General features: G+C 43.9%; 4 protein-coding genes and 1 long non-coding RNA gene across 8 annotated transcripts; 1 reads left to right on the top strand and 4 right to left on the bottom strand.

The window, feature by feature from the left end:
* Positions 1-5,153: 5,153 nt before the first annotated feature.
* On the bottom strand, positions 5,154-18,365 carry NLE1 (notchless homolog 1). Of its 2 annotated transcripts, none has more exons than XM_077836683.1 (13): positions 18,333-18,365; positions 17,204-17,361; positions 16,337-16,554; positions 16,043-16,122; positions 15,315-15,391; positions 12,588-12,685; positions 10,991-11,183; positions 9,995-10,130; positions 9,563-9,609; positions 9,149-9,351; positions 8,670-8,829; positions 8,403-8,473; positions 5,154-7,477 (listed from the first exon to the last, which is right to left on the bottom strand). In XM_077836683.1, exons 2-13 carry the CDS (start codon positions 17,357-17,359, stop codon positions 7,465-7,467), a joined length of 1,452 nt encoding a protein of 483 aa, XP_077692809.1. In that variant the 5' UTR covers positions 17,360-17,361; positions 18,333-18,365; the 3' UTR covers positions 5,154-7,464. The 2 variants fall into 2 exon arrangements, with proteins under 2 accessions (XP_077692809.1, XP_077692808.1); XM_077836682.1 differs by having other exon boundaries at positions 17,204-17,347.
* A 6,051-nt stretch (positions 18,366-24,416) lies between these two features.
* On the bottom strand, positions 24,417-61,311 carry AKAP10 (A-kinase anchoring protein 10). Of its 3 annotated transcripts, XM_077836383.1 has the most exons (15): positions 61,134-61,311; positions 50,209-50,256; positions 47,268-47,450; positions 44,529-45,086; positions 41,033-41,131; positions 39,737-39,821; positions 39,180-39,303; positions 37,722-37,858; positions 36,306-36,450; positions 35,294-35,470; positions 32,533-32,642; positions 30,446-30,528; positions 29,743-29,795; positions 27,092-27,187; positions 24,417-25,895 (listed from the first exon to the last, which is right to left on the bottom strand). In XM_077836383.1, exons 1-15 carry the CDS (start codon positions 61,153-61,155, stop codon positions 25,890-25,892), a joined length of 1,926 nt encoding a protein of 641 aa, XP_077692509.1. In that variant the 5' UTR covers positions 61,156-61,311; the 3' UTR covers positions 24,417-25,889. The 3 variants fall into 3 exon arrangements, with proteins under 3 accessions (XP_077692509.1, XP_077692511.1, XP_077692510.1); XM_077836385.1 differs by lacking the exon at positions 35,294-35,470; XM_077836384.1 differs by lacking the exons at positions 50,209-50,256; positions 61,134-61,311 and adding an exon at positions 48,588-48,942.
* Positions 61,312-75,142: 13,831 nt separating this feature from the next.
* LOC144276649 (uncharacterized) lies at positions 75,143-86,141 on the bottom strand. Its single transcript, XR_013348297.1, has 2 exons — positions 85,887-86,141; positions 75,143-75,417 (listed from the first exon to the last, which is right to left on the bottom strand). It is a non-coding gene; the product is annotated as an uncharacterized LOC144276649 (long non-coding RNA).
* Positions 86,142-86,680: 539 nt separating this feature from the next.
* Positions 86,681-233,724, top strand: LOC144276372 (LHFPL tetraspan subfamily member 7 protein-like). Its single transcript, XM_077836382.1, has 3 exons — positions 86,681-87,010; positions 128,087-128,225; positions 233,498-233,724. The coding sequence occupies exons 1-3, from the start codon at positions 86,681-86,683 to the stop codon at positions 233,722-233,724; spliced, it is 696 nt and encodes a 231-aa protein (XP_077692508.1).
* A 5,306-nt stretch (positions 233,725-239,030) lies between these two features.
* SPATA22 (spermatogenesis associated 22) lies at positions 239,031-250,519 on the bottom strand. Its single transcript, XM_077836930.1, has 7 exons — positions 250,477-250,519; positions 249,892-250,020; positions 247,924-247,984; positions 245,576-245,921; positions 243,827-243,956; positions 240,582-240,679; positions 239,031-239,222 (listed from the first exon to the last, which is right to left on the bottom strand). Exons 1-7 carry the CDS (start codon positions 250,517-250,519, stop codon positions 239,031-239,033), a joined length of 999 nt encoding a protein of 332 aa, XP_077693056.1.
* Positions 250,520-252,131: the final 1,612 nt, after the last annotated feature.

The following is a 252,131-nucleotide window of genomic DNA, read 5'->3' as shown; positions in this document are numbered from 1 at the left end:
TCCCCCTCTCACCCTTAGGAGGTGGGCCCTGCAGATCACAGGGGTGAAGCACGCTGCCAGGAAACCAAGGAGAGGTATAAACGGGCAGTTTACACTTCTGCTACGCCAATGCTCCCCCCAGTGGGGATAAAGAAAGGGCTCCAATCTCTAGCTCTGTATCGCATTTTGTACCAAAGTGACATTTTGAAAATTGGTCTTAAGAAAAGGGAGAAATCTAGCTCCATTCATAGCCCAGAAGGGAGGACAAGAAGCAACAGGAAAATGTACAAATAAAAGGATCCACTCATTCCCCCACTCAGGACCCTCCAGAGAGCAGGTATAGGTCATATGGCACAGTCAGGGAGGGGAAGGGCACAGGGAATAAACATCTCTGCAGGCCCGAGCCATGTAACCTGACAAACACTACACCAAAAACATACAGCGCCCCTAGAAATTCCCTGGGTGCTGAAGTCATGCAACATGTCAAGGAGTGTGATCTACTGGGTTAGAGAAGGCAACTGGGAGTCAGGAGACCTATGTTTTATCCCTGCCTCTGCCACTGACATGCTGCATGTCCTTGAGCAAGTCAGTTCCTCTCTCTGCCTCAGAGATTCTCCAGCTGTAACGTGAGGCTAATAATTCCGGTACCTTTCGGAGAGGGGGGAGGTTTTAGTACCCTTTGGCATTTGTATGGCACAATTTCGTCTCGCTTTCACCTGCCTGGAATGAAGATGTTAATATTGTGCGTTTCCATAGCACCTTTCTGTTCTGAAGGACACCTGAGAACTTGACAAACACGTCCCTATAGTGCCACTGACACCCAGCCACCTCTGCAGCGCAGAGGCCACCCAACCTGCACACAGTACCCCACACAAACAGTAGAGGGAGAGGAAATTTTGGCCAAGGACCCCCGAACTAGGTTACGAAAAGCAGCCAGAGACCTTTAACTTCCACACAGAGCAGGTAAGACACGAGGCTTTAATGTCTCCACTGAAAGATTTCTACCGCTCCTCAGCCAGTCAGCCCCAGGGGAGTCAAGTTATCGACCTGGGAAAAACCAAGCGATGAGCTGAGCCCCTGGGATTAGGATTCTGCCATTTTGCCAAGATGACAGACAAACCACTAAATGAGCCTTCTGCGCTGGTGAGAAGAGGCCAGAGCATTGATGCTGTATGTCAGCAGGGAGTCAAGGCCCCACTCATTTAAATGTGACCTAAAGGATCATGGTGAGGTCATCACACAGCTGGCTTGTGAATCCCCGCAGTACAGGTCTGTTTGAGTCACGGTTGGGCGAAGTGATTGCACACCACTTCCCCCTTCTTAATTACTCCTGACCTTTAACTCGTAGTCCCCAAACTTTCCTCCAAGGAGCGGCGCATCTTCTCATCCCCATCACAAAGTCCTCAGGAACCAGGTACAGTGCTAAGAGGTATTGCTTTAATGAGGGAGTTATAAGGAGTTTAATGGTGGTGTAAACAGAGGCATCATACAATTACGTACCAGAAAGTGTGAGGAGAGATCCTTGTAATAGCAGGGCTGTGTTAGCTGGATACACTTACAAGCATTCTTGTGTTAGACAAGGAACACAAATACCTGTGCAACAGGCATACCTTTGTAACACATTTCATGAATAATTCAGCTGAAATTGGAATGAAAACACAGGAACATATACTGACATTTACACCAAACACTGGCTTTTGAAAACCTAAATATTTCAGTACATGCATTTATGTAAGGTTGACAACCCTCCAGGATTGTCCTGGAGTCCCCAGGAATTAAAGATTATGTGATTTGATGAAACCTCCAGGAATACGTCCAACCAAAATTGGCAACCCTACAACACAGCTGCTAGCCAGTCACGAAGGGCTGTATGAGTATTTTCCAGAGACAAACATTAGGGATTTTAGAAAGAGGTATTTGATTATTAAAATCACATCAAAGATCTTTGGTGAAAAATGAGATTCTTACCTCACATATTTCGATTTTATTACAAGTAATAATATTTTGCACGTTTATAGCACCTTTTATCCAAGTTTTCAAAGTGTTTCAATAATCACTGTCTAGTTAAAGCTCACACCCCCACCTGGAAGAAGGCAAGAGATATATCATGCTCACTTTACCAACCATCAAAATGGCAGCCATCTCTGGGGTGGAACACAGCAGCAGTTTAACAGTACACAACTGCACCACAAAAGAGTCTGAGATATGAAGTGAGGAATGCTGTATCCACACAAAGCTGCAGAGAGAAGGATTTAGCTAGGCAGGAAGACACTTAAATTGAAGTTTGATCAAGATTCTGAGGTTACCATCACATTCTTGCAAAAAGCATCATGGGCTCTTTAACGAGCACATATGGGAAGGACCATGGGTTTATTTCACATGAAAGCTGGTGCTATGTAAATGGCAAAAATATTAATATTAGAACCTAATAATATTAGTAGCTGTGTTTCAAGGAGAATTTGCCCAATTGGTTTTTGCCACTTCACCATGTGGCTGATGGATTTGCAACCACATGACTAATCAGCTGAATGAAAATTAAAGCTGGAATATCACCTTTTGGAGGACACACAGATATTCCCAGTCACAGTGTCTGGTACCTTTATGTTAGCTCCATCTATTTGTCTAAGGTCTTCTGTTTCTCTTTTCCATGCATACTATTTAGCGTCAAATGCTGAAGGCAGAACAGAGAAGAAGAGGGGCAGAAGAGATGGTGACCACTTGGAGTTGCGTTATCTAGGTTCGGATCTGGCCAGAGGGAAAAGCTATTTGTTTGGGACTCAGCAGCCAAAAGCATCCCAGCAGATAAGTAAATCTCCCTCAAAGCTCAGGCATGCATGGCCAAGCCAGGCTGTAGGGAGTGGAGTGTCTGAGATCAACAGCTAGATGTGCAGGGCTTATCTGCTGAGATTATTCTAAACATCCCACAAGGCTTTGACGTTCACAAGCCTTGCACCGCTATCTGGTGCCTATTGCAGAGGTGTACCAGTTCCTTTGACCCCCGGCTGAGCAGGCTCAGCATTGCCAATGTTATCATGGCAGATGAGATACACCAAGGTCATATCTGGAGGAATGAAAGGAGTAACCTCATGAGCAGGTCAGGCACTGGGGCTGAAGAACTACAGCACAAATGAGACTTTGTGGAGGGAACGTCTTTCGATCTGTCCATACAGTGCCTAGCACAATGGTCCTGGTCTGTGAATAGGGCGCCTAGGGGCTATGGTAATACAAATATATATGTGATCTCCAATTAAAAAACTCTATTTACATAGCACCTTTCTTCCCCCAGGATCCCAAATTCATATGCACTTGAAGAGCTAAATCCAGAGATTTTCATGAGCAATTCCTTTTTTGTGAGCCTGAACTTTCTGAAAATCTAGCCCCATATGCTTTGCTAGAGAGCATTTCAGACCAGATTGGCATCCACAATAAAGCACGTTGCTGGTTATCATTAAGGGGCAATGTTATCTCCCACCCACCCTTCTCTTGTCTGGTCTCTTTAGATTGTGTCATCTCAGAAGCCATCTCTGATTATGTACAGTGCCTAGTTCAATGGGGGCCCAAACCTAGCACTACTGTAATATAAACAGCAAATTTCAGGATAATTATCTGAGCCACCGAAATGCAAGCACCTCTGAAGTGAAACACAGCAACTCATTAGCATGGCATAGTGACACTACCTACCAGTTTAGGACAGAATGCGAAGAAGCTTACCCTCATGCAACTGAAAAAGCCATGCTCAGGTTGGAGATGCATGAGCTGATCCTCTGGAGGATCTGGACAGACAGCTGGAAGTGAAAACCACAAGTTCTAATCCTTGCTCTGACAAGCTGTGGCATTGTCATCGCTCTGTACCTCAGTTTCACCATCTGTAAAATGAGGATACCACCACTTACCTAGGAAAAGTTGGAGGGTGGATTAGCTTCTTTGAACACACAAAGCCTTAAATAACAGCTAAGTCTCTTTTAGGTTTTTCCTCCTCCATCCTGAGCAGTTATATTAAAAATAAGGCTATAGACACGTCTGGGGGGCTGACAGCTGGGAGTTCCCTTTTCATTCACCTTTGTGCTTCTGTTTTCCTCCTTCCCAAGGAGGAGAGCGACTGTAGGACAGCATTCTTAGCTGCAACTTAGAACCACCCTGCCTTCTTCCACAACCGTCACCTCAACAAAGTGTGGGTTGCTTCCCTTGTGCAGATGGACGCACAGCCTTAAAATTCAGTAAGAGGCGAGTAGAGGAAGTGTATTAATAAAGCCGTGTGTGTACAGGATATTGCGTTCTTCCCTAAAGATCTGGTGAAGATATGCCAGTTGAGCTGATTCACAGAGTGGGAGATATTAAAAGAGGAATAGTGATTGGAGAGCAGTAACTTTCTGTTCCAACTTTCTGTTGTGCTTACCGTTTCTGAAGAGCCGATAGGCTGTGGTCATTTCTGGAACAATGAATCCTGGTCTCTATCTTCCATTCAACAGCTGAAATTAGATTACCCAGACCATGCTAACAGTGCAGCATGCAGGGATGAGAAGTATCCTGCTCGGAGGAGTCTACAAAACTACAACATTCTGCGTAGCATCAGCAAAAGAATAAATAGGCAACGACAGGATCTACTCATGACAAGCAAGAACTGAATGTTCTGTATTGGACTTGCTGTTCATGAATGCAGGCCCACAACCCTGGGATGGAGCAAGCCATGAGAAATTACAGCACTTCATGAGCCCGAGTGGGACCAACGAGCACCATTACGAAGCCCCACGGCTCTAACTAAACCAGCTTTGTGGCATTCTCACTCTCCACAGCATGGTGATTTGGGTTCGGTCAGTAACCAAAGGGAGACGGGCTATGACACGTGGAAACAATCTGTACAGAAAAACCTCCTTTGGCATAGATATTTAACTTAGGTAGGTGCTAAGCCGCACTGAATGGAGGCTGGGAACAAGGTGTGTAGGGGACAGCTGTTGTAAAGGCATCTTTGACACAGAATGCCTCAGGCTCCATTAGGTTCTGAGTCTCCCGATGTACTACAGCAGAGTCCTTTCCAGCTGAGCAATATTGGCCTTATTACCCCTTTACCTATAGGTCTAGGCTGGTTATTTCAGGTTATTAGAGCGCGGCCATCAGACAATTTTTTCTGAAATAATTAGTTTTAGGAAAAACAAATAAATATGCACATGCACATGTCCAAATCATAGTAATTTATTTATATAGGGGTTTTTTTTCTTTGCAGATTCAATAATAAAAATAACAGTTATGTCTATTCTTTACTGGACCTATACAGAATAGAAACACAAATACGGTGCTTTGCTTGTTCTTGTCTTTTGTTGTTGTTTCTTCTGCTTTTTGGGGGTTGGGTTTTTTTTAAAGACTTGCTAGCTAGTAAGTCTGCTTCTGTGAAAAGTGTATGTTTGTTAATAACACTTTTCAGAGCAGCAGACTTGCTAGCTAGATGGGAGGCAGTGAAAAGTGATATTAACAAACATACAAATATCACTTTTCACAGAAGCAGACTTACTCAGGCTTGGCAAGCCAGGTTAAGCCTTGGTCGGATGGGGCGTTGGGTAGGAAAGCAGCGGGGGCCAGAGGTGATAGGGTGGATGGGTGAGGGACTGGGGGATGGAGCCCGCTGGGCCCTGCGACTGGAATCTTCCGCCACACAGCCGGAGCCCATGGCCAGAGCCTGCTGCTGCGCGGCTGGGAGTCTGAGCTCCACTACCCCCGGGAAGGTCAGGAACTCACACTAGCTGTCTGCTCCTCTAGCATTTGTGCTTCCCGAGGGGGGGCAGAGATGGCGGCGCTTTAACGTGGCTGAGTAGTCGCGGCTCCAGCGCTGGGGCACTGTCTACACTGGCACGTTACAGCGCTCAACTGTGCATTGCTCAGGGGGGTGTTTTTTCACACCCGAGCGAGGAAAGTTGCAGCGCTGTAAGTGGCAGTGTAGACAAGCCCTAAATGACTTGCCCAACGTCAGAGGGAAAGCCTGTGGGAGATCAGGGACTTGAACTCATGTCTCCCAAGTCTGAGGCTACACCCCTCATCACTGGACCCTCTTCCTCTTCCTTTCCCTTTACAAGCCCATTGTTGGCATTCTCCACACCGTGTTAGGCTTGCACAGCAACCCCCAAGCCAGGATCAATCAACAACGCTAAAGTTTAGTACAGAGACTGAAAAAAACCCCCGAACAACTGTTTGCTGAACATCCAGCACAACCCACAACAAAGGAGCGCGCTTTGGTCTTTAACGTAAATTTATTGCAATTGTGACAGAGAACTTGACATTATTCTATCTGTTCCTTATTAATCATATTTGGACTTGCACTCTTCTTAAACTTCCTTGGAAGTAAAAGTTAAATCCAGGTTGACCTGCCTCCCAAAATGTTGGGCTGCATTAACTTAAACCCTGCTCCATGTTGGCTAAGAACAACTTAACAAATATTAACGCACAGGATTTTGAAATAGGACAAGTGACACAGCTCCCTGCACCCACCTGACACAGGAAATGTACTAGATAAACTTAGTAAGGGACCAGTTCTGCACCATGGAAGTCAAGGGGAGTTTTACCATTGACTTCAAAGGCACAGGAACAGCCTTTAGAGACAACCTCAACCCTACAGACAACCTGCAACAGGACACAAGAGACACAATAGCAGCCTCAAACGCCATCCTTCCTAGTGCATGGTGCACCCGAGCCAGGCAATGTGCATGGAACAGGGAGGGGTCACAGATTCACTCAGGCATGCGTGCTCACTTCTCCGCAATTCAAAGAACAACTGAGACCTGGAAACTCGACACAGCGTCTGCACCAGTTTTCATTTCACGCCTGCTCCCCCTCCTGCCCTAGTTCAGAACAAACAGCCAAGCAGAATTGGGCTCCTTAGCCTAAGGCGGGTTGGGCTATTGCCAACAGAGTGAACAATATGCAAGGGGAAAGTTTATCAGCCCAGGGGCAAAGCCACCTTGCTCCCCTCACCTGAATAACGAAGGCGGCCAAGGCTCTCTTACGTACCGGTTAAACAGTTCTTTGCCCCAGGCAAAATGGGTGAGTAGAATTTTGCAAGGTAACAGTGTGGTGGTTTTCCCCATTCTCTCTCCGGAGGTCAGGAAAGGACATGCTTTTCTGTCCCCACTAAAAGCTTTAGCCCCTGCAGGCTCCATTTGCAAGGAAGGCAAAAAGCATGACCAGACCCCCACCCCCTCTTCACTCTCCCTGCCAGAGAGTACAGGCTGCAGTCGTTTCAACAGAAACCAGGCTGAATCGGAACTAGTGGAGGTCCAGGGTACTCATGGTTGCAGACAAAATCATCTGGATGCAGTAGGGCAAGTTCTTTGGTTCACATTAAATCTGAATTACAATCTCCCTTCACAGAAATTAATTAGGGACAGCTAGTGTGGTGTGTAAGAAGCGGAACACCACAGTCCACGCTGAGCTAGTTAGCTGCCAGGCCCGGCCATACTGACAGGGCCAGTTAGAACTGGCGGGTTCTCTTCACTGCTCCTATCGTCTCCATCTGCAAATGAAAGGGACATTGGGTGTCATCAGCACAGCATCAGCTCCGGCTTTTGCACCGTCCGCCACAGACAGCAGAATGGCACAGCGAGGCACTTTGCACTAGATTCATACGGTGAGCGCAGTTAACTGGCCACTGGATCACGGGCGAGTCCCTGTATGCACAGGTCTGAGGGGGGGAGAACAAGGGTGGAAAGAGGATCTGAGACGGATTGCTCTGGTGTCCCTTCCCCAACGCTGGCCAACTGTGAGCACAACAGTGACAGCTGGTACAGAGAACAGGGACTAAATTCTGCTGTCGTATTGACGTCCAAGCATGTCTATCCCTCCACCTTGGGGAGTGGCTCCTTGCTGGGGTAGCTAGGCACAGGGTGCCAATCAATCTGGAATTTGGCCCAGCGGCCCAGAATCTGCAAGGGAAAATCTCTTTTTAAGGGGGGAAAAAGGGTTCTGGGTGTTCTGCTCAGGTCAGCTTTCCCTGAGAGCCGCGAGAGGCTCAGCCTGGGGCAGGAGACCAACGCAAGCGAAGGTCCCCAGGCACCAGAGAGCAGGTGTATCAGAGCTGAATGGAATGCAAGCTCTGCAGAAAGGCAGGAGTAGAGCCGAATGGTTTCACTGCGCAGAATTAACCGAGAACCCAAAGACCTGACTGTATTTAGACTCTAACCTCTTTGGGGCAGGGGCTGTCCCTTACTGTGTGTTTGTGCAGCACCTCACAGGAGGGTGCCCCAAACTCAGTTGGGGCTCCTATAAGACTAATCATAACAAAAGCCCAGCTTGTCAGGTGAGGCGAGAGGGTGACGGTGGGCCCAGTGGTTCTGTATACAGAACGTGCTCCTCAGTACATTCCTTTGCAGGCCGCGTTAATATACAGAGTGCACAGAAGCCATGCTCTTCTTGGGGGACAGGTCCCAGGGGATACTTACATCCTTAAACACTTATCTTTCCCTCCGCTGGCTACTCGCTGTCCATCTGGGCTCCAATCCACCGCAAACACCTATCAACAAAGAGAGAGAGGAACTCCCGTCACTCCTTTAGGGCCATGCAGCCCCGGTGGCAGGGAAGAACCTCAGGCCCCTGGCAGAAGACACTCCCCAACTGTTCAGAGACACTGGGGGTGGCCACAGCGTTTGAGAGCCCTCTGCCCTCTCCAGGGCAGGTTAGTGTGAGCCCCTTGGCCAATGGCATCCTACCTCGTCTGCGTGGCCGGGGAGATCAATGGCCAGCTTCCTCGTCTTGGCATCCCACACCTTCAGCGTGCTGTCACTGCTCCCGCTCACCAGCAGACGGCTGTCTGCCGACCAGGCAATCTGGTAAACCGCGGAGACATGCCCTCTCAGGGAGGTGAGGTATCTGACAGAGAGGGGAAGGGGTGAGGATGGGCTTCAGACACACGTGCATGCTCTGAATCGGAGAAATAAAGGGACATGCCCAAGGTCCCAGTTAGTCAGTGGCACAGCAGGGAACCAGGAGCCCAGAGTCCGAGTGCCCTGCTCTAATCACTAGGTGCACAACCGCAAAAGCAAAAGGTAATGACTGTGTGTGCGTGTGCAAGGCTGCAGAGGGGAAGGTCCTGACTCAGCCATGGCAGGGAGACAGGCGCATTTCCTTCTGTGTTACTGCATGGAGCGAACTGCAAACATCGCGTCTGTCCTAGAACGAGAGAACCTACTTTCCCGTCCTGCCGTCCCAGAGCTTGATGGACTTGTCAAAAGAAGCACTGGCTATTATCCGGGTGTCTGGGGAGAAGAGCACTTGGTTGATCAATGCCTGGTGGCCTGTCATTCTCTCCAGCGCCTTCTTGTCCTCTGCTGGGGCCCACAGAAAGAGCGTAAAGTCATCTGATCCAGACACTAACCTTTCCGGTCCCTGCCCCTGCAATAAACAAACCATCAGCACACCCCAACACCGAGCCTCGGCTCACACAGACTGAGCCTTTCAAAGCTCAGATGCAAACCTGACGCAGACAAACTGGAGGAAATCTTTAGCAAGTCACGGAGATTCATTTATTCATTTTTTTCTCAGCAACAATGGTAGGAAGCCTGGCACGGGGGGGAGAGGGGGGCATTTCTTAATGGAAACTTACCCTGACTTGGTCGTACCTGTGCTGCGCCTTCTCTTTAAGTTCTGCCACTGTGTGCAGGAGAGAAGGGAGATTAGCGATTGGGAGGTTAAAGGAAACACGTAACATCTCTAAAGGCAGGATCTAAGATGTCTTCTCCCTCCAGATTTGTGACTCAAGAAGGATTTTGACAGGGATATTTTGAGGGGTTTAAAACAATGTCCTCTTCAGAGGGTCACACTTTTACCAACAAAATGCAGTGCTTGTGTAGCATTCCCAATCTGTGGCGTTCACGGTTTTATTTTCTAGACAGAGAAACGGAGGGGACCCAGCTCCCCAATGTGACCTTGGCACAGAAGCCAGGTCTTCTGACTCTTAGTGCTGTGCCTACCCACTAGGCCACGCTACCTCCTCCCCCTGTTTCTCTCCAGCCTGCAATGTACTTAATGCTCTTACGGGTGCCGCTCACGTCTTGCGGGTTGACAGAGGCTTCTGCAGGTTCAAAGGCCCCTGTGCGGAGAACGTAGTCGGTGCTTAGAGCCATGGTGTTCACCCAGTGCCCGTGGCCCTGCAGAGTGCGGCAGAGAATTCCCTGAAAGCAAAAAGGCTGCCTGCTTAGAAAGGGACTCACAGGGAGGCAGCAGCAGTGCGAGGATTAGACCACAGGACCTCCCGGCTACACCTTCCATCAGTTATGGACAGGGCCAGGGTCAGACCATGGGACATCCCAGCTCCTGGCCCCATCTTCAATCAGCTACAGGCAGCATGAGGGTCAGACCAAGGGACGTTCCAGCTCCCAGCCCCACTTTCAATCAGTTATTGGCAGTGCTGGGGTCAGGCCATGGTATGTCCCAGCCCGACCTTCAATCGGGCACGGGTAGCACCAAGATAAGAATATAGGAACTCCTGGCTCTCCGTCCCACCTTTGATCAAGGCTGTGCTGTCTCTCAATGTCATTCCTGATGGACAGGGCCCAAGACGTGAAGTCAAGGGTGGCCAACTCTGCATTCTCCTTGCTGATGGCTCCAGCATACGTTACCAAGTACCACAACCCACAGGGAAAACATACTCCCCCTCCTGCCAACAAGCAGCGCCAAACCCATTTCTGCCAGGCTGTCATTTATCCAGGGGAGTTCCTGTTTCTAAAGCAGCTCCAAGGATCTTCACCCCACACAACCACCCAATTCCTTTGGCCAAGGAGCAGACAAGATTCCCACTGGAAACAATCATCGCGGTTCCTTATATCCGCCAGAGGGGTGTACTGCCTCTGCCCGGAAAGCGAGCACATGCGGCTAAAGCCAGGAGGCAATGCAAGGCCAGGATGGGCGACGACTTGGTTATTTCCAGCTTTTGGGAACAACAATTAAGGTTTGATGCATCGTTTTATTTGAGCTACCTTCCTGCCCAGGCTCTTGGTGTCAAAGTCCACACACGCCAGGCTGCCACACTTACATCCTGGCCTCTCCAGACCTTGATGGTTCTGTCCTGGGAGGAGGAGAAGAGCAGGCCGTCTCCACCCCACTTCACGCACGTGACCGACTGCGTGTGCCCGGTGAGGATCTTATCGCACCGGCCCGCAATGGTGTCCCAGATGCGGATGCTACAGTCCTTGGAGGCGCTGGCCAAGTAGCGGCTCTCGGGATTTCTGGAAGGAAAATTGGAAGCCAGTGAAGGCGCAGGACAGCAAATCTGGCCTCCTCTTCCCCTGCATCAACTGGGTGTGCATCAGCTCCGAAGCTGGAGAAGAGTTAAGGGCATCCTTATAAAAAGGCAACTCGCAGATTTGACCTCCGCTCTCAAGCTAAGAAGGGGCAGGCCGGTTAACAGCTGGCACCAAGCCTGCAGCATGGTCACTGCACGCGCTAATCAAGGAGAGAACTGGCAGCGCCTGGAGCGCAAGGCAGTGGAAATGCTGCTCATCCCTCTCTGCAGGAGTGGAATGAGGAGCCTGGCTGGCTGGAGACACAGATCCTGAGTTCTCCAGAGCACAGGCAGGATCCTCCACCTCCTCCCCATCCCCCGCTCCTCCTTTTATAACCAGTTTTCTTTAATCCAGTTAAATGTTTCCAAATCGCTGGGATTTCCTACTCGGGAATTCAATTTGCAGGGCTCTGCTCCATGGGGGCTATTTTTAATTTTTATAACCTCTTCCATCATCGTCTACAGCTTCCCCCACCTCCTCCCCCCCTGCCTCTCTCTGAGGTGGAGCTTTATCAGATGGAGGGAATAAAGAGCTTGTGTGGTTCATCAGCCTGCAGAAGAAATAAACCAGATGGCGGAGATGGCTGGGGATGCAGGGGGCATGGGCAGAGCAGTCAGCATGGGCAGGGTGCGTGAGGCCCAGACACCATGCGGACTGCAGCTTTCCCCCTTCGAACTCCTGCTGAGGGGTGCTGGGGAAGAGCACATCTGGCTGCTTGTTACACTCCAGGGAACTGACAAAGGGAGACACTCGCAGCCTTAGCCATCCCCAGCCACTTTTCCCTAGGGGCCGCTTTCACTGGAGGAATCTGTGTGGGAGAACGGGTGGGCTAGTGATTGGCACACAGGACAGGGAGCCAGGAACACCTGGGTGCTAATCCCAGCTCTAACTACAACTGTCTGTGCAGCTCTGGGTAAGCCACTCCCAGCTCCCCGCGCTCTCCCCCGTGGGAGATGGAGGTAGCACAGCCTCACCTCCCAGGAACGAGGCCGGGGTAACATTTGCACAGTGCTTTGAAAACGTAAAGCAAAGGCGACTGAAATTTACCCAAGCCTTTTATCCATCGCTCTCAAAGCTCTTCAGAAAGGAGAGCTAGCATCACTATCCCCATTATACAGCAGGGGAAACGGAGACATGAGAGCGCCGTGTAGAGCCCAAGGTCCCATCACAGGTTGGTGGCAGAACTGGGACTAGAACTTGGGTCTCCTGGCTCCCAGCCTGGTGCCCAATTCACTGGCTGCTTTTCAGCCTCACTCTGTACACACTTACTCTGCCATCACCAAGGCAAGGGGCAGGCCTCTCCCCACTGGCAAAGCAAGGAGGCTGGCCAGCCAGAAGGTCACTTACATGTGGAGTGGTTCCCAACACAGCCACGTGATCCATTTGGAGTGTCCGGCGAGCACCCTGCCAATCTGATTCCCTGTGTCTGGGTCCCAGAGAAATATCTGTACAACAGAGCAAGCGAGGCAGCTAGATCACAGATACCACCCAAAGTGCATCCCAGGGAGAGTCAAGCTCGATTTGGAAATGGCAGGTTTGCCCTTCCAGTCTGGATACTCCAGGCCAAGAATGGACCTTGGCACAGGCAGGGGGATGAAGAGTGGATTCCTTTCCTAACCTCTGCAGCCACCAGGTGACGCCCTGAGGCAGGAGATTTTGTTCACCCGCATCTTAGCCCACACTGCTGCAAAACCATCAGCCATCAAATTATCCAGCTCTTTTCGTAAACCCGCTCCAGCTGTCGACACCCAGTGCCAGCGGGTTACTGAACGCTTGCTGAGTGCTGGGAGAGCCAGAATGTGCTAAATGGTGGTTATTATCGGACTCTGTGGGCGGGACACATGCTGGCTTTTTGTTGGGTTTTTCTTGCCCTCTGAATAATGCTCCTCCAAGGAGCTGAGGCATTAATCATGTGCTCAGTGAGAACCCAGGGGAGGCCAGGAACTGGAGCAGAACAGCTAACAGGGTTAGTTTAAACCAGAACTGCCTCCCGAGTGGCACTTTACTGCAGATGCTTGTCAACTAGTTAACAAAGAGTTAACAGTATAAATGGGCCATCTCCAGGCTGCCAGCAGGCCAGGCAGCTCTCAGGCTCCTCTGGTCTCATGCCTCTAAACAGATCCCAGGGGAAGTCCATCCCCCTCTTCTTAGCGTGGTTCAATCCCAGCTGACTCAGAGCAGAGGCAAACGAAGGAGGCTGTTGTTTTGGTGACTGGGTTAGGAGTCGTTATTGTTAGCAGTGCTCCAGCAGTGCCTACAGGTCCCTGCTGAGACGGGAGCCTCATTGCGCTAGGTGCTGTATAAACACACAGCAAGAGACCTGAGAGGGAAAGGAAAGATTATCATCCTCATTTTACAGAAGGGAAACTGAGGCCTGGCGAGATGAAAGGACTTGCCCAAGATCACACAGGGAGGCTGCAGAAGAGCTGGGAACAGAACTCTCAGTCCCAGGCCCACTTCTCAACCACACCACCATCCCGCACGGCCGCTCAGAAAGGCTACCTGCAGTCAGGCCCAGCTTGCTACACTGAGGAGAGAAGCCCCTCTGGGAGGGTGCCCGGCAGGCCCTGTGCCCTGAAGGAGCAGTTTCTAGCAGGGACAGCTCAGCCTGGGGTTCTGAAATAACAAAACCTCTCAGTGGTGGCAACATCATCTAGACCCAAATTCAAAAGGCACAAGCACGTCCCAGTGCCGCTCCCCAAGCGAAGACGTACCTCCTTGGGGCCCGTTCCCAGCAAGCAAGCAGCCTCCCAAATGAGGAGCCAACCCTTTAAGGTACAGCACAGGCTGCCCTGTGCTTCTGCCGGGATACAAGCCCCAGATCTAGCCACGGGGTCACCAACGCAGCAAGAGCGGCACGGGACTACGTCAGGTCCGTGGGGAGTGGCCTTGCTTCAATGCCGCTCACCCAGCTCCCGGGCTCGGAGACAGGAAGAAGCTGAGCCAGTGACAGACACAGAAAACAAGCCCTGGGGAGCGTTAAGCAGGCAGTTGGCTCTGACACCCTGGCGGGTGCAGGTGAGAATTCAATGCCACTGCTGCTTGCAGGTTTAAACACATGCCCCCACCTTGGAGACCGATGGCATTAGCATGCAGCAGAGCCCGGCTTAGCATGGCCTAGTGCGTAGGGCACCAGCCTGGGATTCTGGAGACCTGGGTTCTACCCCCAGCTCTGCCGGTGACCTCGAGCAAACCACCAGTCTCTGGGCCTGCTTCCGTTCCCCTTCCTTTGTCCTGCCTACTTTGGGGCAGGTCTGTCTGGGTCTCTCCAGCCTCTAGGGCAGTGAGGCCCTGATCGCAGCCGGGGCCTTTAGGCACTGCTGTCGTTCATAACAAAACCACCACCAGAATCCACAGCAGGACCTAGGTTGAATCAGCAGCTGCACTGGCGAGGGGGTGATACCAGCAAGGCACCCGCCATCAGGCTCCAGAGAGATTCACTGCTCTGCAGGTGCCAGCCAAAGGCACAGTGTCTGCAGCCGGTACTCACCCCCCAGCTAGACCAAGGGAATGTCCAGGAGCTGGTTTCCCAACCATGCAGCATTGAGAGCTGCCTGCAGGGGGCAGCACAGGACACAATGTACCAGCCAACCCGGCCTGCTCAAAGGATCTTTGCAAATCCGTGTCAATGAACCCAGCAGCCTGCAGATCTCCTGGCTGGGGATGTGCCTCTGAGCCCCGTGGGAATGCCTGGGAGAGTAACTAAAGTGCAGGTGTGTTCCATAGGCCTAGACGCGACGACTATCCCAGGAGCAACCCCGCATCAATCATAACCCAGCCATGCCCAATTTCCCTCGAGGCTGCAGGGATTCCTGCTCTCCACTTCAATGCCCGGGTTTGAACAAAGCCCCAACCGCGTTACTCCTTCCACGGCTGTCAGAGGAGGAGCAGACCCATCGCCTGGAAGGCCAGTGCTGGCCCAGTCTGGTTTCAGTCCATCGATGGGGGGCGAGGGCTCCCCCAGAGAGGAAGAGGGCTCTCCACGAGATGTCACCAAGGCAGATTTCCCCACACCCCAGGTCTGGCCCCACACAGAGGAATCCGGCCCCTCGCTGAGCCGAAGCCAACACGTACCTGACTGTTTTTGCACCCTGAGGCGAGCTTCCTGCCATCGGGAGACCATGCGATGCTGAGGACCCAGTGCCTGTGACCTGCCGACGGGAGAGAGTGCAGGGGTGAGGAGAGCCCCCCATCCTGGAGCTGTCCCTGTCTTCAAGGGGCAGCTGTGGTCTGGAGGAAGCGGGCGGGGGGGGGGGGGGGGGAGAAGGACCAGGACTCCCCTGCACTTGTCCCAGCCAGTCTGACTCCCTGCACTTTGCTGGCCCACAGTGAGCAGATGCTCTTCTTGTTGAGCCGTGGCCTGGGCACTCGCAGAGCACCTCCAGGGAGGCCTTTCCAAAGGGCAGGGAACAGCCAGGCCCAGGAATCGAGGCCCGGAGACACTCGAGGCAGCTTGCACGCCATCCGTGGTGCTCACTCTGCAATGTGCTCCTCACACCGAGCTGGCACCAGGCCCCAAGCCTTGGAACGCGATCACACGGCACACATGGGGGAACCGAGAGGGGGAGGCAAGTCACTGCAATGAGCCCAGCTCAGTGGCTTTCCCCCAAAGGGGGTGGGAGGCAGTGGCTGGGGCGACCCGGTGAACTCATCAGCGTTACAACAGAGCCATCAACAGTCTCTGGCGCAGGAGCGACTCAGGGAACCCAGGGGCCACACTCTGCAGACCAGAGAGGCTATTGGGAGGGGTGGGCACAGACTCAGAACACCCCATGCATTCCCCCCTCACCCGCTGCACCCACCTTTGGCAGTGAAGTGTGGCGTCTCCGTGCTGAGGTCCCAGAAGCGCACAGTGGTATCACCGGAGCCGCTTGCCAGGTACCTGAGATGGTGAGGAACAGGCTGTCTGGGCTCAGGGCGGCAGGCAGTGCCGAGGCTCCTTCCCGGTCCGTTCTCCCCACCCCACTACCTAGCCTGTCTCCCCATTACCAGGGCGTTATAAACTTCGGCAGCCCTGGTCCCCAGCCAGCCCAGCCATTCGGCGCTGCCCTGCCTCCCCACCCAGAATCCCCAGCACTCCTGCTGCCCCCCCTTACTTTCCGGTGGGGCTGAAGGCTACGGAGATGACAGCCTCAGTGTGCCCCTCCAAAGAGCTGGTGCATCGCGTCACCGCTCGCACTTTGAACACGGCCTGAGGCTGGTAGATGATGTCAAGGACTCTCTCTGTCTCCACCACCTGCCCCGCCAGGGTGTTCTCCAGCGACGTGACGATTTCAGCATCGTGGACGTAGAAGGCCAAGGGCAGCGGCTCCTCCTGTATGAAAAGGAGCAGAAGCACTAACTTGGGGCAGATTTAGGCAGGACTGGCTCATACAGCCCTCCTGTTCCCTGTCCCCCCCGCCCCGCCCCGCCATAGGAAAACAGTTTGGGATCCCGTGTGCTTCCCGTTACCCCTTCCCAGGGTAGCAGCAAGCTGGGGAAGATGTACTAGCTCAGAATTGAGGCAGTGGTTGACAGATCTGCCCTGGGGCAGATGGGAAAGACCCCGCCTCAGTCCCTCTCTGTGCCAATCCCTGAGCATCCAGGGAGTCCTGGGGTCAGAGTCCCGGGCAGAGCAGGCCCAGGCAGTGCTATGAATGGCGTCTATACAGGAGGACCAGAGCCGTGGGCGTGGCAGCAGAAATCCCATTGCTCATCTCTCACTTTCCCACAACTGTCTGACGCGGCAGTCCTGGCCACCCAGTCTGGATCCTGCTGGGTTAGCACCCCTGGAGCCTTGGCCCAACAGGAGTGGTTCCCAACACACTCAGCATCCCAACACACTCAGCACTGCCAAGAGAAGCCCCATCCCTCCGTGCAGTCCCACTCCCCAGATGGGGCTGGGATGAAGCCTGTGGATACCCGCAGTTTGCTGCCCCCCCCATTAGAGCAGTGGGGGGGGGCACAGGCTCCTTGGGAAGTACCTTCTGGAGCAGCGCGTTGCAGACCAGCTGCAGCTTCTCGGGCGTGATATCGATGGGCACGTCAAAGGGGGACCCCAGGATCTCGCCAGCCTCATCTTTGAACAGGATCAGCAGCCTCTCCACGTCCCCTTGCATCGTGGCAACCTGCAAGCACATTACTGCATCGGGGGTGAGCCCCACACCAGGCGCAGCGCGACTATAAATCAAACCCACTGCTGCCAAAGGGAGCTTTGATAGAGATTGGCACCAGCAAAACCCACACACTGCTGAGTATACCACAGCCAGAGAGCTCCCTATGACCAGACGCTCTGCATCTCTACAGGGACTGTCATCAGAGGATCTCTAGATGCTTTCCTGCCATTAGCCCTCACACCTCCCCCCCTCCACCCCGCCCATTGTCCCCATTTTACAGGTTGGGAAATAGACACAAAAGGCCTGGCGGAGACAGGTACAGAACCCGGGAAGCCTGACGCCCAGCCCCACCATCTACCTGTTAACCTGAGATACACTGTTAGCCTGCCCAATTCCACTCAGTGCAGTGCTCCAGAGTCCAGACCTTTCCTCCAAGGGCACCATGTCAGCACCCGCAACCATCCCCATGCATTACTGGGACACGCTGGCTTGGGCTCCTTTGCCCGAGTAAACCCAAAGCTCAGATCATTCGGCCAACGCTTCCCATCTGTAGCACAACCCCCTCCCGCCACAAACTCTTTCCCTGGGGCTGGGGAGGCAGGTTCCAAAAAGCTCAGGGCCTGATTCACTCCCGCAGCTCCTTGCTACCTGCCCAGGTAAATCTCCCAGCCCAGACTGGGCACCACCTGCTGCAGCGGGGTCTCTCCTACGCTCAGCCGCCCCTTCCTGGCAGCTGGGGGGAGGGGGATTTAAACACCACCCCACGGTCCGGCTTTACAGTGGGAGGGACGCCCTCCTTCAATCCCAGGAGCAGCTAGGACTCCCCCAAGTAAGGAAGGGATGGGGCAGGGCTCCCCCTCTGGGCTGCTCTGGGTTCGTTTGCAGCCACAGGGCTCTCCCGGGGGGCCAGCAAGCAGCTCTTGCTGGAAGGGTTTTGGTTAGGGACACCTCCTCTGCCCCCTCCCCCGTCCCCAAGCCCCAGCAAATCCCCACTCACCTGGGCAGCCCCAGCCATGTGTTTACTGCAGCCCTGCCCACGTGGAGAGGAAATGGTGAGCTCATCTCTGTGCGCCGGGGCTGCCGCTCGGCCGGGAAGCTCTGCTTCCACCTGCTGGAGAAGAGAGGCTATAGCAACCGATCCTTGGACAAAGGGAATTGCAGCTGTGATGTAGCCACACATCTGGGTCAAGCTGACATAGGACAAAAAAAATTCCCGGGGCAGATTTCTGCACAAACAACGTGCGGGTGAGGGAGAGAGAAAATAACCAGCCTCAAAAACCGAGCATCTGGTGGCAAGGTGTCAGGAAAAAGAGACAATAGAGAAAAGAATGGGAGTATTTTAGTTATTCCACTCGACTGTAAAAGAAAGACACACCAAATGAGGGCACAGGAATCTATCTGGGTTCTGGCAGTGGGGAAACATCAAATGTTTTTCAGCTTCATGAGTAGTAACTAGTGTGTTTAAAAGGATCCAGTCATGTTAACAGGCATTAAACCACTCCACAAATGGCCTCACCTATGTTCCCAAGATCACCTTAGCTTATTCACATGTGTTTTGGTAAAAATGCAATGTACTTTTCTACAGTGACCCTGCTTCTTTGTATTTTGCACCTCTTAGCTGGACAGGGAAAAGAGGTGACTCAGTTTCACTTCATTCTACAGCTGTCATGTTTAGACCATCTGCAATGGCTGGGTTACAAACCTTGTCAAAGACTAGGTCACTGTAAACATACAGACCAAAACCTATTTCTTTTGGTAATTTAATGGAAACCTCTCTCTCTCAGACTCTGCCTCCTAGGGTTTGTAGATCTTAGCCGTGGCTTTTATGAAACCTATTCTGGGGCCTAGCTCAATTTGGCAGCATCCCTCTGAAAGAGCAGGAGCCTTTAGGTCTCAAATCAGAGATTTATTGTAGTCATGTAGTCTGACCTCCTGCAGAACGCAGGCCAGAGAGCCTGCCCCGAAATTTCTGCATCAAGTCCATAATTTCTGAGAGAGCTAAAGCATCTTTCAGAAAGACCTGCAGTCATGACCCCAGAACGTCCCTCATCCTTCAACAAGTTCCATGCAGGCAGAACCTGATTCCCATGGAGCTCGTTACAGGATCAGGGCCTTAGACGGTACATACCACCCTCTTCCATTACGCACCATACTGATGGTAATCACTTGTTACTCTTCAGCAAAGACTCAGCAGAGAGCTGCAGAAAATATTGGTACAATCTGATATTCTAGTTCCAGAGCATTTTGACAGATTAAAAAAAGAGGAACCATCTAAATAGTTTGGGAGGAAGCAAAGAGTCCGCTTTGATAAATTAATACCTAGTGCTTCTGTAGCATTTTTCATGTTGATCTCAAAGCACTTCACAAAGGAGATCAGTATCATTCCCTCCTGGCTCACAACAAAGATCAGATCCTTTGTCAAACTCAGAAAAATCCAAATCACTGTCAGACCTTCCCACAGCTATTTCCATCCTCATCCCTGGCCTTTCTTTTCATTGACTTTGTCACTAAGATACTGGTAACATTTTCAAAAGCACTTAAGTGACTTAGGAACCTAAGGCTCATTTTCAAATGTGACATAGCACTTTAAGGCAATGGGATTTAGGCTCCTAAGTGCCCAAATCGCAGGCAAGTTTGCAAATTGTAACCACTCAAGATTTCACACTTAATTTCCTCCCCCCTATTTCAGAATTGTAGGACTTCCGACAGTGAAGGGACTGGGCATAATATGAGGGTGCTGGGAGGGCTTCCCCTACACATCTCACCAGTGCCCCTCAAGCCTGATCTGTGGCACCCTGCTATTCCAATCCCGGGCTCCCCACTATACACAGTCCTGCAGCCCCCACCCCCTTGTTATTTCCAGCTCTGGCTCCTTCCTGGCAGAAGAGACTACCATCCTGCTGAATCATTTCCAAGTTTTGCAAAGCAGAGACCAGACCACCACCTGACTTATTTTCACTTCTGAAGGAACAGAACTTAAAGAGGCAAAAGCCAAATACATGAACACATTCTACTAACCACCTAAGGATGCTAATTACTGTTATTTAGGCACCACAGCTACCCTCAGAAGAACGGGGTAGAACTTGCTTGGATTTCCATCCCTCTTTCCCGACATCTTCCAATTAGCCCACGTGTTGCATGATACACCACTTTCGGCTGCGTCATGGTCCCTTTTTGATTCTTCTACGTGGCAAGGAGGTGGATTTCCCTAGTGTTTCATATTGTGAGGGCACCTGCTTGCAAGAAGTTGCCAGGCGTGTAAAACTGTTCAGTGATAGCTATCTAGATACTTAAATGGCCCCTACTATCACAGTATTGGAGCACCTCACAATTTTTACTGTACCTATCCTCATCCTACCTCTGTGAGGTAGGGAAATGCTATTATTCCCATTATACAGACAGGACCTGAGAGACTAAGTGACTTTCCCAAGGTCAAACAAGATGTCTGTTGCAGAGCAGGAACTGAAGACAGATCTCCCACAGGCCAGTCTCGTGCTCTAACCAGTAGGCCATCCTTCTCCTACGCATCCCCTTGAGAACATGGGTTCAATAATGCCTTGATGTAAAGCTTGATTTTAGGCTGTGTTTATCCCCAACTATTAGGCTTGTGTCAAAAGCATCAGCATTTATGGAAAAGGCAAACAGCATTCCAGCTGGAAAGAAGTCATTGGCTCCCACCATGCACCACCCAGACTGCTGCTATCTCTGCATAGCTAGCTTTGCAACTCTCTGCTTATACGATAGGATCTGAAGAGGCGTCCTCCTGGAGTGTCTCCCCACCCAGACAACACTAGAGCAAGGTACCTGGCTGATACACCTTTCTTCAGTGTAGGCTACAAGTTCTGCGGCAGCTTCATTTAATTTTATTTTTAATTGAGGTTCTAAAAAGAATTAAATATGACAACGAACAATGCAATCTGAACCAGAGCCCTGCCATTATTTATTCTGATTTAAACATCCCATTAATTTTGTATCATGCCCACAGTACCAGTTTTCAATAGGCAGCAGATTTGTGCCTACATAACAGTGGGGAGGGGAACCTAGGGCTTCCAGCAGCCAGGGAGGCAGTTTGAGATTGTAGGATAAGCTGGTGCTAAAATGGACAGAGAAATAGTTTTCAGAGTAGCAACCACGTTAGTCTGTATCCACAAAAAGAAAAGGAGGACTTGTGGCACCTTAGAGACTAACCAATTTATTTGAGCATAAGCTTTCGTGAGCTACAGCTCACTTCATCGGATTTAGATAAAGTGAGCTTTTTAGAGAAATAGTTGACAGCTAAACTAGCATTGTTCCATTTGAGAAACACCCCATTATAACAGAGAGGAGTTCACAGTTCTCAGACACTGCAGCAGTTTACAATTACTCCACAGTGATAAGCATTTCTGCACAGCACAGGTGCTGACGCACATTTCTACAGCAAGAAACAGACAGGGCTCTGGCATCTATAGTGCCCGGTCCACTGAGGGCTCCAAAGCAGCAGCAGGGTTCAATTTAACAATGTAGGATCCACTTTACAGCAGAAAGGTAGTGCTTTCAAAGATGCCTCTCTACCACAGGCATACTTGCTATGAATGAATGCATGCTAGTTAGGTAGATGCCCACCCAACAGGAGAGAGAGAGAACAGAAAGGGAATAATAGAGTGAGCTTTGCCATTAAATCCCATTGAGAAAAGGGGCCTCCTTATCACCCCTGAAATTCAGGTGCAGAGGAAGGCAACATTTCAGGAGTTTAGGACACGTGCCTGCGTTCTGCATTTTGTCTACTTTGGTTTTGCGTTATGCCACAAGAAGGCAGTAGCCGTCTCCCACGTCCAACACGTGGTGGAGGAGTGCACAGTTAGAAGACTGGAGGGTGAACTGCAACACCTTGCTACTCTCCATGATGTAACAGTTTGATGGCTGGAAAAAACCCCCAAGAAACTAGATATTGACTTGTGATGCAAACAAAAGAAGATTTTGGGGAGCATTAGTCAGAGTAAGAGGCTACAGAAGCCAGCACCCAGGAAGAAAAATTACTCAGTTTAATTTGTTTCATCATAGTTTAGAGGTGGCATTTTCTAAAAGTGCGTAACAAAGACAAGGTTCAATATCATATTTTCTAGAGCATCTCCTCGTATCTTATCTTCATTACAGACCCTGATTAAATGAGCAGCCAAACTGATCCGTAGGGAGATTTAATGGACCTGCAGTTCATTGACATTCACCATAAAGAACGAAACGGGCTGGGTGCCGATAACTTTCCCTTCCAGCACAGCCCAAGTGGAATACACCCACAGGAACAGAGGCTCATATTGCAACTTTAGAAGTCAGTGGATAACAGAAGTTCTGAGTGCTTTATGGAGAGAAAAGAAAGGATTAATATATGTACACCCTGAATGAGGCAACAGCCACTATTGCTTCCCTAGTAGCTGAGAACAGCCTAATTCTTGAACAGTGCTTAATGTTTGCCAACTGCTGGAGCTAAGTAGCTTAGACAGGAATAGTCATATTACCTATAAGCATTAATTTGACAGACAGTCTAGACAATAGCACTGGACTAAGGGTTAACAGCCCACAGAGCTTTAGCTTTGCTCCTGAAGGCTGGTAGATAAGACTTGATGCCATTTCTGTGTGTAGGTTGGGGCCTTTGCTTCCATGCTATTCTTCCTTGATGTATTTACCTGAACCTGGTGAGTTTACATTTCCTCTGAAGCCAGTAAATGGCTAATATTGGGAGACAGCAGTTTGGATTCAGTGATAAGTCTTGGCTTTCCCAGCAGGAAGAGATTGGATTCTGATGCAGCCAGACACAAAATACGGTGTTAGTGTCTGTCTTCCAATGCCCCACTGTGACTCTGAGGAAGCTTTTTCTCCTTCCCTGCCAACTTCCGTGATCCTGCAGTGGAGTCAAAATCCTGTGCTTGTGACAAGTTGCTATGATTTAAGTGCAGAAACCCTCAGAAGCTGGGCTGGGAAGGAAAACTTGTTTAAACAAATAACTCCAATGATAAAAACACAAGGCTCCTCACCACTAGTCTTCTACCATCTTAGAACTTAAGCAGAGTAAACTGGTCTTTATTCTGATATACTCTTGTAGACAGCCTAGATAGTCGTAAGTTACTGAAAACTCAGCAACTAATTACTGCTGTGTGCCAAGTAAATATTCTTTGGCATGTTCCATTCACTTGCTGTAACAGTACATAGCTTCTGCAACCTCAGTTTAACTACAAATGTCACATCATCAGGGACTTCCACTGAAACGTATCAGTAGGATGTGACATGCATCAAAGATGCTTTACCACTATAACGGTAAAGCTGTAACTGAGAGTCTGTGAAGTCATACATATGCGAAATCACAACAGACATGGGCATAAGGTGATCACAGACTTGCAGACAAATCTCAAATCACAAAAGCACAAAGGATCAATCGCCTGAGTTTTCTAAGTTGATGCATATGCATGTAGTACGGATTTGTCAGTGTTTGATGGTAGCTGTATTTTTTCTAGCAGTCATGGTTCTACAGAAGCCTTCTTGCTTCAGTCAGAAGCACTACATTACAAGAAGGTAAGAAGAGAGAGACACTTCATAAGCCTGAATTGTTAGGAGCTGTGCTCAATTTTCATATCAGATCCAGGACATTGCAAAGGTTGTTGGCTCCCCACCTTGTACCACTGCATGGATAGTGTGATGTTGAGTGCTATTCCGGGGCAGCTCTAGGGTGTCAGTTCCCCCAGAAAAATCTCACTGTTACAACTTAAGTTTTTCTACTCTTTCAAAAGCTTGTTTTCCAAACCAGTAATTCCCTCAGGAGCATCACAGGTACTTATTCTATGCTTTTCTAAATTGATACTTCATTTTCTTTTAAGAGACCAAGTTTATCATATTTAAAAACTTCATTTTGCTAAACTTCTATGCATAATTTCCACCAGGAAAAAATTTAAACTAGCCAATATATGGGAATTTCCATTAAGGACACTAAGTCTGGCCCACCATAACTAACCAGCCAAAGAGGCATTTCAGGATTTTTTTTCCCCCCCATAAAAGCAAAGAGGAGACCCATGCATAAAAGATATGTAGGAAAAAATCAAATGCCATCAAAACAGAAAATTGACACAATTTTTAATATTTATATATTTAAAATCAAAACAATTAAATATAATATGTTTTAAGTCCATGAATACTTGGGCATGAGAGAAATAAGAGGTGGTACATAGTACCAAAAACCTTATACACAGCCTTTTTGCTTCTTCTTAGACAATACAGTGTGCCGCTATACAGTCAAATATTGCAACAGAATAATATTTGCTAGTCAATCAAGACTTTCTGAACATTGGAGATGATTGAGAATTTTTATAAAGTGATTTTTTGCACAGTCTTGAGAAAACAAAAGCAATCATAATAAAATAAACCCAAACCAGAAATGCTTCACAATAAAAAATACAGCGATAATATAACGGAGTGACAACTTGAGTGCTTCAGATGCTCTGCAGAATCCCCTCACTGGTCTGGTGACCAAGAGAGAAGTACGGTAGATGATGTGGCTTTTTGTTTAAAACAAAGGCTATATAAGTTGCAAATGCTGAAAATAATGAAGGGGAAATAAAGGCAAAATGTCCTAAAACTGAACGATCTTTTTCCTTAAAAACAAACATCTGGGAATAGATAGTGTCTCGGTCTGACGACAGCACATAATGGAAAATGGAAGCAACGCATAATGGCAGTTATTTTACACCTGCATGATAGAGAAGTAAGAAAATGGAACAGAGTCCACTGGGCACAGTCCGCTCAGCACAGTGGGCTGGACTCAGAGCCATGAATCAGAAATGGAGGGCTGCACAGGCGAGAGATTGGTTTGTAAATCTTCTGCACACTAGAAGCAAGGAATGCGTGTATGCAAGTGTTAACAGCTTGACTAAGGGCAGAAAGAGATACATTGTCCAGTCTTCCCTCCTGGCCATTTTATGCTTCTTTCAAAATGAATGCTGTTATGATGGAAGTAAAATGTATTTATTTATCTTACAGTTGAAGACTCATCTAGTTCAAGTAAGGAAAAATGGAACTGTTATAGCTCACTGCCAACGTATCCCTCCTCCCAGGCTGACCTCTCCAATGGGTGAGGTCAGGGAAGTTGCCCTGTGGCCTTTATAGTTGCATGTTTAAAAATCACAAGTAGTAGTAGAACTAGAAACTACAACAAAGCCTTTCCCCTCCCCAGCGTGGCCCACGTCCCATTGCAGATATTGTGATTAACAGTCCTTCCGAGATGGGGTAAAGTATTTGTAAAGCAGATCACAGTTTTCCAATGACATGTTCATGAATCGCTTCTTCATCTCTTTAAAACCTTCATTGTTGTGAATGCCACGTGCAGTAGAAAAAAAACATTACTTTGTACTTTGTGGAGGAGATATAGGATTGCTCCTTTTCCTCCTCCCTGGTGGATGAGGGAGTATCAGCTGTCTGAAGTAACAGTGCTTTGTTTTCATTGGCTGTGTTAAAGAAGACTCCACCAAAAGGGAAAAAGTTCACTTATCTTCAAAAGCAGAAAACCAGATTTCTTGCTCTGGCATTTCTAAAATCATAGCTGGGAAAGGAAACACAAAATTAAACTTCATTCTAGACAAGGTGGCTGAAAACTGTACAGATCAACCATCTAGTACAGGGACAGACAGTTGTGGTGTTGGCAAATGTTTGCACAAAGTTGGCTGGAAAGAGTTTTTGATGAGGGAGAAACTTCCAATACTGTAACTGTACTTGCTTAATTTGAGTTCCAACCGTCTGTAGCCACTGATTTTTAAAGGCTCTTGTTTTTAAAAGGTTAGTGTGTTCCAGGTGACCTTTTCATCTACTCAGACTGGAATTAGATTGTTTACAGACAAATTTAAGTAGAGGGACTGTTGAATAAGTCACTCATATCACTGCCTCCAGAAACAAGAAGACAATCACAAATTAGAGGTATAAACCTATGTTTTGAGTAGATATTTAACTCCTTGGTGATGATGGTACAGAGATGCAGGTAGATTTCATAGGTTACCCTTGGCCTTCAGAAATTTTGACAACCAATACTAAGAGATTAGTGAAGAGGAATACAGCAAGCAATTATATTGTTTCATAATGAAACTGTTGCATTAAAGGTTGTTTAAGAACCTGGAATCTTGTGGGACTGCAGAAAACCAGAAATGCTATTTAAAAAATAATTAAACACTTAAACATAATTCTAAATCAAAGCCAAATCTACCAGGCTTCCCTATTTCTTCATACCATAAATGTAGCACAGTGATAAAGTTGGTGTGACTAATAAGCAACAGCTTTCAAGCTTTTACATGTTTTATTGGTACATTAGGCAAGTATTTTAGCACTCATCAATTTGAAATAGCAAGTGTGAACTTAACTAAGGCATTCCAGTATCAATCACCCATCGTAACAAGACAACTTCTTTAATTAAGATTGTTTACCAAAGATCCCAAAGGAACAACAATGAACACGAGAGGACTTGTGTAATTGTGCAACTATGGACAGATGCTTTCTATCAAAGGTATCTATAAAGCATCTAATATCTTGGTGTCTCAGCCATGAAACTCTTCCACAAGCAAGCCAGTCATATAGTCTGAAAAGCTGATTTCATGTTCATGAGCATTCTCAAGAAATCTTGCATAGCATACAGACACACATTCTAGTTATCAAATTCACTACGAAAAGTGTGCAAAAGCTCCATTCTTCCCAAAGTTTGGCCTAGGTCAGACTGGAAAAGAATAAGATGGTTGAGGCTCCTGTATTTACCTTTGCAACTTTTTCCAAAGGCTGGTCATTTTGTGCCTGCTGCATAACATCATTGACTATCATCTTTGCTATCCTCCAAGCCATCTCTTCTTGGGCCTAAAACAAAGGAAACTGGTTTCTGAGTGTAAGTCGTTTGAAATTGTTAATTCTTAGAGTCACAGGTCCAAAAGCGCTCTTACTACAGTCACATTTTAAACCTTGTAAAACAGGAGTACTTCTAAACAGTGCTAATCTACCCATCTCAGTGACAGGCAGATTCTTAGATTTACTTTATGGGGAGCTGATCAGTCCTGAAGAGGGGACACTAGTCCTCAAGCTAGATGCAGTGGTCACTTTACAGCCTCACTATAGAACAATTATCACCACCTGTGCAAAAATGGAGGTTACCTACCTGTAGTTGGAGGCTCTTCAAGATGTGTGATTCCTATCTGTATTCCACACCTGGGTACACATATGCCCCATGTGACCGAGTCTGGATTTTTTAAAAAAATATTATTTTTTTTTAAACAAGCAGTATCCATTGGCCTGCATGTGCGCTGTAGCTCCCTGTGCTCTGAGCCAATAGCGTAAAGGGTGGTGTGAGCTGGCACATCTCCAGTTCCTATTCTCACAGTCCAAACAATCGGCAGCAGAGGGGATGGAAAGTGGGTAGTGGAATACAGATGGGGACCACACATCTTGAAGAACCTCCAGGTACAGGTAAGGAACCTCCATTTCTTCCTCAAGTGATGGACCTTATGTTTATTCCACACATGGAAGATTAACAAGCAGCAGTCAGAGAGGAGGTGGGTGAGAGGACACCATAGAGATAGCTGACTGTAATACTGCAGTCCCCACAGTTGTATCCATAGTGGAAGAGTCAACCAGAGCGTAATGTCTTGTAAAGGTATGCAAAGAGATCCAAGTAGCTGCCCTACACCTCTCTATCAGGGTAGGTCTCTCAGAGATGCCGCAGAGGCTGCTTGCCCTCTGGTGGAAGGAGCCCTCACCCCCTCCAGAGGGGGAATGTGAGCTAGTTGGTAACAGAGTAATACAACCAGAGATCCATTTTGAAAGTCTCTGCACCAATATAGTTTGACCCCTTGATCTCTCTGCTATGGAAACAAATAGGTAAGTCTAATGTCCATTGTTTTTTGTAGACAAAAGGGCCTTAGATGTCTAGAGAATGCAGCCACCTTTATTCATCCAAGGCATGTGATTTAGGAAAAAAATACTGGTAAGTTGATTACCTGACTCACATGAAACTTGGAAACTACTTTAGGGATGACCCTGGGGTGGGGCTGTAACAAGACCTCTTCTTTGTAAAAGGTAGCACATGGTGGGTCTGCCATGAGTGCACCCAGTTCATGGACTCTTTGGCTGATGTTTTAGCTGTCAGAAAGGCCACCTTCATAGACAGATGGACCATAGAGCATGTAGCTACAGGCTCAACGGGATGTTTAGCGAGACGACAGAATAAAATTGAAGTCCCACTGTTGTGTGAACTTCACGAGCGGTGGAAGGGATCTGAGAAGTCCCTTCAGAAATCGAGTTGTGACAGGATGAGTGACGGTTATCCACTGGAAAATGGAAAGCACTGACTGCTGCTAAATGCACTCAAAGAGAACTGAGCACGAGACCCAAAGACTTAAGAGTAAGTAGATATTCAAGGATAGCAGGGATCCCGGCTGATTCTGGGGACAAGTGGTTTTGCTGAGCCCAAACGGAGAAATGCTTCCATTTTGCTGAATAATAGCTCCTCATAGAGTCATTTTTGCGGTGGTTAAAGATGGATTGCACCCTTCTGGAACATGAGCACTTTACTTCCAATGCCCATCCAAATACCGGGCTCTGAGTTGAAGACGCTGCACTTAGCAGAGATGTGAATCTCACACAGGCAATAGAGAGAGCAGTGAACACAGAAAAGGAGTGAGGGCAGAACAGTTTTTGAGCACCGGGACCCTGAGCTTAATCCCAGACTTCCCCACGAGGGTGGTGGGGGGAGACACATTATATAACTATACTATGCTAGACTACACTATAAATATTAAACACTGCTAAAAAACCTAACTATATACAATATATTTACAGCAATGACATAGTAGAAAGGAGCTGAGGACACTGAAGATTCTGACTCAGATCACGTAGCAGTAAGAAAGAACTGGAGAGGCGTTGACCTGCACCACCCTTTATGCCCTGAGTGTGGAGCATGAAAAGGGCTACGGCTTATGTGCAGGCCAACGGACACCACTTGGACAAAAAAATTCCAGACTCAGGTGAGTGATGTGCACAGAATACACCTGGGGACCATCACTTGAAAAATGAATGAATGCTGCTTGGTTATCTGGAAATCCCAACCCCTTTCTTTTGCAGTTTGTTCCCTTCAGAGACAATAGAAAATCCCTGACTACAAACCTGTAGTTACCAATTACATTAGTTAAGCCAACCAGCTGGCAATGCCAAAAATCGAACTGTTCTCTCAACTGCATGGAGGTCATTTATGTTTTCTGAACATTTTGGTACAGGACAGTTAATGAGCTAGACCGCTGGAGGAATGTCAGACAAAGAAAGTGGTCAGGACTGAGAACCAGAGAATATTCTTCATCCGTAATTGGAATGGTAAATCTAGATTTTTACACTCATAAAAAACGTTGCTTGAAAACAGGGCATACCTCGTCCGTGTTTCCTTGCACCCATTTCTTCATAGCTTGTGAAAACATGGACCCTTATTGTTGAGAAAAAAAGGAAAAAGCATTCAAGGCAAGTATTAGTAAACTCAGCCAAGTATCCTGGTCGCCCTACTCTGGAAAAGCCTATCTGCACATCCAGGCCAGGGACTGGGAGACTCTGCTGCTAGTGCTGGGGAGAGCAGTGCAGATGCCATGGGGCACATGTGGAAGACAGATACTTAGGGGGAGGCCTGGCACAGAGTCAGGCCCATTCCTCTGCTACAGCTCTCTGGAAGCACACTGAGGAACAGGATGAGTGCAGATACAGTGGGGTGGGAAGCTGGCCGAGAGCTGAGAAAGCGAAGCCCTTTTTTTAAGTTCAAATGCATAAGAGGTTTTATCAGCTCAGCTCTTAGCTGCTTCCCACCCCCTGCCAGGCTCTGTCGATAGTTCAAATCCCAGAGGTTGCCCACAACACTCCTCCTGCTGCGAAGTCCTGCTGGAGCAGGAAAGCAGGGTCTGGCTGGGGAATGAGTGTGGGCTGAATGTACAGGACGGTCCCTCAAGCACCTCCCTCTGCTTGACAAACATATATGGAATGGCTCTGGAGACTGCAGAATCCTGCTCATCTTGGCTGTTGCAAGCAAGGAAGAGGGCAGCTGCTACTAAACGTTTACAGATGCAAAGGAGGAAGGAGAAAGCAAACCTTTTGATTTCTTTACATCAGGTTCTGGTTCAGACTCTCTGATAAACTGTCCCAGGTCACTGACTCTTCCAAATGTCATCTTCCTGCAGCAAGAGGCAGTAGACAAAGCTATGCACGTTAACCAGGGACGCAATGTGAAAAACTGTCCAGTAGAAGCAGAGCAAAGGCTCTCTACAATGGCTGAGAAGTGCTTGGGCCCAACTGTCAGGGCTACATTTTACCATCCCGATATTTCCCCTCTTTCATCTAAATCCCAAGTTTATTTTACGGAATCCATTTCTAGAAACTCAATAGAGGTACAAACCTCAAAATGATTAGATTGTACCACATTAAAGTCTGTGTCAGTAAGTGCCCCAATTGCTGCCATCAAAATGAATTATTAGGGAACAACTGATTTAAGTTAAAGGTGACCTGAAAATGAAAGAAAGTTGGCTTGTGCTTTTTATGATTAAGTTGCCCCATCTTCCAAAAGTATTTACTTCTTTACATTAGAAATTTAGATCCTGTCTAGCCTGTAAGACACAGACAACACAAAAAGGAACCAGGACAGTGAAAGTTAAGCAGTTGAGATTGGAAGGGGGTTTTAGTCAGATGTTTTAAACTTTCTCCTGACACATACATAATTTCCATGGCTAGTTAACATTTTGGAAAAAAGAAACCTTTGTAAAATATTTGACATTTCTGTCCCTTCAATTAACACAAGATCTAATGACATGCATTCCCTGAGATCTCCTAGAATCAGAGAGTCCTCTGGGAACACTCGGGATGACCAGAGTTTACATTCCTGATATTTCTAAGGTGGGGGGGGGGGAGGGGGCGGAAGGAGCAGAAAAAACTACGTTTCCAGGACACCTTCTTTCATGACCTCCTTATACCTCATAAAGTAGCAAAAAAGGGGCAAGTCCAATTTAAAATGTGCTATCATTTTTTGTTATATCTGCAACGAGCAACTTCCTTACACTTGACCCCTTATTTTAAGGAATCCACATTTTTATGATATAAGCCATAGAAAAAGCATCTCTGTTTGAGAGATATGGGAAAAGAGGCAGAAAACAGAAGCTTCTCCAGTACTCTGATGACTATCATAATAGGAAGTGACTTAAGAGGCAGAAGAAAAGCACAATCCATTGGGATTATGGAGAGCAACAGTTTCTTCTCTATTTGGTGAGAGGAAGGAAGACAATCAAGGGTGCACATTGCTCTATTGAGATTTTCTGGGCTTGCTTCCTTCTAATCCAATACCTATCAGTGAGAGATCAGGAAATACTAAATTTATTTCTGGGGCAGGGGAAACATCTTGGAACCAACACAGTGCAGTTTAAAATCATTTTTAAAGTAAGGGCTTTTATTATTAGTGTTCAAACTATCAACTGGTGGATTTTTTTTGGTCAGAGAGTCACAAACATGAAGACATTTCTATGTGCATCATACTATTTAAATAACCATTACTTTCAAGAAATAAAACAGAATAAACACACAGAGTGAAACTATCCTGTATGATATCAAGACTGAACCTGCCCTTGGGGGAGAGGCCGGGGAAGGTGGAATGATTCCATCAAGCTGGAGAGATTCAATATTCTAACCTGCTGAAAGTGTTGAGAGGCTCCTCACAGAATTACTATTTGGTGAGATTTACTTGAAAGGAAAAAATCAGGGCCTCTAATTCAGGGGTCTCAAGCCCAGCATATATGCCAGTACTGGCATTTCAGGCATTGGGGCTGACACTCATATTTCCCTCTCCCTGGGAGATATAAATATAAACCTCTTTCTCAAGGTTGACCACTATTGTTCAACTCCAAATTCAATAGTGCTCCCATGGCTGAGAAATTAGAAGTTTGAAGCAGACCAAATTCCACTGTGAGTTACAGCTTGCTTTATTCAAAAGGGAGGCAGGCAGACACAGTTACCTGAAGAGGAAGAATACTTTTCATCTAACTAATGCTCTACAACTGTAATAGTCTACTGGAATGAAACAAGAGTGCTACAGCTTGCATCTATCTGCACTGTTAATACAAAGGGACACAACAAGAATGAAACAAAGGTGAAACACAGACATGAAAGAATGATAGACACTGAATAAACCTTACCCTGCATAAGTTCGTTGATATAGAGATTCTGGATCCAGACTTGCAGCATCTACAATTATTGCTTCATCAAAATTTTTCAGGATTTTAACATTAGCCTTTTTGACACTGGACTACAACAGAAATTCTAAATATTAGTGCCAAATGCAGAGAACTAATAGCCACTTAGCACACCAGGTCAAGTGATATTCTAGTTTTCTTGTACACTATAAAATAGTTCAAAGTTTCTAAGTAGGCCCAAAAATATTCTACAGCCTCCACCCCACAAAATATGAATTTCAGAGTAAGTGACATAGTTTTTAAACAGATAGTGATAAAGTACAGTTACATGAACAGAGCATAAAAAAGCAAAATGTGTAATACCCAAGTCAGAATATATCTATTTAAAAAGAGTGGCTGACTGAGTGGATTTGTGTGCACATGCATATATTTGTTTCTGAATTTAAAACAGGGAGCTCTCTCAAAAGCTGCAGCTATTAAAAAATTCCCCTAATTCCAGCCATTTACTTGGTAAATACGTGGATTAATCCTCAATGGAAATACATGGTTCCTATGACATGTAGTATGTTTTCCCATACACAGAACAAATCATGCATTTCCTAGGCTAGTTGCTTATTTCATCTTAAGGAAAACACAGAAACATGTGAGTGAGAGTGAGTGCACATATACAGTAACTCACTAACATGCTATATTTAAATGGAAACATTAATGGTAGCTGCCTCATAGCAGGCTAGTGAGGCATGCAGGGAGACCCTGATATATGTAAAGTGGAAGCACACAACAGAGAATACTCTTTCAGTTGCATAACTATCTACACCATTAAACACAGTGTTCTATTTTTTTAACATATTCTGCCATTTATATTGCAAAATTCCTTGCAGTTTGTTCTACAATACTTAGTCCGGTTTCAGAGTAACAGCCGTGTTAGTCTGTATTCGCAAAAAGAACAGGAGGACTTGTGGCACCTTAGAGACTAACCAATTTATTTGAGCATAAGCTTTCGTGAGCTACAGCTCACTTCATTGGCTGCATGCAGTGGAAAGTGTAGAAGATCTTTTCAGCGGCACAGCTTTTCAAGATCTGGCAGGCTACCCTGGTGACTTTATGCCCCAACACCCGCGTTTATCAGACAGGGTGTTCAAACCATGTCAGTATCTGCTTGCAGTGGATGTTATTGCTATTACTTTGGTTCGGCTGAGAGGAAATTGTTTTGCAGGATTTCTGGAACTGTTCTGCTGTAAAGCCAAGCTCAATATCTGAAGTGAATTAAGTCTCTGGTAACTTGGAGCCCACTGCTATACGCTGCCCCTGTTCCATATCTGAATGTAATGTGAACTAAAATTTCATTTTCACTTGTGATAGACAATTCCAGGTTAAAAATGTGTTTGCCATTCGCCAAGAGAAAAGTTCCCCGATGTGCTTTGCTCTGTTGGCCACTTCTCAGGCTGGACCCACTTATAAATGCAACACACATGGCACAAGCTTGAGAAAACTGCATTCTAAGTGGGGAGAAATGGGTGAAGAACCAGAGAAGCCATTAATGAAGCACAGAAAAACCTGGAGTTGAGATAAAACAAGACTGTACTTTCACCAAGTCACTGAACAAAAGTAAATGTAATCTAATCTCTCATTTTTCAATGAAGTTAGAAAGCAATTGAGGGTCAAAGGAAGCCAGTTGCAGTCTCACTTCCAAATGGTTTACTGAAGAGTCAAACTAGTCTTATTTAGTGTTTTGTTAAAAAGCTCTCTGCCAGCCTCAGCAACAGATCTTTTAAGTCATTATTCACAATGTAGTCATCTTCAACTGCACCATATACAAATAGGAGCCCAAACTCGGATATCACCACCATGTAGCTCAGCTAATTACAAGCAGAGTTTGGCACAAGAGTTCTTTTCTAGAAGTCCAGAGAGACTCTCAATTTCTAACCAGTTAAACTGACTGGACATCGGGTGAATAAAGCACAACATAATCTGGTGGGTCCTTTCTGCTTTCATAGAAACCTAAATACTAGATATTCACTGTTATTTCTCTCTATGCCAGTAGTTGTCTCTATTTTGTCCTGAAAAAGAAATGTTCTGCTCCTAGGTTAAATGTCTGGCTGTCATTTACTGGAACTAGATTGTTGTAAAGTACCATGCTACTGTAAATAAAACCTAAGAGCCATAACTTGCGTTTATATTTTAACTACACAGCAATTTATTCACAGTTGTCAACACTAAAAAGTCAGCATTTTCCAGCAGATAAAACACATCATAGATACTCTTTTGTTTTTTTAAGGGAAGACCTACAGTATTTCAGATACCACTGTGTACTACTGCTGTCACTTCTAATGACAACCATTGTCTAATAATGCAAATTGTAATAGGAAGTCTTCATTGCACATTAATAGTTTAATTTCTTCAATAATTATTTTTTAACAAACCAAAGATGATGTACTTTCTGTACGTCTCACAGCAGTATTTGAACAGTATTATAGTAAGAGGCGCAACTTTGGTTAGGAATAGGAGCTATACTAAATATTGCAGTGTATTTTTCTATGTAAATTACTTTTATTGATGGATTTCAGACAGACAATAAGGTGGAATAAAGATTTCCTACTATAATATAGAATTTAGAAGGAAAGCTAAATGTGACTTAAATTACATGAAAATGTTCCCTTAACCAAAGCTTCTTTACATGTAATTCTTCAAGTTTGGTGATGTCACTGTGGAATGACCACAACTGCTATTAGGATGGAAGTAAAACAATTTTTTTTTTTTTTACCTGGGAGACAGAGCCATCAGAGCCAGTTGTATGAGGCTCAGTGTCAGGAGAGCTACTGGGGCCTTGTACAGTCAGTGCAATATTTCCCCCTGCAAATTCATCTCCTCGTACTGAATGGATGAGATCATTCAAGTATTTGTAATAAAGGTTGCTGGACAAAAAGCCAGGTAAAAAAACCTAGGAAACAGAGGAATTGGTTTTGTTGATAAAAAGGCAGAAGATCCAATCGGAATGAATGACTATTACAGTGGCACACACAGGACAGGAGAAGGGGTATCTGACCATATTCGGGAACTAAAGGCTCATCTACCCTTGGAGCTATTCCTGAACAAGAATGTCCATACATGGAATTATTCAGGAACAGATATAGTGCTTTAAATTCACACCCTACTTTAATCTAAATTAATTTTCTAGTGTAGACATGCCCTATGTATCAATATTTAAACTCGTTTCAGTCTCTGAAGGGTTTAAGCACTTGCCTTGTGCTTTTTGCTCCTACTCTTGTTTCTCCCTATCCTTGTAGTCTCAAAATGTTTTCACTAAATTGTTCAAGAGTTTTTACCAGCTACAGAATGCAACCACTATCTTCATGGCTCAGATACTACAGTTAGTGGCCTATAGTTATATGGCAGTTACAGCACCCTCAAGAGAATTGCAAAGCAACTCCTAATGATCAGCTATCAGTATTTTTAATGTGGGCTGGGCAGAGAGGTAATGAGGGAGGAAGTGGGTTTCCGGAAGGAAACAAAAAAATTAGCTGAGGTTAGCAGATGAAAGTTTGAGATATATTAGACTGCGGAATAGTCTCCATTTCACAAAAAAAATTAACAGAAATGTCTTTGCTTGGAAGATTTAAAAACAGACTGAACAAAGCACACTGGAAATTACCTAGGCAGCAAGAGGGTGAAAGATTAAGAACCGATAGAATTTCCGCCCCCATCTCTAATTTTATTATTGATCATCTTTTCTCTCTACTAGTTTCCAAGAATGTTTTCAAAAAGCTCTCGTTTACCTTCTCCATGGTGGTCCAGGCCTGCCGTAACGGAGTAGTAAAACAGTTAGGGAGTGGACCTCCTTCCCTGCAGATATTGGATTCAATTTCTAATCGCACAAAGTCATCAAATCCAAGAGGATGTGTGGCTTGAAGGGAGAAGTACCTGCAGCATATGATAGTGGAAGAAAATCATACATAAGACAAGTTTCAAAATGTTCACAGGTGGGCAAAATAACTTTATCACTAGGTGGTCACTAGCCTCAAAACGAATGTACAAATGATATCCAAAGGTTAGGAAAAAATCCCTGAACTGAGGAAATAAACATTTTTTATAAATATCTCCTCAAATGAGAGAAGCGTAAATGGAATAAAGTACATTATGTGACTGTTTATGGGCAGTGTTACACACACAGTACTATGTTGTAAAGCAAGGAGGCAGCAAGCACTAAGAACCCAAAGTAGGTTCATTTTCTTTTAACTGCACTATTAAACAACTGATTTTAGGGAATTGAGATGAGCTGGTTAGTTTGAAATAGGTCAGGGACTGTTCCCTCTCACTGACACCAGTTCCTAACACAGCAATAAATGCATTCAATACAACTTGTGGCCCTGGGTACTCAAACTTCAGTTTTAGAACAAGCTTTCTGAGAAGCAGTTTAGGAAATCATTATTGTTTGAACATGATTAAAGTCGACCTGCAAGGGTTCGGGTGGCAGTTACATTATTGGTGCCCTTTCTTGTTTCTTTATGACAGCTAAAGGGAAGTCTGAAAGGTTTTCTTCCCCAAAAAGTGGTAATTAAAAAAAACAAAACAAAATGAACAACTTCTTAAATATCAGAAACAACAAGTGTTTTCTAACCCTGTTTTTCCTAGAGGACTCCTAGGAAGACTAGAGAACTAAAGTGGGAAGTTTTCTCAACCTTCTGTTGAAGGCATGAGAGTGCCTGAATATTGAAGAGTGAGTTTTGCTCTCAATTGTATATCAGGAGTTTGAATTAAAACCTATTAAACTCAAAACCCAGAGTTGTAAACAGTGACAAACAAATCCTTCCCCTACCAACTGCCCAGGTCTTGTGATGACACAAAGCCATTAGTTCTCCAGCCACCCATAGAGTCCTCCAACATAAATAGGCTAAACAACATTCAATATTTCTCATGTAAGAGCATGCAAGATGACTTTCAAAGCTTTTAGACTTCTTTGTACACAAGGAACTTAAAAAAGTCAATTTTCCACCCATTTACACTGGAGGTCACCTTTAATAAACATGCTCTTCAGCATGTGCCCCTCAGTCCCATATACCAAGCACACAGAAAGCCAAGAATGTAAGATGTTTACTGAATAAGAGAATATCGCTGTATTCAATGCCACATATGCAAGTACTAGATTCTTCAACCTGGAACTGTGGAGGCAAATAATTGTTAGAACAACTTACCTATCATATAAAATCATGGCATCATTCTGTGCCTCCTGCCCATCATACTGGCCCTTTTTGGCAGCAAGCTGAGACTGGAAGTTATCTGCTGCTAACCAGAACTGTAATATATTAACTGCATCTTCCTTTTCCATGTACTATAAGGGAAATTAAGAAATATGAAACATTCTTTAAAAGAAGAGAAAACAGATTTTAGCTAAGAAGTGGAAGGGGAACATAGACAGGCCTGGTCCCTTTTCAAATACACCCCCCCCCAAAACCTGAATCACATGTCAATACACAAGAATTATCTGGGTAGATACCATATAGGTCTTCTGGATGCTCAGATGTATTGTTACACAAAGCAGGGATTAACAGTCTGTCTTCACTCACAAATACAGTAAAAAAAAAATCACTAACAATAAAGGCCAAAATTTCAGTGTCAGATGATGCTTGGATAATTACACGTACTTGTACTGTATGAAAACACATAGGAACACAGAAAAATAATTTTCACATTGTGTGGACTTTATCTTAATGCAACATGAAACAGTGTGGGTGTTTGGGCTTCTTAATCTGCCATTTCAAGACATACGGGCCAGTGTAGTTTGCAACACTCTTAAGCCATGAAAACAGGTTTGCCCGCTGACAAGCCCAATTCCCCAAACTTAGAGAGCACTGCTACTGTGAAGAGGTTTCAGATTCAAAACATTCATCATGTTCTGGTCTGAAGTCATGCTGGTGAAGCCAATGGAGTTACTCTGGATTTATACCAGCATGACCCAGGTCAGAATTTTGCCCAGTACTTCTTGTCAATGCTTCTTTTGGCAAGATTATAAAATAGCTAAAAGTCAAGGCAAGATTAAACAATTCTACCTGCCACCAGCTTACTCTGCAAGAGATTAAGTTGTTGTGCCCATCACTTTGCTACAAAAATTTCTGGTACTTCTTTAGGGCTTTTCAAGATTCTCAAAAAGATTTACAGATATTAAACCTCCTAGCAGCCCTGTAGGGGTAGGTAAATGAACTGTTACAATCATGGGACTGGAAGGGACCTCAAAAGGTCATCTAGTTCAGTCCCATGCACTCATGGGAGGACTGGACTGAGTATTATGTAGACCACTCCTGACAGGTATTTGTCTAACCTGCTCTTAAAAATCTCCAGTGATGGAGTTTCCATAACCTCCCTAGGCAATTTATTCCAGTGCTTAACAATGTCCTGCTACAGAGCAAAAAGAGTGCTATGAAGGAGTTCTAAACAGGAGACGAGATGTGTGAAAGCTCAGCCTAAAAGATAACACAGAAATTAGAACATTTGCAGTGATTCTACAGAGACAGGAAAAAAATAGTTTAATGCATTTGTTCCTAGCACTAGGTATATTTAATATTTTCAAGTTATATAAAGGGCTCCTAAAATAAAGCTGTTATGGCATATGTGGTTTTATTACACTACACTGAGGGGGTGAGAGAGAAACTTACCTCAGAAAAATAGAACAGTGCTGATTCACAGAAGAGTATATCAGCCAGGTAAACAGTCCCACTGGTCAGCACCTCAATCTGGTATTTACAGAAATGGTGACTTCGCAAAAATTCACTAAAGTGCCTGCACATGGACAAAACAATATTAAATATTATTAGCTATCAAGTGCCAACAGCAAACATGGCATTTTACAAATAAAACCGTCCCTACCCCAAGATTCTTAAAAATCTAGTCAGATAAAGGCAAAACAGATAAGAAACAATAGTGTGTGGTACGTCTGTATGAACTGAAAGTGGCGTAATTATCTAGCAGTAGCATTTATAAATGACTTCAGGGAAGCAATCATGATAACAGATTTGGAGTATAAGGAGGGGCTTTGGAGCATGAAGACAGACTGTTCCAAGTATAAGAGGTGGCACAGAGTGACTTAGCACAATTACTATTCACTTAACTATATAAATATGTTTACCCTGAGATCTATGAAACTGTTTTTGAAAAATAGCATAAGAGGAAAGAACACACAACATGATAAAGCCAAACCATGGCATCAACTTACTCTTGTTCCATTGCATTAAACACTATTGACTGTGCAGTAACGAAACAGTTAGGATCCACCTGTCCATCCTCCCCACAAATCTTTGCTGTAAAAGAGACCAGACCAATTTTAATGGGGAGTTGGGTTTATTTCGCTAAAAGAAATCATTGGTGATAAGTCTAATGAAAAAAAATCAACAGTTCAAGCCAACTGGGATTAACAAGTTCTGACTGTTCAAAGAACTTTTTAAAAGTTTTATTTCAAATGTCTATAAAATGAGAAGGATATTCTCATGGTTAAGATATTGAACTGGGACTCAGGAGATCTGGGTTCTATTCCTAACTATGCCAAACATTCCTGTATTAACATAAGCAAGGTCTGTTTCTCCTCTGTGTTTCAGGAGGAAGGGATGTTTGAGCATTGGCCTGCTAAACCCAGGGTTGTGAGTTCAATCCTTGAGGGGGCCATTTAGGGATCTGGTGCAAGAATTGGGGATTGGTCCTGCTTTGAGCAGGCGGTTGGACTAGATGACCTCCTGAGGTCCCTTCCGACCCTGATATTCTATGATTCCCATCTGCATAATATGGATTATAAAACTTTCAGACTAGAAAGACGGTAAATCACTTACTGCAGTGGCTCTCAACCTTTCCAGACTACTGTACACTTTTCAGGAGTCTGATTTGTCTTGCATACCCCCAAGTTTCACCTCACTTAAAAACTACTTGTTTACAATATCAGTGCCATAGCACACAATACAAAAATACAAAAGTGTCACAGCACACTATTACTGAAAAATTGCTTACTTTCTTATTTTTACCATATAATTATAAAATAAATCAATTGGAATATAAATATTATACTTACATTTCTGTGTATAGTCTATAGAGCAGTATAAACAAGTCATTGTGTGTATGAAATTTTAGTTTTTACTGACTTTGCTAGGCTTTTTATGTAGCCTGTTGTAAAACCAGGCAAATATCTAGATGAGTTGATGTACCCCCGGGAAGACCTCTGCGTAACCCCCAAGGGTACATATACCCCTGGTTGAGAACCACTGCCTTAATGTATGTGAGGTGCTCAGATGCTACAGAAATAAGCACCATAGAAAAATTTAATAAATAGTTGGGGATTTCTGAAGTAATTAGGTGTATATTTTACGATCTATTTACTGCTGATGTTTTAAACTCATAAAAAGTGAAAACACAATTCTGTTGTCGTGAGAAACAAAGAGGAATCCATTCTGTTGCATACCAATGCAATTGCTTTTGGGAGATGCAATGGGTCAAGTCAATTTTATTAAATACAGCATGTTCTTACCCACTATGTCATTCCTCATTGCCTCTGTAATAGGTATTGGTTTAGCAGCATCTGGAGAAATATATTTGGTAAAAGTAATAACTGCATCCCGCTCTATACCTAAAAGAAGAAAACACAAGTTGAACTTAAGATCCATTGATGTATATCTGTAAGATGAGTAAATGATATGCATTTCCACTTAGGAACAGGAAGCATCTACTCAGAAATGGCTCTCCTTTTCTCCAACCTTTTAACTTCCTATTCTATTCTCCGGACAGCAATTCCTATCATGACAGCCCTGTCTCTAGGCAGATTACAGCACACCCCAGGCTACCGTAAGAACACCATGCACCAGCCAATAGGACTGAATAAGAGGGGTGCAGCTCTGCAATCCCTCACGTCCACCACATGGGTGGAATATATTATCTCCCAGGCCCACCTCAGTAAAGCAAGAATCCTAAGACAGCTCCCAAACTCTGGCCCTCTTCATAGTTGTGCAGAAAGCTGCCACGTTACAGTGGAATTCTGGTATTTTTTAAAGTGAGGTATCAGAAGTACTACGAAGTCCCCTGCACCTATTTTCTGTTATTCATCCATGCTGTTGTCCTAACTCCTACTGGCAGACACCATCCTTAAATACAGAAAATATGTTATAAGTACAACCCCCTGAAAGAATTAGCCAATGAAAAAATAAGTTGCACTACCAAGCTGTGCAACATCAGACATCTACCTTTAGCCTGGCATTATTAACACATGAACTGCATTTGCTTTTAGCCTCAAACACAAAGCTTGCTTAAAGGGTTGTTTCTCTTACCTCCACTTTCAAGTAATCCAGTCCATAAATGTAACAGATGGAAACTAGAAACTATTTGAACACTACACAACCTAAATGTCACTTCTTAGTATAAAATTCCATTTAATTATATTTCATTAAGACACATTGTTGGAAAAATAATTTGTTTATGACAAACCCTTAATCGGTGTCACTTCACTTGTGGAAATTCAGTTATACATTCAGTTTCTTCAAATCAAATGAGTTCAGTAAACATACAAAACTTAATTTATGCTCTTTTGACAAACTTGTCTTTGGTAACTGGAAATTGTTAATACAGATGAATAAGGAAAGAAAGATCATTTTATGATTACTATTCTGAGTTGATACTATGCAGAGGGCTTACATTACAACTAGAAACGGTTCTTCTCTTATACACAAGAACATCCAATCAGCAACAGAATTAAACATTTTTGTTCCAATTTGAATACAAATAAAATTGCCATTAGCTAATTTTAGTTTCCATTTAGCAAAAATGTCAAGAACCCCCAAAAATTTGAATGAACTCTGTAGCAAAGTCAATGACAATGTCTAGTATTTCAGGCATCTATGCACCAAACCCTTTAGATTGCTAAAAAAAAAAAAAAAAAAAAAAAAAAGAATCCCAGTTCCTGCAAACACTCCCCCCACACCCTTTTTAAAAAAATTGTTCTAGAAACTAGAGGCCCCAAATAGAATTGGAGTTTCACTGTGCTAGGTGCTGTACATGAGAACTGGTCCCAGCCCTAAAGAACTTACAATCAAAACACACAAGATAGACAAAGGTCAGAGGAAAAGGATGCAACACTCAAGCAAACAGCGTGTTGTGAAAGGGATGTTTCATTTTTGTTTTTGTTTAGACACACACACACACAATTGGGCAGGTGCAGGGTGAGGAGAAATGCAAAAGGGGATTACAGGGCATGCCACTTATTAACATACTACCACAAATAATCAAATTACTGTCTGTGCTCCTGCTCATGGTAATAAGTACTACTCCCAGCAGCATGTGAAGGATTGAGCCCCAAATTAGATCAATTATGAGACGTTTGATCAAATAAATCCGAGAGCAAAAACATTTTCCGTACACATTCTTGAGAGGATTTGTAACTATATGTTATTTTACAAGATATAATATATACAGCTTCCAGGCAGAGGCAACTATCACCCTCCTTCCCGCATTGTCATTCAAGTTTTGCGACAATTTTTTAAAATAGAAAAGCCATTACAGAGATTGCCTTGATTTCACAAGATTACTCATGTAGGTACAGGTACAATGCCAGAGTATGTAATGGTTTTGATGTCTGTTTGACAGCATAATATTTAACATAAATCTTTCAAAAGATGACACAAAGGAGTTCAGCCTTAACATTGGCCTACACAGTATCTTGACAGTTCCTGCTTTCAGAATTCAATGCTTCCCTTTTTTTAATCCCTGCTGCTACTGAGAATTTATATATATAAATGTAAATATAAAAACAATCTGAGCTAGGGCATCATTCTCAGCAGCAGTATGAGTCTGACTTTTATTTATTTTAAAGAAAGTTACATGGGATAAATCTAAGGTTAGAGCTCCATCATGGCTCTGTGGTCTAAGCAGGTCTGTTTGTTAGGGTATCATGCGGAGACTCAGTTAATAGAACACAAGGCGGTTTTCATGGTTGCTTTGTTTGTCAAAGTGATTCTTTAGCTTCGTCCCCCAACCCCTGCCCATCCACCTTTCCAACCCACAACATTTTCTTTTCTCAATGAAGCAGAATATCTGTTTTGGTACATCGGTCTAATCTCATCGACTTCAGTGGTCTGATGGCAGTACACATCCCTGAACGTTCAGCGGAGGTAGTTCCCAAAGTAACCCATCTACCTTAGTTCACAAATATTTTATGCTGCTGCAAATGCCATTATTTTCTGTGGTACAGATACAATATTGTTAAAAAGAGAAAGCATGCATCACTGCTAGTTCTCTGATAGGGCAAAATGTTTCAAAGCAACTGCCCTTTTTACCCAGGCCCAGGAATGATTTTGCCCATAACCTTTTAGGTGTTCCACTTCAGTGTCAATTGGTATTAATGAGAGAAAGGTGAGCACACTGAGGGGAGATTCCCAAACTGGATGCCTCCTATGTGACCAGAATTAACACATTAAACCTATCCCAATTGTAATAAGCCCATACCTTTCTCTTTAGGGGAGTGTGTCCATTAAACTATCAATAGTTAGCATATAGTCTTTAACATGGAAATTGATAAGACCTATAGCAACTGCAAGTTCGTAAGAGTTTTCCTAGGATTTCAGGATAAGGGAAGCTTCCTGAGGTAGCTATTGTCAGAATCAGACATGAATCTAGCACAATTAGTCCTCTTAACGTGGTGATTGTTCATCTCTCCAGTTATGCCTTTCCTTGGGAATAGGATTGCTTCTGGAGGAAAATCCACCTACATTGTAAAAAATCTGATTTAATGGGTCTACTCTGAGAATCCTAAAATTTGATTAAGGATTATGTAGCACCATAATGCTGAGCGATTATACTAGCAATAAATTAGTCATTTTCTTTGAAAAAAGGTTTCAGATACATGTTAGTCAGGTGCACCCATACATTAGGAGTAAAATGTATTTTTAAAAAGGTTTTTATTTACCCTCCCATATTCCTCCACTTGCAGACAAGAGGCAGAGGAACCAGGCATGTAACAGAACCACTGATGCACTTACTTTTCATTAGTTTTCCTGACAAGTCCTTTAGTGCAGAAGAGGGGCTGTTTCTGTTTGATACTGTAAGCTTGGAAGAGTCTTGCTGTTCAGCTGGAACAGAATGGGTCCCTGCCTCAGACTTCCCAAGATGAAGTACCCTGGCATTATTGCTATCGTGGCTTGACAGCAAGTGGTTCTGAATGTTGCCAATTCTATCATTCAGGTTTGTTGGTACTGTCTTGGTCATGAGCAGATGGACTGTGCTGGAATCCTCCAACCTCTCGTCAAGCAATCCAGTTGGAGAAGAAACTGTGGTTTCATGCTGTTTTACTGAGGGAAACACTGGCTCTGCCAATGAACTCTGTTTAACTGTGTTCAGGCTGTGTGCTCTTATGCGGGACCATGTTGTGGAGTGAAAGCTTTCAGCCTCTAACCAGAATTTAACCAAATGTTCCATTCTACGCAGTGCCATAAACTGGATAAAATAAGGGAGGGCAACACTGTCCCGCAGGACTTGCTCAAGGGTCTTTGAAAGGCTTGATTTGGTCTCTTGAGCCTGATAATTCAGACACGATCGGCCTAAAGAAAAAGCATCAGAGAGTTTACACAATATTCTACATGTTGGCATCTGATATACAATTACCAAAATGCAACCGGGGGGGGGGGGGGGGGGGGAAGGGGACGGAGGAGAAGAGGGGGTGGGATTCTGAAGTACCCCTACAAGTTTGGTGTAAAATGCATTTCCTACCCAACAAGTATTTGGAAAGCGGAAATGCCTACCATTTAAAAAAAATTATTATTTATATTTGATCAATCCAGTAAAGTTCTCATCCTACTGTCAAATAGACAGAAAAATTTGATTATTCAACCAATGTATCAAATACTTAGGCACAAAGAGGCCTTACGCAACTAATCCTTACAGGCATTTCCTAATGCATGCCTAGATCATGTGAGGTGGGAGTGCGTGAAAACCACCCTACGCACACAGACTTTGCTTACTCCACTTCTTGCTACCTCTGCTCTGTACTTTCCCATACTAAATCCATGACAGTCATTATAACTGCTATCTTAACTTTCCTCAAACTCTGAATGCATTTTAAAAAACTCTGAAGGTAAGCCATAAGAATGCACTGATAACACTTTAGCAACACTGAACACTCAAGCCTTCCTCTGCTCACAAGCTGCGCCATCATCCGTGAGTGAAATCAATCCGTAACAGTCAGTGGATGGTACAGCAAGCAGTGCCAAAAGGGCTTTTGAACAGCATGTTTATTGAGCATTCCGACGTACAATGAGGAAGTTAAACATAAAAACCTCATTTTCTAGTAGTGTTTACTATTTCACATTCAAAAATGTCTAGCCTGCAAACTATTGGTAAATTGATTTGTTGGGTCACTCTAAATGGCATTTTGCCTGCTCTGTATAAACAGCTTGTGTGGTTCAGAAGGATCAACTATAAGAACTCTGCAAGATTTACATTACTTAGCTTGGGCTTGTTGAGATTAAAATAAACAAAATAAACTTTTATAATGGATGCCTTGTACCCTTTAGCAAACCTGGTTGTCATTTCTGACCCAGAGGATGAGGCAGCTGGAATGCACAAGGCACACACCTTTCCTTCTGCACTCTTTGGCAGGGATACAGAGCAGGAGGAACACAGCCTTGGTCTCCTGTTGGGACTTCTCTCTAGCATCCTTGTAGCCTGTTACCTAATCAGTTGGTGGGGGCTTCTGTCGTCATTCCAGGCAGGAGAGACACCACCTGGGCTTTTTAGTGTTTCTTTTTTTTAAACTCTCTCGTGCAGTAGGTGTTGGATTCCACCCTGCCAGCAGCTACATGAGGCACAACAAAAATGAGGGGGTCTCCAGAAGCTGGGGGCTAGTTCCTCATCAGCCTTCCCATCAGTTTTGATTCTGTCCCTTACAGTTACAGGCTGGTGACTACCAACGTTGAGGATCTATGGCCCTAGAGAATGGCAAATTCAAGCCTCTATGTAAGATACCACAATGAGTATAATTTAAGAACCTATGTATCTAAGCTTGTGGCTACTCTGGGGTTAGTCCAATGAAGTTTTCCAGTGCCTTAATAAAAAACAAACTGACACTGTCAGAGTAGCCTTAGAGGCCTAGTACAAAGGTACTGCCTGCAGCACAAATGGCCACAACGTACAGTATGAAGCAAAAAGACTCCTCATGAACTTCTTTTTTTTAAAGTATAATCTTCATTCACCATAGCCAACCCAAAAATCCATTTATAGAGAGCCCACTGGTGATGAAAAGAGCTCTAAACAGAAAACAAAATAAAGTGAGTGATCAGGAATCTAATATTTACAGATGTACTAAGCCTACACATAAATTGACACATACCCATGGAGGAACCTGCAATGAAGGAACACAGAAGGGGCCCACAGTGGAACAGACCCATAGCCCATCTAGTGAGCTATCCTCTTTGACAGTGCCATCAACAGTGTTTTATAGGAAGGTGCAACACTTTCATAGTATACTTTACTGTAAATAACTATAGGGCAGGGCACATTTTGTTTTGATCCCAACTGGTAACAAGTATGCTTTATACTGAATGGATAGCCCATGTTATTTTGCTCTTTGCAGTATAACTAAGATACTATTCTTGTGTCTAATTTTTTTAACCTTACTAAGCTACTTGCCTCAATGCTACCTTGTCGTAGTGGTCAGCACATATAATATTCACAGGATATGAAAAGATATGGCTCACCTATATTAGAGAACAGCAAGGTCTTACCTAGGTCTCCAAAATGTGCAGCCTCCATGTGACTTGGCTGCTTCTTAAGAGCAGCTGTCCGACTGCTAGAAAAAGAGTCCATGTTGGCGGAGATGGCATTAATTGCCACATGGCTTGGTCCTGCAGCCTCCAGCAAGGCATGATTTCTAGTGCTTCTTTGAGGGGAATGTACTGGTATTGAAGCTGGAATCAAGACAACAATGATTAAAAGAAAAAACTTGCAACCTTTTCTACACAGTATGCCATGCTAAGTACCATGAGATGAGTTACAGTGTTAGCTCAACTGCATCCTTATTACAAAAACACTATTTGTAGTGATGTATGTCAGTCTCTGCTTAATTATCTGACCAGAGCAGGGGTACTAGAAATAAGTGGGTTCTCCATGCCAATGATGATATCACTTTAGCCCATTTATAGTGTTGCCCATTCTCCTTTATCACATTTGTTCAGCAAATAACAAGGACTCTATGTTTAAGTTTACACAAAGAACGTTAACCCCAAGAGTTTACCTGCCTCATGTATGAGAACTATCATAGCAGTCTTACACTTTTTCAATAAACTACAGAACAACATCAGCAGCTTCATTCTGGACAAATAGGTCAATTTCCACTTCTCTTTTGGAAACCTTTTAATGTGGTCAGAGAAAATTATCCAATGCTATGAAACCACCTGTGAACTTTAATAGGTACATTTACTCTTTCCAAAATTATTTTATCTTTGCTTGCCATTAGAGAAAACAAGGCTAGTAGAGTAAGCACTGATGAGCAGAGAAAATAATGAAAAGCTCATTGAAGCTGAGACTAAGTGCTAATACATAAATCTGTTGCAGCAGCATTAGGATAAGAATCATACTGGCTGCTTGAATTTGAAGAGAAATGAGACAGAGGCTAGTTTCCTCAGAGGAAAACATTTCTGTCATAACAATAAGAATCTTTTCTATTTCCTAAGTGAAAGCAGAGAAAACAGTAGGCAACATTATGCCAATATTCATTTTATAGGATGCCAGGCAAAGAGATCCATCCCCACCCAGCCTTATTACACTATTACATAACAATGGATTTTACTGATGTGTCAAGGAAACTTGTTTCAATGGCTTTAATTCTTCACACCTCTTTCATATTTGCAATATCTAATGACACATACAGGCTGCGAATTAACACATTTAAATGTCCAGGCAACAGGCACCCTAGAATTAATGGTATGGTGAGCTGATCTCCTAACCTAAATATGACATCCTGCTTTGTTTTTATGGCCCTTTGCTGTTCATTAGATGTGACACTGTAGGTTAGATTTGATCTTGTTCACGTAATTATCAATTACCTGTTGAGGATTTGTGGTCTGTTTTCTGTACTTTTAATCTATGGCTGTATGGTTTTGTTTTGTTAAATTAGCTAATTAGAGAATACAATCAAATCTACAACTCTGGGCAAATATAGTCTCCCTCTCCACTTGTTGAATGTACATGACTGAATAAACATGAACACAGGCCTGATTCTGGCAAGTAGTCACTGGAAATAATTTGTAAGATATGTGGAGGTTTTCCTTGAATTGAAATATTTGGTACTGAAATTCTGCTTGCTATTCTCCAAGAAGCCTTTGGTATGTATCGCAGACAGGAATGGGAAAACACATGTTCTTCCAAGCCTGTGGGAAGCAGCCAGTTGCTTGGCTGATCACAGCAATTGAAGATTACTTGCTGGAGGACACTGTGTAGAAAAAAAAAAAGAGACCCATCTGATAATGGTTTAACCTTTCTAATTTAGTTTTAAGGCTCCTAGCTTTACTATAAACAGAATTTAAGTTTAATAAACTCTAAGGATGAAATACCTATTCTAAAACTTCTAGATAGTGTTAAATCTCTAACCTCATACGATGCAGATCACTGAAAAGTGCTCTGCCAAACAGGGAAGCTGCTCCCATTTTGCTCAACATCTGCAGTTCTTGTTCTGTAATAAACTAAATTGTATTTGAAGTTTTATATTACTTTACACAGTGGCCATGTCATAGCCTTTCCTTAGCAATCTGCTTGAACTAATAAGTAGTCATGACTAATAATTGCAGGGCATCCTGTTAACTTGGTTAGGATGACTTTGCTTCTTGTACTGCTTCAAAGATAAATCAATGTGCTCAAAGATGCTTGTACACTTTTCTTAAAGCCCAGACAACACTTTATAAAGTACCGAAATAAAGTTATATTTGAGGCACATAAAAACAGCTTAATTATTGCAGCAATACCAAAGGGAAGCTGAACTAAAAAGTGAACATGTATAAAATTGAAAACTACAAATTAGATGTGTTGTTTTCCCTTGGCTTAACATGCTATATAGAGAGTTACCAACAAATCAAGGAAAATTTTCAACATTAAGTCATGTAACGACAACAAAATTTTTATACTATATAGTGTAGTATTAGGGTAGCTGCTCCTTCTGAACAAGATTTGGATCTCCACTCCACTGGTGTAAGTCTGAAGCCACTCCAGACTTAAATTGAGCTACTCCATATTTACATTAGTAAAAGCAAAATCAGAACCTGGCTTCCTGTTCTGTAAGTTAGGCAATGCAAAGTCACATTATCAAAATTGCAAAATAAATTACATACCAGAAAAAGCTCCCAAAAACCTCAGAAAGCAATCTACTGCAGATAAGGAATAATCACTATTTGCAAGGTGATCAGATATATAATTTTATGATAATTTTGAAATAAAACCCAAGAAAGAATGAATAACTTTCCATGCTTCCGGATCTGGTAAGATGACAGTTATCAGGAAAGATCAGTTTTCAATTTACTATAGGCCACCTGGAGACAGATAAACTATTTACTTTTTTTTAGTACAAGGTGTACTCCTCTTCAGTGATAACGAAATGAACAGCTGGTTACAAAAATATGGCAGTGTTGTGGATTTTATTGTCTTTCCATAGAGTTCAGTAAATCTTGAGCTTACTTTTAATTGCTTTTACATCTGTGGTCTTCTCTTGTTCTTTGCCTTTCACTGTAAAATATAAAGGAAGGAGTAAAAAGCTATTTCAGGTTTGTGATGGCATGGACTGTTCGTTGAAGGAGAATATAAAAATCTCAGACTCAGGACTTGGTGGGTAATGAAAGTAGCAAATAAGCATTTTTTTGTTTTAAAATATATTTGCTATTTTCCAGTCTACACATACATCCAGTAGCTGGATGGGGATGTTAAGCTTTTTATACACAGCCTAGTAGTTCATTCTTAAGGATTACATTTCACAAAAATTAAAACATTTGTATTAATACAAACATCCCATGAAGCTCATGCATTATGTAATTTAAACCAATTTAGGCAACCTACAAGATTGGTTATCTGATTTCTTATTTAAAATACATTCAAAATGTAAACTGTTTTCAAAACAAAATTGAAGGTGGAACTAGTTGCATTTTAAAACAAAATATTGGCAGATGTTCTCAGTGAACCACACACAACACACAACTTGGGGAAAATTGCATCCCCACAGTATTATCTGAATACCAGTAGTGTGCCCAGTGCTGTATAGACATAAATGGAGCTTGTCCTTGCCCCTGACTTTACACAGTAGTAGATGCTATAGAAATTTACAATTCCAACACAACCAATATTGCTCAAATATAAATAATACAATGGGTGACTGAATTTGAAGCACAACAGGATTAAAGGAAAAATGTGGACGTTTTTAGGAAGAATCTGAAAGAAGAGAATGTAAGGAGCAGTATACAACAAAGCATAAAGACTGAACAACAACATGAAGATGACTGAAAAAATAATAAACTTAACAGTGATAATCAAAAAAGTACACTGGCACGTGTAAAAGGAAAGCCTAATCTCATAATACAGAAGTGTGGGGGAAAATAGGTTACTATTTTAGGATAATACCAATACAACCAAATAAATTGTTCTATGTAGCATTATGATAGGCGTTTTTGGCTGCAGTCAAAGTAACACACATACATGTCTACCGATTTACCAATCCATTCACAGCAAAACTAAAAACTACCAGCAAAACTAAAACCAGCAAACATTTCCATTAGCGAAGAAAGCATGCAATATGCTCAATTACTGAGGGACAATCTACACTCATTCCTGTATTTTCTTTCTACAACCAACTCTCTGTATAACTTTTCATGAGTGATGTACCTGAATATTCGGATTCACCTTAATTTGGGTTATTGCTGATTATGCATTATATGTATTTTATGACTTTAAAAACAAACTTTGTACTTGTGGATAATGTAAGCACTATACCTAGATGTGCAGACACTTTTCTTAACCTGTATATTATATAATTTAACATTAGCTTTAATAAAATTTTTAAATATGGATTTTTGTTTGCTTCAGCAATGAATAGGTGCAGATTACTTTGGTCAATCTACACTTACACTAGTGACTACATGAGATCACGACTCAAGTTTTAATTCATTACTGATTTTCAAGTTTGGCCAATACTGCATTAGGACCCAGAACTTCTAATGACCCTAAAGGACTTTTATCAGATCTAGTCCCTAAACTGTATATACTTAAATTAGTGTGTGAGTGGGACCCACTTGTCTAAAACTTCAAGGTTTTGAGAATTATTCCAACTCCTGCACTCCCTAACCTCAAAAAATATAAAGTTAGAAGATGCAACTTTCAATGACAAAAAGCAGTATGTACATGACTCTCAAAAACTATCATTACATATCCTGGAGAGCAAAAGAGCTTATTTATGGATGATTTATCTTTAGATTCATACAACTGGGACACAAACAACAACAGAAGCCTCGATACTGAACATTAGACAACATAGAAGTTAAATATATATATATTTTTAAATGTCTAAGATCATTAGTAAATAGACTAAATAGCTCACAATTTCACAAGTATATCTGCACTTTTCTTGCTGTGTCACGTTATGTATCTTGCTGAACATTTGCAAACATAGAATCTTACAAGGGACCAGAGATAAAAAGGTAATTTAGCAAGCCAAAAGTCTTACATATTAACAAAGTGCACTGTGCTTGAGCAATGGCTTGCACCACAGAAGACAGCAAAAAAAAAAAAGGGCAATGTATCCACAGCTTATTTGCTCCAAGATGCATTTCTGCATTACATGTGTTCTTTCAACTGGCAGCTTTAAAGATCTTTAAGGGGGTGACCAGCTAAAAGTCAGTAAAAGCAAAAAGATGCTCCCTTCAAGTAGTGAGACGTGGGTATACTGGATAAAAGTCTTTTTAAAGATCTTCTCTAATTAGGGGCTTGAGAATTATCCCTCTCTGACCACTTACCCATTCGTAACTCTGGTAGTATCTGATCAACCAAGGTATCTACTTGAAATATTAGGAACATTGACAAGTGATTTAAACAAAGGAAACTGGTATACTACGTTAAGACACTTTAAATTAATCTGAACTAGAAAGAATTACAAATAGACTGGAAAAGCAAACAATTCTGAAGGGAGAGGTTAAACACAAGTCTGTACAAGACTAAGCAAGCAAAACTTACAAAGATACTTTCACACATCCTGCTTTAACTTTTTTAAAAAAAAACACCAGAAGTGGGGAAAGTGCCTGAAATTTTTAGAATTAAAAGTTTATTTGTCATTATAGCCCGCTAACACACAGTATGCATTTTAAGATTCCTTCTTTTAACATTTCTAAATCAGGAACTATAAAATGTTCATTGCATATCTACATGGGGACAAGGTGGGTGAGACTTTTATTGGATCAACTTCTGCTGGTGAGAGAGAAACTTTAGAGCAGCCGGAAATGAGAAGAAGCCAGCATCATGTGACAAACCAGCTTTCCAGGAGCCACAAGCTAGGGTGACCAGCTGTCCCAATTTTACAGGGACAATCCCAATTTTGGGGGCTTTTTCTTATATAGACACCTATTACCCCCCATCCCCTGTCCCGATTTTTTACACTTGCTGTTTGGTCACCCTACTACAAGCACTTTGTAGACCACTGTTTTGGAACCGTAGGCTAAATGCATTCACTGCACAGAAGATTTTAGGCCTGTCCTCAAAACAGCCTCTGACCAATTTACTAGACAGAAGGTGCTATTGAGCTTTGGCATGGCAGTAGCAACTTCCAGCATTCACAAGATCAAGCATTTTGCGCCACTGCAAAAAACACAAGTACTAATCACTTATGCTTTGTGCATGCATCTCATTCACAAACGCTGCATGCTGCACATGTTGCACAGTAGGAAAATTCACAAGCTCTTACACAAAAATAATCTCAACGTTAGTTGTGGTGGTAACAGTGTAAAACAGGTGCATGCAAGAATTCCATTCTTCAGTCCTAGAGGCCCTATTCAGCAAGGGACCCCATCAATTAAGAATGGCAAACTTCAGTCTCCCTTCTCACTGTTGAGGAACAAAAAACATTCCACAGAGGAACAATACCAGGAATACGATTGTTACTAGATTTCTGAACAGCAATCTTAATAACAGAATTATTTGGTGACTAAGGCTTTTTTGATCTCTTTAGCAAAGCAAAAGAGGTCAATCTACCAGCAGAGATGGAACCACTCATGACTGAAATGAAAGCCTCTCATTGCCAAAGGCAGAAAAACCTGCATTTTACACTATTGTAAGGACCCTGTGCATTTGCTAAAATATGTTAGAGCTCTGATGATTATATTTAAGTATCCACTTAGGGGGGCATATCCTGCCACTGATGTATAGACAGAGCTCACCACTGCCTTTTAATTTTTAAGCTTAACCAAGAAACAAACAAACAGAAACCGGTGACTTGAGTTTATTTAGATGGAATGAATAATTTACCCCCCTCCCCAATATGGTGATTTTTAAAAAAAACAAATACTAGAAACTTAGTGCATCTTCACTTAAGATACCATCACCAATTTTAATTTGGCCCCTGCATCCATACGTGGGACAAGGGCATTGTCCTAGGCAGGGGGATCACTATCTGCAGAATACAAAAACCCAAGATGAAGAAAAGGAACTTGTATGCTGCTTCACTTACAGCACATGAAAGGTCAGTTTTCTCATCTATTCAAGTCATTTCTTCACATATTTACTTCCTGCAGTTTTCCCTACTGCCCAAAAGAGTATTCAGTTTCTAAAAACACATTACTGTTAATTGAAGTGTATGGCAAATTTGTGAGAATTCAGAGACCTCACAGAGCACCTGATGTGAAGGTCAATCATGTCTCCTCCTCCCCATGCCCTGACATAACTCACAGATAGTATTATCTAAATAATCTAACATTTGGATATTTGCACATCCATCACCTGCAGCCTTATTACATACGTGACTTATTAGCACAGTTAAAATATATATGCTTTGATTGTGGTGGATGACAGGTTTGACAGCTGCTTTCTATCAAGCTGTGAACTTTGTATAGATGATTCCTATGTAATTGGTGTGGTTAGCTAGAAAAAAAGATTGGTTTAAATCTAGGTGGTACAATTTCTAGTATATATTAGCATTCTACCAAGTAATTTAAAATATGCTTTGGTATTTATGGTGAACATTTTAGATTGTATGCTGTTTGGGGCAGGAACTGTCTCTGTGTTTGCAAAGTGCCTACAAAATAACTACTGTAGGGAGATATCTTAGTCGAAAAAATCTACATCTTATGGCTATAAAAAAATTATTTTTGTCAATTACAAAAAGACCCCTAAAGATCAATTTGGCAAAAAATTATGAAGTAACCAAAATATTTACGAGAGAGTTAAAAATGAAAGTGATATTGAAAACATGCTTGTAACTTCCAGTTCCATCTAAATAAATATTTAAGCACATTAGCTACCAGTGAAATCTTCTTTGGCCTCTATAGGCTGAAAAGATTACTTACAAATAGCTCATTCATGGACCACTGGCCCTGAAAATCTTCCAAGTACAATCTATACAAATTGTAACTACTAGAATCAAGTCTTTACATTGTAAAATGTGAGCACATTTTAAAAAAGCTCTTACCCCAGATTTAAATATTTTAGAGAAGCATTTCAATCTCCAGTTACATAATTGTTCTGCACAATAGTCAATGCAGCATTCAGTCTGACACCCATTAGAATGGGAAGTATAAATGATGCAGATCCATGAATTGGCAACTCAGCATTTTACATTTATCCTAGAGGTTAGCACTTTCATTTTGGAATAGAGTAATTCAAACCTTGATTAAGCAACTTGGGATTCTTGTTTTCCACTTTTTTTTAATGTAGACCCTCAATTTATACATGACTGTAGACATTAAATATTTAAGATGACTAGGTTTTACATAGATTATTGAACATTATTGTCCAGATGAAAATTGTCTGGGAAAATCAGCACATATCCCCTCTAGCTCAGTAATATTTAACATACGTAGTTTGTTACACTGCATCAGAATAGCATCATTCTCTTTTTCCCTATAACACTGTCAGTACTTGATCCATCAAGTCCAGTCTCAGCTACCTCTAGTGACAGCGATTACACAGTTTCCCTTGTCTTCCATTGTCTAATTGCTTTAGCTAAAGGCTGTTAATTGTTCTTCCATGCCAACTTCTCTATAAAGGTAAGTTGTTACTCTTTAACTAGTTATTACTTTACTACCTGTAATATGATATAGTTCAAATTGTCACCTTCTACTTAAGCGGTGACATGGGATCCTTCAGTATTCTAGGATCACTGTCAGCAACAAGCAGAACAAATTTACAAAGCAATAGTTATAGATATAGGAATGACAGTACATGCATATAGGCTATGTTTCAAGGAGTAAAATATCACTACAAGAATTTTGCTTTCACCCTGCTGCAGCCAATCTAGGTGGTATCACATCATGTGCTTGAAGCCAATTCTGAACAACAACAATAGCCATGTACATTAGGGGTAGTATGTCTGAGAGAATTTCCACGGGCAGCCTTCATTTTCAGAGGACTAAGAGTCAGGCTGAGGTGCAGCCTGCCATACAAGGTCTAAGAATTTTAATATATTTAGTGAGAAAAATCAGAGAAGGATGAGCAAATGTAAGCTGTCTTGTATCATTTTATATGTGCATCAGTTAACCATTCTTCTTACACCACGGCAGGACTGTTTATATTATTTCTAAGATATCTCTAATAGATGGGTGTGTAATTTGGCCTTGAATATTCTCACTAATGAGAATTTCCTAACCTTCTATAAGCTCCTTTGGCTGCTGGTTCAGATGCCTAACAAATCTTATAGTTACTTTTTTTTCTTCTACTATTCAACCCTAAATTTCCCTAGCCCCTTGCCTTATGGCCCATCTTCATCAACTAAAGATGTAGTTTATTATTGCCCCATTTATAAGATCTCTCGATATTTATAGACAGTTATCTCCATCCTCAGTTTTCACCAAATACACCCAGTTCTCTTCATCTTTCCCAATTTAGTCCCTTACAAAAATACTATAGCAATTTGCTCCAACTATACTGATTTTGGACAGCGTACTTTTGTTTTTAAATGAGGATGTTGGGGGTATTCAAAACCTTTTATTTGTTGCTTTTCTCCAAAGACTCCAATTTACACCTTCCCTAAAATGCAGTATCCAAAACTGAACGCAGCTCTTTCAGGCCTAACCAGTTCTCATGGGAGCAGACCAACAACCTTCCTTGTGTTATATGTAAGGCTACATTTTTAGTCACAGGTATTTTTTAGTAAAAGATATGGACAGGTCACGGGCAGTAAACAAAAATTCACGGCCCATGACCTGTACTATATACCCCGACTAAATCTTGGGGGGTCGTCCGGGGGTGCCGTGGGTGCTCGGGGCTGTGCTGGGGGGAGACCCATGCTGGTGCGAGGGGGGGTTGGCAGGGCTGGCAGGCTCAACTGGTTCCTTGCAGCTCCCTGGAAGTGACAAGTCCCTCCCCCAGCTCCTAGCTCCGCGCGCGGCCCCCACCCCAAGCGCTGGCTCCACAGCTCCCATTGGCCAGGAACCACAGCCACTGGGAGCTCTGGGGGCAGTACCTGCGGGCAGAAGCAGTATGCAGAGCTAGGAGCCGAGGGAGGAACATGTCATTGCTTCTGGGGGAGTCTCCCAAAGTAAGCACCACCCAGAGCCCTCACCCCCTCCCATGCCTGAACCCCCATCCCTGAGCCCCCTCCCACACCAAAACTCCTGTTGCTGGGGGGGGGAGGGAGGGCAGGGGCCCGAGCCAGCCACACCAGCTGCTGAAGTCACGGAGGTCCCAGAAAGTCATGCAATCTGTGACTTCCGTGACAAACTCACAGCCTTAGTTATATATTTCTATTAATGCAACCTAGAAGAACTGGGTTTTGTTCGCAATAATGTTGCACTATCACATTTAGTTTCAGCCACTTCTGCTACAACCAATAATCTCAGATCCCTTGAGTCATAGTACTATCAAAACCAGTATCCCTCTATTTTACATTTGACTATTCCTTCCTATAAGAATCTCTCTGCATTTGTCTTTGCTGGATTTCACTTTGTTTCCATACCAGCTTATCAAGACAGAGTACCTGTTCCACAATTACCTTTATTGTCTACTCTAGGGAAGGTTATTTCATACAAGAGCCTACATAAAAATAACTGCATACAAAAATACTTCAGTGTACAGAATTGAAGAACATTTTGTATTGACCATTAGTTCATAGCTGGATCTGTATTAGGATTTCGCGCTGCTGCCCATCACTATGGCATATGAGCACCTTCCACGTAATAATGCTGTTGTCATAAAAAGTCTGTAGTGGACTTCATGGCATCTCTGGAACTTCTCCCATGAAAAGTGGGGGGTTAAAACTGTTTTTCCAGGACTACTGCACTAATCCACACACATACGGGAATTAGTGCTGCTACTTTGGCCTTGAAATCTTATAACAACATGTAAAGTACTTCCAGTCGTAGGTGAAAAATATGAGCCTGGCCAATGAACACTGCTATCTAAACTTATAAAATCTTCTCACTCTCCCAGAACAAAAAATGCAGTTTGGATCCATTTCTCCGTAACAAGACACTTTACAAGAGACTCATATCAGCGACTTAATTGTTGTAGAAGCTCTTGAAGGAATCATAGTTTTACTACTTGAACTACAGTATTATCACACGTTGATAAGATTGATTTTTACACAGACTGCCAAACACACAGTAGAACACCTACATTACCCTTCAAATGTGGAAGTGATTTCCATTTTAAAAAAAAATCGAGTCTGTCAAAATTAGAGGTGTTATACAACATTAATTTTCTAATGATTCAGACCACTAATACCAACAGGATTATTTTATTTTCAAAGAACAAGTAGTAATTCTATACAAAATCAACTTGAAAAATGTCAAACATATTTGGCTTTACAATCTTATATTTTAAGTTATATTGTTACCTTCCATCTATTAGCCATTTTCAGTTATTATCCTCATACCCTCATTTTCTGTGTCAGGTACTGGACACATTTACTGACTAATCAACCATAATTGAAAGAATAGTTAAACATGGAAGACTCTGCACATTGAAAAATAGCCTGTTATAGAAAGCTGTTAAACACCAGGAATTCTAGGAAGTACCTACTGAGCTCCCATAGGAGTTAAAAGAAAAGGAGTACTTGTGGCACCTTAGAGACTAACCAATTTATTTGAGCATGAGCTTTCGTGAGCTACAGCTCACTTCATCAAGTGAGCTGTAGCTCACGAAAGCTCATGCTCAAATAAATTGGTTAGTCTCTAAGGTGCCACAAGTACTCCTTTTCTTTTTGCGAATACAGACTAACACGGCTGTTACTCTGAAACCATAGGAGTTAAGAGTTCTTGGCAGCTTTCAGGATCAGCCTTTTGTCCCCAAACACTAATAGCATGCTGAAAATATTTTTCCCTAATCAAAATGTAAGCACCTCTGATTGTACATTTTGAACTGAAAGTAAAACAGACTTACTCCAGGTAAAAGTAAGGTTCTACTCTTTGTCTTAAAGGGATTCATCTTTTGTGAATTAAAATATTTAGAATAGCTCAAATGGTAAAACCCAGAATGCATGTCATTTATTTCAAGTAATGAAAATAATGGTTAGTTTGTCTCATTTTTCTTAGCACAGAAAGGCTTAGTTACATTTCTTGGGTGATGTAACTTCTCTAGAGACAGATTATGAACTGAGGAATTTAGCACCCATATGTAAAGCAAAAAACCACCCTCTACGTTTCAACTGACTGCTTTTAAACCAATTCAGAAACAAAATCTAAACCAGCAGTTTTCAAACTGTGGGTTGGGACCACAAAGTGGGTTGGGACCCTGTTTTAATGGGGTCGCCAGGGCTGGCTTAGACTTGCTGGGGCTTGGGGCCGAAGCCCAAGGGCTTCAGCGCCGGGCAGCAAGGGTTGAGGTTACACCCCGCCAGTCTTGGACTAAAGCCCTTGGCCTTCCACCTTGGCCCCCACACCCGGGGTGGTGGGGCTTGGGCTTTGGCCCTTCCACCCAGGGTGGTGGGGCTCAGGCTTGGGTTCCCCCTCCTGGGGTCATGTAGTAATTTTTGTTGTCAGAAGGGGGTTACAGTGCAATGAAGTTTGAGAACCCCTGATCTAAACCATTAACTCAATGATTACCCGTACTCATTGCACGAAAAGAGGAATTAGGAAAATAGGATTCTTAAAATATTAATATCTTGAGTTATGTTACATAATTTCTGTATAATAAGTAATAAGCTCTTTGGGGTAAGGACTGTAGCATCTGTGCTTTTGTCCAGCATTTATCACAATGGGCGCTCATTGTGCTTGGGGCTGTAGGATACCATCACAATACAAATAGCTAATACGCTATGTTTTACTATACCATGCAAGTGTTATTTTAATTTGGTAAAATTTAACAAGATGGAGTGGGTTAATGCAAAATTTTATTTGTATTCGTCTACCTAACGAGGAAACAAGTATGCAACATGTAATAGTTATCTGTTTTACAGCTGTTACACCGGGCTTTCCTTAAGAAAATGCAAACTCTGACCTTGCTAGTTACAATTAATCTGAGAATCACCCCAGTGAATGAAGCGGCTAGCTGCATCACCAAAGTTTAAAACCAGGATCTATTTCAAAATATGCTTAGATTTCCTGAGGTCACATCAAGATCCTTGTTACAAAGCAAGGAGAAACTGCAGCAGACATCTCACTCTGAGATGCAGCAGCCAGGATAAAACAAAGGAGTTTAAACCCATCATAACACCCCAAACCATGCCTTTTTTTTTTTAATTTATTTTGGTGGCGTGGAAAGGGGTCAGGATTATTTACTGAAAGCAGATCTGACAGGTCCCACTCATTTGGAGCAAGATTCAGTCATTTCTGATTATTTTTTAAACTCCCTTGTTTGAGGATTGCTTGCACTGCATGCTTCAATAAAATGCTTAATAGTTTTGAAGTCTTCATCAAAGACATCATCATAGCTTGGACACCCCTGGAAACATGGAAGGGGAAGCACTTATTGACAGCAGAGAAGGGGAGAGAAAAAGGGTGTCCAGAGGGGAAAGAATATGCAGACCCCTGGCAGGCTTGGCTCTATTGGGGGTGGGGGGGGGCGGGGAAGCGCCTACAATCCCTTGTCCAAGGTCCTGCCTGCTCCTCTCCACCCCACATGGCAAAAAGGCCTGGGTCCCCCACCTCAGCCTCTCTACGTGCCCCCAAGAAAGAGCAGTTCCCTCCCTATCACCTACAGCCGCCCACATCCCCAGGCCTCCTGCCCCCCATGTTCCCGCCCCCTCAGGCCTCCTGCCCCCCATTTCCCCTCCTCAGGCCTCCTGCCCTCCCCCCCATGTTCCCTCCCCACCGCCATGCCAGTCCTTTCCCCTCCCCAGCCCTCCTACCCCCATGTTACGTTCCCTCCCCCCGGCCTTCCCCTTCCATATTCTCCCTCCTCGGGGCTGCGGCCCCCACACTCCCCGCGGCCCCGCCTTGCCCGCAGCCTCCAGCCCCATGGCCCGGCGGCCCCCTCACCTTTCCGCCTGAAGAAGGACATGGTGGCGGGGCGGGGCGGGGCGGGGAGAACAGCAGGCCGGGCTCCCTATGAATGAGACTCCTTCCTCCTCCTGCCGGCTCCTCTCCCTCCGCCTCTTCCTCCCACGGAGCAGTCAGCAGCCGCCATATTGTCAACAACTGCCACCGCCGCGCTCCCTCTTCCGGGGCGAACGGAGGAGAGGCGAGCGGAGCTCGTGAGGCATGACGGGAAACAGCGGCGCGGCAAGACTCGCGGCTTCTTGCCTTCCCCCAAGATGGCGGCCTCGGCGTCAGGCCGCCATGCTAAGTACGGGAAGGCCGCTGAGATAAGGGCAAAGGGACCCAGAGCCGGTAGCCATCTTGGATAATGGCAAAATGCCCGAGGCTAGGGCAGGCAGCCATTTTGGATAAGGGCAAGAAGCCCCATTCAGGGGGAAGTGGGGCTTAGTCCCCATGTTAAAGGTTGGGGGCGGGGAAGGAAAATGTCAGTTTCTCCTGTGGGGCTCACTCCGCCTTTATGATGTGGCATTTGCCTGGCTGTGGTGTGATGTCATCCGGCTTTGATGTAACAGCATCTTGCTGCGTGAGGGCGCCACGATGTAATGTCCCATTGGGTCACAATGTCATCACGCTGAGATGTGATGTCATCACGCTGTATTATAACAGCATCACCTGCTCTCAAAACACCACTGACACGGGCCATGGTGCCACGTCAACACAGCATCACGGCCACGTAGGGTTGCCAATTGTGGTTGGACACATTCCTGGAGGAATATGATATAATCTTTAATTAAAGATAAATCTTTATATCCTGGAGACTCCATGACAATCCTGGAGGGTTGGCAACTCTACTGCCATGTGACATCACAATGGATCAAATCCTTGTTCTTGCCACACACCATCACACAGAAGCAGTGTCACTGTGGCACTCCATACTGTGCTTCCATACTGTGTCAAAATGTTGTCAGAGCACAATGTGGCTTCATCGTTTTGTCTCAAAACGCCCACAGACTGGTGTTGTATAGCCAGCAAAAGTTCCCACCCTACTAGTCTTAGCCAGAACTTAGAGATACTTTGACTTGTGACATTAGGCCACACAGACTGTCAATTAGTAAGTGTTCATCTGTCTCCAGATGTCTCAGTAAAGCACCCTCTTTGTATTCAGACAAGCAAATTTTATTTCTTCTCTACCACAAAGGACATTAGAGTTATGACACAACATTGCCATGATTATTTCTAAAGAGCTGTATAGGTACCAAGTTGTTTACAAACAGTTAAGAAAACAGAATGAAATTCTCTGCCCTGAGACGTATAGAAGCTAATTCTGACAACACGAGAGCATAAAAATCGCCATTCTGGATCAAATCAATTGCCCATCTAGCTCAACAGACTCTTTCTGACAGTGGCTTGTATCAGTTGCTTCAGAGGAAAGTGTAAAGCCCCCATAATAGGCAATTATGGAATAGCCTGCCTCTGGGTAAGATTCTGCCAAGCCCCAAATGTAAGTGTAATAGTATCTTCTGGTTTCAGTTGATGCGAATATCTGTCACCAAGATTGCTACGCCATCCTTGCAAAGCACTATCCTGCAAAGACATATGTACTTAGCTTAACACACTATAAGTAGTCCCATTTAGTCTAATGAGGCTATCTGTAGTGCAAAGAGTTAAGCACTATCTATGTGTTTGCAGGATTGGGGCCCAAGGTCTTACATCATAACAAACCTTGAGGGTCAGTAATCACTGACTACAGTGGCTACTATTTCAGCTGGCTTATGACCTGAAGTAGAACATTTGTATTCAATGCAATATAAATATTGCAACACAAATAAAGTTTGCAGGCTCAAACGTCCATTTTGGATGTGGGAAAATCCTTAAGTAGAGGTTTGAAGGGTGAACCTTAGAAAAACACAAACATTTGTTTAATTGCATCATGCAGTCTCAGATATTATAAAAATCCTGTTTGAGATTTTTATAATTAGTTCAAAAATCCTCAAATGAAAGGATATAATATACTGTGGATGACAAGCACAATTAATGGGAAGTAGAATAATCATAAAATAATGATACTTTGTATTCCAAGAGTGCCCAGAAGAGTATAAGGCTCTTTACAAACATTAACAAATACAATCCCTTGTGATAGCTCGGTATTCTTATTGCAGTTCTACAAATGGGGAAACTGAGGCACAGAACAAGGAACTGGCTTCCTCAAGATCCCACAAGGTGAAAGTTTCCCCTGAATCAGACTTTATATAAAAAGCACACTTCATAATTGTGATGCGTGCCAGAAAACCAATTCAGTGCTATGCATAACCCAGAGCAAGGAATAAACCACAGGCTCAGTCCCTTTAACGGCACACCTCATCATTAGAAACAAGCGAGGACAAGCATTAGCTATGAGCTTTCCAGTATACAGCTCTTGACCCTGATTTCCTTTTAAGGCCCTTTACAGTACAATGCACCTGTCCAGCTTTTTCCATGCTCATCCTGATTTAGTCAGGGAGAACCTGCACTTTGGAAGCCCAGCTTGTAGGACATTAACAGCATCCAGAACTGTAAAACCATCATCATGTTGTAAAGATGCATGGGAGGAAGCTGTGATACTCTGTGATGTCATTGCATTATGATATGCCAATGCAGCGTCATCACTGTGCAATGTAACTGTCCTGGTATCATGATGATGCTGAAGTTTGTCCCATCAGAAAACTCTGTAAAAATAAATAATAATAACAACAATAATATTAATAATATAATAAAATAATAATAAATAATATTAATAATAAATAACCTACCCTGCTATAGAATATTTAATTGAAGAATCTCAACTTGCTTTACAAATATTAATTAGTTAAAACCTCCCAATCTGTGGATTACATAAGAGATTCATAAGCATCTCTTCACTCATCTTTGAAATGCAGCCATCTTTAGAGTACGAAGCAGCTCCTGATCAACACCCCTTAGCAACTAATTATTTCCCTTTAACATTGTAATTGTTAACGTGTTTTGTGGTGCGCTCTGATACGTTTTTGTGCTCAGAGGCTGATCCAAGAGGACCATTTTATAAATACCATATTAAATTAATTATCAATACACAATACAAGAGGCTAATAGTAGCCAAAATATGCAAATAGTGAGCAAATCCGGAAGAAAAACATGTCCCACAGTAAGAAACCCTAAAATCACAGCTCCTGGCAAACAAAGTACCTTCCATGAGCAAGTACTTGTCTTTTTAAACATGGCAATTATACAGAGAAAACTAACACAATCCTCCAGAGTGCTCCACACGGTCACAGCCCTGTGCTGTTTAACGTCCGATGGGCTTCATGTGTTTCAAAGGGTCTGCCTGTGCAGATCCAGCTACAGGATCGGGCTCTGGATTGTACTACACTCTGGGAGCAGTGACATGGGGTGAAATCTGAGCTCCACAGAAGTCAATGACAAACTCTTATTGACTTCAGTGGGGTCAGGACTTCACCCACTGTTTGTATTTTTCTATAAAGAATTATGCAGATTTATGACACTATGTGACAAATAAATACTGTCATAAAAATAATCATAATAAAGATTTAAAGCCAGCATTTTGGTCCTAATCCTGTCTCATTCTGCCTATCGGACTCCAGACAGCAAGGATTTTATTTTTTTTGTTATATACCATAAATACTTCCACACTGTGCCTATTTAAAAACAAGGGAAGTTTATGAGAGAGCATGTTCATCTCTTTGAATGTCCTTGATTTTATTTGTGTGGTTAAAGAACGGTGCTGGGAATCAAGATTCTTCGGATGAAATCTCATCCCAGTGAAGTCAATGGTAAAAATCCCATTGACTTCAGTGGAGTGAGGATTTCACCCAAGTTCTGTTGCTGACCTTGCCACAGACTCACTGACCTTTACTACACTCATGAAATGGGCCCATAATTCATCACAGGTGCAGCTCCATGGGAGGTGCCAGAAAACCAATTCAGTGCTATGCATAACCCAGAGCAAGGAATAAACCACAGGCTCAGTCCCTTTAATGGCACACCTCATCATTAGAAACAAGCGAGGACAAGCGTTAGCTATGAGCTTTCCAGTATACAGCTCTTGACCCTGATTTCCTTTGAAGGCCCTTTACAGTACAATGCACCTGTCCAGTTTTTTCCATGCTCATCCTGATTTAGTCAGGGAGAACCTGCACTTCGGAAGTTTTACCACCAGGTGGTCCAACAGGCTTAGCTATGGCTATTTACTTGGATCAAGGTGGTCCATTCCATGCAAAATGTGCGTGGCTGAAATAAACAAGGTATCACTCTCAGGTATCTGCCAGGCTGCTAATGTGGTCTCTTGGGTGGATAAAGTTTGGGTATCACCCCGTGTCAGCAGGAAAGGGAACAGCAGCTCTTTCCTAAGGGACAGATCCAAAGGGACGACTCTCATTGACTTTGATGGGCTTTAGAGGAGGTCCTAAATGACTAATGAAATCCTGAGTGTATTTGGCCTGAATTGCATATCTATGATTGAAATTTCCCCTTCTCTTTTGCAAATTTGTAGAAGAGTAAAAGTTACACTCCACAAGAAATAAGTCAGCCTTGGGCCCTGAAGCTCTAACTTGGAAGCATAAAAGGTTTTGGTGCTTTTAGCAGAACATGACAGTTTAATTAACTGAGCAATCAGCTGAAATATGACTTCAGGACATACCCTGGCCAATATCACAGAGGCTGGGGGGAGATATCTCCTCATTATTCAAAGGAAAATAAAAATCTCTTTAGCTCTTAGTTGAGTGGTGAATTTGCCTCCTCTCCATATTTAGATAAATAAATAAACTTTAATTTTTAATAGGATCTAAATGGGATGTAGTGTTTGGGCATAATTAATCATGTGGAACTAGAAATTATTAATCACTAGGCAGTTCATACTCAGATAATTAACCAAAGTGAGCTGCTCTGTCTAATTATTGTGTTCAGAAAAAACAAAAATGAGTGAGTACCATTTGTAGATTTTTCTAGCAACAGTCTTGATTTCCAGGATGTTGCATAAGTCAGCCAGTGAAACAGGAGCAGGTAAATTCTGATATACTGAAACACTGCATGGTACTGACTAGATCCTGCGGACCTTACTCATGAGAGTAATTTTGCTGATTTCAATAGGGTTACTCACATGAGTGAAGAGGAAGGACACTTGGGCCTAAATCAGCTCACACAGAAACACAAGGTTTTGTATGAATGATGTTGGTCTATGGGCCCCAGTCCTGCAATATGATCACCACTGAACTCATGTGGAACCCCATTCATTCAATGGGACTTCGTAAGGGTCTAACTGGATAGATCAGCTTGCAGGATCAGGGCTGTAGTATACAAAATGTATAAGGATCAAGATGGAAGGTACTTTTAAAGGGACACTATCAGTTTAAAAATCATATATTCCAAATATTTCCTTTATCTTCGTTAATAATATTGTAGACTATTAATTAAAACAGAAAGCATTAAAAAAACCCGTACATGTGTTTTGTCAGTCATGCTGCTTGCTTTATTTTTTGCATTTCACTCAGCTTGGGACAATGAAACTGGACTGAGCAGTACATTTTCTGTTTATAGTCGGTTTCATTTTCAAGCTCTAGCACAATGCGTTGTATTTGCATTTCAGACACTGAAGAGAAATGTTTTTTAACACAAACTGTATTCATTGAGTTGAGAAAAACGATGCATGAAAATCTGAACAGCTAAGAATCTAGGAATTAATGCTGAAAGAGGATACGTCAGAAAAATATAATATACTTCATTATATACAGCTGGAAAGCTGTGTGATTAACAAGAGAGACTGATACCGTTAGCATATGCAGCGTTTTCAGGTTGAAATCAAAGTGGGTTTGATTAGAATTCTTATTTACAGGAAAACAGGTGGCTACACACGCACAAAATTAATTTAAAATGTCATATGTGGATGACCTCAGTCCTTTAGTATTAATGGGAGTGAGAGAGTTTCTACGGCCTGCTCAGCTATGCAGAGGTTTTCAAAGAAGGGAATTATTCCATATTCCAGCCAGGCAAAGATTAGCTGACTTGATAAAGAATGATGCTGAGCCGCAATTAAAACACTGGGACCTCTCATTGTCTTGATCCAGTGAGTGCAAGGCGGCGACCAGATGGGGAGTGATTCCAGGAGGCTGGCTGGAAGGTCTGTGGTGCTGGGTTTTCCATTTCATTTGCAATGTCTGGGTGGGTGAAAAACTGCAGTATAGAGCAAAGTGGTGAAAAACACTCACCAGAGGGAGGCAGGAATCTGAGCAGCTGAATTCTGGGAACCGGGAGGTCTTGGATATAACTAGGGTGGCCAGACATTCTGTTTTTAAAGGGACAGTCCTGTATTTAAGCCCTCCTACAGGTGTCCTGACTTTTTCTTAAAAATAGGCAAATTGTCCCATATTTTCTCTCTCCCCCCCACATCACTACTGCTGGGTCCTATTGCTGGCCTGATCCCTGCTCACCAGCCACCCACCCGCCAGCAGTAAGTAATGGGGTCCAGTGGCCGAGAACTGGTGTGCAAAGCTGGTGGTGAGATGAAGAAGCAGCGCATGGGGCTGGCCACTCCCCCTGCTGGTCCGTCAGCACAGCCTCCGCTGCGTGCCGGCTCTCGGTCAGCAGGGCCCCCCGTCCCATAGAATCATAGAATATCAGGGTTGGAAGGGACCCCAGAAGGTCATCTAGTTCAACCCCCTGCTCGAAGCAGGACCAATTCCCAGTTAAATCATCCCAGCCAGGGCTTTGTCAAGCCTGACCTTAAAAACCTCTAAGGAAGGAGATTCCACCACCTCCCTAGGTAACGCATTCCAGTGTTTCACCACCCTCATAGTGAAAAAGTTTTTCCTAATATCCAATCTAAACCTCCCCCACTGCAACTTGAGACTATTACTCCTCGTTCTGTCATCTGCTACCATTGAGAACAGTCTAGAGCCATCCTCTTTGGAACCCCCTTTCAGGTAGTTGAAAGCAGCTATCAAATCCCCCCTCATTCTTCTCTTCTGCAGACTAAACAATCCCAGTTCCCTCAGCCTCTCCTCATAAATCATGTGTTCTAGACCCCTAATCATTTTTGTTGCCCTTCGCTGGACTCTCTCCAATTTATCCACATCCTTCTTGTAGTGTGGGGCCCAAAACTGGACACAGTACTCCAGATGAGGCCTCACCAATGTCGAATAGAGGGGAACGATCACGTCCCTCGATCTGCTCGCTATGCCCCTACTTATACATCCCAAAATGCCATTGGCCTTCTTGGCAACAAGGGCACACTGCTGACTCATATCCAGCTTCTCATCCACTGTCTCCCCTAGGTCCTTTTCCGCAGAACTGCTGTCTAGCCATTCGGCCCCTAGTCTGTAGCGGTGCATTGGATTCTTCCGTCCTAAGTGCAGGACCCTGCACTTATCCTTATTGAACCTCATCAGATTTCTTTTGGCCCAATCCTCCAATTTGTCTAGGTCCTTCTGTATCCTATCCCTCCCCTCCAGCGTATCTACCACTCCTCCCAGTTTAGTATCATCCGCAAATTTGCTGAGAGTGCAATCCACACCATCCTCCAGATCATTTATGAAGATATTGAACAAAACCGGCCCCAGGACCGACCCCTGGGGCACTCCACTTGACACCGGCTGCCAACTAGACATGGAGCCATTGATCACTACCCGTTGAGCCCGACAATCTAGCCAGCTTTCTACCCACCTTATAGTGCATTCATCCAGCCCATACTTCCTTAACTTGCTGACAAGAATACTGTGGGAGACCCGTTTCTGGCTGGCACTGACTGTGAGCTGTGGTGGTTGGTGAGTGTGGGGAGGCGGCAGGCAGTGGCCAGTTACATGTCGCCTCTGCTGCCCACCCATCGGCCTTTCATGTCCTTCCCCTTTCGCTGTCCTCTCTCGGCTTTGCCCCTTCCCCCCCTCCAGCCCCGCTGCTCCTCCATATCCCCCGTGGTGGCCGTGTCCCGCTCCCAGCGCTGTCTGGAGAACCAGCCCCTGGTCGGAGTGCTCAGCTCACCAACAGCCTGGCCGGCAGCCTCCTTCCTTCCCCCACTGCCTCTGGCTGGGCTGGTGCCGTGGGAAAGCCCAAGACCCTCTGGCCCGGGGTGCTGGCCAGGAGGAGCCAAGCCCCGCGTGTGCCAAAGACCTGCACAGCGCTCGCACGGGGAAGCCTCTCCGCCCCTCAGCTATGCTCTGGAGTGGCAGGGGCAGAGGGAAGCGATTTCCAGCCTTTCCACGCCCCAAACCTACAGGCTCCACAACAGCCCCCCGAGCAGGGGCTTAGCACCCTCTTCACCCGCTCAGCACAGGGTTGTTCCATCCCCTCGATACCCTCCCCTGCTGAGCCACCTCTCTGGCCGGGTTCACTGAAGCCCCTGAAGTCAGGTTCCCTGGACCGGGGTGCACAATGCATCCTTAGGGCTTAACCCCTTCCTGCCCATGTTGTAGCCACGGGACAGGAGGCAGCTGGGTTATGTCAGTGGCCAGCAGCAGCCTGGAGGTGTTAGCTGCCTTTTGACACTGTGAGGGCAGGAAGGGACAAGCTGCTTCCAGCCACACAGGAGTGGTAGGAGAAGAAATGAGCTCTGCAGAGACACAGGCCAAGTCATCCCTTTCCGCCCCCCCCCCCCCCCCCCCGTGACTGGAAGCAGTTCCTGTCCCTTCCCTCCCGCACAGTGCCAAAAGGCTGCTGCTGGCCACATTCTGGTGTGAACCCTGGCAGATATTGGGAGCAGGGGAGATGTGACCCTGCATTCCCGCCCCCGTCCCCCCCCCCCCAGCCCATGTTTCTTTGGGAAGATACAGAGCCAGGTGTCAGGAGAGGTGGGTCCGTCCCAGGGGCCCAGCCAGGCATGGAGGGCAGAGAGCACTGGGCAGGGAGGGTCAGGTCAGTTGGTCACCTCCCCTGTGTTCTGTCCCACTGTAAAGACACCCCTTGGGCAGTCTACTAGTAACACGAGACACTGCTTGCCCTTGAAATCTGTATTTATAAGATATCATCCATGATCTGTACCCCTCCCAGCTTCTGAGGACCCTTGCGTCAGAACCATAGTGCTGCTTCTAGGACTGTGCATTTTGGTGCCGTAGGTACCTGATTAAAACCCCAAACAGGGACATTCCGTTTAAAGCCAATATCTTGGTGTCTGTGTTTATGTTTCTTTCAAAGACTTTTATTATGATGCAGGGAGAGTGTTAGAAACAATGCAAGACATGGTGTTCCCAGGGTATTTCCTCAATCCAGCATGCCAGGAGGAGAGGAGTTGTGTTATTTTGGCCCCATCCACGGATTCGTCAGGCAGTAAAAAAGCCCAGTGAAAAATATACAGACACATGCAAGAAAATCATAAATATTCTAAACTCAAACGTGGGACCCATATGTATTTCCAGATTTTGATTCAGATGCTCTGCCAGTGAGAGGGCTAATAATTTCTCTGTCACTCCACATCATGGGAATTGAACCTTCCTGAACGCCTATTTGAAGCTACCCAGGAAACCTCACTACAAACCACCAGAGGGTGCTAGTGACCTTAATTGAGAACTACCAAAACATCTTGCATCCCATGAAGTGAGCTGTAGCTCACGAAAGCTCATGCTCAAATAAATTTGTTAGTCACTAAGGTGCCACAAGTCCTCCTTTTCTTTTTGCAAAACATCTTTGAGCACCTTTGCAGTCTGGGACAGCCTTATGAAGCAGGGCACAGTAGTGATTGTGCATATGCATAGGAAAAACCTGCACGGAGAACCTCTGAGCAATCCTTGCTCCTTCTCCAAGGGCTTAAGTTAAGCAGACACTAACCTGTGAACCCACATAATTATATCCACACGCTGAGGGGGAAGGTCTTTGGACAAGGCATCCCTGCAAACTGAAGCCTCTGGGAAGTCTTTCTCCCTGAGCCAGTGATGGAAGTGAAAGTAATTTCCAAAAGCAGCTCTGACCTGAAACCTACCCCAGGGACACTGTTGCATAACAAGACATCAGTTGCTTGCCATGCTCCAGTTTACTTGCTCTTTCTAGCCCTCCTAGCTGGTTGACACTGCCTCCTGTGCCCTGATCAGAGCAGCCTGAGATGACTATTCAGATTCAAACAACCTGTGCCACTCGGGTAGGTGGCTAGTGGCTTTTGCCTGGTATAATTCCAACGGTGAAGGCCAAGTTTCTCCTGTAGTTCATGAAAAGCAATGCAACATGTAACAGAAATGAAGGGACTGGGCAGGAGTGGCCTGAAAGTTTGACAGTAAGAGCTTGATCTATCCATGGATTTCAGAAGCATCAGTAGGATTTTGAACGTTCTCTACAAAATGGTATATTCAAAATGACTCTGCAGAAGAGAAACGCGGGTGTGTCTGGCTTTTATTTTCCGAAAAATCAACATCCCCTGCAACCCGACCACTTTGTGATTTCTACCCTGCTTGCATTTTCAACTTTATGTAGAAAATTATCTGACATGAAGGAGGCAATTTTCACAGGCACAAAGGGAAGGTAAGTGACTATCTCCCAGTGATGTCCAATAGAAGCTGGGAGGGTGGGTGCCAATTTTCACAAGGGCCCAAGTGATTTAGGAGCATGAATCCAATTGAAATGTGATAGCATGTGTGCTTCTAAACCACTTGGGCTTTAAAAAAGAATTCCATTCTGTGTGGCTAATTGCCCTTTAAAAAGATGCCCTTAAATCGCTATGGCCCCAATCCTATAATTGAATCTGTGCAGCTGGACCCATGTGCTCTTGATGTCAATGGGATTCAGCATGGAAATAAGGGTTTGCCTGCTTGAATCCAACTGCAGCTTGGGGGCTTAAATGAAGCTACAAGTTCGCTGACGTGATATTTGACATTGCCCATCAATTCTGAGGCCAGGTGGCACAGCCTTTCAGCTTTTCTCTCAGGTGGAACATGGAGAGAAACACAAATGTTTATTTATCACTCTTTCCAGACACACATAAGTTTAGGTTGCCATGCAGTTAAAAAAACAACACTGGTAACTGAAGGCAGGTAAGAAATGTAATCAATCCTTTATATTTAAGTCATGATGATCCAGAGTCAGCTACTGACAGAACTTTTTGCTAAACAAGGAAATGTAAGATCCATTGTTGGTAAGAGAAAGACAGGCCCAGTGTGGAATTGATATGTTTGTGCATCTGTTGTTATCACAGAGTTTTAATATTATTGTGGTAAAAACGCTGCATGGCCTGAATGCTACACCTACGTTCATTAAGTGAGTGACATTAACAGTGTTCCATAGTTGTTAGGAAAACTCACTCACTTGTTTCAGAGTAGCAGCCGTGTTAGTCTGTATTCGCAAAAAGAAAAGGAGGACTTGTGGCACCTTAGAGACTAACAAGGCCAGTGGCAGGCCGGCCCCCCGATGGCCGCAAGGATCGGAACGGGCGGAGCAGTCAGCACCAGAGCCCGTGCTTACAACCCCACCAGAGTCCGGGGAGCCAGCACCAAGGGGCGCCATGGAGCCTGAACCTGCAGCAGCAGCTAAACTGGCGCAAGGGGCTCAACCAGAGCCTGAAATACCACCTAGTGCGCCAGCGGAGAGCAGTTCACAGTCAACGGAGACATCCCCGTCACCTGCATCGCTTCCAGGGGGACCAAGCCCAAGTCCACAACCCAACGAACTAATATCTCCAGCATCAAGGGAGCAGTTCCACGCAGAGCAGGAAGTGGATGAGAGCCTCAAGGGAGCTTGGATGGCGGCCCGGAGCAACCCACCACCTCTCAGCTCTTCTAATAGGTCCGGGTTTGTTGTAGAAGGAGGACTCTTACACAAGGAGACCTTTTCTGGTGGGCACAAGGAGGACTGCCATCCTCAGAGACAGTTGGTAGTTCCAACTAAGTAGAGGAAAAAGCTCTTGAGCTTAGCCCACCATCACCCTAGTGGCCATGCTGGGGTGAACAGGACCAAAGACCATTTGGGGAAGTCATTCCACTGGGAGGGAATCGGCAAGGACGTTTCTAACTATGTCTCGTATCGTGAGGTGTGGCAGAGGGTGGGAAAGCCCAAGACCAGGGCACGGCCCCTCTTCAACCGTTCCCCATCATTGAGGTTCCATTTCAGCATGTAGCTGTGAATATTCTGGGTCCTTGAAGAAGACACCCGGAGGAAAGCTGTACATACTGACTTTCATGGCCACAAGGCCAGGGCCGGTGCTGACTGTGGCCGCAAGGCCAGGGCCGCCACCTGAACCATCTGAGATGAAGGAGTCTGCCACAACCTTGGTTTAAGAGGCATGTGGCTTTCAGCTCCTCCAGCCAAGGCTTGTACACTAAGATTCAAAGGTCCAGGGTTCAATCCTGCCAGCTGACAACTAGGGCCTGTCCGAGATGTCAACGGGGACATCTTTGAAGCTCAGAATGTGCTTCAGCATGTTCTCTCCCAGAAGTACACCCCTAGGTGTTTACCTCTTCCAGGGACCATGTAGTAAGTGTAGCTCAGGGGTGGCCAACCTATGGCTCCGGAGCCCCAGGCGGCTCTTCGGAAGTTACTGTGCGGCTCCTTGTCCAGGCACCGACTGCGGGGCTGGAGCTACAGGTGCCAACTTGCCAATGTGCCGGGGGGTGCTCCCGGCTCTGCTACAGGCCCTGCTCCCACTCCACCCCTTTCCGTGCCATTCCCTGAGCCTACCGTGACCTCGCTCTTCCCCTGTCCCCTCCACAGCTTCCTGCATGCCACAAAACAGCTGATCAGGAGATGCGGAGCGGGAGGTGCTGATCGGCTGGACTGCCGCTCGGTGAGAGGCGCTGGGAGCGGAGTGGGGGAGCTGATGTGGGGGGCTGCTGAGTATTACTGTGGCTCTTTGGCAATGTATATTGGTAAATTCTGGCTCCTTCTCAGCCTCCGGTTGGCCACCCTGTTGTAGATTCTAACACCCAGACACTCTGCACAGGATTCTAACACACTAGTGCTATTTACTTAATCACGTAGAAAATACACAGATTGGAAGAAAAATTGTAAACCCTACACGCAATTCCCTGTCTCAGTTTCCTCAACGCACCAAGCCCTTCCATGGGCCTGGATCAGGGTCACCTGGTGTCATCCAACATCCTTCTGTTGCAGTGCATCACTTATAGGCACCCAAACAGAGCCTTCTCCCCCCAGCTCCGGTAACCTGACCTTGGCCAGTTTATCCTCTTCCCCAAATGTCCTGTGGGTCTTCCCCTAGGGATTTCTTTTAGAACCTTTGGTTTTTGTCATCTGTCTCTTTGTCGACCTTCAGTAACGTTCCACTCCTAACCCCCATTCTCCTTAACGCCACCTTGGCCAAACTGCTTCCCTACTTAGCGTAAGGATGTTTCCCATTGTCCTCAGCCTAGTGAGTACCTGCTGTAGGTCCTGTCCAACAGGATGGATACACACAGAAAGGGGTTTCTGTGTATGTATGTGGAAATTTCATGACGACAACAACTTCATAATATCAACTAGAATTCACAAGTCTTACAGACAGACACCCCCCTCCCCACCGCCCGAGATGCACACAAACAAATCAAGCCATATGAATTAGGCTTGTGTACACTCACGTCAGCAATTCTATCCCTCAGTTTTCTGACCAACTGGTGCCACCCCTCCAGAGCCTCCAAATCAGGCTTGTGTGCTCCTTGCCACCAACCACCAGAATGTATTAAACTTTCAGAATTAACAAGAACAATGCCTAAAAATTACTATCATTTTAAATGTTGGATTTAGGTAATAAACCTGCTGGTGGCATCAGATCTAGTGAGGATCCACCTCTCTCCCAAGTTTTGTGTCGGTGGATAGTAGTTCCGAAAATATTACTTGGCACTAAAAGGACAGGGGCAGGGAATCTAATGGGACCAGAGCTGAGACAGATGCTGCAGATCTCTGTGTCTCGAGAGAGATCTTTTTGATCAGTGCAGAAACCATAGAATCTGCTGAGTCTGGAGATGGAAAGACAGCCACTTCCACGAGGAAGTTGACAGATGAACCCGCCCCTCCTTCCTCCTGCTGTAGTCACTGCACCTCAGCTGGAATGAAATGAAATTTGGTTGAAACACAAAGGGAAAAATAAATGTTTCCATTGTATTCATGTCAATACATTACATGAAAATATCTTTCTACACCTCATCATCTTACAAATCTTATGCTCAGTTCACATATGTTATAAATGTCACTAGGAAACTTCTCAAGCTGTGGTATAGGATGAGGACAGAGTGAATGCATTGCATAATCCGTCAAGCGTTATGGGGTGGTAGAAGTCACTGTGGGAAGAATCAGCAGAGAGGAGGGATTCCACTGCCTCCTTCTGTTTTAACCTCTGTAGTTGCAGCATCCAGAGCTGAAATGAAATAGGAAATAGTTGAAACACAGAGGGAAAAATATAATTTTCATTGAATTGATCTCAATAAATTAAATGAAAATATCTTTTCCACACAGAAGCTCGCAAGTCACTTAGTATGTTCATATTGTTTTTAAAAGTCTCTAGGAAGCTTCTCAACGCTTGGAATACTAGAAATAGTCCTCATGAGGACAGATTAATGAATAGCAACCATGATCATAATAAAAACACATGACATATGTAGAAGTCAGAATACTTTAGGGGTGGAGGGGAAGTATTATTATTTGATGACCAAAGTACTGGTGAGGTGCCGAAGGATTCCAAATATCTGTACTTTGTTGCATGGACTGCCAGTGATGTAGTGCATAACAGCACCTGATATGTGGGAGATTATGAAGAATCGCAAACCTCAATAACAGCAGAAACACAGAAAAATAAACCCATGTAATTGCACCTCCATTTCCAGCAAAGGACGGGAAGAGCCTGAAGCTGCTGCCATGGAAATCAATTTCTATTTGGCCATTGCCCCTGTAGAAGAAGGATCAGGCCCTGTATACGCATTGTTATAAAATATCCACTATCTCTGTTCAGTTGTGTAATTGACCGGAATATTAATTCCTTTACTCCAAGCAAAAGATTTGTATGGTACCTTAGTTACTAAGCCTTCTAGTTGAGTTTGTCAATCAGAACAAAACATCTGGGTATTTCCACGCAAATGATCTCCCAGGCACACAGGCTATATGGCTTTCCTTTTGGGAAAGCATCTATCCCCTGAAAGTATGGTTTCATTCTCCAACTGGTGAGCTGGAGGTCCTCCCTTTCTGGGTTGTTTAGTTCCTTCTCCATCTGTGCTCTCAAACATGCCTCCAGCCGCTGAATTTGCTGGTTAAGTCTGTTACCTGAAATTGGGCCAGCTAGTAAGCTTAGGGAGGACTGATGACCCACCAGAGTCTGGCAGAAAGCAGTGCGTTTAATAGACTGATAGCTAAGCTGAAAAGAAGGGGGCTTGGTTCACACTCACACTTGCATACTCTCAGGACAGGCATGTCACTGGAGATGTCAGGATCCTTCCAGGTCAGTGTCCCACAGTGCGGCGATGGACGGGGCGATGGAGGTCAGTCTTCCCGAGGCACGATGGAATGCAATGCGGCAAACCACTGGCCAGGCGCTCCGGGCGAAGGGCGTTCACGGGAGGTCCAAGCTTGTGAGTGCACTCCTGAGCACGTGGCCCCTTCCCCTTTTAAAAACCTGCTCCTCATGGCCTGCGACTAGAGATGACTTGGCCGCGTCTGGTTGGTTGGCCAGTGTCCATGCACTGGGTATGTGATTGCTGCATAATTAGTGTCCCAGACACCTTGTCTACCTGGGAGCTCTTCTGATCTTCCAGCTGTTCAACCAGCCCATTCATCCCACAAGCATTCCAGGAGGGAGGGGGAAGGTTTCAAAGAGGGAGAGGAGACAAAAGGGGGGGCGGAAGTGTAACAGACCTTTGGAGCGTACAGGTTATGCAGAGCAAAGGCATACAGATCACTGCTGCTCCAACAACACTTCACCCCTTGATCTATGATTATTACAGTAGTTGTTGTCATTGTAGGGGATAGGTGATCTGTGGCAAACAAACCAAACAGTCATAACCAGGCGAATATAACTAAAACCATTACAATTGACTAAACACTAGATATAATATAAACACGAATGCAAATCATCACAATTATAATAATTGGGACTACAATAAAGCCATCACCCTGACAATAATTGGGTACACTGACAAACAAAATGAGGCCCAAGTTTGATGTTGCAATAGCTGTCAAAGAATAAAAGTCAACCCTAACCCTTAAGTACACACAACAAATAAGATCTGTAGGAGTACCACAGTAAAGTGGAATTAACAATACAAGAACATGTAACTCACCATACCAATGTATCAAGTGCAAAACTTAACAACAAAATGATTATTAGAGAACCTAACAAAAAATAAACCTTCCATATCCGCGGGTTCCCCGGGCCTCCATCTCCTGATGGCCTGCTGCGCGTGGACTGGGAGACCCTGAGCAATCAGCCTCCGTTCCTCCGGAGGCAGAGCTATTTGAGCTGTGGTCGGGGGCACCTGCCCTCCTGCTGTGGCAGCCACACCCTGGCCACACAAACGTGCCAGGAGAACCATTCTCTCTACGGACCGGACGGGGTCTTCCCCAGGCGCAGCAGCTGCCGAGACCAGCAACGCGCGTGGCCCCACGGCAGGCGCCATCCCCGCCAACGTATCAAAGATGCTATTGTGTGCGGCATGACTGGCTTGCTGCCGAGCCGCCCCTGCTAAATCTCCTCCCAACCCGGACGTGGCTTTTAACACCCGTCTGGTCTCAGCGAGGTTCAGAGGGTCACCATATCCCGGGCTCACCAGCTGAACCCGGAGCGTGAGGGGCCATCCAGGGTTTTTGTTAACTCTATTGCTTGTGCGGGAGTCAACTTGGTCTCTGCCACAGTGTCTGGTATGGGGCTGCCCTGCCCCCTGTGGGCGCAGGCCCATAGTTTCAGACCACCCTCCGGACGGCCTCAACACGGTGTCTGGGGTCCAGCCGTCTGGGGGATGCATCCGGGGGATCCGGATCACACCAGATATCCCCATCCCAATCATCATATGGTCCCACACCCCTCTGGGCTTTCACCCAAACGGTGGCGACCTGGGCTGAATAAGCCACCCCGGGCCCTGTTCTCCCGGGCAGACCCCTCCAGGACCAGATCCTTCAGGCAGGTTACTGCCGGGCTCAGAGCGGCATTCTCTCCGTCCACCCGCTCCCGCTCCTCCTCTCCTGCCACCACCTGCACTGCGGCTCCAGAGAGGGAAGATGCCTGGGCGCTAGCAGTCAGAGCCTGCGCCTTCCACATGCCCCGTTCCTTCTCCAACTCATCCCATCAGTCCTTGAGTGAATCTACTTCCGTGGCAATCTGACTCTTTGCCGCCTGCCATTGCCAGCCTGCTTGCCACAGCAGCCAGGCGGCTGCACGATCCAGTCCCGCCTTATTGGGACCGTATATAAGTACATATTTATCCAACATGAGCTCTAGTTCAGGAATTGTACTCCCAGGTGGAACCGCCCCTGGCATCCAGGGGTCATGGGCTATGCTCCCCATTCTCCCATGACTTTCCAGGGGTGTTGGGCATCGTTATTCCACACCAGGGTGAAATCCCAGGGGAAGATGTTGCGGGGTACTGAAAGCAAATAAACAAAACTGCAAACGCAGTATGTGAATGAGAGCATGCTTTTGGTCGCTCTACTTGAAGCGTCACACCCCCAGCAACCATTGTTCCAGCCTGGCGCACGCTGATAGGGACCAGAATATACAGAGAGAGAGAGAGATCAACACTCAGAGATCATCCAGAGCTCTGAGATAATAATAGAGAGCCCCGCACTAAGCCAGCCCTGATTACAGAATGGGCCCCACCTGAGAGAAATGAGGTGATTCCAGGTTTAACTACTGTGTGGGCCCAGCTGAGGAAGGGCTGGAGGAAAGAGAATGCAGGGAGTCAAAAGGTGCCTGCAGGGTCCTGAGTGAGCAGATTGGGAGACCTAGAAGGGAAAGGTGAGGAAGGAAATAGCGCAGGGAAAACTGCACTATGGGTAGAGGATTTGACTTAGCTGTGCAATACAGGGCACTGGGTGGTAGCCCAGAATGGAGGTTGGGACTGGATTCCCCTACCAGCCGCAAGGAAGTGGCGTGCCAGGGTAGGTGAGCCCAGTGAGGGGGCTGCAGGCTGAATGTGACCGCGCTGAAAAAGAGCTGTGGAGAGGGTGGAAGCTTTTTATTTCTGCTAAGAGAGTTTTGAACTTTAGTTTGGGTAGCTGACCCTGGAAGGAATGGGCTAAAGACTGTGCCCTGGCTGGAGGGATATAAGTTCTCTGAAAGAAACCACCCCAGCCCCAGACTGACTGTTGACAGGGGCTACTCCCCCACAAGCACACTGTCATGCCATGCCTGGCCATGAGGAAGTGCAGAGTGGTGAGTAAACCCTGTTACAATGCTTTTTCTTTCATTACTTTAACTGCAGCATGTCTGAAACTACATTCATTCATAAAACCAGGTACCCCAATAACTGGCTAATTGAGTTTCACATTCAGTCCAGTTGCTGCTTAAATCACTGAAACTTGCACTGCTTCAACACTGTAACTTCCGTTCACTGTTTGTCATTCCTTACACTTGTCCATCTTGTAACCCAAACTCCATTTTAACTTCTCCCAAACTCCATTTCAAAACGCTCACTTCATTTTTGCAAAACCCTGCTGTAATCTTATTAGTGTAGTTTTGATGTGTGAATGAGGTATGTATGGATGATGGAATCAACCTCCAGCCCCAGCCTGTCCTGATGAAATAAAGTGTAAACACCAACGGCTGAAGATGCAGACAATCTTTTTGCGAATACAGACTAACACGGCTGTTACTCTGAAACCTGTCATTATGCAAGGCACTGCATTTAGCCGTATGGAGTGGAAATCTATCAACTGCATGAAAAAACTTGCACAGATACAGACAGACATCATCTTCCTTTCCAAATGCAAACAGATGGACATCGTACCAAAAGGACTGAAGGTAAAGAATCCATTACAATCTACATACCACACAGACTATGCTGACAGCTTGTGCCACACGCTCTCAAAGAAACTGCGGAATCACCTGATCAACATCCTCTACAGCAAACAGGGAAAGATTAAGAATGAGCTCTCAGAACTGGATACTCTCATAAAAAACCAACCTTCCACACAAACTTCCTCGTGGCTGGATTTTACTAAAACTAGACAAGCCATTTACAACGCACACTTTGCTTCTCTACAAAAGAAAAAGGACACTAAACTTTCTAAACTACTACATGCTACAAGGGGCCACAGCAATGGCTCCCTCAACCCACCTAGCAATATTGTTAACCTATCCAACTATACTCTCAGCCCAGCAGAAGCAGCTGTTCTATCTCGGGGCCTCTCCTTCTGCCCCTCCACCCCCATGAACATGATACAGTTCTGTGGTGACCTAGAATCCTATTTTCGACGTCTCCGACTCAAGGAATATTTCCAAAATACCACTGAACAACATACTAATCCACAGAGGTCTCCCTACCAACACTACAGAAAGAAGGATTCTAGGTGGACTCCTCCTGAAGGTCGAAACAGCAGACTGGACTTCTACATAGAGTGCTTCCGCCGACGTGCGCGGGCTGAAATTGTGGAAAAGCAGCATCACTTGCCCCATAACCTCAGCCATGCGGAACGCAATGCCATCCACAGCCTCAGAAACAACTCTGACATCATAATCAAAAAGGCTGACAAAGGAGGTGCTGTTGTCATCATGAATAGGTTGGAATATGAACAAGAGGCTGCTCGGCAGCTCTCCAACACGAGTTTCTACAAGCCATTACCCTATGATCCCACTGAGAGTTACCAAAAGCAACTACAGCATATGCGCAAGAAACTTCCTGAAAAAGCACAAGATCAAATCCGCACAGACACACCCCTGGAACCCCGACCTGGGATATTCTATCTACTACCCAAGATCCATAAACCTGGAACTCCTGGGCGCCCCATCATTTCAGGCATTGGCACCCTGACAGCAGGATTGTCTGGCTATGTAGACTCCCTCCTCAGGCCGTACGCTACCAGCACTCCCAGCTACCTTCGAGACACCACTGACTTCCTGAGGAAACTTCAATCCATCGGTGATCTTCCTGATAACACCATCCTGGCCACTATGGATGTAGAAGCCCTCTACACCAACATTCCACACAAAGATGGACTACAAGCCGTCAGGAACACTATCCCCGATAATGTCACGGCTAACCTGGTGGCTGAACTTTGTGACTTTGTCCTTACCCATAACTATTTCACATTTGGGGACAATGTATACCTTCAGATCAGCGGCACTGCTATGGGTACCCGCATGGCCCCACAGTATGCCAACATTTTTATGGCTGATTTAGAACAACGCTTCCTCAGCTCTCGTCCCCTAAAGCCCCTACTCTACTTGCGCTATATTGATGACATCTTCATCATCTGGACCCATGGAAAAGAAGCCCTTGAGGAATTCCACCATGATTTCAACAATTTCCATCCCACCATCAACCTCAGCCTGGTCCAGTCCACACAAGAGATCCACTTCCTGGACACTACAGTGCTAATAAACAATGGTCACATAAACACCACCCTATACCGGAAACCTACTGACCGCTATTCCTACCTGCATGCCTCCAGCTTTCACCCTGACCACACCACACGATCCATCGTCTACAGCCAAGCTCTGCGATACAACCGCATTTGCTCCAACCCCTCAGACAGAGACAAACACCTACAAGATCTCTGTCAAGCTTTCTTACAACTACAATACCCACCTGCGGAAGTAAAGAAACAGATTGATAGAGCCAGAAGAGTTCCCAGAAGTTACCTACTACAGGACAGGCCTAACAAAGAAAATAACAGAACGCCACTAGCCGTCACCTTCAGCCCCCAACTAAAACCCCTCCAACGCATTATTAAGGATCTACAACCTATCCTAAAGGATGACCCAACACTCTCACAAATCTTGGGAGACAGGCCAGTCCTTGCCTACAGACAGCCCCGCAACCTGAAGCAAATACTCACCAACAACCACATACCACACAACAGAACCACTAACCCAGGAACTTATCCTTGCAACAAAGCCCGTTGCCAATTGTGCCCACATATCTATTCAGGGGACACCATCACAGGGCCTAATAACATCAGCCACACGATCAGAGGCTCGTTCACCTGCACATCCACCAATGTGATTTATGCCATCATGTGCCAGCAATGCCCCTCTGCCATGTACATTGGTCAAACTGGACAGTCTCTACGTAAAAGAATAAATGGACACAAATCAGATGTCAAGAATTATAACATTCATAAACCAGTCGGAGAACACTTCAATCTCTCTGGTCACGCAATCACAGACATGAAGGTCGCTATCTTAAAACAAAAAAACTTCAAATCCAGACTCCAGCGAGAAACTGCTGAATTGGAATTCATTTGCAAACTGGATACTATTAATTTAGGCTTAAATAGAGACTGGGAGTGGCTAAGTCATTATGCAAGGTAGCCTATTTCCTCTTGTTTTTTCCTCCCCCCACCCCCAGATGTTCTGGTTTAACTTGGATTTAAACTTGGAGAGTGGTCAGTTTGGACGAGCTATTACCAGCAGGAGAGTGAGTCTGTGTGTGTATGGGGGTGGGTTTTTGGAGGGGGGTGAGGGAGTGAGAGAACCTGGATTTGTGCAGGAAATGGCCTAACTTCATTATCATGCACATTGTGTAAAGAGTTGTCACTTTGGATGGGCTATCACCAGCAGGAGAGTGAATTTGTGTGGGGGGGTGGAGGGTGAGAAAACCTGGATTTGTGCTGGAAATGGCCTAACCTGACGATTACTTTAGATAAGCTATTACCAGCAGGACAGTGGGGTGGGAGGAGGTATTGTTTCATATTCTCTGTGTATATATAAAGTCTGCTGCAGTTTCCACGGTATGTATCTGATGAAGTGAGCTGTAGCTCACGAAAGCTCATGCTCAAATAAACTGGTTAGTCTCTAAGGTGCCACAAGTACTCCTTTTCTTTTTGCGAATCCTGACAAAGGAAGAGGAGTCCACCCTCAAAAGAAAAAAACAAAAGTACAACTGAAGAAACATCAAAGCCAGGTCCCAGGCTGAAGTCATGTCTGCAATTAACGGGTGATCAATCATACCGAACCAGAGGCAGCGTGACACAGCAAGACCTATAGACTCTGGATTCAAACTAAAGCCTACAAAAAGGATGGGTGAGACAGAAGACTTTGGAGGGAAACATTCTGCTGCCAACATGGAAGGGCATTGGTGCGCGCCCAACAGAAACCCAGCCCTTCCTTGTGCCCGGCTTTCCTGGCCAGTTAGCTGCCACAAGCTACGAACCCAAGCTACATTCAGGATTGGTAAGTATCTAGCAGCTGCAGAATATTTGTGTGTGTGTGTATTTATATACATAAGTATTTAGATATTCGTAATTGGTCTTAAATCAAATTGTGTTATTATAATAAACGTGACGTCTTGTCCACCCTGAAACAAAACTGTGTAGTCGTATCTGTATAAGACTAGCTTCAGTTGCCCAGAAGCTGGGAATGGGCGACAAGGTGGATCACGTGCCAATTGCCTGTTCTCTTCATCCCCTCTGAAGCACCTGGCGTTGGCTACTGTCGGAAGAGGGAGTACTGGGCTAGATGGATCTTTGGTCTGACGCACTATGGCCATTCTTGTGTTGAATAAGTTTCACAAAGATGTGTACAGCTTTGCCAGCAAGGCCAGCAGCCGGCCAGCCCCACTGGCCCCCCATGGCCACAGGGCTGGCCGGCCCCCTACTGTCAGTAACAAGGAACTTCATCTACCAAAATACATAAAGCCTGACAGTTTGTTGGGGCCTGATCCTGCCAGCACTTTACATGCACGTGTAACATTGCTTACAGGCGTAATGCCACATAAGCTAATGGAACTACTCACATGAGTAACATTACATGTGGGGTTATAGGATCAGACACTTCAGACTGTCAATACACTATTAATATTATTTTAAAAAGCCCAAGTGTTTAGAAAATCTATTATCTGCCACCTACAAGGCACTACTTGGATAAAATCATCAATTATAATTGTGATGTACTTATATGTATAATGCCAAAGTTGTGCAACTAAAGGTTGAAGGTCGTGGCCCCAAATGTCAGGACCCAGTCCAATGAAGCCTTACGCAGCCTGGCACTAGTTTCCTTGATTCATGGGTGTAGTCAGGCTTGCAGGACAGGGCCCTCAATGTTACCCAGACACTGGATGTGCAAGACCCCCGTGTTCAGTACCACAAGTGATATGTGGAACCTGCACAAAGGCAAATTTAACAATAGCCTTTGTTATAGAACTGACCATAGCATTGCTTAGTCCACATCACTCAGACCTGCTATCCCATTTCCCCCACTGGCCCTCTGCACCTGCTAACCGCCCATCTTGCCATGACTTTTCCTTTAGCCAACCAGAGCTAAGTGCAGCTTCCTCCAAACACCACCAGAGTTACACTGAGTGCTAGGCACAGGGTGTCACTCCAATGCATGATGCCTTCTTCTTTCTTGGGCTAAGCACGATGCCGCCCTGGCATCCCCAGCCCCTGCCCACTTGAGAAGCAAGTCAGCCCGCTAGGTGCAGAGCATGGGCAAAACACCCTGCAGCCTCGGGTAGTTCTCAACTCTCCTGTTTTTTGTTTAGAAAGCACATGGACACAAGAAGAGCCCTGTGAAGTGATCCCTGGGGGTCTGGCAAACCTGAGGTTAACTTCAGATCTGCTGTTTTCCACAAATTCCAGGCTAAATAAGGAAACAACAACATGGTACCTGAAAGCATCTAAGTCGCTTAATTAATTAAACCCTCTGCAATTATTGCTAATGAAGAACAGGGCAAAGCAGCAGAAGCCAGCAAGCCTTTTCCATGTAGCAGGGAATGCCATTGGATGGAGCACCAGGTAAGAAAAGCCGGGAATCACAAGGTCAAATCACAACACGATTGACTCTGACTTTATCCTTCCGCAGAAGGGACTGTAGCGTGGACCGTGGGATGGTGTTTTGGAGGAGATCTTTCGAAGACTGAGATTCTGTGATGACATTAAAGATCCTATGGCCCTTTCAATTAGAGAAGGGCTTTGCCCTTCCGTCCCTGGCCAAAATTTCACCTGCCCTGCCTAGCAGGCACATTGGTTGATATCCTCCACCCCAGAGGTGGGGATGCCTATATATCTATAGGGTCTGATCCTACAAGCTGATGGTAGTGAGACCCCCATCAGAGAAAGGGGGAGTTAGGTGCACACAGCAGACTTGCTTCATAGATGCTGGAGGCGCTGCTCCACCCCCTGGCTTGAAGTGTTTTCCATCATGTACAGGGTTTACAGCTTGGTTCAATGGCTCTCAGCACCCCCACTATACACATAGTTCCAGCGCCCCTGCTTGTTTGCAAAGTGCTTTGGGCTGGCACCTGCAGAGCCGTTGCCGCTAGAGGCGGATTGGCCTGCGGGTTCTGCAGAAGGGCAGGCAGGGAAATCAGAAAATGCACTGGCCCATGCCCTCCGCCATGGGATCCTCAGCAAGGCAAAGCTGTGAACGCCTGGGGCGCGGGGCAACGCAGGGGTTGGGGCATCCCGGCCAGAAGACGGTGTGCCTTGGGCTGGGGGCACAGCTGAGCCCGATGCATTTTAAAGGGGAGGAGGGCGCTGCGGGGCTGGCTGGGCGGGGGGCGGCCCCGGGGCGGGGGGGTGGGCTGCAGATGGGGCAGCCCAAGGCAAAGCGCAGCCCTGGCACAGACGGTGCTGGCCAGTGGCTCTGCACCTCCCCCCCGGGGGCGCTCGGGTAGGGGGGGACCCCACAGTTCAAAGGTCGGGGCCCGTCCCTGGATATGCGGCTTTCCCCCCACCCCTTACCGTTAAGGAGGCAGCTGCGCTGCGAGGCCGGGCAGGGCTGCTGCGTTTTGCACGGGCCCCGGGTGTCTTTTTCCTGTCCCGGCGCGCTCCTGCCTCCCCAGCCTGGCACGGCGCCCGGGCAGGCCGGAGGCAGGGAAAGCCCCGTGGCATGGGCCAGGGAGGGAGCCAGCCGCCCCGTGACTAACCCCCCTCCCTCTGCAGCCCGCCCCACCCCGGCCTCCCCCGCGGCGGGGAGAGCCGGCGCTGCGCCCTTGCGCACGGGCGCATCCGCTCCCGGGAGCGCTGGGGGCGGCAGCCCGGGCGCTGGGAGCCGGGGGTGGCTCCGGCCCCCGCCCCCCAGCCCCTTCTCCCGCCGCCACGTGACGGGGCTGGGCCCGAGGAGACGCCCACCGCTGTGGGGGGGGAGGAAGGGGCCCGGGACTGGGCCACCTGCCCGTGGCAGCAGCCGGCAGAGCAGCCTCGCTCCCTGCCAGCCGGCCGCCCGCCCCTCCCCGGAGTCCCGCGGCGCCCGCCGGGGCTGGATGTGCCGCGGGGGCCGGGCGCGGAGGCGGCCTCGGGTGTCACGAGCGGCTCCGGCCTCAGCAGCAGCTCCACGTGGGCGGCCCCGTCGCAGTCAGGATCCGAGCTGACAGCGGCGGGGGGGGGGACGGGTCTGCACCGGGGCGGCCGCCGCCTCTTCCCATGGACCTGTCCGGGTGCCAGCCCTCGCCGCCGCTCGCATGCTGACGTGAGGCTGCCCGGGGGGGTGTCCTGAGCTCCCTTGCTGCCCCCCCCCGGCCCCAGCTCCCCCCCCGATGCATTCGCTGCTGGATCGCAAGAAGAAAGCAGGCGGCGGCGTGGATGCTGGGCTGGAGCGGCCGGCTGCAGGGTCCCGTCCCCCGCCTCAGAGGATGTTCAGCTGTGTGGGCTGCTTCTGGGGCCTCCTCTCCTCCTGCCTGGCGGCCGCCTGCACCCTCAGCTTCCTCTCGCCGGCCTGGGTCGTGAAGGAGCCTCGGCTCCAAGCCCACGGCGGGGCCAGCTTCGGCCTGCTGCGGCACTGCTCGGAGGCGCTGGGGCAGAGGTACAGCTGCTCCGCCTTCGGGGGCCTGGGCAGGTTCCGCGAGATCCCCTCCAGCGCCTGGCAGGTGAGGGGCTGCGGGAGCCGGGCGGGCGGCGCGGGTGGGGGCGGCTGCTCTGCCTGACCCCCGGCAGGCGGCTCCCTGGGCGAAAACGGAGGCTTCGCTGCACCTTCCCTCCTCCCCCACGTTGGCTGTCTGCTAGGCGCAGCCCTGCACCCTGGGGAGGGGATACGGCCCGGCCGGGCAGTGCAGCAGAGGGGGTTTAGGCGCAGCCCTGCACCCTGGGGAGGGGATACGGCCCGGCCGGGCAGTGCAGCAGGGGGGGTTTAGGTGCAGCCCTGCACCCTGGGGAGGGGATACAGCCCGGCCGGGCAGTGCAGCAGGGGGGGTTTAGGTGCAGCCCTGCACCCTGGGGAGGGGATACAGCCCGGCCGGGCAGTGCAGCAGAGGGGGTTTAGGCGCAGCCCTGCACCCTGGGGAGGGGATACGGCCCGGCCGGGCAGTGCAGCAGAGGGGGTTTAGGCGCAGCCCTGCACCCTGGGGAGGGGATACGGCCCGGCCGGGCAGTGCAGCAGAGGGGGTTTAGGCGCAGCCCTGCACCCTGGGGAGGGGATACGGCCCGGCCGGGCAGTGCAGCAGAGGGGGTTTAGGCGCAGCCCTGCACCCTGGGGAGGGGATTCGGCCCGGCCGGGCAGTGCAGCAGGGGGGGTTTAGGCGCAGCCCTGCACCCTGGGGCGGGGATAGAGCCCTGCTGATGCACACAGGCGACCGAGGAGCTGAAGGCTGCAAAGGGTGGGCTGGGCTGTGGATCCAAAACGGATTTCAAACTCCGGAGGCTCTGAGCTCCCCGCAGGGAAGGGAAATCAGGAATGGCCCTGTGGGAGCCATGCTGGCGTTGGACGGGTGTAGGCACGGTCAGGATCGCCTCCGAGCCCCGTCAGCCCAGGGAGCGTTCCAGGGGCAGGATGAGCTCGCACTGGAGCGCGGAGCCCATGAGCCGGGCTGCCCAAACCAGCCCAATCCAATTAGGGCGGCCGGAGGTTCCAGGATTAGCACCTGCTTGCCCAGAAGCATCTATTTTAGGAGCCGCTGGGAGGGGCAGGCTCGGGGGCACCGGACCTACATACAGAGCCGTGTGTGAGCGGGGTGCTGGCCCCTGGGAGCTGTGGGGGGCCAGGCAGATTGCCGCACGCTCCCCAGAACGCTTTAATCTGGTTTCTTCCGAAAACTCGGGCAGTTATCTGGTTCGTGCCGCTTGCCCGGAGCGGAGCGAATGGAGGTGCACATCTCTTTGCAAGAACTTTAGGATTAAACTTCTGCATTCACCGGGGTGAACCCCCTGGTACCACCCCTGTATCAGTGGGTTTCACATATAGACACTGCAGGCAAATGTGGACCTGCTAATGGGGGAGAAAATGGGGAAAGAAAGGGAACAGGTTTTGCACATTTGAAAGTTTGGTTCTTACCACGGTACCTGTGCAGGAGAGACCAGCACAGCACCCCTTGAGTCCTTCCAAGATTTTCCAACTCGGGCTGTGTAAAACTGTCTTTTGCACGCGTCGACTTCAGTGGGAGCTGTCCCCCTCGCCACAGTCCGCGCAGTGGGAAATTAATGGCTCTCTGCTCATTCTGCCCTGGCTGGTGCTACCCCTTGCTGTTGCCAGACAAAAGTTACCTGGACTGATTCTTCTTTGTGTTACTGAGAGGTCTGCTGTCTTTGTGTGACAGGAGCTTTCTGCACTCGATACACCCTTTGAAACACACCCAAAATAAAGCAGCGTTTCAGCACCAAACCGATGATTTATTCCCCTCCCCTTCATTCTTCATCTTGTTTCCTTTTCCTTTTATTCTCTGCTTGTAACGGTGGAGGCTCTGACTATAATTTTCCTACAGATTTCCAAACATATGAGCTTTGAACTGCGCAGCATTGCTCTGTCGCTGGAATCCCACCCAAGGGACGGATCCGGGGAAGGTCATGCCTTGTGCTTGACACAATGGGGCATTTAGTGGTTGAATTTCTCAGGCTGTCACGGAATCAAACTGTTATCACCTGCAGGAAGCAAGTTCCATAGGCTACTGTGTGTTTAAACGGTCAGTGGTCTCTAAGATTGTCATGAATAACAAGTACCCCAGTTGTATATTACACAGAGTGGAGCAGGCTAACCATAATGCTTCCTGTTCGGGCAGTAAAGGATTTTTAAAAAAAAAAAAATGAATCATTCAGTTTTTAAAACTTGGCTTTTATACAACTGTTTACAATTTTGTCATTCAGATAAACACCTCCAGGTAATAACCTAACTTTAAAGATAAGAATGAAGCACAATAGTGATTCATTCCAACGAGATTCCACTACCCAGAGCTTCAGGGCTGTAATATCCTTTTAAGAAATACAGAAAAGAACTGAATACAAAGGCTCAGAGCTTCTTGAATGGATCTTCACTCCGAACAAACAATATTCAGGTATGAGGGGGAGACAGTGTACACAAGGTCTTAGTCACATTCCAGTCTCCTTTATTAACCCCTCTGAAATATTTAATTAAGAACAGCATACAAACAATGCAGTTTGCTTCAGTGGAATGGGAAGAAAACGCCCTCCTAACTGCTTCCAGCTATGACACAGATGCCTTTTGTACTGGTTGTACAAGCAGGTAGAAGGGAATTGAAGTCCCTGGGATCTTCACTGAGAAGCAGGGTTGCTTTGGCTTCCTTTACAATCCATTGTAGGAGTGGCCCCGGGCTTTATAAACTCACAAGAACTGGGAGAAGCACAGTGCTGCCAAACCCAAACATGAGTCAGGGTTTAACAAACTCATTGTTTGGCTTGAAATCAGGAGATTTCATTTTTTAAAATAACCAATGTGGGGTTCTTTTCATTTTTTAAAATAACCAATGTGCCTTCTGCTTTCTGAGCTTTCAGAATTCACTCAGGTCACGTTCTCAAGTTTTTCTCTAAACCTTGAGAGCTAGAAACTTTTCTTTTTGAATGAAGGCTGAGATTCCTATTTCCAGTTGACTCCAGGAACTGGAGCTTTAAAGAAAAAACACAAAATATCTTGAGAGTCTCAATAAAATAATGAGCATTGGGCAGCCTGGCCAATGGGGGAAGGATAGTTCAATGGTTAGAGCACTGGCTTAAGCTGTGAGAGACCTGTGTTCCATTTCCTGCTCTGCCACAGACTTTCTTTGTGACTCTGGGCAAGTCACTTAGCCTCTCCGTGCCTTATTTGCACATTGGGGATAATAATGCTTCCTACCTCACAGGGGTGTTGTGAGGAGAAGTACATTAAAGGCTGTGATTTGCTTTGGGGTCTACTGATGAAAAGTATCGTGTAAGAAATAAGCTTTATTAATCTGGTAATGGTTGGCTGTGAAGCACTGTGTTTTGCAAGCAAAGGGCCCTATTCGGAGTCAGTATTGCCGGGTCAGCCTAGTGGTTTGTATGGGGAAGAAGCACTCGCTCTGCTGCTTACATGAACTGTTCTTCCCACTTACCCAGATAGCTGTTACCCCATTTCAAATGTTTCCCCGTTCAAATGTGCTGATTTTGCAAAGGGGCGGAGGGAGCGTTCAGCTCTGCAAATGATCGTTAATGTGAGTTGTGTGTTTGCACTTGGGGGATTATGTTAATCATCCTACAAATGATGCTTTGAATCATGTCTAAAGGTTAATTACCATGCCTTTCTTCTCTTAAGAGGGCCTTTTTGCCTGCTTGGAATTGCTGGCTTTTTTGCCTTCTCTATAATTACTTTTGCAGCTTTGCAATATCCAGGATTCCTTTAGTTTAACTCTATCACCCCTTAAGAAGTACGGCCTTCCCAGCCTGCTCAGGGTCACTTGTGCAGCTCTAAGGCACACATGTCCTAAGCGGAAGGAACAGGATGATTTCCTGGGCATTCACAGGATAGACACATAAGAAGGGGAAAAGTCTTGTGGGTGATAGACCTGCTTGGGTATGGCATGTTCCAAGCTTGCTACAAAACCGGAACTTGGAACACACACACCCAAAGCATGGGTTCCTCAGAAAGGTGGCTGTTGTCTCTCTCTCCATCTCTGCCCTGACTCGCAGATGGTTGTTGCTGGGATGATGCAGGCTGCAGACACAGGGTTCTCTTGCACTGGCAAGTCAGGAACACGTGACCTGCTGCAAAAGGCTGGTACATCTGTGCGACCAACACGCCATCAAAACTGAGACCCAGTCCCCTCATCAAAATTCTGGTGTTCGTCAAGTAAGGAAAGACGACAGCATGTTGTTGCCCAGATTTAAGGCTCCGCAGTCAATGAACCAGTTTACGAGCGGAATCCGTATTAGAGCTATTCTTGTAAATAAGGGTCACCCGTGTCAGGGTCTTGGTCAGTCAGTTCTGTACAGTAACTTGGTGACTCAGAGCCTTAACTCTGGGCAGCACTGTCAGCCTCTCAGAGTTAAGGAGACTTGCTCCAGCTCCTCAGGGACACAGGAAGTCAGTATGAGTTCGTGCTACTTATTTCGGGCTCTGAGGAAGGCAAAAGTAGTTCTGTATTCTGAGAGAGTTTGTTTATTTATATATTTTTTTTTCCAATGGAAACATCAGGCTGGCCTGTCTCTTATGTCAAGTGCTGCAGTTTGAAAGTGAAAGTGCTCTTTGATCTCAAACATCTATCTCCCCCTCCACCCCCCACAATAGTCTCCAATTATTTTCAGGCTTTGCAAAGCATGTCATTCAAAACAACAAAATACTTGATCAGCCCCTGATATTCAGCCTGGAAACACATTGACCATTTGCCTCTGAAGAATCTACAAGAGGATGAACATTCTGTCAGCACAGAGCTCAAACTAGGGAATTCAGATTAGGAATGGAGGATTTGCCTGACCCAGTGACACCACTGGTCTGATCAAGTCTGAGATCTTGTCTCTAGCAGGATTCAATGCTCAGGCTTCAGAGAAAGTCAAAGCAAACCCCATAATGCACCTAGCTAGTTGATCAGATACCACGATGATGGGCATGGAATGAAAACCAGACAGACAGACAGCAATGGAGGGGAAGGTGGGGGGCAAAATCCCTCCGTGGATCCTTTTAGGGTTGACCTGGGGCTAATCAATTCTAGTTGTGTAGCTTCTCCAAGTTGTACCTCTGCCACTTGACTCCCATTGTGATCTTAGCAGGTCACTTTGGGGCAGGGTTTTAAAGGTATAAAGTTGCAGATGGGTGCTCTGTGGGATTTTCAAAGCACCCAACTGCCTAACTACCATTGAAAATCCCAGTAGGTGCCCATACTTGGGTTGTCAGGGACAGGGACTGTCTTCTTGTTCTGGGTTTGTACAGCGCCTGGCACAACAGGGTCCTGGCCCATGACTGGGGCCCCAAGGTGTTAACGCAACACAAATAACAATAAGAACTTGACCCCCTGCACTTGTGCAGTGTCCTGTTGACTCACGAGGCGCCCACACAGAGCAGCTTGCAGGATCGGTACTTGTTTGGCATTATCAACACACGAATCAGTTGAGTCCTCAATACAAGAACCCTCCCAAGAGAGCGGGTTCTTCCGGGCTGCTGCTGTCAGTTACTTTGATTCCTAATTATGCTTGTACAGCTTTGGCAGGAGACTGGAGGGGCGTGTCAGCATTTCTGAAACCAGTGTCTTCCTCTCTAGGCATATTACTTCGCTATGGATTTTATGCTGTTTGATTAGGCATCCGGAGTTCTGTGACTTATATTCACTGAATGGAAGATATCCTTGATAATGGGAACACAGAACTGCTGTATTGGATCTAGGTCCCAACTGAGCAAAGCACTTAAGCCTGTGCTGAGCTTGGAGGACCTGAGCAGCCCCAGTGAAGGCAACAGGGGGTCACCTGTCTCCAGTAGCAGCCAGTCCCGGATGACGGAAAGGACAGCGTAAAACCACCATCGTGGACCATTCTGCAACACCAGGCCTATGGGGCAATGTTTTTTCCTACAGCTAGGTACTGAGTGGTTGGTTTGTCCTGTTTAAACTTCTATCCTGCCTAATGCAACTGCTGATGATACTCTTATTATTCACTACACCTTTTGTTAATTGTATTTGACTCTTTGCCTCAGTAATATCTTGTGGCTGTGAGTGCCACAGATGGCTTATTTCTGTTCATCCATGCGGTTAGAGCTTAAGCAACGTTGAAGGTTTGGGTCAAAAGCAAGGTGTTCATCTGGGTTACCCTTCCGGTCATTTCATTAATCAGCAAACAATAACTAAGGTTCAATTTGTGTCAAAGGTTGTGAAGAAAAGTTGGAAACATTAATCCGCTGTTTACTTCGTCAGTCTGTTCCAGTTAGAGCAACTCTGGCAGGAATTAGACCATACTCTGTTCAGGTTCTTGGACAACACCCACCGTCACCAAGGTATTGGAGCTCCTCCCAGTGGTGCATCAAGTGATATGACTCTCCTGAATGATGTGCGGTTCCTTCCCCATTTCTCTCAGCAAGGAGCAAAATTGTATACGGCTGTTGCTTTTGTTTTGTGATGTGCTCTTTATTTTATCCATGATGTCAAGGTTGGAGAAGTGGGCCTTCCGTTTGGATTGGACACTGTGGCATGCTATAGAAAACTTAACGGAGATAAAACTAACTGCAGAGAGGAAGCATGGGCTTGTGACTAAGACAATGGACTGGGAGTCCAGACCACCGCTTCAATGCCCAGCTTTGCCACAGACTCTGTATGTGACCTTGGGCAAGTCACAAACTCTGGGCCTCATTTCTCCAGAGTAAAATGGGACTAATAGCACCTCCCGGGGGCATGGTGGATGAATTGTTTGTGAGCTGGTTGGATGCTCGAGGGATGAGCCACAGAAACATCTAAGTGGCTAGAAACTTCAGATTGGCCCATGTCAGAATTATTTTTGATAACTTCAGTTCAATGTAGAATGGAAACCTCTGTTTCAATGTGAAGTTGAGAGGTCGAGCTCTGGCTACATCCATTGGTGGGTGATGCTTTTACTTTGGAAAAGGTGCACAGTGAATGGAGAATGTTCAACTTTCATAACAGAAGTCATCAGGGCAAAACAAACAAATGGTGAGTCATTAAAGATGACCCTTGAGAAACAGGTATCCTGAGTAGATTGGTCAAGATTTTGCGGATTAAGTGTTGCGTCACACATTCTGTGGCAACTCAGAGGAGAGGACAGTGTGAGATTTGCTGAACATCATGGATGACATTTCAGGGGCATGCAATTCCACGGTGTATACCTCTAGGCCTGTGGACTGTAGTGAGATGCTTGCAGGAGGCAAAGAAGGCAGTTGGCTGCAGTCACCTTCCATTCTGTCCCCTCTCTGATGAGCCTTTGTTCTAAGGAGCAAGACAGGAGCGTTTCTGTGAGCTGTGGTGAGTGCTCCATGCCTAGAATGATTAGCCGAGCTCTGCCACTAATACTCGGAAAGGACTCATCTCAAGCAAAGATAATCATAGCCTGCTGGTGAAAAGGTCTGAGCTGGTACCCAGTGACAGTGCACTGCATGCTGTCTAATTAAAATTTCATTAAGTCGCTTTGCGTCTCTTGAGGGAGGTCACAGGCCCACCATTGATGTGCTAATGTCTTCGTTTTCCCCTTTCTTTCTCTTCCACCATCATCCATCATCCTCTTAGATAAAACAGCACCATTAGTAACTGCTGTCCTTTGTCCCCAGACACTATGGGCCTGGAAAAAAAGCAGCTGTAACTGATCAGCTGTATTATCTGTCTCTTACTTATTCCCTAATAAAAATGTATTTTTTGTTGTTGCTTGAATTGGCTTTTGGCATTAACCTCTCTCTCATTTGTGCTGAATAACTTGATGAGCTCAAAAACAGGGGAGTTATTCCAGTGCAGGGATTGTACAAGGTGTAACTTTGTTTAGAGAGAAGTTTAACTCACTGCGTAAGCAGGTAGTCATCAAACCCGTCCGTCGCTCTGGAGTTGCATGGGAAATGTAGCTTTCTGAGAGGAATCCCTCTCTTGATGCGCTGACTGTGCTGGGAGACTTGAAAATGCATGTGCCATTATGAATGTGTGAAATACCCCAGGGAACAGCATGGGCGTGAGGTACGGGCTTTGTAAGAACGGTCTCTGAAAGAATAGCACGTGCTTTACTCTGAAGCTGCTGCTCACCCAAGAGCAACAGGTTCCCCTGGCTCAACAGGGAGCTGGATTATTTTTTAAAGCCAAGGCTTTCAAAAGTGTCTAGCAATTTTGGGTTTCAGAGTAACAGCCGTGTTAGTCTGTACTCGCAAAAAGAAAAGGAGTTCTTGTGGCACCTTAGAGACTAACCAATTTATTTGAGCATGAGCTTTCGTGAGCTACAGCTCACTTCATCAGATACATACCGTGGAAACTGCAGCAGACTTTATATATACACAGAGAATATGAAACAATACCTCCTCCCACCCCACTGTCCTGCTGGTAATAGCTTATCTAAAGTAATCGTCAGGTTAGGCCATTTCCAGCACAAATCCAGGTTTTCTCACCCTCCACCCCCCCACACAAATTCACTCTCCTGCAGGAGAGTGAATTTGTGTGGGGGGGTGGAGGGTGAGAAAACCTGGATTTGTGCTGGAAATGGCCTAACCTGACGATTACTTTAGATAAGCTATTACCAGCAGGACAGTGGGGTGGGAGGAGGTATTGTTTCATATTCTCTGTGTATATATAAAGTCTGCTGCAGTTTCCACGGTATGTATCTGATGAAGTGAGCTGTAGCTCACGAAAGCTCATGCTCAAATAAATTGGTTAGTCTCTAAGGTGCCACAAGAACTCCTTTTCTTTTAGCAATTTTGGGTGTCCAGAGTGAGACCCTTTAAATAGGCCTGATTTTCAGAGGGTCAGTGCAGGGCACTTTTGGAAAAATCGGGACTCTAAGAGGTCTCAAGTTTGGGCTTCCAAAAGTCATTAGTTACTTTTGAAAATCTCAGCCCAAGTCTATTGAAACGTGGACTAAGAGCTAATGGGGAGTGAGGGTTTAGGAAAACTTTGAGAGTATCTAAAAGATCCACCCTACCTAGAGCTAACAGTATGTATCAACCATGTTCAAGCCCTCCACGTGTCTATTGCCTTGTTCTGGCACAGTCACTGAGGAACGGGTGGCTTGTGATCCTGGAGCAAACCTCACCTTTAATATGGTACCCACAGAGCACACCTGCAGGGCCTGATCCTGGGAGCAAATGACTCTACTGAGAGCTGTGGGCGGTTGGCATCTCTAGATTAGGCCCTTAACCCATCATAAAAGAAATCAGGAATGGAGCATTCTTCTGCCTTCTGCTGACATTGCTCGATACAGTGTGTGCGTCAGCCTCTAGCATAGTGCATGAGTAGGCACAGGATGAAATGGTGCCCCCCCCAAAGCACTGATCTTCTGGGGAGAAATGGATTTGCTTATGCTGAAACTCATGGCCAGGATTTTGTTCTCCAAAGATAGAGGGAAGAGTCAAGTCCAGGCTCTCTCCAGGGTCTTACCAAACTCCTCTCCCCACCCCCAACTGCTGCTGTTGCAGCATGTAAATATGAACCAGTCGTGTCCCTCTCTGGGGAACACGTCCTGATGGGGATGTGTAGGATTTTCCTTCATTAAAAGGGAATGATTTGACCAGTGTAGAGCAGCTCTTGCCAGTTGCCATGATGTTTGGTTAATATCGGTCGCTTCCTGAGCGCTGATTGAAGGTGACGAACACACAGTTACTTTTCAGTTCAGGTGTTTGGGGGGCAGGGAGGGGGAAAAATAAAACAGGAAGAAGAAGAAACCTCCCAGATGACTCCAAAGGGAAGGAAATTGCCTTGGGAGTGTCAGAGCGTTTCCAGAGGGAAGGAGGAGGAGACAGGACAGTATGAGCTTCTCTTCCTCCATGTGACGCTAATGCTGGCCAGATGGCGGATGTTTGGTGCTGAAACTGGGGGCGGGGGAGATATAAATAAGCTGTTAGGTTTATCCACCCACCGCCATACACTCAGCATCTCCCTCCGCAACAAAAACATCTGGCAGGAGAAGGAAGCGTCTGGTATTGCAATAATCCCAGTCCAGATCCTGAATCTGACTGTATCACAGTGTCTGTAGCAGCTGAGCTGTTCTCCAGTAGGCTGCACGTGCCCCTTCCAGAGCGCCTTCTGCTGGATTCAGTTCTGTTTGCCTGGGTACTGCCTGCCCATGCGCTCTTGTTTTCTATATGTCACCCCAAAATCTTCCCCGCGTTTGCTGGAGTATTATCTGTGCGGCGAGGCCGATCAAACCATGCAAGCTACAGAGGCTTTGCCTGATCGCTATGAGGACCTGCCTCTAAGGGTGAGAAGGAGCTCAGTCACCACGGGCCTTTCTGCTCTTGGCCTCTGTGCCGGAGCTGCCAACCCATGGGGGTGATCGGTGCCGATTGCAGGGGTGGTTTTAGTGATACGCCAAGCAGCTGGGGGAGTGCAGGGACTTCAGAATCCTCAGATGGATTAGAATAAGCAGGCTAGAGGGAAAGGGCTCTGTATCCCCTCTTAAAGCCCCCGGTGCCATTACAGTGCAGTGGATCAGTGTACCAGCATTTCAGCGCACAATGGAATCCATTCACCGACTAGGATTTCCAAATCCATTGCTGTCGTTTGCACTTTTATCTCTGGGCCGTAATTCACACAAATATTTGAGGAGGAGCAGATAACTAATTTTTAAAAGGACGTCTGGCCCCCTCCCCGCCTTCACTGTGGAGCAATCATGTGCACCACTGACACGGATACATTATATGCCTGTGTCCCCCTCCCACATGTGAGGAGGAGGAAGAGGGGTTGAGGAGGAGAGAGATTGCTTGGGGCGGGGTGGGGCGGGGGGATTCTGCGGTAGAGATGGAGATAATGTGGGATGTTGTCCACTGCTTTGCAAAGCCAACCTGGCCTCATTAGCAAACAAAACCCTCAGCCAGGATCAATCCCCCAGGGAGCCATCAGCTGAGCTGACGTTGAATAATTAAACGGAGTTTTCCTTTTTACCAGAAGGAATATGTTACGTGGCCTGTTAAGTCGGGCTGCCGGGACAGTAACAAGAGGGGTTTGTATATCTTGGTATTGACAGCTCAGACAAGGAAAATCAGTCTGACTGTGACCGGCTGGGTGGGAGGATGGGTCCAGGTGCATTAGGGTTGCCCAAGGGAGGAGGGAGTGTGGTGTGACATGGGTACATCAGAATTGTCCGGGTGGAAAGGGGGGTGCTGCATTTGGGTTACTCAGGCAGGGGGAGGCAGCTACAGGTGTATCAGGGTTGCCTAGATTGGGGATAGGGCAGCGATTCTCAGACTTCATTGTGCTGCGACCCCCTTCTGACAACAAAAATTACAACAAGACGACAGGAGGGGGACCAAAGCCTGACCCCTGGGCCGGGGAGCTGGAGCCAAAGCCAAACCCCAAGAGCTTCAGCCCTGAGGAGAGGGGGGCTGTAACCTGAGCCCTGCCACCCAGGGCTGAAGCCCTGAGCCCCAGCAAGTCTAACACCAGTCCTGGCGACTCCATTAAAACGGGGTTGTGATCCCCTCTGGGGTCCTGACCCACACTGTGAGAACTGCTGGGATAGAGGAATGCAGCAGTGTCAGGGCTGGCTGGGCTGAGCTGAGCTGCCCCTTGGCCTTGCAAACGTACGGATTTTTAGAGGTGATGGTTAATCTTGTACATTTAGGTGACTGTTTCAAGAGTTGGATGTTGGGAGGAAATGAGTCCTACCCATACCTTGAATGGACCTCGATATGCCATCTAGTCCAGTCCCCTGCACGGAGGCAAGACTAAGTATTATCTAGACCATCCCTACCACACCAGCGTGCCTCTATTCCCGACCTCGGCAACCGAAAGTAATTTGTTCCAGTGCTTAACTGCCCTGAGAAGTTAGAAGCTTTTCCTAATGTCTAACCTAAATCTCCCTTGAAATTTAAGCCCATGACTTCTTGTCCTGTCCTCCGTGGTTAAGGAGGACAATTTATCACTCTCCTCTTTATAATAATTGTATATGTACTTGAAGACTGTTACCACGTCCCCCCTCAATCTTCTTTTCTCTAGACTAAACAACCCCAATTTTTTCTGGGTTTTTTCATGTTTTCTAGACTTTTTATCATTTTTATTGCTCTCCTCTGGACTTTCTGCAATTTGTCCACATCTTTCCTGAAGTGTGGTGCCCAGAACTGGACACACTACGTCAGCTGAAGCCGTGTCCGTGCTGAGTAGGGTGGAAGAATTACTTCCTGTATCTTGTTGACAACACTCTGCCAGTGCATCCCAGAATGTTTGCTTTTTTTTCGCAACAGTGTGACATGGTTGACTCTCATTTAGTCTGTGATACACTGTAGCCTCCTCCAGATCGTTTTCGGCAGTACTCCTTCCTAGCTGATTAGAAGCCCAGAGAGATTAAGTGATTTGCCCAGGATCACACAGGAAGTCTGTTGAATAGCTTGGAATTGAACCCAGGTGTCCTTAATCCTATTCCGGAGCCTTAACCACAAGATCCTGCTGCTGCAAGATCACGGCCCCTTGTTACCGGGGAGGCTGGGGATTCCACCTTGGCAGATACGCGGCCAGTGACGTCCGTGGCACCAGAGTACAGGAGGAAGTGCTACCAACTTTTGAGGTTGGTCACCCCACAAAGTAAAGCCTTTTTTAGATGCTGTGACTGTTTCCTTTCTATGCAAACCACGATGACAGTCACGGGCTGTGGAAGTGCTGCTTGTTACGCTGATTTCCTTGGGAAGTCAAAGTATTCCCCCCCCCCCCCCCCAAAAAAAAAACCAAAAACAAAACAAAACAAAAAAAAGCTCACGAGAGGCTGCTCTCTGCACCTGGCCAGAACACAGGTTCTTGTTACGGCTGCATTTACAGCCTAGCCACATACCCACGGGTGGGGCTGTCCTGCGCTGGGGCTGTGAAAAGCCCATAGCACATTGCTCTCTGTCGCCCTACCGAGATGCACTGAGCTGATCGTTTCTCGCCGTCTTTGCTTACAACAGTGCGGATACTTTTGCAGCAGAGAGGATTGATTTAAATCAGGAGACTCACGGTGGGTGAGGTCATATCTTTTACTGGACCAATTTCTAATCAAGGCGATTTCAATCACCAACTTGAAAGCCTTGATGTAAACCGTCAATTCTAATCAGCTTTTCCATTTGTACTTCAAGTATTTTCTAATGGAAGGTGCATCCTCATTGGTTGATATAACCATTGTTTCCATGGTGGGTGGAGTCAGAACTGTTCATAGTTTGAGAACTGAGCCAATCACAGCCCAAGTAGGGAGACGTTATAAAATAGGAGCTTCCCCTCCGCCCCCAGGTGGACTCAGTGGATGATCCTGATGAGACATGTGCTGGTGGATGTCTTCTGCAGTCAGAGACCGGGTCCCAACACCTGTGACGACTTTGCCAATCTCTTGCCCTCAGCAGTCCAGCCCCTCGGTCCCTCACAGGATCAAGTCCTTACTACAGTACATGGCCTATTGTGCCATATTTATAAAGCCTGACCTCAAAAGTTAGATGTTTTCCCCTGATTCTCTCTTTATATAGGAAAACAGCCTTTAACTCAAAGTTTTTGATAGAGGCTGATAGATTCAGCATATCTATTTTTTATTTAAATGTTCTAAGAGATTATAATAAGCTTAGGCCTTAACATATTTTGTATTAAATTCAGATTTCATTTTAAACAGGTTTATTTAAAGTTTTTCAAAAAGAAAAACGTATTATAATTTAAATAACAAAATAAAAAAATCCGATTATTTTGATACTGTCCAAAAAATCATCCATTTTTATCCACCCTGCTATGAAGCCTTTAATTCCAACATTCAATTAGCACCCGTTCAATGCCTGGCTGCTGGGAGTGCTGATTATTTTTTCTCTGTCGGGTGCCTGGCAATGAGCCCAGCATCTAAAGCCACACTAACGAGATTGGCCTCAGCAGGACCCAGATGTTAACATCTGGATTCTTTCCCTGGCATCAGTTCTTGGCCTGGCCTCTTTGGCTGCTCGGTGTTTGCAGTGGGTGAAGGCTTCTCTTAGGGTTCATTTTTTCTGCACGTTCATTTTTGACAACACAGGGTCTTGGTAAGGGATGGGAGACCAGAAGGAGGTTAAACAAGAAGCTCCTTTGCTCAGATTCATTCCTAAGGCTTAATCCGCATTTTTAGGGCTCAAAAGCATAGGGGTAGTTTTCAGAACAGTTCTTTGTTGTCATGCAGTTTCTGTCCTGACCTTTCCTGCTGCACATGCCAAAGGGGAGTCCTGCTTCCTCAGTCTACTTCTGCAGTTGGGACAATGTCTGGGTAACATTTGGGTGCTGCACCTCCAAAACCTTTGAGAGACCCTCCTTTCCTCCCCCTTCCCCATCACTGATTCTGTTAGGCAGTGACTCGAGGTCCCAAATGATCTTCAAAGCTGGACCCCGCAGTGTGTATTTCTCACCAGCGGATGTATGGCGGCTGGATAAAGAGACAGCTGGTTGTATTTACTGCCCCAGTACCCTGGTGAAGCGGGTGTATCAATCCACAGCTGTGTGGTCTCAGAGCAGAGCTCTGCATGCCCAGTGTCTCCCCTTTCAGGCCGCCTCCCTCTCCTACCACGACCCATAACTTGCAGAGCTAATGGCTCAGCGTTTACTCGGCTGCTGTCCACTCCCAGCAGGCTTGTTCCACATGTAGAGATGAGGCTTTGCCTGTTCTCTCTGCTCCAAACAGGAATCTCTCTTTGCCAGCCCAGGGCTGCTCAGAACGCTGCTGCAAGGACCTCAACCGAAACCCTTGGGTCCCCCGTCAGCACTTCCTCCTATGGCTGATTTATTTTTTAATAAGGTTAGCGGTAGGCAAAGCCTTAGTAACATCGATTAAAAATCAACTCTAATTGATGGCACCAAGGCATGGCAGACAGATGATTAGAGGAACGTGGCTGGAAGCCTCCTGGGTTGTGTCCGTTTCTCCTGAGTCAGGGGAAATAAAGCCTTTTGTATGAAGACTCTAGCGCACCCCATAGACGCCGTCTCTGTCCCCAAGGTTTGGGAGGCAGGGAATTGGGAAATGATGCAGCAGGGCCATAATTCACAGGGGGCCCATGGCCTTTCTGCAGTGGCGGGGGCGTCCTGACCATTGAGAACTTGGGGAAGGTTCACTAACCTCACTGCTAAGCATCCTAATGAATGAACTACTTTCCGCAGGGGAGCACAGCACAGAGGAGACAACGCAGCCAGCTTCAGCAAGCACCCATAAATCCCACAGCCAGATTGGGGTATAGTCCAGGGAGCATATACCTCTTCCTGGCTGCGAAAGTTCTCAGAGAACTCTTGGGATTCAACCTGGGGAGGATTTCGGAGTAAAGGGCGGTCACATCATAAGTTTGTCACCTCTCCAGTATCATGATGTCAGAGACCTTGGGTGTCAAACCCCAGTCCACAGGGCTCTTAGGAGCCAGTCAGTTCCAGCCCACCACCTGGTGACCCATTAACAGGTGTCAGAGCGCTCTGTGTCTGCCCCTTCCTGGCTCCTAGGCAGCCTGCAGACATAATGCCACAGTGCACATGGCTGCTCATTGCTGGTCTAGAGGGCTGGGCGGCCCTTTCTCATGTTCCTGAGTTGGTGCCACCTTGATTATCATACACATTGTAAAGAGAGTGGTCACTTTGGATGGGCTATTACCAGCAGGAGAGTGAGTTTGTGTGTGTGTGGGGGAAGGGGGGTGAGAAAACCTGGATTTGCACTCTCCAGCACTTAGGGCCCGATTCTGAGCACCTGCAATTCCCATCGACTTGACTGGGAATCTGACTAAGGACAAATTTGACCCGTTAGCTTGTGTCTCTGGTTTTGATTAGGCTCAGACTTTGCGTCACCGGAATCTGTGCTTCCACTTGGCCAGGAGTCAGATGGCCGCACCTGCCCTGTATTGTTCGTAGAGCTGGCTGACAATTTTCCAACAGAACATTCTCTCCATTGGAAATGCCATTTTGTTGTGGGGGGGAACAATGGAAAAGGTGTTTTGCTACGGCTGAAACATTCTGTTTCGATATTTTCAGAACAGAACGTTTCAGGGTTTGTTTCAGACATTCCTTTTCTAATTTTTTTTTTACAAGTGTCAAAATCGAAATGAAACATTTTGGTCCAGAATCAAATTTTTTTGTGTGGAAATTTTGTTTTGTTGGAAACCTAGACATTCTTTGTTTTCTCTCTGATTCAGAATGAAACAAGTTTTGAAATCACAGAATTTCCCGCAAAATGGAAATGCCAGTTCCTGAACAGCTCTACTCGTTACAGTTCATACACGTGAGCCTCATCTCTGTGTCTTCTTTGGTAGCTGCACGGAGATAAGGTTCTGCTACAATCAGCCAGCTCACCTGATGGTTGCAAGGGCAGGACCGCTGGGGGCTACATCCTAAAGCAGCTGTCGGTCACATTTTGGAGACACTTCAAAGCTAGTTGAATCTCAAGGAGAAAGAAGGGTCCTAGCCTGCGTATCTTTCGGAGGGGGGGGGGTAACAGCTGTTTGACTTGGAGGTGCCTGACAAAAGGAAAAGTGTAACCCTGTCCCACTCCTGCACAAAAAATAGCAATGATTTTTTGTGAAAAATTAAACAAATTTTGAAATAATTTTTGTTCTGCTGGTTTTTAAAAGAAACAATTTTTTTATGGAAAATTTCAGTTTTAAAATTGTTTTGGGTTTTTTTCGGGGTGTGTGTGTGTGTGTTCTTCCCTTCTCTGGTTTTCCATGTTGACATGGGAAAGGGAGGAGAATAAAAAACAAAGGAAAAGAAGCAACCCTGAACATTTTGTTTCCAAGTTGATTTAAAAGAAAAGAAAAATTTTGCAAAAAGTGAGAATTTTTTTCACAAAAATTTTGTTTTTGTGAAATATTTTTGTCCATCTCTGCTTTGCAGTGTCCATCTGACCATCTGTCCTCAGACTAGACCAAGGCTCTGCAGATGTCTTCTGGCTCAGTAGAGGGTCAGAGAAAAGATAGCCACTCTGGAAATACTAGTATCTCTGTGACCTTCACTCTTTTTTTATTTATTACCCCCTGGCTTTATTTTGTAATGAATTAATTTTTGCGTGCTCCGATTACCCCCTGGCTTGCTGGGATTCTGATTAGTTTACTGACAGTGACACGGTGTCAACTCCAACCTCTATCAATACCAGTATCCTGTCAAGTGTGATTACATCATAGGGAAGTAGCGCATTTCTCTTACTAAAAAGAGAACACCAAACCAGTAGTGAAGGGTCTGGTTCAGCCAGTACACAGAGAGGAAATGTACTGAATGGGGGAGTGGTGAGGGGGAAGATTTGCACTGGGTGGAAACTACAAGGCCATGTTTTTAAAGGAAGCCTCTGACGTTTGTATCTGTAACCCTTCTGCCAGGCGAAGCCAGCAGCAACCAGGGCTGGGTTCAATATCTAGGGGTTTCTTTCCATCAATACAGAACCATCTCGAGCTCCCCACCCAGTAACCTGGGACAATTACACACCGGCCCTGGGCACCTCTGAGAGGCAATACTTCCCCTCTCACAAGCACAGAATCTGAAAAGAAACTTAATAAAAGGAGGGAAGTAACTCGGTGTTAATTTGGGAAAACACCACAAACAGGGTTCATAAACGTAAACCCTAAGCCAAAGACCCACCCCCAAGTAAGTTGGGCAGTGTCCTTTTCCCCTCTGGTTCTTAAGTCCAGCAACCCAAAAGTCCCTTGAGCATGCCCATCCCTTCTGTGCACCCCATTCACAGCTGCTGTCCTTGGTCAGTGCAGACCCAGAGTTCAGAGCTGCATCTGCAGAATTCACCTCCCACCCTGGGAGGAGGGGGGTGTAAAGAGGCACCTTGCTCGCTCCGCTGCTGGAGCACTCACTTGTCGCCCCTCTCTCTGGGGCTCTGCTCCGGCCCTCTCCCCCAGCAGCCCTGCTGGCCACACCTCTCCAGCAGCCGCCCTGCTGGCCGCATGCTGCACCTCTCCGTCTCACCAGCCACTCGTTCGCCAGCTGTCTTCTGCTACCACTGGCCTCTCTGCTGTGACCTCTGCACATCAGTCTCTTAGTAATTTCCAGCTCTTTGCAGACTGGGTAGAAACAGAGCCCCATCTCAAGTGATCTCAGCTCTCAGTGATTTTTAGCTCTTAGCAGAAACACGGTCCCACCACAACTGATTTTTATCTCTGATTGAGCATTTAAAAGAACAAAGAGGCTCCTAATGAAGCCCATTTAGCTCTTTCTTTAAACTGTGGGGAAGAACAGGTTAAACCAGTCCAGGAAGGACCCTTGGTGATGGTGTGCAGTCTCCTAGATGGGACACCTGTCCCCAGTTCTCTTACTGTCACAGGGCTTTGGCATTCGAGCTTCTGGCTTAACAAGGTCCTTTCAGCTGAAGGTGACCCCCCTCATTTGGGACAGGTTAAGCACAGTCCTGCTTCCCTGTATTCCTACAATAATTACAACAATTTGATAACAGCATTTCACTCCCTCCTATATTCAGTACTAAAGTGATTTGTACCCAACACCAGCGAAAATTGATTACTTTGGCACCATTCTATGTGCTGAATATCTAAGCAGAGCAGGAGCAAACTGTATTTACATAAACACACTCAAAGTCTCTCCCCCTCCCAGTGAGCTGTCAGGGAAGCATTCATTCAGACCCTATTTACATATCAACAGATTTTTGCTTGTATAAAACCCTGCATTTGAATGTGCAGATTGAGTACATATACACCCAGCTTCCCGACTTGCATGTGCAAATGTGGGGGTGTGGATTTGCACATGGAAAAGTTTCCACACACAAAAACTTCAGGTACAAATCTAGAGCTTGAGCTGAAGCGCCTCTGAAAACTTGGCATTACGTTTTAGCTCTGCATGGAGCACATCATATAGCCCAAGTGAGGGATATTTTAATATGAAAATCTGGCCAGAGACTATTTCAACCTTTATTTTTCTGTGGCAAGGAAACAATCAGGAAGTTTTCCCAGTTTGTTCTGGCAAGTCATCTATTGTCAGGTCCCAATCCTGTGAGCTCCTAAGCAGGTGTGTAACTGTGTGTCTTCATTGGGACTACTTGTGAGTGTAAAGTTATGCATGTGCTTAATTGTTTGCAGGATTGGGGTCATGCTCTGTGATTGGCATTGCAGGAGGTACTGTGGCCTAGTGGGCAGAGCACGGGGTGTGGCTTGTTTCCTATCCCACACAGCCATGTAATTATGCAATTGCAAAGTATTATTAATAAGAGTAAATAGGACAGTGGTAATACTAGCTGGGAGATTTGTGTGCCCTGATTCCGGTGTTCCAGAATAGCCTGAAATTGAAGCCCTTTCCACAGTGAAAATTCCAGTAAATGCCATTATAGGATGATTCCACTGGTGCCTGGCTTCTACTGGAGGATCAGTAAGCAGACCAATGGACCTGGTGCTTTGCTCCAAAATCTACTTGCCGGTTGGAATCTGAAGGAACCAATTTACAGCTATGCTTTCCAGCCAGCACCTTTGCTGCCCCCGTGAATTCAGAGGAGTTTAAATCATAATAAAGTTTTGGGTTATTTTTATTTACCTTCTGGTTTTGGAGCCACATATTTTAGCTTTTCTGTGCTATCACAAGGTTTGGAAACTAATTAAAAAAGATACTTGAGAACCGTCTATAATCACATGACTCCAGGAGCTGGAGATTTAAGGAAACACCAAATATAGCGAGAGCGTGGGTGACCTGGGGCAAGTCATTTCACTTCTCTTTGTCTCTGTTGGGCCGGTGGAGCTTGTCAGCCGTGGCAGGCAGATCACCTAGGAGAAGAAAAACACTTTCAAAACAGGAACATCAGGCCCGGCCAGCCAGTTTGTAAAAGTTGTGCTGATCACACATGCTGTATGGGTCTGTACTGCTGACCCCGGCTAATGGGACAAGGCAAAGGTGAGGCAAGCAAGCAGTCCAGCTAGATATCATGATAAATTCGTGAGAGCTGGCACTGCTGACTCGGAGATTAGTGCTCTGATTATTACAGTTCTCATTTTCTCTGGAGTCCCTTCATTTCAGGCCATTGAGAGAACTGAGTTTGTTGTCAGGCTTCAGTATGGGGGGCTGGGGAATATCCTATCATGTCTGCTTCAGTCAGACCCCGAGAAAGCAACAAACAAAGCAAAAAGCCAAAGGTCTCCTGGAAGGGAAGGGCTGGGTTTGTGTCCGTCGATTGTTTCCTCCAATTAACTATGGAACAGAGAGCTGCCATGAAAATACCTTCCCCCTAGAGTAAAGTCTGGGTTAGAACTCCCGAGCTGGTACTTGCATTCTCTGGAGTTGCTGGCAAAAAATGAAGGAGGCCTGTGTTGGAGTTGTGTGTCGTGACTTAAATTCAGCATTTAAACTTCAGTGGTCCTCTACCGGATAGCCCCACCCTACCTGCTGGTTCGACTAGTTAATGCACCTGTTGATTCCTGCGTTCACTCTGCCAATGTTGTGAGCCTAGAGCATCCACTTCTCCCTCAAACACCCCCACGCTCTCCCTTGCTGTATCCCTTGACATGGGAAAACAATTCCCCATCAACGCTGGGAAAGCTGCCACCTTTCCAAGCCCTCCTTCAAACCTTCCTCTGCAGTACAAGCCACTCCCGCTTGGCACTGGTTGGGCAAGCTGGTGTACCAGGACTTCTGCTAAATACTGTTCATTTTATTGTCCCATCATCCTCCCGCCCTGTTTGTCCATATTGTCCACCTAATGTGCTGTACTCGGCATTTGTGAGGCTTCCGCATTGTTTAAGAAAAATGGGAACAACTTGGGAGAGGGTCCAGAAGACAGCATCAAAAATGATAAAAGGTTTAAAAAACCTGACCTGTGAGAAAAGGTTGAAAGAACTGGGCATGTTTAGACATGAGAAAAGAAGATTATGGGGGGACCTGATAACAGTCTTCCAATTCGGTAAAGGCTATTATACAGAGGGCAGTGATCAGTTGTTCTCCAGAGGGAAGCATTTTCCTGAGTAGCTTCACAGTTTCTACAGTGGGCATTCTCTCTGCAAGATTGGGGTGTGAAAGACCAAGCATTGATTTATTTCCAAGTAGCCAGACACCTTTCCAATTGCTTGGACCTAATTTATCTGTCTTCTTTCCTTTCTCTCTCTCCTCTTTTGCACTTCGATAACCCAGCCGTGGGCGCTGTATGTCATTGGACAGGTTAATGGATTTCTTTTTTAAATTTAGGAATATTAAGTATTTTTCCCCTGGGATGAATATTTTATAAATAATTTTTAATTTTGGGGGGGAGTATTTTAGCTGAAGTGGAGTCTGCAGCAGATTTATTGTTTAATGACTGGAGCTGCTGCAGCCTGTATGTCAGACCCCAAAGGTAATCAAATAATTGATATAGGATTGTTGTTAATCAGAATTTATTATGCTACATAAAAGCATATTTACAGCTCCACAGAGGGACTATTAATTTGTTTGGGGATAAACAATCTCCCTGGGAGCGGGCACCGAAAATACGACCTGTTTTTATGTCTTTTAACAGTGGCAGACAAATAACTCAAATAGCTTCTGAGCGCAGGATTTCAGAGATCAATAGTGAGCAGGAGCGGGGAAGGGCTGCTCTCAGGAGCGTCTCTGCCGCTCTCACCTGCTGTGTAATAAACAAGGAGGAGGTGAAGATGGTGGCACAGCCCTCTCCCTTAGCATGGCAGAGAAAGAGACATGGTTGCGTTGGAGGATTCATGGTTCTGCTTTTGAAGGTAGTGTCTGTATAAAAACGGGATAGTGTTTGGCCTTCATCTGCAGCTGCCCTGATACTATGATGAGGGGTCCATTTAAATCTTTGCAATGACTGAACAGTGCGGGTGGGGAAGGCATAGTTAAACTGCAGGAGAAAAGGCCAGTGGAGAGGTCACTGGACTGGGAATTGGGGCACCTGCTTTCTGTCCCCAACTGTACCACTGACCTGCTGTGTGACCTTGGTCTAATCATTTCTCTGTGTGCATCTGTTTTCCTGCCCATCCTTTGTCTGCCTTGTTCATTTAGGCTGTCAGCTGTTTTGGGGCAGGGAATCTCTCCAGTGATACGTACAGTGCCTTGTGCAGTGGCGGGGCACTGCCATTCCTCTGCTTCGAGGCACCATTTTAATGCAAATTTTTTTAAATAAGGAAAAATTGATAGAGAGGGGTGTCAAAAGGACCCTCAGGATTCCAGACAGGACCCATCAAAGTGATTGGTGGTGCCCTGTATTTTGTTTGTTTGTTTGTTTAGATGCCTATCTTTAGGGCACCTAGCGCTGAAGATTTTGGCCAGCATGTTCCAAAGAGCCACTCAGAGTCAGAAAGGCGACTCTGCCTGTGACCTTGTGAGGTCCCCTGTTTGTTCTTCTCTGTTGAGCCTGTTTCAAATTGTCTCCATTGATAGAAGTCTGGAGACTATTTTTCAAGCTGCCTCTCTGCCCCTGACTTCCCCTGTCCTGCAGCTGGAGCCTCGCTGACTCTCAGAATGATGCAGGAGGCAGAACAGAAGCCGGCTCAGTGCTCCTGCAGGGCTATTGAAAGCAAACAAATCTGTTTGTGTCAGTAAAATGAGCTGATGTGACAGGAATACATGCTGGGAGCAGATCTGTTGGGTCGCCAGGTGCCATTTCTACATAGTCATTTTTCTGATGGTAGCTGTACTTTATCATGTGATTAATGGCCCTTTTCCTGAAATTCACTGAGCTGGATTTTCACAAACAGCCTTGATGGATCACGTTTGTTTTTCTTTGTCTATTTTTGGTACCAGCCCTTCAACTGTATCCTGCTTTCTGAATCCTTTCCTTTGGTGCTGAGGATGATACAGCCACAAACAGAGAGAGACAGGCCAAATCTCCCCAGAACGAAGGAGATGATTTCTAGCCAATAGTATTTAATATCTTTCCTTTTTTATTTTTTCCCCTTACACTTTCTGATTTTTCTCTGAAAGCGGTTTGTTGGTCTCGTGGTGCAGTTCTGGTAGAGGGCGTGAGAGGTCCTGGGTTGAAATCCTGGACTAGTCCACGCAAAGGCCGGGAATATAATGGAACTTTATCTTTACAATAAGAATGTCAGCGTTATGATAGTTAACGCTAACATATTCTGGAAGGGATATTAAACCTTGTGCTTCAGGGCTTAAGGCAATCTCTAATGATCAGAGACCAGGATGAGTTCCAGTGTGGGCGACAGATTATCTCACATCTGCTGATGTGGGGTTCTTTTCTTGCGTGGCCACTGTTAGATACAGGATACTGGACTAGATGGATTTGATCCAGTATGGCAGATCCTATGTTCCTAAACTGCCCCTTCAAATCAAAGCCATTGGTGAATCTATGCAGGGAATTAACTTCTTATTCTCCTGATCAGGTCTGTTGTACAATACACAGGGTAGTAATTTATTCATTTGTTTTATGCATGGGGCTGTTTCCCCTCCCCACCCTAGTCTAAATTCCATCCAAGATGCTCAGTGAAAGTTTGAATACATGGAAACAAACCAGAAGAGTGGAAAATCCAGGACCCTGCATGGGGATTCTCCCACTGGGTGACTGGGACAGAAGGCTGCTTTTTGGACTCACTACCTTGCAGTCCTGTTACAACTAGTTAGTATTCATATTGCTCTTTCCATCTTCCTTGCACGTTGTGGGTAGTAGCCAGTCCTTGCAACATGCCAGTGAGGAGGGAAGAGTGATCTCCTTCACAGAGGGCAATGCTGACACCCGGAGGGAGGAAGAGACTTGCCCAAGACTGGAGAATCAGTGTTAGTACTAGAATTAGTTCCTGGGTCGCAGCCCTGCCCCTTGGTGCTGCTTCTGTCTCATGGCAAGATGACTTTTTTTCACTTTTGTTTCCATAAGCATAGAGGTATATAAAGACTTGGTGCATTCATGCAGGTCCGGCGTGTTTGTGTGCATGGCTGTGCATACAGAGTTTTGTGTGTGCATCTCCGTATAGGTATCAAGGGGTTGGATTTTTTTGCCTGGGATGCTGAAGGACATTCTAGCATCTCTGCTGATGAACTGCCTACCAGAATGTAATAAGAATGTAAATTTAGATGAGTAACAAGTGCATAAAGCAGCTCCTGCAAGAACTTTTGATTTCCTTTTCCTCCTCCCTTGGGCCAAGGTGCTGAGCCCAGCTCATTCATCCCCGGTCAGGGCTGCTTACAGAAGGCAAGGGGGAAAGTGTCAGCGAGGTAGCTTGTTCTTTCAGTCCCTCACAGGTTCAGCTCAGCAAGGGGGCAGTGGGTGGTTTGCTGTCATGTGACAGGCTGCATTCTGAAGCTCCAAGCCCAAAATTCTCCAGTTCTCTCACCAAGTCCCTAAACAGAGGAATGCAGAAAGGCACATGACACTAAATATCCAGTGCCTTGTTGCACGAACCCTTGGCTTTCTTACACGTTCAGCAGCTGCTTTGCTTGCTTCTGTCGTGATCTTTGCTCTGAGCCATTAGTCAGGCCAAGCTGGAATTCAACTGCCAGAACCAGATTTCCATGTCATGGGAACCTCCTATCCTGAGGGGAACTGGGGCTCAGCTCTGGGGCGATGCCAAGATGAAAGCACAGGGGGAAAGTGCTCACGCTTCTTCTGCTTTGCATGGCTGACACCGGGCCACAGTGGGTTGTGCAGACTGCACGCACCATTACTCCCCCCAGATGCTGAGAAGGCTAAATTGCACATTTATGCAGGTTCTAATACCTCTGGCTTCATTGGGCTGCAGCCTATTCATCTTTCTGAAATGAAGCAATATCCCCCCATTGCGGTAAAGTAGATATCTATCACCAGGCTAATACAATCACTGTGTCTAAAGCCTATACATCTTGCTGCCCCAGCCTGTCATCTCCACTCAGCATTTAATAACTACCATGTGATGAATATGTCCCTTTTGAGGGCTAACTATTATTAAGCGATGGTTGAGAACTTGATGATAGACTGCAACAGTTTGGGCTCTCTTTGGATGCAAAGCATCTCCAGGGGTTTGTGCAGCTGCAAGAAAGGTGACCTGTGCAAGCCACAAGGGTTCGTTCTCAGAGTTCTTACACATACACCAGGTGTGTGATGGGCAGTACCATGCTCATGGTGGTCTGCTCTGCCAGCTCTCTGCGTGTGGAACGCCTGTTGATTTCGGTTGTAGCTTTAGTTATAGCATCATGCTTTCGAAGAGCAGCTTGGTAACCTTGGAGAAGCTATGTATATAGCAGCAATTCAGCTTCTTTCCTGCTGGGTCTTTTCCTCTTCTCCTTTCAGGGTTTTGCATGCTAACGGGATCTGCGTTGTGAAGGCGTTCTGCTCTTATTGCTTTCTCTGCACCTGAGGCCATAACGCTCCGTCTGTGGCATCGCAATATGGCTGAAGTGGACCTGGTGATGATGTCACAAACAAGAGAATGAGGCATTCTTGTGCAGGAAATGAACAGCAGGAGTTGACTAATTCTGAAAGAGATCCTGTTTGCATGCAAAGATCCTTCGCCATGAAGGGTGAGGAATACAGGAAATGTATACTGGTCAGGCAGAGTTGTTTCCTCATAGAGGAGTAAACCTACCTATACACTGCATTGGGGGGTATCTTCAGGGAAACAAAACTCCGCAGTGTCACTGCACTGACTTTCCTGGAATTAAACCACAGGAATGGCTTTGGCCCAACACATTTGTCAAAGGTTTCTTGTTCATAAGGTGTTGGATGCTCACTGGGTCTGATCCTACCACTCTTCTTCACGTGACTCGACTGTGGTCCTGTGGAGACCTGTGTCAACAGATGCTGATCTCTAAGTGTTTTTCATTTACTGCAGTCAGAAGGGTTTCCTTGAGGCAGAATGTGTGACCCTCTGGTTGGTCTGTAGGTTTCTGCTTGCATAGCTGTGATTCTAGGGATGACGGTGAGGTATTAAGGTGGGCCTGCTGTTCTATCATTGAGAACAGTTGAAGATTACAAGCGTCCAGTTTTTGAAGCAACATCCCAGTCAAGAGCTCCCCAAGTCCCACCCTTGGATTCTAAAATTGGCATAAAAAAGGCACTTATGTGCTGAAGGGCGAATATAAGCACCCCAAAGGTTTTGCCATCCGATTGAAGTGTCCTTACTTCCCAGCTGGACTCCCCCATCAGCATGGTGCTGAACTAGAAGCCCACAACTAGGGGTAGTGCAGAGGCTGGGTTGGAGACCTGTGGTGCTGGAGTTGACGATGCCGATTGGGCAGGAAGGAATCTGCACGTGTCAGGGAGCGCTGCTTATCGGTGAGTCAGAGCGGGGGCTGCTGTGCGGCACGAGGAGATTATAAGGCTCAGATCAAAAAGAAATGCAAATGATTTTCTGTGAAGCTGCTGACTTTAATACCAGGGAAGTGACTAGCCAATGGGTTAGCAATCTGACTGCACTTTAGAGGGTAAAGGCATTTGTGTATTTAATCTCAGACTGGAAAGGAGTCAGGTTGGAAGCAAACTTCATGGATGACCTCCACACACCCAAGAGCTGCCCTGCATACAGCTGTACCCCTTGATGGCCATCCCTTGTTCTCAGCCACGTCTCCTTGCTCCCAAACCCTGTGTCTGATCTGTGTGCTCTCAAAGATGGCCCAGAAGAGACTAATGTTTCAACAGGCAGATTCTGGCCCTCAGACAATGATGCTCCATGTTACTCCTCTATGGCTTGCTCCATGCCATTAACTAGATGAAGGCAACTCCCAGGTGAGACCACTTCAGCAAGGCTCCTACTGATTTGGCTACTTCCACCTCAGTGTAGCATTCAACCAAGGAAGGCCTCTCCCAGCTCTGCACATGCAGCTGCTGGGAATGCTCTCTTCACCCCATGGACAAGGGTCCTTCTCTGATTCCTGGCTACTGCAACATGTCGGATGCACACAACCCCACCAATGTGATCTTGCAGTCACATTTATTGTTGACAGCCTCTTTATTCCTCATTCCCTTCAGACACCTGGGAAGGTGCCTTTCCATCTATTTAATTATGCTTTCGCAATACTGCTTTCCACACAGATCAGAGTGAATTTCGTCGCCTAATTTACACCAAATAAACCCCCGAGCGAGGTGGTGGCTTACCTTCTCTTCAATACATAATTAATCAAGTGGACAGAGGTGCCGGGCAGACACGTTATTAATAGCTGGCACGCACGTGTCCCAGCATTTCCAATGATCATTTCATTTCTGATCTGCCATGTTGATGTATTATTTACTGGCAAGAAGTGAGAAAATTATTCTTTTTTCCCCAAAGCGCTACTATTCCACTGCAGCGCTCCCTGAGGGAGCCATAGTTCCAGTTAATTGGGGCCCTGCCTGGCTGACTTCTCAAGCATGGCAGCGGGTGCACACTCGCAACCAGTTGTTGCTTAGCCTTTTAACTAATGAAATGAGCCGGTTTCCATGTAATGCTGCCGAGACCCACCTTTCCTCTGCTTTAACAGCTTAATTGTTTGGCTGTAGCAGCGTTGGCTTGAGATCTCTTTATCCTGTATGTAACGAGCTTTCTTTAATAGCCGCCATAGAGAGGGTGTGTGGGGGGAGAGGTTCTGCAATTTTGTATGCTGTTCCCCAGTATACTGCCTGGATATTGCCTGCCACGTAGACAGCATTATGGATCTATTGTGTATTTTTTGTCATGAATATACATGACCTTTCCAGGCAAGTATTAACAAATCTTATATATAGTCTGTATTTGGTACCCTTTGAAAGACCCATTTTGGTTAGGTGATCCATTTATTATCTGTGTAGTTTGTTTTGATTCCAAAAACGGTAACTGTGCATTATAAAATCTACTTGATATGGGAAAAAGAACTTTGCCTTCCTATCACAGCAGAAACCGGGGTGGATGTCTGGCTTAATGTGAAAGATACTCCAAGTTCTTTATCCTTGCAATTCTTCCAGAACAAGATATTGTTTAAGGTACTACTGAATTCCTGCATGTTTGTTAAAGCTAGATTGGTAGCCCTCAGCGAATGTTAGAGATGCAAACAGCCACATGCCAAACTTTTACACATACTATACCTGTCAAAAATGCATGTGTTCTGGAACACCATATTCAGTGCGCTCTTAAAGATTGTAAGTGTTGCTAACTTTCCTTCTCCAAGCTTGTCTACAGTATTACCATTAAAAAATGGATTGCAGTAACTTCTTTAGTGTCCAGAAGAGTTATTCTGAGAAAATGGAAATCTTGCAATTCCTCCCTCATACGCAGACTGGCTTAGTGAGCTCTCTACTACGACAATAATGGAAAAAATGACTCTGTCTCATAGGAACGCTTGGAAAAAATCTGATGATGTCTGGTTACATATGAAACGATGGCACACTTCTCAGTTTAGTATATATTAGTCCCTGATACTCAGAGGTTATGTTCTCACTGATTAATCTATTTAGTCACTTTAATTATTGATGCCCTGTATGACTTCTACGCTGGGTTTTTTGTTTGTTTTTGTTGGGTTTTCCCCCCAGGTTTTTACAAATAAATAATACTGAATGTTGTTATCTATATGGTATTTCCATCTTGTGCATGTATTCATAGCGATTGTGTTTTATTATGTGTTTATATTTTATATAAAAATTATAAAAGTAAAGTTAAAAAAATCAAATCTACGTGATCCCGATTTAAGGCTGTCTGTCACTTTTTTCCATAGAAAAGGATTTCCCCATCTTTTATTTTTCCACGCTAATAACGTTGGGAGATCCGTTCTTTTCCAGAAATGAGCTCTCCCACATCTGGTTGCTAGTGGTAATGGTGTTTGCAGTGGGTCCTTGCCCAAGCCAGAATTCTCCTTTGGACTGTAATCCAACAGAATCACTGCGGGAGCTCAATGTAGTTGTCTTGAAAGTTCTATTTATTATTTCCCTCCAGAATACTATGATCTTAAGGCGTTCCCACTGGATACAGTCCTCTCCAGCATTTGACTCCCCTTCTCATGTATTTTATTATGAGCCCAATTTGCCTCTAATGCTCTCAGTGCTGGGCCAGTTGCTGTCACGCTGTTTTATTACTGCTTGATTCCCTGCACATCTTCCAACTGGTGGGAGGAAGACTCTTGTCCCTGATGGAGAACAATGGCGCATGGACAGTTTGTGGCAGGAGTATGGCCCTTAGCAATAGTCCTGGCCAGGGAAGCAACTCATGCAGATGCAATAGGAATCAGCTCTGATATATAAACTCTTTTGCTGATAATCCACTGTCCTCCAGTTGTTAAATAGGAATGATGCTGCGGGGGGAGGTTGCCACATCTCTCTTTCCCTGTGGGATTTTTTAAGACATTGGTTTGGCCTAATAACAAACGACAATTCACCAGCGAGATGATGAGGCTCCTTCCAGGTGCAAGCTTGAAAGGCAGGCGGCATCAAACTGACCACGAGGCCTGGATGCTTTAATCCTATCATGTCGTTGCGTGTGCATTAATTATTGAAGAACTCTGCAAGCCGATCATTCGGTGGCCTCCTGTCTTCTTTGTTGTTTCCTTTACTTCGAGGGCACGAGCCACAACAGAATAGACTCTTACTTACAAACAAAAAGAAAATACCTCCCTGCTGGACCTACCATAGGTTGCTATCCCGCATCAATAGCAGTTGGGTGCACTGCTGGTGGAATACTGCAGCACTTTCAGAGAAGGAGATGCCCAAAGCTCTGTGGGAAGAACACCTGGAAATCCTCTTCAAGAAGTGACACAGCATCCTGGGAATGGGGGAATTGTTCTCCCCCGAACATGTGACTCCTGTCTCTCGGAAATGAGGAGCAGCAAATCACTGCACCTCAAGGCACTTGAGCTGTATCGTTGAGAGTCTCCACGCTCCCTCTAGACTCTTCTGCTGGCCAAGAGTGGCAGCTTGGTGAGCTGGGCTGGGCAGGAGTGTGGCCAGACTACAGAAGAGGGAGGCAGGACTCCTGGGTTCTCTACGCCTGATCTGACACTGACTTGCTAGGGGACCTGGGACAAGCCACTTATCTCTGTTCCTACACAATTATCTCCTCCCTAGGAGTGTTCTGAATGTTTCTAAAGCTCTTTTCACCCCTCAGGGAGAGCAGCTGATCATGTGTGTGTGTGTGTATATACACGGAAGTAGGCCAGACCTGAACCCGACCTGACTTTCCTCTGGGAGGGCTATCCCGCTGAACAGGGAGCCAACAGCAAAAGGATGCCCTTCCTCCTCCTGGAAAGCAACAAAGCTGCTTTCCCTCCTCACCAGTGTCCTAGTCTGGACCAGTGCTGACATGCCTTTCTGTGGTGTCATCCTGCCTGAGCTGCCCGCATGGCTTCACTCCTGCCCTTGACCCTGTGGAGAGATTCAGGGGGTCCTAGGTCCATGTCTGGGAGCCATTGGGAACAGGGAGGTTCTGTTGGCCCAGGAGTGAGTGGCAGCCATTTCTCCCCCACCGCCTAGTGTGCGGCCAAGAGTCATGTCATGCAAGGACATCCTTAATTATTTGTATTGCGATAGCACCTAGGACCAGGATGCCGTTGTGCTAGGCACTGTCCAATCGCATAACAAAGGCATGTCTGAAGATATGTGCCATCTCCCCAAAGAAATGTGAAGTCCACTGGCCTCTTCTTACTCAATATAACGATTATCCTACCTAGCTCTTGCATAGCACTTAGTATAAAACCCAATCCAAAGCCATTATGTAATTATCTCTACTGGCTCATTGATAAACTGGTCCCATTTGCACTTCCCCTTCTGGAAACGTGGCCAAACCCACTGCCCCCCCAAGCCAACCTCTCACACCTCAGCCTTTTAGCTCTGAGTAAGAACTTGAGTGGCTCATGGATCATTTCCAGAAGAAACAGTGAGATTGTAGGGGATTTGTACTAACATAATTAAGAGGAAGCCTAGATCATTAAAACTAATGTGCCTGACATAAGTGAGGAGAAAGAAGTGCTTCGCAGAGACCTCTTTGTGCCGTGAAATATTCATCAGTCTAAATATTTCATTGGGGAAGCCGTAGCTGCCAGTGTTAGGCCCGATGCTAACAAATCCAGATCTTCATCCCAATTCTGAGGCAAGAAGATGAATGGGTGGGATGTGTGGGGGGGTGTTTTTACATCATTGGATGAAAACTGCAAAGCAAAATGCCCAGCAGAACCTGCTTCAAAGAAGAAATTAAAGAAGTTATTCCTGAAACAATCGCTGTGACTCCTTAGCTTCAAGTCAACCTGCTTTGATTATTGTTCGCCTTGCAGTAGTGCCTAGGGGCTGCAGCTGAGATCAGGGCCCCATTGTGCTAGGTGCTGTGCAAACTCATAGGGACCATCCCTGCTCTAGGCAGACAAAGGGTAGGAGGGGAAACTGAGGCATAGAGTAGGGACGGGATTTGCCCAATCTCACAAAACAGATCAGGAAAAGAGCTGGGACAAGACCCCAGGTCTTGTGCCTCCCCAGGCCACTGCTGTAGCCAGGTGACCACGCTGCAGCCCTGCATCAACCTCTGCTGAGCTGTGGATTTTCACCAAACCAGCAAATTTTCTGCCTGCAGCACCGACCGGCAGACAAAGGCAGATTGACTCAGTGAGAAGCAGGATTAAGCCCTTTGGAAGAGTCCAGCTTTCCCTTATACAGACCTGTGGGTGGTCATCTGCAGTGAAGTTACTGGAGACTTTGGGGAGGGGGCAATTGGCTTGAGAGGTGGAAGATCTGTGAAAAGCCATCTCCTGAGGAGAAAGAAAAAGCTCCCAGCAGCAGCCGCAGGAGCAGCCCAGAGAGCAGTTGTCGGACTGCTCCTGCTGGATTGTGATGCCTTTTTCCAGCACTTGGCTGGGGGTGTGTGGGATGCATGCATAAACCTAGATGCATGCGGTCTGCGTTTGCCGCCCCAGTCAGTCCGATTGGGGGCAGGAAGTGTGCAGGAGCAGATAATGCCTCATCGTTAGTGGATGCTTCCTGACCTGGATTCTTTTCTGCCTTGAGGATCACTCGTCTCTTTGGATCTGAGCAGCTCAAAAGACAACAGAGCAAAGCAGCTATCCTTGCTCAAGTGATTCATATGTTTGTCTCGTGTATTTGGGTCGTGGGCACCATTCCCTGGGATGCAGAAGGGACACGAGGCTGCCCAAATCACTGTCTGAACTCCCAGTGACTGAACCAGCACATCATCAGTAGTGAGTGTCATCGCGTGGGTGTGGAGTGCAATGCAGGGGGCTGGTAACCAATCCCCCCATAATTTTTTCCCTTTGAGCAGGACTACAGGTCTGAGTGACATGGTGCCACCTCTGGTTAACGGCAGGGCTACCCCCAGATTCACTGCCCCCAGAGGGAAAGTCTCTGACATTACCTTGGCTGGAATCTGGGCGGGATTTTGTGGCTAAAACCCTGATTCTGCCAACCAGCATTATTCCACGGCTTGGGTTTGACGTGTTCTTTTAATGACAGCAGCCGCCCCCACACCAGTCCCGCCCTGCTTAACTGAGCTCTGCTGGGATTCTCCCCTTTCCTGCTTTCAAATGGTGCCCGAAGACCTTTCTTCCGTTCCATGTTAGCTGTCGGACAGCCCCTGCCAGAGACCTGCCCTGCAGGCTCTTGTCGGCTCTAGGCTTTACATAGCGTATTAATAATCTATTGCCATGGTAGCATTTGGATAGCTTGTGTGGAGCCCCCAACTATAAATACCAGCAGGATTATTACCTGGCGGGGGGTGGGGGGAGCGGGAAACGACACCCTTCCCATGCGTGCATTTAAGAAGCTGCTTTGCTGCATCTCTGCTCTCCCAGCTTGTCTCCTGCTAACATCACCCTGGGCTGCCCAAGGTCAGGCCTCCCAGATCTCAAACACAGCTTCCCTGGGGCTTGGGGCGAGCTATAAATACTGCCAGCAGCAGGGCATGTTTATGCCAAGCAGTTCACACCCAGCCGGGCACTGGGGACTGCTTGTCTGTAGACAGGCTCAGCAGGAGTGGGTGGTTGTAGCATAGTGTCTGTTGAGGCCCACAACCCTAGGCCGCAGGGGCCCAGCAGTGGCTCCTGGTAGCTCACAGACAGACAAGCTAATGTGCCCAACCGGTTGTCCACTTGGTTGGTTCTGCAGCTGACCTTCTCAGTGGGTGTTTGAGGCTATGAGGGAAAGCAGCAGCTGGGGGAGAAATGCCCATCGGTGGGAGAAGCGAGTGAGCATTTGGCTCAAGAGTTGAGCTGCCCTCGTGGAGACAGCATCGGGGAGCTAGCATCACTCAGGTTCCATTGCTCACCCAGGGCAAGTGGTGATAAATGAGCTTCTGAGGCTAAAATCAGCCCCCTGGCAGAGTGGCCTCTGCACGGATCCCTCTCTTGCACCGCTGGCTAACCCTGCCCAGGTGGGCTCACCCCCCGGGATAGAGGGATTGGCCTTAGACAGCTCTTGTTCCCCCACCGCACAAATTTTCTCACCTGCCCGGTTAACTTTCCCACATCTGACTGGCGACGCACTGGGGCCTCCAGGGCTGCACCCGCTACCTTTTAGGGATAGGGTGGAGTCCTGAAATATTAGCAATGACCCACCGGCCCAGAGAGGGGTCCAGCTCTGCAGAAAGAAAAGGCCCAGCAGAGACGCTAGTCAACACTGGCTGGGTTTCGTCAGTGATGGAGCTAGAGAGAGCCTCCGTGCCTGTGTCCCCTTTACGTTCTCTGCAGTCCAGTCCTGTCTCTTCTCCACCATGAAGGGCTCCAGGGCCCACAATGAGCCTAGGCCTAAGCCTGATCCTGGCCACCAGCTGAGGGTGTCGGCCTGGCCCAGGATGCTGCCCATACCACTGACTGAAAGGCAAAGGGCAGTGTCCGAGGAGGGGAATGCTGGAACGCTAATCAAGGGCTATAGGAAAACAGGAGTACTTCCGCTTGGCCTAGGGACGCTCTCTGGGCTCTGTGACCTCCCTCAAAGGCCCCAGAAGGACTGCAAGAGCTGCCAAGGACCCCCCTGCCAAAGCTCCAACACCGGTGCTGATTTCTGCAGACGGGGCTTTCCTTCCTGAGTGCCAACAGACTTTCCGAGCTGCCTGCCTGGGGTAATTTCTACTTAGAATAACCTTTGCCACTGAAGTGCTTTTAAAGGGACTCAAAGCTGCCAGCTATCGAGACGTTATTGGTGCCTCTCCGCTTGTGCCGTCTGCCTGTGGGATTATCCTGCCCTTTGTTGTACTGTTCAGGCTGGAGACGAAAGGTGCCCGGCTGCAGAGTGACGTGATGGGGATGCATGCCTCATCTTTGTCGGGCTCCATCAAGCTTCTGCGCTCATCTCAGCCACATGCGTGGCCACCCCTCTGCCACATTTGTAGCTGGGCTGCAGCCCCGACCTCAGATCCAGTCTGGGCCAGGCGGCATCTCCCACTGTAAGTCCAGGAGACAGCAGGCTCTACCTTCTTGGCATCAACCCGTGGCTTTAACTGTAACAGAGAGCGACAATGCAGTGGGAGAACTCCATGTGGCCTGCACTTACGGGAATGATGCAGGGGAAGAGTCCCTCTCCTTTCCCCTCCCTTTCCAGACACCTGTCTGTTCGTCTTGCTCCCTGTTTGCACCAGGAGGAAAAGTTTTCACTGTCCTGTCTCAGACCCTTGCACAAATCCTCTGCTGCAGTTTAGGGCTCTCCGTTGATTTGCAAACATGACATGGGAGACTAGATTCATGAGAGGAAGGAGAAGATCTGTAGGCATCAGAGGTGGGGATGGAAATCTGGCTTCTTAGTAGGTCGGGTTTGGTTCTCTCTTCAGTTTAGCCTCTAGTTCTCAACCAGCCCCTCATCCCCAGTGCACGCTTGTTGTGACACACAGTGGTGTTTCCCTGCTTAGTCGATCTCAGCTGGATGTTTGCAGCAGCAGCAGGGCTGGTGGCAACAGCAGGAAGAGGGCAGAAACAGTGAACCAGGGGCAAACGCAGAGTGTCCTAAGGAAAAGTGGGAGCTACATGGTTCTTCCCTTCTGTTCTAAAACTCTCCCCATTATTTGTGTGTTCTTCACAATCAATATTATTCCTCCCCTCCCCCCACAAGTAATTACATCAATGCCCGTGATCAACCCTACACGAACACACCGCTGTTCCAACGCAACCCTACAATAACAAACCAGGAAGTGCAGCTCAATGCCCAGGAATGAATTTATGAGAGTAACCCACTGCCTGCGGCCCAGCGTACGTGAGGAGCCCCACGTTAACAAATCAGCATTCCCAGCCCAAGGTGTATAAGCGAACCTGCCATCACAAAACAACAGCAAAGCAGTGTGCATGCGTGATCAAAGGAGGCATACTCTGGTAGGGAAACATCCCACGTGTGAGCTTCCAAAGGCTTATATTGTAAAAGCGCAGTGAGGCTACAGAATCCTTCCATGATTTCTGACAGATACCCTGACAAGTGCATGTTTTACAGCGAGCCCTGGTAAAACGTTGGCGCCCCAGTGGCAACATTTCAAGTGTCCCTTAAAGCAGCAGCTTATCTAGTGTTAAATTATCATGGAATGAACACCTATGGAAATATCGCTCACGTGACAAGGGCATGAATAGCAAATGAATTCTTTGTGGCCGGCTGGCAGCCTTGCCATGAATCCTAAATGAATTCTGTAATAATGGAACACTTGGCCTATGCCGTCCCTGCCAAGCCGTACTGGGACGGCAAACGCAGATTATGGTTTAAGGATTTTATAATCTAATCTTTTCTTCTGCGTTGTGTCCACCTTGCTTATTTAAATGGTAAATTCTCTGGGACTGGCTTACCATGTGTACATAGAACACTCCCTCTTTCTGTACGTGAAACACTTCTCTAGTGACTGCTTCTTAAAATAAAAAAGAGAAGGGAAGAAGCCGAGTGGAAAATGGAAAGCAACAGTATAGTTTCGGTCTAGTGCAGTGTCTGTGAATGGCAATTTCCTCTTGGAAGCTGACCCCGGAGTGAAGTGAGCAAAACAGCCCTGCCAGCAGTGCAGCAGCTGTGTAATTGCAGATGGGGAAAGCACTATTATGGTGTGCAAATCATCCTATGCCACTGCATGTTTGAACAAAGCAGAGGGTATATTATGTTTTATAAATCCTTCAGGACCTAGGCTTATTATCGAGGTGGTGCCACGCCCATGAACAAAGGAACGCAAGCGATGGGGAATGAAAGGCAGCCCGCGTCAGTCACTTTCAGAAGGTGGGGGTAGAAAGGAATCCAAAGTGGATTGGAGAGAGGCAAATAGAAATGATCTGGTGCAGGGAGGTGTTAACCCATGGACTTGAACTTCAAAGGGAAAATCGGATCGCTCTCTGGCGTGGATTGCAAAGGGATGAGGAGAGCAGTGGGTTGCTGCCGTAGCTTTTTTTGCTCCTTTGCAAGAGCAGAACTTTCCCCCTGAATCTTTAGAGCAGGGGGGGCCAACCTGGGCCTCCGGAGGCTCATGCGGCTCTTCAGAAGTTACTGTGCGGCTCCTTGTCCAGGCACCGACTCCGGGGCTGGAGCTACAGGCTCCAACTTTCCAGTGTGCCGGGGGGTGCTCACGGCTCAACCCCTGGCTCTGCCACAGGCCCTGCCCCCACTCCACCCCTTTCCGTGCCCTCCCCTGAGCCTGCTGTGCCCTTGCTCCTCCCCCGTCCCTCCCAGAGCCTCCTGCACGCCACAAAACAGCTGATGGGGAGGGAGGGGGAGGCGCTGATCGGCAGGGCTGCCGGTGGGTGGGAGGCGCTGGGAGTGGGGCGTGGGGAGCTGAAGGGGGGCTGCTGACGTATTACTGTGGCTCTTTGGCACTGTACATTGGTAAATTCTGGCTCCTTCTCAGGCTCAGTTTGGCCACCCCCGCTTTAGAGCTTTGACTGTCTCCCCACTGCCCATTTAGCTGAACCTGACCCTAACATGTGTCCTTTGGCAGAAGAGGAGAAGGTCCATTTCTGCTCTCCTACATTTTGTTACTATCATCTTGCTGCAATTGATTGCTATCCCAGCAGGGCGGAACCTGTTCTTGGTACATTTGGCTTAAATAACAAGCGAACGTGCAATCTCAGTTGCAAATATCGTGATAGCTACAAGGCAGGGACAGACTTTTCAAGTCAGATCTGTACTGCCTGGGTCATTGTTCCTGGAGGGCAGCGGAATTTTTACTAGGCTTTTTGGACAGCACCACAAGATTTCTTGAACAAGTCCAATTGCTGTTTTCTCTGCATTTGCTTGATCGTGAGTCCTGCATCTTAACATGCACTTAACAGACTATTTAGTTCTGGATCCTGATTTAAAACCTCTTTGGCGGTGGGGTGGGGGGGGAATAAAAGGAAGGGTTTTATTGGTTTTGTTTCTATGGTAACCATGGTTGCTCAGAAGCTGGAACAGGAAAAGAAAATTGTGCATTTTTAACCAGAAGTGTCACTGGGGCAAACGGCACACACAATGACTCAGAGTTGATGTTATACACTGGATGCACCAGCAGCCCCATCCGCACTGCCAGGGTAACAGTCTATGCCACCCAGCCCTGCCATCCTTATTTCTGGACCACCTCTCATTACGAAGACCATCGCTCACATCAGATCCTCTGCTACATCCAGGGTTGCACCTAGCTTGGAAAATTTAGGACCACCGGGATGGCCCTATCACTGGTACCGACAGGGGGAGTGCTCAAGGAGCCAAGACTTGGATGCTTTCAGCACAGCTCAGAGTAGGAGCAAAGGGACATGGTGGGGAAAAAGCCAAGTCCAGTGGACACTGCAGTCTCCATGTCTCTATCAAAGGTAGAGCTGCGATGTCAGTGAATTATTGGACCTATGTTTGCAGTCAATGTTCGTTACAGGAAAGAACCAGCCTTGGGAATGCTCCCTGGCTAGCGAGAGCTGTATACACCTCACAGAAATTAAGCCCACACTTTCTTAAGCACTGGCCTGTGCTCACAATCTCTCTCTTTGTTATTGTGGGTCTCGGTTCCTGTTTGCGTCTGTCAGTGCCCTGTAGAGGCTGAGCTGTGACAACAGCTGCCATGTTCAAGGTGTGTCAGCTTTCCCAGTATAACCCTGCTAGGGTGACCAGATGTCCCAATTTTATAGGGACAGTACCGATTTTTGGGTCTTTTCTTATATAGGATCCTATTACCCTCCACCCCCTGTCCCGATTTTTCCCATTTGCTGTCTGGTCATCCTAAACCCTGCTGTTTTCCTGTTTTGTCTCTGTTCAAGCAGGCTCAGGACCCATGCAAAATCAGATCTTGCTTTTGGTCTTCAGTGGCATTTGCATTCCCATTTCCAGCGCCCTTGGGGCATAAAATGGCCCTGTCACTTCTCTTGTCTGCCATGCGTGGGAACAGCTGCTTCTTGTCTGGAGGGAGCACGTCACATATTTGTTTTTTGTTACATGCTGGGTTCAAACTCCTGAGCTAAAATTATTGCTCTGTTCTTACCCTGGGGTGGATTTCAGGAACTCATCTGGAATACACACACATGCCTTGGCTTCTGGTACCCAGTGGTGCTGAGCAATCACAGGCACCAACTGATGAGAGGCTTGCAGTGTGGCTCCTTGCCCATGCAGCTGTGATTTATTCCCCCCATTTCCCCCTGATGGCCACAGGATGCAGTGACATTTTCTCTTCTCAGTTTGCCTATGTTCTGGCCAAGTGAGAGCTGCATTTCTGCCTGCCACCTGTACCCTCACCTGTCCAGACTGAGCCACTCTCCAGCTTAACAACAACTCTCCGCTCTGTGGAGCTCAAAGCGCTTTACAGAGGGGAGAGAATATCAATGGTTGGGATTGTCACTAAGGGCCTAAGAGAGTTAGGCTCCTGAAATCCCCAGCCACTATTGTACAAATGAGGAAACTGAGGCACCAAGGGGGGATGTGTCTTGCCCAGGCTGGTCAGTGTCAGAGCCTGGTCTCCAGCTTGCTCCAGTCACGGGGGCACTGTTGTCACCTAGGGTATGTCTTGATTGCAATAAAAGATCTGCAGTGCAGAGTCTCAGAGCCCAGGTCAGTTGACCTGGGTTGCAGGGCTAAAAATAGCAGTATAGACATTTGCGTCCAGGGCACAGCCTGGGCTCTGAAACCTGGTTCTGGGGGAGGGTCTCAGGCTTCAGCCTGAGTAGAAATGGCTAGAGTTATTTTTAGCCCTGCAGCTCGAGCGCCACCAGCCCGAGTCAATTGACCTGGGCTCTGAAACCCAGTGCTGCAGGTTTTCCTTTGCAGTGTAGACGTACCCTTAATCTTACTTGGCCACCTCTTGGAGGGCAGTTTGAGGTCACTGCTTTGATCCTCTTTGGACTGAGCGATGCCCAATGATGGTGCCTCAGGCAGTGCTGGTGATGTGGCCGGGTGAGGAGTGTCTTCCCTGGATCCCAGGAGCTCTCAGTTCTGGTCTGGTGGGATCACAGACAGGCCATAGAGGAACAAAGGAGAGATCCCCTGGCCCTGGCCCAGGCCGGCGTCTTCTGAAGTTGTTCCTGATCCCATCCTAGATAGCTGTGTCCCAATGCTATCTGTTTGGACCACGAATTAGCTGGGGTTTTATTTTTAGATGCTGTTCCAACTTGCACCCTCAGGGTGCAATGTTAAATGGCAAGGCTGTCATCTGGCAGAGGACAGTACGAACCTGTGAAGATGCGAGCGGCATACCCACCTGCTCTGCCCTGAGAGCAGCTAGGAGGGTGGCGAGTTGTGATTGGCTAAGAATTGTGCACAGCCTATTATGGTTGTTATGCTATCTCCCACCCTGCCCTCTTGTTTCTCATCCACCTGCCATGTCTTGTCGTTTAGGCTGTAAGTTCTTTAGGGTGTGCTGGGTACAGCCGGGGTAGTCAATTATTTTTTGTAAGGTCCAAATTTCTTGGTCAAGTTCCAGACTCCAGAAAAAATAATAATAATAATAAGTAAATAAAAAGATTTTGGGGTCCGTTCAAAAGTGTCTGGCAGTCCAAGTTTGGCCTGCGGTCCACCTATTGACTACCCTGGGATACAGTATGAAAATTACAAGCTATCACTGTAAGTATGAGGGGTTTCCTGGACTTGCTTCCTGGCTGGGGGGTATTGTAGGGAAGCATCCAATCTGGGTCTTTCAGCAAAGAGCCAGCCTAGGGTAAGTGGGGAGTTGTACCGCTCTGCCTTAGGGAGCAGCCTGCTTTGTCTCTCTGTTGTGGGTTCTCGTCTGTTAAGGTTCTGGATTTTAAGAAATAAAGTCATGCTACCTTTCAAACTTCCAGCAAAAGTATTTTATGTTTTTTCTAACTTCTCTGTTTGTGTGCCATAAACATACATCATTTACTATATGTCTGGGCAGCCCCTAGTGCAATGGGTCCCTCGCCTGGCTGGCCTGCAGATGCTACCATAATCTAAATGTTTAATAATAACTGCACTGCTTGAGTTCTGATTTGATCATAATAAATAACTAGAGACACTTTCAGAACAGAGAGAGAGAGAGAGAGACTTATGAAAGCTGGCCAGAGGTGGGAGGGGGATGCACCACGGCCCAGGTGTCGGGGAGGGGACAGGGACGGCTGTGCTAGGGGAGGCAATGCCGCCCATGTTCCAGAGTAATAACGGACTAGCGTTTCTTTAGGTGAATGCTGCAATGGAATTAGCCTAGTAGCAGGTCCCACTTCACAGCAGTAGGGCATCTTCTGAGAAGTACGTATTAATGAGAGAGCTTTCAGGCCTGGATGCGATAACTAGATACATTTTATCTATCAGTGGAGGCGCTGAAATGCATCGGAGGCATCTCATGGCACTTGTATTCGTTACATAATCCCGTCATGCATGTAATACATTTGCTATTATCACTATAGCCTAATACTGATAACTCAGGGGACTCAGTGACAGGTGAACCATGGGCTAAAGATTTAACAGTGAACTTAAGCACCATAACATGAAAGGGAAGGGATGGGGGAAGCCTAGTATGACAGTGCTCTGTTTCTAATTTCAGGGCAGAATAAATGTTAAAAGCTCTGTTGGGAGACCAGAGACATGATGTCAGATTAAAAGAAAATCCGTTCTATTAGTCAGCACTCTGGCTACTAATTTGGTGAAAAAATATTTGGAGGGCAGTTAAGATTCCAAAGGTACAGCTGGGCATTGTGAGTCTTGCATGGCGGGACATGAGGCCCCTCCAGGCATCAGACCCCACCACCTCTCATAGGAAAGGCAGTGTTAAGTAATGGCTTCTCCTGCAATAGTCTAGAACATGCCGTTTACCCAGGGCAGTTTATGCATGTGAAACAGTAGGACAATTGGACGGGCAGTGGTAAGTGATGCCACCACTACCCAAAATCAGCTTGATTTCTGAGCTGAGCAAGTGGGCTGGTGGATGAACAGTGCTCAGCTCAGGGGCTGCCTGTTTTCATGCTCGCTGTCCCGTTAACACCTGTGTGTGTATGTCCTTTCAGACGAGCGCAGTGCTGTGCTCTGGAGGCTGTGCCCTCTTGGCCATCAGCTGTCTGCTGGCGATCATCGCTATATTCCTGCCCAGCGGGCTCTGTGAGAGACGAGTGTGCACCCTGGCTGGCTACATGCAGACAGCAGCGGGTAAGTGACCCCACCCTCAATGTTTTCTCTTATGCCCTCTGTGGTTAAAATGGCGTTCTTATTTTCCAGTACAATTCACCGCACAGGAACTCTGGCTAAAGCTGTCACTGTCCTCAGTGGGGCAGTGAATGCTCAGTGCCTCGGAAAATGAGGCCACTTATTTAGGTGCCTAAATACAGATTTTGACGTCTTGCTTTGGGCACCCAAATCTGTAGATTTTGGCTACGGGTCTTGCGACACCAAATTGGACCATCAGCTTTGGCATCCTCCACCTAGTAGCGGATAATGCTTCAAAGGAAGCCAACGTGCCAGTCACCTAGCATACATGGAAATGCGAATACATGTGAAAATAACATTAAGGCCCAAGCTGCAATGCAGAAGCTCTTCAGGACGGCAGGTCTTGCTTACAAAAATGTTTGTCAAGAGTCGTCTTAACCAGACCTTTTTCTAATGCTGGTTTCTTAGTAGAAATTATTTGTATCACCAGGAAATTTGCTGCTCCCTTCTGTTAATAGTTTTTATTCTGTCCAGCCAGTTAGGAACGTCTCAACTCACAGGTTTCCTTTTATTCTTATTCTTATTATTTATTCTCTACCCAACTTTTGCTGTAGCTTTCCTTAGAACAACAGAGAGATCATGCTATAATTGTGGACAGTCTGATAAGCCCAGGTGAGATCCATTTAATAAAAAGGGGCCTAAACAAAGCTTGGAAAACACTTGACCACTGTGAGACATGATGAGATCTGCCAGATGTTCTGGCAAGTTGTGCTCCATATTCAACTCTAATGAAGGGATGGAGTTACATTATGGTATTGTCCCACTGAACTCAGGTATGCCTCTGCTTCTTCAGATATATTGGCATCTGAATTTGAAGCAGTTGTTGAGCTTCTTGGCTTGGTTTAGTTTGTGTGTGAATGCACCGGTGGGCCGGATTCTGCCTTCTGTGCTCGTGCAGTCACTGTAACAGAGGGCAGAATGGCCAAATTTCTGGTAGAGATAAAACTAGCTCACTGGGCTCAATTGTATTTTCCCCTGTACACGGCAGGAGCTAACTCTTCACTCTTGTTGTTAGGGCATGTCTGTTGCTTCTCCCTCACTCTGCTATAATAATAATAAGTGATGATAATTTGCACTTGCATGGCATCTTTCATCTGCGTATCTAACAGCAATTTGCAAACACTAATTAATTCCCACAGCAGCCCTGTGAGGTAAGTAAATATTAGCCAGTAGGCGACGCTTTGCTTTAGATATTGTATCTTTTATGTGAATTACCATATTGATTCTTGTAATAGGAATTACAATTTAATTAAAATAAAACATTATCCATTGGGCGGGAGAGAGGAGAACAATGTCTTTATTAGTATTATTTGTGTTGCAATAACGACTAGCAGCCCCATCACGGACCAGGACCGCATTGTGCTAGGCGTTGTACCAACAGAACAAAAAGACCCTAACCCAGTAAACTGGACAAAGCTAGATTGAACAATGATCGCCAACAGATGGGAGACTCCTGGCTCCCAGTTCTGTGTGCCATCCATTCTCTTATGTACAAATGACAGCTCTCACTGTGGCTTTGCATATTTTTGTTTGATAAAATTCCATACACAGAATTTAAGTGACCTCAAAAAAGTGTACATATGCGCACGCACACTTCATGTATGGTGTGAAGCAGGATTCTGAGCTAGTAGTTGAATGGAGAACTGCTGATTCACAAGGACCTACGCACAATCAAACCCATCATTCTTCATGCCTGACACCCCCTTGGTGATGTAACTAACTAGCCAAAGACTCATAGCATTAATTGCTCCGCACAAAACAAGGGAACACAGGTTCACTTTGCTAACAGTGTCAGAATTGAAAAATACTGTAAGCAACTTCTGACATTTAGTAGGGCTTAAAAATATTGCCTCTTGAGACCCAAACCCTGTTTATAATGGGTGTCCAGATTTCATTCACGTTCTTACCATCACTGCTGTTAAAAGTTTTTGCATGTAACTGCATCTCTGGAGACTTGTGATGTCTCTTTTCCTTGTACCCAAGCTGTCCTGAAACAGACTAGTTTTATGCCCACCCTGCCTTGTGTCGCCCCCATTCCCCACCCCACTTATACTACCCCAGCATGCCTGGGCAGAATGGCCCCACTTTATCTTTGTGGTTATTTGTGTTTAATTCTTTGTACCCCATTAACATCCTTCCAAAGGGTTTTAAAAACCTCTACAAGAAAGAAAGAAAGAGTTTAGTCTTGTAGCCCCTAATTTGTTGGTCAGAATAAAAAAATCCATTCCCCAAGAAGCTGATGACATTCCTGATGTATTTTCGTTCAGCTCCAGGGGTCTTCTCCTGGAAGCTGTCCCTGGGATGGGGCTTGAAATAAGGTACCCCAGACAGATGCCGTCGAGGGAATGGCAGGTGATGAATTCAGAGATTTCGGGAAGGGCACTGAAAATAAATGCCACGTCCTGACAGAAAACGCCCAGAGCCAAACTTTAGTTACCTGCCAGGGAAACACGCACTGCCATACACCTGTCTGTGTGTGCAGAACCCCTTGAGGCTCTGCAGGGGCCGGCACAGTGGCCTCACTGTCATATTTGAACCACCTAGGCCCCTCCCTAGGAGATAAATCGCAGTTTAGCCAGTTTACTCAGTTCGGTCTCTTATGTGAAACCAAGGGGGGGGAAGTGTTGTAAGGCCTGTGTTCCTGTTGTGAGCAGAGAGGCGTGCCCTCGTTCAAACCCCCCACACCGTTGTTTAATGCATTACGGGCTGTCTCCTGCACCTTTGCAGTCAGCAGCCGAGCATCCCCTGCCCCTCAAGGACTGGGTCCAACGTGCTCCTGGGCAGAGACTGGGACCAGGAATCTCTTTCTCTAGCTATAAATCTCTCTTGCAGCCTGTGCCACTCACACCAACACCCACTGTTCTCAGGGAGTGCCTGACAGCTGTTGCCCGGCAGGGTTTATAGCTGAATGGAGAGTGCTATAGTGTACCTTTTAGAAACCCATCAGGGTGGGCGTCCTCAGGGGCGTACAGAGAAAACCTATCGCATCTCCCTAGTCATGGATGTACTGAGGTACCAGCAAGTCCCATAGAGGCAGATAGAGATTGCAAACCCCGGGCTTTGAAAGACAAGTGGCTGGCGGAGGTGGAGGTGTGTGTGTAGGGAATCGCTCCCTGAATGCTCAAGTGTTTGCCCGAAAACATCCTGATTCAAGACCATTGCTGTCAGGACTTTAGCAGAAATAGATGGTGTTGGTTCTGACCGTGATCCTGAGTTAAAGCAGGAGGACAAACCCACTGGTGTGTCTGTGCCATAGAATAAACACACTTCCCCGAAGATCTCCTCTTGCCCCAGAAACCCATCAGAATTTCCACGTGATACGCCTCATCATCTGACCTGCAGAATTCAATCAGCTTTTTCGTGTTGCGAGGGAAAATGCTGTTACACGGTACCCTCACTGCAGCGCTAAATATGAACTACTCCTGTGGGATCTGATCTGAAAGCAGATGGACAGACCCGTTTCTCCCATCCCACTGCACTGAGGCTGTTATTAAAGATGACTCTTCATGCTCGGCCGAAGGGATAATGAAAACGAAGAAGGAAGCTGCTCGCCTGTCAGAATCTCTCTGGTTCCTGCCTCCAAATGGCTCGCTATTATATCTGTGTGTGCAGAGGCCAGGTTTCTCATGCAGCCTGCCCTTGCCCTCTGCTGCTGAACCTCCTAGTTGTTGGGGACAGCAAATAGAATCTGTATCTGCCTGTATCTGTAACTTTCACTCCATGCATCTGAAGAAGTTGGGTTTTTTACCCATGAAAGCTTATGCCCAAATAAATCTTTAGTTTTTAAGGTGCCACTGGACTCCTCATCTCGTTGTTTTTGTAGATGAGCCCAGTGATCCATGGCAGTGCAATGTGCAGCTGAGCAGGGCGCCTGAGTTAAGGTCCTGAGCATGTTACAAGCTTCCTGGGCTCAGGGAGTGAGTGCTCAGCCCTTTAGGAAAACATCTCAGAATTGCCTGTCCCATATTTCCTCATTTGCCTCTTCTGCCGCATGACGCAGCATCGATAGAGACCAGAAGGGGCTCTGCCCAGACCTCCCTGGCGGAGGCCATGTCCCTGTGGCACACAGCCTTCACCCATAGTGGAGGTGCTGGGTAAATAAAGAAGTGAACATAGGGTCATCCCTGAAGAAGTCCTCCTGCCTTTTGGGCTGAAAACCTGCAGAGGGCCAAGTCTCACGCAGAGGGAAAGAGGAGGTTTTCTTGGTGGGCGGCTAGGCTAACTGGCCTCAGGATTAGAGCTTTGTGTACCATTTTCAGTGGCTCAGGAGATGGGAGGAGGGAGAGTCCAGACTTCTTGTTGTGCAGCCTTTTCCTGAGCCTTCATCAGAGACTATGAAGGCACCACTAGGAGCAAGTGCTCCAGGAAGAAAACAAGGGAAGCCAGTGCTCAGAACCACTGCTCCATCCTCTAGCTCTGGGGCAGTGGTAACCTTCAGATCACCACACTTCAAAACGCACGCATCCAGCTCTGCAGCCTGCTCGGCTCTCGCTCCCACCTAGCAGCTCTGGCCCAGGAACGGGTTTGGAGAAGCACATGGTTCGGGTGGTGAATTTCCCATGCCGTGTACCCCAGTCTTGGTTAGCGTTCTCTTCTCTCCAGGCCTGGCAGCACTTTCCGCAGGGGGGCAAAAGCAAAGGAATGGAATAAATGCATCGACGAGTGCTCAGAGGGAACATGCAGCAGAACCAGTTCACAGGGTCAGTAACCAACCCAAGCCTGAAATCACAAGGCCCTGGAGTCAAAGAAGATTCCAGCCCCACTGCCGCTTCATGGCTTTGCTTCGTCCCTGGTGAAAAGCCTTGACCGTCTGGAGATGGTTGGGGAGGAGAGAATCACTCGCTGAAAGTGTTATGGAGCCCAACCAAACAGCTGAGTCCAGTCTGAAGTCAGGATTCAGTATGGAGCAATGGCCTGGAAAGGCCCTTTCAGTCCTAGAGGTGGTGCCGCAGCATGCTGAGCTGCCCCGGAAGGAATCATACACCTTCAGAAACAGCCATGTTGCCCATCCCACTACAGAGACCCCAGAGGGTGACGCAGCAGGAAGACAGCTGAGTTTGTCTTTGCAGCACTTTCTACCAATACCTGTTCAACATAGACGTTGCAAAGGGGCCAGCCTTGCTTCGTCCTGGGTTGAGATGAGGCATATTAGTGTGACTGCAAAGGAGGGAGATTATCCTGGAGAACATGTGGTCTAGTAGGTAGCAAAGAAGGCTGAGGACACTGGGCACATCACTTCCCCCACTCGCTGCCTCAGCTTCCCCCTTCTCCGAGAGGAACGATGTTCCAGATTAAATCCCCAGCTCTGCCACGAATGTTCTGCACAACACTGGGCCAATCACTTAGTCGCTCTGTGCCTTAGTCCCCCATTTGTAAAGTGTGCACCACAGCACTTCCCTTGCTCACCGGGGTGTTGTGGATACAGGGCTGGATTTAGGGGCAGGTGACCCAGACGGCCACCTGGGGTACCGGGTTTGGAGTTAGTGACAAAAGGGAAAATAGAATGTTTGAAGTAAAATGTTTCAGGTATTCTGTATGCGCTTTCATTTTTCACTAACCTCCTAGAATGTTCTGGACCTTTATACAATCTTGTGGAACCTTCCAGGTTTTCTGAGATCTACGTTTTCCTTGAACCCTCTAGAACGTTGTCAGCCAGGCCCTCATGGGAATAAAAGGGGCCAGGCATAGCCAGTCGGCCAGTGAGATACAAGAACAAAGTGAAGTGAGAGCCCACCTGTGATATTGTTAACCTCGTTTTATTGTGTAATTGTGAAAGTGTACTTGTGACAGGGATAAATCATGTAGACAAATTGTGCATCACAGTCGTGATATGGGCTTCAAATACAATACAAAAAATAAGGTATTCAAAAATTTAACAGTTGGAGGGAGGGGTGCCAAAGACGTTCCTCGGCTGGGGCACCATTTGGTCTAGGGCTGGCCCTGTGGGGATAAACACATTACAGATGTGAGATGAAATGCATCCTAGAATACTCAAGGACCTGACTGAGGAGATATATGAGCCATTAGCGATTATCTTTGAGAAGTCATGGAAGACGGGAGAGATTCCAGAGGACTGGAAAAAGGCAAATATAGTGCCCATCTATAAAAAGGGAAATAAGGACAATTACAGACCAGTCAGCTTAACTTCTGCACCCGGAAAGATAATGGAGCAAATAATTAAGCAATCAATTTGCAAACATCCAGAAGATAATAACGTGATAAGTAACAGTCAGCATGGATTTGTCAAAAACAAATTGCGTCAGACCAACCTGATACCTTTCTTTGACAGGCTAACAAGCCTTGTGGATGAGGGGAAGTGGTGACGTGGTATATCTTGATTTTAGTAAAGCTTTTAATACTGTCTTGCATGACCTCATAAACAAACTAGGGAAATGCAGCCTAGGTGGAGCTACTATATGGTGGGTGCAAAACTGGTTGGAAAACCGTTCCCAGAGAGTAGTTATCAGTGGTTCACAGTAAAGCTGGGAGGGCATAACGAGTGGAGTCCTGCAGGGATTAGTTCTGGGTCCGGTTCTGTTCAATATCTTCATCAATGATTTAGATAATGGCATAGAGAGTACACTTATGAAGTATGAGGACCATACCAATCTGGGAGGGGTTGCAAGTGCTTTGGAGGATAGGATTATAATTAAAAATGATCTGGACAAACTGGAGAAATGGTGTGAAGTAAAGAGGATGAAATTCAGTAAGGACAAATGCAAAGTACTCCACTTAGGAAGGGACAATCAGTTGCACACATACAAAATGGAAACGACTGCCTAGGAAGGAGTACTGCGGAAAGGGATCTGTGGGTCTTAGTGGACCACAAGCTAAATATGAGTCAACAGTGTAACACTGTTGCAGAAAAAGCGAACATCATTCCGGGATGTATCAGCAGGAGTATTGTAAGCAAGATATGAGAAGTAATTCTTCTGCTCCACTCCATGCTGATTAGGCCTCAACTGGAGTATTGTGTCCAGTTCTGGGCGTCACATTTCAGGAAGGATGTGGACAAATTGGAGGAAGTCCAGAGAAGAGCAACAGAAATGATTAAAGGCCTAGAAAACATGACCTATGAGGCAAGATTGAAAAAATTTGGTTTGTTTAGTCTGGAGAAGAGAAGACTAAGGGGGGACATGATAACAGTTTTCAAGTACGTAAAAGGTTGTTACAAGGAGGAGGGAGAAGAATTGTTCTTCTTAACCTCTGAGGATAGGACAAGAAGCAATGGGCTTAAATTGCAGCAAGGGAGGTTTAGGACACTAGGAAAAACTTTCTAACTGTCAGGGTGGTTAAACACGAATAAATTGCCTAGGGAGGTTGTGGAATCTCCATGATGGGAGATTTTTAAGAGCAGGTTAGACAAACACCTGTCAGCGGTGGTCTAGATAATACTTAGTCCTGCCATGAGTGCAGGGGACTGGACTAGATGACCTCTTGACGTCCCTTCCTGTCCTGATTCTATGATTCTATGTTCAGACACTACAGTAATGCGGTTCTGATAGGTACTCTAGCTTGCTAGCTTTCCAAAAAGGGGACAGAGATACGTCCCCTCCTTTGTAAAGCACTTGGAAATCTGTGGGTGAAAAGTGCAATATAAGATTTTAATATTATTAATTACTTGTTGAGCAAAGAGTGCATAGTGTTGCACAGAACGTAGAAACAGACTCTCCCACAGGAATGTCCTCTTCTTTGCATTCAGGACTAAGCCAGTGAAGCTGCTTTATGGACTCATTTTAACCCTGCAGGTAATGGATTTGCTAATAAAGCATGACTTTCTCATGCTAGGTTGCTAGGGCAGCTGATGAAATTCACACCCTTCTGGGATGTTAAATCATTAATCCATAGAATGTCATTAGTTACAGGTCAGGAGGAGATATCAGCCTGCTATCATCCTGGCTCCCTCTCTATTTAAAAAATGACAGTGTGCATTGAATTTCCCCCAGCACGAAATGTGTAAGATAAAAAGAACATTAGGGCTGTTAATGAAGGAATTCTACAAGCGTCCGTTCAGCAAAAGAGAGGCTGATATATGGATGCGGGAATAGCTCGGCCGGCCAATTCATTATCACCCAGCAGCATTAATGTGCTGGGGATCTTCCAGCCTTCTGGGTATTAACTTGTACAATATATAAAATTCTAGGTGAAATTTTCTCTCTCTCTCTCTCTCACATACACCCACACAGAGCCCATTCCCCTGTGCACAGCCTGCTTACTCTGGATTTGTGTGGAGGGAAATGGGGGTGTGTGGCATCCAACATAACCCCTGCCAATTTGCAATCAGTGCATGCGCAGCTCTGGGTCTCCTCTGCAACTGCTGTGCGCTCCTCACATGGGCAATGGAATCCAGATAATCACAGACCCTGTAGCCATGTCTTCTCCTCCTCCCCAATCCCATCATGGTGGATTATGTGGACCCGGTTGCAGAGCCTAGATCCACCATGCATACGGGATGAAAAATCTCACTGCCTGCCCGCTCAACTTCACCCCCCATCCTGGGCAGCAGACTCAACTCTACTTGATAAAGACCTTTGCCTGCGGGGATTTTCACCCACTGGAGTGTAGAATCATAGACTGTAGGGCTGGAAGGTACCTCAAGAGGTCATCAAGTCCAGCCCCCCACGCTGAGGCAGAAACAAGTAAACCTAGACCATCCCTGGCAGGTGTTTGTCCAACCTGTAATTAAAAACCACCACCGACAGGGATTCCACAGCCTCCCTCAGCAGCTTGTACCAGAGCTAGACCACCCTGACAGTTAGAAAGTTTTTCCTAATGTCTAACCTAACTCTCCCGTGCTGCAGACTGAGCCTGTGACTTATTGTCCTGTCTTAAGTGGACATGGATTACAGTCAATCACCGTCCTCTCTCTCCTTTTTGTGACCCTGTTCTCCATCCACTCACACACTTTGTCTGTCTTGTCTATTTATACCTCAAGCTCTTTGAGGCAAGATCTGTCTCTTACTATGTGTATGGACCGTGTCTAGCGCAATGGGCCCCGAACCAAGTACTACTGTCATACAAATAATTTCAAAAATCCACATCAGGCAATGTGGGGAGGAGGGAGCAACCAACAGATCCATGTAACTCTGGCTGCAACAGCCCCATCACTACCTCCAAATCTCCCTCTGCATAGGCTGCAATGCAGCGAGTCCCTGCAGAACACAGCTCCATAGTGTCATGCAACACGTCAGTGGCAAAGCTGGGAACACAACCCAGGTTGCCTGGCTACTCAGGCCAGTGTCCGAGCCACTAGCCCACACAGTTAACACCCCCTGCGTGCGGGGCTTTGCATTTGGTGCTGATGCAGTTTGCGTTGAGGCCAGCACAGGTGCTAGGGACAGACAAAAATGTGTGGGAATGAGGCAAAATCCCTGGAAAGGCAAGCGGCTGGGACAGTTAAATAAAAATGAGGACCTCTGAGTGTTTTACTGATATTGAGCAGGCTGGCCATAAACCATAGCCTCTATGCAGTATTGACAAACGAAAATGTACTAGGTACATTTGGTCAAGCTAATGGGCTGCTGAAGCCCTCACTGGGCCTCAGTAAGTGCTGTATATTGTGCCTTTTAATATCATTTCCCTATGAATTAATTCTTATTCAAACTGAGGTGGCCCTGAGTCAACAGAAGTAAGTCGTGCAGTTTATTGTGATTCAGACACGATGCATCGCTCTGTTTTGTCATTTCTTTCCCCATTCCTCTCCCCTCCCTCCAAGTGGGAATCTTTGTTCGAAATTAATCTTTCCCCACCAGGAGGGTGAGCAGCAAGGAGAGAACCTCCCTCAGAAAATAATTACGTTTGTTGCATGGCACCAGGGTGTTTCTTTAAGGTAGAATAATTGTGGCTGTACTGTGTAGAATAAATTGTATGTAGGCCATGAAACAATGATCTCTTGAGTCTCTGCCCAGGAAAGTTCTGTCCTTGCTATGGACAAGTGTAGGACTGATTCTGTCACTGGTAGAGCCAAGAGTGCTCACTATAAAACTTCATTAGAGATCCTAGGAAGTACAGTGCGTACAGAGGAAGGATGGTTTTGTGGTTAGTGCACTGGGCTGACAGTCAGGAGATATGGATTCAAATTCTGGCTCTGCCCTAGACTCACTGTGTGACTTGGGTCAAGTCACTTACTCCCTTTGTGTCTCCTCAGTTCCACATCTGTAAAGTGGAGGTACTAATACTTCCTTTCTCTATTTTGATTGTAAGCTCTTTGGGGTAGGGATGATATTTTACTCTATGTATGTACAAAACCTAGCGCCATGGGGTTCTGATCTCAGTTGGGGCCTTCAGGCGCTACCATAATATAAATAAATAATGCGGCCACATTTGTTGCTATAGCACCAGCTAACTGTTCCCAAACCTTCAACGAGCTTTCAGTTTTTTAGCCACTCACAAGTGGAAACTATGGATGAATTGAAGTCAATAGCAAAATTCTCCCTGAGTTCAAGGGGCCCGAGATTTTACCCTGTGTGTGTGGTTTCCCCTAACAGATAAATAACATTTGTAAAAAACTGTGTACCCATAATGTGTGTACATGTATATTTGCATCTATATGTATATAGACATATTCTCTCATGCATCACATACCAAATACAGTTCATTCCATCTATCTATACTTTATTTGGTATATGATACGTTAGTGAGAGCTCAAGCATTGTAAATACACAAGAGTAACAAGCTGTTAAAGCCACATTTGAACTTGCCTCTGAAGTACCAGTTTAAATTGATTCGCTTCAGATACCTCACTCCAGCTTTCCGCGAGACCCAGGAGGAGCAGTACAGGGGGTGGGGACTGAGGGCTAGTGAAGTGTGAGGAGGGGAATTAATAGATTTTTTTTCTTGCGTTTCTCTGCTGTTTTATGTTCTTGAATAGACGTGTGTGTTATTTCCGCTCACTTTTAGGTGGCTATGTTAGTTGGTAGTAGCTGTGGAGCTGTGCAGACCTATGTTGTTAAATAATAAATACTATAATCATAGGTTAGAATTTCATATTCATCATCTTTGTGGCTGTGATTATTACCTCTCTGGGATTCCCTGGTGGAAGGGAGCAGATCAGCAAACACATTATTTCTTCTCGTCAGAATATAAACAAGAACAAATATTGAATCAGCCTTTGTCCCAACCCCGCTGGCTCCCTTCTAATACAGATTTGACATGTATCCTCGTTAGTTGGGTGGCTTTCTGGGCTTTATCCTTTTCTCCTCTGTTATCAGTAGCAGCTTCTAACCCCTTGCAAAATCAGTCTGGACTTGGCTTTTTAAAGACAAGGGTGGCATGTTCCCACTTCCGCTATTTTTGTCCGTGTAAGGGGAATTGGAGAATCCTTAGCTTCCAGGTTTAGAGCTCCTGAACCCTGCTTTACAAAGGGTCTGGGCTACTTTAGCGGACACTAAGATGGGTGCCTCCCATGTGCAGTGATATTGTCTGAAAGGTGGAAATGTGATAAACATTACTGGCTCCATCAATAAATTAACTTTCTCCCCCTTGATTTGTGTTAAACTCTCCTTTCCCACTGCCTAACCTGACCTTTGTCTCTTGAAATTAAAACTCGGTTCCTATTTTCCCTCATCCCCATCCTCCTGCCCCACTTTGCAGAGCTAAGGGAATTTAGCAGAGCTCTGCAGACAGGAGCAAAACGAATACAGTGTAATAAAAAGATGGATCCAGCCCTCTAACTTCAAGATAAAGGGCCAGGCATAGACAACCAGGGGCAATGAAAGATGCTTTCACGTATCTGAGCAGGGGAGCCAGCAAAAGTAATGAGAAGATATCTGTACCAAGCTCAATCGTTTCAGCCCTTTCAGCTATAGCTGATCAAATAGGCACATGGGGCTTTGAATTTCATTCACATAAATTCAGACATGGAGCCCGAATTGAACCAGGTGATACAGGTTTGGGGCCTGTTTCTGAGAGCAGCACCACTGAGAGCTGGGAGGAGGGGAGGTGCTCAGCATCTTGCAAGGGATCAGGCCCTCGTGTTTGGCTCTTGGCTGCTATTTTTAAGCAGCTGAACCCTGCAGCCCCTCCCTCATCACGCCCCCCCCCCCAATTCCATAAGGAAAGAGTATGTAAACTTTGTGCAGATAAAGCAAAATGTGAATTGCAGGGCGAGCGGGTCTGGCAAGGCTATAGTGCTCTGGGGATTGCTTCCAAGAGAGAACACGATTTAAAGCTGGGGTGAGGGGACGAGGCAGAAAGGGGTGGACGGAAGGGCAGCTATAGAATGACTGCCCTTCGCAAGCACCGCTGCTGCCAGTTACCGGAGACATGAGACGCACATTGTCTCCAGCCACCATTGTTGTCCTCAACATCAACATCAGAGGGGGAAGGGCTGCATTTGTGTAATTTTCATCCCACCAAGTCTGGGTGCTCTCTCAGAGTGCAGCTCTTGCCAGAAGCTTGGTAGCTGTTAAAATGGCACCCTGGCCTGGGACATGTTTTTGCCTCAGACTCCATCTTGAGTTTTCTGTTTACCCAGACAAAAAAGTTTCTGTCCCCTCCCTGTTTGCTCTGGGATCTGACCACCAAGCTGGGTTCCTTCTGGCTTGTGCATCATCACCAGCCAGAAAGCTTCTGCAGGCCAGATTCTGCCCTCATTTATACTTGTGTCTTCAATGGGTTTACACAGGTGGAACCGAGGGCAGAATTTAGCCCTGCAATTGCACCTTAGTTCACACTCTCTGTTGATGATGTGTGAGCCAGGAGAGAATGCAACTCACTTCCCATGGCATGGTGAGCTCTGCAGGGCTCATGGCAGTGCGAGGAAGTGGTGCTAATCTGCTGAGTAAGAATGAGGTTACAGCCACATGGTCGTTGCCAGGGAGGAACAGCACTGTGGCTCAGGTGTCCGAACGGGGGCCAGCTTCTGATCATTGTAACAAACCTGTTCCAAAAAACTCCCCTGGACAGAACAGGTTGTAAAGGGAGGGAGAGGACCCGTAATGCAGCTGTGTGTCCTGTAACCATTTCCTGCTTCTGATTTCTCCCTTTCCTCGAGTTCCCAGAAGCTTGAGTCAACTGTCCTGGTCCAGTGCCCCCACATACAGCAGCTTTAGCACTGACCTCCAAGAGCAGGGAGCGAAGGAGTGATTCACTATTTGCATTCCAGATGCTGAGTATTCATGGCCACATCAGAGACTTGAAAGAGGGAGAAAGGCAGAGGGAGGGGTGGAGTATGCCTGCCCAAACAAACCCAAACCTGACATGTTGGCAGAGGTCTCCACTGAGGGTCATTGGGAATGCAAAAGAAGCTGGGGCTTTTTGACACACTATCTCATGGGCTGATGAACACGGTGCGGTGTGACATTTAATTTCACATGGCCCCAAGGAATAGAGAAGGGCAAAGGGATCACCAAGACTGTTCAGACAGGAAACTCGCCCTGATCAAAATCACACTTGCCTTAGTAGCTGTTGATGCAGGAATACAAGAGAGACCGTTACCCTGATCCCCTGGAACTTACTGGGGCCAGAGAAAGGGGCACAGGTCTATCTTTTCCTAAAGTGATCAGCTGGAGATGCTTTAGGGGGGCGAGGATGCTTAGCACTTACTGAAAACTGGTCCCTTTTGAAAAACTAGCCCATAATATCTGCATACCCCAGAGTAAAAGGAGCAAATTCAGCTCTGGCATAAGCAGATACAATTCCCCTGGATGTCAATTCAAGTAGTTCCATGGCCAAATTTGGCTCATGCTATCTAAATCCTCCAGCAACCACAAATTGCATCAGTGGCAACAAAACGTGTTCGCCTTCTCTGAGACAGGAAAAATCATTCTGCCTGCCAAGAGGCATGATTCTTCCTCTTGCTTTGATCTTCTTTCCTCAGCCCCGTTTATGGAGATAAGAGGCCAGTATACTTCGAGCTTCTTTGATTGAGAATTTGTTTCCCCTTGTCCTTTTAAAAATGATACTTAACAAAGAACATAGATGAGGAAAAAGTCCTTTGCCATATGGCGCAATAACATTCCAAAGGAGAAATGTTGGTTAAAGGACATTAAGTCTGAACAGAGCCATGCTCAGCTGTGTATTGCCTATGCCAGTCTCTCTGTAAGAACAGCTGCCATTCAGATTCTGTCTATCAGGTGCTGGGCTGGAGAACAAGGGCATAATGTTTATAGACCAACATTAAAATTAATCTTTGAGAAGCTATTGCACAGCGTTTCAAGTGATTGCCGCAGGAAAGGCAGCTAAAAGGAGCACACGGGATTTATCTATCTGGATAACAGACAACAGACTCACCGATCACCCTATGATCCCTGAGCACTCACCCTAACCCTAACCTCACAAGAGACCCCCTTTCCCTGTTCTGAACCCCACAACCTAAATAGCATCCAGCAACTGCCATATTAGGGAACAAGACCAAAGCCAGGTATAGTTACAAATTAACAGATTTTTCAATTGACATAATTCCCCCCTCCCCTTGCAGGTAAATATAATGCTGGTGAAAGGTGCTAGACTGACTGTGCCTAAAATGGACACAGTTTATCTCCAGGACAGGTACCGTTACTCCCCTCTGCATTGTTCCTCTCTCATGTGACTCAGCATGTAATTGCACTTGGTATTCTTGCTGATTCATGGTAGCCCAAAGAGAAAACCCAAAGCCAGGGAGAGATTGTATGCTGCCCTATGAACTCTCCTCCACCAGATGGTGTCCCCATGCAGGTCATCTTAACCCGTCTTCGTCTAGTGTATGGTGAGGCTCCGGTATCAGAACAGGACTGGCCATACCCTGCAGAGAACATACACACCATGTTGTAAGATAGACAATCAATGCAACATTGTAATACTTTGCGCGGCTATAGTGCCCTTCATCCTGGGATCTCTGCAAACTTTATAGATACTGTAAACCTGATGAATTAAACCTCACAACTCTCCTGAGAGGTAGGGAAGTATTGTTATCCCCCTTTTGTTGATGGATAAAATCATACAGCTAATCTCGAAAGAGATGCCAGGAGTCCTAACTCACAGTCTTACTCCGCTTTCCAGTTGATACTGTGTTTCAACTAGCAAAGAATAATGACATCACTCAGTAGGATTCCAAGGAAATGGCCTATTAGCATCACAAATGCTCTTGATTGGTCTGTGTGACACATTGTAACATTCGACATGTCCCGCGCTTGCATTTGTAAATACAATCTGGCTGAAAAATGCCTTTGATTATTATTTTTATAGGAATCAATGATAGTAGCAAAGCTAAACTTTGTATTGATCACACTAATTGTGTCAGGTTTCAGAGTAACAGCCGTGTTAGTCTGTATTCGCAGAAAGAAAAGGAGTACTTGTGGCACCTTAGAGACTAACGAATTTATTTGAGCATAATTGTGTCCACTCTCCAGCTGGAGGGCATCTGAGCATGCAGTCTAGAAGTTTTCTGAGATCTGAAATGGCCTGAGCTGCATGAGAACTCAGCTAGTGGGTGGAATCTGACACAGCATCAGAGGCTGAATAAACACAGTGAAGAAAGGCAGCTTTCCAAGCATCTGGGACGCTCAGGACTAAGGAAAGGATTAAGGGTCTGGAATTGGATTAAACTGCTGGCAACTGCAATTTGGCCCCAAAGTAGATTTTGTATGTTGCTTAAGAAATTGCATGAAGCCTTGTAGGTAGACAAGGGGGTCCAGAATGTGCAATGGGATGGAGCGAGCAGAGGAAGCTATCTGTCCAGCAGCAGGTAAAACTGAGCCATATAGTGCATGTGAAATTGCAGAAGCGACAATTGCTTCACTGGCCCAACACAGAGTTTTTAAAATAAATTCTGTTCAATATCCTATAGAAGGCTAGGAAATAGTTTCCTGAATACACTGTTTTGTTTCTCTTACATTTTCTCTGGCAGTGAAAGTTCTTAAAGTGATTTCGCCCATTTCATATCTGCAGATAACATTTGTAAAGTTGAGGTTTGATTTTCATTTAAGTCATGGGAGAATCCTCCACACATTCTTCTTCTAGTTACCCGTGGGCTGCTGGAGGAACTGCTGTGCATTTCTTGGCAGGGATCAAAGACCTGCACGCAGCCTCTCTTTGTGTGCGTAAACTCTCATTTGATCTTCTTTTGTTTTCCCCTTTGCTGTAGATTACTTGGACACAAGCCAGGCGTGGCTTTGCACTGGCTCTTTTGCAAACCCCATAACAAGTGAGGTGAGCATTGTGAGTTCATCTGCAAACACAGCACAAAAAGAGGCATGTTCGTGTAAAATAGCTCTGCTCCAGAGCCTCAGCGGTTCCTCCTGGGGGCTGCAAAGGGCTTGCTTTCACCAGTGGGGCTCATGCGTGTGCAGGCAGGACTGGAAGAAAGAAGAACGGCTTTGGCAAATGGGAAGACTTGGAAGCAGTAGGCCACACTAAAGCAAAAAACCAGGCCAAGGATCTCAAAGAGCTAACTCTTCCTGAGACGGCTCCACAATACATGGGGGCCATCCTGGAAGCGTCTGAGTTGAGACAGACAGCTGATAAAATGTAGATCTGCCCCACACTGCCGGAGCCCCAGTGGTGTAAACAAAGAGGGGGCGGTGAAGGCTCCAGGGCTTCAGAAATTCCTCCCACTCTGTTGGTCCAAAATAACCCCTGACTCATGACACTCAGGGCATATGCAAAGACTCGTCTCTTTCCCGAGGTGTCTGGAAACAAGGGGTGGCAATTGTAAGGGTGGAGAATTATTTGAGAGGAAGGACTTCAGGGAAGTTCAGGAACCCTGTAGCCTGAAGGCAGGTAAGGAAGAGTGTATGCATCCAGCATTGTCCTCTGGAGAGAGACAGAGTTTTGTTGGCTCTTTTTACCTCCATTTTGGAGGGCAATGTGCTGCAGATCGTGTGTTAGATCCAACGTCTATGGAAGCCAGTGAGAGTCAGATCAGGCCAATAAGCTGCATTTTCAAAGCACTTGGGTTATCTAAGGAAAAAAGAGCACCGGTACATCCAGCAGGAGTGGGTGGGTGATGTAAGCCAGGGAATCCTTCCATGTTACTTTCGAAGGGCACAGTTATCCCTGGGACTCACCAGGTAAGGAGCCATGGAGAGAAAAGGTGTGGTGCCCTACCCTGTAACGTAGCCACTCAGCACTGTGCATTTGCATTTACGCTCACTCCCCTCAAAGTCGCTGTCCTAAGGTTGCCAGGGTAGGAGAGAAGACTGCACAATATGGCTGCTGCCTCCTTTGATCCAGGATGCTTCCTGAGATGCCCTGAAGCGAACAGCCCACCAAATGGCTTGTAATGGAGCTTCCGGCAGTGCCTGATGGCTCTCCACCCTCCATGGGGAGTTGATTATCCGTGTCTGTGCTGCTGAGCTCAGCTCCTTTCCCTCTCAGCAAACCCACCTGCCTAGGCAAGCTCAGCATAAAGCACTGAGGAGGCTGTTGCTGAATGAGAATGTTGGCTCGGGGAAAACATTTGAGGCATAGATGCTCTTTTCCCCTCTAGCAGATCTGACCCATGCTATGCAATTTGCAAGCAGATGTCTGCCAGGCATTCCTTCCATGGGCTGCCAGCCAAACCCAGACCCGCTATCCAGACCCTTGTCCCCTGCACTCTTCCTGTGGCACAGGGCTGCTGATGACACTGACCAATGCATTTTGTTGCTGAAGGCCAGGCCTGTCCCAGGAAGCAAAGCTCATTCCCTTTGACTTTGCAAGAAGGTTTCTGCCTAAGTCAGCGATGCATTGCGTTAAGGAGGGCTCCGGGCGAGAGGCCCGAGGAAACACTCGCATTTTGTCATGGCCTGCACCTGCCCCAAGTGGCTCCATATCCACTGGGCCTCCCAATGGCAAGTCAAAGATCTTGCTGCACCCCAAGGATGGTTGGTCGCAGTCATTTATCACGCTGGAATACAAAGCCCTCCGCAGCATTGCACCCTCACCTGTGGTTAGTACATCTCCCTGCTGAGCCTCACGTCCAGGGTTGTAGTGGATGGAAAGACGAGGGAGCGCTGTCAGTTCCCGGTCATGGGGCAGGGGGAGCTGTGGGGCAGCCCTGCTCTCCCAATCCAGGAAGTGGATGGGAGAGCTTTTAGCAGACAAGGGGAACTATGCATCACTTGCTCACATCTGCTCACATCTGCACATGTATTTCTTCACGTTACTTATTCAGCCACCAAAATGAACTGAAAAGCCATTTGTATGGTTAGCTTGGAGAAGGACAAGGGGGAGAAGGCAGTTTACAGATGCATCTGAATCCTCTCCCTGGAATTAAAAGGCCCCCAAAACTCCATTGAAAGGTCCCTTGTTGAAATCATTATGGGTAGCAGCTCAATGACTATTGAACCCACAGTAAGACAAAACAGATAGATTACAATGGAAAGAGGCAAAGGAGCCATCCAAAGGTGCATAGAAGAACTGTGTGTGCATCAGGTGATCATTTGGGGGAGTTAATAGGAAAAAAACCATTTGATTGTATGGTGAGAATAATGTAAAGGGATGGAAGAACAAGATGCTAAACAATGAAAATAGCAGGCTGCAGATCGCAGGTGCCAGGGTTGCTGCTGCAAGAGGAGGGGATAGACGAGGAAAACAGAGGAATGATCACACCTGGCGAGGAAGGGAGCCAGCAGGAAATGGGATGGAAATGCTAGGGGTGAGAGGCAGATAGCAGCAGCTGAGGGTTAAGAGTGGAGGGGAAGGATACTGTAGGAACAGTCTTTTCTTTCATCTGGGGAGATGCTATTATGACAGTAAACCATGTGTGTGGGATCTATGGTTATCCTCAGCAGAGGTCCCAAAATGCTCATCAGAAGGGGCATTGCAGAGGTCATGGAAGTGCCTGTGATGTGAGACGCAGTGGCAAGCAACAGCTTGGAACCTATCACAACTTGTATAATCTGCTGTCAGCTGTTGAATGGTTTCTGCTAGGCATGAGTCTGCCAGTTCCCTGCCCTCTAAGCAGCTGGTCATTTCCCACCAAGTAGGCAGTAAATCCTGTTACTGAAAATACATGAACATTAATTGGTGCCGTGGGAACCTGGATTCGGGCAGAGAGGAGGGATGGAGAAGGCACTTTGTTACATTCAGTCTGGGGAGGAATGAAGGTTTAATGGCTGCTGTTGCACTGCGACTCTGCGGTTTCATTGTCATTGTGTTAGAGAACTGGTGTCTTAGGTTTGCCACTTGTCCTGTGTTGAGGGGGAGAGTTACAGTTCATTGTGACTTTTGCCTGCAGACAACTGTCCCTTGATGAAGTTAAGCTAAGAAGCAATGACTTCCTAAACATTAGCCACCGCTATCTTGGTGTCACAAAATTCTCTTTCAAGTTCACAACTGGAAAGTCCCTGGTAAAAAGGATCTTTTTCTTCCATGCGATTTTTACACACTCAAGATGGCTGCACCTCGCACGTTTCTGGGTCATAAAGGGTGGGGTAGGAGGCCTCCACTATCCTGCAGAGTGAGATATTAGTCTGTGTGGAGATCTAAAGACATAAGTCATGATCCTGTAGGCCAGCAGTAAGGAGCTGGTGCCTGTGACTCCAGAATTGTTGACAGAGGGCTGGTATTTCTCTGTTTTCTTTGGGAATGAAACTCTCTCTTTGGACAATCAGTTCTGTTATATCTAGCCAATTCCTTGTCCCAAGGAATAACCTCACAAGTGCTAACTTCAACCTGTTTGTGCACAGCTCAGTAATTGTGGGGCCAAATTCTCTTCTTGGAGATTTGCTACCATTTAATTGGATGGAGCTGTGCATTTGTTGGCCTGATGTAAAAAATGGCTCTTATTCCTTTCTCTTTACTGACCGTTCTGGACGAGGCCTCCATGCCTGAAACCTTTATGTTGGATTCTTGGCATCCCCTAGGTTCCTTACGAGTCTGTATTTTTCAGAATAATGAAATAGAAAGAAGGAAAGTCTCACAGACCTACGGAGCAGCTATTGTTGTATTCAGACCCAGCGGGCTGGAAAGGAAGGTGGCTTTTTAGGGAGCTTGGACCACTCAGTATTTGGGAACACTGGCATTCACTCTTTTACGTGTTATCTTCCCCATTCCCTCACAGTCATGCACTGGGGAATGCTAAAGGCCTGGCGTGTTGTACTGGAGATGTGTAATGAGAGGACTATTAAACTCAGCGCACTTCAAGGAAAGAAGACAGAGCCTTACATGGGACAAAATTCAACCCTCTTTAGCATGCTGTTCCTGGACAAATCCCCTCCCACTTACCCTGCTGCGGCTAAAGGTGGCTGCTTTGTTGGCGTTTTGTTACTGGATGTGAGACCCCAATCATGATGCTCCTGTTAATCCTTTCCCCTGTTACCTGGGCATGCCTGAAAGATTGCTCTACATGAGAAGGTCACACTATGGTCAGGTCTTTCCCACACAGGCTGTGGCTCAGATACGGCCCAGCCTGCAGGATCACTGATCCAGGCCCAGCCCCTCCGTAGGCCTGGCATTCAGGGAGTGGTTTTCTTTCATTTCACATAACGGCCTTTCTGATTCTGCCCGAAGAGGCTTCCTCTGCTGAAGAAGACATGCAGAGCTCTGAGGGTGAAGGATCCTTGACCCTTCCTGCATAGCTAAGAGTCTCTGTACTTCAAAAAAGTCGCTTTCCAGCAGCTCTGGGAGAGCATCAGAATATTCATAAGCGCTGCTGCAAAAAAGAAAAAAAATATGCCAACTCCTTGTATAACCTCATTTAAATCCCAGGTTTGGAAACTTTATTAAGGCTTGGCAGGGACGGTTTGGTACTCATAGGAGCAGCTTGCTGTAAAACCTGATGGCATTTCAGAGCCAAGGTTCATGTGAACAGTAGAGGCATCTCTGTGGGCATTACAGATGTCGACTCAGGTTGCATTCTGCCTGGCTAGTACAGCAGTTTAGAGAGAGGAAGGAGACAGTTGACTCTCTAAAGCAGCCTGCCTGTCTGTGATTATTGAACAAGACAGGCAGGGATTTGGGAGGCACACAGAGAGAGAATCTCTCATTTTTCGATAAGAATTTTTCTCTTAAACCCATTTGAGGCCTAAAGCTTTAAAAAACCCAGATTAAAAGTAGCCAGTGTCATTTGAAAGTGAGTGCCTAGGGTATTGCAAGGCGGGCGTGGGGAGGGATTGTAAGGTTAGTATTGGGCTCTGGATACTGCTGTCCACCTGACTTGGAAGAAGCAAAGTGTATCTTGGAGGGTCAGCATGGGGCTTGGTCTGTGCCCAGTCTATGTGGAGGACGTGGACTTTCACCTCCTCCCTTAGCTGGCTTGGCCCTTGATGAGAGAGACTCGCCTGTTCAGAGAGCTGCAGTCAGACTTTTTGAACCAGGCATGTAATTATAAAGGAAGCCCCCGGTATTTCACTCAGATCATTCTAAACACGAGCATTATCAGCTGCCTTGAATACACTGCCTGGCTCACCATGCCAAGTGGGCGAGCAGTGCTTGCTAACGAGCCCATCTTTCCTTGACCACTGAATTCCAGCATGGCTCCCTCGGAACCTGAGGATTAGCCTAGACAGCATTGCCTGAAGGAATGGGTGCTTGTCTCAGCGTGTTTCTGATCTCTTTCCATTTCACTCCTCTCCTTCTGATGCGGCTGGAGGGCACCTCGCTGCTTCTGACACCACCACCTGGGGGCTCTGTTGGTCCTTGGTGAAGTGTTCTCTGATATCTCTCCCTGTTGGCTTGTGTTTCCTTCTGAGAGTCAGTGGGCTGCAGGGCTTCGACAGGAGGTGACTTTGCTGTTGCTTTGGGGTGGAATTCCGCTATCTGCAAAGGGCCAACAGGAGCTCTCTGCAGAGGGGAGAAGAGACTAGTAAACAGCACGGTCCCTTCTCCCAGGTCATTCATTCCCCCCACTTTTTTTAGCCAGCCTTTCAGATCAGTACAGTCCTGTTCTCTCCAGATAGCACAGCCCCTGAATGGCAAGCAGTAAACACTTCAGTGCGCCTATCGATTTCTCTGACTAATATTGATCAGCTTGGTGACATATAGGTAACGTGTAATTAGTAACTGGGAAAAAACGTAATGAGAGGGTCCTAAGGCTGGGCTCCAAGATGTGCAGGAAGTCTGACCTCTTGTCAGCATCAGAAAGTTAATGACAAATAGGGGAGGGGCAGCTGACCTGTCCATAGATGGACCTGGCTTGGTAATGGTCGAACCCACTATTAAAGATAGTAGCTAATCCCTGGAAAAGGCCTTCTTGGGTCTCTGATCTCATGAGCAGCAGCTTTTACGGGGAGAATCCATGAGCTACAGATGTAAGAGGAGCAGGGGGCTACTTAATAGAATTTGAACCTATGGAAAAGGCATCCAGACTCTTGTATTTGAAAAAGAAATCTGAAGGAGCAGCATGTAGAGGAGATGCTTAAAATGATGGACTGTGGAAAAGCTCCTCTGTATAAAAATGTACATCCATAGGTATTTAAAATACACACCTATAAAACTCGCCACCCATTGGGGCCGTAGGCAGCAGTATGTGTGGGCATTTCACCAGCAACGTCATTGCTATTTAACGTTTATGTTGCCGTGTCGCTCAGATACCCCTCTGTGCTAGGTGTTGTACAACCACATCAGAAGACACAGTCCTAGTCCAGAAGCACTTGCAGTGCTATCTGCTGAACTTCACCAAGCACTCTTTGTAAAAGGGGTAACAGAGAGCAGTGCCGGCTATGCTGAACAAGGCAGGGGTGGGGAGATCTGACAAAGAGAGATTTTCTTTCACTGACAAAGCTGGGGGGCTCAGAAAAGGAAAGCATCAGTTTCTCTCCCTGAGTTTTATTCTGTGGCTTTGGTGTTGGGCTTTCAGGGCCTAATTCAGTGCTGGTATAAATTGGTACAGGGAGGGCATGCTGACAAATATTGGCTCCAAATGTCTTAACAGGCCTGTGGCATAAGCTGCTAGCTTGGGTCTCAAATAGACTGGGCACTTAGTCACGCTGCATCCTGAAGGATCGTTGGGGACATTCTAGTTGGAGACAGTAAATAATAGCCAACGGTGGAGGGAAGCAATCACTTCATGTTGACAGGAGTATCAGTAGTGATGCACACCACCATGAGACACACCTGGATGGTCAGATATAAATGGATCAAATAGCTGTATACAAAAGTGGGGAAGGAAACTATTTGGGGTTTGATTGTTGAAGCTGAGTTTTGCTGATCTGAGCCTGTTCTTGAAAATGTTGAGTAAGAAGCCAGGTCTGCTTCAGAGAGGCCAGTTCAGACCCCTGTTAACAGATACACAGGAGCCCTGGCTGTGAAATTACCCCTCCCCAATATGATCACTGCAAGGGATTGGATTTGTAGGCCCGAGATTTCTGGTTAAATCACACCCTTCAAAATAAAATACAGAATGTGCCCTCCAGGATTCTAGGCTATTGAAGTAAATTGAAAGACTAGAGGGAGTTGCTCCAAGAATTTTGAGCATACGCACACACACACACACAAACACACACAATTATAGTACATGGTAGGTTAGACTGTGGAGTAAAACCCTGTAGTGGGGGTTACTCATTCTAATTATGAGGGGACTAGACTGTCTAGCTTCATAATCTTCTCACAAGGGTGCTGTGAAATAGGGTCAGTAGGGTGTGATGTGGAATAGACAGAATCTCCTCAGAGATCCAGTTGTGTCTGAGCCGTTGTCTGCACTAATTAAGGCATGGCTGCTCAGATATTAAGGCTACACAGAAGCGGTGTTTATAGTATGGGTTATTTAGCTGCTTATGGCCTTGATCCTATGGGTCTTTGCAGAGCTTGAGGGCAGTGTGTGCTGAGGTGTGTGAGGGCTCCGGTAACGTTAAGTACCAGACAGAGTGCTCTACATTAGGCCCTCCACACTAAGAAGTAATAAAACTCAACCACCCCGTGTCCTTGTTTCCTTACTCTAGGGTAAAAAAAAAAGGGGGGCAGAGTGTGAGTCTATCTGAGGAGACATAGGCGCAGGCATAAATCCTATCGTACAAATGAAATGCTCTGCTACACACGCCCTTTCCAGACATCGCTCCTGCTGCTAGGCTGGAGTAATGTGACAGCCCTGAAGCAGCAGCTCCTTAATGCAGGACCAGCACGGTGCCCCTGTGCTGGCTCAGGTCCCACCTGCTACCAGAATGGACATTTCTCCTCACTGCCTCAGACAACAGAGAACAGGAGCCCTCCTGCTGTTGACACTAAGAGATTGTTTGTCAGGAAGCAAATGTTTCCTGGAATTTGGAAAAGTGTTTTTTTCCTGGGGGTGGTGTGGTTGGCGGCGCTGTGTATCCTTCCAGGAGTTTATTTTATAAAAATAAAATAACTATTTTAAAAATAAACCCTTGTTTTTATCACACAGGCTCAGTCAGCTCCTCTCTTTCCTGAAGCAGCAGCTGCAGAGCATCCAACACAAACAGCGCCAGCATCTGGCTGTGGCCTTCTGGGGTTTCTCTGGGATTTGGGGCATTGTCCTGCTCTCTCACAGTTGTTTCCTGTCACAAGCTGGGAATGCTCTCCAGTCCCTTTCAGCCTGAATGCAGGGTGGGGAGTGGGGGCAGGGAGAGGGTCTCAGTCTGTCTGGAAACAAAATCCTCCTTAATCAAATGGAGACGCCTTGGTTTCCTCTGTGATTGTGTCTGGGTGACAGACGTTCCGCTTGCTTAGAGGTGCTGGGGCTCTGGCATGCTTTATAACAGCAGCTTTGTGTTCTTGTGGGTGAACTTCACCACTGTGCAGAGGGCCAGCACGGGGCTATGCTCTGTTTCAGTCCCACTTAAGCTCTTGAGACATGGATGTTGCCTAGGCTTTGGGTGAATTTCACCCGCTGTTGGCGGTGCAGTCTTGATACGAACAGGATTCTTTTGCAGTTGGTAAATTGTTCCACAAGGCACCCAAAGGGAAGAAGAGATTTAAAATAATGTCATAAAATATTTACTTAGCCCAAATGGCATGACATCGCTGCATTAGTCACTACATTGGTTAAATCACTGGGACTGTAGTTTATAATTACAGTGATAAAATTGTTTCCCGAAACATCCATAAACACCTGCTTTTAGAACTATGTGTTGGATAAACAAAATGAGAAGTGCCAGAAACTTAGTGAAGTCCACTAAGGATTTGGCTATTGCTATGCAAGGTGCTCAAATATGATGGTGATGGGCAGGAATATAAAACCCTAAGATACATTTGGTTAGATAGATAGCCCCCACTCTATATATCCCAAGGGTGGCTGTCCTTTCTTTCTTTCTCATCTTCCTATTATCAGATGAAGTATCACAAACGACATCTTCGCCGTTCAAACTCTTTGATTTAAAAGGTAACCATGGTAATAGCCAACCAGGCAGATGGAGGACTTTCATATATTACCATACTACGGACAATAATCTATTGGACAAGTGACCAAGTCATATTTATTTATTATTGACTGACACATGCTTTTACCCGCACAATGTCCTTTTCCTTTTATTTGAGGGGAATACTCCATTGTCCCTGAAATTTCCCCATTTTCCCTGCTTTAACTCCCCTCCTTGCTGGCTGAGCTGTCAAAAGCTGCTTTCTAGTTGTTGAGCAACCTTTCAGATTATTGCATTAAACGAAGTTTAAGCAGGGAAAATTAAAATGGGAGCCCACAGGATTAATGGGCATCAGAGCTGTCAGGTTTGATATAAGCAGGGTGCCAGGTTGGGAGATGCTATTATGTCTTGTATCACTCTTAACACTAAGGAAGCTTGAAGGTCACTCTGCTGTTTAGACAGATGCAAGTGACCAGGCCACAAAACTGGGGACGAGGGCAGAGTCATTAGCACTGTGCCATAAAATGTTACTCTGTTCGGCTTTGAAATCTGGGGATGCAATTCACTGTGAGTGAAGTGCTCCGGGAGTTTTATTTGTTATCATGTCGAAGCTCAAGGGTTACATTTAAATCTTCCAGGCTGTGCCCAGGCTTTAAATCATGACTTTTTATACAAATGGATTGAAATACCAGACCCTTTAGCGTCCGCTGAGAGCTGTAGCCAGTGTTACTGCAGTTTAATAAGTAGTTCGGCATCTTCAGAGTCTGCAAATGTTTATGTGCCCACAGCGTGAGATCTGCTAATGGAAATATCAAATACCATTGCATGGGGATTTGGGTTTTCAAATATTTCAGGCCAGTGGTAAACTGGGGAAGTGGGAACAGACTAGATAACAATTTGACTCCTTTCCTCTGCCAGACCACCCAGAGGTGAGGTGGGAGCGCACCATCTCCAGGAGCAACCCAGGCTCCTGTGACCATTCATGGGCTCAGCAGGGCCAGCAGTGTCATTCTGGGTGGTGATTTGCAAAAGGGGAGGAGTTGGGGGACCAAGGGGAAGAATAATATGAGAGGCCGGGTGGCAACAATTGGAGTTTTGCTATTGATTTCAGCAGGAGCAGGACAGTGCTGCAATCAGGCCCTAATCCAATGAGGAACTTAAGCTTGTGCGTAACATTAAGCACATGAATATCCATTGACTGCAGCTGGCAGTCGTGTTACACACATGAATTCTTCAGGCAGCTCAGTCTTCTTGGAAGTTGTCATTCTTTACATGGACACACTGAGTGCCATGGGTTTGCGTATATATGTGTGAATGAGGGCTCTGGATAGCAGCCGTTGCATTGTCCCATAGCTGCATCCTGTCGGGCATGCTGACGCTGTGCTGTAGCCAGCAGAGACATCTCAAGATTTGATGGCTGGGTCAGCCATCCTGGGTTTGTGAGGTCACAGTGGGAGCCTAAGGAGCAGAGCTGGCCCACCAGTCAGTCAAGTAATTGTGATGGCTAATACAGGAGGCCGTCACAAAGATTGTGTGTGTGTGCATGTGTGTGTGTGAGAGAGAGAGACACACACACATGCATGGGCAGATCTGTCAGGCATGATAGTACAAGGACCAAAGTATGATGTATGTTCACTTGATAAATATATTGATCAAAAAGGTAATTCAACTGGATTGTTGTTGACAAGATATTTTCAGAGCTAACAGCAAGTTGATGTGGGAGAGAGGCAGTGTGTGAACAGGTGATTTCTGAACGACAGTGCCACTTATTTCGTCCCCAGTAGTTAACAGGTTAGGGGGAAAGTCCCAATCTTTCTCTTGCCCTAACTCAAGCGGGAAAAGGAGCACACTGAAATAGCCAGCGGCCACTCTGAGGTTTAAAAAGCTGGGAGCTATTGCTCATAGTCGGTTTTTCACCATTAAGATGCTGGTTCCATTCCAACCCTTTCTTGTATTTCATATTTCAGTCTTACGATGGTGAAAAAAGCCATCAGATTCAGAGGCACCGTTTCTCCTGGTGTGCAGCCTTCTCCCATGATATCCTTAATTATATTAGCAACACTGAAAAACCACTTTTGGCATGTTATTATTCAGCCAGTGAACTCTCACTAATTTCTGACAAAACTAATAAATATCAGTGGGTGGAAGCTGGTTCACTCCAAATAATGTTAGTTTAAGGAGCTCAGGCCCCTGCTTTGGGCTCCATCGGATTGCAGTAGCAAGCATTGTCTCTTATTCATAAAAGGAGAGGCTAAAGAGAGATTTTATTCCCACAGGGATATTGTTACTTGAGCATCAAAAGTTCTTTGGCCCTGTCACATCACTTCTTGCACCCCCCCTCATCTTTAAAGTTAACCATGAAAGAGTAAACCCAATTGATATGACAAACTAATTTGCACCTGCTATGAAGTCTCCTTTCACTCATGCTGTTTGATCTGATTTAAATCCCTTGACATCCGTGGAATTACCGCTGATTTACACCAGAGTACATGAGACCAGAATCAGGCTCAGTAAACACACATCTGTGGATGCCCTAGGCACATGCCCCTTTTAGCCCAGGTTGAGTTTCCACTTCTATCCTAATATCCCTTTTCCCGTTGCTTGTGTGTACCACAGAAAAATCCCTCTGGACATTAAATTGTTCATTGCTAGTGTGTTCAGTTTAGACTTTGTAGGGCACTCTTCTGATACTATCATTATTACCTACTTGTATTTCAGTAGCACCTAGAGTTGCCAGAGAGGATGAAGAAAGGGTGGGAGGAGAAAGAGGCACGGAGCTGTGCCTTTAACAAGGTCATGTAGCCCATCACTGGCTAATCCAGGAATAAAACCCAGATCTCCTAAGCCCAGTTCAGTGTCCTATTCCTGGTACGTAAATAGACCACAAACACCCTTTACTCTTTTCTCATAGACAGAATCCTAGGGTTTGTTTACGTGGTCTGCACTGGAGGGGTGTAAGTTTTAATGCGCACTAGTGTGTCGCGCATTAACTGGCCCGTGTGGGCCCAGCTGGTGTGCACTAGAAGTTCCCTAGTGCGCGTCATTGTAGTGTGTAGAACTTAAGCCCCTCTTGTGCAGACTAACATACCATGTAGACAAGCCCTGAGAGACACAAAAATACTACATGGTACTCTGTCCATTCCTTGGAGCCTGATTCCTTGGAGCCTAATTATTCCTTATAGTATTAGGCTGTGCTGGAGATATATCCAGCCTCGTTTTAAATTAATCTGATGCTGTGACTTCCAGTGTGTCCCTTCGGAGACTATGTCTATAGCCTTTCTGTGTATTATTGTTTGTTTAAACAGAGGGACTCTATTGCACCCCAGTGACCCATTGTGTAAGTCCTTTTGCATGCTGGAGCCCAGGACTGGTGTTTCTCGAAGCACTGCCTCCTGTGGGTGACTCTGAAGACATTTTAAATCCCCGGTGCCTCGCATTGATGATGACTTTTCACCCATCTCTGCATTTGAAGGGACTTAATGAACTTGTGTGTTGAAAAGGACCGAATGACTTTCTGCAATGTGCTTTCCAACTGGGAGCAAAGGCTTCCACCGAGAGGATATTATAGAAGGATGAAAGTGAGCTTGTAAGATCCATGAACTGAAGTACTGTGGAAGTGAAGCTATAAACGTTTACTGGACTTTAGCCTTTCACTTGGGGAAGTTTTACTTCTGCTGAAACAGTAATTTCTCTAAGTTCACTTCAGCGAATCCATTAGAGTGACAGATTGTATTTGTTAGAGAACCATTCTGCAGTTTTATTTGTAAAACCTAAAATCATCAGCAAAGAGACAGCCCATTAAATTTAACAGCAAAAGGAAGAGGGGCTGGCAGCACTCCTAATGGACAGGCTGCCTGCCACAGGTTAAGTGTAGATTAGCCTTCAGTAGCATTTGAGCTCATTTCACACAAGGTGCACTCAAGAGTGTAAAATAGATGCTAAAGGATTAGGGGCCAGATCTTCAGCAGCTGTGAATTGGCCAAGCTCCGTGGGCTTCAGCAGAGTTACACTGATTTATACCAGCTAAGCATCTGGCCCTACACATCTCTCAGTCAGGGACATACTGGCATCAGAGGGCTGAATTTTTAAGGCAATGTGTGATCAAACTGTGCTTTGTGGAGAACTTGGCACAAGCTGCCTTGCTTTGATGGCATGCTACCGGAGGCTGCCTTCTTTTGGAGTTAGCATGAAAGATTCATATTTTACCCACAGCAAAGAAATGGTACAAGCTCTGACTTGAAAAGAACAGATGGAGGGGTTGGAAAAAATTAGCTAAAGCACCTTGTAAGAGTAAATTTGAGAATTAGGATTCATTTACGTTTGCCATTTTGAGGGTTTTGTTTCATAGGTTCAGTTTTCAAACCATAATTTAATACTTTTGTGGTTCTTGTTGTCATTCAGTGCTAAGATCTTCACGGAGTGATTTTGCCCCTCTGCATGATCAGACAGATACAGCCAGTAACACATTGCCTGGGCCAGTATTCCTCAGTATTTCCCAGTAACCTCACTTAGTTTATGAGCCAGCCAGGTTGTTTCGTTGGTTTCCATGAGAAGGAAAAGATATTTTCACTGGCACCCGTGACAGAAATGAAATACCCTTCCATTGATAGCATTGAAAGAAAGAGGCTTTATAGCATAGGGAAGAATTGTTTCATTTTTAAAAAATATATATTCTATTCCCTTAAACTTTTTTCTTATTATTACAAGGCAGAAGAGCTTCTATTTCAACCACTGTCTTAGGGATTTGAATTTAAACTAGTTATTTCACTTAGATACATTAACATTCTATAAAAAAGTACATATTATAAACACCAACAGGGCTGTCATGGTTAATAACACCAGCAAATCACCAGACTCCAGTGGACTCTAAACCGGATGCTCACAGTGGAAATGACAGGCAACCCTGGGATACCCCCGTGGAGACCCAGCATGGCTGCAATACCTGTTTTTTTCAGAATGGAGAGGTAAATCTGAGATCCCCTCAGCTATGGACAGACCTGGAACATGATTCTGGGTTGGCGTGACAGTGGTGGTGTGGGTCCCTTCGTGCCTGCTACCTTCTGAGATTCCATGGTCTGGGCATTGTCTTCAGCTACCTGAGACACCCTGAAAGAGGAATTATGTACTGCAGGAACGTGGGTGTGTTCTGAAGAACTTGTGCTCCCATGTCTTCTTTAGGAATACTGGGGGGAATGAAGCTCCAGTTTAGAAGGAATCTGGTTGTGTTTGCCTCAGGTTCTTTATTTGGTTTCTAAATGATTGTTTCCCTCCCTTTCAGCTGCAAGACTCTACTTCTCTATTATTTTTTCAGTATACCAGGGGCCTGTATGTTGGCTATCAGGGGTTGTCATGCCCCATTTCCTTTCAAGTCGGCTACCTGTCATCTGGTTTTTTTGGGATAGAATAGTTTGGGTCACTGCTCAGACTTGACGGCCTTAACATTAGCCCGCCTTGCCAGTTGTCTAACTGGGGAAGCCCTTACATTTTTGGGTTCCTCCTGCTCTGTGTGTCGCTGACCGAGGGCTGCACGTAGCCCGTCAAGTGACAGGATGGAGAGCTATCGGATGTAGTATTGGCTGAACAGAGCTGCAGAGTGCCTATCGTGAGTGTCACGCTACAAGCACAGGCTAGTGGAGCAAGAAACAGGCCATTTCCACCCATCACAGCCTTTTACTGTGCAGTGCCTACTAGGCAATCCCGGAGCTCGACACAGGCACTGGGAGCAACCAATGGCAGTGGTAGGGTGGGTCTGCCATTCACTAGCAGGTGCTGTGGCATCACCTGACAGGATTGGGTTAGTCGTCAGCCATGCTCCTACAACGCCAGCTGAAATGGCCATGGCCCCATGCGCTTTTATCTAAAAGGGCTGTACAGAGGTGGACAAGCATTATTCAGGTATCTTATTACTGCATAAAAGATAACTTTTGAAATATAAAAGCCAGCACATTTCCTCCAGCTCTGCTAGCGTAAAGCACACCTTGTAAATAAGATTCAGAACAACTGAAGAAGGCAGCAGGTTGCATGCATTTTTAAGAGGGTATATTTCACCTCCAAACACCAACCTGTCTCTAACCTCTCATCACGCAGTCTGTGCTGTGAAGATTAATCTCATAGAAGGTGGGTGGATCAAACCATCGTCCTCCTTAAAATACTGATGTTTGTTGTTAAACCACCCAGTCCCGCACCCCGCACCTTTGTAAAGATGCAGGGTACGTGTCTCCCCTTATCCTCCTGGTATTTTACTGCATGTTTATGTCTGCTTGAGCAGCTTGCTTTGTTTTTCCCCTGTCTTCCTAATGGTTTCGTTCACATTTGTATCTGCTGTTGCCAGGAAGCTGGATGCTCCCACTGTTGTAAATCTCTTGGGGCACCTGAATATCTTCTGAAGCTAAGTGGAATGTGGATCTTAACTGCATTTCATGCCTCCTGAAGCAATTCTGTAGAGTTTGTATCATAGTTATTGACTCATTCATCTGGGCTGAGTGCATACTGTGAACAGGAGAAAAACCTCCAGGCCCGTCTACCACTAACAGAGTGCTCAGTATTGTCAAGTGCAGTTTTAGCTCTGAATGCACAAGAGAGGGAGGCATTCATTTTAGCTGGCTTTTGTTACTGCCCCTCCTCTCTCTGGTGCTCTCTCACCAACATGGGTGTTTGGGAGGAGGTGGTGTGATTTTTTATCCTGTTGGTGAGTCTGTTGCCCATCAGATGTTAGCTGGAAATTTTCAGATGGGGGATGGTGTCTCGCCTTCATGTCAGATGTAAGTATTTACGAGCCTGGTGTGATCTCTGATGGTCTTATAACAGGTATCTGAATGCGGTATAATTAGGAAATGTCAGTTGATTAAGCTGGGCATGTTGTGACAAGTGCCGCACACTTCCAACCTGCCAACAACAGCAAACTGCCAACCGGACACTAATGCAGATTTCAGATTTGGGTGACACAGTGAGCCCAAAACATCTCTAAATCTGTTATCTTGAGATTAGGTGAAGCACCAGCTCTCTGTGGGTTCCCCTGGAAAGTCACTACCAGGATTGTCTGCTGTACTCTGTAGCAGAGGAAGCGTATTAGACTGGCCTTGGAGGAAGAGGTGGTAAATCTGGGCCGCAGCTGCGCTCTGACTTTTGTGTTACCAATTGCCCAGCCAGTTAAGAATGCTAACGTTCATCCACTGGCCATTCCAGCTCTTAGAGAGGAGATGGCCAGATATGGGACCTTTCAGGGAATGCCTCTGCTTCTCTATCAGATGGCAAACCAGGAACTAACACAACAGGCTTCTCCAGCACCTACACTTTGGGATGGATTGTGGCCTGAGTGACAGACAGCACGTAACTATGCTGCCTCCGGACTAGGACAGGGACCCATCTGTGACTCAGTCATTGCTTCCCCCTGGCTCCAGATGGAAAGTAAACTGCTCCATCCCGGTAACTGGCATGGATTACTATGCGCTCTGTGCCGACTCAGCTGTGCTGGCTAGCACGTTTCGTAGATTATAAAATCTAACCCCTGCAGAACACAGGCCACAGAACGTCTCTGAATTAATTCCTGTTTGAACTAGAGCAGATCTTTTAGAGAAACATCCCACCTTGGTTTAAAAATTGCCAGTGATGGAGAATCCACCACAATGCTTGGCAAATGTTTCCAGTGGTTAATTACCTTCACAGATAACAATTGGTGCCTTATCTCCAGTCTGAATTTGTTTAGCTTCAATTTCCAGCAATTGGATCGTGTTAGACCTTTCTCTGCTAGATTAAATAACCCATTATCAAATTTTTGTTCCCCATGTAGGTACTGATAGACTGTGATCAAATCACCCCTTAATCTTCTCTTTCTTAAAATAAGCAGATGGAGCTCCTGGAGGAACTCAGTGCTGCAGGTGTGTGGAGTCAAGGCTCTGCCCATTCCCCACCCACCAGTGTGGAAATGGGAGTAGTGGGCCTGTGCCAACTGTTGTCTCCTTTGTTCACAGACTGGCAATACTGGTAGCCCATGCAGGGGAGTATAGGGAGCACCCTACTCTCCCTTGCTCTCTCACACAGGCATGGAACAAGGCTCACAACTGAGCTCTTGGGCTGTTCCTGGTGCTTTGATCACAGTTACAAATGCTTCATTCCACCTTGTCATCTGAATCTGCCCTGAGAGCTTCATGCAGTTATGAGAGAGGAAGAGATCTTTTAAGAGAAGACGTCTACCCTGCACCAAATGTGAATACAGATGGAGACACAGTGAAGGTCTTGTCAAAGGTAAGGGAATAAATCTGTTTAAAAGAATGAACATCCAGCCTGGCAAGAGGCAAAGAACTGCTGCTGAAGAATTGACCTGTAAAAGGACAGTCCTGATAGAAGAATGCTTGTTCATACCAAAGCATAGTTCACAGAAAAGCAGATGCTTCTTCAGTGGATAAACCTTTCCAAAGAACAGCGTTTTGCTCCAGCGAGAGTACCTGTTCAGCAAGTGTTAATCTTTCAGTGTCTTGTATGCTTTCATTGTCTGCTGTGTCCCCAGCACTGAAGATGAGGCATCTCCGCTGGCTTTTCCTGGTGAACTAATCTGTTCTGACCTTTTCGAGACACAGAATTCAGCAGTCAAACGACTCGTATTTCCTATAGCTGTTGGTGTAAATAGCATTTGACTTCCTGTTTACACAGTGAATGCCTTACTGTATCCATTTACTGGATCTGAGGGGTACCACCCTTCTCTTTGAACTGAACAAGCCAGTGGCCATTCTGCAGGCATTGCTCTTGAAGAGGCGCAGAGGATTATCGAGCAGAGCATATACCTAAAAACCCACTATGGGCTGGATCCTCCACTGGTGTCAATTAGCATAGCTCTACTGATGTCTGTGATTTACATATTTATGTAACATTTGATGATTTCTGTGCTGATCTGTACCAGGTTCTGACCCTGTCTTTTCAATTTCCTCAAATATCCCCCTCTTCACCCTTCCCCTTCCCCCCACCACTTTACTGTATTCCACTAGTCTTTGCCTCCAAAGCTGAAAGTAAAAGTCTGAAGTTTGGATCCATGTAGTTATTTTGCTGGGAGGTGACTGACTGTCCTGGTTGTAGCCAGAGCCTTTTGCTACAAGCCACATTACCAGTGTCTTGAATATTTAGCAAAATACTGTACTTTGTCATTTCTGCTGCTGTATTTTTGCAGTGGCTTTGTATAGCCAAAGGATAACATTTACCTCTGTGCAGAGAAGCCAGCACAAGGCTTATACCCCCACTTAAGTCCCACTAAAGTCCCTTTAGCATGCATTTCAGCTGGAGTGACATTTAGACGCCATCTGATTGGTATTATAAATGTGTAAAGGGGGCATTCTTGGGTTTCTTCACCCACATTTCCCTGTGCCCAGGGAGAAATCATTCTGGGATCCTAGCCTGGTTTGTTAATTTTGGGAAAGTTTGTTGTACTGTGTATGGCTAAATAGGTATTTACATTCAGTGCTTATACAAACTGACAATTTCACCTTTAAAATAAAATATCAGAAAGTATGTTCTTGTCTAATATGTCACAGGTTGCACATTACACAACTCTGTGTACTCAGTAAACATGATTATAGCAGCTACCTACATCTCGGAAGGTGGCCAGAAAGGCTAGAGACATTTAAAAGAAAAAAGAGAGAGAAAGCTTAGATTCTGCAGAAAATGTTGCAATGCCCAGAAAACATCTTTGTTACTCGCATGAGGGCTTTCAACCTGAGGCTGAGAATCTGCAGGATAAAGCATCTTAGTCTTTGTATTTCAGGGATATTGGGTCTTTAGGAAGATGAGAAAAGGGCCTTCCATGATCTCCATTTCAGTTTCCAATTTGCTGTTGTATAATCCCGCAAAGATTTATGCATGTGCTTAATTTTGCACCCGTGGACTAAAGTTAAGCACGCTCAGAACTCATGGCCAGATCGGTACCTCAGTGATTTCCAGTGGATCTGGGAGGCTAAGCTCTGGAAATAGAGAGGAATTCACTACTGTCGGTGGATGAGGATATGTTAACTTGTGTTCTTCTCATCTGCGTGACCTTGGCTGCGCCATTGCACTGAATGTGGAGGCCAATAAAATGAACAACCCCTGTTGCCTTCTGGTAGGGGTATAAAAATATAATTACTTCAAGAGTGACTTATGATTCAATGAAACAGGAACCTTCTCTTTTTTGATTGAATTATGCAACGGTATTCCTAGAAGACTGGAAGCAGATGGCTAGCTCTGGTCAGGCATTTAATAGCCTGAATTACGGCTGTGCAGAGGGGAAGGTGGATGAGTTTGAATTGAGCTTGACTGGAACGCATTATTCTTGCCCTTCTGGTTGCCTTGTGCCATGACACAATGACACATTCATGTGGAAGAAAGAGGCTGGGGGATGGAGCGAGATGTTTTGCAGAAACAAATCCATGAGGCATGTCTGCTGTGGAGACCGGCTGTGATACAGACTGTGATTGTTCTGAGAGGGGCTTTTGCAGCCAGGCCGCACAGCTGAATGCTGAGTGAGAAGCAAAGTGCTGTGCAGGAGGGCATGTTATAAAACCAATGCAGACATCCCAGTGCTGTTTGTGAGATGGGGCACTGTTCACGCTAGGCTTGTTGCTGTTCTGCAGAAACATTCATGAGGAAAACTGGGGAAAGAAAGAACACTGTCATGCAGAAAGAACTCTGCAAAGCCATGGAACTCACCAGCTAAAAGAAAAAATAAAACCATCAGCAACATACCAAATGCACACAAGTATAAGACATGTCTTCTGCACATATGGTTTGCCTCTTTTGATTGCTGGGTTCATGTGACTTAGTTAAAATTAGCACGGGTTGCATATGTTTTCATGAAAGCATGTGTGAACTCCCACATCCGAAAACACATTTGCTGCACTCTTAGGGGAGCTACCGGTGAACAGTGAGTGAGCAAGTGCCAAACCCACCACTAGGGTTTGGAAGGGTATGTTTAGTTCAGAGCATTAGTCTTCAAAGAAGCCAGCCAGAAATCACTGGTTCTATAACTCACTCTTTCCAGGGAACTGCAGTCCCAAAGACGAAATGCAAAGCAACCTCTGCTAAATAAAAATGTCTCTTTTGCGTTTCTCGTCTCACCAGCCCATGGCCCCTTTGTCAAGCTAACACACGGGAATATCTGCTCTGTGCTCCTGGACTCATAGCAGGACAATAAGACACAGTGCTGAGTTGAGAGTTTTCTTAGGCATTTTTATTCTCCTTTCCCACCATAGGAATCTCTAGGTCAGTACGTCCAGGAACAATTGCCATTCTTTCTCAAGGCAAGGGGGGGTGTCAGTTTCTTATGGGAACATTATAAGGAGCAGCAGAAGTAGGGATTTTCTGATCATGACTTGTCAGTTGAGTTTAGTAGCTTGAGAGGGAGAGCAGGAATCTGTGACCGTTCTGCTCCCTTGCGAAAGGGCGTCAGTGCTGTATCTCCTGGTAAATTCTCTGACCTGCATAAAAAGCTCTCACCTTGTGTTTGGAAGGGTTTTTCATCGTTGTTATGTTCCAGTCTCTCTTGGGCAAGGTCCCCATCACTGTCTGAAGCAGTAAGAAGTTTCCTCCAGGGCCCTACTATTTAAAAAAAAAACCCAAATAGCGATTTTGCTGCCGGTGAAAAGTTCTGAACTAACAGGACTTCAGACGGGGGACTAGCGCCCATGCCAGCTCCCTGTGCATCGCACCCCAATGAGCCTGACTCCAACGTGGGAGAGGACAGTTCACTCTTTATGTCCTTTCGCTGCTTTGCCAGTGCTGAGGTGGCTAGGAAGGCTGCCAATTGTAGACATGGCTTTGCGTTGTGCACATTTCTCATTCCCTGCCTGTCTGTTTTTCTAAGTGGTATCTGAGCGCAAACAAAATGTTAAGAGTGAACAATCAGCCAGAGAGTATTCTCCCATCCCTTTGAGATGCGCTGAGAGATCGTAAGTCTTTTCTTCTGCGGCTGCTTCTTCCTTTACTTGCCACCTTCAGAGAAGTTACGGTGGGAAAGCTCCTGCAAAAAGATGGGTTGTGGTTTTTGTTCGGAGCGTGGTAGGGTCTGTGATTGTTACAGCATCTGGCAGAGAGGCGTTCTAGCTGCTGCTGAGGCCAGAACCCCTGAACTTGCAAGTTTCACCCAGGACATTGTCAACAGCAGAGTCCCATAGGTCCATATCCCATTCCTTGAACAATCTAGTCCTCCACAGTGAGAATGACTAATCTGCACTCTGCTGTGGTTAATGTGCACCTTCCTCCTGTCCAATACCAGAGGAGCAGGAGGTAAAGGCAGCACTTAGAGCTGTTTGACTCCAGTTCTCCACCTGGATGCAGCGTTGGGTTCTCCAGCTGCAGTCTCTTTAGCGCTAACCCCATTCTCTTTCCTGTGGACCTAGTGCTCACGTGGCGTCTGGGAAGCGTGCTGTGAGCCTGCAGTGTCACTCCATTACCTGTGTTTGAGAGGGAGTAGGGAGAGGCCCTGAACTCCTAACAATGACGTCAAATCACCTTCTCCTCTGACCATGACAAAACCATCACCTGTTTGGCTTTGTTAGTGAGCTAAGTAGCCATGTGCTTGATCTAAATGGGGCAGTAGGTTTCTTTGTTTAAAACAGCAACACGCAACTCAGCCTCCTGAGTCAAACTATTAGGTGTCAAACCCTCCACTTCCCCCAAGCCCAGCAATCTGGCGAACAGGGAATGGGGCAGTGAGAAGAGAACAGACGAAGACAGATGTTTCCATGACCTTGTCTTGAATGAACAGCATCCGTGCCATTTCTCCCTGGCTGCCCACTCCTCCCTCCTGCCTCCCCAGTGGATCTATCCATCTTGAGTGTGCCAATAAAATCAAGCAGAGCATTGGCATTGTGTCAAGGTATCAGCCATGGATGTGGGTTCCATACATTAAACAGCCATACAGCCTGCATTTTATGAAGCCAGCTACTCATCGCATCACTGGGTTTATGGTGATTATCGAATCAGCCACTCATAACTAGGGGATGGGGAAATTGTTACCAGTGGCTTTTATGATCTGCCCTAAATCAAGGGCTCTTTTTTCATTTTCATTTTTTAATTTTAATTTGGGGTGGGGGTGCCACTCCTTTTTTTTTCTTTTTTTAACTGCATAGTAACTTATCGGTCATCTTGAATGTTACATGAAATGCAACTCTTATTTCTGCATTGTGCCTATTACATTGTCTTAAAAAAACAAGAAAGTGTTCTTCTGGAGCTCTGAAGTATGGAGATTCATTTTCAGCTGCTGTGGTCTCTTTGCCATGGGTGGGATGATGTATGAACAGGAATAGTAAATAACTGTTTACAGCAAGCAAAGTCATAGAACAGCCCACTTTAATTTCTGCTCTCCACTGGAGACCATCTTTGCTGATGGTCGAAATTAATTAAGCAGGAAGGAGGAGAGTCAGGAGGCAGCGCGAATCCAGTTCTGACATTGAAATATTAATGGAGAGATAATCAAGAGAGAGTATGTGTGAATATCTAATCAGCTTACAGTTTACATGTTTACTGATGCAGTGAGCTTTTGGGCACAGTCATTTAGGGCAGTCAGTTAGGAGCGGAGGTGGGTGTGACTGCTGGCTGACTTCTCAGTCTGGAAATAAATAATGCAGGCGAGTGTAGTGGGGCGAGGCATGTTTCCCCCGTGCATTTTGATGTTTCTTATGTCATCTCTGTGAGAACATATTGCTCAGGCTCGGTGTGTCTGGCTTTAACCTGAGACAGGAGTTCTTCCCTGGCCAAGATCACAGAACCCTACTGTCACACAGCTTTGTTTTCACAGCAAGGCAGCTCAGGGGCGTGGTGGCAATTACATTCCTGGTCCTGCAAGGTGCTGCGCATCCTCTGTTCCCACTGATGTCAGTAAGGATTGAGCGCTCAGCTTCTCATAGGGATTGACCCTAAGAATCTAATCCTCTGTACAGAAACAAATATTCAAACGGCTCAACCCCCTAACTCAAAACCTAATATCTGTGGGTTCAGGAATGGCTCCTAATAGACAGGGGTGTGTTGCCATATCCTGCCAAACAGTGAATGGCTTGACTGTGCTATGCCTGCATGTATGTCAGATCTCCATACCATTTTGCAGGGGAGCACAAGGCAACATACATCTTGCATGAATGGCACATGTTGTAGTCATATGGTTCCCCAGCACATGCTCCAGCCCTGTGGGATGTGGGGTATAAACAGCTTTATGGGTCCATTCGCAGAAGTGGAAAGAAAATGATGAGAAATGATTCCGTGACAAAACTGGACTGAATTTAATGAAAATCCCAAAAGTAAATGTCACTATTGGCACCAGAAACAGTCAAATACCATTTCTCACATGAATGTCAGTGTAATAAGGACTCAGGCCTTGGAGATTTTTATTGCTGTATTTCTGAAAACAGTTTTTTCCTCTAACACAACGGAAATTGGATTTTGCAGAGCTGCGAGGGATTTGCGTGCAGCAGATAGTGGTATGGAATGATAAAGCAAAAACCTGTTTACAGACCTGTTCATAACGAACGGTAGCATTGCACAGGTTACCAAGGAGTGGCCTGGCTTTTCAAACGTTTTCTCGGGCTCTGTAGCCTAATCCCTGTGGAAATATCTGTTGTTACTACTTAAAAGGGAGAATCCTGAACTCGCCGCTTGAATGCATAACAAGTGTGAAAAGAACTTTGTGTAAAGCAAACAGACAGGGTCAGTAACTTAGACATTAAATTACATATGGAGTTTGGTAATAGGATAGCGTATATACCCTTTCACATGCAAGCCAATGGCTCAGACACAGTCCCAAGTGAGTCTGAAAATGGTCGCTAACTAAGTGAAGTCTGCTGGTAGTTGGTGGCCTGAATCCACTGCTCAGTGGGCAGGTGGACACACATCCCACTTGACACCAATTGCCCCCATTGTTGGCAGCGAATGTATGCAGACTCCATCACCCTGTTGACCAATAGTTTCTCCAAGACAGGTGGGTGGCTGTTTACAGGCAAACTTGTACAACTAACTAGGGAGCCTTTGCCACAGCACCTTTCTCCAGCACTTGGCGAGAGAATGAAAAGCAAATGATTTGCCATCAGAGCCCAAGGTGGCGGTGTGTTACACAGAGAGCAGCTAGTGAGGTGGGATGCATTTCTAGAGGAGGTGGTGGAATATGGGAGCATAAGTATATTTAAGCAAGAACTGGATGGCTGCGTGGACTCAAATACATTAATTTCTGCGAGGAGTAAGAGCATGACACCCGGCTGGGGGCAACAGAGAATACGTTTTCTGATTATGCTCCCTCCCCCACCCCCCAAGGTAGGCTAATATGGTAGTGGGGTGGGGGGATCATAAGTCTTTTTTTCTGGCACAAAAAGCTTTTCAAAGCGTTGAGAGTTATTTCTCAAAAGTGGACAAGCTGTAAAGGTAAAGGTGGCAGAACTGTAATCCAGCTCTGGGCAAGTGGTGTATTTTGGTCCATGACCGTGTGATGCACACTGGCTAGCTGTTGGCTTCCAGTTCTTGGTTTTGAGCTGTCAAAGCTCTACAGGGGACCTGCCTACTTGAGAAACAGCTCTCCCCGTGTGCCACACTGCTGTTGTTGCAGTCAGTGGAGGCATCTGAGCTGGAGTCTCCTTGCTAGAAAAGAGGGAGCTGTTAGCAGGGAGTTCTTCATGAAGAGCCCTCAACTTTGGAACCCACTCCCCTCCCTTGCTCTGATATCGCTCAAATCCATTGACCTAGTAGTGTATTTGTTAGGGTTTTCGGGGAGGACTGAGTGATTGGCTATCATGGGGCATGGCTTTTTGGCAGGGGAGAGGACATTTTGCTACTTTGAATTACTAACTGGTTAATCTAATTGGGGGGTGGGGGCGGCATTTTCATTGCATTTGTTGTGTCCTCCTTTTGTAAAATTAGCTCTTATAATTGCTTATGAGGGAAAATCTGTTTAGGTCTCGTTTAGTAAATTTACTGGTGAGGAGACACCCAGCTTCATATCGTGCTTTTGTGGAAGGGGATTTAGTTAACTGGACAGTGAGAAAGTATTTTCTGACATTTAGTGGTTGGGGTGGGAGGAAGCTTGTGATGAGAGATCTCACAGCACTTTAAACACCACAGCTTAAATTCTCTGAAGAAGACTGGAAAATTGGGTGGATGGTTCCTGAACAGGGTTGCAAGAATGCAAGGTGATGAAGGATGGGTAGTATTGATAAGTCACCTCCTTAGGCAAGGAGCACTGTCCATTTCTCCTCAGCTAGTTATCTCCCTAAGGTCTCCATTAGTCCACTTTAATCTTTCTGACTGAAAAGAAGTGTCTCCATCTCATCTAAAACACTCAGAAGACAGAAAGACATGGGTGAGGATAGCCAAACACATAACTAAGAGTGCCGTTCTATTCCCTGAGGTTGTATATTGACTATAGACAGTAATATGAGCTTGTTTGTAAAATCCTGTGGTGAACACTGAAGCACAGGACAGTCTGGGATTTGGGTGAGTTAGTCCCACTGTTATTAACAGGAAATAGTAGGCACATGTACACTGCAGAAAGAACACACTCTTTACAGATGAGTCATTTAGCTTTAGCATGCATAGAAATGTTCCAGTGGAAAGGTTCTTTTTTGTACATGCTGCTTAATATTCTTTAAGATGCTCACAACATTTATTGGCAAGATGTATTTCTTGCAAATATCAAAAGTGAAGGATTTCAAAACATCTCATGAAAAAAATTAAGGTCAGCCTGAGGGAGAATACAGGAGCAAACAAAAGATGAAATAATTTACTATCTACAAGGAAGGTACATGTATAATGACAAGTCATGCTCAGCTGTGGTCTGAAGGAAGATTGTTTACATGTGTGATGGGAAGCAGCCACAAGGCACTGGTTTTACAAGTTAGGGTGATTTACTCAATTTAAACAAGATTTTTCTTAATTAAAATAATCTTAAAATTAAAGGATTCCTTGATAATCTGACTGTCAGTAGTTTCTCTATAATTGTGCACGTGAACAACTTTACACCTTGTATTCTCTCCACCAATTAGCAGAATTTGCTTTTAACCTATGATGCGGTGTGTCTGGGAATGGCTTGTCTTGACTATCGGGCAGTGTTCAGAATGCTGTAGTTAAGGCTGAGAACATAAGAATTGCCATATGGGTCAGACCAATGGTCCCCCTAGCCCACTATCCTGTCTTCCAACAGTGGCCAATGCCAAGTGCTTCAGAAGGATGAACAGAATAGGCAATCATTGAGTGATACATCCCCGGCTTTTGGCAGTCAGAGGCTTAGGGACACCCAGAGCATGGGGTTGCATCCCTGATCATCTTGGCTAACAGCCATTGATGGACCTGTCCTACGTGAATTTATCTAGTTATTTTTTTTACCCTATTATAGTGTTGGCCTTCACAACATCCCCTGGCGAGGAGTTCCACAGGTTGACTATGCATTGAGTGAAGAAATACTTCCTTTTGTTTGTTTTGAACCTGCTGCCTATTCATTTCATTGAGTGACTCCTGGTTCTTGTGCTGTGTGAAGGAGTACATGGCACTTGTTCGCCCAGTCATGATTTTTTAGACTTCAATCATATCCCCCCCTTAGCGGTATCTTTTCCAAGCTGAAGAGTCCCAGACTTTTTGTTTGTAACTTATATACTAATGATGCCTGGCCAGGAACTTGTACTTCACAGTCAGGCATATCACAGAGCTAGCAGGTCTGCTTATTCCTTATTCCTTCTGCTTGTCTGCTTATTCCTCTTCATCCACAGTTACGGAACTGGAAGGTTGTTTTGTTTTGTCTGTTTGTTCTTGCCTTGTGGCTGCTTCCCGTCACACATGTAAACAGTCTTCCTTCAGACTACAGTTGAGTGTGACTTGTCGTTTTGCATCTATCTTCCTTGTAGGCAGAAAACCTTTACACTTAATGGTCATCACTAGGTCACTGTAACTCTCACTGGTATGAAACGAGACAAACCAGCTGACCAACTGAATGCACAGCTGAAGATTAAATTGACTTGGGGCCCAATCCTGTTAGGGGCTGGGGGCTTCCTGCGAAGTGCTGAATGGTCTGAACTCTAAGGCTGAAGGTAAAGCCTGGCAGGGGGTCCAGCTCATGCAGAATGTGGCAGACCACCTCCTCAGTGGGACAGGCTGGTGTAAGCACACCATCCCTGTCCCAGGTGCTAGAACTAGGGGTGCTGCTGCACCCCCTGACTTGAAGTGGGTTTCCATCATATACAGGGTTCACTGTTTGGTTCAATAGCTCTCAGCACCCCCACTATACAAATTTTTCCAGCACCCCTGCCTGCAATCTAGTCCCAAAACTGGCTCATAGTCCACTTCCATTACCTCTTCAGGGCTTTGGTTCTTAATTTCAGAGCCATCCAAAGTACTAGTCCAGTACCAGTCCACACATGGAACAGTTACAATACAATGTATAGGGAACACCTGTCAGTAGGAAAGGCAGAAAGTGTAGAAGATTATGAAAACCAAGTTTGGGAGCAAATGACTGAGCTTTGGGAACTGGGAGGCTAATGGAATGGGATGTAATTGTTTTATTGGCAAGTAGTTTAGGTAAAGAAATTTTGAGACTGGATTTTATGAGATGTAAGGAGTTTAACTAGGTGTAGAGAGGCAGACAAGTTGTTCCAGATGGTGAAGGAAGAATGAAAGAAAGATTTACTGTCCACTCTCTGGAAACAAGGACAGGGAGATGTCTGGTCCTTGAACAGTGTCAGAAATACATTCGGAAAATGGCAAGAGATGAGATGTTAAGAGGAGAGGCAGATGTATAGAAGACATACCCATGACTCGAATGGAAACAGGAATGGACTGTTGCAGAGAGACTTTACACAGGATCCTCCAATGAACAGGAAGTTGAATGGAGATTTTGGAGGGTGGAGAGAAATTGGTTTTGTTATAGATTCAGGAGAGGAGATGACTATGAAGTCCTGTTCAGTTACTGGAAAGGCTTTTAATTGTAATTCCAATGCCAATTAGTTCACCCGTCAGATTAAACTATGGTGGAACTGCAAAAAAACTACAAACCAAAACACCTTTGGCAGCTTCCAGTTCCGTGGATGTGGATGAAGAGGAATAAGCAAACAAGAGTTACTTGACAGCTCTGTGATATGCCTGAGTCTGAGGTACAAATTCCTGGCCAGGCCTCATTAGTAAATCACTTTTCCAAACACTCTCTTGGCATATACATTTTTTTCCCCCTTCCTGACGTTTTTGAAAAAAAAAATCTAAGAAGTTACAAATGACATGACTCTATGACATTTTAAATATTTAAAACAAGAGTAGAGTCTACATCCACGACCTTTAACAAATGTACAGTAATGTGAGAACAAATTTGCTTCGGAACAGCTGCTGTCTCGGTACAAACTGGCATGAAGATTAGGAAAGTAATTGGCTAGTTTTCAGATAATTACCATAATTATAGAGACACCATTTGGATCACATCTAACTGTGTTTCTGCTGCACGTTGGATAATTTTATAATTGGCAGCATTTAAATCGACAGTGAAGGTAAGGACTTTCCTGGAGTGTAAATCCTGAGCAGGTCAGAGATGGGAGGACATAAGAGAGTTTGAAGGGAGTGGGATTAGCTTTTATATATATGGCTGCATTCTAGAGCATTCACACCACATGTTCTCAGTAGTCTAGCGGGCTGGACAATTATCTGCTGATTGCACTGTCAGCCAAACGATCTGTGTTTGAGTTCGAAGCTCTGTTTGTTGGTGATAAAGAAGCACCTCTTACTGGTCAGATTAATGTTGTTTCCTGGACCCTATTGCTCTCAAGTTATACTCTCTGGCTGACCTAGGAGCCGTGCTGATAGGTTACAATGGGAGCAGTACCCAGCTCTTGGCCCTAATTCCAGGTAACAGAGACATGGGCCTATGGGTGGGCAGAAGAAAAAATGAAAGGAGAAAAATGGGGTAAATTCAAGACAATCTCCCCTGCGTCCAGCTCTGATTCCTGTTAAATGTGCAGCCTGTGTACCTAACCATCCTCCTTATGTAGGTATCCTTTTGGTGCTGAATAACACAGTGCACAGGTGATGGTTTAATGATGTTTTGGGCAAAGACCATATTATTGTTCTTTTCGTACAGTGCTTTGCAAAGTGAGTTCCCTGGTCCATGACGGGGACTCCTTTTGGTAGCCAAGAGCACTTCCTGGAGCTGGAACACTGATCCTTTGGGGCAGGCCTGACTCTGGTTAATAAGGTCTGCCAGGCTGCAAGAGAGACATGGTACGACATATGCCTAAGCATGTCACTCCACACGGTACAAGAGATTTTATTACCTCCTGTGTCTCGTCCCACTTGCATCATGTGGACAATGCTAAGTGGAGAATTCTCTTAAGATTCCAGTCCTGAAGGCAGTTCATCCAGGGTCCCTGAGAGTAGAAGGGGTCAGAGGTAAGTTTAGGGCCCAGCTGAGGGATGTATTCAGAAAAGAATGCAGCTGGCAGAGGCAATTTGGGCATGTCTGCTGGAAGACTCTTAGCACTGAGGCAAAGCATTGCGTCACTGCCTCTGAGACGTTGTAGTTGTTAGAACAAGGATCTGGGACTCTCTGGGCTCCTTACTGCTGTATCCAACTTCCTGTGTGCCTTGCTTAGAACAAACCACTTAAGGCATCTCTGTGCCTCAGTTTCTCTTCTGTAAAGTGGAGAAAATAACCCATACAGGCTTATAGTCAGACTTGATTAGCAGATGCCTGCAAAGTGCTTTGCCATCCCCAAGCACTTTATAATGTTTTACTTTGTGCATTAGGCTCCTCTTTGCTGTTTTCAGCAGATCCTTTCTCACGGGTCCAGCACAGGCACCTGCTGTGTAGGTTTGCAGAAAAAGAAAATCTGTTAAAGTGGGGGAAGAAATACCATGCAGAGCTGTATTAGGAGGGATGCTGGACACCACCTGATGAACTGGAGCTTCTCCTGCCCCATGGCTCATAGCTTCTGGGAGAGCTTTATTCCTGTGGTCAGCAAGGCCTCTTGTCAATCCCTTATTTTCTAGGATCTGTAGGGCTGGCTTGTGAGATTTGCCTGAGCAAAGCTGACTGCCCCAGGTTGAGCTCCTGGAAGGGTTTTCCCTCAGGAAGTCATAACCCCCACTTCCCGAGTAGCTGATTGCACAAGGGACTGGCTGTCTCCCCGTGGGCTGGTGTGGAGTGGGCCAAACTCCCAGCCCTGCCTTCTCCCCTCCCGTCACATATCACTGAGTACAGAAATACCCTGCTGCTAGCTGCCCAAAGGGCTGAGGGTCCTTGTATACTGCCACGCCCCTGCGCACCTGCATGACAGCCCATCTCTCTCTAGTCCTGGGGGGTTTTAGTCTGTCCCAGTATTCCTAGAGAAATCAACACATACTCATTAGACACAGCACATACATGACACCTTCCATGTCCAAAGCTGAGTACAAACATTAACTAAGCAATGATCTGCAGAGAATAATCAGAAGCCACTGGGAGATTCTTCACGAGGTCATTCTGACCATAGCCAAGCGTCTCTGTGTGTTGCTGGGTTGTATGTTCTCTCTGCCCTCGCACTCTGCCTGCATTTGCGTTGGAAAAGCAGACGGCAAAATCTCTGCCTATCAGACCTGATTTTTGTTTTCAGCGTAGCTGCTCTGCGATACATCAGGGAACGACTGTTACTTAGACGAACTTTCTGCTGGCTGCTCTGTGGGGAATTGGAAATGTAGCAACCAAAGCATTTGTGCAGCTTTAGTTGTTTTTTTTTTTTTTTTTAAGCATGTTAACTGCTTGGCAGGGCTGGAGCTTCCCCTGCTGACTGCCCAGACATTTTTCACAGCTGTCAGGTAATCCCTGCTGTGGGTACCATGGAGCTAAAACTAGCATGGCCTCCTCTGCTAGGCGACTGGCTAGTCCTCCAGTTTACCTTGTGGCACTTCCACAGAACGGGGCGAGCGCTGGATTCCCCCTCCGCAGGCTGGCAAGGAGCTGGGCGCTCCAGTGACTGATGATCTCAGAGCCCGAGGAGGTGGCTCAGTTCACTTTGTTCCCCTGAATCCTGGGCAGCTGATGCGGCTGTTGTATGTTTAGTGCGGCATCAGGCGGAGCTCGTACACACACGACACTGTCAGGCACAGCTCCAAGGCGCACATGGTTTGTCCCTTTGGGGACGAGGAGAGGTTTAGGAAGCAAGGCGGAAAATGGCAGCTCAGAAACTACACTGAGCCCCCTTTGCTGGCGCTTTAACGTTTAATCCCATCTGGCTCGTGTGCTGGAAGGACAGGAGGGGGTTAAACTCACAGTCTGGTGCCTAGACTCACCTTGGGGTGGGTTTTTTTTTTTTTTTTGCATGGAAAAAGCATGTTACAAGAATGAAGATAATGGCTGCAACGGGCTTGGGTGCGGGCTGCTGCACAGACCCAGAGCTTCTTTCCCATTGCCCTGTAAACACTACATGAGCAGCGTCCACCAGCGTGTGCGTTGAGCCGTGCGAGAAGCTCTGAACTTCGCTGACCTGCCCCGCTGTGAGGTCACTAGTGAAGGCAGCCGCGCACAGCCCCGTGCTGCATTCCAGGGCGCGCCTCGGTCGCCGCTCCTGCTTCACTTCACCTTTTACAGAAGCCTGAAAGCTTCAGTGGCTGAGTCCCTCCCCACACTACCTTTTGGAGCCGTGACCAGGGGAGGTCATGGAGGAATGGGCGCCTCATGCCTTTCCTCAGGCTTCTGCTTCATGCGGATTTGAGAAGTCCCACCGAGCAAGGCACTGAGTGGCGGTGTGCTAATTCTCCCAGCAGCCTGGCCAGCTGTAACTGCATCATGGATCAGCGACGGTGCTTTTCTCTGTAATAAACCCATCTGGCCCCAGAGAGGCTTAACAGCTCTCTTCAAGCCCGTTTGATTTGGGGGTGCCTGAAAAATCCAAGCAGAAGAGGGAGGGGGAGGAAATCGGGTTGAAAAATGGAGATCTTGTTGAAAAATGCCACACCAGATCTCGAATATCTGTGCGGGGTTTGGGAGAGGGTGGTTTGTGGGGAGAACCGGAGGTATTTTACAGTTGCCTTATGCAGTGGTAAGTTGTTTGCTTTATTCCAGGGATGGGGTTGTATTTGTTCTGCCTCCCTGCCTTGCCTTGATAGAATTCATGCCAGTCACAGATAACGATGTGTACCAAGGAAACTTCATTGCGGTGGAAGAGGAGGGAGGGAGCTGGGTTGCAGGATGCCTGTTTCCTAGCTATAGCTTCCTCCCCAACTTTGATTTATGGCCATAAAGAGGCCATGTGTATGGAGGTGGTATAAATCTCATCCTAAACAGCGGGAAGGAGGAAATTTACACTCACTCACTATGCAAAGTTCAGCTTCCTAGCATATGGAATGCAGCCTTCCAGTCCATTGCTGAAGCACTGAGTCGCTCAGTAACGAGGCAGAGATCCTTACTGTAATTTCAAAGGGTCTGTGTGCTGGGGGACTCTCCTTTTCTGAGGAGGCTTTTCCTGATCTTCAGCCTAAATTTTCATTTTATTAATTTCATCATGTTCCTATTTATACTCCATTGTACCACCCTAAATAATTACTTTTCAGTGATCACATCCTTCAAATACTCATCATGGTCTCCTTTAATTGTCTCTTAACAGCTGCAAGCTCTTTACATCTTTCTTTTTCAATCAATCCTCCTCAGACCCCTAATCATTTCTGTTCCTCCCCTCTGAACTCCTTCCAATTTGCCTGCATCTTTCTGCTCTTGTCTGAGTGTCCTAAGCATCCATTTGGCTCACAATCAATGCTCTGGTGTTAAATACTTGAGAGCTGATATGAGAGAGAGAGAAAGACACCAAGACAATAGAAAGCAATTGGGGAGATTACAGACATAGCAGGTTGTTCTTACTAGGTATGGAAATGGACATATTGTCACAAGGAGCTGGTTTAGACTAAGAAGCTTTCAAATAACAGATTTCAGAGTAGCAGCCATGTTGTGTTCGTCTGTATCCGCAAAAAGAAAAGGAGTACTTGTGGCACCTTAGAGACGAACAAATTTATTTGAGCATAAGCTTTCATGAGCTACAGCTCACTTCATCGGATGCATGCAGTGGAAAATACAGTAGGGCAATTTTATATACACAGAGAACATGAAACAATGGGTGTAACCATACACACTGTAATGAGAGTGATCAGGTAAGGTGAGCTATTGCCAGCAGGAGAGAAAAAAACCCTTTTGTAGTGATAATCAAGGTGGGCCATTTCCAGCAGTTGACAAGAAGGTGTGAGGAACAGTGTGTGTGTGTGTGGGGGGGAATAAACATGGGGAAATAGTTTTACTTTGTGTAATGACACATCCACTCCCAGTCTTTATTCAAGCCTAATTTAACAGTGTCCAGTTTGCAAATTAATTCCAATTCAGCAGTCTCTTGTTGGAGTCTGTTTTTGAAGTTTTTTTGTTGTAATATTGTGACTTTTAGGTCTGTAATCGAGTGACCAGAGAGAAGTGTTCTTCGACTGGTTTTTGAATGTTATAATTCTTGATGTCTGATTTGTGTCCATTTATTCTTTTAGGTAGAGACTGTCCGGTTTGGCCAGTGTACATGGCAGAGGGGCACTTCTGGCACATGATGGCAAAAATCACATTGGTAGATGTGCAGGTGAACGAGCCTCTGATAGTGTGGCTGATATGATTAGGCCCTATGATGGTGTCCCCTGAATAGATATGTGGACAGAGTTGGCAACGGGCTTTGTTGCAAGGATAGGTTCCTGGGTTAGTGGTTCTGTTGTGTGGTTTGTGGTTGCTGGTGAGTATGTACTTCAGGTTGGGGGGCGGTCTGTAAGCAAGGACTGGCCTGTCTCCCAAGATCTGTGAGAGTGATGGGTCGTCCTTCAGGATAGGTTGTAGATCCTTGATGATGCGCTGGAGAGGTTTTAGTTGGGGGCTGAAGGTGACCTCTAGTGGCGTTCTGTTATTTTCTTTGTTGGGCCTGTCCTGTAGTAGGTAACTTCTGGGTACTCTTCTGGCTCTGTCAATCTGTTTCTTCACTTCAGCAGGTGCGTACTGCTGAATTGAAATTAATTTGCAAACTGGACACCATTAAATTAGACTTGAATAAAGACTGGGAGTGGATGTGTCATTACACAAAATAAAACTATTTCCCCATGTTTATTCTCTCCCCCCCACTGTTCCTCACACGTTCTTGTCAACTGCTGGAAATGGCCCACCTTGATTATCACTACAAAAGGGCTTTTTTCTCTCCTGCTGGTAATAGCTCACCTTACCTGATCACTCTCATTACAGTGTGTATGGTTACACCCATTGTTTCATGTTCTCTGTGTATATAAAATTGCCCTACTGTATTTTCCACTGCATGCATCTGATGAAGTGAGCTGTAGCTCATGAAAGCTTATGCTCAAATAAATTTGTTAGTCTCTAAGGTGCCACAAGTACTCCTTTTCAAATAACAGAGTGTAAGGAAAGACAAAATACTACCTTATTGTTTTTTCCAGAATTCAGTTTCAATTGAAAATCTGTCAATGTTTTCATTTGTTAAGAACAGAATGGATAAAAAAAAAACAAAAAAAACCCAGACCAAGAAGGAAGGAGAAACAGAGGTGGATGCAAAGTATTAATCAAAAGCAGAAATCTTAGTCAGGTTTTCAAGTCAGCCTGAAAACCTATGATCCTTCAAGGACTGAAGACTATAAATAGCATTTTGAAGCAATGGAGGAAGTAAAAAATTAATTACAGTTCTGAGATCCAATCCCAGTTCTCCCACAAGCAGCATTTATTAAGATCTCACTGAGGCAGGAAAGATTGAACAAGGGACATATGGGACCATGAGGTGGAAAAAAGAATTAATCAGTTTGTCCCAGAAGACTAGAGAAATCAGATTATATGAAACTGAAAGTTAAAATGAAAGGAGGTAGAAAGCAAGGAGATCTGAGAACCTGGAACCACCCGAATGTTAAATTCAGTCCACATTCAGGTTGGTAAGACCCTTTGCTTAGTCTCACACACCAAGAACTTGCATTGCTACCAAAGAAGTCCATAATGTGAAAGTTTCTCCTGCTGTCTTTAGTTCTGTAAATGTTACAGGTAGGCCCATTGCCTCATTCAGCCCTTCTTCATTTACACTGTGTGGTTTTCTTCTATGTTTTGTGGATTGCTGAAGGAATACAGAGCATTTTCACCGCTGGCTCACTGCTCCAAATCTTGTTTTGTGTCAGTAGTGACCAAACATCATTACCCTCTGAGAGTTCTTAGTGGATAGGTGTCCACAGACCACAACCATACACTGTCACAATCGGTCATAACAGCAGAGAGGCCAGCGATTTTAAAAGAGAGCAAAGACTCAATATCCTCTCAGTCCTAGACTTGGTCCTTGGAGGTTAGGACTGCAACACGTTGGCAGGGCTAAAACAACAAGGAGTCCTTGTGGCACCTTAGTGACTACAAATTTATTTGGGGATAAGCTTTCATGGGTTAGAACCCACTTAGCCTACGAAAGCTTATGCCCAAATAAATTTGTTAGTCTCTAAGGTGCCACAAGGACTCCTCCTTGTTTTTGCTGATACAGACTAACACGGCTACGCCTCTGAAACCTGTTGGCAGGGCTGTGTAAGGAAGCTTACCCATGCTGTTCCTACACTGTACATAAGGGGAAAACTCCTGTCACCAATGTTATCAATCCCGCACATTTCAGAAGCAATAAAATTCAGTTATTTCTGTTCTGAAGTGTAAAATCTTGTCCTCTCTCTTTTGTCTTGGTTCTTTTCTTCCTCGCTCCAACCTGACCCCGTGGTAAAGGTCACTAGGCTTCCTACAAGCTAATGAGCTGTGACAAATGCTGTTGATGGTGACCAAGGACTGAGTTTAACAAATACTAGTCATAGGATTTGGGCCCGTTTGTTTCTTGCGAGTATCTGTATCATAATTGGGCCTTATTCTGCTCTTACTGAAGTCAGTGGCAGAAACTACCACTATTGACTTGAAGAGGAACAGGATTAAGCTCTTTGTTATCCTGTTTCTCCCTCTTAACAAACCCTGAAATAAATCATATAGGAAAATGCATCCATATAATTAAAGGAAGCAGCTGAACAGTGGTGCATAATTTGTTATTCTTAACAATTTTAACTCCAGAAAACAGGTTCAACCAGAAAATAATCATTATTTCTCAGTGTCTCGGGAAGATGTTGGCTTGAGCAAATCCTTACTGAAATACAAAGTAAAGATCCCACCCTTCCAGCTCCAAACATGCATTCAGAAGACTGAAATGATGTTTGGATGCTTTCTCAACAAAATCATGTTCAGGGGAAAGACGCTATTCAGGCCAAATCCTGGCCTTATTGAATTCATCTTCTTAATGGAAGGCCATTTGTAATACAACTCTGTGGCTGTTTACTTAATAAACTCACAGCTGACTGCAAAGCAGAAGGCAGATTATTAGCAGGTGGCGAAAGGAGAGAGGAGGATGTATTAACAGGCCAGGTAGGGTGGTAGCCTGGCTCTGTAGAGTTATAACAGCTTTGCAATAGGATGTGTTGTAACGAAAAGCAGTCAGAAAAGTGGGATAATCTGCAGACTCCGCAAAACTGTTTCATAGCAAAAAGTATAAAATATCACTGGGTCTGGTGATAGGGCAGGACTATAGTATATCAAAATGATGTAAAGTCTGTGTGTGTGTCTGTATTGGAAATTATTATCCTAGTCCATTCAAACCAGACATCAAGCATTTGTTCCAAGTCTGGTGGAGATCCAAGCCAAAACTCACCCCACTGTCGAGTCAATTTGCTATTAGTATGCAAAAGGCATTATCCTGTCTTGAATAAATCCGAATTAACTCCTTCTAATCCAGTTAGACATAAGGCAGGCCCCTGAATTGTCCCCTGCTTTTACTTCATCTCTGTGTCTTTATATATATTTATGACAAAATCAATACAAGATGTTCTGTAATTAAAAGTCCTTCATATTTTGTACACGTACACACAGACACACACACGGGTATAGAACCGTGTTTAGCCACATGTTTGTTGGCTTCAGAATGGATGATTCTGTCAGCAAGTGCTTCTTCCCCTTTTCAGGGAGTTTTAAAGTGTTTTTACAATGCTGCCTGCCCTGATTTACTTCTTTCCAGAAATTATTAACAGCTTTGCAGATCAGTTCACACAACAGTACAAATATATCTAAAATCTGGCTGGTGCTATTACACTTGATTTTTGGAAGTACAAAGCACACAAAACTCTCCCAGAAGACAATGAGACATGCAGGTGCTCAGCATCTCTGAAAATCAGATTCAAAGCCCTTAAAAAACTAGTAGATATGGGAGGCACACTTTAGTGACTATTCAATTCTCACCAGAGCTTTTAAAACAAAACAGACATTTTTTAGACACCAGAAACACTTTATGCCCAAAATTCTGTGGACGTTTTAGCATGACATTACCTTTTCCAGTGTTGATAATCTAATCAGAATTTCTTGGTAACACTTTGGAACTTAGAGGCTTGTCCAGTAGCTCGGGCACCAGTCTTGGATTGGGAGCGAGACCCAGGTTTATTTACCTTATCTGCCACAAACTTTCTGTGTGACCTTGGGCAACTCACTTAATCTCTCTGTGCCGCACTTCCCTACTTCGTAGAGTTGTTATGAGAATAAAAGACTGTGAAGCATGCAGGTGCTGTGGTAACATGGGAGCCATATATATGCCTAAAAGTTATAGATAGATGGTCTCAGTAAATATGTCAGAAATTCATTAGGCACACAGGCAAACTGCAAAGAAAATTAATATCCATCAGTTTTAAACTCCTTAAACGTGTAATCACCAAATCTGAGTCTGGGGAAAGACTACCATTTACTGCCGGACTTGGGGATAGGATTCATGCAAGCCTGTACTGTAAATCTCACACATTTCACAGAACACACACAGTTTTTGTGGAGAATCATGGACACACCTGAACTGACCTCAGTCTGTAATCTCCAGACAGATCACTGCTATCTTGCCATTTTACTATTTTGTGGTATATCTTTAAGTGAAATTAACTTGTGCATTTATTCAGCATCCGCATGAAACAGTCTGTGATATTACTACCGTGCCATCAGTGGGTGGAAGTGGGAAGGGAAAGAATGCTTCAACATAGCAGTGAAATTCTTGTGGGAGACAATTTTACTTTCTTTTTCCAGTGGAATCAACTGAGTTCATCATGGAGAGGAACTTCATGAATAACAGTCTGGTTTCTCTCCTCTCCACCTTTGGTAGTCATCTTTAAGAGGAGAAAAAAAGAGATCATGTTCATCATACTTGTAGCTGAAGGCAGGAAAATTGCTTCCAGGAGACTGGTTGTCTATTTATCTTGCCCTGGTTCTTAAACCACCACTGTGGTGGTATCCAAGTATCTTATAAATTTATTAAAGTGTACATGTGAAGATTTCTGTTTCTCTTTTCTTTCTCTCTCTCCTTCCCCACTCTGTAGGCATTTTTAAAATGTGTACCCAAGGGAAGCTGAGTATAAGTTGTCAAATCATAGAAATTAAAGATGGACAATACCTATTAAGCCATCTATCCCATCCCCACCCACTGCAGTTTTATATCCTTCACCATATTTTTCAGTAAAGTAATTTGTCCCGTCCAGTTTTAAATGCCTCAAGTGACGGGACCTCTTCTGCTTTTCTTGTACTGAGGATGCAGATTTGGGGCAGAAATACTAAGGCAGTAACATCACCTTTTGTTCCCGTGAAAAGCCTCATTTCATGAGTGTTCAACTCCACAGATTTTTTTAAAATTCATGAATAAGTAACATTCTGTTTTGACCCTGTGAACTGTGTTTACCCCCCAGAAATGGCGCTATTTTCAATGGGTTGTGGTGAAATGAGAAAAAAGTGTATGTCAGTGTTGAGCCCATCCTGTTAGAGAGACAGCCTTCCTTAAATTTGTAAGAAATGTGAGGCAGTAAAAGTTTTCCTTCAAAGGACACCCCTCCCCCATCTCTGTGTTTTGTTTTCAAAAATTAAAACTACTTCAGGTAATAAATCATCTTGTGTTGATAATGCTTTGGGTATTTCAAGCAAGAAAGATAACTAGCAGGAGCATTCAATTAAGAAAATGAGTCTGACTTTTCCAGGGGACGTGGAGTGACTTTAGCAAATTGGAATATCATGCAAGATCACTAACTCTTCTCATGGATGCAAAGTAACAAAGGGAACCCAAACATAATTTTGTAATATTTAATTAATTGTTTTGTAGATAATAGTTAATGAAAATTGCTGCTTGAGAGTGAAGGTGCTTGAGAGATGCCTTAATGGATGAAATGCACTTCTACAATCCGCTATGACACACAGCTAATGCTCTTAAGCAACTAAATATATTAAATTTCACCTTGAGTGCTACCCTCTGGGTATAGCAAACCTCACCCCCTGTTTCTAATAATCTTAGTGAGACAAAACTTGCCTTGTATTTAAGGTAAATGAATTGCCAATTTGGGGTTTCAAGGAAGGCTTCAAAAACAAAGCAGATTTTGCACAGGTCACTTTTCATTATGTGCATGCATATATATATGGGACCAGTCAAAGAGCAAAAACTCTGTCTGGGCCACAGGAGCGCATTCCCCTTCTGAAAATGTTGATGAAAATCATTGTAATGTGAGTGCATAGATGAAAGAACAAGTTGTTTGCATTTTCTATTATGTTAGACTTGGAGGTAGAACCTGAACCCAGCGGGTGGGGAAATCCTACATGGATTGCAAATAGTATTGCACATCCATGCATGAAGGCATGATTTTGTAGCTCTGGTTTTCAGTCCGGTGCAATCTGTCTCTGGGTTAGGGGGAGTGATTGCAAAGTTTCCATATTCCTTTTGCATTGAAAAAACCATCATGGAACATTATCATGATTTGCATTTAGTAGCGAGCCATTGTGGGGATAAACTACGTTTTTAGTGATATCATTTGTCCACAAATCTGCCAGCTGAGTGAACCTCTCCACTGTCCTCCACATGCACACACAATAAGGAATATAACCAGAGTAAACAGAATGTACCCAGAGTAGCACTTCCCACATGAGCTTATTATTTTCCTGTCAATGTTGCCAGCCAGTTCACACATGTTCATTCTGAGACAGTGCATTGCATGAACCTATGCTTTGGACGTCTCTCTTCCATGCGAGATCTTCACCAGCTGTGCCTAGAAATTAATTGATTTTTCTTAAAGCACTTTTAAATTAATGTAGTGCCGCTGAAGGGTGCTAGATTAACAACTCTAGAGACTTAAGCTTCTGCACATTGCTCTGCCAACGTACCTCAAAGCTAACCTGGAGGGATCTCTGGGAATGAGAGCATTATTTAACCTCCAACCTCAATTCTTGGTCGCTCTACTGAGAGTGCCAACAAGTGAGCCAGGTCGTTTTTTTGCTAGGGTCACCTGTTCACGCAGAACTAGACTGAGATCCCTACGTATTTGACACAGGTCACCAAATAACCATTAGATGGTAACAACTTCCTGTCACTCGCAAACTGGCATTTTCAAACCTAGAGGTAAAAGGCTCCATAGCTTGTTTTTATGTCCCTGGAATATGGCATCAGATTTAAAATTAAATCAAGAGACCCACTGCCCACAACACTTCTGCAGTTTCAGAAGACTTTTTTTTTAACAATTAGATTAAAGGTAGCTCAGCTTGTTTTTTAATGAGAGGCTAAGTGCTGCTTTTGCATGTTGTGAACGCAAGGCTTCTTTGGTCTGTAGCAAGTCCAAATAAGTTGCCAAGCTAATTTTCTTGCAATTCCCTCTGGATGCTTGAACATTAATTAGGACTGTGAAGATAGAGTAATCAAGTTAAGCCAGCCAATAGACCCAGGATCCCTTTTTAAAAAAAGTGAATCTACATGTAAACAAGTACTTCCATTCAATCTATCACAGTGCTCTAAAGTTATTACAGATGCCATGTCAAAAAATGGGGTTTTAATGATAGATTGAGATCTTTCATGGAAACAGTCTTTAATGGACTGTAATTTCCAGTTATAAACAGTGTACAGTAACCAAATTCTGCTTTCACTGACATGTGGAATCCAATTAAAGTCTTTGGGGCTATACACTATAACTGTCAGTAACATTCAGCCCTGGATTTTTCAGCTGGTTCTAACACAAGTTTTCCTGTAATATACTGTACATATATAAGGTCTTCAGCAGGTAAATTATGTTATACACGGAAGGGATTGGTTTGCTTGTCAAGCTTTGGGTTCTCTGCAAAGACATAATTGTAGAGCCCAGCATAGAATAAGAGATGAAAGACCACACAGCATGTCTTCTTCCTAACTAAATTACAATTTTAGGATTTTCTAATCACTTTCCATAAAAGAAGGCATATCCAACAGGATAAATTATTCTCAGCCTGGTTAAGATATCACAAACAGATTGGTGTAATTGCTCATAAGTGGCTACATTTTGTCAAGCCTTTTTGAAACCACTCATTTGGGGATTGGGCACAGCCTAAATACTGAGTCAGGGTAGGCCATGCTGTATCTTTCAATGAAATGGGCTCAAAGTGAATCTTCATCTAAATGCCAAAGGCTTGAAGAAAACAGACAAATAGGAATGGCCCCTGAAGAGCCATTAAGAGGAAGACTTTGGCTTTATCTTTGTCTGCCTGCTTTCTTGTAGAGTTCCTCTTTGGTTTTTGGATTGTGTGTCTGCATCTGTGCCTGTGACACAGTTTATTAGAATGTGAAAGACTTTTCAGAACCTTGTTTAAGGAACATGCAGTAAAATAGATTTTATCTCAGATCCAATTAACAGCTGAGTTACAGTACTCTAGTGAAATAAAGGGCAGTGAGTCTCCAAGACTCTATTTACATGATGTATTAGAAAATGGCTGTCTACAAGAGCGGGTGGCAGCAGTTATGTTTAATTCATAAGGACTCAATGGGGGGAGGGCTCAGATATCAAGCTGTTGGAGATTTTCATTCTCCAGCACAACACTAAAGCTGTTCTCATACAACGGAGACATTAAAAGCCTCATACCACTAACAGATCTAGCTGTTCGCAGAACTAAATGGCATGCCAGACACAGCATGCCAACTGGGCTTGGCAAAACAGCTGATAGGAAATGCCATTCATTTACGCTGCATGGTCTCAGGTTTATTCAAAGGGAAATGCTGACACTTAGAGTTCCAGGGGGAAAAGAAGATGAATTCCCCAGTTTTTATGAGCGTACTACAGCTGACAAGCAACATGTGTAGTTGAGAGGTTTTGAAGCAAACATGAAGATGATATAAAGATGAGAGAATAATGTATTTGAAACTTCAAATTTTAAGCATTTTGCAGGCCAGCAAAGGACATTCAGCAGACAGTCTTGGATAAGGTCCACCATGTGGTGTTTGTATGTTTATAAAAGAAGCATTGGAGGATTTTCAATGACAGACTAAATCTACGCAGCCCTTCTATCAGACCAGTTAAAAAGACTTTTCCCCTTAGGCGCTACATTGTATTGTTCCTAACAAAGATGTTTGACAGTAGTGAAAATGGGCAGGGAGGGGAGAATACAGAGCAGGTGTAATTTGTCTTGCACTTCCCTCAGTGTTCATGCAAAGTAGCTGCTGTACTAGTCTTTCATAGTGATGTGTGATGGTCAGACTGAATGCCAGATGCCATTCAATATTTTTGGAAGAAGCTGTTGTAAAATGTCAAGAAAAGACAACCACAAATAATAAGCTATTTGCGTGTAGCCAATATAAATAAAAATATGTTTTGCTTCTTGTTGAATTACACTAGTGCTGCTTTGAGCTCCCCTGCAGAGAAGAGGATCCAAATGCTCTGTGATTTCACTGTTGCTCAAACTGGCTTCACGTGTATTCAGTTGGTCAGAGAGGGAGGGTTTGGAGAGATAGCAACACTAACTAGCTAAAAAAACAGATGTATTTCTACTAGAGTGGCATCTGATTTAGCAAATTCACTCCTTATGTTCCAGCCAAATTCCATTATTGGGAAATAAGACCGTTTTGAGCCATAATTTGAGTCTAAGAGCTTCTAAAAGCTTTTTTCTAGTGGGTAGTATCTCTCCAAATTTCTGCTGGAGGTGTAAGGATCTCCTCAGAGGTTGGCTTTTTACTGGCCTGAATGAGATCTCACACTGTAAGAAAGTTACACCAATATAAAACTAGTGTATGTAGGATCATATGCACAACCTTGAGACTCCATGCCACATCTAGCTTCTCAGCTCCTTACTGCTGTCCCTTAGTTAATAAACTGGGATCTCTTATAGGGTGACCAGATGTCCTGATTTTATAGGGACAGTCCTGATTTTTGGGTCTTTTTCTTATATAGGCTTCTATTACCCCCACCCCGTTCCGATTTTTCACATTTGCTGTCTGGTCACCCCAATCTCTTATGAAATTCAAGAAACTCCTTCAAACCGTCCCGAGAACTTCATTATATGTAGATACCATTTTCTTTTAAAATATCGTGCCTAAAACTCGAATACAAGTACAGTTTGTAGTGTTAGAGCCACAGGTAAGAAACTTATAAATCATACATTTAGTTTTCAAGTGCCTGTAAGACAGTAAGGAATAATGACAGGTTGTGCTTGTTAGGTAAGGTTTCAACCATTCTAGGTTTTGATAACTTCACTTGTGTGTCTTGTTATCTAAAACAGGAAGATGCAAAATATTGCCAAGCTCTGGTCTTCTCAAAAGACAGTTAACATACTTAATTATCGTTGGCATTTGAAGTGTGAGATAACAAGACAACTGTATGTTATGGTGAGTTGTAGGCCGATGTACTTTCTGTCAAAGTTACTGTGATTTTTCATGTCCCAATTTAAGATGCACATGGGAAATGACAGAAAACACATTTTTAATGATGGGCATGAAAAATGTTACATAAATGTGTCAGTAGTTAAGTATCTGTGATATAAATCTTCGGTAACATCTTTCCCACCTCCATTATAAACACCTCCCATGTCTGAGATACTAAAATTCCATGACTCAGAACTTACGTACTCTTTAACAAGGGTTTTGTGGCTACTGTAATAGTGCCTTGGGAACCATGTGATGACAGCCTTGATAGACTGAATTAGCACATGCTTTCCTTTTCTTAGTCTGGATGGGTGAATTTGGCATAGCAAAGGGTGGCAGTCATTTATTACCTGAAAATTAAGCTTCAATGACTTAGATCCAGCTTGTACTGGCAAACCACCCAGTTTGCCTTAGGCTCCTTCTTAACGAATATCTCCACATACATACAGTGGCACAGCTCCCTTGACTTCAGAGATGAGTGTAACTATGAGCAGAATAAAAGGTGTCACCTACATTCCTACTAACCCAGGTGTTAGGGCACTTTATAGATACTGTGTGGACAGGAAAAACCCAGCATTCGAACCATTAAAAAACAAACAAACCCACCACCACCCATTTTCTAAATTCCAGAAGCATGGGATGGAAAACAATTTTTTAAAAGTATTTTTAATGCCATTTCCTCCTCTTCAGGGACCCTTTCAATGGTGTTCATGCCTGGTTTTGTGGGAGCCGTGTTTGTAATTTTCAAACACAATTCCCCTGCATGGAGTGGAGAAGAGGGCTTAGCTGCAGGGTGAGTGGTGGACTGTTCTTGCAAATCCAAAGCACAGAGAAATTTACATACCCTGCTAAGGCAAAGTAATCATTCAACAAGGAAACATTATTGGCAAAATGGTTCTCTTGGCTTCATTTCAAGAGCTTGTTTCAGAGGCAGGAGCCCATTTGATCATATTACTTCAAAAATAGCTCAGTAATCAATTCAACCCCAGGTCTTAGGAAAGCTAGTGCAACATTTAATGTTTTAATTTTATCAAATTATTCAGAGTCTGACAGCTGAGTGATGACTCTGACAAAAGGTTATTATTATCATTGTTATTATTTATTATTTCTAAGTGCCCAAGAACGTGTCGGGTGCATCCAAGAGAAAAAGTAAAGACACAATGCCTGTCACAGAGACTGTACAGTTTAGGTTTAGGCATGACAAGATCAAAAAATTCCTTGCAATCTTGGCCATAAAAATGTGATCTCTTAATTTTAGGAAGCATTTGGTGTTTGGGGAAACTAAAGTGGCATTAGCAAGGATCAAAAACCTAACAAATTGATTATCTCTGATGCTGTTCTATAACTTACTAGTAATCTTTTATTCCATTTGTATTTGGATAAGATTATTCAGTTTATTTCTGTATATTTCAGAGCTGGAAGGAGCCAACAATATTTTAAAGAGGCAACAACCCAGCCTGTCCTTTTAAAATTGAAGATTTCACATAAAACTATCCACCCAATCCTGAGTTTGATTGGTTGAACAGTGTGCTGGTGATCTCTGTGCTGGCTGTGGGGACCAGTCCTCCCTGGGCTGGCGAATGGCAGCGGAGCTGCTCAGTAGCTCCTGTGGCTGGTGTTCTTCCCTTGTGCAGGGGAGAATGATGGGTGAACCATGCCTACTCCACTCCCGTCCTTGGTCCTGGAGATCCCCTATAGAAGAGACATCGGCTATGGAGCCCTGAGTGGGTTCCCAAATCCTGATCTCCCTTTGTGCAATGGAACTGCACCAGTTACCTAGGTCAGGGCCCTCCAGGGCAGCATGGTAGAGTTTCCTGCCCACTTTACAAGAGTAAATGAGCAGGCAAGGGTCAAGGCAGTGAGAATCAGACGCAGAATTACTAACTTTCCCCAATATTTTATTTCTCCAACCTTTTTGTTCAGTGGATCAGACCCTCCCCTCCCAGTTTCTCAGCCACTGACTATTTGCCTCTCAAAATGTCTCATGCTGTGGATTAGCAGGAAGAGTTCTGATGACCACAGTTTGAGAACATCTACTATGTACCATCCAAGAGCTAACTGCACTGTAGCATGGCTAGGTTGCCAAAGAATTCTGCTCTCCCCCTCCTTTTTCCAAAGGCTAGATACCCAGCCACATTTTGATTGAAAAAACACTGTTAAAATGAAAATATTTCTGCATAAAATATTGATATCCTATATACAGTACCTTGTAAATATGTAATAAGTATAATCTTGCCTTTTGGCAGTTTCTTAGGATCCTGCAGTTGTTTTCTCAATCAAGCTAACCCCCTAACAAACTCATTTTTTAAAAACTGTATCAGCTGTTAGGATGCAGATGGTCACATTTGCATCAAACACCTTTTAAATTATCATTCAAATTAAATTAAATTGAAAATGCAACGAGCTGTTCCTGTAGAACTAGGCACACAAAGGCAAGTTAATTAAGGTCACATTTTTAACCCATGAAGAGTATTTAAAACTGTAGCATGTCTAGTAGTGGGCCATTAGAGTAACATTGCTTAATAAATTAAAATAAATCGCTCCTGAAAGCCTTATACAGGCTATATTCTCCCTCCTCCCCCCTCCCTCCCCCGCGCACACTCCCAAGTAATATTGTTCTCTGCAATTTAAACTGTAAGAAGGTGTGATTTTTTTTTCTTAGAGTGCAGGCTCATGTGACGGGGGAGTCCTGTGAGGAACCTTTATTACAAAGCCTTATCGTTTGCGTGAACTGTGCTGTTGTCACTAGTGTACAAAAATACAAGCATGTAAAGTTACATATAACTGAGTAGGGAGGCAATTTTTCAAAGGGGGGAGCGATAGCTCTGTGAACATGCATTCTGCGTATCACTGAAACAATTTCACATCTGAAAAGTCACCTATACTTGTAATTACATGATTTACATGCACAAAACTGTGTGTATTTTGCATGCGCAGTATGTGTGCATTTTTGCAAGTGCACCTTCTTCACCGTCTGTTGAAAAATTGTCCTTTAAGGTTTTCTTTTGGGGACATCCATCATCCTCACAGGACCCAGCTGTCACAAACAATCAGTGATGAATTAACCTTACCTGTTTCCCTTGGCTGAGAAGAAAAATATTGCCCACTCTACTTGAAAGCAGAAAATAACAACCTTGTCTTCATTTCCCGCAAGCTGGCTAGTGTCCCAGCATCCCATTCAGCCAAGAGACAAAATCTGAAGTATATGCAGGAATGCACTGGACACTGTGTTCAAATGATCAGAGAGCCATCCAGGGGCAAGAAGAAACGAGGGCTTCTTAGGTTTTAACCAGTGAAGGTACAATATCCTTTTCAGAAGAACAACTGACTTTGTCCCAGGAGCATGAGTTCTCTCTTCCATGGCATGAAAGCCTTGCAGGTGGAAGGGTGTGCTCTTCAGATTCCTTTTGGCTAAGGAATCTTTGCGTGAGGGGTTGTTTCTTCTTTTTCTGGATTCCCCATTACAGGGTGTTGGTGTGGAAGTCCCTTAAATCCATTAAAAGTCTATTATGTCTAAAGGACTGTGGTTCATTTTCCTTCTTTGTCTAAGGAGTTGAGCAGACAATCACGTCAACTGTTGCATACCATTCTTCGATGGATGAAGAGTACAATACCTTATATGCAATATAGCATGTACTTATCTGAAAGGGGAGAGAGAATAAAAAACAAATTGAATATACCTAGTTTACTAGGCCAATATCTTTGAAATATGTCACACAGAAATGAAAGAAGAAAAGGAGTACTTGTAGCACCTTAGAGACTAACCAATTTATTTGAGCATAAGCTTTCATGAGCTACAGCTCACTTCATCGGATGCATAAAGTGGAAAATGCAGTGAGGATGTTTTATAAACACAGACCATGAAAAAATGAAATGAAAGAGTTGACATGTGAAGGTCAAGTAGACTGATTCAATATGTAATTTGCCATTTTACATCAGAACTATTTCCCATCTGAAACATCTGCTGTTTGTCTGCTTGGGAACTATAAATTCCTCTCTAATAACTGAATCCATCAACACTGTGTGCATTATGACTGGATATATTTAATGGTAAGGTAACAAAATTAACCTGACATTGAAAAGCAAAAATCCAACTTTACAAATATCATTCCAATCTAATGGGTGGAAATATTCCATATATTTTGTGCATGAAGGCAGAGCTGATGGCTATAAGTTTTATTTTTGACTGACACTCTAAATGAGTACCATTGTTTTTCAGTCAAAAAAGTGAAAGTGGTTTTCTTTTAAGTTTCATATTTCTCAAGTTCTCAGATTTATTGCAGCGCCAGAAATCTGCTGAGTGTAATGGGCAATCATTTTCATAAGGTTGTCAAGATGAAGGTGAGAAAGCCAAGCTGACATCCTTACTCGAAGCATAGTGGTAACATTAAATTATAACGTCTTGATGTAGCATTATTACATCATGACATATGGTCATGACAGAATGATGATCTGTCAACTTACAGAAATTCTGGGCAACCTCATTAGTTAACTGACGAGTGTGCCTATTACATTGTGGAGGTCACACACAGTGTGAGGGACTTGACTGAATTGTTGTTGGCCATAATATAAAAACCATTTTGGTTTGGTTAACTTGACTTTTAAATGTACATTCTGGGGAAGGAAACTTCATTACATGACAGCACAGATGTATTTAAACAACACAATCTTTAAAAGGGATGACACCAAACCTGATTAAAATGCAGGTTTCACAGTGTATATTTCATCAAGTCTGACAACTAACAATCCATTTTAAATGTTTCCCTTGATGGCTGGATGTTTATTTGGATGCAGTGAATGTAGGTTTGGTGAATGACAATTTCAAACAGGTCAAGAGACGAGATGGACACAGAGCCCTGGAAATTCAAGCTTTTATTATCTGGTCTCCATGGGGTTTCCTTTCCCACATGGAAAAATGTGTGGTAATACCATAGCAACCACAAAGGAACAAATATGTCTTTGCTGTTTAAAGCTTACTAGACTGGTTTTTGTAAAAGGACACATTTCCAGAACTGTTATTTTGCTTGGAGTAATTTGAACAATGAAAATGTGAAGGCGCAGAAAAGGAATAGCGATCAGCAGCTTTCCAGCCTTTCCTCTTCAGTGATTTTTTTCGACTGGGCAGGGGGAACATTATAAATGCAGGAACCAGCTCAAAACTCTCAATATTAATTTTAAAGCACTCCCATCCCCAGCCTTGCGGCAAACCTGTAATGGAAACGTTAAGGAAACACACCATAAAACTGCACTTCTATATATGGAATCACAGCTGTCTAGAATTATTTGTATTTCTCTGCTAGTTTATTCCCACTGAGAAAACATAGTGCCTATTTTATGACACCCAGGAGCTTTGTTTAAGGATTCAGGGGCTAAACGACTGGTGATGTGATACATAAATAGAGATTCACACAACTGGAAGAGGCCCCACACAGTGAGTGCTGTAGTTTAAAGTTCACCAGCTCTCCTGAAAGAATAGTTACTTGCATGAGGATCTGAAATTCACTTACATCCATTATTGGGTTAGGCCATCATGCTATATATGCACCAGCAAAGGAAGATATAAACTGGTCGCCTTTCTAGGGGGGTTGATCTTTTAGTTAATAATAATATCTAGCACTAACACAGTGCTTTTAGTCTTTGAAGACTTTTGCAAACATTAAGCAACATGATTTATGAAAACTGGGTTGTAGTCAAGACAGGTAAATGCATGGTTAGGAGTGGACATTGGGAAGCGTATTTATGAGCCTCCAGCATCCTTTTGAATTCTCCTCCTGTCATTTGCAGCAAAATGGGCACTTGTGGGTTTATACAAGGCATGTTACAGAAAAGAAATATAAGTCTGCTGCCTTTTAAAAGCAAAAATGGACTTTATAAGTTACATCTGAGAAATAAAACAGTAGCTGAGATTTCTTTGTGGGTGATTGAGAGGAAAATGAAAGATATTTCCTGCTGTAATGCAGTGATTAGTGCTTTAAAGGAATAATAAATGTGCAGTTTTTAAATTAAAATATGATTATGTAATATAGAGGGGTGGGAGGAGCTGTTGACTTGATAATGGCAAATGACCTGATTGCTAGTGAACAACAATGATTATGCATTGTTAATAAGGAGCACCAGCTTGACAGATAGCTCTGACTTGACCTGTAATATTTGGCATCAAACCTCATGCCTATGAATCCGGCTCTGTACCTTCTATCTTTATTACCCACTGCATTTTCTTTTCTGAGAGAAGTATGATTTCTACTAATCCTCCCCACTGCAACCTCATGCTCTGTCTTTAAATGAGGGCCCCATATTTTTAATAGTGTCATCGTGTACCCTTATCACCCTCATCTCCATAAGTGATAGCATGAAATCTGACTTCTCTATTAACCTGTGCTGAATTAGAATCTTTGTTATCAAATTGGTTGACGTGAGATTTTAGAATCTTGTGCCTTAAGGCTCGGGAAGCATGAGGGTTTGGAGGGTTTGTGACTCCTGCAAGAATCTCTTTTCTGTGTGTCAATTTGTTGTGGAATTCAAAAATAAAAACCTGTTCTTCCCGCTCCATTTAGATAATTTCAGAGGGAAACAATTCATCAGAGTTCAGTGTAGGTAATATCCTTTTGCAGTAAAAGGGAAACAGAGATGGGGAAATCATTTATGTAGTCTGAAAAATAGTAGAGCTCTAGAGCTGTGGCAAGCAGGAAGGCACAGGTTGTTTGGGTCTGTCTACAAGATAGAAGCTAGACAATACAGAAGTTAATTAAAAAGATTATTTAAACATAGCTTGCTAGGATGTTATATTATACTTAGCCAATTGAGCGTGAAGGTGCATTAAAGGTATATTTGTGTCTTTTGCATGTTTTCCAGAAAATGGCCTGAGAAAAGGTCCTTTTTCCACTTAAATAATCTCTTGCTTGAAAACCCCACCTTCCAAGTGGGATCCTCATCAAAGGACTAAAACAGAGAGAGAGACTGGAAGTAGATAGCCAATAAAAACAGGAGTTTCCACCTCAACAAGGCAACATGGTTTATTTATTGTAGAAAAATCTCAAAAAAATTTCATGAGCTGTAGTTGGAAAAAGACAGACTCTCCCCAGAGCTGTGTCATGGTGGTGAGTTCCTCAGTTCAAACAATGCACCCTCCTCATAATGCTGCCTATGTGAGCATTCTGAGCATTGTCAAGAGATACTGGAGTAAAAATACTGAGAATACAGTTTAATCGATTTTGTAATTGAGTAATTAGGTGCTATTGATAAAGGGCCTGATTCTGACCTCACACTAGAGTTACACTTACGGAATGCCATTGACTTCAGTTACTCCCAATTTACACTATGTAAGAAAAATCAGAATCAGGCCCAAAGTATGCTAGCAATGAGGAAGTTGTGAACTTTTCTGTACCTATTCAAATACTTGCATGCCCTGTATACTGTAGTACATTCCCCTGTGATGCACACGAAATTCTCTACTTTAGGAATGCTGAACATGTAGGTGTTCTGATGCTATGGTGACAACTGTAGTACAAGAACCTAAATCAACTAGAAGAGACAAGAATTGTGGTAAAATCCTGCTTTGTGTTGTGGAGGTGTGGTTGGGGCAGACTGAAAAAGGCAGAGGGAACATCTTGTTTCTTCCCATCCCAGTGCGCCTCTGAAACTACTGAACAGGATTCCAGTCTAGTACTCTCTTTGAGAAGCGAATGACTTGGCTAGCACTGCTCCATGGACCAAAGGGAGTGAGGGCTGTCTGTCTGGGGACTTGTTTAGGCACCAAGCTTTGATGCTGCAATTTAATAATGGGAATGATACATTGCTCCTTTCTGTAAGCTGCTTTGTGAAGTACATGACTCAGGATCTGTGAGAAAGTCTTCTGAACCCTCTATGTATCAAGCTTTATGTTGGCCTCCCCTACTCCCTCTGTATATCTTTGGTGAGGTAGGGTAGAATTTTGCTCGGAAGGCATAAAACCTTCAGTCTCCTTGCTCTCTAAGTAGGCAAATGTATGTTTTCTAATTAACATCCTCAGTTTAAGATAATAGAAAAATATATTTTAAAAAATAATATAGAAGGAGATTAGATACTGATACCTCAAGGAAAAGATTTAGAGGACAGCTAGAATATGTCTAATATGCCATTTTTTTTCTTTGCTGTGATTTGTGCTTTGCTGGGAAGGTCAATGACAGAAAATCCTATTTTGATTAATAAAATCCTGTTGAAGAGTCCACCATATAATTACTCTTTGTATGAAAAGGCAGACATGGCCAGGTTTAAATTTTGCATAGGGCTGGGTTACTCTTCTTTACTTCATCTTGTCACCAGGGATCTGTAATGCAAATATTTTTCTTGTTCAAACAGTCCCATCTAGTTATAGCTCTTTGTGAAGCGGCAGGCTTCGTTACTAATATTTATGGGATAGTGATGTACATAGTAGGGCAGTGTCAAACAGTTTATAAATCCCTGCCCTGGATGGCTTACAGTCTAAGGCCCAAGCAAAAACAAATGCTGTAAGATGAAACAGAGCGGGATGTGGCCATTAGAGCTTGATTACTTCACAAAAGAGGTGAGAATTTAATAGGTTCATGATGGAGAAGATGGAAGGAATTTGATATACCAGTAGGCCAATTTAAAACTCTATTTTTAGAGACAAACAGTAGTGTAGAAAAAGGCACTGAGCTGACTGTATACAAAGGAGACATATGAGGAAGTAAGAGTGATAGAGACAAAAAAATTATGTCAGAAGGCGGAGACAGAGTTATGGAGAGCTCTGAAGCTGACTGGATATTAGTAAAGGCTTTTTGACATTCAGGTTGAAGGTTGTTTCATAGATTTTCAGCATGGATGCTGTTTGGAAAAATTAGTTTTGTCCTCCAGACGGTTAGGGCTAAATAATTATATATCCCCGTGGAACAGTATATTATTAGTGGAGTAAGATTCCTGCCCACTCTGAAACTTTGAAAAAAGATATCCCTGTCTTTAATTGGTAGCTCAGTACACACTGAGACTTCATTGTCTGCTGCTAAATTACACATTGGTAGCATGTGCTTTTTATAAATCTATTCCTCCTTTGCTGAAAATTTATTTGAAAGGTATCCTTCTGGTCTATCTAGCATTTGAACTCCCCTTATTAGAATCTGTTTAAATTTACATTACTTCAGCACTGTCTCGAATGTTTGCATAGTATTTCAAAGCAATTTACAGTAAAAATGCATTAAGGTATGCAATGATACTATAAATAAGAGGCTCTTTAAGGAAAGTCCTTGATACATTTTGTTCTAATGACAGTCGGCCTCATTAAACAGCTGTATATACTGCACAGATTGGTAAAGTACTGAAATGCTCACATGCCTGCATTTTATAACTGCTCTGAATGTGACCCCTAGAAGAATTCTGGTGACTTAAAAATGCAGGCCTTATATTGAGGTAGCAAAGGAAGTGAAAATATGTTCTGAGTCTCTCTCCTCTGTTCTTTTCCCACTGCACTTGGGTGTAGTCTGGGAGCTGACCAGGGTGCTGTCTCAGTTCACTTCAGCTCAGTTCATTGTTATTCAGCTCATAAGGATCTGTTGCGTTGTGCATGATGACATTGTCACGTGCGTGACAGTTACACATAAGGCTGTTTCTCACCATTGACAAGGGCCTGGTGGCAGTGTGCGAAGTGCTTATTAATGCCAGGCTTTTAAAAAAATTATTATATTGTCAATCAGGATGTGACAGTACATAATTGGCTGAAAAGGGCGTTAGCTTTAAGAACACTGAATGCTGGGTGAATGATAAGGATTTGCTCATGACTGCAGCCCTCATTGTTTGGGTGTCATTCAAATCAAGTTTGTGCATAAGGAACATAGATTCCCATGTTGTTCTTAAAGGGGAAAAAGACACGTTGTGGGCAAAATAACATGTAGTTAATGTTGACTTTTGTATGAAGATAAAGGGCTATCAGCAGCAAAAGCTTTTTCAAGAGAAATTTTGTTTGCACACACACACACACACACACACACTCTCAAAGCAAATACAAATAAACAGAGGAACTAATAAGGAAAGAAGGAGTCAGCAAGGACACTAGAAGCATCCTTCTTTTGACTTAGCAGTTGCACCATAAATAATTTTTTACTTCCCAGTGCTTATCTAGCTCCTTTTTGCAAATGATATACACCAGCTGCTCTTGCTATTGCCCTTGGAACACTGTCCCTTTTAACTGCTTTCAGTAAAAAGAGATTCAACTCAATTCCAGTGTGAACTGCCCTTCCTTAGCTTAAATTCATGCCCTCTTATTGTACCTAAAAGCAACTAAAATAGCCTTGTTGCCTCTGTTCCCTTTAGAATTTTGTGTATCTCAGTGCCCTAGGACTTAGTGTTTATTAGGATCCTCTGTGAGAATTATCAGGTGTTTACTTTGCCCATGTCATGACCAGGGCTTGGGTGGTCAGATCTAATTGTTGGAGAAGTGGCAGTTACAAACAAGGAACAGCACTGATGGTCAGAGCTGGAATCAGGAACAAGAGTCAGAGCCAAAGGTCAGGAGTCCAAGAGCAAGCCGCGAGACTAGTCCCCCAATATAATTAGCAGGGGTGTTCACCTTTTTGCATAGATATCTCTGGAGCTCCTCATGTGCTTAAATAGGGCAGCTGGGCCACCCAGAGGCCATGAAAAAAGCTGTCATTCTGGGCCTTCCAACGTGGTACTTCCAGTTGTGTTTATCTCCATATGGTGTATATGACAGTGCACACAGTCCTATCACAGGTAGCAGCATGGAGGAGTCGGCCATCCCACAGACTGGGGTTCTATTCCCCACAGAACCTCAGCCCATGGTTATCATGGGGAAACATGGTGTATTTTACTTCTTCATGTTTTTGTCTCTAACTTCATTACTTCTGTAAAATGAATTGAATAATTCATTTAGTTATCAATACTATTAGGCAGACCAAGTCATTCTGAATTACATTGCTTTCCTCTGTTGTATTTAACACTCGCTTCACTGTTTAGTGCTCTCAGCAAGTTCCTCCACCTTGCTGAATGTTCTTTGGCTTTGGGTCAGTGATGTGTAAAGTAAATGCTTATTACTTACTGCTTACTACTCCACTAGACATCCCCGCCATACAAAATGCTTTCATTCACAAATGTACTCAAAGCCAAATTCTGCATTGCCTGATAAACCATGCACAGCTGTTGACTTTGGTGGAGTCCTACAGGGTGCAAATCAATGATGAATTTGGACCCTGTCTTAATACCAAGCAACTCTCCCAACACTATACCTTATCGATTGGTCAATTTCTGTTGGCTCTGTATCCACATCTTTCCTAAAGTCTGGGTAAATTATGTTACTTTTCCCCTTGAGTGTTGTTAAGCCTTCAGAAAATCTCGGCTTGTATTAGGATCATGGTCTTGGTTTTATACAATTATTTATATACAGTGCCCATCACAATCACACCATCATATTTCTAAAGAACACACAAGTTAAATCAACACAAGCATCCACAACGATTAATCAAATCACTGCTATAGAAACCCAGCCCTTTGTTGGTGAGACACAGCTCTCCTTCCTGAATGCTAAAGGACTGAAAGCCTACCAACAGATGCATATGTTCTAAATGCTGTCAGACTCTGGGTCTTGTGAGTTCTATAGATGAGAATGCTGTATGAAGAATGCCAAACTACTGGTCACAATTTCTGACAAAGGCCTCCCAGCTGATCACATCTACTCTGAGTGGAAACAGTTGGAGAGGCAACAGGGGGAAGATGCTAAGATTCTTTTGCGCTTGTTGAGTCATACTGCTGTTAGACACTTGAGCCCTACTTAGATAGGGGAATATTTTTTCTGATTCATGCCAGTAGGTGGATTCTATTTACTATAACCAGGAAATAAGATAGGTTGGCACACATAACAAGGGGCTGGGACAGAGGAGGTCATACAGGGAAAACCCTAAAACCAGCCAAGTGTGAGGAGAAAGCTTTGACTATGGCTTGGTTTGTTGCTGTAAATAAATAATAAAGAACAATGCCAGGAAGGGGGTGAATTTGGATTATGTACTTTGCTCAGAGCAGGATGGGAATTCAACCTGTTTGCAGGCAGCTTTTACATATACAGGTTCCCATACTACACAAGATTTTATTGCTCAAAAACATCCTCCACAGATATCTTGCGTGAACCCATGCTGTTTGTGTTTAATTAATTTATAGCTTTTTAGGTGTCCCTCCTACTCTGTCCCTGAACGCAATCACAGTATTTGTTAGGAAGAAAGTTGTAGTTACCTATGGACAGACAGACAATTTTGAAATACTGTTTGTGTAAGCAATCAAGGAACTGAGCATAGAGGGGTGCCTATAAAACATGTATTGATATTAGAGTAATTATTAAACAAAACCAAAAGTAGTGGCTCAAACAAACTTGGCTCCAAATAATGCTGCTAAAAGTTCAAACTATTCATTACATAGAAACTAAACAAAAAGATACAGGTCATTCCTTGAATGGCATGACAGTCATATAGGATTTTAACCATGAGCTTGTAATTTGCCTATAGAAATTCTGAGTTACGAATTTGTTCGTGAACCATTTCACAATGGCTAAGATTTTGATCCTCAATGGGTCATTGGTTACAGTTATGTCACTTTGTGAAATATTGTTCCTTTAGCATTTCACAAAGTATATACAGAAATACCAGACTTTCAGTCTGCTGAATTAAAGCTGTAAATTTGAGCTGTCAAAGCCAAAAGCTGTTGAACCAGGCAGCCATGTACCTTTATGGCATTTTCTTATTAAAAGTACTGCGCTGCAGTTGCTCAAACAGACCATTAAATCAAACAGTAGAGAGAAGCTGGGACAGAAATACCCAAGCTTCCCATCTTGTCATGGGCACTGGCAAAATACTTGCAATTAACCTGTGTGGCCTCATACCCGAAAAAACGAAACGTATTTCTTTCACACAATAACTTTTAGCCATCATTTTGTAACTAGTTAGAGGCATGGTCACCTTAACCAGTTAGAGATTATCCATTTTGGTCCCCAAAGCAGCTTCTCTGCCATCACAACATGTTTATGTGACCACATCTACTATCTTGCCGTACCACATTTGTGTCAGCACATTTGGGGAAAATTTGGGCAGCTATCCCATAGTGCTTCAGTAGAGGATAGAGTGCCTTAAGGATATACACAGAGAGTGGCACTGATGTACCCTGAGATGTCCAGAGAACTAGAAGAAAGGATGACTGGCCACACCAGTAACTCAAATATAGTTAAGGGTGCCCTATTGACACTGAAGAAAACAGTATGCTGAACTGGTTCCACGAAGAGAATCCATTTGTCATGCTAGGCCTCTGGCAGGGGCAAAAGACTGTTGGCCAAGCACAGTTACTAATGGAGTTTGGCCATGTTGTGTACGGACACGAACCATGTTTAGCACCAACCATGCATAAACTTGGTTAGAGCTGTAGTGTGAACATGTCCCTATTAATGTCAGGGAGGATGTATGCAATAGGAACAATTTACTAGGCTTTTGTTATTAATCACTCTCCTCATTCACTCTGTACAGTCAATCAAATTTAATTCAGTCTCTGGATTTGGTAATTACATATTCTTGTTTTTATGCAGCGCTAATAGACCACCTAACACTTTGTGTAAATTAGATAATGTTTTCCCCTGTGAAGCTGGCATTTTGCCTGTAAAATGGTGGCAGGTGTAAAATATTCCTTATGAAAGAACATATGACAAGCCACTGATGTACAGCAAGTACTTATGGGTTTTTTGAAGGATGCAGTTAAAGAAGCACATTCCTTTATGGAATTATGTAGGAGCACAATGTTAGCTATATATTTCATTGGTAGCTTGAAATGCCATCAAGTTACTGACAAGTAAGCAAATACTTCTGAGGAAATAGAAGATGTTAAGTAAAGTAGGGATATAGTGTCAGATTTTTAAAGGTGTCTAAGTTACTTAGGAGCAGCCAACATTAGGTGGACATTTCTAAAGAATGAATATAGATCAATGTTCATACATTAAAAATCAAGCTTGTAAAACCAAGTTTTTCTGACCAACTACACAAAAAATAAAGAATTATTCAGGAAAAAGTAAAATATATCTACTTTGCCACTGTAGTTCCAAAAGTACATGCTATTATTGAAAGGGTATCTATTCATCACATTGCAAGGGTATTCTTAAATGGTTCTATATAGATATCAGAGGTGAAATTCTGGCTGCAGTGAATGACTTCAATAGAGACAAGATATCATAGTTCTTCAACTTCATTTTTTTCTGCAAGGCTTGTTTCCTAATGTGTGGGATTAAACATTTTTAGGGGAAGCTTATTTCTGAGCATATTTTCTACAATACATTAATTAGGTTGGTAGCCAAAATAACTATACACCAAGGACAATCTTCTGATTAATATTTAACAATTTGCTTATATTTTTCCCCTTCTCTCTGTTCCCCCAGTTCCATCTGGGAATTTTGGGGTGTCCATGAGAGATGCAGTGTGAGCCCACACACCTCTTCCTTCGCCAGTTGTTCCTGAAGTTCCTCCACCTCCAACCAGTGCATGAATTAGAGGGGCATAATTAGTTAAGCCTTGGACACCCATTGCTGCTGGTTCCATAAATATGAAAAAGAAAGCAGAGAAAACATTGGAAGATATCATGACTTTCCCCACACTTAGAGTGCTGTTCCCAGCCATCATGTTGTATAAGAGCCTGAAGTAAGCCTTAAAGTTGCATCTCTCACACAGCAGTTTCATTAGAGAGTCATTAGACATGCATTTTCATATTTTTTCAAGTGCAAGTATTTTACTGAACTTACCTATCCCAGTGACCTGGAATTCATTTATTTTACAAAGATTTTCCCTGACTAAGCTTTCAAACACATGGGGGAAAATTAGCAAGGGAAAGAGCAAACTGGAAAATTAACACTACGGAAATACACATACAGCATAAGGCATGAACAGTATTTATTAGAAAGTGTGTGGCAAAACATGGTGACTTCCAGGGAGGAAAAGCTGTGCCAAAACATTGAGTTAATATCAAAAATATGGTGAAATATGAGAGAGATTATATTCAGTACATACCCTCTTAGATAGAAGAGGAATCAATATTTCACTGGTGCTACAAAATCTAGGCAAGATTTGAGAGCACCTGATGTATATATCATTTAAACTTATTAACCACCTCTTGGTTCCATCACACTATAATCATAGATTCATAGATTCCAAGGGCAGAAGGGACAATTGTTATCATTTAGGCTGACCTCCTGTATAACACAGACCATAGAACTTCCCCAAAATGATTCCTAGAGCATAGGTTTTAGAAAAACATCCAATCTTGATTTAAAAATTGTCAGTGATGGAGAATCCACCATGATCCTTGGTAAATTATTACAATAGTTAATTACCCTCACTTTTAAAAATTTACTTCTTATTTCCAGTCTGAATTTGTCTAGCTTCAACTTCCAGCCACTGGATCATGTTATACCTTTCTCTGCTAGATTGAAAAGCCTATTATTAAATATTTCTTCTCCACGTAGATACTTATAGACTGTTATTAAGTCACCCCTTAGCCTTCTCTGTTAAGCTAAATAACTGATCTCTTTGGGTATGTCTACACTGCAATAGAACACTTGTGGCTGGTTCATGTCAGCTCACTTGGGCTCATGTGGCTTGGGCTGCAGGGCTATAAAATCACAGTGTAGAGCTCAGGTTGGAGCCCGGGTTCTGGGACTCTCTCCAGCACAGAGTCCCAGAGCCCAGGCTCCAGTATTAGCCTGAAAGCCTATATGGTAATTTATAGCCCCACAGCCTGAGTCAGCTGACACAGGCCAGCCACAGGTTCTTTACTGCAGTGTAAACATGCCCTTTGAGTCTATCATTATAAGGAATCTTTTCCAACCCTTTAATCTTCTCTGAACCCTCTCCAATTTATCAACATCCTTCACAAATTGTGGGCACCAGAACTGGACACAATATTCCACCAGCAGTCACACCAGTGCCAAATACAGAGGTAAAATAACCTCTCTGCTCCTACTTGAGATTCCCCTGTTTACGCAGCCCGGGATTGCATTAGCTCTTTTGGCCACTGCATTGTACTGGGATCTCATATCCACTACGACCCCCAAATCTTTTTTTTAGAGTCCCTGCTTCCCAGGATATAGTTCCCCCAGGTCCTGTAAGTATGGCCTACGTTCTTTTTCCCTAGCTGTGTACATTTACATTTAGCCACATTCAAACGTGTAGTGTTTGCATGCAGATGTAACAGAGCAGGTCTAACAGCCTGCTACCCCACTTCTCAGGGTGCTGCATTTTTTTTGGTGGGTCATACTCAGTCTAAGATGTGGCATTCTGTCTTATCTCGATCATTACCTGTGCCCGTTCAGCATGCTTTTTTCTTCATCTCAGGGTAACTGGCTTTATGGCAGATTATTCCTCTTTATATGTTAGGACAAGGTCTAATAAAGAATTCTCACCTGTTGACTGCAACACTTTTTACGTTAGGAACGTGTCACTCGAATTGAAATCCCTCATGATTACGCAGTTTTTCTTCTTACACTTTATAGGTAGGTGCATAAGGAGGCAGTCATCCTGTTCCCAAGTGTATTTTAGTGGTCTGTAAAAGACACCAACTAATACCGCATCTTGTGCTTTATCTGTTAGGACATTGATTCATAAGCACACAAGATCATTTTCTTCTGACGTATCAGTGACTTGGAAATAGGGAATTCCATTTTAGATATAGAGTGCCACTCCCCTTTCTCTTTTGCCTACCCAATCCTTCCTAAATAGGTTATAACCATTGATTTTAAAATTCCAAACGTGCAAATTGTCTCACCATGTTTCAGTAAAGCCAACTAGATCGAATTTATCCTCCTAAATGAGCAATTACAATTCCTCTTATTTGTTACTCAGGCTCCTAGCATTGGTATATAGGCAAGTCAAGAATTTCTTCTCTTCTTGTCCTTTGTTTCCTTGCTTAATTTTGTCCTCAACGTCTCAATTTTGTGCTAACAGAGTGATATTTCATCACCCTTTTTGCCCTAGTTTATAACCCCTTGCTGACTATTCTGTCCAGCCAACAAAGCTTTGTTTTTTATGTTGCATGGTAGACCAAAATATGCAGCAGGGATTTGTTAGATTTTAAACATTTTGTGGTGAGGACTGTCTTTTACTATGTATTTTTACAGTAGTCTAGCACACTGGAGCCCTGACCTGTGTCAGGGCCTCTAGGCTCTACTATAATACAAAGAATAACAACAAGAACCCCTGCACTATGAGGTAGGAATTCTTGAATTATGTGGCACTTCCCCTACAAACCTTCAACCTCTTACTGTATTCTCCTTAGTCCAAGGCAGTTTCACAGGCATAATGTCCCTTGTGTTATTCATTTGCTATCAAGTTGAATTTATTCTATATAGAACATAAGAAAGGCCATACTGGCTCAGACCAATGGTTCATCTAGCCCAGTATCCTGTTTTCCTACAGTGGCCATTGCCAGGTGCATCAGAGGGAGTGAACAGAACGGGGTAATATATTGAGTGATCCATCACCTGTCATGCAGTCTCAGTTTCTAGCAATCAGAGGTTTAGGGACACCCAGAACATAGGGTTACATCCCTAACTATCTTGGCTAGTAGCCATTTATAAACTTATCCTCCATGAACTTATCTAACTCTTTTTTGAAGCCAGTTATACTTTTGGCCTTCACAACATCACCTGGCAATGAGTTCCACAGGTTGACCGTGCCTTAGGTGAAGAAGTACCTCCTTATGTTTGTTTTAAATCTGTTGCCTATTAATTTCATTGGGTGACCCCTAGTTCATGCGTTAAGTGAAGAGTTAAATAACACTTCCTTATTCACTTTCTCCTCACCGGTCATGATTTTATAGACCTTAATCATACCCCCCTTTAGTTGTCTCTTTTCCAAGCTGAATAGTCCCAGTTTTTTTAATCTCTCCTCATATGGAAGCTGTTCTATACCCCTAATAATTTTTGTTGCCCTTCTCTGTACTTTTTCCAATTCTAATATGTATATATATTTTGAGATGGGATAAACAGAACAGCACACAGTATTCAAGATGTGGGCCTGCCATGGATTTATACAATGGCAATTATGATATTTACCGTCTTATTATTTATCATTTTCCAAATAGTTCCTAACATTCCGTTCGCTTTTTTGACTGCTACTGCACATTCAGGAGATGTTTTCAGAGAATGATCCACGATGATGCCAAGATCTCGTTCTTGAGTGAGAACAGCTAATTTAGACCCCATCATTTGGTATGTATAGTTGGGATTATGCTTTCCTTTCCTGTGCATTACTTTGCATTTATCAACATCGAATTTTATTTGCCATTTTGTTGCCCAGTCACCCAGTTTTGTGAGATCCCTTTGTATCTCTTCACAGTATGCTTTGGACTAAACTATCTTGAGTAATTTTGTATTGTCTGCAAACTTAGCCATCTCACTCTTCACCCCCTTTTCCAGATCATTTATGAATATGTTGAACAGCACTGGTCCCTGTACAGATCCTTGGGGAACGCAGCTATTTTCTTCTCTCCATTGTGAGGACTGACCATTTATTCCTACCTTTTGTTTCCTATATTTTAGCCAGCTCCTGATCCATGAGAGGACCTTCCCTCTTATCCCATGACTACTTACTTTGCTTAAGAGTCTTTTTTTAAGGGACTTTAGCAAGGCAGGGCACACCCCAGCACAGCATCTCCTGCTGGTCTGTCCGGGAATTAGCTCATCCAGCTCAGGAGTGCCCTCTATGGGCCAGTGTCTCACCCTCCATTACTTGCTCTGTTGTCTCCACCACCTCTGGCCCCATGTCCCACTCAGACCCAGTGCCCCTTACTTTGGGGGGCTGCCCCACAGCAGTGTCCCCACACTCTGGGTCTCCCCTCCCAGGGGAACCCCAACCTCCTATACCCACCTTGCCTCCATGGCTACTGCCAGTCATCATTTAGCTCTGCAGTCTGAAATGGCCACTCATCACTGGCAAGGGTTGGACCTGCTGCCTTTCTAGCCCCAGCTGCCTCCTTGCAGCCCTAATACTTCCCCTGGCCTTTAGGGAGACCTCAGCCTGGGGACTCACCAGGCCAGAGCTCCTCAGCTCTACCTCCCCTTCCCCTTCCCTGCTCTGTCTCAGGTACCCTGCTTACTCTCCCAGGTAGCCTGGTCCTCTCTACTCCCCCCCCCCCCCAGCAAGAGTCTCTCTTTCTTACTCTCTCAGCCTGCCCTTTTATCTGGGCCAGCTGTGCCCTAATTGGGTGCAGCCACACCAGTGGCTGACTATCCAAACAGCCTCCCTTGGCTGCTTTTAACTGCTCTCTGACTGAAGCGGGGTGACTGCCCCGCTACAGGGATTATGTCAAAAGCTTTCTGAAAGTCCTAGTACACTGTATCCATTGGATTGCCCTTGTCCACATGTTTGTTGATACCATCAAAGAATTCTAATAAATTTCACTTTACAAAAGCCATGTTGGCTCTTCCCCAGCATATTGAGCTCATCTCTGTGTCTGATAATTCTGTTCTTTACTATAGTTTTCAACCAATTTGCCTGGTTACTTACCATCCTGTAATTGCCAGGATCACCTCTTGAATACAATACAATTATCGTGAAATCAGAATACTGATTTCATTTAACTGATATATGACAGTCACATTGTACCACTCTTCTAAGACATAACTCTCCTTAGATAGGGCCTTGAGAGACAAAAGCTATTAAAAGCATTAAAGCAAGGAAAGCATTCATTAACATTAATCATTTTAGTTTTTCACCTCCTCCTTAAGTGGCAGATGTGAAATATGCCATTTTTGGACTTTTCATATAAGATCCAAAAGAAAAGCAGGTGCCATATGTCCTGTCTTCTATGTTGGGACTTTCTATTTGAGTCATAGATTTGCTTATGTATTTTAAAGAGGGGAATGTGCTAAACAATTTGAAACTCTTGACTCCAATGGGGCTTTGCGTGCAGACTGGGGTTCCTGATTAGTTCACAGTAATGGCAAATTAGTATTGCTTGATTAATCAGTTCTCACTAGGGCATTGCTCTTTCTGCAAACATTTTACCTTCATTAATAAGCTTAATGCACTGAACTGGTTTCAGGGTATTGGGAAATGGTAAGTAAATTGTGCAAAATGTACTATGTTTATCTGACAAATTTCTTTGTATCTCTTCCACTAATAGTGTAATCCAATATCTTCAGGTGATGAATGATGTAATTAAGTTAATTCTTCTGTGTTGCCCAATAAATCTGTTATTAACTCAGATGTCTTCTAAATGTAGACTGATGTAGGTGTTGTTTTTTTTATTTTTGTCATCACTGAAGGAGCATTAAACCATTGCATGCCTTGCTCATCAACATCAAAATATCATCAAAACGCTATTTACTGGGCGGGACATCTTTCGGTGTTGTGTCAAGAGACTAAGGAAATCTTTCAGTTGTTGCTTTGAGGTAAAGAAGCTAGATTCTGACTTTTATTAATGATGTTATGCTGAGTTGCAGTAGCCAAACAGAGGTTCACTTAGCCATTCTGCACACACAGGGCAGGTTCTGGGGTAACAGATTTGGTGTTGCTCCTTACAGCTGGTCCAAAACAGAAGCAGTGTATTCTACCCACAGCACTTGCTTCTAGGTAATAGCAAGCATGTGGGGTGGGGAATAGCACATTTGCAGGGGGCATGTTAGTTAGTCCCCCCCATCTAGCAATTAGTGGAGCATTGGATCACCATTCTGGCTGCCTCCTGAGCAGGTGCACTGTAGAAGGGACTTGCTGTTCCCTTTTCTTGCCCACACTCAGCACACCTCCAAAAGATGAGGCAACATCAAGTCTTAGTACTTTTAAAGCTGTGTTCTGCATCATAACCAAAAGGGAGTTAAAAAGAAGGACTTGGATACTCGAGCAGAATATTAGGTAATGATCTAGGTTATAGTTCTTAAATATTCCATACTTCAATTACATAGTATCTTCATAGAGTAATTACATGTAATAGAACCAAAAGTAAGTGCTGTGTGATCCACACTGTAGTTTAGGAGGCAGAAGTAACCATGTTGGGGGAGGGATAGCTCAGTGGTTTGAGCATTGGCCTGCTAAACCCAGGGTTGTGAGTTCAATCCTTGAGGGGGCTATTTTGGGATCTGGGCCAAAATTGGGGATTGTTCCTGCTTTGAGCAGGGGGTTGGACTAGATGACCTCCTGAGGTCCCTTCCAACCCTGATATTCTATGTATTTACCTAGTAATTATATGGCATTTCCCATATAACTAAGTATCTTGCTATTACAGGATTCTTTTCATGTAATTAAATGGTCAGCAATAACTGATAGGATACTTCCTCATTCTGGTAACTTAATGGTCTAATTCTGAGGATATCTGGGTCTATTGCTTCAAAATGAGATATGTTGTTTGCTCTCTTAGTCAATAGTAAAAAGTCTCTCCTCCCTTCTAGCCACATATCTGACCATTAGTTCTCTTTGACTTCTGCCTTCTGATCCAACTGAGGCCAGAGGGTGTCATGGAGCATCCAACTGCTTCATTCCTGAAAGCATCTTTTTGCTTTTCCTTATTCAGTGGTTGCTAACATGGATGACTGTGAAACCAGTGCCCTAAGCCAAGAGCTATACCCTACCATGAATCAGACAAGAAAGCACGTGTTGCCTTCTGACCACATCCCCTCCAGAGTCAAAATGTGTGAACTTTGCAATAGTCATGAGCTCTGTTAGTGCAGGTGCAAGAATAGTGCAATCTGGGCCAATTTGAAAGGAAATGGGAAATAGTAATCAATCATTTCAAAATAAATGACATGGACTTACTCCTCCCACTATTGCTAAGATTTATATATGTATAGAAAACAAAAAGAAATCATTAGGTATAGGTAATAAATATTACAAGAAGCTAACATCCCATGTCATTTTCCCAATTATCCTTTAGTCATTGTTTAGGCTAGCTATATATATATATACACACACACACACACACATGTATAGCTAGCCTAAACAATGACTAAAGGAGAATTAATATATATATTAAACTATTCTAGTCTTTCTTTGTAATTCAAAACATGCAGCCTCCTAGCAACTTTTATTACTCTTCTCTAAACGCCTTCAAATTTTCAATAGCTTTCTGGCAATGAGGGTCCCAGAACTAAACACAATGTTCCTGGTACAGCTGTGCCAAAGCTGTATAGACCATGACTATTAACTCCCTATTCTGTGGTGGAATGCTTCTAGATATGCAGCCATGCCACACTGCAAACTCATGTCTACTTTGCTGCTTCAATATTCCCCCTAGCTCTCTTTTGGAATAACTGCACTGAAACTTGGTGGGAGGGGAAAACCAAGGGAACAGCAGCATTAAGGTAGGTTCTGTGACTGCATGCCCTACATAGAGGGCATGTGGTGGGTCGGCTAATAGGAAGGCTGCTGCAGTAGCCATGCTGCAGCCGGGCAGAAAAGCTTGGGAAGCTGTGTGGAAGCCCTAGGCCTTCATAGGTGTCCTGAGATCTATGTAATATCTCAGGCCATCTGCTGGTGTAGGGAGCTGAAACACCTGCCAATACACAGGAGGCAAATCTACACACTGATAAGAAGGAACTGCCATGAAGTTCATTCCTGCAGTTTCCTTCTCCTTACATTTTTATCAGATAAAGTAGAGCCTGGCCCTTTCATATTGTCTCATAATGGGCATATTTTATTTCTCTGTTTTAAAATTAATTATAATACAAGGCTTTAAAAATAAATAAATAAAACAAATCTGCTTGGATCTCAACAGAATGTATAGACTTCAAAATGATAGATAAATACAATTTTAAGGGGACTGATTTTTTTTACTATCCAAGATATGAGCTTAGAAATCGGTCTAACCTTCCTGACCTCTAAATCTTATAGGGCTCTGCACTTCTTGCACTGCTTCACATGTTAGCAATGTCATCAACTCCCCCAGGAGAAACTCAAAACTCATAACTCAGGAATCAGCAGAAAAAAAGTGGGACAGATTTTCAAATACTATATTTAAAAAGGTATTTATTGAAAATTTAAGCCTGCACACATTTTCTCCATGATTTGGAGTCTTAAGTGTGTTTTTCAAAATCCATTTATAGTTTAAATAAGCATTTCAGTTCACCTTCAAGAAAGAAAGTCTATAGAAAACAAATAAATTTCAGTGTCAGAAGATCCATAACAGCGCTATTCCCTGTATTAATAAAACAAAGGAAATAATACAGATGTCCTTAAGAGCAACTGGTTCTTGCAGAGATAAGATGGTGATTAATTGAAAATTTGTTCTTGCCAGAGGTGGCTATCAAGTGAAAATAAATAAATGGTATGGCTCCACTCTTGTAGTCTACCTGCAATAAATATTACTATTCTGGTAATAGGAAACAGTATAATGCAGGCCATTTGAAGGTTAAGATGCCAAAAACATCCTTGCCCTTGAGGTTATTCTGTTGATGATGTCCTTTGCTATTGTGCCATGAAAAATAAAAGTCCTGGCAACTCACTTAATTTGATTCCAGAATCATTTGCAAAAGATAACATTCTTTGTTATAGAGTTACTGCACCATGTCAAAATTAGCAGGAAAGCCTAATCTCAGAAAATGGAATAGCTTTTCTGAAGCTGGATTTTAAAACTGATGGAGTATTGTGTGTCTGAGAATGAAACCAGTAAAGGATGTTAGGTGTCCCTCTGAGAGCAATGTGACAGTATCTATCTGCAGGAAATGGTATTTGCGTTTCAGCAGGTGGCATGTTTTCCTACGAGTCCATACTGAACCAATGCCCCACCAGAATGCATGTGGCCCCGAGTCCTGCTGGAGAGTGCTGTTCTTTGGATGAAACATAAAACCAATGTCCAAATTACTTTGGTCTTTACAGGTTTTAGGGCAAAATTGTTAAATCTGATTTTCTAGTTAAATTCCAGCTTGGGGATTAACGTTCTACCTACCTAAAATTATTCCTGTAATTTCAGCTGGAGACCATTTTTTTCTTTACATCCTATTCTAAACTGTTGAGTGATATTACTGTGTACGATAAAAAAAAATTGCAGTATTTCATCCCAGAGCTGCGTACACCATTTAAGTGGTGGGTGAAATATTGCCAGTATTCTGGAGAGGTAACTGCCTACGCATAGGTAATGTTGCAAACACCTTTCATTGTAAAGACTGATATGAGCCCTCCAGTCGTACCCCACATAACTTGGACTTGAAAGTTGGCAGTTGTTCTCCGAAGGCAAAGGAAAATTAAAGTCAACAAACTATTTTTGAGTTACAAATCAATAAAAATAGTATTCTGATTTAATTTTTTTACTTTTGCCTGTTTCCTTTTCTCCCAGTAGCTCAAGAATGGCTTGCTATTACTGCTATAAACTTTCCATATATAAAAATCTCCTTGAAAACTCATTTGCCAATACTTGAGGAAAATAGATGATAATTAAGCAAAGCTGTTAATTATGTATGTTGTTGATAGTCTGGGGTCAAACTCTGCACCCAGTGATTTCATCTGCACCCTTCTGTGTGCTGGGGAAATTATGGGAAACAGATCAGCTCCAACAAACTGGGCTGTCATTACTGTTTGATAGCTGTTTGGTGACTTTACAGTATGCAAAATGTATTGGTGCTTTCAGTTTAATGTCTAGTGTACATATGGCCATATCACTAAAACCTATCACTATTGGAACTAATTGACAGCCTGGTTAGCTATTTCAACAGAGCTGCTAAAGACTGAATGCATGATGGAAACTAAATATCCTTCTACACGTAGCTTCTTTTGGTCAGGGTTGAGGCATGTTGGAGAGGCAATGTAGAGGCAAATTACACCATTGCTTCCTGTACCTGAATCTGTCCTGTAGATAGGGAACTTTAGTCTCCAAAGCAGTTAATCTACACCCTTCATCAGCACTAAGTCCACATAAAAATGAGGTAAAGTGTAACCTTCTCTGTGTAGCTTTTTTGTTTAATATTTTCATGGACTTAGCTTCATGGAAGAGATGGTTTTCAAATTTGTCTGTACTGCAGATCTATATATATAAAAACACACGAAGTTGTGCCCTTATCCTTAAAGTTTAATTATGGGTTCTATATTTCACAGTAAAAATATATTAGCTAAGTTAGTCCATCAAGAGATATAAATGATGATCATTTGTAAGCTACACCACTTGAAGAACTGTATCACAGTGTAATGAAAGTATTGAAGGGATATATTAACCTGGTGAAGTAACTCATTAAATCCTTCAAATGTATTAATAAAGAGGAAAGGGATGACCCTTTTAGAATGATTGAAGAGAGGAACTCATCTCAGAACCCATCTTTTTATTCTCTTTTACTATGCACTGAAGTCATAATCCTGTGTTTATAACTTGGTGAGTTGTGACACAAATGACTAAAAAAAACCGTGATTTTATTTCAGAACAACTGCAGCTAGACCAGGAGGATGGGAAGAATAATATCTTTTAAAAACACAAATAATATGGCAAATTGCAACAATGGCAAGAACAATTATGAACAGTGAACTGTCTATCTAGTTACTGGTCTCACCCTATTCCCATAGAATTTGACCCTATGTTTAAATAAGATACATTCTTGGTCTGGAAAACATAATATAAAATTAAGATGAGGAACATGGAGAACGAGGGCGTCACAATTTTCTGGAAGACATTAGTTCAGATTCTTGGTTTAGGTAAAAAGTGTGTTTTGTGATGTCATCCTGATTTGTGCACTTCAGAAAATAACCATATAAATCAGCACAATTCAGTTGATTGGCAACCCCTGATCAACAAAAGACTTACGTCTGGAATAGCAAGGAGTGGAGTAGGAATCAAATGCATTGACTGAGGTATGGTGGGCTCCTGGACTGGACTAGCAAGCTGTTGTGCAGGTCAGTATTCAAATGCATTGACAGGGCTGTGAAAGCTCCAGGACTAGAGTGTTACCAACCAGGATTCAGGTGCATTGCCAGAAGCCTGCATAGTTCTTTTTTGCAATGTGCTTGGTTTAAGCCCTTGCTAAGCACTAAATGAACTTACAAAAAAAAAAAAAAAAGGGGGGGGGGGAGCAAGGTTTTCTTAATTTGCAGAATAGCAGTGTTAGAAGTCTTCCATATATTCAGATAATATTGTTAGAGTTTTAGAGGAACATAATCCCTACATCTGTAACTGACTTCAGTAGCATGCAGTCCACCATCTGGGTTAGACTTTGTACCACCTGGGCCGTAAAAAGAAGGAACAGACAATTATTTCCAACATTACTTGCAGAGTTGCTGATTTATGATGTGTCAGAATCAGAAGCGTGAAATGAGGGTTGATACAGAACTGTTTTTTTATGATCAGGTGACAGTTTGTGTACTTCTCCAGAATGATGACATTTACAGGACTTAGACGTTTGATAAATAGAAACCTCTGACTTTGACCCTGTCAAAGAGTTTTTATTAGTAGATATGAAAACATGCAATTTGTTTCTCCTTAGTAATTCCTGTGATCTGGGGAAAAATGAATCTAGTCGCTTTAAGACTTAAGGTAGTTAGGAGTAGGTTGTATGATACCTTTTTGGTTTAGGCATATATTTTTTTTAATATCATTCCAAGTAAAATGTATTGTGTCAGGGAGTCTAATCACCTTCATCCATTTATGTAAAATACATGCCTTAGAAAGACATAATGAATAAAGTATCCCTGAGGTTTGGCAATTGTTGGGATTTGAAACACTCCTGTAACAAAGTGAGACATAGGCATCATTCTTGGGTATTAAGCTTCCCTTATACTATTGACTCACTGTCAGATAATGTGTGTTTCCGGGATATAAGACAGACAAAAAATATGTGCAAAGTCAAAATCCACAGTACTATTATTTTACAATAAGGTTAGCTCTGATGTAAGGGTGACTACCAGCTTAATTATAAATCTATTTTCATGGATGTCTGCTCTGTTTAATTTGTGAGTCTCAGGAGACATTAAATATCTTGATTTAAACAGACCTTGTTAGAGAAGAAATGCATCACATCAAAGCATAGCAGAGTTTACTTCCATGTTCTGTGACCTTTGGACCCCAAGTTCTGTCCCAAATATCTACTTAGGAACTTCCATTTGACAACTAGAGTAAGATCCAGATATCAGAATTTTTGGGCAAGGTGTGAAATACTGTAAATTGAGCAGAATTTGCATATACTATGTTAGTTGGCTCCTTTGGAGTAATACTGTACTACAATTTAAATAGTCTACTGCTTCACTCAGATCCAACTGCATAAGCAGTACTTCTTTTTTTTATTCTTACCCAGAGGGCCATCTCCTTTTTTGAAAGTGCTGGAATACATACATCAAGAAGAACATACTACTGTGAGTTCAGTATGATTTTATCTATAGCCATTTGGATTGGAGCTTGGAATCTAAAGGAAATAAAGTCAGAGTTTGTTGTACCCAGCGTTCTTGAAAATCAACAAACAGAATGGAATTTTCAAAATTACCTAACTGGTTCAGGAATTCAAGTCCCATTGAAAGTCATTGAGACGTGTGCTCCTAAATAATTTAAACTCACTAGAAAATCCCACCTACAAACAATAAAGCCCACTTCAAACCTCATAATAGTAATTTTATACCAGTATATTTACCTCTAATTATATTTACATACACTAAGATGGAATTGTTTTAGAGTGAAAAAGCAAATATTACCCAATATCATATTGATAACCAAGGCTGTTGTGATCTAAAGTCAGATCTGTACACATGTTTTCTTTTACAGGGGTTTTTATCTAGTTTTCCCAAACAGAAGCTTTTCTTAGTAGTAGTTAGTTAACTTACAGTTGATCACTACTCAAATGGTTAGAATTTTTATGGTTCTATAGTGTAATCAGTTTAGAAAACTGACATGGCACAATCTGACATTAAGTAAGTATCCCAAAAAATGCAATCAGGGTATTCCTGTAATAATTTTTTCCACAGAGTATATTGTGCAGTGTCAATAAAGAAAAGGGAAAATTGAATAAATTTGGCTCATAATAGTAAACAATGGAAGAAATTTATTGGATTATAACATTAAATCCCATTCAACATAATGATGATATAGTTTCCTGATAGGATATGTATCAGACAGTAAACTGAAACCACACTTGTTCTTAGCCAAAAGACCAAGAAGAAGAAATATAAATTTCATTTTCAGGCATTGACTCTCTCCCACATTCTGAGCTGGAAAAACCTGATGGATATTAGAAGCTCTTAACTAGCTGGAGTTAAGTAAACTGAGATTGGGATAAATTTCAAAATATGCATAAGAATTTAGAATCTTTATTTTCAAATTGTATAAATGGGAACTGAGTAGCTAACCAATATGCATTGGTGTGAAAATGTACTTTATTTATATGTAAGTAAAATATTACAAATAGAATGTGTATTTCTTAATTCCACATTCTAATTTTAATCAAAATGACAAAACAACAGATCTGAGAACACAAACACCCACACACAGTCTGTACATAGAGTATTATATACTACTTATAGATTCATAGATATTTAGGTCAGAAGGGACCATTATGATCATCTAGTCTGATCTCCTGCACAACGCAGGCCACAGAATTTCACCCACCCACTCCTGCAAAAAACCTCACACCTATATCTGTGCTATTGAAGTCCTCAAATCATAGTTTAAAGACTTCAAGGAGCAGAGAATCCTCCAGCAAGTGACCCGCGCCCCATGCTACAGAGGAAGGCGAAAAACCTCCAGGGCCTCTTCTTAAAGGAAGCACGCACAAACAAAAATGTCCCATTGTTATAATGGAACGTATTCATTATCAATTTACTGTTTGGAAGGCAATATAGTGTATATTGTTTATAATAATATGTTCTAAAAGGTAAAATAGAAAATAATACAAAAAAAAGTTGTAAAGGTTAAAACAAATTGGAGTGCCCCTAGTTTACTAGAGTTCTGTAACTCTCTGAATCGTCCAAAGATTCAGTATGGTGATTCAGTTTGCAATTCCAAGACAAATTCGCTTTTGTATATCCCTTTATAGTCTGAAATAGGCTGTCTGCCTTGTAACCTTGTTGATGATAAAATGCACTCACTCAGAGTAGACCACACAATGCTAGATCATTTCACTCTTTTGAGCGTATGACATGCAACTCAATAACTATATGATTAGATCTATAGATAACCAGATTATACTTATAAATCTTCTGTATTGTTACCTACTCAGTTTGCTAAAACAGTGTAGTTTTGTCATTTGTTTTCATGTAGTGAAATGTAACCTCAGAGGTTACTGGGAATTCACTGGCTTTTGTAGCCTTTCCTAAAGTTTTAGCTAACAGAGCAGCTGCTCAGCCCAGTTAGTTTCATGTTACCTGTTTGAGAGGATTTGGTTTCCAGTACAGTTATATTAATACTCTATCAACTTCCATTTGAACTGTGGACCAGCTTCTGCCATCCTTACTCATATTAAGTAATATTTTACTCCACAAAAAGTTCCATTGAAATCTGTGGGACTATGCGCAGAGTAAGGGCCTGTCTATATGAGAAAGATGCATTAGTACAACTTTAATCAGCTTTTAAACAGATATAGTTAAATTGGTGCAAAGAGCTCCTATTTCATTATATGAGTGGCTTATTTTGATTTAGTTAAACCTGTTCCTGATCCACTTCAGCTAAACCAAAGTAAGATGAAATACTGGAATAAGATTGTCCGCACAACCTTTTGTACAAATTTAACTTATATCAGCTTCAATTCACACCTTAAAAATACTGGTACAACTTTCTCATGTTGGCAAGCCCTATACAACTCAACATGAGTAAGGCAGAATCTGGCTCTCAGGGGGTCTGAAAAGGTTTCAGTAAATAATAAAAATTAGATATTAAGCAAACATTTAAGTAAAATCTTTGTTGGAAAGTTCAGTTTGACCAATGCAGGGATTCTAGAAAAGTAATGACAGTACTTTCTATTCGGTAGTTAATTTGCTGTCAGCATTTCCATTATAAAGTGTCGGTTTTGAGTGGTTTATAACACATGTTTTTAAAGGGTAAATAAATGTATTTGCGTACTGTATTATAAATGAAAATAAATGAATTAAACGAACCCTGAGGTGTAACTTAATACAACATCTCAGCCTGCTTTTTTCTTTTACCAAATTTGCTTTAAATTGGTTTGGTTATGTATAAGTAATAGAAATGTAAAGGAAAGAAGGAGAAAGAGAATGAGAAGAAACCAAAAGCAACTCACTAGCCTGTTTCAGAGTAGCAGCCGTGTTAGTCTGTATTCGCAAAAAGAAAAGGAGTACTTGTGGCACCTTAGAGACTAACCAATTTATTTGAGCATAAGCTTTCATGAGCTACAGCTCACTTCATCGGATGCATTCACTAGTCTGCATGTGTTACATGTTCCCCTCTGTGCCCAGTCCAGAGCAAGTGAGTTTGTTACAGCTCCCAGCTCATGCTTTTAGCTGTAGAAGTCCCTGGTACCAGCAGATGTTTGTTTAATTCCACGTGGCTTGGTTTTGCAGAATTAAATTTAACATTGGACCAAGACTTTTCTATTCAAATTTAAGACAGCCAAAATATTAAAGCATAAAGGAGGAGAATGAACATCTTCAATATTTTCTGTTATGTATTCGGTAAAATAGCGATGTGCACCTTTGTGTTTCTTGGATTGATCTTTACATTAAAACGATATGCTTCTAAATATGGGCAGATTGTCTGGCCAGGAGTATGGTTGTAGATGGTTCCTTCTCCATGGACATCCACTTCCTAGTTATGTGGGGACAGGCTGGGTTTGCCCCTTGTCTCACAATGACTGTCCCCCACTTGAACCTACCAAGTCCTAAAATGGGGCTGGGAAGAGGATGGGCCAAGGCCTTCCAAGTTCATAGATCCATAGGTGTTGTGGCCAGAAGGGACCAATATGACTGTCTAGTCTAACCTCCCGCATAGCACAGGCTGAAGAACCTCACCCAATAATGTCTGCATCAAGCCCGTAATTTCTGTTTGAACTACAGTGTGTCTTTTAGAATGATACGCAGTCTTGATTTAAATACTTCAAGTGATCGAGAATCCAGTGCCTCCCAACGCAGGAAGTTGCACTGATCCTTCTGCAACCCCCTTTTTATTGGGGAAACTACCCTTCAAGTGGGCCTCCAGGGTTTAGTAGCTACCAGAGTCATGGCGAAGGGCAAAAGATTCTCAGGCTAAACCACTGGTTATTCCATTGGGGGGCTGGGCAAATGTGTGATTGAGGGTGCAATTCAGGGGAGGGTGAGGGCAGAAAATTCTTCACTCCAAGTGAAAAGATCCAAGGAAAATTCTGTACCTTCCCTGGGGCAATTCTGCTAGAGGGATAGATTTGGGCATTGGCAATCAGTGGATAGCCCACACTTTCTTTAGAGCTGTTATATTTTATAGCCCATTGAACACCTACATATTTTTAAATGATATCAATAAATATTTACTTATAGAATGATTAATGATTTATCAGATCAATGCTCCAACTTTAAAAAAAGACCCTAAGCAGTAATAGAGTGTAGTGTTTCTTAAGATCAAAATACATATTTTAAAATGTATAGGTACATGTGAGCCAAACAAGACTCCACTGTTTGAACGTTATGACTACTCTGACTCGTAATTCAGTAGCATGCAGCTGTTACTGAGAAACCTTGTATTACTTGATGCAGCTTTCACTTATGGGAGCTAAGTGAAATGGGGATGGGGGGGGACCGGTTGCAATTGCCTATTTTCATAACTGAATATACTTCTTCTCTAACCATCTGAGGACTACTGCTTGACTAGTTCTTATACTGCTCTACTGTCACTCTAGACTCCTTTCATGCTCAGTGCAGCATTGAGACATTTTTATCTGATTTTGAGTCATTCAAGCCTTTCAGACAAACGTACCATAAATACAGATTTATGTTATATATTTTTCTCTCCTTCTTCCTTTTAACCCTGTTATAATGAAGCACAAACATTGGGTTAAACCAGCATTAAGGGATATTTCTGTCACTCTGTTCGTGCATTGAAGCTCCAACCCAGCAAAGTACTTAAGCACATAAGAAATTCCATTGAACTCAATATAACTACTCAGGTGCTTAAAGTTAAACACATGGTCAAGTGATTTGCTGGATTAGGATGTTAGTTTCTCCATTGTAATACGCTGCAAACAGGTAAACATTAAATATTTTGGGTTATATCCTGCACTCTTTATGGAGGCAAAATTCCCATTGAGATAAAAAGTAGATAGCATCAATCACTATATCTCCTGCGGTAACTAAGCTTGTGAGCTTTAGTTGGACCCTCAACATTTATTTTAACAGAGATTTTGGAAACATTATATAAAAAACCTAACAAAGGAAATGTGCTAACAATGAGTGTTAACAAGCTAGATAGCTTTCTTTGTAATCACATTTGTATTATAGCTGCTAAATGCTACCTTGTGAGTAACAGTATCTGGTTGAGCTGGAAAAGAAATTGGCATAATCTTCAGTTTATTTGGCAACAACCCAAGATTGGTACAAATTCTCAGAATTACTACATGCTTAACTGAAATTAAGCCTATGAAATAATCCTTTACAAAAAAAAAAAAAAAGAGAGAGAGAATAGCTAAATTGTAATATGATAAAACTGGCTATATCATTTTTACTAGTTCCAGCTCTTCATTCAGCAACAAAAGATAGTTACATTTTGATACCACATATGTAGGTGTTATTGTCTCCATTCCCTGCTCTTGAGTCAACTTCCCTTTGATGAAATAATTGGTGGGGCAGCTTACAAGAGCTTGTCTTATGAGTACCTGACCTGCACCTGCTTGTAGCTCTGTGCAGAACAACTGCCTCCAATACTGATCCTTGATTTTCACAGCCCTCAAAAGTTTATTTTCCATGATATCGTGGAATTTTGTTTTTGTTTTGTTTGTTTCGTTTTTAAAATTTCACTTTCTGGTTTTGTTCATTTTTGTTTGAAATGTTGTCTGGTAATTTTCAGTTCCTTTCAGGCTGTTTCTGTCAAAAAAAGGTATATAAAAAAAGGTACTTATTCCTTTCTGTAGGAGCCAGAGGAAGTCAACAATTTGCTTATAGCAGTACAGGGCACAGAAATTCAATCTTGTTTCTGTTATTACCACTGGCACCTGAGTGTATTTCTTCTTCTAATCATAACAGTTCTATTTAGTTCTTATTTAGCACTTTTCATCTGTAGATCTCAAAGCATTGGAGATTGAGTATCATTATCCCAATTTTACACAAGGAAAAACTGAGTCAGAGAGATAGGTGACTTCCCAAAAGTCACACAGCAGGTCAGTGGAAGAGCCAGGAATAGAACCTGTCTACTGACACACAATCCAACGTCCTATTCATTGGGCCATACTGCTGTAGGAGGAGATGGAGGGGGAGAACATTTCCATAAGTTTCTCTTTGTGGAGTTTAATTCCTCTGGAAATGGAGGGAAGGGGTTCCCCCATGGAAGAAGCTATGAGGTCCACTTATACAACCTGTAGGATCCCAGGGGATCAGTGGACAGCCAGTGTCACGTACAAACAGAGGCAATGCCTCTGCACTGGCTTTCGGATTCCTGGTGACCTCCCCTCACCCTTGGCTCTGTAGCACCAATGATTGGATCTATCGTTATTGGTATAAGTTATCTTTGTCAGCATGGTGGCAGAAGAAATAGTAAACCTTAACAAGTGGAAATTTTTTAACTGTGTAAGAGAGAATACGCTCTGTTTGATTTTAGAAAAGACAACCAGTTTCTCATAAAACAGTAATTTTTAAACTGTTTGAAAAAAGGTTTAGAGTTTACATTGAAAGTAGATATTGTATATGTATTCTGTGAGAAAGGATTCCAAAGAATGGATCACTTTTTAAATGGATATCTTCTGTGTGTGTGTGTGTGTGTGTATGTATATATTTAAAAATGGACATCTTCTGTGTGTGTATGTACACACATACACACACACACACACACACACACACACACACACGGAGATTCATAGATTCATAGATTCATAGATATTTAGGTCAGAAGGGACCATTATGATCATCTAGTCTGACCTCCTGCACAACGCAGGCCACAGAATTTCACCCACCACTCCTACAAAAAAAAAAAAAAAAAAAAAAAAAACCTCACACCTATGATGTCCATTTTTAAATATATACATACACACAGAAGATATCCATTTAAAAATTGGCCCCTTCTTTGTGTGTGTGTATATATTGTGACAAAGTTCTGTCCTTGCCTCCATGGGGCCCGCGTTTCCTGGCGGATTTCGCTAGCCTCAGAGGCTCACTGTGACCCTCCACGTAACTCTTCTCTCTCTAGAGACAAGGGTCACAGTCTACTGAGCCATTTTCATCATAAGCCAGCGAGGGAGGTGAGGAGAAGTTATCTTTCCTTGCACAGTCTCTGTTGTCTCCCAGTCTCAGTGATTAATCAGGCGGCAAAGGTGGGGGGGGAGCCCAGGCCCACCCTCTACTCCGGGCTCCAGCCCAGGGACCCTAATAGTATCAGCTATGGTAGCTGACCTTTTAGAAACATAACATGTACAATTCCCTGGGCTACTTCCCCCACAGCAGCCCTCACTTCCTCAAGCTCCACTTCACCCTTACCTCAGGGTCTCCTTCCTTGTGCCTGATATGGTGTGTACTACTCAGCCTCTCCAACAACACAACTTCCTCCCACAGCTCCTGACATGCACACCCACCTGACTAACTGGGAGGCTTTTAACTAGTTTCAGCCAGCCCCTGATTGGCTTCAGGTGTCCCAATCAACCTAGCCTTCTCCCTGCCTTCTGGAAAGTTCTAAATTGGCCCCAGGTGTCTTAATTGACCTGGAGCAGCTGCCATTTCACTTATCCTGGTACCAGGGATTTGTTTAGCCTGGAGCTAATATATCTATCTCCCACTACTTTTCCATAGCCATCTGGCCTTGCTCCTTCACTATATATATATAAAATCTCCTGTATACTCTGTCATTTTATCAAAGCTTGCTATTTAGTTCTGCAAGACAATTCATTTTCAAGAGTTTAAATTTTGCATGCTCTTAATGGCAAATATATAATAAAGATGTTATAGCAGATCGTTTAGAAATATCCATTTGCTTGTGAGGGTACAAGACACAGGAGTTTTTTATTTTGCATATTACCCTTTTTTTTTTTTAAATCAGACGAGGAAAAGTGTAAGTACAAAGGAAACCTACCCTGATCAAATCCACTGGTTTGCTAATCACCTGAATTTTCACTCTCACGTCTTACATGTTAACTTTTCAGTAAATGTTAATTATTTACAAGGTAGCAATGCATTAGATGTAATCCTTCATGGGATTCCTCTGGAAAAGTTTTAAAAGACCTGTTGTATTGAGAAGAGATATCAGGTAAACAAGGAAAACAAAGATAATGCAGAGGGCTGGAAGAATGGACATGTATGGTCAACAGAGGTGCCTCATCTGGATTCCCCTTGTTAATAAGGTAGGGGGATACTGACTGCATTCTCTCTGAGGCCTCTGAGACTGGGACTCTGGAATTTGTTTTCCCCCATCCCTGAAAGAAATGCCCTGAATTTGGTGACCTTCCAAGTATGTTACAAAAGACATTTGCTTGATAGGGTTTTGGAGACTGCAAAATATATGCTTCCCAGAACAATGAAGAGGTAAAGGGGTAGAAACAAGATTTGGGGAGAGGGGTAGTTGGCTGGCTAGCTGGCTAAATTCCTGTTTGAATGATTATTTTAATGCTGCTGGGATTTTTGTTGTACTGCTAATAACATGTTAGGGTGCCTAATGCCTTGTATAGGTGTCTATTATTTACATCTAAATAAATAAAAATATATAAAAAGTTTAAGGGAAGTTAGAGTGACTCAAGAGCTCTGTAGAAATTTGAGAGCAAATAAGTTATTTGAAGTTGACTAAGAGTGTATTATGAGAGTTAATGACCTTAAGAGCAAAAATAGATTAGATATGAGGGAAAACTTAATGATGAGAGCAATTAAAAATACAACAGTCTGCTTAGTTAGATTAGACACTGTAAATAAAAATGGTCCAAAAAGAGATTAGCTAAAACACTTGGGGAATAGTGAAGGTGATAATCTGTAATAGCAGTATGAAAATGGATTTCCAGGCCTACTGTAAGAATCCCTTCCAGCACCAATTTTGATGAGTGTATGAGTCTCCCTACAATCTTCCAACTAATCCAACTTAGTCACAATTTAGTATAATATACTCCTATAGTAGGCAAATTAAAATTTTAGGACAAACTAATCTCTTTACAGTAGGCACTTTCAGGAAAATGATTCATGAATTCAGAATATTTTATTCTTAGCTTTCAGTGTTTTGTTTGCAACAAGTAAATCGCTATAATTTGAAATCAGTAAAAGACTGATAACACCATAAAGTGCTGTTTGCAAAGTATTGAAGTTGAGTTACATTTATTTTGTTTTATTTGTATATTCATATGCGAAATGGAATGGAACTGAATGCGATTATTCAGGGTCAGTCTTTTACCATATACTTCTTGCTGTTACCTTTCACAAAAACCCTGGGCCAGATTGACTCCTTTGATTTTGGAGCTCCAAAGTAAATCCACTTGGAGTGCCACAAGCTGTTCACAACCCTCTGTTCTTCAGGGGTCTTTACTCAGGGCTGCCTCCTAAAAATAGGGGGGCCTCTCCCAACGCAGCTTTGACCAGAGAGGTTCCAGTAGAGTCCTGAGTTGATTTTAACGTTGTCTTTCCCACTACTGAATTACTAAGGGGTTCAATTCCCCCTTGGTTGCAGCTTCTTTCATGTCCTATTGAGGTGAATCCAGCTTCAAAAGTTAAAAACTAAAATGGGACATTATTTTTTCAAGTGTTTTTGGTTTTTTATCATGCAGAACAGAGCACAAGTAGCTGTGCTCCACCTCTTTGGTAAATCTTTGTTTAATTTAGTAGATACGTATTCTTAAACTGATACATCCAAACCATAGCAGAGAATAAATAAAGTCCTGCATTTTATAGGACACCTTTGTATTCCCGAGAAATGTGTTTTTGCATGTTGACTTTGTGCTGTGCTAAATTATTGGAACCATCAAAAGGAATGTGTGTATAGTCAGTGTACCAGTATGTTCAACAGTCTCCCTGGGAAATTTATGAACTGATAATCTCTGCTTCCATCTTCCAGAATTTAGAGATTAGATAGTCACTATCCAAACTGACAACAGGCATCTGATATGAAATAAAATCCTCCACCTGTGCTTGTAGACCTTGACAACAATGGGTTCCCCTCTCTAATTCTTTTCAGAGTTTAAACTTAATTAAAGCTGCTTTATAACTATTTTATTATAAAATATTAAAAGGGTTTAAGTGTGGTTTGTCTCAGGCTTTTACTATTTTTATTTTTGAAGTGCACATTCATGAACTTTGTAAAACACACACACACAGGCACACACACAGAGACACACACAAATAATGATTCCAAGTGGCTTACAGTTCAACTCATTTAACTCCAATGCACTGCACAGCGATTCATATGCAAGAAGATGTGGATATAGCATTGGCAGAGAGATAGCACAACAAAGCTTCATGGGTGAAAAAGGTGGAATTTAAATAGAGATAGGCCCAATCCATGAAGTTTGGTTCTAGAACTGGCATAAAATTTGGGAGAAGATCCAGTTTTCCTTTTTTTCCTGCTTCTAGTTTTAAGTAAAAATTCAAAGGAGGCAAGTGAGTGCATAGGAAGTGGATAGAGTTGGCATAAAACAAAAGTCTGAAGCCAAGAGTGAGAGGAGATTAAAAAAGCAATTAGAGAGCACATGAAGAGTAAAGAGTGGGAAGAGATGTAAGCACGGTCAGTGTTCTGTAGTCTTGAAGGTGAGGATAAGTTAGTGGAGGAGGAAGAAGATTATGTCAGAGCAGTAGGTCAGTAAAATAATCCAAGAAGTAGCTTTTTGAATAGCATAAGAAGGGAGATAGGCCCAAGAAGAAAAAGTTGCAATAGTTTAGGAGAGATATGACTGAAGTATTGATAATGGTTAAAAAAAAGAGGTTATACCTGGGAAATTGACTTTGTAAAAAAATCACACTCTGGGGGTCCACTGTTAATTGCCACTCAGTCACTTCATATCAAATGAGCCAAATTTACATGTAAAATTATTCTAAATATCAGCATTACAAAGTCAAGCTGGGATCTGAAGGGAAAGTTGTATTCTTGCTGGCTTGTGCATTATAGTTTCTGCAATCATAACTCAGTGACAAATTCTGTTGATTACACATGAGCCAGAAAAGGATGCAGCCTGTTCTCTCTTAGGACTCTTGACTATTCAGGGAAAGTAGTGAGAACTTAAGATTTGATTCTGCTCCAGTTTACACCTAAGACTCCTATTAACTTTAATAGGACCAGGTCCTTGGTCTTATTTTTGCACAATTTGATTAAGTCTCTGGAAAAGATGGATTTCTTCATTGGTGGCTTATAAACTAACAAGAACCATTTAAAGGAAAATGGGGGGGAGGGGGGAAGAGGAAGCAAGAAGCTAAACCCTGACATGAAATACTTTTATTAACTATGGTTATTTTCATTTATAGTTGTTATATAGCACTATAGACAAATCTAAGCTTAACTAAGGTTTCTCTCTCCCCTCGTCATGATGGATAAGGCTGTTCATATATCCAAAGACGGTGCTAGTCCACTGGGGGCCTAAAGCAGGAATATTTTTGCTCCACCCCCAACATATACTAAAAAAGCAAATAGGGGGCCCCTTTGAACTGCCTAGGCTTATGCCTAGCACCGGCACTGCACTTATCTCATCCTACACTTAGAAGACTTGGACAGCCTTGTAGAAAGAAGTGGAAGGTTGGACTGGCTACCCATGGCTTTGCTGGGGATAGTGCCTTAGGAGAATTGTAGACGAGTGCCCTCTAGATATTGTATAGAGCATTGCAGTTCAGGCAGCGGTTTTACATCTGTTTAAAGTGAAATAAAAAATGTGAAATTATATAATTATTTTTTAAAAGAAAAAATAATTTATTATTATTTCTTTGGGATTTCCAGTATTACATATTTCATTTCAGTTGTTTTGGATGAGTATAACCTAGGAAGTCACAGTCTACATGGTATCTTCTGAAACAAACTAAGTCAACAGGATTTCCATAACTTCTTAACTAAGGATCTAAATGCAATGGAAGAACCAGTGCACTATACTTTATTAGCTTTATTTAGAATATACCTTGAAATGACAGAAAATGGTGCTATTTTTCCTAAGAGAGAAAAATATAGCAACAGTAATTTAAAACTTTTTGTACAAAATGTACTGAATTCCATAAGTAGAAGTGCCTTCCTCTCTGGTATTATAATGCTTATTACAAAAAAACCCCCCTGAAGTTATGTTAATGCTTCAATTTGAAACCTCTGAACCCAGAAATTTGCTTTAAATTAAGAAAGAAGCCCTTTCTGGTTTCTTGTATGCCAAATGTCAGCCAAGAACCAATTTTTATGGCCAATTTTTAAATCCTTTAAAAGAGGGTTGCAGAGTGGAGAGTATCAGTATGGTTGAGGCATATGATACAAGTAAACTAAGGAGGGGCAGGGGGGAGAAACTGTAATTGTTTGGGAAAGTGGAAGGTTAGAAAGCAGAAATAAAATGTGACCTTCTCCTGCTGAACTGGTGTACACAGACATAGCTATAAGCAATAAGAACCCAAGTGAGGAATTCTTAACGGTAACAAAGATCATGTGTCAAAAGGATATTACAACAAAATAATGAATGTTTTTAATGAGAACTCTATATCTGATGAGAGATCCATTCAAATACTAATAAAAACCAAATGATCAGTCAAAACCATGTTAAGTAAAATCAAATAGTTTCTTTTCATATTAAGAAAAGGAGTACTTGTGGCACCTTCGAGACTAACAAATTTATTCTGTGTGCTGCACTTGCACTTTAAGGAATAGGACCTAAAGTATATTTTCTGTCTAATTTCCTGATGGTCTTGTATGTGATACACTTGAGGGGGGGGATACACTTGAGATAATAACAACATACTGACTGCTGAATTCTGACACATTTTAAATTGATGTTTGTTGTTTTAAAACCATGCAGAGGGATAAATGTTTTATGAAGAAGCTAACTGGACCCCCACTGTTTCTTTGTGTATTCTCCCAGCTAACTGCACTGCTGATAGACACCGCTATTAAGTAGTCATTAGCACCATGTCTGAAAGCTTGGCTTCTGCAGATAACAACAGACCATTCAGTATTTTAAGCCTTTGTAAGAAGGAGCACACAGTGTGGCTCATATAACTGAGTATAATGAGGTCATTCTATGACAAGCCTGAGAATACAGAGCCATGGGCAACTTATTAGTCTATTTGATATTAGAACAGATTCAAGTCTAACATTCCAGTGATTTTTCCCCCCCTGCCAAAAGCTTCTGCCATTAACTGAGACTACAAAACAACATCACTGAATGGTAGATTGAAATATTGATATCACTGTATTGTAAAGTCTTCAAAATACTTCTGCTTGACTCTGTAGATAAGGAAATATATATGGACAGATATTTAAAGTGTAGCATTTGTCTGTTTTTGAAAAGCTAACAATGTGACAGAAAAATAGGAAATATTAATGTAGCCAATAGTGTTCAAAGCAGTACTAAAATGGTTAAAGAAAAGTTGCATAATTTTGGATGACAGTTTTTACTGTTTTGTTTCTGATTTCTGCAAAATTTGAGGAAGTGGCTATTTTTACATTGACAATATGCACAAAGTGAAATTTAAACTTTACAGCTACCTTTTGCTCAGAACTATTCCATTTTCACTCAGAAATGGGCCTACTTTTCTTGGGAAAGAAGCACTGTTTTTGAATGAAAATTTTGTGGTATGTGCTGAGTTTTTCAGCAAAATAGGCCCATTTCAAGTTTGTTCATGAAACATGAAAAACTTCACCTTTTGATTTTGAATATTTTGCATATCCAGTTATCATCATAAACCGGACAATTCTGATAAAATAAATTATGCTGTTTGTTAGTTGCAGTACACAACAGTATTAATAAGTAGCTATCACAATACATGTGGATTCCAGGTTAACATAAATTAATATATTTCTCTATTTTAATACCTTAGAACTTAGCTAAAAGTTAGCACTTTTAAATATGCTAACTGTATGAAAACTGACCATTCTGGTAATGATGTTTCTTCAAGGTGGTTTCTGCAAATTATAATTTGTAGGATATGTTGTCCTCAAGGCACTGCAGCACTTTAGAAAAGTTTGAAAACAGTACTCGTTGGGTGTTGTATGAGTGTAATCTCATGACACTCAACTTTCAGGGCTGAGGATATTCAATTGACTTATGATCCCATTTGCTTCAGTTCCTTTTCTTCCATTGTGGAAGCTCAGTGCCCTTAGCTAGATGTGTATGTGTGTGTGTAAATGGAATTTAGTTTATCTTAAATGTTAGTTTCCATATTTTAGCAATTTACTATGCTTGTAGTAGTTATTAAGACTTTGCTGCATGTGATGCAGTCTAATTTCTTTGCAGTATGGCTTCAGCTTGGGAAAAGCTCCTATGGTGGATCTGGTCTCTCAGAGGCCTGGGTTCAAGAAGCATACATAGTCTCTCTCCATCTGCCTGGAGTCTGATGCACACACTCAAAACCGTATCCGCACAGGGATGGAGCCTAACTGGAGCTTGGTGTGGCGCTTTCACACCCTGAGCCTGGAAAGACTTGCAGCTCTGGCTTCAGCTCTTCCTTCCTGAGAGTCCCCGAAATCTAATTCAGAACTGCCTAAGGCAAAGAGTCTGGGTTTTGTGCAGGGCCCAAAAACTCTGCCTTGGCAAGGCAAACCATAAGAGTCAGTGCCAGAATCAGCACTGCTTTCTGGATTCATTTAAGAGGCATCAACAAGGTGGCTTCCTTGATTAATGCTCAAAGAACTCCATTTATTGGTAAACAGATTCTATTTACACCTTCATCTGAGTTATCACAGAAAGAAACAGAGATTGGTAAGGTGCTACTAGTTCTATTTCATAGAATCATAGACAATCAGGCTTGGAAGGGACCCAGGAGGTCATCTAGTCCAACCCCCTGCTCAGAGCAGGTCCAATCCTCAACTAAATCATCCCAGCCAGGGTTTGTCAAGCCTGACCTTAAAAATTTCTAAGGAAGGAGATTCCAGCACCTCCCTAGGTAACACATTCCAGTGCTTCACCACCCTTCTAGTGAAAAAGATTTTCCTAATATCCATTCTAAACCTCCCCCACTGCAACTTGAATTTCTACCTTTCTTTTTTCTGTTGTAATTTATAATGTGTTGTCTATTGAACGGAATGGATTCAATGGCCCCAGCTACTCTAGAAGTAAACTGTCTTAGCTAAAATACCCTAGAGCAGGGGTCGGAAACATTTAAAAGTGGTGTGCCGAGTCTTCATTTATTCACTTTAATTTAAGGTTTTGCGTGCCAATAATACATTTTAACATTTTTTAGAAGGTCTCTCTCTATAAGTCTATATATTATATAACTAAACTATTGGCGTATGTAAACAAGGTTTTCAAAATGTTTAAGAAGCTTCATTTAAAATTAAATTAAAATGCTGATTTTACACCGCCAGCCCACTCAGCCCACTGCCGGCCTGGGGTTCCGTTCACCTAGGCCAGCAGCAGGTTGAGCGGGGCCTGCGGCCGGGACCCTGGCTGGCAAGGGGCTGGCAGCCAGAACCCCAGACCGGCAGCGGGCTGAGCAGCGCCAGCGGCCGAGACCCCAGACCAGCAGTGAGCTGAGCAGCTCAGCCCACTGCTGGTCTGGGGTTCCGTCCGCCGGCTCCTGCCAGCCAGGGTCCTGGCTGCCAGCCCCGCTCAGCCCGCTGCCAGTCTGGGGTCCCAGCCTTGTCCACATAGAGTAGGTACCTACTTTCTGCCTGCACGCTGGGGGAAAAGGCGGGTGGAGGGGGAAGCTTGCCTGCCCTGCAAGGAGAGAACAGTGGGCGGGGGCGGAGAAGAGTGGGCTGGGCTAGACAGGATTTTTAATTGCACACTGCTGTCCCCGGCAGACAGCAGCGTACCATTAAAAATTGGCACGCGTGCCATAGGTTGCCGACCCCGCCTTAGAGTACGGGTGAATCAGACCTCTTGAATTCAAATAGCCTACAAACTTTCTAAAGAATTCTTGGGAAGCAAAATAAACTAATATGAGAGGTATTTGCATAAATCTTTCTTAGAGTAAGCCTCTCAGAATTTACAGCTGAAGTAACCCATATATTAGTATGGTATATTAGTCTTAAATGGCACAGTACAATTACAATTGCTTGTAACAGTCATGGAACTGTTTAAAATGTTTATTTCACCATTTTAATTGTTCTTTCAATATTTACAAGTTTTGAATAATCTATCAGTTCACACTTAGCTGTGGTTAATTCTGATTTCCACTTATTATAGAAACTTAAACTGATAACGTTCCACGGTGAATTCAAACCAAACATTGGGTAGTACATCATAGACATCTTCTAAACTTCTGGGGTTTTGTTTGTTTGTTGTTTGCTTACTTTGTTTTTCAGGGAGTGGGGAAAAGGGAGGGGATCTGTCTCATAATATCATTTTGATTTACAAGATAATACAATTTTAAAATACAATAAAATAGATTTTTTTTTAGATCCAACTATTCATTATTCATTGTGATGCATCGAGGGTAGAAGAAAAAAGAAAAAAATATTGATTTATAAGTGGCACTTGTACTTTCCAATAAATGGTTATACACAATGGATGGGTTGGACTTTCCAAACCACCTTGGTGTGACCCAATTTTGCTCCTTTTTACATCAATGGGAGCAAAGTTAGGCCAGTCCTTGGTGCTTTTTGAAAACCTACCAGTGTATTTTTAGAGTATTTTTCTGCCTATTAATACCATGATTTACAGTTTGGACAATCAAATTACACATAACCAAATATGGAAAAGCAGTTTTGTATATTAACAAATTACATACCCATGACCTTAAAATATGAAAAATATTCATTATATATTGCAGAAGTTAGTCCTTGACTTCTATTAATAGCTAACTGGCAATGACTTTTTTCTTTAGGTAATATAGATTCTGTTTACACCATCTGCTGAATAATGCAGTATAGATAACAGTTCATCAGACATTGCAATGACATTTGTTTATCTGTGTAATTGTACTCTTTTTTTACACATTAATGTTAGAAGAGCAATAATTGTTGATCACAGATGCTGTGATTTGTAACTAAAATGCACTTTTTCCTTATAGTCATATTAGTCTAACACATAACTCAAGAAGAGTATGGCAGAATCTTTTTTATTTTTGAAAAATGTGAAAAGACAAAGCATTAGGAAAAATACATCAAAAGGTGAAAACAACTCTGAAGCCAAATACTATTCATCATGTGTCATGCAAGTTTAGGGCTCAGTTCACCACTTTCCATTTAGTGCCCCCAGTGGTGCAAGTGAGATTTTAACTCTTACTGATATGGTACCACCTCCCATCCCATACTGCCCCCCCTCACAAAAAATGTTCTGTGACAAGCCCTGCGCAGATACAAATTTATACCTGTGGATGCGGATATCCGCGGATAGATATTGGTATCCACTGAACCCCAGGGCTCTCCTGAGAACCGCAGAAAGAAAAGGAACAGAATATGAGGCCACCGCTCCTCAGGGGCCAGCGCCCTGCACTGGGAGGTCCTCTGGAGTGGCTGTACCACCACCAAGCCTACCCCTAGCCCTTCCACATAGCTGCGTCTCCTGTCTGGGATCTGTACAGCCCCGCTAGAGGACAGGGCTGGAGGCGGGACTAGAGGCAGTACAGCCGCGCCAGAGGAGCTGCCGGCATGGGGCGTTGGCTCCTGGGAGTGGTGGCCCCATGTTCTGCTCCTTTTGCTGCTACATTTCCCGGGAGAGCCCAGGGGTTCAGCGGATGCTGATTTCTATCTGCTGATATCTGCATCCACAGGTATAAATTTGTATCCGCACAGGGCTCTACAATTCATTCTTGAAAATGTGTCTTTCTGGTACAGCGTACCGGCAATAAATGTCTTAATGATTCGGCGTACTGACCATACCGGCTTACTTGCACCACTGAGTGCCCCTGAGATATTTGAAAATATGTACATCTTTGCACACATTCACCATGTAATTATATATCATTCCTAGTGTTCTCAATATGATTCCTCCCTACAACTACAGAGGTCTAGTAAGGCCTAAACTGGAGGTAAAAAAAGAACCAGCAATAACAACAGAATGAACAATTTCAGGAAGCAAATCTAGTGCTGCCATGTCAAGAAAGGTGTTAATCTGTACCACCTTTTCATTCTATCTTGGCTCATCTGCTCACATGCTACTGTATCCCAAAATCTAACCAAAAAGTTTGAGACAAATCATAGTCTTTTGGAAGCCAGTGGAAATGTTGCCATTCACCTGAACTGAATCAAGATTTGCCCATTGAACATAAGAAATACTTTTCAACGGAATTAAATGTTTATTAAAAATTTCTCTTTTTTTTTCTAGTATTCATCATGGCGTCTGGACTTTTGGTTTATCCTTTTGGTCTCAGCTCTGCTACAGTGAAGAAATTCTGTGAGAATTCAAGCATATACTATGCAGGAGACTGCCAGATTGGATGGGGGTACATGTTGGCAATTGTTGGAGTCATGTTATCTGTCTTTTTACCATTCTTTGCAAAATATGCACCAAAAGAGCACATATCTCCAACTCCAATACCTACTATTTTATAGTATTTTATTAGTATTTAACAGCAAAACATTCCTGTCAATCAATGGGCAGAAAGTATTATAGCACTTCCTTTTAGCTGTATGGCTAAAAAAGAAAAAAAAAAAAAAAGGAGAGCGAGAGAGGGAGATAGAGGGTCAGAATCACAAAGACCAAAAGTGCACTGATAGTCTTCCGTAAGCATGAGAAGCTAACACTCTGGAATTGAAATAAGACTAATTAGCAGCCTTTACGCTGCTCTAAACTTATAATGGCTTAATGCCTTAGTCAAAAAATCTGTTTATCCTCAAAACATCTGTCTACCTCCCAAACAATTTATTTTATGTCTCAAAACAGTAAATCTGTTAAAAGCCTCAGTTCTCTTTTATATGTTATTAAATGTCAGAAGTTTTATGAACCCAATAATTTTAAATCTGATAATGATATTTTGTTATAGTTATTATGAGTGGGGGAAAAAGCCTGCTAGAAACCAGAGCCTAAAATGAAGCTTATCTATGAAAAAAGATGTATGCAACAAAAAGTGCTTTTGTTTGTTTGTTTTTAATCAATGCATGTTAGGAGTGTGCCTGAATACTGTAGTTTGTAGGCACATGTTTTAATACTGGTCTAACAACTGGAAAGTATAGCCTCCATAGTGATTGCTATACATTTTAGCTAACTTTTTGCTAAAGAGATCTAACCTTTTCAAAAGGCCCAATACTAAAATAGCTTGAAAAGGAGAAAAATATATTAAGAGGAAGAGTGCATTTGTTTTACCGTAGTTCTTAGATTATTATTTTGCATGGAATTGTATACAATTATTTCTAGTTTAGGGGTTTTTATAAGCCTGTAAGGTAAAAAATTCATTTACAAAACATACGCGTCCGATGGCAAAGGTACCAGTGCGCATTTCATCATGATGCAAGGCAGAAAGGGCCAGAGTATGATGGCCTTACTCATGCTGACTAGAATCTTGCTCCATGTGAATGTGATTTCTTGTGGAGTAAAATACTACTCAGTGTGAGTATGTGGCAGACTCTGACTCAATATCATCCAATGTAATGTTGACTAGAAAAATGTCACGTCTGATGGATATTTTTTGTGTGAAATTTATGAAGTCTAGTTCCAGGAATGGCATTTTTGGTTTCATTACCACCAAGGATTCAAACAAATGCACCACATGCCTTAAAAAAAAGAATGATTGGGTTCTAATATTACTCCATTGCCATATTTCTCCTTTAAAATTACAGTAAAATTCCCATCCAGTATCTAGGTCATGAGGATGTTATTTATTTTTAATATTTACTAGTACGGAACTGAACCTCTTAGATTATATTTTAATACTGAACCTTACTTTTCTGCTTTTTATTTCGTCCTGTGAACCAACTGATCAAATCTATCATCTTTGTTAGTAGTATGCAGTGTTGTTGTAGCCATTTGGTCCCAGGGTATTAGAGACAAGGTGAGTGAGGTAATACCTTTTATTAACCCACCTTCTATTGGTAAGAAAGACAACCTTTCAAGATTACACAGAGCTTTGAAAGAAGAGCTGAAGAAGAGCTCTATGTAAGCTCAAAAAACTGGTCTAACAAACGATATTACCTCACACAGCTCGTCTCTCTCTTTTTTGGTTATTTACGGAAGCCAGAGTAATGGTTATTCCTGAATTTCTTGTTTTCTGAAAAATGTGTGTGAAGGGACAGATAGAGAAATGTTGAGGAAATATAAGAAAATGAGAACTGATAGAACAATCACTTTACTTTATTCCAATATTTATCAAAGAAATACAATCTCTTGTTTACATTGTGAAGCCTTCTAAACTCAAATTAATTAAGCATTACATTATTTTCTAAAGTAGCTGATTGTTACATCATCATGAGCTCCAAAGGGCAAATTATGCACATACATTTATAATATAATTCAATTACATTATTAATGTTTAAAAATGCATATTTCAAAGCTGAATAAAGCAAATAGAGAGAGCTCTATGGTTTTTGTTATAGAGAACTAAGGAATGAAATCTTCTAAATATTTAACAAAAATGAGGCTGAAGGAATTTCCTCTGCCCTCCTAAAGTAGGCAGAATAGACTTCAGTCTTCTCTGTATGTAGCATGTAGCATTTTTAGTAGTGTCTTATGCTCTTCTTTTCATAAATTGCTGGAATAGATTGGAAAGCTTCATATAAGATTCAGAAGGTAAAAAGTGAGAAAATAAACACATAAAAAAACCATAACCACAAAGTAAAGAGAGATGCAGGCTTTTCTTTCCTAACCAACCTGTGCCTTTACAATAGAACAATTATACAAGACAGGATCAATATATAAAAAAATTCTCATCAACCACTGAAAATGTTATACAATGTGTAAAAATTGTATTCTGTGGGTTTTTCTCTGTTTTGTGTGATGTTTACAATTGTTCACTTGATGTTTCACTAGAAAAAGTGATTTGTTAGTGTAAATTAGAAAACATTTTTGCAAAGATTGTATTGCTTACCAAAAGTAAAATAATTTTAGATTTCTATTAATACCCATAATATATCTAGTAGACACAGAGGGCCCAATCCTGTCACCACTTATAAAAATATCTTTATTTGTGCAGAATTGTGCCCATCAGTAATCCCATTGAAATCAGTAGGATTACACATGTGAATAAAATGACTTACATGTGTAAATGTTTGCAGGATTGGATGCATAGTCTGAAATTCCTTTATAACTTTCACCTACTTTCGCAGTAGGGGTCTTAAAATTTTCAATATTGCTATACCAAACTACATATTGAAAATTTATTTTCGGTGTTTTGAACAATCAAGTTAAAAACTCAAGTTTTTTTTCCACAGTATCCTCTACTTTCTAAGAAAGAGTGAAACTGATGCTTCCATATTGAACGTCCTTTAAATAATTTTAAACATTGAAAGGAAATAACGTAGACTTAATAGAGACTGGTGACATCTAAAATGAGGTAGACAGAATTGCCATGTGAAAGGTCCTTGTTCAGAGCCAATTTATAACTCTGGGTAGAGATCATACTGTAACTGACTCAAACCAGAGTAAGCAAAGCATATACTGCAGAAGCTCCTCTGGAACTTAAATAGGGGGAATTACTACGAATACATTTGCTAACACTGATAAATCACTTTTTTAATGAGGATTGTCTGTGAGTTATATTGTGTATAATAGTTTCCTTGTTAAAAAAACCAGAAAATTTACTGGATCCAGGTTCAAGTTTTATTCTAAATATATAATTTTTTAAGTGTAACTAAAAGCTGTATTTTCCATTACTGTGTTTCTGCGTTGACTAGCTGCCTCCTTTTTAGAATATTAACTGTTTTCTGTATTTGACTTGTTGAATAAAATATTTCAATTATTTTCAATGTGAAATTTACAATTGCCAACACTGTGTAATAAAATAATTCACATTGTTCACTATTTTCCTGACTTTGCTTTTGTTTTACAGTTGCAGTCAGAAATGATGCACAGCAGTTACTTTAAGGGAAGAGACTGAGGGGATAAGGAAATGGCCACAATAGGAATAATCTATATAGGTGTCTGTGTATAGGAACATAGGCATGCAAACATATAGTTTGTGATCCCTGGCCTGTACAAATAATGATCCAGTTGGTAGTAGGCTGCTATCCTGAGACTTGGGAGAAGCAGGTTCTCCCACCTCTTGCATGGCTTTGGGCAATTCACTTACTGTTGCTGTGTGCCTCAGTTCCCATCTGTAAAATAGGGATAATAGTACTTCCCTACTTTGCATGGATGTTGAGGATACATTAAAGATTGAGGCAATTGGATACTTCAGTAATGGGGACCAGATAAATACCTAAGATAGGCACTGCCAAGCTGTTCTGGGATGAAGCCTGTTATGTTAGACTGTAGAACTTCTACAGGGGTTTTGGGAGAGCCAAAAAGGGAGGCAACTTCTGCAGCCCAGTTTCAATGCTGGCTGCAACTTTTATGACAGATGCCTATTTTGAAGACTTAAGTAATACTACAGTAGTGCACAGGCTGTGCGCTGACTTTCTGCTCAGAGGTGATTTTTCATCGAGTGTTCAGAGCCAGTCAGAATATGGATCTACATATAATATATGTTTATCAGCAATGAAAATCAATTTTTAAAAAACATTTATTCTTAAAATGAATTATTTCAAAATATTGACCATATATAAGTACAAAATAATTTCTTGGAACAAACGTACTGAAAAGCAACAATAAACTCACTTAGAATTGATTATCTGATTTTTCTAAGCCATTTAGGTTAATGATGGAATTAGTGCCTTATTTTGCTCCAGTTACTTACACTTGCACTGACTGACCATATAATTCTCAGTAAATTTCTGACATGAGGCTAGACTGCCTCCTCTCATGGAGAAACCAACAGGCAAGGCCCAAGGGGATGAAAATGGTATGAGGATCCAGTAGATAATTTGGGTGAACAGGTTCCCCTCAGAGTGGGCAGTGGATTCAGCCCTATACTCTCAGACATTTTGAGATCCTTTACAAGCTAAGACCATCTATGGAGAAGCCCTATACTTCTGCACTCTCTCCTGCTCCCCGTAATTCTCCCCTACTCTTTTCCCCTTAAAGGGTTAAGACTAAATTTTTAACTCTTCAGTGGATTGTCTGTGGGGTTGGTGGAAGGGGGATGGACATCTCCCAGTTCAGCCTTCTATGGGCCTTACAACTGTACCCTCAATGTTAGACAAAAGGGGTGGGAAACTGTGCTATGAATGGGATGCTCCCTCCACCTTCCATGATAACACTGCGAAATCCATTCATTGTTTACATTCAGGGCACATGAGTTTAGCTAAAAGTTGAGCGTCTGTATAAATTAATGTATTTGTCACCAAAATGTAATACAGGCAGTCCTCGACTTTATGACATTCGAGTTACGAAGAACTGCACTTACGACGCTTCTACACGGACACCCTGATTTGACTTATGACTATAGGTTTTGAGTTTACGACGCTCAGTCTCACAGTGGAGTAGATTGAGGTTCTGAGTTCCAATTTACAACGCAATTGTAAGGAACCAGTTGTGTCGTAAGTCTGAGGACTGCCTGTATTTTGATCATATTCCTTCAGTAAAATCTATCAAACCACACAACAAAAAATCTAGCACAGTGAACAAAGAAATATAATGGTAGAAACAAACCAGAACAATTTTATTTTAATTTTTACATAACACATACTATAATTGTGCTTTCAAGTATTTAATAAAAGAATACTTTTAATATGAGCTTTTGTAAATACTCAAGATGTGCAGCCTTTATGCTAATTGATCAACAGGAGTGTGATCTCATCTTTAAATTACTGCTTAAATAAACATTACTTTAAACTTCATTCATTGTTTTCACACATTCTCTCATCTCGACATCTGAAGTTTTAACAAATTCTTGGAAAGTTCTTTGTTCTACAACAGTTGCAGATCTTACAGATACACACTTGAAGATGTTTCTTTTTGTGTCATAGTTTCCCATGCACCTGTGGACTCTACCTCTAATTAGTCTTGGAAGCTCCCGATCCTATTTCAAAAGTATAATAATCAAAAGGTTAAAATTAATTCCCTTTTCTGACATGAACTAAGCTCTTCAAAATGTCTGAAGAATAATAGTGTTAGTTGGGGATTCCTGGAGGCTAGGTAATGTTTGCGGGCTACATCAGCTCTACAGTCCCTTGCAGGTTTTGACCACTCTCTGGCAGCATGGCTGCACAGGAGCTATACCCCAAGAACTTCTTCTTTTGTCAATTGCTGTCCCTACAACTCTTAGGAAAAGTGGTTCCATTACAAGAAGGGAGCTGCAGAAAATAATATGTTCTGAGGGAAGCTGCAGTGCCACAAAGTTAGATGAGAAGATGTCTTAGCAGTGAACAGAAAGGGGAGATACTGGGTTCTCACTGACAAAAGACTCACAATAACTTTGGCCCAAGTCTATCCTGAGGTACGCACAAATTATCATAAAAAAAAATCAACAAACTGAGGTAACAGAAAACTTCCTGTTATATGTTCTTTGTGAGAAGAATTGAACTTTGGCCAAATTATATAAATAAAACTCCTCTGGGTACAAAGAGGATTTTCCTACATCTGCAGCTAGCCGTAGATCAGGGTTCTCAAACTGGGGGTCATGACCCCTTAGGAAATCACAAGGTTATTACATGGGGGGTCGTGAGCTGTCAGCCTCCACCCCCAAACCCCACTTCACCTCAAGCATTTATAATAGTGTTAAATATAAAAATAAGTGTTTTAATTTATAAAGGGGGTCACACTCAGAGGCTTGCTGTGTGAAAGGGGTCACCCATATAAAACTTTGAGAACCACTGCCACAGATAGAAGGCAATTATGTAAGCCCAGAACTGCATGGCCCTTTTATAGCCTCATTTCTGAATGGTCAGTGCTATGAAGGCATGTTCATGCCATCCAGACAGGTACACCTTTTCTAGAGGGCTGCAAAAGCTCAGTAGCACCAAGGGGTTGGTGTGTGTAAACTACAAATAAAAATATGCAGAGCACACCTTGAAAAAGAATTAACTTTGCCCCATAACTTCTCTGCTATATAGATGTTTCCCTCCAAAATCCCAATCCAGTTTTCCACAAGCTAAACAAACTCTTCTCAAATTTAATTTGATCCGAGAAAGCCCCAAGACACTTGTACAAACATTTCTCAACAAGTTTTGGCAAAACAGGGATTTGGGCTTGCCTGAAATGCAACTGTATTTACTGCCGCAGACCCAAGAAGCAGTTTGTTCACTTTGTATGGAAAGTGAACAATACAGCTTTTAACTTTCTTTTATACATTAGAAGTTAGTGTTAACAGAATACATGTTATTAGCCTCCTAACTGCACCACATATAGTGTATTCTGTATAAACACAGAAAATACTTACAATTTCATAAAATACACATGGCAGACTCTCCTTTCCATCTCTCAAGACAAAACTTTTTGCTCCATATGCTCCAGGCGTGACTGCAGAATCAAGTGTGCCTAAACAATATGTCAAGAAGTAAACCAGGATGTAAACAGGAGAGCACTATTAAAGCCTGTGATCTACAAATATTAAGTGACATTAATATTCAATAGACAAAAATACTAAGCAACATACTGATGTCAGTCTTCTAACTAGCACAGTTTCCACTGACATCAGTGGGAATTCTACTGCAAATTAAGGGCTATATATGGCACACTAATAGTAAATTCACATATTTTGTCTCTGTGAAGTAGGTGAAAAACTGTACTTTTCGTAAGCATGATTATAAACTGATTAGCTCCCTAGATACTGGTGCACGAGACAACCAGTTTTCTTAAAGCTGTACTTACTCATATATGCAAATCACTTCTAAACCATTAAAATTTGTAACCAACATTTCCAATGTAAAAGAGTCCATGAATTCATGTTACATTTGGTATTCCCAGCCACCCCAACTCTTAAAACAATTGGGCATCTCTAGCTTCCTTTGTCAAATTCTGTTTTTAGGTAACGTCAATAAAAGTCAAAAGTGAAATAGGTTGTAAAAATAATTCATATTCAGAAGAACTCCAGGTTTGGACTGATTCCCAGGTTAATGCTATTAAAAAGTTATTGCAGAACTCTGGTACCCTTGTTAGCTGGACTTTTCAATGCAAATTTTCTTTCTGTTTCTTAGCTTCAATAATGTCTCAAGCTTTAATTATTTTAATTCTTTTAAAAATGTAATAATCCTGAAAAATAGAAAGAAAGCCTGCTACTACACTCTTAACTGATGTTGTGATGGCTTTTTATACAGTGTGGATTAGTCTCTCGGGTATATGAAGAATTTAGGTTGTGCTCATCCTTTTATCAAAGAATTCAGATTTTATAGACAAAGTTCCAGGCTTCACCACTAAAATTCTGCCCCAGTTTTCTAAGTACAGACAGGTTTTAGATAGTGGGCACAGTTAATCAAATCAGCCACAGAAAGATGTAAAGAGGACTTTTTTGTGTCAGCTAAACCTGTTGTGGCTGGAGGGAAATTCATCCCTTTGGGATCATGTAGTGTTTTCACCTCTGCTGTGTGTAAAGGTTCCTTCAAATGAGGGAGACAGTTTTAATTTGTATTACATCCCATAACTCATGGCGATCGGGGGAGGTCCCGGACGACTGGAAAAACGCTAATGTAGTGCCCATCTTTAAAAAAGGGAAGGAGGAGGATCTTGGGAACTACAGGCCAGTCAGCCTCACCTCAGTCCCTGGAAAAATCATGGAGCAGGTCCTCAAGGAATCAATTCTGAAGCACTTAGAGGAGAGGAAAGTGATCAGGAACAGTCAGCATGGATTCGCCAAGGGCAAGCCATGCCTGACTAATCTAATTGCCTTCTATGACAAGATAACTGGCTCTGTGGATGAGGGGAAGCAGTGGACGTGTTGTTCCTTGACTTTAGCAAAGCTTTTGACACAGTCTCCCACAGTATTCTTGCCAGTAAGTTAAAGAAGTATGGGCTGGATGAATGGACTATAAGGTGGATAGAAAGCTGGCTAGATTGTCGGGCTCGACGGGTAGTGATCAATGGCTCCATGTCTAGTTGGCAGCCGATATCAAGTGGAGTGCCCCAAGGGTCAGTCCTGGGGCCAGTTTTGTTCAATATCTTCATTAATGATCTGGAGGATGGCGTGGATTGCACCCTCAGAAAGTTTGCAGATGACACTAAACTGGGAGGAGAGGTAGATACGTTGGAGGGTAGGGATAGGATACAGAGGGCCCTAGACAAAGTAGATGATTGGGCCAAAAGAAATTTGATGAGGTTCAACAAGGACAAGTGCAGAGTCCTGCACTTAGGACGGAAGAATCCCATGCACTGCTACAGACTAGGGACTGAATGGCTAGGCAGCAGTTCTGTAGAAAAAGACCTAGGAGTCACAGTGGATGAGAAGCTGGATATAAGTCAACAGTGTGCCCTTGTTGCCAAGAAGGCCAATGGCATTTTGGGATGTATAAGTAGGGGCATTGCCAGCAGATCGAGGGACATGACCGTTCCCCTCTATTCGACATTGGTGAGGCCTCATCTGGAGTACTGTGTCCAGTTTTGGGCCCCACACTACAAGAAGGATGTGGAAAAATTGGAAAACGTCCAGCGGAGGGCAACAAAAATGATTAGGGGACTGGAACACATGACTTATGAGGAGAGGCTGAGGGAACTGGGATTGTTTAGTCTGCGAAAGAGAAGAATGAGGGGGGATTTGATAGCTGCTTTCAATTACCTGAAAGGGAGTTCCAAAGAGGATGGATCTAGACTGTTCTCAGTGGTAGCAGATGACGGAACAAGGACTAATGGCCTCAAGTTGCAGTGGGGGAGGTTTAGGTTGGATATTAGGAAAAACTTTTTACTAGGAGGGTGGTGAAACACTGGAATGCGTTACCTAGGGAGGTGGTGGAATCTCCTTCCTTAGAAGTTTTTAAGGTCAGGCTTGACAAAGCCCTGGCTGGGATGATTTAGTTGGGGATTGGTCCTGCTTTGAGCAGGGTGTTGGACTAGATGACCTCCTGAAGTCCCTTCCAACCCTGATATTCTATGATTCAATGAGAACTCTACCAAAAGGAACTTCTTCAGAGAGCTATATCAGCAGACTCTCTAGTCACCATGGCCATCTCCCTTTTTCAGCCAGCTCACTTTTGGTGATGTGCTGTCCTCTATACCTTTACCTTTCTACCCACCTGTAAGTGGAGTTGTGGCTGCTTTGCACAGTGCTACAAAATCCTGAATAGAGTTTTCATCCCTTGGAAACTCCACACCTCTTTTTATCAGCCTAAACCCCAGATTAAATTAGCACAATTCATGTTATACTGCCCTTGAACCTTGGCTAGAAAATATTATAACAGAAATCAAGACAATAGTAGAAATATTAAGATGGGGAAAGTTTAAATATTGTAGGGTGATACTTTTCATTTTGCCATGCTCATATTTTGGTCATCTTTGATATATAGACAATTGTCCAGATATGAAATTAATTGGAGGCTCATGTCAATATTAAAAGGAAAATGGGTCAAATATTAATCAACATTTAAGAACTGGTACTTTAAATATTTTGACTATTGTCACTCTACAGTAAAAACTGCATTGTCTTTGTGGGACTGACCCACCAATATTCTTAACTATAGCATAAACTACTATACATACCTAACACTTCAAATAATAGTGCAGTTTTATAAGTATACTGGCTCCAATGCTTCATACTTTCAATGACTGCACTTATAATTCGGAGAGAATTGTCTTTTTCTTTAACTTTTAATTGATATGCTGGAACTTTCTTTCAGAGAAAAATGAGAACTCAGGTTAAATAGAGACATTTACAGTCTTTAAAGTCAGATAGATAGTTACACATTGTTCTTACGTTAATTATCCAGTATTTAAAATAAACACATTATTTAATTTATTTAGATTAATAAAGCATCAATAAACCACTTCCAGTATAACTTGTTTTATGAAATCACAAAAGTCACACAACAGACTACTGTTTCTGTTCAAATAAATAAGCACCCCTATTCAAAACAATGGTCACACAATCCTCCTTCATACCCACACCTATACAAAAGGCATTTAATAAAATGAAGATTTTATTTAGGAATTGGACTTTCTAACGTGTCTAAATGACTTCAGAACACAAGTCCCAAAATCCGCACTAATTGGAGAGAACAAGTAGGACTTGACAAAATCCCATGGATATGCACCAGACCACTGATTTGAGTCCAGTCAAGTAGAAAACAGTTGCTGGCAAGACAAAGAAATAATATAAACATGCTTGAAACACACAAATTTGTGCTGCCTATTTCATACTGAGTAGCAGATAGAAACAAAGTCATGACTAGCAGTTGTCTAAAGCATACACAAATAAATCTAATAAATAATGAACAGCTATTCTGTTTCTGGTTTATACTGTACTATCATGTAAGTCAACATTGACCAAATAGATAATTATCATTCATTTGTGAATGCTGAGCATGGCATGGGGGTACAGAGAAAAAGAAAGTTATATCTTTAGGTAGGATGATGTTTTATGTTTTATGTTAAAAACATAAGCAATGGAAACATTGCTTAGTCTAAATTTGTGCTATTTTTGATAGGGAAATTGCATTTAGGAAAAATAAAAAATAAATGCAAGAGTGAGGGATGCACCAAAAGTAAATAGAGGTTTAAAGAACAGAAGAATAGATTAAAATCAGTCAGAATTTTTATTTCTATTAACAAACTGCATTAATAAGAGCTATGAAGTGTGCCAACAGATTTGAAAAAGGTTTTGTAAATGCATAAGAAGAGTAAACTAGAGTACAATACTCATAAAGAGATATATTTGTTCTCCTTACAGAAAAAAACTTCAACTACAGAAACTAGGAGACAAAGCCAGCTTTTCTAAAAGCAGAGCAACTCTTTACCATTCAACAAACAGCTGAAGAATAAGAACTACTATTTACCACTATATTCCATTCCTCACAACATATGACTTGAAGAAGCATAATTTTATTTCACTAGTAAAAATTATTTCAATAAATTACATTTAAGTGAGGGCGTGTCTTCCTTTAACACAATTCAAAAATGTTGCTGCCAACATTTCAACAAAATTTCCTGGGACAATTCTAAGAAAAGGCCAGGACTCTGAGCAGGAGGCTGACCAGGGTGTGTGTGTGATCATAGGGCCTAGTGGTAATTGTGAATGTTTGGAAATTTTAGGTTATTTTAATATGAAAATCTTAATTCTAAGGCCTCCCAAAGTTGAATTCATGGATGCCTCCCAAAGCTAGAATTCATGGTGGCTTCATCTTCCCTCAAACAACTTTTCCTCCCCCAACAGTCATCTGTCCCCTTATTATTTTCTTGGGAAATGTCCTGAGGCCTGTAATTTCTTCCCCTTCCTTCTCCCCAAAATTTTACCTGAATCATTTTGTCTTCTGGAACATGATCAAATTGTTTTTCATTAACTTTATTTTGTTTAAATGTATATGATGGAGTATGATCCTGTAGGCTTCTTGATGTGGTGCTGGATATAACTGGCCATTGTGCTTTGGATGAATATATTTGTCCTGTTACAGTTGTCTCAATATACTGTGATGCCTTATGATGGTCAGGTAGTTTGTGCTGCTCAACAGTTCTCAGACTATTTGAGATATTCTCAAACTTTCGAATGATTCCACTATCAGATATCATATTGGTTCTGTTACTTGGTGACAGATGCTCATTTCTGATCCAAACTTTAGCATTGGTATTCTTTTCTTCTGCTCTGCAGAAGAAACCATTATATATGGTTCAATATCACAGTACTGAAATATTGACCTGCATATTCTGAAATATTGACCTGCATATTCAAAATGTATATAAGTGCATTCCATAGATTATTCTGTGACCTTTTTAAAAAAACACTCTGTATTTCTTTAAGCCCTGATAAAGTACTTAAACAAGTGTTTAACTTCATCCTTATTCAGGATAGTGATTAAGCATGTGGTTAATTTTACACGTGCTTAACTTCAATGGGTTTTAAACATGTGCTTAACTGGTGTCTTGAACAGCGATGCTTTCCTGAATCAGGGTCTTAAAATGATTTTCTCAAATTAAATACACTGTAAATGCAACTTCTCCAAATTATAGAAAAGAATTCTTTGTGAACCCTCATCCCAGGGTCACTACTCAAAAATTCCTCCTACAATTGGCTGTAAGGCTGGCCTTATGATTTCAGGACCTTACACGTCATAAAGAAAGCCAATTAACTGCTTCCACCTCCAGTCCTGCCACTGGAGGTGAAGTTAGGGAGGTCTTGTCAGAAAGATACTTTCTCTCCCACTGATCTTGCAGCTGGAAATAGAAAGAGATAACTATTCTGCAGATAGGAATGTTTCCATGGGGTGTGTGGCCTCTGAAAGAGCATAGCCCCAAGCAACCACTTGCCTGGATTGTAGTAAGGCTCAATACTGACTTTCCAGTTAAGAGAAAAGGAGTACTTGTGGCATCTTAGAGACTAACAAATTTGAACAGTCTCTAAGGTGCCACAAGTACTCCTTTTCTTTTTACGAATACGAACTAACACGGCTGCTACTCTGTTTCCAGTTAAGATTCAAGTTTGCTTAAACTTTTTTCCGTATAAATAATGGGCAATAATTGCCCTCATTCACAACCACACCTCCCAATTTAGTCAGTAGGAGTTTGTCACATAAGACTATATCAGAGCACCAAATTTTAAGCAGAATTCAGCATGGTTAAATAGTTCTGCTTGAAAATTCTTGGCATGATATGACCTATGGCATGGAGGCGGAAACAGACGCTTCCATGTGTGGAGTATATGTTTTGAGATTTTAACAACAAATTGTGTTTATTTGTACCATTTATCAATTTAAATGGGAAGGTGCATTAAAGAATCCAGATTTTGCAACTGAAGATTATTTTTTGAAATCACATCTGAAATTAGAAGAAACAAATTGGACTCTGGAATTCTTCCTAATTATTCAAGTTCTACTGGCTCTCTATTGATCACCTTTCATTTCTAAGCACTTATTTATGTAGTTCCTGATTCAGCAAATTAACAATGTTTTGCTGAATTGGAACCATTGAAATAAAAATGCAAATTTGGTTTGAAAGTATACAAAATTTGCAGTATACATACCTGATAATCATGCCCAAAGAGGCTAATATACCATTAGAAATAAATTATTAGTTAAAAGATAAATTAGATAAGCAACATTACCAGCTCAGAGTTGTCTGATAGGCAAATTTTCATTGATTATTAGAGTGCTGCCTATGTAAAGACTGCAGGATTATGCTTTTACACCTGATCCAAAGTACACTACAGTCAAAGGAAAAATTGCCATTGATTTCAGTGGATGTTGGCTCAGAACTAGAATATAGGTTGGGAAGCATGGCAATTATCTGAGACTCAGAAAGTTTCTTTTGAATGTTATAAGAACATGAAAAAATAAGAAATATCAGATTTACTTTCACATGAGAATAAGTATTTTTCTGTTTAATGATAATAAGAAATTCTAAATGTTACCAACCTCAAAATATTCAGGTTCTTTCCAGTATTTGATATATTCGGCTTTGATGTGCTTTGTTTCAACAGGGAAGGAGCCATAGAAGGTTCTATTTGGCTTTCAAAGAAACATTTTAAATGTTAGAATGACAGAGTAGCAGCCTGATTATAGGTTAAACATGTGAATTGTATTTTATGAAATAATTAAATGAGTAAGTCGCTAAAAGAAAACTAGAAGGCAAAAAAGTTTGGTTTTACATACCCACTGTTCGTTGTTTTCTGTAGTTGAGCCAGCTCTGGCTTTGCAACTTCCCACCCTAATTCTTAAAAGACAAAGGATGACATATGGGTAAAAATTGAAAATACGTGTATGTACTAAATATACTTAGGCCCTCTCCTGCAAAGACTTATGTGTGTGCTTTATGCACATAAAAAACCAAATGCCACCCACACCCACCTGCCTCAACAGGTGGGGGAACTTGATGAGCTGGTGGGGAAAGGGACAGTCCCAGCAGTGAGGGAGGGAGATACTTGCTGAAGGACACCAGGCACCTTCTGCTGTGCCCATGCCCTACTGGAGTCTTTGGTACCCCTTGTCCAGTTGGAGGGGAGGGACACTGACTGGCTTACATCCCCCAGCTCCAGGGATATAACAGGGAGGATGGGCCATGTGAAGTCTCTTTTGGCTCCATTCCAGTAGCCCCACCCTACCCACCGTGAACTAAGAAGGGGAATCAAGCCTTACAGATGCTGCAGGTCTCACCGATTGCCCATTTGGGGTCAGGAAGGAATTTTTTCTCTTATAAGGATCAATTGCCAGAGGCACAGAGAGCTTTTTAGCCTTCCTTGTAGTACCTCCAAGCCACAGTAGATTAGGCAGAAATGCATTTAGTACCTAACAGAGATACTTGGTGGAGTTGCTAATTCAACACAACTTGCAGCTGGTTTCCAGTGCCATTAAAAGGATAAAATAAGGGTTCCCAGAGGTAAAAGACATGGGATTTTGCTAATGGGCATTGGGCTTATGGGATAGGGTCAGATGTTGTGGCTCATGTGGGTGGAGGTCCCCTCCCTTCTTCACTCTCTGTTCCCTTGATGGAGGGGTGGGATTGGCTGGACTCAGCAAGATGAGTCGTGGGGGGGGAAGTTGACCAAGGAAAGATGACAGAACAAGGAGCACTAGTCTCAAGTTGCAGTGGGCGTGGTATAGGTTGGATATGAGGAAACACTATTTCACTAGGAGGGTGGTGAAGCACTGGAATGGGTTACCTGGGGAGGTGGTGGAGGCCATCCTTAGAGGCTTTTAAGGCCTGGCTTGACAAAGCCTTGGCTGGGATGATTTAGTTGGTGTTGGTCCTGCTTTGAGCAGGGGATTGGACTAGACGACCCCCTGAGGCCACTTCCAACCCTAATATTCTATGATTCTATGAAAGCATGCCCCAAGTTATGAGTTATTTGATAGGAGCCTGTAACTCCCACACTGGAACCACTTAAAATGCCTGGTACATGAGAATAGGGTGATGGGTGGGTAGCACGCCTCTCCTGTGTTTAAGTTAAATAAAAAGTTTCACCCTGCTACTTAAAATCCATCCATGTGTCTGTCTTCATTTCACTTCTGTGTCCAGATATTAAACAACTTTTTTCAAAGTGAGTTTTAATTAACGCTTTTTTCTAACTGATGCTTAAGCTACCAGTTTTATAACTGTCTGTAGTAAGCACAAAAAAATTTTTATTTTAAGCAGTGATTGTAGGGATAACAATGATGACAATAAATAATCCTGGGAGAATTCTATGTCAGAGCCTTTTAAACACACAGTATTGAGGATAGATTATTTCTCTTTTACAAGACTACAATAGCACACTATAAATGTTCCATCCTGTAACATGGACCTTGAATTTCTATTGAAACCACCCAAAACCAAAAGGTCACCATTTCAAGAGGCATTTAAATGCCAACATGCTACTTCATTCTCTAAAACAGAAAAAAGTCAACTTCCCTGCAAGCACACATTAAAATAGCTTAATTATACAGAGGAGAAAGAAACTTACTGCAGGACAGAAAAGAGTAGAACATATTTTTCTCTCACAAAATGAATTTTTCTACAGAAAACTTAAAGTATGCTTGTGAGCTCTAGATAAAGATGACTTAAAACTTTTACAAAATGTTATTATAAAATTAAAATTAAAACTGCCTTAAATGCTGTTTTTTTAAAAAAAAATCTTATTTTACCAGTTGTTCTAGCAGAAAAGTCATAACTATGAGTCACAGTGCTCGTACTTGGCTCATTTTTAAGTGGATTTGAAGTGAGCGGCTGTCTGGTTCTTTTTTTCTGATTGAACAGTGGTACAGGTAGAAAACCTAAATATAAATTAAAATAACTGTATCAGATACTGTTGGAATGCCATAAAATCCTTCTGGCTAAGGGCTACACAATCTACATTTTCCATTCATAAAATGGGTAAATGATAATTACTTAATTAACATTTCTATCCATTTTTATTATCTTTATTATTTATTTTATATCACCTGAAAGTGTGGTACTTCATAATGAAGGCAAGGCCCTTGCACTGAAGAGTTTACAATCTAAAACCCCAGTCCTGCAAACACTTGCACATGTGCTAAACTCTTCACTCTGTGAATGGTTCCACTGAGTTCAACATTACCACTATGACCTCAACTCTCCAATAAGGTACAGATTTAGTGGAACTCTATTTGAGCACTGTGGTCTGGCTTAATAGGAAGTGTTTGCAGAATTGGGTAAATACATTGATAAAATGATTTTCAAATTGTACAGTAATAAAAAGTGATTGATACCTGCTGTGCTACGAGATGAACTGTCACTTAAATTTCTCTTCATTTCTTTCACAATATCCAAATATGCAATAATTTATTCACTATTCCAAATTCCCCATGTGAAAGTTATATTTCAATTAAATCTGCCTGTAGAAAAAAAACTCTAATTCACATTATAAATATAACTAAAATACACGCAGCTTTTCATCAGCTTCACTTCATTATTTGTGTAACAGTTTATGTATATCAATTTAGGCGCATTCTTAACTTTATTTATGTGAGTAGTCTCACAGATTTCTGTGGTACCATTAATGTGCATAAAATTATACCACATGAGTAAGACTTTTCAGGATCAGGGCCCCAGTTATTACATTTTTGAAGTAAAGAAAATATTTTGCATAGTTACATCTATTTTTGTCCAGGTTTATTTTTGATAAATTTAAACATTCTAAAAAATCTTCACCTTTCAATTGAAAACAAATCATTATAACTTTCAATTCAAAGGGTACTTTTGTATAAGTCCCTGAAAATAGGGAATTAAAAGGAAAGTGATGACTTAACCATAACTTTAACATGGTTATAAAGTGTGGTGCTATAATAAACCCTGAAAAGTTAATTATCAAAATGGAATGCCTTGTGGTTATGAATAAGAACTGAAGGTTTAACTATTTTATGAAAAATAGTGTCACTGCACCCATTGCACACGATGTGAAAATGAAAGAGATAAATTTGCTGTTCTAAAGAATACTGTATAGGCCCAAAACCTTTTAAACACTTTCCTTTTGCAACAGGTATTTGATATGACCAGAATCCATCATTATAAACAGGAGATTCTGTGGGAAGAATGAACAGAAATTAACTTTTAAAGTACATTCACATTTGATATAAATGAATTTTTGTTTGCCATGCTTCCTTTCTGAGTAATCCACGACGGTATTATAAGTAAAAACAGTGAATTAGAATGCACATATGGTATTTTATTTCTAGACCACACAGTTTGAGTTTCTATTCTATCTTTATCATTTCACTTTAAATGTTTAAAATGGCTTTAATCGCATCTGACCCGGTGTCACATATTTGTGCACATAAAATCACTATAACAGAATAATTAAATTTTGCTCATTTCTAGATGTGATAGTTACATGAGTCTTGTAAAACTTTTGTAAAATGATATCTAATTGTGGTATTATATAAACAGTGTTGCCAACTTTCTTCATTTTATTGTGAGTCTTAAGATACTGGGTGTTTTTATTGAAGCTTAACCTACTGGAATCAAGAGAATGCATGAGAATCATAGCTCTCATTAAATAAATAAATAAAAGTAAGTTTCTATCCCGGGATGCAGAGAGAAGCTTGAAAAAGTGAAGCAAGTTCTGTATACCTTAAAGCCTCAAAAATCTAAAGAAAAATAAAAAGAACCCAAAATTTATTATTTTTAATCTTATTATTTTTAACTAATGTCACTTTGAGGGTCCTGACTCAACATTTTTTAATGTTTGAATTTACTGTTGCCATATCTGAGGTATAAAAAAAAGAGGACTTCCATAAAACTGAACAACCCATAAAACTGGACAGCTGGCAGTGTTTACTGAGTACCCTTACAGATTTCCCAGGACAGCTACCTCAAAAAAGTCATGATCCTGGGAAAACCTGGGCCGGTAGCAATGTTAGGTGGA

The sequence above is a fragment of the Eretmochelys imbricata genome, chromosome 17 (assembly GCF_965152235.1).
Source record: "Eretmochelys imbricata isolate rEreImb1 chromosome 17, rEreImb1.hap1, whole genome shotgun sequence".
NCBI classification, from domain to species: Eukaryota; Metazoa; Chordata; order Testudines; family Cheloniidae; genus Eretmochelys; species Eretmochelys imbricata.
This window is presented reverse-complemented; position numbering and strand designations above follow the sequence as displayed.

What these genes read in the sequence shown, in the direction of transcription:
- NLE1 (XM_077836682.1), bottom strand. An exon ending in GCAACGCGCTGCTCCAGAAG is followed by an intron (nt 16,555 to 17,203) that starts GTACTTCCCAAG and finishes CTTTTCATACAG; the next exon opens with GAGGAGCCGCTGCCCTTGGC. An exon ending in TCCCCGGCCACGCAGACGAG is followed by an intron (nt 8,474 to 8,669) that starts GTAGGATGCCAT and finishes CTTTGTTGATAG; the next exon opens with GTGTTTGCGGTGGATTGGAG.
- AKAP10 (XM_077836383.1), bottom strand. Translation starts at nt 61,155, where the DNA reads ATGTCCTTCTTCAGGCGGAAAG. An exon ending in AATGAGGAATGACATAGTGG is followed by an intron (nt 39,822 to 41,032) that starts GTAAGAACATGC and finishes TCTCTTTTACAG; the next exon opens with CAAAGATTTGTGGGGAGGAT. An exon ending in TGCAAGGAAACACGGACGAG is followed by an intron (nt 27,188 to 29,742) that starts GTATGCCCTGTT and finishes CCTTTGTTTTAG; the next exon opens with GCCCAAGAAGAGATGGCTTG.
- LOC144276372 (XM_077836382.1), top strand. Translation starts at nt 86,681, where the DNA reads ATGCATTCGCTGCTGGATCGCAAGAAGAAAGCAGGCGGCGGCGTGGAT. An exon ending in TCCCCTCCAGCGCCTGGCAG is followed by an intron (nt 87,011 to 128,086) that starts GTGAGGGGCTGC and finishes ATGTCCTTTCAG; the next exon opens with ACGAGCGCAGTGCTGTGCTC. An exon ending in CTACATGCAGACAGCAGCGG is followed by an intron (nt 128,226 to 233,497) that starts GTAAGTGACCCC and finishes TTTTTTTTCTAG; the next exon opens with TATTCATCATGGCGTCTGGA.
- SPATA22 (XM_077836930.1), bottom strand. Translation starts at nt 250,519, where the DNA reads ATGAAGAGAAATTTAAGTGACAGTTCATCTCGTAGCACAGCAG. An exon ending in TTCATCTCGTAGCACAGCAG is followed by an intron (nt 250,021 to 250,476) that starts GTATCAATCACT and finishes ATTTATATTTAG; the next exon opens with GTTTTCTACCTGTACCACTG. An exon ending in CAGAAAACAACGAACAGTGG is followed by an intron (nt 245,922 to 247,923) that starts GTATGTAAAACC and finishes TTTCTTCTGCAG; the next exon opens with AGCAGAAGAAAAGAATACCA.